Below are 288,358 nucleotides of genomic sequence, written 5' to 3' on the forward strand. Positions count from 1 at the left end.
TTGCCTCAGATCAAACTGTGGCTCTTACATTAATTTTGTAGGTTTTTGGTAATTAGCCTGCTCAGCCCATATTTGGAATTCAAATCCAATATTTGTTGAAAAGCTTCGAACGATATTAAAATCTGCTCCCTGAACACACAGCAAACGCCTCTCCCCCTCAGAAAATGCCCGCCCCGCACTCAAAGCTGCCACGGCAGCGCGGGTGGGGAAAAGTTGGTGAAATGGGCTTAAACGGTGCAAACGCGGGGTGATTACAGAAAGGGGCTGGCTGGCACCCCCCTTTTCGGGGGGGTGGGGGTGGGGGGGGGTCCTGCTGGGCTCGGGGCTCTGCCAGCGGGGAACATGAGCTGGGTAAGGTGGGGGGGGGGGGGGGGGGGGGGGGGGCGCCTCAGCCCCCCCGGGCGGGTTTGGGCCCGGGCGCGGGAAAGCGGCGCTTCCCGCCGGCCGCTGCGTGTCAGTGCTGCGCCGAGCAACGGCGGCGGCGGGCGGCGGGGAGGCCTCTCGGGCGCGGAGGGGGCTCTGTTTGGGCTGGGAGTAGCCGGACACCGTCAAACCTCGTCGCCTGCGGGCTCTTAATAGCCAAAAAAAAAAAAAAAAAAAAAAAAACCACCCCCAAAAAACCCAACCAACCACCCCTTGTCCCCCTCTCCGGACTTGTGGCCTTGACCCGAATCTCAGGGCAGGGCCAGGGCACAGGCACAGCACCTGCTCTCCTGCACAGGCCCGCAGCCCGCCGTTACATTCCTTTAATCAATTTATTGTGTTACATCATACATTTCCCTGCTCGTTACAGCATATAAAGCATCTGCCGTGCACTTATTAATTGGTTAATTACTTTATTTATGCGCTAAACATCATCTAACACACCAGTCATTACCAGCATCGTGGCTGTGGTTGTGCCTTTTTTTTTTTTTTTTTTTTTTTTTAAGAGGCTTTATGTGCCATCCTCCCCTTGCCTTCAAGGCCAGGGTGCTTGCATGGACCCCGTTAACCCTTTGGGGAGCAGTCGCCAGCTCAGCCCCATTCCTTGGCCCTGCACAGCCCCCGCTCTCTGAGGGCCGTTCTGTACTCATCACCCATGTTTCCCAGCCCTTCCTCAGAGCTGTCTCCCTTTGGCTTTAACTTGTTTTCTGCTGCTTGCTTGCAGCTCCTCACAGCTTCTTTCACAACGCCTAAACCTAGAATAAAGTAAGAAAGACCGCAACAAAATAGATGATGGGAGAACCCGCTGTAACCGTCGGCCAGGTGCCACCACTCAGTCTGCTTCTGATCCTCATCTGCTGCTACAAATTGGCTCCAAGTTCACCTTTAGGTGTCAGTTCTGCCTGCATGCTTGGTGGCGTCAACTGCTCTTCACCAGCTGGAAAGAACGTGCTGCTGGAAAGCCTCTGCTCTGCCTTGGCTCCACTCTTCCCCAGCCCTGTGCTCCATTGCTTCTCATGGTGCCTTCCCTGCTCCTCTGATTACAGGTCACTGCGGAGCAGGATCTTGTCCTCTTGCTCATCTGTAAGAAGCCCCATCATCCTAAAATCCACAGCTATCATCAATAATTTAGGGCAACACGTAAATGTTAGACAGTGCAATAAATAAATACTTGGTGTGTGCATGAAGGTTTCATCACCCTGCCCTTCACGTCAGGCACTGCCATCCAGCACTGCCCGTGCCACGGCCTCCAGCAAAACCAGCGGTGCAGGAGCTTCCAGCGAGCTTCATCAGCTACACGAGGCAGCAGGAGAGTGGAAAGGCTGGTGGCTGGGAAAGGGCAAAGATTTTACTGTTACAAGGCTGTAAGGTGTGTATGGCAGCTCCGTTGCTCAGACTGGTCCCTGGGTACCAGCGCAGCGTCCAGCTGCTCCTCGCCTCGCAGGGCGGCTGCTGCCAGCACCCGTGCCTGCACACAGGGAAGCTGAGAAGCACTTTTAGTGATGCTGTTGCAGTGATGCTGCCACTTCACAAACCAGTCTCAGTAATTCCTCTGTTGATGACAGATGAAATAAAGACAAGAAAGCCTGAGCAGGACTTGGTGGGGGGGATGTAGAGGGGGGATTTTATCCAAACCTGCCTCCCCATAGTGCACCATGCGGGAGCGGGCATCCTGCCATGGTGGTGGGGCTCCAGCCTGCGGTTCCTGGGCTGGGTGAGACCCTGTGGGCGTTAGCCCATGGCATAAGGCCAGCTGGGGCCTTTCCCACAGTCCTGGGGCCGCGGCGGCACCAAGCACAGCTCAGCCGTGGCATGGTGCGGGTGCTACTGTGGGCACCGTCCTCTGTGATACCAGTTTTAGATGTATTATGTTCTGAGTTAATATTACTTTGAAATTTATAATATCCATGAAAATATTATCTCTGTACTTAAATCCTTTCGTTTAATTGAACTATCGTTATCCAGAGCTTGTTTATGTATTGCTGCCTGCAAAATAGAGCCAATTTCCAGAGATGATGAATATGAGCACCAAATAAATTTTGTAATTTAATTTTAATAACCATGACTTATTATTATTTTAATAACCATAAATAATAATTATTATATTAAAGAAAAGTTGCAGTGCTTTACACAAACCTTGGAAGGAAAGCAATGTCGTAATAATACAGAGGGGGGTTCTGTTACAGCTTATTATTTTTTATTTTATTTTGTTGCCAGATGTGCTCTTTGCTGTGAGGAGCAGCTTCTACGGGTTTGGCTTTTTTAGGTCTGAACTTGACCACTGTTCAGGTCCTGTTGTTCCCACTGTTGTCTCTGGAAACTGCCAGCCCCAGCCTGGCCTGGGATGGCAGGGCTCGCTTCTGCACCTCGTCCTTGTGGCTGTGGCCCTGCGAGGGGCTGTCCCCCACTCCATCCCCATCCCCATCTCGGGCGGCTGGGCTCTCCCAGCTTGCTGGATGGATTTTTCTTTTTCAGACCTTTACATCCTCAGCATCCAAGTGAAGCCTTGCGCTGCTCCAGCTCAGCCCCCAGCAGCTGCCAGGCGCTGCCAGGAGAGCGTCATCCAGGAAGGAGCCCAGTGGGAGCTGGTTTCTGATGGGGACCATCAGGCTGGTTGGGCCAGGGGTACCCCTGAGGGCACTGCCCCTGCCAGGGCGTGATCTGGGGGCACACCAGCTGTTTAATACCAGGATTGCTTCCTGTGCTTCATAGTTTGTGCTGACTTGGAAAAAGCAAACTGTGGATGAGGTGCGCTCAATAAATTAAGAGTCAGGATTAGCTGCAATGTTGGGTGAAGATTTTTTTTTTTTAAAGCATTGCTGAAAATGTGGGAACTGCAGGAAAATAAATCTATATAGTCAACATTTGAGGAATTTATTTACCCACATTGCTGCCCACCCCGGGGGCTCAGCATAGCATCTCATGGCCCAGCCACAGCCCCAGGGGCTCTACCCACAGGGTGCCAATATCAACCAGCTTCACTCATCAACAAAATAAAATTGTGGTTTTTTTTTTTTTTTTTTTTGCAGGGTACCAGAACAGAAATACATATTTCCCAGCAGCGTCCTTGGTGAAGCATCGGTGGCACCACCTGGTCCCAAACCTCTGAGGTTTCCAGATAGAGACAGGCTTGCCTGGCCAAAGGGACATCTGTAGGTAGGGACTCTTTCTCCTCCAGTGAAAAGATCAGCAGGCTCTTTTTACTTTTTTTTTCTTTACAGTTTTATTTACAAAATGTATTAAAACTCTTTGTACAACACCTCATTAAAATGAGGCTCAGTAATTGATGCCCACACATGCAGTTTATGCTTTTACAGCCATTAGTTTGCTTGGCAATTTTTCTGCTCACTGAAGTGCAGTTTCAACGACCAAAAATAGGAACTTAAATTACCAAAAAAAAAAAAAAAAAAAAAGGAAAAAAAATAGAAGAAAAGGAAAAGGAAAGAACCCCAACATCCCCCAAAGCAAAACAAATGAAAGAAATATACTGCAACAAATCATCATGAGACTACTGCCGAACTTCCGATAGCTTGAAGTTGGTAGCCGGAATTGGTAAGCACTCAACACGTTTTGTTTTAGCTTTACATGCAAGTTTAAAAAATATTGAACCATTTACCAAACTCCCTTCACTGCTGTGAAGCCTCCACTCTTAAAAATTGATTTGATAAACATACATCTTTTATACAGCTTTTAAGAAAAATGTTTGTTTTAAATACAACTCATAACCGCACAGCTTTAGCTCACCCTTGCTGGGGACGTGACCGTGTTCAGAAGTTGAAAAAAAAAAAAAAATCACAGTTTCATGAAAAGAAAATGAAAACTAAACAACAATTTTTTGTCAATACCTTGTTAAAAAGTCGAACAATAAATTATTCTCCTATGAGCTTTTAAAATGACTTTATATTACATTTTGTTGGAAATACTTATTTTTAACAAGACTTTCCCCATATAATTTTTTTTTTTTTTTTGTTTAAATCCTATTAAAAGTTCAAATCTATCGTCAGCAAACTAAACGCCTAAGGGTCAGACTGGTTTAAATGAGTTTCTTTTTCATTGTATGTTACTGATGAAATAAAACTCTATAGTAAACTACAGAAAATACATATTGTCGATTAGAGGTAATTAGTATGCAGATATTCCACTGAACATTTCCCATGTCATTGACAATATGTTTAAAGGTTTTTTTTTTTGTCTTTTGCCTTTTTTTTTTTTTTTTTAAGATGAAGTTAAGTAGTTTCCAGGCAGAGGTTCAAGGCTGAATCGCTGCTGCTAAGACGCTGGATGTGAGTAATAGTGAGCCCCTACCTGTAGCAGCGTCGGCTGGAGCGCGGCGTCCCCTTGACAGAGAGGGCAAGGACAGGAGCATCCTCTCACCAGTAGCCATGAAACAAGAGTTGGCAGGAGCTGATAGAATATAACAGTACTAGCAGGAGTCGTGTTAGATCGCTTAATATTACTCTGGAACTGCAGCTCTAATTTGAGTTACTATCCTCTTTCCTCACTTCTGTTTTAAAACGACCCTTACTGAGAAGCATTAGCTGAGCACAGTGCTAGTTGTGACAGAACTGGGGGAAGCGGGAGCAGGCAGCAGGCCTGCGCTTCTCTTGCTTCATTGCTTGATATTAAACACTGAATTAAAATGCAAATGCACAGCAAGAAAAGAGATACATGGTCTGAACCTAAACAGCAAGAGGCTTTTCTTTCTTTTTTTTTTTTAAAAGCCACCCCATGTCATTTTACTAAAGCACCTGTAGGTATGCCTGATGATAGGAAAAAAAAAAAAAAAGGAATGCAATATTTTCTGCCTGCACTTTAGCTACCTTGTCAAGAAATTAATTTACTGATCTGGAAGCAGGACATGCAGTTCCAGAAATTACTTTCTTTTAGATTTACAGATTCACAGTCATTGACCTTAACTGGTTTTAATGCACAGATTCTTTTCTTCAGGTGTTACACCTTTACCTGCTATACAGAATTGCTCAAATTAGCTGGAGAGTTTAAAGTGACCCAGAAAAAAAAATAAATCACACAACCAGTAAGTAAATACTGAAACATTTTGACATCAGCTCATACAAGCAGTGACAGGCCAGTCCATGTTCGCACGCAGCAGATTTCTGAGGCTTTGTGTCAGGAGGAGTTTCATAATTCGATGCGATTGGGGTGGCTGATGAAACCGGCTGCGGTTTGCTTTCAGGACACAAGTTCATTTACTGTGCAGTGGTATCAAAGAATGGCTTTTGTTGCACTGATTTTTTTTTTTACAAGAATTTTTTTTTCCACATAATAACTTGTTACCTGTCCCTTCCTTTTTTCTCTTTTCTTTCTCTTTTTTCTTTTTATCTTTTCTTTTTTTTTTTAATTTAATTTCTTTTCTTTTTCTTTTCTTTTTTTTTTTTTTTAATTTTTCTTTTACTTCTTTCAAGCAAAGCAAGAATATTTCGGTGATGGTTTGCATTGTTGTGAGTCTCAGAGTCTTCCATAAGGCACTGAAGGAAAAAATACCAGTTTTTCCTATTAAAAGTACATTGCACCATCATCAATGCGTGTCATGCCTGACACCTCGGAGAGAGTACAACTGGCTCAGGTGGTCCGAATCCGTGAAGTAGCCACATTCTCTGCTGCTTCTCCTCTTGCGTGCTGTCAGGGTGAGGATCTATAACAAAACCAGAAAGATTTAATCACTGCCAGGTGGCCTGAGGAGAGGCACAGCCTGTGGGCCATGAGCTGAGCAGGCTTTTCCAGAGTTGTTTTTCAGCAATTCAACTTTTCGTGCTTTAGAAATCATGATTTCTAGTGCAGACTTTCTCGTTCTATTGTAGATTTTTTTGAGACTTCCTAAAAGCACTTACCTGACCTGATTATAGGTTGAAAAATAAAAAGGAAGAGAGCAAGAGATGCAAATTCTTATTACATTAATTTTTAAAGCAATTAACAAAATACTTTTCTACATATTGAACTAGCACAATGCTGGAGAGAGGAGTTACTCACTTCAGCATGAAGCCAGCTATCACTGTTTGCAATAGAGGATGGTACCAAGCTTACTTCTGTTCAGGGAAGCAATTTAAATCACTTATGCTCTGAGACTGCCACCAGACGATGTTTCACAGGCTCTTTTGCAGCCGGCCGCTGACGCACACAACCAAAGATCGCACACAGCTTAAAAAAAAAACCAAAAAACCAAAAAGAAAGAAAGAAAACCCAGAGGGTTTTGGTTCCCGGCCCACAGCCGTACCCCTAGATTTTCACACTTTCTGTGCCGTACACGTTGTAGCCTTCTCTGTACGTAGCGTAATTCTGGGTGTTGGTGGCGGGAGCAGGTTTGAAGTTCTGCATGTTCTTGGTGAGTTTCATTCGCTTGGACTCGGCCCGAGACTTGTAGCAGAACTCGATCAGTGCCACCATCATGGCCAGCCCCAGGCCTCCGACAAGGATATAGAAAACCCCGGCAACATTGCTGAGGCTCAGAGCGCTCGTCTTGTCCTAAGAGAAACGAGCCACGCCATTAGTTTTGCTGTGAGGAGCAGACAGACAGACAGACAACAGGCTACTTGGCACTTAGTCCTAGCTGGAATAACTACACTCATGGCGTTCAGCGTCCCACTCACGGGTCAGTGCCGTCCCCCCCGTCCCCGGCACCCGGGGCTGTGCAGCAGTTACTGCTCCGTCTCCCACTTTTTGGTGGGTGAAACCCTGGCCGAGTCCAAGCCGATGAGATTTTTTTTTTTTGGCCACGGACTTCCTCAGGCCTTCGGCATCCCAGAGCAAACCTGGCAATGGCCGAGCAGCTCTGGTGGCAAAAGTGCCTGGGAAAGCTCTGCCGGGGCCAGCAGCGGCTGCGTAAAACCAGGTTTTACAGGAGGCCATTATAAAACTAGACAAAGAAAAACTCAAACCACTACACACTTGGTTTTGGTGAATGTAGATAAAATTATCGAGACGCTGCTAAACTTATCTACCTTTTTTTCAACATTTAGCAAAAAGCAGAACACCCTAGGAAGGTGGTCAGTTACTTTAAGGTCGAGCAGCAGAGCCCTAAGCTAAGCCAGCACCTTCGGTGACCGAGGGAGAGCGAGTTCCTGAATAAAACCAGTCATTGTAACACAAAAAATGCTGGCCAGGGTTTACCTTCCTTCACTACATGTCAGATGGGGGAGAAGGCTTGCATTTTTAAAAACAGGATTCTGTAATCAGATTAACTAGAGCTGCAACCCTTTTGCTGCTGCGCGGGCCGGCTGGCTGCGTGCAGGAACGGACGCTGGCAGGGACGGGCCCCGGCTGGGCTGGCACGCCACGCAGGACGGGCAGATGCCAGAGCAACCTGGGCAAAACTCGCATACAGTCAAAATATGATCTGCTTTCTACGCGCCCGTGCGTCTCACAGGCAGTTTGGATAGATGCAGTTGTGGCAAACAGCGTGCCATCTAAACTGAAGATGTTACTCATTTACACCTTTTTTCAATTACAGTTTCCTTCTGCGGCTGCTGTGCGTTCCGATGTCCCGTGATCCCAAATTTATCTCACACAACAGCTACGGGGTTGTGCCCTAAGCAACTTCCAGTCCAGCTGAAATCAATGCACTTTTATTATTGGCTTCAATGGAACTTTAACTTGTTCTCCAACACCGAGAGGGTGCTTCCAAAGTACAGCTTTCTGTGTGATTATAGAGAGCACTTCCGACGGCACCAGGGGAGCTGGGCACTCGGCTGTGACTGATTTCAGCTGGAACTGGATTTCTCCTTCTTTGGGTGCCTTTGAAAATGTCCTTTACTCCAACAAGTGCAGCACTTCTACAGTGTTTTTCGCCGCAATGACTCTATAAGCATTAAAAAAAAAAAAATTCTCTACGTTTTCTTTTAACTGAATGGTGTAAATAAATATTTTCTGCAATTTAAGTGTGCAGCTACGGGGTTGATCCACCTGTCACCTCAGGGGTGGGAGCTCCCCCCTGGGCTCTCCAGTGGTCCCACACCAGGAGCTGCTGGAGGCTGGCTGGCCCTGCAGCACGGCCGGTGTGGGACGGGGCCGTACAGCAGCAAAATGGTTCAAAGCAGAGTAAAAAAGAATATTTTTGTAATTTATGTAATCAGTTACCAATAGATTTGCTAGTTTTTTTTTTTTTTTTAATTCAAACCAATTTCCAACTGAATTGGGAAACACAGCAGGAAGGGCGTTTCTTCCTCATCATAGGTCTGTCCTGAAATTGCCCACCCTGAGCAAGCGCGTAACTGTTTCCCAAACTGACATGTAGAGAGACTAAGTCACAATTTTGAAACAAAAATGTGGGCTTTCAATAAAACTAACAATAAGAAAGGATGCTGGCCTGAATAAAACACATTGGCTGTGCTGAAACTTGCACGTTTAAATGAAGATACCACTTGGGAGGTTTCGGGGGCTTCTCTTTCCATGTTTTTCTAGCAAAATACTCAAACGGTAAAACATACTTACAACTACAGTCTGTTACTGCATAACAGAAAAATGCTGTCACGTTCAGAGACTTACATTATTTTTTGCTATTCTTTTCTTTCAACCTTCAAAATGTAAACACCAACTTTTGAAAGTCATTCTTTGTATAAACAAACAGTGGGTCAAAACGTGATTGCTAATCAGTACAAAAAGACCTTCAGCGACTGACCTTACTTCCGGAGTCCTTGGCTCCACATTCACCCTTATCGTACCACCATTTGTTTTTCAGCTTGTCTAAGATGCCTTGTTCACTGAGTTTCAATACTGCAAGGTTTACAGGAGTTCTTCACGTGGGAAATAACATAAATAACATTATATTATGTTATTTTATGTTATTCAATCTTTAAACTACTTTAAAACTATACAAAGCGATAAAGCAGGGTTCCTGGCCACAAAGTATTTACACTGCAGGCAACTGGATCATCCCCTTAAGTTAACGCTAGAGCAACGCTATATTACCAGGTCCTGCCCATATCGCTTTGAGTAATCGGCACTCACTGTTAAATGAAGGCAGCAGAAACAAAGCAAGTCCAATCTCCCAGTTTTGTAGGATCACAAGCGTTCTCAGTAGCTGTACGCATTAAGCTGGGTTTGATCGAGCAGGACCCCTGCTATTGCACTAACAGACACGAGCCCCCCGCATGAGCAACTGCAGCTTCTTACAGTGAAACAGCAGCCCCATGCACCTGGGTTTTTTTTTTTCGTGTGTGTTTGTATCTGCAAGGCAAAAAAACCTAGAGTGGATGTCACGGAGGGAGATTTTGCCAGCCGTCATGGCTCTTGCCCTACCGGCGGTGGTTTCTCCAGTCGCCGCCGCAGGGGCCGTGCTCGGAGGCACCGCGCGGGCAGCTGCTCTGCTCTGGAGCTGCTGCATCCCAAACTCCACCGGTCCAGGGAACTGCAGCAGGAAATAAGCAAATGCAGACCTTCATGAAACAAATTAGTGAACATGGAAACGCTGTCTGAAAGTGCCCAGGGTGGGAAATGTTGGCAGGATGAAGGGAGCTGCTGACTCCGGTGCTGCTAAGAGCCTGCAAGCCCAAGGGGACCGGACCTTGCTCGTCCCTTCCCTGCAGGAAAGTGGCACCAGAGGAGCCCTCAGTTGGGTTTTGTCATTTCCATTTCCTCCGTGTGAGATGTCTCAGGGTTTTTCCTGCCCGTTTACATGAGACAAACTCCCTGCATTAGGGACACCTTCAGTTCCTGCTCCTACTTGAATGGCTTTGATCCCCGCTCCTTCCTGAGCGCAATGCAGGGCAGCCGGCGGGGAGGAAGGGGCTGGCTCCTTATCCTCGCCAATGCTGCGCCGCTTCACATGGGCTAACACAGGGCTCCCTGCGGCAGCGTGACAGCAGGCACACGGCTGCCCTGCGATGTGCCCCGCTGAGGGTCCATCCACACAGGAGCTCAGCCCACGTCCTGACTCGGCCTCAATTCTCCTCTTGCCGCTTCGTGCCTCTCTCCCACCCCTGCCCGAAGTGCATGTGCAGAGGAGACTGAGGAGCGGGGCAAGCTATACGGAACACCTTACTTACAAGCTTAATTACAAGCTATACAAAACACCTTACTTATAAGCTTAATTACATGGTGGCATGTAGGGAGATGTCCACAGGCTGGGAGGGCTTACAGCCCTTGAGCAGCAGGAGTGGCTGAACCCTGCTACCCAGGCAGATACTGGGAAAAGCAGCTGGTGAAGAAAAGCCCAGTTCCCTGATCAGCCAAGAAGCTGCCTCCGAAATGGCTGAGAGAGCTGCAGGCAGCTGATGTTGTAAAGCTGCGCACCCTTCCAGAGGAGAGCGGTGTGAAGTGTCACCCCGGAGGGTGGCGGCCCACGGAGGGGGGGGTCCAGGCTGCGCTTGGTCGTGGGGCACCATGTGGATGCCCCACGGGCTGCACCAGCGTGACCCAACACAGCATCACCGAGGGCAGCAGGGAGGGCAAAAGCAGGGCAAAGCCGTTGAGGTGCGGAGAACCACGGGTCCCTGTTCCCAGCAGCAGTGAGGCCAGCGCAACCTACGCCGGGCAGAGCTTCCCGGCTGGCCAGGCAGAAGCAGCACCACTCCTCCTGGTCCACACAGGGCTCGTTTTGACACCAGCCAAGAATTTATTTTTGTAAAATGGCTATTTTTAAGCAGCAGCTGTAATCTAATTAAGTATCAATCATGGAAGGCTGTAGGCACTCAGCTGGACACAGCCGACGGGCGGTGGTGACAAGCCTCAGGAGACAGGACAGGACGTGTTTGCTGGCTTGGCTCCGGCAGCAGGCACGGAGCCTCGCCACCAGGAGCCCGTGGCATCGTAAAAAGCCAGCTGTATCGCAGCGACGTTCGCATCTGCACATAGGAAGGGCGATAAAACACCAACGGGACCAAAGCGTGCTCCAGAGGGACACTGCAAACGCCCTGGGTGAGCAGGTAACACACCTCCCCCGTTGGTTTATGCTGACAGGGACCTGGCCAAGCCACCCCCGTGGACCCTCCTGGGCAGCTGTGCTGTGACAAGGCCCCCGGTGACACCCGGACAGATACGCTACAAGAAGCTGTGCGTGATTTAGACCATTGCAACGCGCGTCTGTGAAGGCCCAGTGCCTTTACCCACACGTTACACGCCCCAGCAGAAAGAGTGGTGTGGATTATTGCTCAGAGAACAGTGCTCTCATTTCAAATTTCATTTAAAAACCATCCAATTTGGCGAGATTCTATGCAATACGTCTCTCTGCTTTGAAAAGCATTGTGCAGCTGAGAATACACAAACAATGGGGAGAAGGTTCTAAACACCTTTCCTCCCATCCGCATATTTTATTGTGCAAATTCTCCCCTCCCCCCCGTCCTCTTTCAAACACTATTTTTAATTTGCTTGCCTTTATAAACCCCAAATGGAGCACAGAGAATTTGCATAACATCCAATACATTATAGATTAGCTCTCACAACATTATACAGTATCGGGAAATGAGGAGGCTTAACATGCTAATTAGGGTGCTTTATTTTTTTTTTTTTCCAAAGCCAAGATTGCTGTTAATTGCACACACGCAACTGCCAAAAAAAAAAAAAAAGAAGAAAGTAGTAAACTAAAATTATCTTAACTAAACAGACGGGAATTTACCTAAACTGGGGTTGTCACTACAGTTTGTCATGGCCCTGTTTGTCAGGTGAGGTACTGCAGTACCTCAGCCTGGGGAGGAAAGAGGTGATCTCCATCTGTCCCGGCCCGCGGAGCAGAACGGGACGGGCGGATGAGCGTCGAGGAGCCGTCACCGTGCCGGGGTGCCCACGCTGGGGGGCTGTGAGCCGTCCCACCCGCCATGGGGCTGACTGCTGGCGGCTGGTATGAGACGGGCAGCGCATGTAAGGAGACACTGGGGGAGGAAAACCTGCCATGAAGCAGTAGCTGGTGCTCGTCCTCCCCTGCCTTGGCCTGTCCCGGCCCCCGCAGCACGCAGATGATCTGGAGCTTTGCCTGAGCGAGCGCCCGGCCTCCCTCCACTCCGCCATTTTGCTGGCTGAGACACTGGGATGAACAGCGCGTACCTGAGCGAAGGGGCCCTCTCAGTGTGCTAGAAAACGCACGAATTTGTGCTTCACAGATGGAGCACAAAATGCAGCTTGTTTGTTCAAAGTCCTCAGGAACAATTTTGTCTGCTTCCAGGAGATTAATCCCAAGACCTCTTAATGCACGAGCTGCTCTCCGGTGCAGCAGGATGTGAGTGACCTGATGGTGGGAGAAGCCACGATGCCTCCATCGCCCTTGGTCCAGCGCTTCACCCATGGCGATGCAAGGTGAGCTGGTGTGGGATGAACTCCTCAGCTCCCAAATTCCCGAGTTAACTAAAAATATGGAAAAGTGAGCCTGGCTGCCGGTACATTTTCCGATTGCTTGTCTCTGAGTAGCTGTCGAGCCTTGTTCAATTTAAGTCAGAGACAGGCACGGCCTTGGCCGAGATCCTGATGGAGAAGGTGCATGTCTGGATCGTGGTATTTTTCTCACTGAGTGCTCAGCTCGTTGAAATGCAAATCTTCCATAGGGCACTCTGACTTACTACTCAGCCCATCTCAAAAAACGCCCTTGGGCAGCACCAGCACCCTGCCCACACCAGCAGGTCAAATGCTGCCAAGCTGCGAAGCGTTTTGTTGACTATTACAGTGGGAAGCGTAGGTCTCTTCTGGGAGCAAGGCCCGCTGGCTGTAGGAAGGGGACTTTTCATAGCTTGCCCCGGCAGAGTTTGTTTGAGGGGGAATTGTTTTTCTGTTGCCTTAGAGGCAGAAGAATGGAGAGACTAAATGACTTGCCCAGGTCCCACAGGAAGGCTGTGTCCCAGCCGCCGACCTGCGTCCCTGGCTGGTTGCACCAGCCCAAAAACAGCTCAGAGGATCATTTGCTCAGTTTCTGGGTCTCTGTCTCAAAAGACTTCAATTTCCTCATCTTTTTCCTGGGTTAATTTTGTGCTTTCCAGCTGCTTTTTTAATTAGGCTGCTGTTGTTGGACCTCCTATGAGGTCCTCGGCCCTTTCCCAGGTGGCTCTGGCTGTTTTTCCTCTGCTTTAATTTATGACTGCATTCTTTTTCATCTCTCCCCATGTGGTTTCCATGCCCGCTCTCTTTTAGTTTGGTTTCTTTTATCAAAGTAAAATGTTCAGAGATTTGAGAGCTTGCGCTCTCTTGTTGCGCTCGGTACACTCAAGAAAACAAGTTGAGGCAATCAGGATTGGGATGCCAACGTTCTGGATGTCACAGGACAGTATTCTTGGGTGGAAACTTGCAGTGTTTTTCTTCCTCACCATAACTGAAGGATTTTTTTCGTTTGCTTATGTTTTTCATCCAGATGTAGTAGGTTTGGCTGACCCAGGCTTAACCACGTGAGGCTGGCAGCTTTACCAAACCCTGCTAAGATTCTTTTTGCTGACATCTACAAGTGCTCAGAAGACTTGAGTCGAGAGGTACCATCGTACCAGGAGCCTCATACTGAACAGTATTGCCCCCAAGGACAAATTAAGCCATTTGCTGTGGCTGATTTATTTAAGAGAGGCACGACTTTCTTCTTAAAGTCGTGGGCCCACCTGTTGTCACAAGCTTCTCTTTACCGGTCTGCTGCAGACATCATTTTACACCTGGGACAGAGGTGGGTTTTATTGGTGTTTCAGCAGTTTGGTTTCTCTGCTAGGAGACCTCGCTCAGGTGCCTGCAGCATTATCAGCTGCCTCTTCAGCCATCAATTACTGCTAGAAAACAAGCGGCGCCAGTCTTTTTCCAAATCCAGCCCGGCACCATCTCAAAGGGAACCTCCTCTTCCCATCGCTGTGTGGCCCTGGGGCCTCCTCCCTGCTGCGTTTCAGCCCCTCCTGGCTCAGGACACCAGCCCCAAAAGTCCTGCTGCACCCCTTGGTGCTGGTGGCCCCAGGTGATGGGATGATGCTGATGGAGTGAACCGATTTTTTTTGAAAAACGATGTTCACTCATTAAAATCACACCTCTGAACTAGGTTCCCAAAGCTTCGTGTTCAGTTAAAAAATCCTGGCGACCTCTCCCTCCAAGTTCAGGAATCACTACAGCGCTTTCTTGCCCTTCCTCCTCTGGCCGCAGCACCAGTTACCAGTAACCGTTCTCTCCATTGAGAAAACTGGTGGCATTATAGTATTTCTTTCTGGCCAGAACAAGTTTGAGGCAGAAGAAAAGTAAATTAATCACCAAAGAAATAGTTCTTTATTAGTCCCAAATGTGAGAAGGTATAACTTCTGCCTCTCTCAAATTATAAAATCATAACAGGGTTTTAATTTGATTAATGACCTTTTAGGTTCATTTTCATGATTTCACCTGCTCTTATATAAAGTACATAATTCAAACCCAGAGATTTTTGTCTAGTGCTATCACTCTAGCTTCTACCGGCTTAAGAAAGAGACCCAGCAGGCCAAAGTCCCACAGACAACTGCAAAAGCTGGCCGGGCTGCTCTTTCAGCAATCAGATTCCAGTTACTGGACACTGTTTATGTGCTGGTGCTGCAAACCAGCCCCTTCCCTGAATGAACTTGGACTGCGCAGAAACATCTGAGCAGCTTCTTGGAAAAAGTGCTGTTAATTTATGAAAAGAACATCCCGGTCGCCAGCCCTGCTAGGAAAAGGCCTTTTCCAGGAATGAGCGATGGGATGTACTGGTGCCAATGACTCTGTAGCCCAGTGTTTGGGTTGGTCCTCACAGGTGGCAACAGGCAAAGAGCTGGTGACCACTACAGGTGAGATTTAGGAGCAAAAGTCACTTTGGGACTTGAAAATCTCACCCAATAATTTGTAGACTTTCGTCAGCTGTGTCTAGCTGGAGTTTGAGTGGCACAAAGTCTCGGCAACACCGTAGTTATGTTTATTACTTGCAATCAATAAAGATTTAAGTGGTGATTGGAACAGCTTTGGATAATTCACATCCCATTCCATGCTCTAATGGATGTAATATAAATGTTATACCCAAAAATGATCACTGCCAAGGAGAGCGAATGAACACGGCAGACAGCACGCTGCTCCCTCAAACCAGATGAACCATTGCTCAGAATTAATTCAGAGTCTTTAGATGCGATCTTTCAGAAAAGGGAAGCTGCAAAGGAGAGGTGTAACAAATAAAGGCTCTTGAAGCTCTAATTAAAGGGTTTCTCCGAATTGCACAGGACGGGTGGGCAGTGCATGGCTTGCACTGAATCTCCAGGCAATGGAGCTGCTCAAGGGCTGACCTGGCACCTGGGTTTTTTTTTTTTCCCTCCACCCATCATCAGCTGGCTTCTGATATTCCATAGAATATTTGGTGTACAGCGTACAGTGTGGCATTTTCTCAGCACTGTTGCTTGCAGCATCTTCAGAGTCCAAATGTAGCTTTTTTGAGGGGCAGAGGGTGAAGAAATCACCCGTGAGCTTGAAGGAAGAAGAGAATAATATCAGCAGTGAGAGCTCATCTCTTGTCTCGGAAACGTCCTTTCTCCACTCGTGCCCAGGGCTGCAGCGTAGGATAGCAGAGAACAAGCTGCAGAAGAGCCGATCAGCATCCCAGCCCAGGGAGGGATGCCTGGCTGCCCGGCCGGCTTGGGAGGATGCGAGCCACTGGCCAAGAGCTCCAGTGGCCAGAACTCTACTGCTCTTAAGTGCAGTCCCCACACAGGGGGGGCTCGGTGGCTTCTGCAGTGCTAGGCAGGCAGGACGCCTGCATCCCCAGCGGCACCAGGGAGGGATGTGTGCCATCTCACCCGGGGACAGAGAGGTCACTCAGTGATGGAGCCAAGCAATTTAAGCCCAGTGGCAACGGGGATCCTCCTCACAAGGCAGATGGACGCTGATTCCAAACATATGGCAAACACGGCCACAGGAGCCCCATCTGTTGCACACAGGTCTGGCTAGAAGGCCAAAGACACGAGTTCCCGATGTGCTTAATGCCACATCTGCTACAATTTAAATCCTGCGTGGTCACTAACATGTCCTGGTTCATTTTTTCCCAGCTGCACAAGATCAGATGCCAAGCAACTGTGTTTGGAGAAGCGCTGTGGAAACGCAGGCGCACATCACCAGGGATGCAGTATTTACAGCAAGGCTGTTTGTGCTGTAACGTATCCCGGCACTGGCCGTTTGGGTACCTCAGGGGAGGTAAAATCACAGTGCCAAAGCCATCCCTGGGCTCCAGTTGTGTCACACCTAGAACAGGTCCTAATCTGGGCTAATATCTGGCTAGGCCAGGTTTATTGCCGATTGTGGAATCAGAGCAACAAAAAGCCACAGGAGATTTCTGGCAAATCCAACCCTCTGAAGACTGTAAGATTAATGCAGCGTGATGTCCTCCCTCCGAGTCAGCGTGTGGCCCTTGTCACGCTGTGCAGCCAGACCAAGAGCGGCATCCCCTTCAAAGGGCTCTTCACCCTTCCATCCAAATCTCAGTGACGTGAAGGAGACAAAAGTCCATGGTGGTACCAGGTCTTGGTTAGTATATTGTAAAGCATTTTTTTTACTTGTTTTATTTTTAATCTCTGTTATTTTTATCTAATCCCTTTTATTTAGGAATCTGACATATTTAGAGCACTCTCACTTAGAACACAACAGAGTCACAGACTGGTTAGGGTTGGAAGGGACCTTTCAAGGCCATCCAGTCCAACCCCGCTGTGAGAAGCAGGGACATCTCCAACCAGATCAGGTTGCCCAGAGCCTCATCCAACCCGGCCTTGAATGTTTCCAGGGATGGGGCATCCACCGCCTCTCCAGGCAGCCGGAATTTTTCTCTTGTTTCTTATGACCAAAGCTGTCCTTGCTGGCTGAAGCATTGGTGGGCTTGCTGACATCAGCACAACCCAACCAACAACGTTGTAACATGAAAGCATTTAGACATCAAATGTTTGGGTTTCTAAAATCCACCTCATAGTGTCAGAGGAAAGGCAAGTGGACGAAGGCGCAAAGAAGCACACATGTTCTTAATTCAAAACACTTCCTAAAATCCTCTAGGGTAAAACTACTGAAAACACTGAATTAGTTGTTCCTGTTGGTATCACTGGCAAATCTCCACTAACTTCAGGGGAAGCAGACTGTGAAGCTTGCTGCAGACATGTCGCAAGTGTCACCTTTACCATTCTCTGAGAGGTAAATATCTGAAGGGGACAGGGAGAACGACCCCGAACAACTGCACCATGGCTTCACACCGAGATTTCAGCCCCACGCATCCAGCACCGCAGAGAAACCCCTCAAAGCCGCACATCCCTGAGCCGACCCGCGCGGGCACACAACAGCACAGGGCACTGACAAATGCAGAAATCAACCCTGGCCACTCTGCTTAATTTGGCAGGATACCATAAAAATCTCGCTAACAACCATCTTGGTATCATTAAAATACAAAGATAGAAACAATCCAGGAAGAGATACCAAATCCAGCATTATTCTCTAGAGGGCATTGCTTGCAGTTAAAGCCCATCTAAATCAAATAAGGCACTTTATTCCCCCAAGCTCTATAAATCCCAGCCTGATCTGTAACTATTGAACGGAGTTTTTTTGTCAGATCTTGTTAGTGGAATAACTTCTGACTAGATGCAAAACCTGCGGGTGAATGCATTGTCCAACGCTCTGTGCTTTCCGACATCAGATCTAGCTGCCTGTCGTCATCTACCAATTTATCAATGTCTCTGTGCCACAACTTCATGTTTCGCTATGCGCTCACGCGTGAGGGATGGAGGAAGATTTTGGATGGAAATGGGTTCATTATTAAAACTCGCTATGTTTGTTTAAAGACTACAGTTACCTGGTACTTCAAGCAGGAGTGAAAAGAGTCCTGAAAATACGGGCGTAAAAACATGTAGTCACTCACTATTCCTATTTGTTACCTTATCTCCTGTATTTCACACTGAACATTTAATGTTAATGGAAAAAACAGCAGGCGTTTCTTCTCTGAGGAATGAACATTTGGTTGCTCTCTGCTACCATTTCAGACCTGCACCATTTTTTTCCCTGCCCTGTGTCACCAGCTGTCGCACGTTTACAAGATTTAACATTGGAGGGATTGAAATGGTTTATGGGTGGGCAGAGGAAGGGATAAAAGCGAAAGCCATCTAGTTTGAAAAGACAAAGAGCTTTCAAAATTAGAAGATTAAAACTTGGCGCCTGTATATCCACCAGCCACCTAAGGAACACACTGCATGCTGATGGCTGGGATAGCGCTCGGACGCATCGGCACAGCCATAAATCCCGTGGGAGGAGGACATTGTTTTTCCTCAATAGCAGAGGCAGGAGTGAGGGCATCAGTGACCCCTGCACAGGCACACCAGCTGCAATAGTTCTCCATAAGAGAACTTTGTTCTAGTCTTCATTACTGTTTTTCCATAAACTGTGTTCTTTTGGACAGTTCAAGGTTTCTTGCTATTTGGTATGCATTTTAAATTCAGGTGGTTTAACTGAAGGCAAACACAGATGCACGATGTCGTTGTGACACCTACACAGTGCATCCACCTGCACGGAGCCAGATGTGTTACCAGCTGCGACTGCAAGCTCCTCCGCTCTTTGCAGAGCTCGCATCCTCTGTCTGGCAGCAGCGACTGTCTCTAGAAAAGTGTATTTGTGTGTTCCATAAACACAGCTCAAACAAATTAAACTCTGTACTAACAGGATCATAACTTAATAGAAGTGCCAAGTGCTAATGCGATAATACCTGCCGATGGGATTAGGAAGCGCAAGCCGTAACAGGCCATCGTAGTTCACTTACAGCGGTGCCCGAGAGCTGAGGTACAGGTGTGGCAGGGGGTGGCAGGAAGAGTCACCGAACAGGGAGCAGAATAAGGGAGGGTGGGTGCTTAATGTCAGGCTCAAACCTACAACATCTGGAACAGCAATGTGGTTCTTTCCTGTCATTGCCTGGATCCCTTCTAACCTGGGTGGATATGAGCAAAAGACTCAACTTACCTTGTGTGCAGGCTATCCCCTCACCTTCTCTTTCTCTCGCCTTTAGACACATCCATTTTTCCCCCCGTCTTCTATGACTTATTTTCCTCTTGGGATGGCTTCTTCTGTGCCTCCTGCTCTCGGGCTCCTCGGCAAGCTGCAGGGAGGTGCTGCTCAGTCTACACAAGACATTCAAAGAACAGCTATGTCGCTTGTACAAAGCTAGAGGTGTCCGACCCGTGACTGCAGTGCTGGCCAGCGCAGAGCAATCCTCCAGAGCAGCACCAGAGCCTGCGTCCACACGAGCTCGATGCTGAAACATCAGAATTACTTTGAAGAAGAAGAAGAAAGGCATTTACTTTTCCCTTTGTACGTTAAGTGACAGCAGTTACCATGAAAGAGGGAACAGCCAAGCCCAGACCCCCTGGGAGACGTTCAGAGGAAGGGCCCTGCTCCTGCTGCCGGGAGCCACACCTCCAGCTGCTGGTTTTCCTTTTTCCTTTTCCAGTCCCAAGGAGCTCTGCTTTGCCTTTTCCCATCCTGATGCTTACAATGCAGGATAAATGACTCATGCAAGCAATTTATGGAAATTAACTGTTAAACACCACAGGTGTTCAAGAGTCACAAGTCTTTAAGATTTCTTGTGGCCATAAAGGCAAGACGTCGTGTCGCCACACGAGGCCCGGCTCTGCCGTGGTTAACGCTGCACAAACACATCTGCTTGCACGCTCAGGTCCAGCAGAGCCAGTCCCCACGATGTTAAAGGTGATACAAGCAAAACAAGATGGTTCCTAATTCTTAGATGCCAGCCCTGACTCCACCAGCTCCTTCCGAGCCTGGACAACCTGCTCATCCCAAATTCTCGTTCAGAGTCTCCTGGTTACGCTCCCTGGGAAATGCCCACCAACGACCTGCACAGCAGCGCAGGCATTTCTACAAACCAGAGCAGGCTCTCTGCCCTTCTTGGCAACACTCTGAGCAAGATGCTCCGATGAACTCCTAGAGCATTCTGACTTCATTATTGGCACAAAACATACACGGTATTATTTCCTAATATGCTGTAAAGTAATAGCTGTCAATTAAACAAATACTCTGATGTCTTCCTTTTGAAGTATTATTTTGCTTTGTCACTAATTTGCACAATACAATAATTCTGTAGTACCTTTCTAGCTCTGAGACTGAATTAGCTCTGTGCTGCTATCCCTGTCTCTGACGAGGCATTTAACCTTTTTCCAGCTCATAACCCAGGCCTATAGAATGAGTAGCAAGTAAATTCATGCTGATGAACATAATTTCAAATAAACTGCTCAAATAAATTGTGCGGCATCTTTTTAAGATAGCCATTTCCCCAGATGTTCTCTTTAAAGCACAACTCGTTTGGCCATGGTGCTCTGTAGAAGCCAGGTATCATCTAAAATAATGCATAACTGATTTCTTCTAAAAATACACCACTTAAAAAAATTATGCCGCAAATGCTAACGGCTGTGCTGAAAATGTATCAAAACGAAACAGCACAGAGAAATGGAGGAACAAATCCCATCTGCAAACGGCCACACTCACGGCTCGGAATGGCTTGGGAACGCGATGCTTTACGGAGCACGGCTCTGCGGGCAGAGCTCAATGAACACGCTGGAAAAGTGATCCTATGATTAAAAAGAAACAACTGAAAAATGAGGTAGTATTACATGGCGGCATTTCACAGATGTACTCCAAAAGAGATATCAGCCTAAAAAAGAATGTATTAAAGAAATTAAGTCAAACAATTAGCAGGGAATCTTGGCATGTGAAGTCAGCAAGGTGCTGCATTCAAACAATTTCCTTCTGTGTTGGTTGTCATTAAATGTTACCGTGAAGGAATAAGAATACAAGAAATGTCTCCACAGCAGAACTACAAAAACTTATCTTAGCAGAAAATTGTTCCTATGCAACTGAATAATTATTTTCACTTAAGTCACAGCCTGCTTCTGCCGGCTGCATCCCCTTTTGTCTACTTCTTGTTAAATTCCTATTCAGCCATCACTCAGCTCGGAGATGATAGGATTCTATAATAAACAAAATAATTAGTTTCCAAACTCGTAACACACTGTAACATATTTCCTGGAATATGGTTTTTTAATAACTGCTATTCTGCATTCTCTCATGATTGAGAACTCAGCTCACACGTATAAGAGAATCTGAAGAGGGTATAATTTTGTCATGAATCCAACGCGTGAAACTAAATCCACGCTCATTTAGGAGAGCGAAGTGAACAAATTTTGATGCACGTACCAGAATGTCTGCACCAGCCAAGCCAGCCCACACCTACTGACATGCATCACAGACAAATTACGTATGGATGAAGCATGTTCCCCTTTGGACTTCTTAAATAAGGACCGCTACCAAAATGGGGTAACTCCCTTCGCCAGCGCTGTGCCAAGACACTGCAGCGCAGACTGGCAGCCTCTGCTCCACACCAGCGCTGGCATATACTGGTACACTAAAAATGAGACATGTGTCAGCTGAGCTCTTTAAAACAATTAAAACAGCACAATCTCTTTAGTCTTAAATTAAAAGTGGACCCCTGGAAGATGGGATGCTCACAGCACTAACTGTACTGTCTGTGTAACAGAACAGATTAAAAAACTTGCAGAAAGGCAACTGAATACCTTTTTTCCTGCTGTAAGACTCAAAACCCTTGTGAAATTTCAAGTCACCTTTTAATTTTCCAACTGTGATGAAGATACGAGAACAAGAGGCGAGCTCACAACTCAGAATCATTCATCTCCAAGCACAGGCGAACGGCACGCTAACCTGCCGGGACGATGAGCATGGGAGGGCATTTTTTGGGTGACCGGGTCCTCTGCGGTACAATGATGGGCACTGGCACAAGCAGACAGGCTCCACACTTACCTCTGGCTTTCAGCGCAAGCTAGAATATCGGATCGCGCAGGGGAATGCAGCTTAAGAAAGCGGCACCGTCAGTCTGCAGCGGCTCACAGCTACACCCAGCTCCTTGGCTGTGGGTGGGAAGCGGCTGATTACAAACTCGGGGCGGCGATTTCCCAAGCCTGGGTCTCTACTGGTGAAGCTGAGAGGCGGTCTGTCAGCTCAGCCGGTAGAGAGAGCTGCCCCAAGTGAGCAATGGTCCCTGCGCCGCTCTGCGTGGTGGGGTGCAAGGTCCGCATCTCCACCTGCGGGACCTTCACCACCCTGTCCGCGAATTATTCCCCCAGCTACGACTCCCTTTAAAGGAAAAAAAAGAACAGTTTTGAAGCAACTCCTCTGAAACTCTCTACAAACACAGCTGTGTTCATATAAACAATTAACTGGGGAGATGGGATGAGGTGATGAGGGCAAATGGTGGGAGGATAGAGAGGCCAGCGGGACTGTCGGGGGTGCAGAGACTGGAGGGCAGCCCCGGGGCTCGCCTTCCCCGTGAGGGCAGCGGGGCTCCCGCGGGGCTGGAGCACAGCCTGAACCCAGCGCTGGTGGCTGATGATGGGGGCGTGCGCTGCCGGGAAGGCACCTGCCTGTCTGCTGCAACACCACGGCATCATGGCCTGCAGCATTCAGGGCCTACACAACGCTGCCACAGAAGAAAAGCCACTTCATAACAAAAAAAAGCCCTTTGATTTACAACATCTCTAGAAACAACAACTAACCCCTTCCCTGCCTCCCCTAGCTCAGTCTTCTGCAGGAGGTCTTCTCCGACCTACGTTCTCCTCCCTGGGGACTTCTGCTGAGCCATGCCCCTGAGAGCCGATGTCTGTAGCTCAAGCAAGCAGGCAGTCCCTCACCACAGCGCATTACACCAAACTGCAGAACGACAGCGCTTTGTGGCTTACGGATCAAAACAGCAAACCGCACGTTGTTGCCTTTGCTCCCCCTCCCTCTTCGCTGGAGACGTCCCCGTGGTATCGCAGCCCTGAACATCCGCGGACTGGGGCCACGGGCTCGCTAACGGATGGTATTGCTCCTTGGAAAAGGTCTCTCAGCACAAGCAAAACCAGAAGGATGGCCCTGCCCTAATTACGACCATTTTAAAAACCCTTTTCGGTTTCCTTAGGGCTGTAAGCATTAGTTGGCCGGGTTTAATTCAATGAACTCGCAGCAGTGAAGTTCATTGAAGCTGGTTTGTACAAAGAGTTTTCTTTCACGGAGGCAGCATTAGACAACGCGGTGCAGGATCCCAGGAGAATATTAAACATTTAATACACTGGCAAGTATAACATTAGATAAAAACGGTGTGTGAAGGATGAGCAGCAGAGCTAAAAAGCAGAAAAAAGCTTGCGCTTGTCTCTGGGCTGCTGCTGAGCACTGCGGACCTCCAGTTATCGAATAAACCTGGATTGGAGAGCTTTTCCTTCCAGTATTATGACACGGTGGCTTTTGCTAACATCAGAGATGAGTAGCTGCGCAGCATCCTACGTAGCCAACTGTAAGCAACTCTTAATAACAGGACGCAGGAGTAATTCGCAGTAATTGTCCGAAATGGCCGTTTAATGAAAATACTGTTGTTATTGATTTTGGACCAAAGCTGAAGCATTTTTATAACAGAGATTAGGAGTTAGAGAGATTAGGGGTAAAACCTACACCTGGTTTTACTACGTGTGGGAGACTGTCACCATGAAAATCAATCTCAGGACTTTTCAGTATAACCATGTCTTTTAAATTAATTTTTTGGTAACTCTGGTACCCAAGGTGACCAACAGTTCCCAGCCTACTCTAGCCAGAGCTTCTCCTCACCAGGTTAAAGACTGCAGAAACTGCCAATTTTACAGGGTAATGTTGGCAATATGAAAGCACACTAGATAACTTCTGCAATACATGGGCTCATTAAAGCATCTTGGAGAGCCCCGCTACTGGACAGGCTGTCAGAAGGACCGGGGGAAGCCTCAGCTTCACCACCGCTGTCACCGGTGCCAGGATTTTAACCCACATCTGTATCAAAAGCAGAGTGAGCACAGATGCAGTGTGCTCCTGCATAGGAGGGTGCAGAAGAGCGGTCAGCAGCGTACGAAAGGTGACACTTGAATATTCTAGGCAAAACTACCGAAACCTCTTTTCTTCAGATTAATTTCCAGTTTAGAGCATCAATACACTTCCCCGTTGCAAGCCACAAAATCTCATTTCAGCTTTGCCTACTGCAAGCTCTACCTCCTCACACATTACTGTTACTGCTATTATTGCACCATTAACGACTGACTGCCATCTTATGTCTCTGCTACGATCACTGCGTGACTCTTATCCCTTGACCCTACGCTGTGATCAGACGAGCAGCCACCCTTTCCTTCCCCGAGCTACAGGTCCACCGGGGCTCTGGTGGGACCAGTTCAGGCCAGCAAAACAGCGCGTGCTGGTACTGGTTTGCTTTACACCTGCCCAAGAGAGCGAAGGAGAAGGGAGCCCTCTCGCCTCCAGGTCTGTGCTGGCACAGCTGATTCTGGCACAAAAAATCCTCTCAAACACCACCCTGCATCACCTCTAAATCATGGAGAAGGACCGAAGCCTGGTCCTCAGGGGTTAGCGTGATGGTCAGATGAGATCACTGGTTTCTTTACAGTCACAAGCTCTGATTTGCTCTGCGTAGGTCCCACCAATGCTGGACTTCCCATCTGTTAGTTAAATAAGGTCTCCAAGCTTGACCAAGCCCGCTGATGATATTAAATAAGATCATTTCTTTGAAAGAGCTACTGGGCAAGCAAATGGCTTTTTTTTTTTTTCCCACCACAATTATTCAAATAGTTTTAATCTCTTTTTTTTCTTTTTTTTTTTTTTTTTTCTTGAGAAGTAAAATAACAGCCTTGCCGATTACTCTTTGCTAAGGTACCCGATTGTGGTGACATTGAGGCTGACCTTGGAGTCACCTCCCCCGCTGCCGCACTCTCCTTTGTCGTACCACCATTTGTTTTTCAATTTGTCCAAGAGGCCTTGCTCATTCAGTTTTAATACTGCCAGGTTAACAGCATTTCTTGAAACGATAAAACATAACTTGTAAGAAAAAAATGCACAACTGCTTAGGAAATCGTAACGTATAAAAAAAGGAGCACAAGAGGACAAATTGGCTAAAATTTCACAGAACGTGGAGCTATCAAAATGTCTGTACAGCAAATACAGGGTTAAATATTGGAAGGTGGCATGGAGGATAACATTTGCTCAAAACTGAAGTGTGCGGGATGGGGAAATCGTCTTTGAGAAAAAAAGTAACAAGAACACCACATCATGCAGTTAACATTCGTCACGTATGGCAGGTTAACTCGGCTTTTACCATTTAAATTGAAAAAGCCATTGAACTGTAAAATTAAAACAGCAACAAACAATCAGAAAGGACAACACGAAGAGAACACTAAAAAAATGGATGCATTAAATAAACGAAACCATAATTTACCGTCTTATTTAACTCCATGGAATATTGAAGATTTTAAACTTTAAAGTTACCTCAAAATCCACAAGAAAGAAAATGACAACACAATACATCAGGGTAGGTGGAATACTATAACAACATGGATATTGTTATATTATTCCACCCACCTTAATGCTGAGCCTTTGGGGGTTGCTACACCATAGCCCTTGGAATCCAAGTTGCCGCCGACTTTCATGGTGTCGCAGGGCTTGCGCTGCTCGATGTACTCGTTCATCGTCGACTCCAGCAAGAAGGCAAACTTCCCCTTCGACTTCCGCACCCTTGCCACCCCGTCCGCCGTCGTTTTGGTGAACACCGAGGGCTCGGCCGACTTCATGTACGACCACATTTTCTCGTAGACGGCTATTTTGGACCTCTGGGAGAGATGAGAGGAGGGAAATGAAGAGTCACATTGGCAAGGGCACAAGACTGAGCTCCTTGGGCTTAGTCGGCTCGGAGGTATAATTAACTCCCTATAACTGATCAAGGCTAATAAATAAAAAAGTCAAGATAGTTCAGAGAGAGTCACACTGTGCCATGAACAGTGACCAAACCCTAAAATGGTTGGGGAGTGGGAAACGTCTCTCAGACATTTTTTTTCTACTAATTGCCACATAATGGGCAGCCTGGCAGTCAGGATGAGGAACAACGCACACCCATCCCAGCGTCTGGGCTCCTGCTCTGCGGTGGGTCCATCCACCTGCACGCTGCTTGGCTACGGAGACGGAGGGAGGATGCTAAATCCTAGCTCATCCATCATGGCCAACAGATGCAGAAGAAGCCTCTCCTCTTCCCACAGATCCCCAGCACCGGTTTTTGTGCTAACTCGCAGCTCGGAAACACCGACATTTGCTCATTGCAAGCTCTCAGCGCGGCAGGAACCCACTTTTCCCGGCGGTGGTGGCAGGTCTATGATACAGGAGACCAGCACAGCTCTAGTGGATTCTACTAGCAACACTCGTACGAGGGATATAAATAGTAACTACAAAATCCTTTACGAATCAATAGGCAAACTTTCAAACTTCAGTTTCACATTTTCCTAAAAGATAGCAAACACAAATATTAGCAATAAGCCGAAAAAACTGCTGGTTAACGCTCACGTGTCATGTATATGTATTTTTCCTCCCGTTTTCCTTGTTTTGAGACTGAGCCAATCCTAACAGCCTCTAGCTTAGCACACAGGTTATGCAAACCTGGAAATGTTCAGAAATGTGTTACTTCCCCTCCTCCCTCTTCCCCGCCAGTAACATTTAAACCGCCCTCAGATCTCAAAGCTACCTCCAGACTCCGAAGCCTTCGTATCCTGGACTACCGGTTAAACTTTCCTGCTTGGTCAACAGAAGGCAGTGATGCCAACTGTACTTCTCTGAAGTGGAGAAACCCAGAGGATTTATATAAGGCTTTCGGTCCAAGCTGTGGGCATCTCGAATTTATGCCTCCCACTCCTTGCCAGTTTCCTGTCCACAGCTTTCCGTGCAGAATGGGAATGAGGTAGGCAGTAGCTAAATCTAGTTCAAATTTAAGAAACTTGTGGCAGAAGATTGTTAATGTCCATCAGCTTGATGATCGAGACACGTTTCCTCCTCACTCGGGACAATTTAATGCGTTTGGAATAACGTAATGCTTAACAACCAGCCTCCAAACATTTCGCACGGAGGAAACCCTGCCTCCATCGTTCTCCGGATCAAGACGCTCAGCTAGCATCGCTCCGACTGATGGAGAGGAGCACGGAGGGCAAGATTTTATTTTAATTATTCTTCCTGATGAGCTGAAAAACAAGGGAGAACGCAAACCAAGTAAAATCAGCCCAATTGACAATAGGAAATCAGAGAGACAACACCACAGCGTGGCTTCCTTAGGAGCTGGCTGGGTGGTGGGAGGGAAAAACAAGCGGGATTTCATCGGAGAGCATTTCCTGCCTAAGGATGGGCTGCACGGCTTCGTTGGTCCAGCACCAGGAGTGAAGAAGTGACGGGAGGAAGCAGGATATAAATGGTCCCCGAAACGGTCCTCACACAGGTTAAAGACGGAATTGGGGGATTTGCCTGGCTTCCCACTGCAGTAAGAAACACTGCGTGACCCGAGATGAGGACAGTGGCCTGAAGGCACAGGGGCGAGGGTGGCTTCTGGCCAAGCCCAGCTTCTGGTGTGGAGCAATGCTCGCCGCCCTGCGCCAGCATGGCACCACCTCTGCCGGATGGGTTTGGACAGGGGCAGCTCCGAGCCCCAGCCGACGGCTGGACCATGGGTCCCGCCCAAGGAGAGACATCGCCCTGGGGCTCTCGGTTGGGCACCCATGGGCCGGCAGCTACAACACACTGCCAACTGCTGAATCACCCATTCCCAAGCACACTGACCTGGGTCTCCCGCTCTTCCAATGCCCCGTGATGCACGCGGGCATTTTCACACCTCCTTCCCTGCCAGCAGCCGCCCAGGGCGCAGCACCTCTCCCAGGCACCCACTGGAGGGGCTGCAGGGACCCCAGAGGTACCGGGAGGTGGCGGCTGTCACCGTCTCTGCGGCCGCCACGGCCCTCGTGCCCTGCGGGCAGCAGGCAGAGCAGGCCACGGCCCAAGGCACGGCACTGCCGCGGCCGAGCTGCCTGCTCCTCTTGTGCAGCTCCCGCCTGCAGAACGGACACCGAAACAGCACGGAGACTGCGTGAGTAACAGCAGTTCCAGTGTGTCCTAGTTTCAAGGTGCTTGACCTTACAACCTTTGTCTTCTTTAACATTACAAACGCACCTGCCCATTTGTATTTGCAAATGGGCATCTAAGGGAGAAAAGCAAGGTAAAAATTACAGCTTTACTGCTTCTCTTCCTATCCCTCAGCAAGCTAAAGTGGTTACCCTTCAAAAATCGTGCACACTATCTGTGCTTTGCTTGCTTTCCTCTGCAGACTGCACAGAGGATAAACCAGAATTTCTCATCCTTTTCATCTTCTAACTCACACCGGAGTATCTGTCGGTACCAAGTTCTTTCATACTCTTTCCAGCTGGCCTGACTACCTGAAAGCAACTGCCAACACATCTGTGCGTTGTGAAGAACAACAGTTATCTGATGAGCGCCAACAACACGCTCAAGGCAAATGGTCTAAACAAAGCACGTTCCCTGCTCCAAGGGCAAAGGGTGAATATCATCATTCATGCTTCAAAAAGCCAAATTCCACGACTCAAAACCAGATAGCTTTTCAAGTTTAATAAACAGAATCACAGAGTCACAGACTGGTTAGGGTTGGGAGGGACCTGTAAAGACCATCCAGTCCAACCCCCCTGCCAGGAGCAGGGACATCTCCAACCAGATCAGGTTGCTCAGAGCCCCGTTCAACCTGGCCTTGAACGTTTCCAGGGATGGGGCATCCACCACCTCTCTGGGCAACCTGGGCCAGTGTGCCACCACCCTCACTGTTAGAAATGTTTTTCCTAATATCTAATCTGAATCTGCCTCCCTCTATTTTAAAATCATTACCCCTTGTCCTGTCATAACAGGCCCTGCTGAATTGTTTTTCCCCATCTTTCTTGTAGGCCCCCTTGAGGTACTGGAAGGCCGCTCTAAGGTCTCCCCGGAGCCTCCTCTTCTCCAGGCTGGACAGCCTAAGCTTTATAGTTTGCTCTCAGTACATTTCTATATGATCACTGCCCACCTCTTCTTCTGCCAAGTGGGATTTTCATCTCGTTATTACCAAATTAACTAAATGAGTATAGCAGTCGGATCTAGCAGAAGTAGATAAAAAAAAGCAGGGACCAGGGAGGTGACGGGCTCTGGTCACAGCGTCCTGCTCAGCTAGCATTGCTCTTTGCGGCAATTACCCTAAATTTGTAACAAGGCCAAAATAATGACTCAGGAGGAGGCTTCTCAGAGAAAGGGACAGTGTCACCAGAGCAGCTTTTTCCAATTTTTCAATTTCCTCAAAAAAAACCCCAACAAACCAACCCAGAAGGCCCTGAAAGACTTTCAGAAAAGGAAAATTTCTTTCCTTTCTAACTATAAAGCTGCAAATCCTGTGCTGAAAGAACATTTTCACGCGTCTGTCCTCCTCTGCAGACGTTCACACCGCCCCTGCCAGCCCCCCCGTCCCCCCAGGAGTCTGACACCCGCGAGAGGGGGCAGACTGCAGGAACAACCGAAGAGAAAGGGTTTACACTCCAAAATAAGGTAAGGTCTGACAGATCCGCACTGTTGCTAGAGTTCAGCGGCAGTAAAACATTTCCCCTCTCATTAAAGTGTTACTTTTAAAGAGATGTTTAAAAAAAAAGCTTAAAAGCAAAGATTTAAACCAATTCAAAGCCTGTAACTGCAGTAACTCCCTGTGCTCTGCAACTCCTATTTCATTTCTTTGATATTGCTCTCAAGAAGTCCGTTACACACATTTCCTCCGGATTTCAAGGGGATATTATTATCATTTTTTTTCTTAAAAGCAACATTTTCAGTGTTTCATCTAGGCCCTGGGACACATTAAAGCATCTTTTCATTATCGCAGCCCTACTGCAGATACAAATGGAGCTGGCCTTTGCTTTGTCAACAGCGCTGGTTTTTTTATTTATTTGGAGATGTTTATGCAGGAGTATGAGCCACACACCCCTCAGCACAAGGATGTGGGCAGGTCCCTTCCTTGCGCTGAGGAATCGCTTCGTTTGGCCCATTATGAACCTGTATATAAACACACATTGCTTCTGGGCAGCAATGAGTTAATTTTAAAAGACGGTGGCAATTCACTCAGCCCACAATTTTAACACCGTCTCTCGTTCTAATTCTCTGAGTTTTGATGTGTGGTTGGCTACGGTACCGAAATGAAAAACCAGCCAAGCCCACAGCGTGCCACGTTGCAAAACCCAGCGCATCCTGGACGATTCCTTGACTTTGGTTAAATTTAGCTCTAAAATATCTTCCTGACCGAAGCCTTCTCCCATTGACCGAATTACCTTTCCCCCTCCGCAGACATCTGTCTCATGCTTCCGCTAAAAGTGACATTGCATCACCTCCTTCCACTACTGAGCAGTGGTGAAGCTATTATGTTTGAAAGAAACAGAAATTTTTCCGCTGCAGTTAAGGTGTGTCGCAGGGATGCCCTTTCCTCGTTTCAGAACCTTTAAAGCCCTCCCTGTCACCTCCTCCGTGACCTGCAGGTCTTCTTCAAAATGCCCGCCTCATGCGCCCTGTTGGGATATTTTATTAAAATGATCAGAACGGTCCCTTGTTTCTTATGACAGGCATCAGGGAATTACTTCCCAGCAGTCAAGCTCAATGTGTTCTCTTACAGCTGATTCTTGTTGATCACCCAGTCATGAGCCAAACTCACCCAAATCAATTTTACTTTTAAAATTATTTTATATATTCTCCCTTTTTTACGCTATATGTTTAAAATTTTAGATTATACTGATGTTATTTTTTTTTTACCTTTGTCTTCAAAACTAAGAGTGGTAAACAAGAATTAAAAAAAAAGGCGGGGAGGAGAACAAGAAAAGACCCTCCCAGTAATCCAGGAGCTGGGCTATGAGGAAGAACAGGAGAACGTGTTCTCATGTTCAGGGCAGTATCAGTGTCAGAAGTGGAACAGGCGTACTGGAGAGGCAGAAAACCCAGAAGGAAGCCAGCTACAGCTGCCCAGTACCCAGAATACACGGAAATGCAGTAAATCCAACCGGGAAGGCGCAGCAAACGGGAGTGTGGGAAGTGCAAAGCGGACGGAGCATCCTGAACACGGCACGCACCCAAAGGCAGGCAGAGACATCGACAAAGGGTCTAAAGCAGCAGGGTTAACACACTCCTCTGCTACAGCAGCCCTACGACCGCTTCACAGCTCTGTAACAAGGGAAATTTATAGCCCTAAGTCAGACAGATGTGGCTGCTGCAAAACACAAAGGTCTGTACTAGAACGGTGCAGGTATTTAATCTGAATAATCCATGCTGCCTTTCTAAAGATGCACGCCTCACTGATATGAACTCAGGTAGTTAAGTGTGCACCTCAGCTTCATTATCATCACTCATTGCTTTTTGTTCCACGTCTGCAATTAGCTCTTCTACAGCAGCTAATGAACCCAGCAGCTTATGAACCATTAAAAAGCAAGTTACTAAACAGGAGCGACAAAACGCCGTAAGTCCGCCTTGGAACCACCGCTGCCGCCTGGCTTGGGGGTCACTTTGAGTTTTAGGCAGTTGCTTTCTGGGACTTTCAGCATGGCAAACTGCCACAGAGCAGCTACCACTGTCTTGGTCTTTTGGAAAATGGTTTGATTTGACACCTCTCCACTCCCCGCAAGCCTGACGTCAAGTTGCCCCTGCCACAGCTGCGTCTGGTGGGAGCCCCCCAGCCCAATGCCAGCGCCAGAGCACGTGGAGGTTGGCCTAATGACGCTTCATTAATAATAAGAACATGATAAATATTATTAATAAGGTCCCTCTGCCTGAGATGTCCAAGCTTTTTACTGAGAAGGAAAAAATAGGTCTCACGAAGGCCAGAGGGCACCATTAGCCCCCTTTCCCAAGTGCAGACATGGAAGCAGAGATGTCATTTACTGAAGGTCATGGGGCAACGTCTAACAGATCAATGACACAGCTTTCAGCCACAGATAACTTGTGATGCCAGCAATTTACTTACCTATATGGACAGAAAAATCAATCCAATCATTACATGAACCTCTTGTTTTTATTACATTCTCGGCAGAAGAAAGTAGGTCAGATGCCATAAGCATGCACAGGGCATTTCTCTTTTAGCAAGGCCAACCTCCAAATCTACCAAACTCTGCCCACAGTTCAGGAATTTGTGGGGTGCCAGAGATAAGCACAGTTCAAGCATGCCTATGTAAACCAGTCTGTATATTTGTAGGAATACACAAATCTGTGATAACTTACACATAAATGTAAAAGAAAGGGTGAACCGGTGGATCGTAGCACTTCACAGTCAAGTCTGTGATGAGAGACGTTGTCATAATGGTTTGTTGTTCAAATTAATGATGTTATAACTTCTGCTTTAGAAATTGTATTTTCCTTTCCCAATTGGGGCAAACGAAGCCCAGTGAGCTGAAGGATCAGGCCCACACACCCTGGGGCTGCCTGCTTTCCTCCAGGATCCCCCAAGTCAAGACTCACAGAACCCCTGTTACGGGGGTTGTGAGGACAGTTCACGACTTTCGGAAGCAGCCCTCTGAACCCGCCAGCAGTGCTTCTCTGCTGTTTGGAGCAGGGATGGGGTCCAGCGGGGAGCTTGTGGAGGGGTGGTGGTGGGGAAGAAGGGAAGAAGCTTCCCACCATGGGCAGCTGGGGAAGCAGCCTGCAAAAAACCCTCCAGGCTTCAGGAACACTATAGTTTTTCCACACCTGACAGACACAGTGGCCTAATTATAAAAGAAACTTTATCTTATAAAAATAATACAGTATTGTAAGAGTTTTCCTGTGGATCACGGTCATCTCAACAATGCGAGCTCTGGCAGCAGGCAAGTGATGTGCTGTAGCCGCTTCAAGAGAGATCTTTTCTGGAGCGAGCTCTGCTCATACCAACAAACCAGAAAAAAGTCACTCTGGCTGCGACCAGACATCGTGACATGTCCCTAACAGTCTGAGTAGCAGAATGTAAATCAGGATTTTAAGACATCCTTTCCTGGTGCAACACTGAACTGCAGACTACGCCTATATTCATCTCCTCACTTCATTGCTGCCATCCACTCTTCCCCGCTGCAATACTGATCGGGAAATTAAACTGAAAGCCTTTACCAAAAGACAAGCTGTCTTCGTAAATCCTCTCGTGATTCATGGCCAGAGCCCGCGCTCGGGGAGCGCTCACCCCGAGGAAGCATGCGGGGAGACGACACGGGCTGGGTGGCACCGGGGGGGGACCAGCACGCCCACAGAGAGGGATGGCGTCAGCCTTCAGGCTAAGGGGCATCTTTCCAGCAGTGACACATTTAGCACAGCAGTCTTGCCTGGGCAACGGAGCAGCACACCGGCCCTGCTCTGCATTTGGCCCGTAATAAATTAACAGAGAACGGCGTTTCCAGCAGACGATCTGAACACTGTCAGGTCTAATGAGTTTCCAGCTCCAGATAGAACAGGCCAATGTAGAGGCAATGATGGAGAAATCCCAGTGGACTGCAAGAGAAGAATGTTTCATATTCACATCATTAGAGTTTCTAAACCTTCATATATTTCCTAATTACACAAAAGTAACAGTAGCAGCGCTGTGAGTAACTTATCAGCACCCATGTATTTTAAATGAATCCCTAACAAGCATGTATTAATGTGACACAGTGGCATTATGTAAAGCAGGAGACTTGAAAAACCAGAGTCTTTGCTGTCTTGAGCAATGTCATTATCATCATCATAGAGCTGCTCTCCAAAAAGCGGAGCGTTCTAACAGCAAGTGATTTTTTTCCCTGAGGCGCTCTCTGCTTTGCCTCTGTGGTGCGGACGCGGCCATGGTGTTAACCCACTGCCAGCTGCCATGCCAGGCTTCACCGCGGGCTGCGTCCACTGCTCACCTCTGCAGCGCAGCCAGCAACCCTCTTCTCAGGGAGATCGGCTTCCGAGCCGGATGGAGACACAGGTGAGTGGGAAAGCCTAAACCACAGACACAAGTAGAGCTGACAGACAAATGCCATCTGTTATTGAAGATAAAGGTGAGATTCATTCAAATATTTGTTATTAAGTGTTGAATCCTGGCTTGTCTGCTGAAATTGGTAAAACGGTTCAGCCACCTTAAACCCCAGTTCTATCCAAACGTTTCTTTTCCCAGGAGTGGATGATGGATGAGCTGTTAATTTTAGTTTCCATAAGGATACATTTTCCTCTCCAATCTATAGGCTTAAAGACATTAGATCACTTCATGGGAAACCATTTCTTTTGTAATTATGTCACATTTGATTTCCTGCTGTCCTTAAAACTGCCTGTGAGCCACGTGGCAGAAAGGAGGTTGAACAGATTAAGAGAAAAAAGCCCCCACAAGTAGACCATCTATCACTCATGCAGCAGAGAGGCTGCGATCTCACACACATACCCTCACCTATACAAAAAACAGGGAATAGAGAAGGAATATATGGGTGAATAAGTTTTTCACACTTTTCTGTGCTGAAAAACAGTTAAACCACAGTAATTTTTCTGATTAATCACTGTCACATTGCCTATGAAAGATCTATACAGCTCGTATTTGAAGGTATCGCTGTTCTGTGATGTTCTAGTCTTTAAAGTCTGTAAATACAAGCACACCTTAATATTTTTGCCAGGCATTTGTTGCGATGACTGTGTTGTTTTGCTTGATGCTGAGAACACAGAAAGCTTAAAACTGCTAAACATAGTTTCATCCAAAGGCAAGAGCAAAGCATTTGTATAAATGCCGAGCTAGAAACAAGTCCTTCATCTTCACTAGCAAAACAAATTTTGAAATTAAAAATCAAAGAGTTTAACTACAGATGAAACCCTTAGCGCTGCGTGCACAGAGTTCGCTATGGTGTTTCTAATAGGCTCTGATGACGATCTCAATATTGTTTGATTGCACAGAATCACACAGCAGCTACTGGTTCATAACTCAAGGCTCTTGCTTACCTAAACCGCTTGCTGGCAGAATTTATTTCCCTTACCTCTTGTCTTCAGAGAGCGTTATCATCAGAGGAAAGCAATGAGCTCTTTATCTTATAACTGGCTGTAATACGCCAGTGCTTCAGAACGCGTTAGGGTCGTTATTTCTCCCTCTCTCCCTAATGAGTCCGGGCTGGCGCTGTGCTCCTGCCTGGCTGCTCGTCTGTGGGATCAGCATCATCTGCCACAGCCTGCCCAAACCGAGGGACTGGGGTGGCATCCAGCCGCAGTTGGCTCTCTGGAGCTGGGAGGGACCCGCCAGCGCCACTGGTGTCACTGCAGCCTCATTTTGGGGCTTTCATTTGTTTTTTCACTGTTTTTTTTTTTTTCAGATAAATGTTTATTTTCTACTTTGGCACTAATCTGTCTGGTGGTTTCTTCTTTCCTTTTCTAAAACAATTTTCTGTATCTGCTTCAGTTTTAACAGCTTAACAAGCTGTACTTAAAGTTCTTCTCAAGAGGGACCTCACCAGTTCCATTACCGTATTTCCATGCCTTTTCTGGGACCTGTTTCCATGTCCAATCACCTTTCCTCAGCATGGGCAACCAGAGCTGCACACAGAAACACAGAGCCTCTTGCCAGGGCATCACGTGCTTTCTATCTGCTCTTGCTGAACTACTCACACTTGATGAAACCAGGAAAAGAGAAAAAGCGGGACCATCTTAGGGGCCATCCTTAACTTGACTTCTTGTGTCCTAAAAATTGTAGTTTTATATCATATTTTACGTATAGATGAAGTCCAGAAAGGCCACACATCTGAAACTGGCTTGGAAAGAACCACTTTTTGAGGATGAAGGGGAATTTCAAGTGCTGAACATGCCACAAAGGCATAAAGGAACAGTATTGCCTTCTCACAAAACATTAATTAAGAGCAAAATATTACTGAAGTGTCTGGGCAGGCTATCCAAGTGCAACGAGAAGTGAAGCCTTCATGCCGGAGGCACGAGGAAAGCATGTGTGGACTCCTTGGTGTCCTCAAGTCAACTATCGCTCCCACGCATCCTGAAGTAATGGAGACTCTAGCCTTAGCTGTGAATTTCATACCATGCTGCAAAAAATTCCTAAAAATAATATCTGAAGTATCTAAGCTGTGCTTGAAGGCTGACAGCCTGTTTGACTTCTCCAGGCACTGAGCCTGAAGTCTATCGGCAGCAGAAGCACTGTCGGTGTCAAACTCTCTATCCAATACTCAAGAACATCAGTGCCAGGTAGAAGTAACCAACTGTAAGAGGAGGAATCATCCTGTCCAAGGGATCTTTAGTCTTTCTACTGAAACTGCTAACAGGCCTGGCAATTAATGACATTTACAGGACAAAAAATTAGGAACTGACTTCAGAGCAGCAAGTCATTTCACCTGAGGCACGGAGGAGCCAATGGATCGTGGAGTCGTTTCATCAGGGACATCCTTGAAACTATTGCTGAGAAAAAGACAAAGTTCTACAATAAAATACTGGTCCTTTGAGGCCTCCTTTTCCCTTCATTTTAGTTAACGGTGATTAACTACACCGGCAATGGTGTGATATGAGCTGCCTTCAGTTTCTCACAAAAGGGAGAAGGACTTAATGCAAGATCTTGCTATGTGTTACCTGCCTAAAATATTTCAACCTGTAAAGCCTCGTCACATCAGACCAGTTCTGAGGACACTTTTTGAAATTTCAGGTTTTCAGTAAGGCCTACTAACGGGTCAGCTGTGTTTGTCAACGATCAAACACACACTTTGCAAGTTATTTTACAGCAGCCTCAACACAAATGTCTGCTATCAATTAAAAGAAACCACCATAAATTCAAGAGCAATTTAGATTTCCAAATGTCTAGAAACATGTTCTGCTTCTACTGAAGTTTAAATACAATCAAGTTTAAATAAGAATTGCTAATTGGTTGTAAAGGTCATGCCTTTTGAACACATGCATATTGGAGGTGTGACACCTATTAGACTGTGGCTTGGGCTTCAATGCTCAATCTGGGTTAAATGGTGTTATATTGATTTCATGAGCTGCTCAGATATGCTAAGGCTTTAATAGAATGTTATTAGAAGATCTTATTTCTAACAGATGCACCCTTAAAAGTAGTACCTTAGTGATTTGAAATCGCTAATACAGGCCTTCACCAGTTTTCAAGAAAGAGAAAGAGGATTCTGGAGTCCTTAATCTGAGACTGTATGTTAATAAATATCTAAGGAAAGGATCTTTCTTTTCCTTTTCAATATGAATGAATGCCCTCTGAAAGCCAAAAGGGAATTGATGTAATCTATTGATTGCCATTTAAATGCCTTTATAAGCTAATTAGTGCAAAATGTAAAATATTTCTGAGCAGAAACAAGCAACAACCGTGAAAATACAGGAAGGCTGATGTAGTTCTTAGAGACACTGGGGGAACAAATGCCCTGACGCAGAGAGTCACCAACAAGTGAGGAGCGTGAACAGTGCCTGCTGTGAAACTGTTATAAAAAACAGGCTTTCTTGTTGTGACTGAGAGCAATGTCACGCCGACAGCAGTCCTTAAAACAGCAGTGGTCTATCTAGCTTTAATCTACATAGCTGGGATAGTGTCTATCTGGGAGACATTGTGGTGTTTAGAGAAACAGCCAATGCTATGAAATAGGTCACTGGCTGGAGTCCACCCAGGTCTGAAGCGGCGGCCAGTCATTGCCATCTGTTCCTCTGAAACGAGGTGCTGGTGTCGGTCCCATTCCTAGCAGATAGGTATCACTGTAAAAGAAACCTTCAGAAGTGATCCTAGCTGGAAACTGGGCTGGCAGAAAGGAGCCGTGGACTGAAGGTTCTAAATGAGCTCTTCTAGCACACGCAGACAAGACGGTGGGTATCTGAAGCTCATTTATGTGTGGTCCCTCTATGATGCGTTAGGAGGCAGTTTTCCCTTGCTGTTGTCAGTTTGGCATCTTTCACTGCCCAACAGCAGCCATTAAGACCAATACCTGACTAATATCTTTGAGAAACATTTTAGCTTTACAGCTCCAGGAAGAGATCTACCCATACAAGCTTCTCTACGGGAGCTTGGAGAAGCTCTGTCCTGCATCGCCTGTGTGAAGTCGTGGCCCAGCTACAACCAGTTGCTTGAACTGGTTAAATACTGTCGGGGAACAAGTGGAGGAGGATATTCATCTCAGAGAGGGAAAAAGCATCACACTGCACCCAGGAGAACTCCTGGCTTTTTCTGACTCAGACCGCCGTCCTTCCCACTGATGCTCCAGCAGTAGCGAGGAAAGCACTTACAGGGAGAAGAGCATCCCAAACCACAGAGCAGGCAGAGTCTGCACAGCAGGCTCCCAGAAACTCCGAGAGTTTCAGCCGTCACTACCATCTTATTAAGTAGCTAATAACAACTGCACAATGAAGTATTTATGTGAACATATGCTTTCAATCTAAAGCAAAGCTTTTGCCCTTCTCAAATCAACTGAAGAAGACTCTAATTACAACAGTTTCATGGCTGCATCACTCTATTCAAATTAATTACTCTGCAAAAGTTAGTACAACTGAAATTACATTGTATGCCTTGAGAATGCTTAGGAGAGAGAAGCACCACTTAGGGCCCGTTCTCCCTCCCACGTGGCCCACCCGGATCCCCCAGAGCAGGCGTTACGCCCCGTTCCACCGCTCCCGGGGCTCTGCTCCCCTCCTTCCCCATCCACCCACTCTCCCTGCCCGATGGAGCTGGCAGCTCCTGACAGATCACCCTCATTGACAGCCCCGCTTCCTCCAGCGCCAGGAGAGAGTCACAGCTCATCTCAAGACTATTAACAGCACAACAAAGTATTCATCCTTTTACCAGACTTTGTATCCTTTCACATGAAACATTCATTCCTTTGATCTCTGGTGAGAAGGGATTTCCTTGTTATGTCACACTATTAAGGAAATGAAGAAACACCCCCATACAATCCCTTCTTCTGTATTAACAGTAATGAGATATTCCAAAGAAGATTTTTTTTTTTTCCCTAGGAACAGTATAGTGACTGTAAACAGCACCAATATTTCTAATCGAGTTGTGCTACAGCTTCTGACAGGTCCACTCAACTCGTTTTTGCTTAACATCTGATTTATACATACATGTACGCATACGTGTGGTCTTGTAGTTAAATTTTAAGCAAATTCAAGGAGCCATCAGTATCTAATCAGCCTACAGCAGCAAGTTTTTTCCACCTCCCTCCTCCCTCACCCTTGCACCTGGCCAGTACACGTGCCAGGCAATAATTAGTCCTGCAGCACTGACCGCTTTTCTATAAAAAATGAATGTTGGTTTGAATGGCATCTGATTGGCACTGCTGAGAGGGAAGCAAGAGCTCCCTGAAAGGGCTGAGCGTTTCAGTTCGCCCTTGGAAAGGCCAGAAAGAAGAGCTTTTCAGGTTACAACATTTTTAGACACATGAAAGTGGGCTGAGGCCACATTTAGAGGTTTTAATGACCCTCACCAAACTCTCTGCAGTTCAGCTTGTGGCTTAGCAAGTCGAGAAACAACAAATGATCTTGAATAAAAGTGCATACTCGCCCCTCCCCACCCTCAAATATTGCAAACTCAGCATTTCCCTAACTGAGGCGAACACGCGTTGGGGTACAAACCTTTCACCCTGGCCACAGCCAGAGACTGGTGAGCAACGAAGCCACGGAACAAGTGCAGCAATCAGTGCACCCTACAGAAACGGCAAGGCGTGCCTCCCATCCCCCTTCCCATTCTGGCAAGGAAGCACCGATGTCGGATGGCAGTAACGGCTGCCAGCTGGGCAAACACAGCAAGTAGGTCAAGAGCATCACTCCTCCAGGAGTTTTCTTTGCAAAATATTGTGCTAACGCCTGCATTATTGCTCATCGACCGAGGCTCTGAAACCGGTGTTAAAAAACCCCTTTCCGTGACAGCAGAGGTTTTCCATGTTGAAATGTTTCAGGTCGAGCAAAACCATTCATTTTTGATAAAATGCCTTTTGATATCAAACTCTGCACTCAGGCCTGTCCTGATTGCACAGAGCAGCTTTCACCTGAACAGCTATTACGGTTCGGTAGAAACAAATGACTGAAAACCGTGAATTAGGTACTAACAGGTTAGAAAAACTCTAATAGAGATTTAACAGACTTACTCTAAAGAATTCTTTGGTTGAGCCTGAATCCAAAGTGCCGTAGGCTATCTCGGTTTGTTTCGCCAGGTCCTCTGCGCTCTCTATGGGAGAAACCATCCTTTCCACCGTGAGGAAGGCAGCGAGATTAGCAGTGTAGGAAGAGATAATGATGAGAGTGAAGAACCACCAGACTCCTCCGACAATTCGCCCTGAGAGAGATCTATGGAAAAACACACATCATCAAATTGCTTTGAAGATATTCCTTGAATTTTTTTTCCGTAGAAAAGAAATTCACATGCAAACAATTCTTTTGTCCAGATTCTCCAGGTACGTGTGAACGTGACTATCAGCCAGCTCCTGAAGCCTTCCTCAGGAGAGCAAACTCGGCATGCCCCTGGTCTTACCTAAACTCTCTCTCCAATCTTTCTGTGAAAACAAGCGCAGTTAATGAAGAAATAATTTATCTGAGCCAACCCCACTGGAGGCTTGGGAAGGAACAAGCTCTCCTGACTTCTGCAGACCCTTTGCTGGAGAAGTCTTTCCCCAGAAGACTTTCGTCCTCTCTGCTTGCCCAGCCTTCCCTGAGGCTGGATTTGCCTGCTGCGATAGCCAGCATGGCATCTCTTTGAGGGCTGCCCAGCTTGGAGAACACGAATGTACCTTTTACCACATCGACTCTCAAAGTGTAAGATGTATTAAACTACAAAAAGGAATTTGAGTAAACATGCAAAGGAATAAACCAAAAATGACCCTGTATCCTTCTCTCCTCACAACCTAGCAGGAATTACAGACCGAATCTGCACACTGAAGTGAGGAGAAAGGCTGGTTTGGTTTATGTTTTACGTTAACTAAAATTTGCATGTTGCACTGTTCCAAGTATTCCTGCTTTATAACCACCCTAGCAACAGAGAAGGAAGCAGAAAAAAAATTCATTGTGTTCTGTTTCTGTTGTGTTTTGTGGTTTTTAAAAGGCCTAAAAAAAAGCCCATTTGCAAACATGTAATTACAAAATGCCCAGTGGCCAGGTCTAGGTCCTGTCAGTAAGAGCTCTTGATGCTTGAAAGCAATTCAACATCAGGCTCAAAATATTTGCTCAGGGCTGAAGGATGCCAGTGCCACGCTGCTCAGCTGGGTGGGGAATTTCACCGCCACGTGCGGTGCTCATTCCACAGAGCATGTTGGCCAGGAATCGTTTCAGGAGCCAAGAAAAAGTTATTTCATATGTTCTCCCTTAACTCTACTAATACCATAACTACTAATAACTAATAACTCTGCTAACAGTGGATGAAGAATCAATCCCAGATGCATCAAATCTGCAGAACTTGGATGCTGTAGTCCTCAGTTTGTGCAAAGGGAAGAAATAGAAAGTAGGAAAACTCTTACCTGCTTATTCGTTTCCTTCAAGCCCCTCAGTGCCATCCCCAGACAGTGGGTACAAGTTGTCCTACCAACAGATGGAGACAGGAAAAAAGCAAAAGTCTCGTGGCGTGCCCCCACCCCACCCACACAGGGAGGTTGGCTGGTGAACTGCCTAGTCTTGGCCAGAGCCTGAGAATGCCTGAGCCATTAAAAAAATCCCATTAAACTATTAAGAAAAAAGAAAGAAAGAAAGAAAAATATCCATCCAACATTAAAGAAGACGCTAAAGAAAAAAATTCGCCAACAATAAAAACAGAGAGAGCAATCTGGAATAGTTTAGAGGAACGTGGAGAAACAAACTAAAAGGTGAAGCACTGCTGTTCTCCACTCTCCTCTGCACAAGAAACCGAAGCAGCAGATCCCACTGAGAGGGCAGATGCAGGCTGATTTCTATGGATTACAGCACGCACCACCTGCCAGCGCAGTGAGCACCCCAGGGACTGCGCATCAGGTCCATACCGATGTCCAAGGCAGTTCAGGTGGTTACCAAGCTTAGGGAAGCTTGAGGATCACCTTTTTGTCCATCAGGAAGCAATGACTTTTGAGGTGTGAACTCTGAGAGACATCGCCATCGCTCTGCCCTGCGTGCGGTTCCTCAGGGCAGGCACATATCTGCCGCATCACCGACAAGTGAAGGAGGCTTCCCTGCCTTTCTTGAGGGCCTCTCAAGAGGACAGAAGGCTTCCAAGTTTCCACCTGGGCTGCGCTGACTAACAGAAGGCTACCGAGTAGCTGCAAAGGTAAGTTGCAGAAATATAAATCCAGAATAACATAATAAGTCAAGCCATCTCTCTACCTCGCTCCAGTATCAAGTCAGTATCTTGGGATTTTACAGACAGCTGAAGTCCTTTCTGATCAGCTCCCTAGTTAGGGTCTTGGCTTTAGCTGCTTTGTAAAACTTGACACCCTACACACCGAATCAGCTTCTTCAGACATAATTTTAGCCAACTACAAAGCAGTGCCTGCTGAACTTGTCCCGTAAGGCTCCCTTCGGCACCAGTGCAAAGAGAGGAGACTGACAACCTCAGAAAGAGATCTGGCTCACTTGCTGTAGAGTTGGACAAGTCTGAAGGTGCATATCTGGCTCATGACTTTCGAGGGAACCAAGAAGCCTAACTAGAACACAGCCTATTGCTTTTAGATGGCTCAGTCAGGTGAAATTCATCTCCCTGTTGTTCTTTCCTTCAGTACATACTTCTCAACTTCCGAGAAGACTTGGAGTTGAATTACTCCTCCCTCCAGCGAGGTGGATGGTTTCAGAGGCAGGCTGAGCAGAAGCCTGGCCAGCAGGTACAACAGATGAAACGCATACTTGCATGCAGCAAGACGAGCTTTATCTGGGCTTTCCAGGTTCCCGTGGCCCTCTTGCTTTACAGTAAGTCTTGAAACAAGAAGATAAAAAAAGGACTTGCCAGAGTCTTTAGATAAATTCAACGGAACCATTTGGAACAAAATAATATGTGTTCATTCTCCCTATAGTTTCCCATAGGAAATGTCTTACTTGCATTGGTGGCTGCCCCTTCTGTTCACAGGACAGATGAGTTGCTGGGACAGAAGACAAGCATTTTCCAACCAGAGCAACCTCAAGGTCACACCGCTGTAACAATAAAAACTCTGTGTCGAGCTGCATGCTCATACAGCGTATTACACACAGAGAAAGGTAAAAATATCTGTCCCAGAGACCTCGCAACCTGCATGAACCAAGTCAGACAGATACAGGACAAAAACGGAGAAGAGCTGAGAGGCAGGGGAAGCTGGGCACGGCTGGATCCCTTGATGAAGAAGGCACTGCCCCGAGGGTCCTACATGCAAGAGAGGGGTCTTGCTAGATGAGGGCCAGAGCTGTTCTCCAAAAGGCTGAGGTCACTTGAAAGAAAACTGGAGGTCACTACAGAGTTGTTTCTCCCAGAGTCTTCCAATGAGCACGAAAGGGAAGATTAAACAGCTTCATAAAGCAGTCTGGGCTGAGACAGCTGTAACTGGGGGTAGCACAGAACGGGGCAAAAGAAAAACAAACCAAACCACAAAGCTGACACAGAAGGAAAGACAGACAGAAGGAGTCGAAGAACAAGAACAGGGACGAGCATGGCCTGGCAGCCTCCTTGTCCAAAGGACCCCAGTTCCCCCCAGTCCATCTGCTGATATGAAGACTCCTTATACCCACTGCAGGGGCTGGTGTAGAGGGATGCGGGAGAAAAAGGGTTAATACATGAACACCAGGCTGGCAGTAAGAAAATACTTGTATGGTTCATACTGTGAACCACAGAAATGTCTGTCCGTTACTCAGATAATAATTATAGAAAAATAAATCACAGCTTTTAATACCAGCACCACTTTTTCTGATTAAGACATACCTGTCCAAATGTGCAGTGTCATAATTTAAAAACAAAGAACTAATGCTTTATCCCAACAAATACTTTTCCAAATTACCTCAATACTTTGCACATTATTTTAAAGTAAATGAGTCTTAAGAAATCAGAGGAGTAACAAAGACCTGGAATAACAGAATTATAAATCAATTATCAAAACAACATCAGATGGCGTTTTCAAAAGCAAGTAAACAGGAAGAGTGCGTACCTTGAGAGGAAATTTAAAAGGAAGCATGGAGTCAAATGAGAGCAAATTAGTAATGAGAGAAAACAAAACACATATTCAAATTCACATTCAGTTTCCAGGAGAATAACACATTCAAACAAAACCTCATTTATTTACCAGGATAGCTTGAATTTTGTTTCTACTCATAGCCACAAAACATATTTGATTTCCTATAGGACACAGAAATAATAAGCTTCTCGCACTACTCAATTTTTAATTGGGCTCTTCTGATCGATGCAAGACGGCTGTTATATTGACAAACAACTCTGAACAACTTTGGTGCAAACTCTCCCTGTCTGGACCCCCTTCACGCGCTGAGCACGCATTACCTGCTACAGCCAAGCCGCGAGCCGAGGCCCTTGCTCACGCGCCCAGCCATCCCTCTACCTCTCCCGCCAGCCTCAGCACACGCGACAGAACACAATAAATAACAGCATCTAAAGCGCTGACTTGAGATGCTTCCATCACAGGAACTGGCAGTGGGAGTTTCAGAAATACCTAGGCACTGCGCTCTCGTTTCTGGTTTGAAAGTCCCACAGAGTCATTCCCATGGCCTTTAATAGGAGTCTCTTGAGTCTTCCACTGTGAAAACAGGGATCTAGAAATACGCCCTCTTAAATGGCCAACCTCAGGAGATAATCTTTAATGAACCCCCTGTCTTTTTCCATCAGCAATTAATTAATCTAGCCTCTTTGTTCCACATGAATAAAGAGCAAAATGAAAATACATGCTCTCTTGGAGATTTCAAAGATACTTTGGCTCAGAACAGTGTTACAAATTTGACCGTGTTTTCTCCTGATTCCATTTGCCGTACACATCTTACATTAAAGCAAGTTTAATAATCTACTTTTGATCCATCAAAAAGTGAATTTTCAATGCTTTAGCTCACTGTGTAGAAAATGCAGCAGCCTTTGACAGCAGAACAAAACTGCTGGAACAAATGTTGATGCCATCAAGGGATGCAGGAACCCCCATCCTTTGGCTGCTATCTGATTCCATTTAGACGACTCCTATTAAATAGAGAGGAGAGTATAGGGATATATCCTCTGAAATATCCACAGCGCATACTCACCGAGGACAGAGCTAACTAGTCATTAGATGTCACAGCTGTTCCACACAAAGGCAGCTGAAAGAGCCTTTATCACCAAGTACAAAAGCGATCTCTCCAGACTGCTTGTCGGCATCTCTCTACAAGTGCTGTACGCTCTCATATAAGAAATTTATTCAGACAAAACTCACAAAGGAAGAATGAAGCCCCTTTTAATGGCAATAAAATAGTATGAAACATTCATATAGTCAATGCGCTGTGAATGGCGTAACCTTACAAAGATACAGATTAAGACTGGAATACTTGGGAACAGTCCCTTCTATGGAAAAAAACCCTGACATTTAAGCAACTTAAATCAACATATCGGTCAAAGGAATAGTGTTTCTGGAATCTAAACCAAGGTATTAAATTACTCTTTTTTTTTCAGTAGCAAGGCATGTAGCTGCCTGGAATCTGTTATCACGAAAGATAACAGAATGACTGGAGAACATCTTTAAACGAGGGCCATGTATTAATACTGAGCTAATGGCTTCTGATGGGCAGATAAAAATAAATAGGTTTACTGCTGTCTCTTTTTTTGGGTAGGTATTTCCAAGGCACTTATCATGGTAGTATTGAAAAAAATAGAATGTGTTCCACTCGTTATATAAGGTAAATGGCTGAACATGTCAAAGAGTCACATGAGAGCTTAACAAAAATCCTATGCACTTCTATTTAACTGTCAATAACCAGACCCAACGGAAACAGCGCAATGCCTGCAGCTTTCCATGTGATGTCCCAGTGCTTATTTCCCGGTCCTTTATATTGGGCACACACATGGTCAACAGCAATTTAAATGTTATCACTACTCATCACCTTTAACAGCAAGCAGAGAGGCAAAGTTTCAGTACAGAATTCAGGCACAAAACAGAAACAGGAGGAGAAGGCTAACAGCTACGACTACAGCGGGGCAGCACATCCCCAGCACTGGTAACTGCAAAAACTATCGCACGGTCACAGCCAGGCAAAAACGTGCTCGTGTTTTACGCAGGATATATATGTATCTGTCAATAAATAGGAAATCTAATTGCTGCTATCAAGACTTTTAAATGCTTGACTCGCACCAAATACCAACAGCCAGCGTCTCTGAAAGCCCTGGGTTTCGCTGTGATCATTAGGAGATTTGAATGGGCAATGACTGTGAACCTAAAGGATCGTTATGATGTTGTAACAGGTAAAATCACGATCCTATCCTTTCCGATAACCTCCTTCTGTGACGAAGCACTGAAGATCCCTGCCACTATTATGAATCAGGAAAACCTGGCAACTTTTCAGTGATTCAGGAACTGAAAAAAAGGACACAAATACAGAGACTGACAAGGTGCATTTCAAATATAAGTGCTTAGTTAGAAAAGATCTGTCTCTCCTGCTTTAATTAGCAACCTTGTTAAAGGGAAAAAGTGCATCCGGTTTGTACTAAGCAGGTATTTTTAATCATTAAAATAGCTGCAAACTGGTTATTAAAATATTGTCATACAAAATATATCTAGTGCTTCATCACTAAGAAACTAGTTAATTTTACTACTTATCACAGGTACATCACCAAAGTGTTTCACCAGTGTAAACAGGTTGCCCAGAGAGGTGGTGGATGCCCCATCCCTGGAAACATTCCAGGCCAGGTTGGACGGGGCTCTGAGCAACCTGATCTAGTCAGGGATGTCCCTGCTCCTTGCAGGGGGGTTGGACTGGATGACCTTTGAAGGTCCCTTCCAACTCTATCCATTCTATGATTCTATGAAATGTAGAAACATTAGATATTATATCCAGAAAACATTTGTGGTATGCACTGTTCAAACAGAGAGAACTTCACTACTCTCAGGTGGTTTTCAAAATGCTTCTTTAAAAAAGAAATATAATTCTACAAGAGTTAATACCAGTGCTGTCTGTTAAATTGCAACTACTATCAAACATGTTCTACTACAGCTTTATTAAAAAAGACCGTCTTCACAAATAAGAAAAATCTTCATGGAAACTAGCAATGCTTATATAGACCACAGTGACGATGAACAGAGGGACAGCGGATCAGACGGGGCTGAAATAACGATTCACACACAGGGCAGCAGGCAACGACTGTTAGAGGGGCACATACAGAGACCTGAACATATGAAAGACAGCGGTAAGCAAATTAGTAATAGATGAAAGGATGGGTCAAGAAGAAAACTAGAGAAATTAGGCACAAAAGAAAGTAAGGACTAGCAGAAGGCATGACAGGAGTGGAGGTGTTTTAAAGTGCTGTTGCATGTGACTTTTCAAAATAAAGAACTGTTATTTTGCAAAGCAGAATATGATATATGCACCAAGGAGATGACCGTAAAATGAGATATGCAGCAAAAACACGGTAGCCCTCCAAGCATTGCTGAAAACAGAAAACCCCATGCATTTTACAGCCTCAACATGGTGTATATAAGTTTGGCAGAAATGCATAAACAGCAATATAAGGCAATGCCACTCACTCTGGAGATGAATGTTAGCAAGCATGGTGGCTTGATGATGAGGCTTAGCATTGAATGGAATGTCAAAATAAAAAAATTGGAATTTAAAAGAAATCTGAAAAAGTAACATATATGCACCATGGCATCAGAAAATGACCATAAAATGCAAAAAGGTGATGGAGTGATATGGAACAAACCTTGGAGAAATATCGCATCCTTGCTGCATAAAGGCACCCAGGGAAAACCAAAGGCTGTTAAATATTCCGAACTCATTTGGAGGGTCAGGAGGATTCTGAGGGTCACGTGGTTCTTCAGTGCTGTCTTCCAAGTGCCATTCGTAAGGGCTGAATCTGCTGACTAGGAAAAGAACTACGCTGACGCCAATGTAAGCAAAGACTATACACATCCAAATTTCATAAGCCAAAGGATCCAGGAAAGAGAATACGCCTGGTTTAGATTTCTGAGGCTTCTTGATCATGATGGATATGCCCAGGCTCATAAAGGGTTTGGAAAAGTCTATGACTTCTTCTCGCACCAATGTTATGGTGAGGGGGGCAACAGCTATATCTGCTCTCTGAAAAGGGAAAACAAACACAAGTTAGCTACAAAACAGTTGAAAGATAATCACAATCTAGAGTCTCAGGCTAATGAAACATGATAAATTACAAGAGTGAACAGGAAACATTTTATTTGCAGCCATTTTGCAGTCATTGAAGTTAAGGACTACATGATATTGATAGAAAATTATTAACAAGACAAATTACAATCAAATCTGTGCAAGGGCCTCATGACAGAGGTAGATATGTACCAATATGTATTTATGCTTCTATTACGTTAAAATGGATGAATAAACACCACATGAACTGGAAAGTAAGATGGCAACTAAAACGATGTCATTTTCTAGTAATGGTCTGTATCCATCCACCTGTCTTGAAGACTTTGGGCAAATTACATGTTTGTTACATTTTAATTTTCTTTTTTCCATTCTTTCAGCAAATTCTATCGCCTTACTGATTAGTCCAGGATTTTTAAAAGGAACCTAAGAGAAGTAATCAGTCACTGAAACCCCACTGCAATAAGGGATAGGAGATGGTAAAGTAGTGAGGTATAGGAACCAGACAGCCCGCCCTTTCCGTGCTCACTGATAACACAGATCTGTGAGTTTCTGAGAAGTAAACAGCCTGGGTTATCTGGGAAGAATGCAAAGCAGTATTTTTCAGTATAATGTATGCCATTCTGTTTTACAGAACTTGGCTCTACAGATCTGTAACACAGGCCACGCTCCGGGGCTGTGTCATCTGGAAGCACAACTCCATCTCATTGCACCCATCATTCACCAGCACGCTGGCAGCCCCTGAACCAGTACCCTTCCCTGGGCACCCCTTCCCCAGTCTTTGCTGGATTCCATCGGAGGGTAAGAATGTGAAGCAAAAAAAATTACTCAGTTACCCAATTAAAAATAACATTCCAGAATGGATTTTCAACACAGTGAATTGTATCTGTATTTCTATGCCAGAAAGGTTGAAGCCGTACTGTTTAGCTAATCTAGCCTTGATTCAGCCAAGTACTCAAGCAGGTGTCAGCATTTGGAGGGGACCAGAATGTTAAAAGAAAAAGCCCTTTTCATTTAAAAAATACTGTTATGAGAGTCTACATACCTACATACACTTTTTTTTGTAATCTTCTATTTTGAACACTAACTATTCATGTTATTGATACTTTTAAAGATGGTAATTAAGAATTGGTACTTAAGAATTTCAGAAAGAAAAAATGATTCTTAGGGAAAGTTTAACTTACCAGTACCTAAACCACTGTGCAACTTTTAAACCAGGTTTTTGTTTCCCACTAGTAAGTATGGATCTCTTTCTGGTGGAAAAATAAAATCTGACTAAGGAGAAATCTGAATAAAAGTTAACAGGAGATGTTAATAAGAAGTAATTAAAATCTGTGCCATAAAATAATTGAATATGCCTTTCTGTAAATCTGTTGGCGATGTATGACTTTTGTTAATATTGGATTTGTTCCTACTCTTAGAGAGTGGTTTATGAGGTTTTTTTTTAAGTTTAAGAAGCAGAAATGGTGAAGGTTTCTCATAAGGTTAATCTCAGTATCACAGGCTCCGTGCCAGCTGTGCCTCAGCGGCGCTGTGCAGCCGTGCCCGAGGAATTTTTCTCCGTGTTTTAAGACTGGGGCTAACGGCAAACTTGCGGGACTGAGGACTGGCCCTCCACAGCCCTTCCCACAGCAAGCCTCCCTCCGCAATGTACCCGTCTGCACACACAACCTCTAGATTCGCTCCAGTCACTCAGGAGCATCTCTCAACAGTCTGTACTGGCATATGCAACTACAAGGTTCACGTACAAGTTCACTGCTTGGAATAATCAGTGCACGTAGGGAAGCCATTCAGGAATCATGGCCCTTGGTGCACCCTCTCACCGCCCTCCTCAGCCCCTTTGGACACTCATGAGTACTGGGACATCACCCTTCCCCTTGAGTGACTGCTTTGCTTGAGGAGAAAAACCTCACCTGATTTGTGGTCACTTACTGCAAAAATCTAGCTTAACATGGCTTGAATAGCAAAACTGAAAATGCTGGCTGCCTTTGAATGCCTGGCTGTTCACCGGCTTTGCAGATGAATGTGTTAATCGCCTACGGTAACAGAGAGACCTGGGGGGGACATGGGTAGAGAGTGGTAAAGGGACTGGATGATGCTGGAACTTGGTCACTGATGAACTCCCTCAAAACATCGGTTTGTCTTGCAGCTGCTGCTTGTTGAGCTGCTGTTAAGTACCACGTGTCTGAAGTCAGTAAGGATGAGGTGCACACAGAAGATCAATTTTAAATGTAGCCAGAGTCCACGGCTGGCTGGAAGACCAAGCACTTTGACCACAGCTACTGTATTTTGTGTTGAACTAATGAGGTACTGACAAATTAATCCTTATTAGAGCAAGCTTAACAGATCAGGACCCCTGCAGAGACTTAGCAATGATTCCACGCAAAGTGAAGCTCAGGCGGGAAGCAGGGCCTTACTGCCTGGCAGTGCTGCGCACGGACAGCCAGCCCTGGAACAGCTTGTCAAGGTGGGAAAAGGCTGGTTCAGCTCTGAGACCATTTAGTTTCTGCAGTGTTTTCCTGGACCTGGAGAATTCATTCTCCCAAAGTAATATTTTAATTGCTGAAGTAGACACGGTGGAGCCCTTCCTAAGTGCTGATGCAGAGCGCAATAAAGTCTGCCCCTCCTTCACGAGCAGCTGAGCTCATGCAGGGTGCTCCTGTGGGGTCTTTGGGAGGAAGGAGCTGACACTGTGCTGAAGCACAGACAAATCAGTTTTTAAAGGCCTGATTATTCCCATGTCCTCATCCATATTACACAGTACAGATTTCTTTGTAAATCATTTAAAATTGCAATTTAATATTACAAGGGATACAAATATTTATTTTTCCAATACATTTCTGTCTTCCTGCTTTCCCACCATTTTTGATAGCTTCTCAGCCTCCAGGGAGACCTTATAGCGGTCTTCCAGTACCTCAAGGGGGCCTATGGGAAAGATGGGGAGAGACTCTTCAGTAGGGCCTGTTCTGACAGGACTAGGGGTAACGGTTTCAGAATAGAGGGAGGTAGATTTAGATTGGATATTTTTACACTGAGGGTTGTAGAGCACTGGCCCAGGTTGCCCAGAGAGGTGGTGGATGCCCCATCCCTGGAAACGTTCAAGGCCAGGTTGGATAAGGCTCTGAGCAACCTGATCTGGTTGGAGATGTCCCTGCTCCTTGCATGGGGGTTGGACTAGATGACTTTTGAAGGTCCCTTCCAACCCAAACCATTCTATTAGAATCTACGATTCTAATATATTGGAAATACCAACAAACCACTCTCATGCCTTAAATGAATATGGCACTAACTGCCTTCTGCAGAGGGAACAAGTATGGGTTCAGACACAGGGTCTCGGGAAACCATCACATCCAGGGCCACAGTGGACCAGCTACAATCCAGCACCTGCACCTGGTTCCCCACCAGTTCACTGAATATTAGTTGCACTAGACAGGTTAAAAAACAGACCACTCTCTGCTTATTTATTTAGAGATATAGTATTTGAAATGGAGAGCTTACGGAGAGCTCTAAGCACCCTAAAGGATCATTAATAATTGCAACACAGTTGTGAATTTCCCTCCCTGTTATGGCTGCAGATAAGCAGAACCCATAAAAATTGAGCTCAATCAAAAAGAACACAACCACAACCATGGCCACGTCCTTCCCTGTGCAGAACTGGAGGGGGTTTTAAGAACCTCAACAACAAAGCTCTGCTAATCACTCATGACTAATGGCGTTTCAAACATCATCTTCTCTGCATTTGAGCCGGGCGAGAAATGTCATGGATTCCTCTGAGGCTTGTTCTGCCTTTGCCTGCTAGTGTGGGAGGGATGGATTTAGAGAGGACATGCAGCACCGACGTGCTACCCACTCTGTTCAAAGCTGACCCCAGGGGGCTGCAAGACTCTTAAGAGGAGGGAGAAAAAAATAGCAAATGGAAATATCCCTCTACAGGGAGAGAGAAAAATGATAAGATGTTCCACCTCTGTAATCCAAAAGGAGGGATCGAATTCTTCTGCTGACAGACCTAAAGATGAGTCTTCCAAACTTCAAAGCCATGCACTACAGACAAGCAGGAGATATCAGCTATGCTCCTGCCTGTACGTGCTTCTGGAAGGCTTGCTGAATGGAACAATTTCTTTGCTAGTGTGTTGCTTTTCAAGAAGTTGGTCTGGGCTACAGTCACTTTGCAAGACCTTCGTGTGATGGGAAGCCAGTCAGCAAAGATCTGCAGACCGAAGCAGAGGGACCCTGCTTGATTTCCATGGGGAACCAAACCTCCAGGCCCCCCAGAAGTGCTGAACGCAGGTACCCAGCACTGTCAGAAGAGACTGTGCTGGAGTGATGACCTACTCTGAGCATGTTTTAGGACTTCTCAGTGCAGTCTGAGGTTTCCAGGTATCAGAAAAGGGTGTCAGACAGAGGAGCACATCCCCTGTGGTTTCTGCTGGTAAAAGTTACCTTGTAAAGAGAGCCCAGCATACCCAAGGATACCAGGGTGTGTTGAGAGGCCAGGTCTTGGAGGTAACGTGTTTTTAACACATTAGCTCATACTAATTCAAAACCAACAGCTGATATCTGCAGCAACGTGCTGCACTGCAGTCTTAATGTGCATTAGCTGAGCAGTATAAAAATGTATTAAGGTGTTAAAACTGGAGATGGCCTTGTCTGCTGTAGTTTGTCAGAGTTTCGTCCATGCACACTTTATGCGGATGCCGAGCCACTACTGTTGTATGCAGATGGAGAAATCAAGGGTACACCTGCTTTTTGAGCTGCGGACATACATGTGCTTCTGCTGTCTGTGCTCAGATGCAGGCCAGCCGAAGCCTGGGACCATGTCAGTGTGGCTCTGTCAGGGCTGCAGTCTTGTCCCCCCGCATGGGGCCACCATGGCTCAGCAGCTGCCTGGGCCTTTTGGGCCTTTGGACCTGAGCGTCCCTCCTGTAGAAACCAGGGTGAGTGGTGAAGAGCGAGCTTCTCCCGCTCACGGCACAGTCAGGCTCTGTCACAGATGAAGAGCACACGGGGCGTTTTGAGGAGAATTAGGGATCAAATTAGTCTTCCTCTCCGCTACAACTCAAAGGCTGCACGTGCCGTCCGTAGCCTTTCTTCTGCTGCCGGCAGAGACAGAGAGGCTGGCGCCACGCGAGGCTGGTTAGTCCGACAAAGGCAGGGAGACGTGTAGGTGGTCCTGCTCTGACAGATGGCGGAGGCTGCCCGCGTGCGGGGGACTGTCTGTCCTTTACATCCCTGCTTCGTTCCTTTATGCTATTTTACATATTGAAAGGTTTCTATAAAGACCATTTTTTTACCTTAGGAGAGTTTTAAAGGCTGAAAGGTCTGGCTGCTCTTTCCACTTCCAAAGCATCTGTAGTTACAATTAAGATCTGTGTTAAACCGGCTGCCAAGCAGCGATGTCAAAAGCACCAGGCCCGCGGAGCAAAGGCTTTCCCGGGCTGAACAGTGAAGGAAGAACAGCAGCCTGCTTTACAAGGGAAAGAAAAAATAAAAGCCTACAGAAAGAGGCTGACCCTATGGAAGAGAAAAGATGACTGTCTAGCGCTCGGCAGCTGGTGGGTACCAAGCCCCCAGCACCGGCCTCACAGGCCGCGCGCCGTCAGAGGTGCTGCCGCTCATCAGTCCCAGCGGGTGCATCACTGGCCTTGCTGGTTTGCTTTGCTGGTTACATTTAAACAGTGATTCAGTGTCCCAGACTGAGAATGATTTAGCTACTTCGCACTTCTAAAATGTCCAGGAAAAAAGCTTTACTTATTTGCTGTTTTTATTCTGTCAAAGGTTTCCACTATGTTTTAGAAATTTCTCTTCGTTTAGAAAATAATAGCGCTTGAAGTTTTTTTCTGGTGGGAAGAAGAGTCTTATTTAGACACCATTAGAGTGAAAGAGCAAAATTAAAGTTTTCTTCAACCTGAACTGACATTTTTTGATTTATGAAAAATAATAAAAAAATAATTTTATATAAAATTTTACTATTATAACTATAAATTATTATTAGTACTACTACCACCAACACTCAAAAATTGCTAACCAACCACAAGGCCTGGTTGGCTCCCCTCTAACAAGAGTTCTGGGTTCTCCAGTCTCAAGCAAAGGAGTTTGGGAACATCTGCTCGGCCTGAACTCTCTGTCTCCAGAGCTGCCGAAGAGCACAGCTCTTCTCTGGCACCAGGCTCATTTGCACAGCTCACTGCAAAGCCACGAGGAGAGGTCCAAGAGGGCCAGCTGAGCTTCTCCTCGACTTTGGGGGGCCCTACGGCACAGAAGACTTTTGCACCCTCCAACCAGCCCTGCTGCAATACGAGACAGGGGAAGGAGAATTCCGAATGGGAAGTGTTTTAGTGTGTGCATCACCAGGTAATGCGTAACCTGGGACTGTTTCAGTTAGCCTGGAACCTCTGGTGAGTCTTACACCGGAGTCAGGCTCAGGACCCGCAGAGCTGTGACACAGCACCCCTGTTCCTTTGGGTACCGCTCAGGGCACGCCGAGCCCCAGCCCATCCCTGCCCGCTCCTCGCCATTCCGAGCCCTCCGCTGCAGCGGCCTGGAGGCTGCAAGGACCCGGCTGCACTTTCTCCCCTGACTCTACGCTGCATCCCACAGGAAGGGGGAGTGACAGTAACAACAAGCTGGCACAAACTAAACCTTAATTACAGTTAATTAGGGTTTTGGTGTTAAAATGAGAAGCCATTCACTTCCTGTGACTGTGCTAAGAGCAATGTTAGATAAGAGCTGTGTGCACAGGGCTATGCAAAAAAGGGCACAGTATTTCAAAAGCCTGGTTATGACTTCCCAGCAGTGCCAGGTGGTGGTAAAGAAGCTTGTTGGGTCAGAAATATGCTATATTTGACAAATTATCAGTCACTGTTGATCACCTGAGACAAATGCAATCTAGAAGATCGTGTTCCCTGCTAGAGCTCAGTCCAGCTGCTGGATAACTGGTACCAAAACCAATCAGGTCCCTTTTATCCTCCCATGCCTGTCTGCCATACATGCTAATAAAGACACTTAAAACCTAATCTCCCTCTTGTCTTCCCAAAATGGAATCCAGAGGAGCCAAATACGACAGTCATTTTGCAGCAAGGCTCACAGGGGCACCAGGGGTAACACACAGTTTTAATTCCCTAATAGAGTTTTAAGCCCCTGAGAGAGAAAGGAAAGTCAGCACGTAAATGAGGCGTTTGCTCCAAATAATTAGCACTTCTGGAGCACTCTTCATCTTCAAAGGGCTTTGCGCACATCCTTGTGAGTACACAGCCCGGTCTCAAGAGACGGAGAAAGAGGCCAAGGGTATTTCATGGTGTTTGCAAACAAGGCTGGGAAATGGTCTGGAGGGCTGCAGAGATTTGGGCTCAGGAGTTCAGGGGCCGTTCTCCCTGCTTACAGAGAGCCAGGTGGATTTCTGCACAGCTTGCCAGCTCAGAAGTTAAGCACGGCACGATGGGGAGCTTGCTCAGCAGCGCTGGGCTGTAAGCGTTAACCTGGGTCTGCAGTCAAACCCCAAGGGACGCATCTGACCTTTGAATAATTGAGCACTGTGGTGAAGAGGCTTCAGTACCTGAGCTCACAGCATGAGAAGAGGAGCTGCTAGGGGTCAGGGAAAGAAACATTCCGCAGTTTTTCATTAATGAGAAAACACAGATAAAAACTGTGCTTCAGAAAACAAAGAAAACAGACCTTTTTGCAGGGGAAAATGATAATGGCGGAGTGGGTTTAGGGTTGTTTTAAGGTATGGTCTACAGTGCCCTCTGAGGCTGGTTTTTGCTGGTGTGGAAAGGTCACAAGTACGGTCAGGTCAAGGGGAAGTGGCTACGGCTCAGCTGGATGCCAAGGAGGCAGAGCTCTCTGAGTGACTCTCATCCCAACGGGTTGTGGAAAGGGCAGCTGCAGCCAACCTGTTCATCAAAGAATGGTTAGGGTTAGAAGGGACCTTCAAAGGTCATCCATTCCAACCCCTCTGCAAGGAGCAGGGACATCTCCAACCAGATCAGGTTGCTCAGAGCTCTGTCCAACCTGGCCTTGAATGTTTCCAGGGATGGGGCATCCACCACCTCTCTGGGCAACCTGGGCCAGTGCTCCACCACCCTCACCACCCTCATTGTAAAAAAGTTCTTCCTTATATCTAGTCTGAATCTACTCTCTTTTAGTTTAAAACCATGACACCTCATCCTGTCACAACAGGCCCTGCTGAAGAGTTTCTCCCCATCTTTCCTTTAGGCCCCCTTTAGGTACTGGAAGGCCGCTCTAAGGTCTCCCTGGAGCCTCCTCTTCTCCAGGCTGAACAGCCCCAACTCTCAGCCTGTTCTCATAGGAGACGTGCTCCAGCCCTCTCATCATCTTTGTGGCCCTTTATCCAGAAGGAATTCGCACCGTACAGCAGCTGCACGGGCTAATCCTACTTGGCTGAAGTCCCAAAGGCAGTGGCCCTTATCACACCTTTCCTCCTCTGATGTAGAAGGTCCCTGTGCCCTGGCTGTTAGCAGTAATTTCAGGTAATTTCCAGAATAAGAAAACTTTTCCAAATCTAGCAACTACTTTAAAAAGATGGATTCATTTGATAAGAATCACCAAACATTTTGGAAAAATGATGATAGGTTATCCCAGGGAAATTTTGAGGTGACTTTTAGAAAATACACTCAGCCAGGGAACAAAAGGAGGCAATGGAAATACTCGCTTCTCCTCAGATATTTTTAATAAAGGAAAGCTTGTTAAAAATAAACTTTAAAGAAGATTTGGGTGGAATCACAAATCACCTCATTAGCATTTGGGAAAAAAAAAGAGAAGATGAAATATCAGCTTGTAAAGTCTTTCCTGCAAAGCTAATTTTCTCCCCCTTCCATCTGGTTTATCTGTATTCCAAAATTCTCATTTTCAAAGAAGTTTCTAAAATGGCAATTCCGGACTGTTTTTGTTCCTACTAAACAAAGCAACGTACACCCAATATAGAAGTATAAAGAGGAATGCATTGAATTAGGACTTTTTTTTTTGTCTGACAGTTGATTTTTAAAACCAAATCCAGGGTTTAAAAATAAAAAAGATGTGGGTGATTTCACACCTGCATTGCTTCTTCCCTGAAAAGCAACCATGGGGCTGGCTGAGTCTTTAGTCTCTGATCAAACACAAACTGACATCAGCGATCCAACGAGTCCCAGCACCATAGGACCAGACCTTTAATGGGACGGGCACCCTCCCAGCACTTACAAGACTGATACCGGAAAAGGAGACATGGTAAATGCAAAAGCAGCATACGAAGGGAAAATTGGAAATTCTGCTGTAGACAAGAATTTGAAATTTGCCCAATGCCACTTTCCAACATTTTGTGGACCCTGATTTGGCGAACAGCAGTAAAAGAAGTGACACTTTCCTGCAATGAAATGATTAGAAAAGTAGACTATGAAAATGGCACTACAAAGAAATATCTAGAATTTTAAAGGTGGTATTCAAACAGACGATCTTTATTTTCCAATTTATTAACTTTGAGCATAACTTGTTATAAAGAACATTAAAATGAAGGTTAAGAGAAACTTACCCCATAGACCAGTTCACCCACCATGCCATTCCATATCTTAGTCTCAGGGTCCCTAGCTCCATATTTCCCATCTCCAACAATTGACAGTTTGTATTTTATTCCAACATGTTTTGCTATTTCAGAAGCTAAGTCTACACAATATCCTTCATATCTCTCATTCCCTTCTAGTTGTTCATGGTTTTTCTTATACATTACATATGGTGATTCCTTTGAAACAAAAGTAAAGATCAAAAGTCTATGAATGTAAAATACAGCTTTAAAACACACAAAATGAGAGTTGTTATCATCCTTTATAGTACTGGCAAGTATTTACAATATTTCCTGCTTTGATACAGAAATTAGAAAGACAGACTTTTGCAGTTTAAAAAATCCTTGGCTGATGTTAGAGCCACACATACCATTAATTTTATTTCTAGTACGGAGCCATTGAAGACAACAGGACTATTTAACAAAGTTATACTTTTGTTTGCAGGATTAGGCCCGATTAGACAGTCTAACAGTATCACTGCAGTAATAATTCAGCTTTTAGTGTTTAAAGAACTGACACACCAAACACCCGTACCATCAAAATCATTTCCTAAGGCCCCAGTGGCCCAGAATGGGGCTCTGATGGAGATATTTTCAAAGTAGCCTAAGGGAAGCCAGGCTAAAATCCTCAGCAGCAATTTTTGCCAGTAAATTCCCTTAGCCTTCTTGGAAAATTCTAGCCGAAATCCTGATTATATCTTGCTAAATCCATAGGAGTATAAAATACAGCGCTTCAGGAAACAGCATAAAATTGTCTCATGCTTAGTAGAATCGTAACAGGCATAGAAGTCACAAACAATACTGTACAGAGCACATCTGCTGGAGGCACTGGGGCTGACACAGATGCTGCCGTTTAGAGACACGGGAGGAGCTTTACTCCTTTGGAACTGCACGGGTATGAGTCACTTTGCACCCAGTGCCAGAGCAGTCCCAGTTCTCTACAGGCTTCCTCATGCCACCCGTACTCAGGGCAGAGGGGCTGAGTTCACAGGAGCTGCACCTGAGTGAGAGGTGCAAGGTCTGACCCCAGAGCAGGGAGGCCAGATCCCGCAGTTATTTACACACATGCACAAGAACTTCATTAACGTGAGGCATTTGACTGAGTTCAAGTGTCTGAGAAGCAGCAAAGCGTGACGTTGAGCTCAGAGAGCCCTTCCTGTGAGTAAACTTACTGATACATAGAAGAAGTCTGGGGGGGTCAAGCCCTCAGTACATCTCTGGAAGATCCTGAACTTTTCAGTCACTTGAAGTCACACAGTATTCAACATCAGCCCCCTGGCAAGGTGTCTACCACGCCTCAGGAGCCATGCGCCTTGTTTCCTAAGTACAGACACGCTAAGAACACAAAACTTACCAAGATGGTAGTGACTACTATAGTTCTGTTCTCCACAGAGGAAGTGTCATTAGAAGGCAGCTGATCTAATGCCGGCACAAATCTTTCATATTCGTTCCAATAACCAGCCTATAAAAATGGAGATTGTTACCTCATTGTATGGGTTTAAGAGGACTCTGGTGCATGAACTTGTGACAGGAACTGTCAAAACACAGAGCTTTGTAACACTTACTCATGCGACATTTTGGCCATTAAAGGATTACATTAGCTTTAATTTAATTTCCTTAAAAACACAATGCTCTCAAGCCCACGTGCAAACAAATACAAGCCAAATCTACGTGAAAATACATATTAAACTCTCCCCATCTAAATCATCACGGTGCCTGTGGAATAAATTCCTACGTATCCACAGCATAAGAATATACCACAGACAAGAAAATAAACTGCACAGCACTCTGAGTAAAATTCTTTGATTTTGAACTTTTTATCCTTATTCTGCTGCAGCTCAGAGAGTTAATACAGTCCCTGCAGACACGCCTGAGCTAGCTCTAGAGTAGATGCTCAGCCACCGTTAGCAACACAGGCACAGCCGCATTATCTTCACTACGGGACACAAAACCCTCTGTGAGCACGAGGTGACTATTTATCAGCTGCCTTGTGCTGACCTTCATGGTGCTGCGGCTACACTGCGATGCTGTTACACCAGGTTTCATATCTCTGCGCAACACAGAGGTAACACTTTTGCCTGCACTGTAAACCTAACTGCGCGGCTGGGCCATGTCCAGAGGTACTTTGTTATCAAATACGTGCAGATGAGTTTAAGGAGTCTCAATGGCGGCTATGCAGGTGAGGTATCTATCGCCAGGTGAAATCTGGGGGATTTGTGTGCCTCGGCCACACAGACTCTTCTCTCAGTACTCCTGACACTCTGTCTACCTCATAATTTTTGAAAACCTGCCCTAAATTTCTTTTGTAACAGGGATCTAGGCAACTATCCCACTTAGGATCTATACTTTATTTAGGAGACAAGAGAATGAGTAGCAAATCCTAATTGAAACCCAAATTATTTTCTGTTAATTTCAGAAGGTTTCTAAAATACGCTTGCTCCAGCTTCACTAATGCTCCGAGACCTGTTACAGAAGAAGGGAAAGACGGAGAGGAACTTAGGAGACAGGGCTGAGCACAGGAACATGAGAGCAGGTATTACGCTTGGCAGTGGAAAAGCTCCAGAAGGGCTTTAAGGCAAAAAGCGGGGTTTGAAGTTACGTGGAAACCAATGAAGATTTTAAACAGGGCGAGTGGTTTGGTCCAGGAACAGAACAGAAGAAGGTTCCTGGGATAAGGAAGAGAGCAAGAAGGTAGGGGTTTCCTCAGGGCCCTGTTATTACAGTGCCTGTGTGGTATTTTTCAGTTTCATTAGTTTGTTGGAATAAATATTTGTGAAGACATGAAACCTGGATGCATATCTTGAAACTCACCTTCCGGGACCCAGCGGCTTTAATTTCATACACATCAATCGTGTAATTTGTTCTCCGCCCATAGGTGTCGAACTGGATGTTCCCTGTCATTCCTTGAACTTGCACCTTAAGGGAATAAGCGGAAAAAAACACATTTTAATAAAAGATTCACCTTATTTTTCCCTCCATTACATTTTGCAGGAACCCACCAGCTCTAGCACAAGTTTTATCTATATAAGAGACTTGCAGCGCTTTTGGCACAGCCAGTTGTATTCTTTGTAACAAAACCAACCCCAATTCTCTCCGTTTCAGCTGTACATATTCTTTGTTAGCTGGTACTCAGCTGGTGGCTCACTACCGCAGAGCGAGCTGCATTTAAGTATAAGTGAAATTAGCCCTGCACGTATGTTAAACGTAAGAAAGACGGATTCTGCCAGGCTTAGTCACGCTGGGTCCGCTGATACAGCACGGAGCATCAGCGGGGCACATGCCACAATTCAGTGCCATTAAACCCCTCACAATATGGCAGGGAGTGATTTGCGGTACGGGCCAGAATCCCATATCATTGCTCATTCTGGGAAGTGCTTTATTTTAAGATCAGTCCCAGCGTAGGAGAAAGGAATGAATGTCTTCTCTGAATGAGCACAGACACTTGTCTCTACTGCTTATGGAGTTCTGGTCTCAATCTGGATGGATGGGTGTATAGACGGTAAGTCATTATCATTACCTACTCACATGAATCATCTTAAGGGGAAGTATAAAGTACTTTGTTTCAAAGAAAAAAATCTTTCTTATTTCCCTGTATGAAAGGGTGAGCTATTTCCATTTATCACACATCAACACCGACAAGCTGTCATCTCAGGCAGAAGGGGTAACAGTTGGAAACTTCAGTAGGGGTAAATTAGCTTTAATATTTAGCAAAACGCAGTAAAAGTCACAGGAATAGGTGATGGAAGACTACTCAATGGGAAACTGTTCTGGGCTGGTGATTCATCTCCTATTTATGGTTTAGAGATGGTGCAATCAAACTTGTTATTATGGACAAGACCGCATAAAACAGTCAAAATTCCTTGGACCTCACATTATTCCAGTGAGCCAAATTCAGACTGACATATAGGGAGTGATTTTTTTTTTTAATCAGTAAGCAGATTTGAGCCTTTCTTAAAATAGTTTATCTCATTTCAGGCATCTGGAAGAACACGTGAGTTATTCCCTGTCCTCAGAAAGCCAGAGAGGTGAATGGGACTTCGAGAGCCAAATTTGCCTCTAAGCCGTTTTATCAACTGCGGACTCAGCAAATGCATTTGCAGGGTAGCTGACACACAACTTGCAGCAGACGTGCGCTGCTGTGCCTGCTTTTGGCACTTGCTGGACGCTGCCTGGCTACCTTAGCACAGCAGTGGCGGTGTCTCAGCAGAGCTTGTTAGGCCAGCTTTAGCCTGATGCGTGTTGAGACATGAGCATCCTGCGTTTGACACCTTTTCGCTTCAAATTTAATTTGTTTCTATCTTTGGTGGGCAAACTCAGCACTTTTCAAAATCTGGCTGCACCGAGGCGGGGGGGGGTCACCAGGACTCAGAACGCTTCTGGTAGCGGCGTGTGGAGGCAATCACACGTGGAGTGACTATTTATAACTGCGCAGCTCTGTTCAGGTGAACTGCCTGCCACTGATCTGATGTCTTAGAATCAGCTTTACAAACACAGACACGCACAGTTTTCAAGGCTGTAGGGAAGCGGGCTCAAGCAATGCCTATTTCCCTTTTGCCAGCAGGATGACTACAGCATGGCACTGAACCTTCTGCTGGCATGGGCTATTTCAAGGATGTCTTGGAAAGAAATATTCTTATTTGAGCTGGTAGTACAGAGTGGAGAGGAAACATTGTTAAATCAGTTTTTTTCCTGAAGAAAGATTCAAGATCATTGTCTGAATAGAGGGAGAGAGTGCGACGAACAAGATGGGGTCTGGAAGGCAGTGTGGGGTGATCTTGGGCAGCACCTGTTGGAGCTGTATACAGCCCTCACTTAGATGACTTTGAATAGCTAAAACAATACGAGGCAACCAGCTGAAAGCTAAACTTCAGCATTTTTTGCCAATCATAAGTTTGGCTTTGTGCATCTTATGAATTATTTAAAAAAACCAAACTCTCCCAAATGAGGGAGTGTTCTTAATAGCGTTGGTTTTCTTTGTTGACATGAATCCATCATATCTCATTTGGAGGAGTTTTATGTTTTGCTTGTAATGAAGTTCAAATGGACAGTACAAATTCTTTAACTCTTGCAAAGGTTGAATTTAATTAACTTCTCTTCAAAGTGTGTAATGCTACTTCAGTGAATGTGCAGTTAGGGCATCTGTTAGGAAGTGACATAATGGCATAAAAAGAGCTCTGGCAACGTGAGACAGAACCACTTTCTCACTATTAAGAGTGATATAATCTGATTATAACCTTCTATAACTCATTATAACCTTCTCATATAATCCTTCCAATTTGGTAATTGAGAAAAAGCAGTAATTAAGTTAAGTGTATGAAGTCTGACCTAGGATTTGTTTACACCTAACACAGGCTTAATTCTGATCTCACTCACTCCAGTTCTATGCCTGCATTAATATAATTGATTTGATTTCTTTTAGAGCTATTTGAGCCAGATCAAAAGCAGACCATATTCTTGTCTCTTTTATCTACAAAAATCTAATCTTATCTAATCTTATCTAATTTTTCCTCGTCACTTGCTTTAGCACACATAGTAGTCTAAAAAGAGTTAAAAATAAACAAAATTAGAGACATAAGTGAGCTAGGATCCTATGCAATAACTAGAACTCTTTATCTCAGGGAAGGTAATCGGGCTGAGTGCAAAGTTTACGCCAGGAATCAGAACTGGTTTGAGGCTAAACCGTGTCAAGGCTCAGGCTGGTGCTGACATGGAGCAGTATTGCTATGATCAACATTTTTTCTACTGCTTTAAAACAATCCGAGTTGACTTTTTACTGGCAAATTATCAAAATTGCATACACATGTTTAAGTTCATAAACACAGGTATCCCCACAAGATTTACAGGACACATGTTGAGGACCCAGACTAGTTGTTAGTCAGATTTGCAGCCTCAGCCTGACTTTAGAAACCCTCAATAATGTTCGTTTGCAAAGTGGCTCATACTCTCACGGGAAGCTTGGGAGGTACAAGGGAGTCAGGCAGAGGGTGCTCTGGAGTGGACAGTCAGGCAGCTGCACGGCTGCCAGAGGGATGTAATTTTGGCCAAAGTTTTGAGAGCTAACGTGTTACGTCTGGCCCTCCATGGAATATATTTTAGCCATCCTTGGGAGTTTGTCATTAAGTTTGGTTTTTTTCTTTCTTTTCTTCTTTTTTTTTTTTCCTGAGGAGCTGCAGCTGTTTGTGTGAGTACAGAAACTCTGTGTACATGGAGGAGGAATCAAGTTTGGTCCCAGCAGAATTGTTGCTGTTGTGGAATATACACATTCATTAGCTCTTACCATTTTCAGCGCTCTTTCTATATCAATTCCTTGGCTCCATGGTACTGCAGGGTTAGCCAGGCAGTCTCCAGCACTACCTCTCCTAGAGACATCCACGCGCTGTCTTCGGAGGTAACGGAAAGCCTCAGCTATGACTAGGACTGCGTCATGGGTCAGTGCAGACGTATACTAAAATTGATGCAAATAAAATATGGTGACAAACTGCAGTTTTAGCATTGCCCCAGCTTTATCAGGTCTAGTCCTTCTCTTTGTTAAAATACCATTAGAAGAATCATGCTTACAAGTCCTCTGTCTTGCTGCAGATGCTTTATGTAGCTTAACAATTCTATCTATTTCAATTAGCAAATTAAAATATTTTCATATAGCATATAGCAGCAAATTAACAAAACTAGTTCATAGCTGCATAAAGTTTAAATGTAATTGGAAGCTTGCTAGTCTAAATGAGGTCGCTACAAAAGTCTGCAATTCCATGCTGGCCCATACTGCCTCCAATAGCAAAGAAGAGCTCATATTTGGTTTCTGCTTAGAGTATTCTTTTTCTTTTTAACAAGATTGCCAAGACAGACAGTTTTGAATTGAAGTTAACATAAATAATTTCTGTTTGGACCACAATCCTGATTAGGTAGCATCTGTGGCAAGGAACAGATCAGATTACTTTTCTTAGAAGACAGCTATACAAGCAAGTAATCATAAAATACACTTTAAACATTACATCTCTTTGGTAATTGCCCATCTGCCTTCTCTTACCCCCCAGTAAATCTGAGGAGGGTTGGAAGCTTTGTACAGCAGCAAGTCTTCAACAAAACCCCCAGACTCCTTAACTACTTGTTCATGTTGCCAACAGCTTCATACATTGCCTGTTGTACCTCGTGACACGCCCCAATGCTATAAAATTAGTATCACCTAGGAAATATCAGGAGGTGGTTTTTTCACATTTCTTCCACACTGATGTGCTTGTCTGAAAGTCCTTCCGTCCTAGACCAGCCCAGGCTTTACACACGACATCACTGGTTTTCACCGGCAGTAGATTGCAAACCCCTTGTAACTGACCCTTTGTACTTCCATAACGTTTGTAAGAGAATGAAGAGGAAAAGAAAAAAGAATGCAAGGGCTATCTGCATGTACTGGTGCTCCTGCCCTTCTTTTGCCCATCTGTGCAATACCACAGAGCTCCTGCTCCCACGAACCTCACCCTGCAGTTAGTGCCAGAAGACACGCTGCCCGTACGTTCATTAGAGAGGTGCAAATCCAAGCCTCAACTGCACGTTCAGCGACTCTCTTTGTGGATAAGACTTATGAAATTCAGAAAAAGTTAATTCTATCCTGTAGGGCAGGACAGCACAATCGGTGGTCTGCATTTCTTCCAAATGTGTATTACCTTATTGCGAGCTCCTCAGTTTGATATAAAAGCCTTAGGAAGTCTGCACAGAATGAGGCGTGTCCGCATATGCGGATCAAGACAATCTTATCTGATAAAAAAGACTGCAAAGTTAGGATTGTGAAGAAGCTTATACAGCAGCCATTCTTACCCAGTTTTAAACGACAGCGGTTTATAAACTCTTACAGGGCATGTGGGGTGGTTCCTGCTCTCACTGTACCTAGGTTCAAGCGCTCTTCCAATCCTGCCCACCCCTACCTCTTCCTGTGATGCTTTCCAGCCACCACCCTTCTCCTCTTTCAGTAAGTTAGCAAAGGTTATACGTCACACTCCACACAACAATATAGAATCAGATAGTCATTTTAACGTATTTGTTCTTGTCTTTAAAAAAACCTTGTAATAGCTGTCCAGTCTAGCACTACATAAAACTTACACGCTGATAATTTTTTCAGCAGACTGCATCAATTGTCAGTAACCTTAACACAGCCCCTTCCAAGTCATGCCAAGAGAGCTATCTAATTTTCTACTTTATTTGAATTCTACTTATAAATGCATGAGCATGCAAAGAGAAAAAAAGAGAGAGAGAGAAGGGAAAGGCTGATAAAATACAGAATAAATTAAACATCAGGGCTTTAATCTCTAGGCAATTTTATTTCCTAATCAAAAATATTGTACATCAATTTTTAAGTATGCTTTTTGTCTGATTGACAAATACTGTGCACATTTCTATAATGAGCCGTACATTTGTGGAAAGGTAATGTAATCTTTGTGTTTGTACCATATACTTAAGATTCTTTTTTAAGGATGGAGAATAATTTTTCCTTCAAGATAAATTGCTTTCAAGTAGAATAAAATCTTCCCAGGTTAACTTTCTATATTTCAGAGCTTTTAAGATTAGCACGATACCTATCTTCACTTCTGCATCACTGCTAGGAAGCTTTAGAAAGCAAGTCTAGGTCCTAATCAACAAGGAACAATACACTAATCCGACTTTTGTGGGCCTCTGTTTGCTTTTCTCTGCTTCCTCTGAAATGCCAGCAAGGCATGGGATGGGATTAAGACATTTTTCCTTCCCCACAGAAATCACATGATCCCAGGGATGGAACTGTATGCCTCCGAATGGCACTGGCCTTCTGACAGCAGAACCTCATAACTGGTTCCCATTCTGTCTGTAGTCCAACACAGTGCTGCTGCCTACCCTGGTATCCCCCCCACGCACTGGACTGGACCGGATTTTTCCTTCCTAGCTAGTATTTGATGCTTCCTTGAATTTTGTTTTACTAACATCAAGACATTACGCCAGCTTATCAGAGTAATTTTGAATTCCAACTCAGTTCATCAGTTTGCATGTGTCCCTCCCAAATCAAGCAGGAAAGACATGACCTGTCTCATCATGGCTGATGTTCATAGACAGGTTTGGCTTCCCTGAGACAGTCAGTACACATGAGGTGGAGGACCGGACTTTGAGGAGTGACAGAATTTAAGGTCCTCTCTTCCACCACCAGTCCCAGGTTTCATTCACCTACGTGTACTGATTAAAAAGAACAGGCCTCACCCAAAGAGGAAGAGAAAGAAGGGATGTAAGAGGAATATTAATAATATGCAGTGGTCCTAGGAGATTTTATGACTTTCATCACTGGTCAGAGTATCCTTCATGCACTCCTCGACCGGACAGTGAATAGCATCCTCCTCTGCTACAGAAATGCTGAGGCAGAAAAAAATCTGGGGGAGATATTAACAGGCTGCAAATCTCCTAGTAACAGTTTCGGTGAACTTGAGACTTTCATTCAAAAAAACCTGGAAAATTTTATTAGTTGCAGAACTAATATCCAGGATGTTTAAGTAAAGGATGGTGGTGCAGAACACAGGGTTAGATTATGAGGCAACTGTCAGCAGTGACTAGGAGGTGACAGTAGCTCCTCAGTGAATCTAGAGCTACTTTATTTTGCACATTGAATTCTCTATTAGCACTAAAATGGACTAGTAATCCACAGTTTGCATCCAAAAACTACCTAACTACCCACCACACGGACCCCAAGACTAACTCAAGAAGTTCAAGTTGTAAGTTTTTATATTCACTGCACAAGGACAGGACTTGCAAGACCAAGCCTTTGCCTCTGAGGAACTCCCACCACGGAGGGCATCTGTGTCCCACAAACAGCCTCTGCCTTTCTCTCTTCTGGAAGGGCAGTGAATGCTGCAACACAGTCCTATCAGGCATCTGTATCATACACATGGGGTTAAAAATCCCCAAATAATTGTTAAAAGCAACTCTTATAGTCTCCATCATTGTCTGGGTAAAATAAATACCTTTAATGGTGAGTTTTTGGCTTCAGGGAATTCTCTTTCATCGAGCCTCACCCAGCGTTGCAGAAACTGTTGAACCATCGGGTTTTCATTATTAACAATCTGAAATCCAGTAATGTTGGCACCTCCATGCATTACTCTCTCCAGAACAATGTCTGTGAAACCCTGGGAGGACACATGGAGAAAAACAAGAATCATCACCATCCAAAATCCCTTTTCTTTGCTTAATTTTACCTGCTGTAAGCGTAGCACAAAATAAACTGATTAATTTCCTTCTTGTTAAGTGAAAACATTGGGGAAACTCAAAGTACTATTTCCTTTTTTCTCCTCACCATGGTGAAGACTGGTCAAAGACCTCAATCCCATTGGTACAGCAAAGTGCCCACCAAGGCTCAGCGCTGGGAGCCGCAAACCACTTAACATCCACGTTGTTCTGCGGAGGCAAAGCACACACCTCTTGCTAGGCACTTCTCCACCCCTGCATCGCTTAACATTTCACTCGCAAACATAACGGGATGATTCTCTCCCACTCTGTTGTTATTTATACCTGAGGCAGTAAATTGGTGTCTTTTTGATTAGTCTGCCTTGATTGCAGGCATGTTTATCTGAATGTCAATGGTTCCACATGCTAAAGGCAATCCAGAATAAGAGCCCCTGTATTTCTATGCACACGCTGTTCAGTGAGATCATGACTGGTACTCAGAATGCAAAATGACACATCTTAAAGTCATACAGCACTTATACTAAATAAGAGTATTTTAAAATTTGTCTTTTCTGCTTTAATCACACCAAAACATGGATACAGAGAATATTCTGCTAAATGAGATTGCTAACTTGAAAGTGTGACTTCTGGAAAAACATTCTTCTGCTCACAGTAGATACAGAATCCAAAAATTAGTCTTGCTGCAGGATCAATTAAAATATAACACTTCTTCTAATGAACTCTAGCAGATGGTGTTTCAAAGGCATCATCAACAGCCCTGAAAGTCAATTCTAGAATCCAGAAGAAGCTCTGATACAGATAAAAATGTACTGTCTTGTCCTGATAGGTCAACACGTACACAGGCACAACCCTACACTCTGAAATACAAAAGAACAGCTAAACAGCCTGGCTGGTTTCCTTGATGGAATTGTTCTAATTTGCAGCTTTTAATGACTTATTTCATACACAAATATGCTACAATTATTTTCCTGGAGTGCTTAAATTTCAAATATGTTACATAGAAGATTATGGTTATCCAGTGTCTTATTTATAAGGATACAAATAAGTGGAAAATATATAATTAAATTATTATTTTAAAATTAGCAGAGGATATGAGATGCTTAGACAAAAGAAAGCCCATAATTGAGTACAAATGACTATAACATACCAGTTCTAGTATTTACTGAAGTAATTTCTCAAAATCCAAGAACTCATCTATGCATTTCCTCTCTTGCTGATGAAAGTTGCCACAACCTGAATAGAATAAATTCCCCTCTACAACTTAGCTATACTTGTAATGAAGAGAAGTTCTTACCAGGTTAGCTAACATGTAGTGATAGCCTCTGGAATGTTTGCCGAGGATTACAACCTGTGTGAAGAAAAAAAATTACATATTATTCAGTTGTAAGAGGATGACTCTTAACTAGTGGAAAACAGCCAGAAAATGAACATTTTGGTAATCCTCTAAGTGCAATCCACGGGCAGCACAAATATTACAGTTCTGTGGCTGTACAGACGTGATGCGGTCATTTTTGTATGTAAAACACAGAGGCAAAGCACAAAGAAGAGTAACTCAGAAGGCTGAGAAGACTCTGCTTGCAGAGATGACCTTACCTGGCAAATTCACCCTTGTGATCACAGCGTCTCCCCTGCTGACCAGGTGAATTTTAGTTATCGGTTCCAGTATTTCTGCTCTGAAACGAGGCAATATTGCATCTACCCACCCAGTGAACTCCTGTTTACCTTGCTCCCTGTTTGTGGAGTGTATGGGAGGTGGGTTACACAGCCCAGCCACTCGCTGTATTTATTAAACTGTACCAGCGCAGCGGGGCTCGCTAGGCTCCAGGTTGTACTGGGAGCTTCCTGCCGTGAGAACCCCGGCCAAGCCTTGTCATATATGAATGCCTAAAGTTAAATTCCCAAAGTTATAAGCAGTGACCTTCGTTGCCTTTTGACAGCTTTTCAACAGGCCTGAAAACCCATCACTTCCAGTGCATCTAAATGGACACATCTGACCTTACACATTTTGTCAAAATTAGTACTAAATGTGAGGTACGCTCCACTAAAACATCATCTCCTGCCCTCGCGCAAGGTCATGCCACCGCACTTAGCACTGCTCCCCTGCCTTCAGATTATAATCCGACCATTCATCGAGTCCCACGGCCATCAGGTAGAACAACGTCCAGCACTAAGAATTTAATTAATAACTGTGGTGATTATGTGTGTGCCAGGAGAGACTCAGACCTACCCAGCCTTGCTGGGTTAAACTAACAGAAGTTAAAAATAGCAAACATAAAGCTGGCGATACACCACAAGTATCACTGCCTATATTCTATGGACAGCTCAGGTGAACAGATGATGTTTTTTGACGGAGAATCATCTGAAAATCTACACACACCATACTAACGTACTTCTCCATGGTCACAGATAAACGCTCCAAATGCCATACTCTAAAAAAATATCTTTTCAACATGACCACTTACATCTTTGCTAAAAACAGATGACATCTGAGTCACTGACTTTAGATATACTGCTGAGCCTGTTAAAGTTCTTGATTAAATTATTAAGTTCCCAATTGCCTCTTTGGGTTGTCTTGCCCTTAGTAGATGCCATTTCTTTTAAATTCACATTTAATTCTGTAGGAATTTGCATACTTCCAGCAGTCTGAAAATAAACTGCTGTTCGGGTCCTCTTGAGAACTGCATGCAGACTCTGCATCTGCTTTCCTACACTCACATTTGTTTTCTATGGAAATGTGCAGGCTTCCTTCGGATCATCTGGTGCGCGTGCTATTTGCATACTGAATTCTCTGTATGTTTTAATTTCACCGTAAAGGCAATGATTTACTTTTAAAAGGTTAGAGACAAAGAACTTATTTCACAACAACAATACTCTCTGTTGTTTTAACCTTAACAATAAGAAAGCTTTCACACCTCTACCCAGAAATGTGTTTACTGAAGAGAAAAATACCATGACAGATGAAGTCGGAGGCTGTCAGGAAAACATCCATGGAGCTGCTACAGGCACCAGGAGCAACACCACAAATACAAGATGCAGGACTCATTACCATAGATCAGACTCAACTTCCATCTCATCTGTTGTCATGTCTCCAAAATGACCAGAAATAATTCTGTTTAGTCCCTTAGAGAGGTCCAACATACTACAGCCAAGCTTTAACTCATAAAGCATCTTCCAGAAGTGACCTGCCAGTATTTCTACTAACACAATCAGCCATCTGTAAGTAGAAGCAATCATTCGTAATTATTTAACCGAATCTTAAAAATGCTATTAGAATTTAGACACGTGCTGTCCTAAACCTTAACAAGCACACCTCTCTTTCTCCTTCACTTTCCACCCTCCACCAACCGTCCAGCGCCTTGAACGGAGCTGCTGGATTAGCGAGCCCAGCAGAAACAACCGGAGACATCAGTGCTACTCCCAGGGGAGCGAAGGGATGGACAGACCTTTTTTATGAAGAAGGGAAACAGGAGTTTAACAAATAAATCTCATCAACTGCTTATATATTGTGAAGTTTATACAGAAAGTGGGATATTGAAGAGTGGCGGTGAATAGAAAGCCAGGATTACAGGATGAGGATTTCACAGAGCTGCGTGTCTTTGCTAAGTTTCACTTCCGAGACTTAATATTGCTTTCACCTTGACTGAAAGAAAAGCTTATAAGATTTTATACTGAACAAAGGAGCAGGGAAAGAAAAAGTGGCTGGAAACTATCATGAATAATTCAAACTTCTAATCCCATATAATTCTTGCCTTGTAGATAAAAAGATCATAATGTCAGGTTTGATATAGAATCAAATAAAGTTTGTATTTTTAATTAACTCTTCAGATATTTCCAATTAATTAAGAGAAAATCTAGAGGGAACATAATTAAAATGTATCTGGTTTTAAAATAAAAGTCAAATCTGCTGGCCAGCACCAGGCTTACTGGAAGTACAGACCTATATGCCAGATTTGAGAAATTAAGTCAGCATTGCCAATTTTAGTTTTTCACTTGCCTGGGGAAGTTACTTTTTGAATGCAAGCATAAAGACAACTTGGTTTCCACTGCATCAGTCATCATGATAATGAATAGGCAACCATAATTTTTTGCCTTAGCTTTTACATTTTTCTTACAGTTTTGGAAGATAGCAATACAGACATTAACTGGCTAATATTAAACTGCTACGGAGTATCATGATAATTTCAAAGCAAGAAAGATGATTCTCTCATGATGTAGTTCAAAGGCTACATAACACCTACGAGAAAGGACAGTGAACAGGATGCAAAATAACTTTAATACCAACCTCACAACCACTCGGTTACCTTTTGACTTATTTCCTACTCAAATTACAGCCACAGTGAGTTCCTGGTCTAGACCATGGATCTGGGGGCTTTGGCCATGGAAATTAAATGTTGGCGTGAAGGGAACGTTATGAGGAGACTGGCGAACTCTTAGATGAAAGACATGGCAGGGAAGCCATTTTAAACAGTAGTAATAGAGACAGATCCTGGGGTTTTGCTGGAATATTTCTCCAAGGACGTGACGAGGGACTCGAATGGTAAGAATAATGTGTAGGTGAAGAGTAGTAACAGACCAGAGGCAAGGAAAGAATGGGTTAACGAAACAGAAGACTCTGTGGGCTCAAAAGAAATCAAGCGATGGAAGAACAGCACAAGTTTGGTAGATGGGACTGAGCAGTCATATTTTGTCTTCTAAAAATATCAATGGTTTGTCTCTGATTCATAAAAGGGAAAGATAGTTTTTCTTTTTCGGATGGAGGAATGGAGGAGATCACAGAACAGGTGAGGTTGGCAGAGGCCTCCAGAGATCATCTGTTCCAACCCCCCAGCTCAAAGCAGCTGCAGCTAGAGCAGGCTGCTCAGATCTGTGTCCAGTCAGGTTCTGAAAATCCCCAACGACAGAGACTCCAGAAGCTCTCTGGGCAGCCTGTTTCAGTGTCTGACCACCCTCGGAGTAAAAAATTGTTTTTCTTATGTTTAAACAGGATTTCCTGCACGTCAGTTGGTGCCCTTGCTTCTTGTCTTGTCACTGGGCACCACTGAGACTCTGAAACTCAGTGAGACTCTTTGAGAAGAGTCTGCCTCCACCTTCTTCATTCCTTCCCACCAGACATTTGCAGACATTATTAATATCCCCCTGAGCTTTCTCCTCTCCAGGCTACACAACCCAAGTTCTCTCAGCCTCTCCTTGTACGTCAGATGCTCCAGTCCCCTCATCATCGCAGGGGCCCTTCACTGGACTTGCTCCAGGATGTCCATGTCTTTCCCATACTAGTGAGCCCAGAAGTGTATATGGCACTTCAGATGTGGCCTCACCAGTGCTGTGCAGAGGGGAAGGATCACCTCTATTGATCTGCTGACTGTGCTAATCCTACGCAGCCCAGGATGCTGCTGGCCGCCTTTGCTGCGAGAGTGCAGTGCTGGCTTGTGCTCAACTTGTCTGCCAAGACTCCGAGATCCTTCTCTGCAGAGCTGCTCTCCAGCCAGGAAGCCTCTACCCAGTCTGTACTGGTGGACGGGGTTATTCTTCCCCATTTCCCTTTGCTGAATTTCGCGAGGTTCCTCTCTGCCCACTCCACCAGCCTGTCAAAGCACTGCAGCACAACCACCCGGAGCATAAAACGCTCCTCTTCATTTGGGATCATCCACAAACGTGCCGAGAGCACGCTCCATCCCATAACCTCAGATCATTAACAGAGAGGTTAAACACTATCAGCCCCCAGAACAACTAGCCTCCAGCTGGCCGTTGGGTTGCAGATCACAACCCTCTAAGCCCAGCAGTTCAGTCACTTGAAAATCCACCTTAACACCTCTGTGGGCTTTGATTTTAAAGAGTCATTGAAAAATACAAGCTAAGAGGACATGCTTGCATTTTTTACCTAGAGAAGTGGCTATCACAATTTTGGCAACAGCGAAAAGAAAACTACCATGTCCAATTAATACCTGTTTGGAGCTCTTCTTCCCTTCATTTGTATCCATTGCCATCTGGTCAGTTTAGTCTGTTTAATCAAAGTTATTTATCATCCTTTATTTACAAATGGAAAAACAAAGAAAAAGAAATAGATCACAAAAGTACAGACTACATCATCTATAGCTCAAACCCCTGACATTTTATGAGTCTATTAGATCTTTTCATAGCATAAAATACTGATGCTGACAGGCAGTATTGCCACAAAAAAGGTCTGAAGATTTTTACTATGCTTTTCATACCTGACAAGTGGCAGAAATATGCCACTTAAATGGAATGACAGGCAGAAGTCTGACCTGCTGTATTGTGTCTTTCCATTTCAGCCACATCTGGGAACAAAGAGGCAGTTTAACTCTACAACTCTTCTTTCCTCAGTTTTAAATTCCTATAAGCTCAGAGTAAAAAAGGATTTTGTTGTCTTTGTTGGGGTTGTTTATGCATTAATTTGGGTTCCACTTTTGCAAAAAAGCCCACACTTAACTTCAAGCATTTCTACTGATTTTTAAGTATACGTGTAATTTTCTGAGGACTGGAGAGCTCAGCCACCTCAGTTTAACTTTACCTTGCTATAGAAATACAATTGTGACACCCTTGCCTTCAAAGCTGCATGCAAATGCCAGAACTGATGGTGCAACACTTTATTGTCAGCAGCAAACAAGCAAACCAGATAAATGGACTCAGGTCTAAAAAAATTTCCACAGAGTTGTCAGGAGCAGCTCTCAGTGCTGATTGCACTTCGTGGGAACAGCACAGATATCAAGCACAGCAACAACAGCCTGGCAAGCCTAAATTGTTGTGGGGCACCCTGTCTTCTCTCACGGATATCAGATCAGGTGCTTTCTGGTTTCTATCCCTATTGACAGCATTTCTGTTCTGAAGATGGAGTTACAGCTTCTCTCAGATCTGAGCAGCTCCCACCTGATACTGGATCGAACGACTGAAAAGTTCTGCCCTGTGATGCAGCACCCGACTGGACCAGTGGTGCTGGCTAATTTGGTGTTCAGGACACGCTTAAGAAAGGAGAGGAATAGAGTATGAGGGTGACAATCCAATTAACTCAGTAAAAACTGAAGTCAAGGCCTAAAACGCTATTGTCAGTATCTTAGCAAGGATGTTTGCTTATCTTGAGCGGCATCTGCAACGTCCCACATCTCAGCTCTGTTTCTACCACTCCAGAAAAGTAGAAACTGAAGCAGCCGTTCAGCTGGAAAACCGAGTCCTCTCCCTGGAAAACCAAGTCTCCACTCCCGCAGCCCCTTGTGTAGTAGGGAGCTGCCCATGGGCCTTGCAGCCGCTGCTCTTCAGGTCTCCAGGGTCCTTGCACCCTTACCAGTGATGCAGTTACCTTCTACAGTCCGATCCTGGGAGCAAAGGTGCAATAGCATTCGACAGCCATAGATAATCATTCCTCACTATGTTTACTCTGCACCGGTCACCCCTTGTCATGTAAATTTTCCCAAAAGAAGTAGGATAAATAGGCGGAGAACAGGAAAAAGCTCTCCTGAAATGTGAACAGGGGATCTAACCAGATGCCACAGTAAAAATAAGATCCCTCGTAACCTCAGTAGGTCCATTTTACTCTAAGTTTGTAGAGCCCATTCCCCCGTTCTCCAATTTACACACATGCTCCTGCGGAAAGAGCAAGTTCCCTCTGAGCATTACAAACATCAGACAAGGCTCTATCTTCCCTCAGTAAATGTACAAAAAATAGCTTCTTTTGGTGTCATGATTCTGTTTGTTTCTATCACACCAGCACCAGTATATGAGGTTCCAAAGGAACTGCAATGCTGCAGTGGCAAAAGATATGTGAGAGCTAGTGGTGATCTGCCACAGCCAAACAAGTGATACTTATCCTGCCTTTAATTCCACAGAAATAGCCATTTCCACGTTGGGTAGAAGCAGCTTCCCGCACAGAAAGACTCAAAACCCCAAGACTGTAATTGTAGTGCAAACCCCCATGGAAAGCGATGTATTTCTTCACTTCGTACTAATGGGATGGGAATGTGGCCACCAGGGATTTTGATGCTGTAAAATACACAGTAAACAATGATTTCATTTGTATGAAGAACGAGTACCATATTAAATTTGAGTTAAATATTAAATGAAGAATGCATTAAATATTAAGATGAAGATTCCACACACGTATTATTTGTTGCAGATAAAAATAACTGCATATATAGTTGAGACTAATTCATCCACCATTTCAGAGGCTTCACGTCCTTTAGGGAATGTCACAAATCCACACACAGTTCCAAATGCTGGATTTTGTATTTTTGTGCAGTATATGGACCTAGGAATTTTACTTTCAGTCAACTGCCACCTTATAAGTTTGCAACTGCACCTCATAACCAAAATCCTACTTTCCTCTATAGCACAGTATCAAAATAATTTGTTTGGTCTTATAAAACATTCTTCAAATAGCTTTTGCCTCTTCTGCAATGTATCTCTCATGGTAGACCATCTCCTAGAGAACAGGAATCTCCTAGAAGAAGGGGACAAAAATGTGCATGGTGGAAGAAGGGATCCGAGATGCCTCTGAAGCATTTTATTAAAGTTTTTCCCTCTCTGGCCCTCTTCTTGTGCCTTTCTCTCCCTTGTCTCTCTCCTTGACGATAGTCACATCAAGAGTGAAGTTTTACTTTTAGGCCACCTCCAGATAGATGACGATTGTGCGTGTTAGTCCTTGGAGGGTAATTAAATGCAACATTTGAAAGCTGTATTGCACTTCGCTCTCCCTCCATATGGCTAAACTTTCTTTTCCTATAACTCATCTGACATTTGCCATTGAAGATTGCATAGTGGAATATGCATTTAATTTGTGCACAAAAGGTTACATTAGGAAAAAAAAATTACAAACTGCAACAAAAGTTCTGAGGGTATGATACTTTCTCCTATTTTCTTTCAGTGTGACGACAAAGTTTTCTATGCCCTGAAACAATCTTCCTAAATCCATTTTCCTTGGTGTGACTTGGCAATACCGTCAGATTAACTAATCTGTTGGCACAGTCACTGTTGAAGGACATACTCTACTGCAAAACTTCACACCCGGGAGGACACTGAGACAAAGAGTTTTATGATCCCTAGTAACTGATATTCATAATCACAATTATTTACTCTTTAAGTTAAATAAAATTCATTAAATAAACTTTTCTTTAAATCAAAATCTCTTCTTTGTATAGACAGATGAGAACAGTGTTAAATCTCTTGGAACTGCATCTCTCTTCACAAGTCATGTCCTTCAATACAAAGACCTTCACGTCAAAATCAATCAAAACTTAAGCTACTCTTCATCACTTGAAGCTATTTCACTAAAACCAAGATCAGATATGGGAGGTTGTTACAATCATAACAAAAATTCTGATCTGGTAGTGTATTTGGGACTCTGCAACTTCCGTTTCTCTACATGGATCTTTCAAGGGTCCAGGGAAAGCGAAATTGGGATTAGCTGACAGGAAAGGTACATAAAGATCCTCGCTGTATTCTTCCTACTGCTTGTGCTAAATTCTGAAATATTCATCTATCTTGCATCTCACCCTGTCAAAGGCCACTCTTGTTCATCAGTCAAGGCCCGGTGGAAATACATCTGCTGCTGCTTAAGCCTGAGTTCACCACCTCTGAGAAGAGACACGAGGTTTTGCCTACTTGAGAGCGAACAGGTACGGCTTCTCTGATTCTCTAGAGAGCCCAAAAGAACAGCAATTTATGTTAACTGTTCAGGTGGGCAAGTTTCTCAGCAACCTTTACATGTTTTTCACTGACACACAACCACCTTCTCAAAACACGCCAGTATTTCTTAGTCAATTCTTCTTAGCTCAGAAACGTGTGCCTGGCTGTACTGCTAGAGTTGCTTGCCTTTCCCTAGCAACACTCATGGTTAAATTTCCTTCAGTCTACAACGAAACCAGCTCCTATCCCATCTAACATGGTCCCATCACAACAGCATCCTCATTTCCAGCCCCACACAGGCTCTCTTTATTTACACTACCTCCTTGCTTGTTGTGGATGTACCTCCATCCTGTGGTGGATGTACCTCCATCCTGTGGTGGATGTACCTCCGTCCTGTGGTGGATGCTGTCATTGTAGACCCACAAGTCCACATCAGGTCTATCAAAACCAGTACTACCAAAACTGATTTGCAGACTAGCATCCTCCACTAAGTTTCACAACACCTAAAGTCACCTTCACAAAGACTACAAATAATGGCAATCTTAAATTTATTCTCAGTTTTCGAAACCTTCTGCAGGAATCACAAATGTTTCAGCACTGTCATACAGTTTGAAGGCACGGCCACAGCATTAACAAGCGGTTCTTCAGCGACCTTTGCATCGTGTGCCTAATCCCTGTGACACAGGAGATGGTATCTTCTCATATCCCACAGGGGAAATGAAATTCCTTCAGTCTTAGCTGCTTAAAATACAAAAGGATGCATATCCATTGGGGGAAGAGAGGAAGAAATCAGGTAAACTGAGGCACACAGTTTTCATTTTAAAAACACATAAATTACCCATTTTCTCCACAGCTCCCATCAGCCTGTCAGAGTAAAATCCCAGTATTATTCCCTGGAATTGAACAAGAGTCCTTGGAAACAGAATTGTCCTTATATAAACCATTACTGCATGTCAGGATCACTTCAAACTATTATTTGGATATAACCCAGAAGTGTCGCAGTAATTCAGTCCCAACGCTCACATGAGAATCTTTTGGAAGGGGTTTTGTACTGCAGAGCGCTGCCTTCAAGCAGACTGAAGAATACTGAATAGTAGCCATTCTTTTTTTTTTCCCTTTTGAGCATTTCCTTTCCTTTTTAAATGTCCTATGAAATTAATAAAAAATCAGTGCACCCCCCTCTAGGAAAAATAAGGTTATGTTTTCTTGTATTTTTTTTATTATAAATGGAATTTTACTGTGACTAGAATTGCATTCAGTTTGCTCTTTTCAAAGCTTTGAAGGAATCTGAAAATTGTATTCTGCTTCACTACAAACAGCACCCTGCAATATTCCCCTTGTAACTTGGTGCATAAACCATAAACCGAGATAGATTACAAAGAGTTAATTTATTTTTACAAGACTCAGTCTATGCAGCAGGGGAGGCCATTTTACTCATATGAGATAATAAAGTTACAGCAATATTTTTCTTTTCTGACTCTTTACATGCATCCCCCCCAGGCCAGAAGACACTCAGGCTATTTTTAAGGGTCTATGTATAATGTTGATAATTTTATTCATTGCACATTTTGGAAGAATGAGCTTCCAGTAGTACATATGACATTATACCTACACATGCACGCCCATGAGTGACACAAATAAATTTAATTTAGTAACACAGGCTTTTTTTAAGCCTGGGAACATTAACTTCCTCTAAAATTGCTGTGTTCTTTTCCATCTTACTGGCTGAATACCATGGGATGAGTTTGTATTTGAGGTTTAGCTGACGACTTATGTAATTCTTTACAAATTTAGCCCAGGCTGCCCCTGGTAGCTTTAATCTGCTCCACAGAGGCCAGTGGAATTGCACTGGTGTGAAGGTGGGCTAAGAGACAGGAATCACGTATGAACGTATGGATTTGCACCGGGACGGTACTTGGCCAGATCCAAACCCATCGCAGCCCAGAGCAAATGCACCACAGCTCTGGATTACACCAAGGGACCTCACGTTTAGGGACTTCCCCCTGCAAGGCTGCAGCTATCCGTTGCTGGTGTCTTATAGACTGCACTGCCAACAGCTGGGCTAAAAAAGCCCAAGGGGGTGGTCCCCACTCCGAAAATCTTGCTGCTTGAACTGTAGCGTCACAGTGCTCTACGAAACGAAGTTGGGAACATCTTGGTGCATGGGGGGCCCTGAAAAGCACCCGTGGTTCTCTTCCTCCCCCAGATAGGTGATTCATGTCGCACCAAAGCCATTAATCCTGCCTTAGTCAGCTGTGAAAAAAAGACATACGCTCCTGTGCGGCTTTTCTTTTACTGAGTTAGGACTTCTTCCCTTGTAAATGAACTCATGAGACACCAGAACTACCACGCCGTCTCTGGTGATGTACAACGCCTGTTTGCACAGTGGTATTGTGCTATTACCATTCATTTTGATAGTGTGTTTCCTTCCTCTCCCCGCAGTTGGTTCATCTGAATTGATGCCAAGATGGTTGCCTTGGAAACTAATTAAGGAAAGCCTTTGGTTAGAAGCAGAGTTTCAAACATTAAACTATTTGAGAGACAGATGCAGAAATTAAGGTAATGTCTGCGAAGATGAAAGGGTTTATCCTTTATGTGGGGAAGAAAGAACCACATTAACTGCTAGGACTGTAACAAAGCAACTTCTATATAAGACTGGTTTTTAAAACCTGGAAGAGATGCGAGTGAGGGATTTTAAAATCAGCCGGGGGCTTAGAAGAGGTGACAAAGATTCCCAGAGCTATTAGGGATGGGGAGGTGGACAAATACAGCGGGACAAAAAACTCAGGAGGTCACACGTTGAGCAAATTCTAGCCAGCTCTCCCTTTCCTTCAAATACTCTGTGTCTTTAAAAGACTTCTTGTGAATGTTGTTTTGGAAAAACACCAGTACAGCTAAAGAGAGACCAAATCCCCTCCCCACAGCCCAGGTATGGCACGAGAAGCATCAGCGCGTACGTTTGCTTCCGAAGTACATCAAACACAGAGCAAGAGGCTACCGCAAACGGCCCTCAGGCTCAACTTTTCTGCCGAGACTGCCACCAAGGGTAACAACTAGTGCCCGCTGCAGAGGCAGCTCATACGTGGACACAGGCTAAGTCATGAGTGGGACTCTCAGAGAGCTTCCTAAGGGCAAACACACATGGACAAATTCTGAAAAGCCGCAAAGAAAGGCGAACTATGCGGCAAATTGTGCTTTTACAGCCAGCTATTAACTGAAGCTCCAAGCAAATACAACCTCTCTACGAGCACAATTGAAATATTGTCTCCAGGATAATGTACAGGATAATGGTTGACTCTACGCTTGCAGCAGCGTAACTGAGAAAAGATTTTGGTTCTCTGTACGTTTAACGGCAATGCAGAGGTTGCCAGATAAATATGCCTGAAATTGCATAAAAGCATACTACAAATGTTGTGGTAAAAACGTGCAAAATATCACAAGCAGACACATGTGTGTGCATCGGTGTGTGCATTTACATCCCATGAATTATCATAAAACATAAAATGAGAAATTGCTACTGCCACAGAAAAATAAAGACGCTAATGGTGATTCGGGTTCACACACCTCTTGCATAAGAGACCAGAGCTGCTTGGCAGTGGTGTCCTACCTGCAGCAGCTTGGACATTCACGGTGAGACATTCTGTATTAATTATTATTATTATTACTGATCAGATACATTTAAAACTGTGCTTTAATGTCATCCGAACACTTAGAAGCTTTGTGTGCCATTACCTCAGTCATTCTGCAGGATGACTAACACTCTGTTAAATTCCTGTCATTTAGAACCTGCCTCGCTTTATGAAGTCTGGATGACGGCTTTGGAGAGACATTACTATTTACAAGCCGGAATTTCTCCCCTCAGGTATGCGTGAATGTGCCACATGTGGGGCAGATCAACCCAAGACGTTACTTCCCTCTGCTCTAGCAATCCATCTTCCACCCTTTATTAGTTTTACAGCTGCCAGGAGCAAGCCCTTTAAGGCAGATCCAGCCGTCGCTTTTGACATATGCCCCTTTTTTACTTCCCTTCCTCTAGCTACAGTCCTGAGGGCAACTGACCTAAGCAATTCCCCTTTCCTCCCCATACACACCTGCGAGCTGCTGGAACTCTCTGGATGTGAAGGGAATGAAGCGACCTTTCGTTCTGCTTTAGATCCTGGTTTCAACAATACTCAAGGGCACCTAATGAAGAAACGTCCTAAATTTTAAGTGTCTAGTTAAATTGAAATGTAAAAATGAACCGTACCGGCTTTGGAGTGATGTTACCCAACACTGTATGTATCAGATACTCTCTTGAAGCTTCAGCTGAACCCCTTCCTCTGCACGGAGGATAACATCTGGCTGCAACACGGCCGTGGCACCGAGCCCTGGACACCCTGCTCCAGACGCCGTGCTCCACGCAGTGCAGTACCTTCAGAGGACACGGCATCACCAGGGTTCATAAGCAAAGCAGAAGCTGAAGCTACCCGTAGCTCCGCTCCTCCTTCCAGTGTCCCACTGTGTTTACAGGCAGTTATTGTATTTTTAATTGCTACAGAGAATACAGGCAAACCCACACCAGACTGTTTGCAATGTAACACATAAACCAGGAAGCTTAAATGAAAGCGGCGCTGATTTTTTCACTGGTATTTTTCCTTATTGTTGCTGTTTTTAATGACTATTGGTCACCCAAACACTGCAGATTTGTATTTATTCTTACGACACTCCCAGCGTGAAAGCTGTTCTGCAGTGAGCACACTCCTCTGAGACCTGACCAGCTCTGCAGAGGGATGCAGCAGTGGCTGTACTGGAAACCTGCAGACCATCTTCCTAATCTCAAAATTTCAGGCTCAAAGGTCAAATTCTAGCCAGTGCTTGCACTGGACAGAGTTCAGTCAATCACATTACCCTTCTTAATCCTAAACACGCTTTACTTCAAGTCTTCTTTGACAGCTTGACTGTCATTGTAAAATTTTGGGAACTGCATTCTCTACCGTAATACTGCTTCTATTTTGTGAGATGCCTCCACTCAACACAGAGATTGCCTTGGAGCCTAACCTTTATGACTATGTTTTAAGATAGTGTCCTTTTGATAAAAGCACGCAGTCTCTGGAATAAACAGGTCTTTTGTAAAGTTTCACCATTTTGATCCTGAATGCAGTTTCTTCCTCCTTATTTTCCCTCAGGAGATTTTCTTCTAAATGGACACAAAGCCACTCTAGTCTGAAATATAGCTTGTTATCTTGGGAATAAGAAAAACATATTTCTTAACTCAAAAACATGTCTCTAAATACACGGTTGAGCAGGCTAAAGCTTACTGTTAGTTCTCAGAAGAAAATGTTCTTCTGTTTACAAGAACAAAATTTTATATCTATCTGTGAAGGAATACTGGAATATTTTAGCATCAAGGGACAAGAAGTGTGGGGAGCTTATGAATTTTGCATGACATAAGTGTTGCTATCTGTATGCCTGAGAGGCCACTCGATGATTAAATTGGATATAGTTCTGTTGTGCAACGAAGGATATGGATCCATGTGCTCAATGGTTACAGAACTATAGGGCAAAAGAACAAACAGATGGTAACGTACAGAGTGACTATCAATCTCTCTGCTGCCTCTTAGTCAGCAGCTCAAGAGACAGGGCCAGAGGTGATTTGGGCAGGGTATCCACCTCTACAACACAATATGGGGCCCACCACAAGATTCTTTGGAAGTGGAATGAAACCAGATGCGCTGAAGAGTGAAACCTGGCACAAAACAGAGCACCCAGGCAGAGTAGGAGCTGAGGTGACCTCTTTCCCCTACCTCACATTTACATACCAGGGGGAGACAGCTGGGAGAGATCCTTCCCTGGGTACCAGCCAGCCCTGAGAAGAGAGATATGTAGTATGATAGGTTTCAGATCTTGGAAACATAGGGACATACAGATGTGCCAGATGCTAAAACACATGGAATACTCAAGGTCACTGACTCACATGTCTGTATTTGCTGGAGGAAGGTATAGAACATTCCAGCAGGATCTGAAGTCTCCGAAGAAAATCCTCAGATGCACAGTTGTCTTTGGGTAAGCCTACACTTTTGGAAGAAAAGTATGCCCTGGTTTGAACTGGTTGAAAAAAAGCATCAAAGGAAGAGAAGTGCACTCACTGACCAGCCTGATAGAGGAGAAGAGGTCACTCTTATTTAATCCAAGCACTAACACAAAGCCATGATACGCGGTTTCTGGAGCAAAGAGCTGACAAGACTGCTGAATGGCCTGGCCAAGAGCCTGAAAGTCTGATAGCAAACTCAGCACGTGTGTAGATTGTTTAGTGGTTCACAGTCTGCTTATCTCTGCTACAACTTTTGTTCTTGAGTAAGTCCTAACTAAGCTTCTGAAATCCAGGGTCGCTGGGAAATGCTGCTGCTGTCCCTGAGAAAATGAAATGGCACGTGCTACGCATCCCCACAGCGACCACAGTCAACCCCCTCTCTGGAGTGAGCCATCACTCCCAGAAGGTAATGGGAGGGCTGACCTTTGCAGATGTGCTCCTGAGGAGGCCAAAAAAGGGAGAGGCAGGGAAAGGCAGTCAGGCTGAGGCAGCCTATGCCAAGCCTCTGTGGGACAGAGTTTGTCCATCAGTACTCTTCTGCAACAGGCAGAGAGTCTTGGCGTCCCTTTGCTCCCACCAGGAAAAAGCTCTTCAAAGCCACGCGCAGTTGTGCAGTCAGCATGCTGTTAATGTGCTCAGATGTTCCTGCCTCTCAGCTGAGCAGACTTTCTAGACTCCACACAAAGCACCAATTTGACTTTCTAAATTGCAGTAAACCACCAGATTTGAAATATGCAAATCCAGAGTTATCTTTCCCCTCAACGATACGCTATCAGCAAACACAGTTGGCTATAAAGAAGACAACTCACCACTCCCTTGAGCAAACTGGCTGGATGGATTTAAGTACCACACATATCTCTGAGATTTTTTAACTACTTTATGAGAAGATAATAAGGTAAGCAGAGGAGATGGAATGAAAAGCCTAAAACCAGTAATTGTTCAGCTGTCAGCCTGGGGTCCACCATTACTGACTTCCCCCACAGAAACTTAAATCATTGCTTTTCAGTATCAGATAAAAAACCTCTGGAAATTGTTGCCAGAAGGTATTTTTAGTATCAGAGGGACCAGCCTGAGATCTGCTTGGGCAATTCTTTGTCAAGTGAATCGTCCCAGTAAAACAAATGGGACAATACTCATTAAAAAGTGCTGCATAACCAGAGTTCTCTTCTTAGACTGCTAAAAAGACGTGATTAGCAGCAGAGCATTTCTCTCAGATTTGTTTAGTTTGCTTTACTATCTAGCTTGGTTTCCTGAACAAAGAGTTCTAAATCCATTTTTGAATGGAAATCAACAATTTGAATGGAAATCCCAACAATTTTGCTCATGAGTATTTTGAATGAAATTAAGTAGAAATAGTCATATTACATCAATAGGGCAACATACATGACATAGGATTTATGTGTGAAAATATCTGGAGGATTTGATCGCAAAACAATGGACTGATAGTGTTCAACTGATTGGCCAAAACCCAATACAGTCCTAAAATCCAACTGCCAGAAAATCTTAAGATCTTTTAGAAATATTTAGTTACACCGATGCTCACCACATCGACAGAAAGCTGAATCAAACATTTAATACAATTACAACTTATCTAGATTTGAATTTAGAATACTCCTTGCTTCCTGTCGCCCTCTGTAACCAGCACCTACGGGACCCGGCTGTGACTACAGCGATTCAGTCCCCGCAGACTGGCCCTCAGTGACACACCTCAAGGCCCGACAGGAATGGAGTATTTTGAGAAGGAGCTCAGGGCATACAGCCTTTGCACTTCCCAGAGTTTATGGCAGTGGTTAGTTGTGGCTAGTGGGTTTATGGCAGTGGCTAGTAAACTAGTTGGCTACTAGTTTACAATACAACATTTCTAAGAGATACGCTAATGCTTCGTGAAATGTAAACGTTACTTTTGAGCTATTCCATACTCTAAACCCACAGATACCTTTGCAAAGTGGCAATAATCAGAGGGTTTTACAGGTTTTTCACCAGTAAGTGGATGCCCACACACCTATGAATAAACAAGCAGCAGGGATTGGGTTCAACACCAGCACCAGCTTTGCTGTGAGCCCAGGCAGCAGGGACTGTCCTGCTTCTGCTCCCCGTGATGGGTACCTGTTGCTCCATCTCTTCATGCACATCGCAGAGCACGGCCAGCGGCACAGGCATTCCAGGCAGCACAGAGGGGCTGGCCCTTTCTCTGGGCCAAAGCAAACACTGGGAAGGCCACGCAATAGCAAAACAGCCACCCAAAAAAGCACCTTCCCCAGTAAACATGTTTGGACTCCATCACCCACAACTTAAGCCTCTGAACAGCACCAGCTGTGCAGAGGGAAGGGCTTTATGTACCAAAAAGTGCTAATGAGCTGTTTGGAGTACCAGTTGAATTTTTCATTAGCAATATTTCCATTTGGGAATTCTTTAAGATGGTTCAAAAGTACTCCACTGGCTTTTTATTTCTTGTTCCGTGTTGCACTTAACAAACCGCACCTGTCTTGCAATCCCGACCAGTAGCCCTGATGCCAGCAACGGTACTCTGGCAGCTGAGGTTTTAGGTTCTCAACCTACTTAAAAATAATTCGTTATTAACATTTGGGAAAAAATATCGCAGAGACATTTCCTGGTAGGCTACACGTAAGTGCTGCCACCAACTATGAGCATCACTGAGGCATTTTAGCTACGAGGTAACCGGCCAGTTGCTGGGACTCACATCTCAATGGTTATTTAATTAATGTCTAGAAACAGATAGTTCTGGAAACATTAACAATGTCTGTCACAGAGAGATCAGAACTTCTGAAAGGCATATACCTGTTCCAAAATGGTGTTGATTCTGTCTACTTCACAGTCAATTAAGTATCTTTTTTCTTGCCGCCTGTCCATCTCCTCTATAATTCTTCTGAACTCTTGAACATCCTTTATGCTTCCTACAGACCTGGCTGTCACCTGCCAGTTGTTCTGTACTGCGGCTTCCATAATCGCCTGAAGAATGGAAAATCCTGTAGGGGGAAGAGACAACGCAACCATTTAAAAACAGAATGAAAACAAAAACTATTTGGAATGTTTGACGAAGGGCTCACAAAAACTTGCACAGTCTAAAGGGACACAGAGTAGCTGGCAGCCTGCAAGCGCTCCGTTACTTGAGAAAGCAACAGCGCAGGGACCAGTTTCTTCTTCCCACTACGCCGCTGCCGAAGTCACTGACTTCAGCAGAATCGCTTGGCGGTATATTACTGTGAGGCGTACCAGAATCTGTCCAATCTATCATATTATGATCCTCTCGGGGATGTTTATGGTCCTGCTGGGGTCCGTGCCAGCGGAGAATAGGAGCCCGCAGCCATTACTTGGGCAAAAGTCCATCAGCCTGAAGAGCCGGACAGAAGGGGTAATTTGCCTGCGCAGACTGCAGCAATGGGTCATTAACTGGCCAAGATCCAAGTGCTGCACAAGAATGCCAATTAAGTCACTGTACTGGTTATTGGAGCCACAAACCACAGGAGAATATTTTACTGCTACTCACTTTGATTTAAAAAAAAAAATCTTTTAAAATATGGAGTCTAGCACACTTTCAATGCTTTCGTTAAGGTAACACCAACTCATTTAGCAGCCTCAACAGAGGAGAGAAAAGGCACGGAATGAGCAAAGACTGCAGAGTGGGAAATTATATAAGCAAACAGCATTTAATTTCTTGTGAATAGCCGTGCCTGGGCGGCAGGCAGAACGCAAGTCAAGTTCCTGAGTAAAAAGTGATGGAACTGGGAAGAGTAATCTCCTTCAAGTCACGCTGGCTAGGAGTCATCAGACATTGATCTGCAACCCTTTATTACAGTATGTAGCTGAGAATTTGGTGAATTATCTATTTTGATTCAGGCAATTAAAATTTTTGCATAGTTCTAATTGTTTCAATCTGGGCAGATGCCAAAGACAGAGGTCATCTACTTAAAGCACACACAGTGGTTTCCAGTGAAGTTTCCTTGTACAGAAGCATCTGTGTGAGCAGTGTTTCTGCCCAGACAATTTATTTGCAAAACTGCCAGTCCAATCATTTACTCATACTGTGGATTTCTTATCCACAGCCAGATTTGAGAAGCTCAGAATGTCTTCATTCACATAAACATAAAGGATCAACAATCAATTAACTGTGCTCTGTGATAATGGGTCCCCCACACTTCTGAAACTGCAAGGAGTTTGAGCTACAGAGGAATAACACGTTCACTGCTTCAAATTATACCACAGCTATTCTGACCTCGGGTGTCTTTGTAGGGGCACACCAAAAACAAAGACCTTACGCTGCAGTCGGATCTTCCCCAGCCTGCTGTAAATCCGTAGCGGCTGTCTGAAGCCAGAGGAGCTGCATCATTACCTCATTACAGACACAAACAAGGAAAGAGTGTGATTTTCTAGACTGCAGTTAGATTATTATCATTTACCATGTGATTTCCTTAAGTCTCACTCAAATGCCTTCACCTTCCCCACGCAGCCTCCTCGATTCTTAACGCTTTTCTTTGTATGAGTGCACTTTACTATCCCATGAAAGGTGGTGACAATTAGTACGTACGCTGGTTGGGAATTTTTTCTGGCTTCTTCTTTCCCCTGAGACCATTGAAAGGGAGGCATTTACATATGTACAGTACAATGAACTCAGTCTTCCTTAACATCATATTTTATAAAAATGGCTGTGATGTCTGTGACAGCACTGTGATTCCATTTCATGTAGGAGGGAGATCTAAGCCTAAGATATTTGGTTGGCTGCAAAGAAGGAATTTTGATGTGGGAACATGAATACCACTAATGAGGATTTACAAATGCTCTGTGTACAAAGATATGCTTTTAAAAAATATGATTCCTCTAAGTAACGAATACTTACAACTTTGTTTCATCATTCCTATAATGTCTAAGTATGAACCTTGAAGTGGCTATAAACAACACAATAGTCCATATACCTATTTTTTCACTCCAAATTGAACAAAATGGTTTAATATATTATAAAAAAACCCCATGACATTAAGAAAATCTATAGCTCTATTTTTTGCTAATAACATATACAAAACTTAGGAAGTGTCTCAAAAAAATAAGTGAAAATGAACATGCTGGAGAGCAGATGCCACCGGCTGACTGCCACGCACCCGGTTTCAGTTAACACTGAGTCACAGCTCGCTTTGTCAAACCGTGGATAGCTCAGAAGAAAGCTGGGCAATTTTCCTAACTTTGTGCAATTGCATGTTTGTGTGGGGGTGTGTGTGTGTTTTCGCATGCTCGTGTATTAGTCAGTGGTTACCACTTCAAGAAAGAGAAGAGCAAGGTTACTCTGCAGCCTTTCCCCTTTGCATGAAAATACAATTACAGTAATCTTAGTGTGAAAAGCTTCATCATTTCTGTCTTCTCTGTGTTTCTCCTTGTCACACCAAGCCTTTCCAGTCACAGTCCCCTCTACCCTTGTCAGTTCTTGAAATCCTCCCTACGGTCACCGTCTGTGCCGTGCCAGCTCACCTCTCTTGGGCCCTCTCCCTCTCCCGTCCTCACTTTGAGAAGCACCATTCGCCCTTCCTGCGACGCCTCGTTACATCAGTCCTCTGACGACCTTTGCAAAGCCCATTCCCCTTGCTTTACAAAAGCATGGTCCAAATCTCCTGCTTTCAGGAAGGCAGCACACTTGCATCTTCACTGTTCCCAGTCTCCGATCTCTCTCTCTGCCTCCTGCCTTCAGAGCCACTTACCACACCTTACATCGTTACCCATTACGGGGTATTTCTGTAAACATGTTCCAGGCTCCAGCTGGACCTTACCATTAAGAGAGCTGTTACATAAGCAGTGTGATTGCTTAAATAAAAGGACCATTTTATCTTCAAACGTGAACTTTTATTTCTCCTCAGCATAACAATGCAATCTGTGACAGTTCGAGGGCACTGCCTGGGTGATGAATGGAGAAATTATTTGCCCTCTTTTGTGCATGTCAGTGACCGAACCCGTACACCCAGCTCTTCCATTCCCTGCCCTCCAGTAAACACGCCGTGTGAACGCTTTGCAAGAGGTGCTTGCCCCTGAGCGCCCTGGAGGTGCCGAACCCTCATGGGTGCCTCTCATCTCATTCACCCTAAAGGAAACCAGCCAGCCACAGCAACTCTCTCTGTTTTGCTGTTTTTCTGTGGTCTGCATCAGATCTATCCCAAAAGACTAAAGGACTGATAATTCACCACAGGTCTGTGAAGAAGCCACGCAGGAAAGGCTTCCATCAATACTGATGCTGGTTTATACTACTTCAATAAATAAAGCCAAAAAGTATTAGATAAGACAAGAAAAATTGATATCCTCCTAGACGATTACAGCAACGAGATCATCTCAAAACAGATTCATAATACCATTACTAAAATTCAGAGGTCGTTCATTCTGCAGACCTTAACATAAATACAGACAATAGGAAAAAAATCATTCAGACCTCAATCTGATTTTTCAACTTCTTTTTTCTCAGTCACACCTTGGATGTCAAAAAGCAGCAGGATGGAAGGCAGGCACTTTTCTGGAAGCACTGCTTCTGCGGCTAGATCATCTGATGGCACTACATCCCTCTGCTGCACTACGTTATTAACGTGTTGATATTCCTGATGTACCAGCGTGTCTGGTCACACGACGGCGATGCCCACACTTGCCAGGTCATGTAACAGACCTGTCTTACCTTTCGGTCCCTTTTAGCCGTGTCCTGGGGAGGGGTTGTTCCTGTGATCTTTGAAGGCAGCCCCACAAATCAATCTGACCTGCACCTACCAGAAGCTTAGACAATCCTAGCCTTAATATTCAAATGTGTCATTGTCTGGCTTATTCTTAAAATACTGATTATTTAAAAGAGGTAACCCTCACCTAAATGGTCTGTAAAATAATTGGGCTGGAGGCAACAATTAAAAACTAGAAATCACAAAACTAGAACTAAACAAGTGCCCAGCTTACTACTTCAGGAAGCTGAAGCGAGTATTTTGAGTTTTGCTAACCAAAGGTTGCAAAGAGGGAAAATATTCAATATAAATTTCCCTCAAAGCAGGGAAAATATTATTTGTTGCAATGCTATCTCTGTACTTCAAACAACCCAAACAGAATTACATTCTAGGCAGTCCTCCCTGCTGCTGGACTGAGACACAAATTCACCCAGTATCTTCCCACCTCTGCCAGCGAAGCAAAGCCTGCACCTCAGTCTTTCAGACCATCCCTTTGACACAAGCATCTCTCAACCGACCCTTCTTACACCACTGAAGAAGACGTTTCACTCTTTTGCATCTATGAAAGCTCATGGAACTTTTCCCACTTCAACATAAGGAAAATTCACCTGAGTAGTTTGCTCAGCCAGATGAAATTCCATGTACTACAACATTGAACTTACTTGTTTGAAAACCAGCAATCATTAATGTGTCATGAGTAAGCGACCACACTGGAACATCTGTAGCATCACGCGAACCCTCGCAATTGGCACCAAAGTACTTACTAAAGAAAAAATTACCCGCTTATGCAAATCACTCTTCTCCTGAATGTTCCTGGTAAGATCTTGGGCCTTGGCCTCCTACTAGAAATGAAAGAGCATTCGCTTGCATTCCCTCTTTCTTTTGCCTTGCTGAGTACTAAAGATTTCAGAGGGGTATATTCTCCTGGCATGAAGCATGTTTGTGTCAGCTGAACGAACATCAGCTCTGATCTGAATACTTGTGTTTTGAACTATGTATCTGGGACATGGTAGAAAGAACTAAGATGCTGGCCCGTGAGTGAACTTCAGGGATTTAAGCGTGGAGCTGTGTTTGACAAGGGCACAATGAACTCGACACAAAGGAGCCCATCAAGGCAAGAGCTTCCCCAAGACAAATGCAAATTCTATCATGCCAGCTTACATTTCAAGCGTACCAGAGGTCTGTAAGTTGAGATGCACTTGGATATTCTGTGTGTTTGGCACCGAGCCTAGCACTAATTTAAAAGCAAACAGATCAACATGTTAGGTGTGAGTAAAAACCAACTAGCTGACCTGAAACACTCCCCACCATTGTAAATCCAAACATGTCAGGTAAATATGCTTTGCATAACCAATGCCTGCTTAACAATTTTATAGAAGGTGAAGAAGCAAGGAACAAGCTACTAAATCAGTCACCAGTAAGAGATGCAGCAAATGACTGGTACACTGGAGTGCTCTATCAGTCTAACACATGTAAGTTCAAATTATTCAACAGAAGCAGAATAACTGCATTCCATCCGGTTTCGACCTGATCACTTCTACCTGGTAACCAGCACACAGTGTCACACTACGCTATTCTAGCAGCAAACAACCTTCCAGATCACGTAGCAAACACACTCTAACATTATTTTTCTTTTCTGCTTTTTGTACTCAGTAAACCCCTAGTTTCCCCTGTACATATATTACATTACTGCAACCTGTCATCCATAAACAGAGAGATCTACACAAACCGATACGTCTGCTTGGTTGAGTGAATGTGAATCGCCTGGCTCTAAAGGAGAATTTACAGGAACCATCTGGTCTGCATTTGTCAGGATAGGATAAAGCTAAATACGCACAAATTCAGATCTGCTGATTGTAAGTAAAGGATTTCTTTCTTTTTTTTTTTTTAATGGCTCTTTCTGAATGCATTTCACCTTGATCTGTTCTTTCAGAACAACCTTGCATCTAACTCATCCTTCATTTTACTCAAGTTCTAGGTCAGTGCAACTCCAGTGTTTTTGAAAGAAGCTGTGCCAGTGTAAAACGAGAATAACGTAATAAGGGATCACAGAGTACAATAACCAAGGGCAGACAAAGATGCCGTAAGCAAGGCTGTCACTTCTGTAAGGGGACTTATTCCCATGACTTTTACAATGATGTGGGCAAGTCTCCTGGTGTATGACAGACAGGTATACCTCCGTACAACAATGGGATCCAAAGTTTATCAAAAGAGCTGCGTTCTAGATTTAGCTTTGCTATGCAAATCTTTATTTAAATAATTTCCAAAGAAATAATAATTGAGTGATTATAGCTCCTGGATGCAGATGGGTAACAAAACAAATGAGATGGGAATGCTTTAAAACCAGAGTATGTTCTACTCAAGGTAAATAATTGTGCAGAGAAGGCAGAAGAACTAGCACAGAACATCACAGAAAGGAATCATGTATTTGGAGAAGTGACAGGAGGTGAAGGGTATTGTGTTGTCCAGTGGCCATGGGCTGTAGGGTATTCTCTGTGTACTTATTACTACCAACTCTTGATACTGATGCTATCGGAAAGCTGACGGAGGTTGTAGTGAGGGCATTCTGTCACCAGACGATGTTGAGATCTGGGAGACGTGGACCAAGGAGTAGTCGAGAGCCCTCTCTCAAAGGGAAAACTTTTTAAAACGCAAATGGTAGAACTGTAAAACTACATTACCATTACAAATAATTAACTTCCAAGCTTTAGGACATCTGAATAAAAAAACCAAACAAACTGCTTAAGTAAAGAGATATTTCATCTTTGAAGCTCAACACTGAGTCCAGGGCTTTGTCTGTCCAGTAGAGTCGAAAACCTAAAACTATGCTGTAAGCACAGTACTGTTACACGTACATGGGGTGCAAATCTAGGGAGTTCAATTCCACTGATATTCCTGCCCAACACCAATTGAGCGTCCTCAATTCTCCAGCAAGGACAAGCTCCAAGTGACATCAGTATATTCAAAATAAACCATTTGCTGAGTACAGTCCTGCATCCTTCTGGTACTGGGAAGCCGCCATTATAACCTGAGTACAGTACCACAGCCCTGCCTAGGCGCAGCCTTCTGCGGTGGCTTCCTTCCCTTCTGTTCACCTTTGAGCACTTCTATCCCACGACCACACTGCTCTGCAGCCTCACTTACTGCCTCTGGTACGGAGCAAGCTCCGCTGCTTGCAACAAACCAGCCTTCAGCTGAAAAACCTTTGAATGACATAATCAGAATAGAAGTTTCTTTGGGTAAAAAAGAAGAAACCAAGATACCTAGATATTAGCAACCACTTCCTTCAGACCATCAGAGCTGGCTGTTTTCATTAATCCTGTGTGTGGGTTACCGAAGAAACCAGATGTAGCCACCATGGACAGAAAATTTCTCAGCCATAACCCTTTTGATGTCAGACACCATAAAGTGGACCATAGTGAGCCCTAAGTGAGACGCTTTGGCCTTCATCTGTCCTTAACTTCAGGTACAGCCTGAAGAGGCTGACAGCCTCTTAGGTTCTCTTTCTAGTTGACAGAAAGATGTTGTGCAATTTTTCTGTGTTTGCAACATGTGTGGAAATCAATGGAAGAAAATACATAAAAGAATGAAGTTGTATGAGGCATCATCATGCAGGTATCCCTCGCAAACTTTACCTGCAACTGAAAAACTAAAAGAGAACAAAAATCCCAACGTGTTGACTAGCACTCAACTGACGAGGCTAATTACTGCACGTTAAAAATACATACCTAATTGTGTTTACATATTTATCTCAGCAAAAAGATTCTAATTAGGAATCACAGAGTCGGTAATTATCAAGCTGGAAAAGAAAACGTAACTTGTCTGCAAAATCACTGTGGTACATTCCATGTGAAGCCAGTTCTCAAAGGGAAAGCTGACAAAACCCAAAATCAGAGCAGATGTTGCAAGACATTGAGAACTTAACTCATCTTTTGGTTACAACACTGACTTGGAGGAGATCAATTTGGCCTCTCGTACGACTTGGAGAAAAATAGACAACGAAAGACCACTCGATAAATAATACAACAGTGTGCTGCTTCTCAGTGATGAGCCAAGTTGTTGAACTGTTCCCAAGGCTCGACTGCGGCTGGTCTGAGCCAGGTGGTGCAACAAATGCTGTCTTTATTTCAGAAATAAAAGGTTTGCTCCTACATAATGCTAACTCTGGCCTTCCCACTGGCATTGATACGGCTATACGGATTTCTTTCTTCAATAAACCTGCAAAACTCCTGATACATCTTTGCCTTACTGACACATTTCAGCCCAGGTTCGTTGTTTCAGAAGCACATCACACGTGGGCCTCTATCTCCCAGAGAGCGGCCTACACGTCACACAAAGCAGTGCACTTCACACAAGATGGTTTTACGTCATTCAGCTTTCAGAAAACTCTTACAAAACCATTAATAATGTTAACAACAATGGTAATAATGCTCAAAGTATTGCAAATCAACAGACTTATTGTCAACATTCCCATCTGAAACAGGCAAATAATAAATTTGACATAGAACAAAAAAAAATTCGGCCTATCCCACATGGCGAACTAGTAACAGAGTCAATTTGCAACTCCAGGCTCTCCTGATTCATATCTAGATTTATTTTTATTTCAAGCTGTAATGTAGTTGAACATATACTTTTAAAGATTCCTATACTGCCTACAAACAGGCTAGCTGCTGAAATTACACAGTAACAACATCAGTACGGTGTCTCAGAGCACATTTCCCTGTATCTCGTGCTGATGGAAAGTGTTATTTATTATTTCACGTAAAGTTGCACAATCGTGACATGATTACAAACAGAGCTAAAAAGGAAAGTATTGTGTGGAATCATCTTCTGAGAAAGGAAATAAAAATGAATTATTTTTTAAGCTTAAATAAATTTTTTAGCCAAAAGAGAATATTAGCGCATTTAATCTTTTATAGGTAATAAATGTTTTGGAAAAAGGAAACTTATCCACTTATCAACAACAGAGGATTTTGAAAATAGCTATAACCTGGCCTGACGTATCACTGAATTCATCTAAAGGGCTAAGAACGTAATTTCAATGTATGCTGCAAACTTAAAGTTATCGACAGCAGAAGTTAATTCTTTGCCATGGTATGTCTAGGGTTTTCAGCAGGAGAAAGCAAGAGCACTGCTGACTGCCTTCTCTTAAAAACACACCTGGAACTGCTGAGTCTGAAAAATGATAAACATTATTCCTTTGAAGAAACAATCGCAGGAGATTATGGTAATCAGACTATGAACCGAAATATATATTCATCACAAAAAACCCTGGATTCACCTCAGATGGATGTCTTGGAAAGAAATTATGCTAGTTGAATTGTCCTCAGACATAGTAAAATTATTCTTTCTATCTGACCTTCAGTCAATCATGTTAGAAGAATATTTATTCCTCTCCCTAACCTTTATCTACACTTTCTGTTTCTCAGACTACCTGAGCAAACAAATATTTTGCCTCCGAGAATTTCATTAACAGATGCTATCAGCCTTTCAAAGTCTCTCCTCATCAACATCTCACCCTTTGGTATCCAGCATTTTAATTGCCCTTGCAGCTGGAATGTGTCTCATGTCTCAACCCGTAAGCTAATTTCCTTTTATTTATTCTGACACTAAAAAAAAAAAAATAGCAATCAAAGGGTGAGTACCGATTTAAAAAATATTCTGAAATTTAAATGAGTTTTTTATGATAATATAAATGGTAATTTATGGATCCATACTCACAGTCTGCATGTGTGTTTCTTTTCAGTCACTCAGTTAGCTATTTCTGCCTTTTTTTTTGCCATTGGCTAGTACCAAGGAGCTTTTATTACCTGTATTTTTTCAGTACGAGCACTTCTCTTCATAACTATGATGTATTCATTAATTACAAGGCCTCCTATTAAACCAAACCAGGTCCGTATACCTCCTAGACTACTTGGCAACACAGATTAGGTCTGAACTGGGCTTGAACAATTTACAAAGTCAGCAGACAACTAGCATGACATCAGTAGACCACATCTGACCCAGTATAAAGCTTGAGGGTAACAAGTTACCTTTCAAAACATTTTGCACAGATAAGGTGGCAGGATTGGGATGTACTGGTCCAGTGCTCTGCATCAGTGACCCAATATCATTACTTCTTGCAGCATTATGTTCTGCGTATCAAAAATACCTGGTTTATTCTGCAGGGTGGTGACACACAACGGGCTCGTGTAACCTACAGAGTAGAGACTACCCACTGCCACTCTGGAAACTCCTGGGTCTTCATCTGCTATTGAAGAAAGAGACTAAAGGGGAAACACCACCTTGCTTTTATTACTCAGCCTTATAATCCTATCTGAATATTAATGGTCTCTTGCATTGTACCAAAAATTATTATGAATTTTAGCATTATCTATCCCTTCTCTGCCAACACCCAGAGTATGTTTTGGATGTTGCTTTGTATTTTGCAATTTCTAAATACAGGGGTTGGAGTCAGTAACCTTTGATGGGTGAAAAACCCCCAGATTTAAGCATCTGTGGTCAGTTACTGAATATGCTACTCCTGATTTAGCTCAGAAAGGCAGCTGATATGAAATACTAGGCTAGATTATATAAGAATATGCAAACATTTCAGCATAAATATTTGCTAAGTAGAGACAGGAATGTGATTTAAAAGTTTAGCTGCAGCTTCATCTCCCCAAGTTTTGATGTATTCAACTAGGGAAGGGAGGAGAGGGAGAGTGTTCTTGGAGTTGGCTCCACACACCAGCAAGGGTTGGGCTTCCGATTCAGATTTTTCTACAGCATCTGGGTTAGTTTGTGACTACAGCACTCCCCCTTCCAAGACATTCTTCCCATGGATTGGGATTTTCTTTTTCCTCCCCATGATGCCATCCCCCATCTCATTCATTTTTATGCTCCACAAATGGAATTTGCACAGAAAGGTATGACACAACTTTGATCTATTAAAAAAAAAAGGTAACAATTACCTAGGCATGGGCAGACTTTTCCTAATTTACTGCTCTGACAATTGATGTTTTGAAAATGCCAGTATGAAGGACTTCACAGAGAAACTGGACTTGGGAAATAACCTATGTGACTTCAAAGGCAACTTCAGCAGAGGCTCAACCTTACTGTACTTGATCTCCTTGGGCAAAACTGGTCCTGCATATAAAGGACCTGCTGATAGACAAGCACATACCCTCAAAATTTGTCCCAAATTTGGCATAATGGAAGTGTACACTGCTGGATCACCATGAACACAGAACAGTATCAATAAAAGGTTCCGCACCCTTCAAGAACGCTTCTCACAACGCGACCGCGTGTGTGTTGAAACCCTAAACACCTCTGCACGACCCATCCCGTGTGCCTTTGGAAATCACTTACAAAAATAGGGTATGTGCTTCTCAGAATATGTACTCTGTGCCCTGCTTAAAAAGTGGCACAGAATTCTCTACAGAATACGTTGTTAATTAGTTGTTCCATTGCCATGTGTCCAAAAGGTGCACGGATAAGGACTGCCTGACTAAACGGGATGTACACGCAGCTGAGACAATCAAATATTCGCTTGAAGAAGAAAAGGGAGACAGAAAATCCCCCTCTAAGGCTGCAGGATGCTAGAGTATCTATAACAAAAGGAAGGGGTTGCATGTAAACTGCAAACTCCCTCTTTTCATCGTTTCAACCTAAATTGTTCTTAATGTTTTTCTCAGAGCTGTTTTGTAAAATTAGGAAGCTGCAACAAACACATCATTGAGACCAGTCAGCCTCAGTACTCCAATTATGTTGGGCTTTGCACCCAATTACGCTGCCAAGTGTTTACTATTATTTAAAATGTGTATATGCTATTTGACTATTCCATCCAATATTCAGTGAAACAAAAGAACTCTTCTGTTCCATTGTTTTGATATTACACTGATGCACGACTACTCTTCCATGAGCACGAAGCCTCACCAATCTGATTGCATGGTTAGCAAACGACAATGATAAAATATGCAAAAAGTTTAATCTGAGGAGAAAATATACAGTGAATAGCACTCACAGCCAGAAGCATAAGCACTGATAGTTCTGATCTCTCAGTTTACCATTACTGCCGTCACTCAGGGAGAGAAAGATTCCACAGAACAAGGGAGATCCCTGGTCTATGGAGTGGAAAGGTTGTCAGTATTCCATGCAAACCAACACTTCAAACCAAAAAGTCCTCATTCCACCACTGCCCTCCTGCAGGAAGGTGATATTTGTTGCTCAGTTTTATTTTTCCCCCAAGTAAACTAAATAAGATTTCTCTATTTTAACACTATTTTAACACTTTCTGCCACTGTAATTATTGCTGTGCAGGTATGAAAAGCAAGGCAAAACCAGGTCGGCTGCGCCTGTGAGCAACTGGAGTTGACTTCAAGAAAAAATTTCCATCTCACCTTACTAATTATTAATGTACAGATGTTCTAGGCTCAAAATATAATGCCTGTGCTTACTCCAGGGAGCTGGTCCTCTCTGATTGTGCTCAATACTAACTAACCTTCCCCCCACAGTGAAATATCAAGCCAACATCTTTCTTTTAACAGTGAAAAGTTCTGTTATTGTTGTTTCTGCAAAAAAAAAAAGCAAACATTTAAAAATCATATTCTTTAAAGAGTGGATTACTATGACTGTATCTACCACAGCGTATCAAGAGGTCAAGAATCCCATTCTAACTGTACTGCTACACTTAACGGCTCTCAGTGAGGCCTCAGCTCTCAATGCCAGATTTTCTTGCTCACTGCTTGGAGCATGTCCCATCACTTCATTGATTTTTGGTCTTTTATTTTCCTTTTTTTTTTTTTTTATGCAGCAAAAGCTCTTTCCCTGTTTTAAAAGGTCCACAAAGTGCATCTCTGTCCTCATTCTTTGGACAGCCCTTTCGTCTCTGCCTGCAACAAAAGTCTTCATTCCTATCTTTCAGTACTGTTGTCTCCCCTGCTACACTTCATGACTTCTGTTCATTTACTTCCCCCATTGTGATCCGTATCACTACGGACGATGTGTAACTGAGGGAGGATTAAAAATAAGAGCATGCTGAACGACACGGGGCTGACACCACGGCCCTGCTACTGTGCAGTCTCGTCTGTACCTCCGCTGAGGACAGGTTGCACTGGTGGTTCAGGTACTCTGGGACAAACCATTCCAGACCTGCAGCCTAACTTCAGCACACTCCCAAATATCCTCTGTACTCAGGACTCTGGAGAGGAGTGGATTTATGCCATTATCTACCCTGAACAGCATAAGAGAAACAACTTGACTTTCCAGTTCCTCAGCCTTCCACATAACACCAACACTTCATTCCCACATACAGAGATATTTTAATCTCCCTCTTACATCCTGGAATTATAATAACTTGGGAGTGAAGCAGGGAGAGCACTAAATTCATAGAATTATAGAATGGTTTGGGTTGGAAGGGACCTTCAAAGCCCATCTAGTCCAACCCCCCTGCAAGCAGCAGGGACATCTCCAACCAGATCAGGTTGCTCAGAGCCTCATCCAACCTGGCCTGGAATGTTTCCAGGGATGGGGCATCCACCACCTCTCTGGGCAACCTGGGACAGTGGGCCACCACTCTCATTGTAAAAAACTTCTTCCTTATGTCCAGCCTGAATCTGCCTCCCTCTATTTTGAAACCACTACCCCTTGTCCTGTCACAACAGGCCCTGCTGAACAGCCTCTCCCCATCTTTCCTTTAGGCCCCCTTTAGGTACTGGAAGGCCACTCTAAGGTCTCCCCGGAGCCTCCTCTTCTCCAGGCTGAACAGCCCCAACTCTCCCAGCGTGTCCTCACAGGAGAGGTGCTCCAGCCCTCTGATCATAGCGGTGTATGTTCTAAAGCAGCTCTTTTCCATGCCCTGCAGAGTTCTAAAACACTGGAAATCAACTTTAGCCTAAATCTGCTTCAGCTAAAGCCGTGTGGAATTTTTGTGGGAATTCAGAGACCACTTGTGACCATGCCAGCCATATTCCTGAAGTGATTAGTATGTGCTATTCCTAAAAGAGTTCACAAAAAGACTGAGTTTAGATCTAAGCACACAAACCTGAATGACAGGAAGGACCCTGTGCCATTCAGAGCTTAAAAGCCAACAATCTGCAATATTTTTCATATTAATTCTTCGTCTCAGAGATCAGGTCATGGCCACAGAGCCCGTCAACAGCTATAAGAAGTCTTATTTACAGTCTAGACCTGCAAATACTTCTTTTGAAGCAAAGTAATCATAAAATAATTCACCCAATCCCAATTACTGAATGCTTCTCCAACACCACTGAGTTCCAGGGAGCTTTGCCATTCACTGTGGAGGGAACAGCATCAGGTGCTATCTCGAACTGCTTACATGGTTAAACACACATCAGCAAGATGACTCTGGGATTTTGTACTGCATGCACCATAGGTTTTCCACCGTGCTGGTGGCTTAATATTTCTGATTGAACACAATAATACGCCTCATCTCTTGAACACAACAATATGCCTCATTAACTTGTACTGGCCAACTGCAGTAAATTATTAAAGACAAAGCAAAACGATATTTTGCTATACCTTAAAAAATTAGAAATAATGTCTCTTCAGCTCTATTTGTCAGCTTTACATACTGCAATTTATCTTTCGTAGTTTCCTTCTGATGGATGTTTTCAACCACCAGGACTCTAATTCTTACCAGTAGCGCTCACCAAAGTGGAAACTCATGTTTGTTGACAAGAAATTAGTATGTAGCTCTCACAGCATATCAGGAGTAACTTAGATCTTCCAAAAGATCTGGTTTTACAATGGTCAAAGAAGAGAGAAAGGGTAAATTTGAATCCAAAGTATAATCTTCTAGGAAGTCACAGACATGAATTCATGGCCAACAGACACGAGATTCAAGCAGTATGGAGAAGTCTAATACTCTAGACGTACCTCCCATTGACTTCTCTAGGAATTTTGCATGGACCTGAACATCTGGTGTGGCACAGGAAAGCTCTTCCTTGCTATCCAACATTTGTATTTTCTGGCTTGATTTTTCTCTCCAATAAACATTCATTATTGACAATGTGCGAAAGGTTTCACTCCCTACTGAAGCTTCAGCTCCTGTACCCTTCATACGGCTCCTCAGAGCAACATCATTGAGCATGATCTTCAAGCACACATCGGATCCACCTTAACGCAGTTTTTCTGTACTTCTGGATATACAGAATGCATCCCTCTACATCGTACAGTAAATAAAACTGCAGCAGCTGTATCTGACATACACATACTGACCTCAGTGATGTGTTGCTAAAAGGCTATTTCAAAAATTCTTTCTCTCAAAAGTCACATGGATAATACACTTCATTTCTTTGGAAAGAATCCCAAGGAAAAAAAAAGGAGAGATCTTAAAAGACAAAATATTGCTACGGTGCCCTTGCTCTTTTGTTTTGGCCAGAAGCCGTGTAATTCTTTTCTGGCTGGCTTGTTCTGCCACAAAGAGAATGACCTTTATTGAATGGTCAGCTAATGCGATGGTTTTAACAGAGCTACTGTTGCCGTGAAACTGATGTACCATGATTGTACCCTCACCCACAGAAGGTAGAGGCTCCACTGGGCACTGTCAAAGCAACTTGGTAGCTGAAGGCAACAATCCAGCTAGGGAAACGAGCACAGTTCATGAATAAAGCCACTTCCAGGCACGATTAGCAAACAAGACCCCAATGTATAAAGGCTTGCCTTTTAAACTACACATTTCTATTAACTGCAGAAGAAAAAGGTTGGAAATACCTTGCAAAAGGAAAAAAAAAAGACCAGAGGTCTGGAAGGGGCCACTTCTCCTTGTAAAAGTGGCAGAGCTGGTTGCTAGAATACGCCAGTGTGCGGTGGTCCTTCACGATCAGGGCCACAGGTGATGGAAGAAAGACCAACTTCTCCATCCTCCACAAGGAGTACAAAAAAGCTTGCTTACCTGGCAGGGTAGTTGTTTGTTACTTAGCTTAATGAATTTTGGAGCCTTTATCCTGTTGTTTAGGATTTTTGCTTTGAAAACTGAATAGGACAAAGGAAAAGCTCCTGTCAGCTTTAATGGGATTTTTATCATGGTATTTCTAAGGACTAGTGTGAGAATGAACAATAGATGCCACCAGGGCTAAGAGATAAGACAGTCTCAACATTAGATTTTTGTCTAGGTTCATCTACTCCATCTGCAAAAACACTCTCACCACTAGAAGACGCAACTATGTGCCATGGCTTCATCTGACTCCTGTGGTGCCACAGCACTATTAATCTTCTGTATGAGTTGAGACAAAATAACACGGATTAGGCTGACTGACTGGGAAGCACCATGCAAGAATGATGACAGCATGCAAACCTGACTGCTTCTTGTCTGATGGTTCTTGCGTCTGGGTAGAACCTACGCTCATAGCCTCTGCTCTTCAGAGGCTCCTTGCAATCAGCGCGCTGCAGGCCTCTGTTTCTGAAAACCATTCCTAACGTAAATACAAACCAACACCTGGGGCAACGGGAAAGCATCACATCAGTAAAACAATATGTTACTATTCACTTTGCTAACTTGTTGTGTAAGTGAACAACGTTTAAGACGTCTACAAAGATAAAGCATGATCAACACTATACAACGGCACGCAGAAGTCATGGGGACCAGACTACAGAGCAGAAAATAAAACAAACATGGCAAAGTTTGCTCTGCACCTGAACAATTTTAATTAAAATCTCTAATATTTGTCTTAGCAAAATGTGTTAATGATAATTTTATGCTTTTTATTTAGGATATGTTTATAAAATATCTAGAAATGATCAGTGAATGTCAAATAATTTTGTATAATGCAGAAGGGCAATAATTCTGTAAACTAATGATTTAAAAATCATTGCTAAATATCTGTTTTGTTTTTGACCAAATTTAACACAGGAACATATTTATAATACGTTTACAGTGTCTTAACTGTGATTTATTATTTTTTAAATAGCTATTAATAAAATAAATTAAGTGTGGATGATAACAATTGAAAGCAGGTAGGCAAATAATTCTAGTCTCAGTAAAATTATATCCTTGTACAGAATAATACAATATAATATTTAATAGAGACGTGGAAATCGCAAAAATAATGTCCTGATACATTTCTTTTTGGCAAAAAGCAGCATGTTTATTGCTGCTTGGTTTTCTTCTGTAAAGTGTGGCTACTGCCTACTCTCAATTAAATTAAAAATGTTCTTTGACACCCTGCATGAGTCGCATATGGGCATATCGCTTCACTTGCTGTTTAGGGAAGCGTCCCCTTGGCAATTCCAGCTCTATTAATTCTGGCGAATTTTATTCAATTATCAGTACATTTGCTGGAAGAATAGAGCTTTAGGAGGGGAGGGGACCACAGCTACAAGTTAATTTAGGCCAAGTTGAATTTACAACTCTAGTTGAAAAAAATTAAGGAAAATATTTTTCAGAATGGAAGTTATTGACTTTCCCTTTCAAAATCTCAACAAAGAAACTTTAGTCTAAACTTCAAAGTTTAGTCTTAAAATAACACAGACCAGACTTTTTTTCAGACAAACTAATGTTTTTCAGTTTGGTCCAAAGTGAATTTTCTGATTTCTGTTTCACTCAACATTTCCCACTCCTTCTCAGGTTCCACTTGACTTTAACTTGAACAAAGTTTTCTTTCTAAGCTTTAATTCTGTCAGGCAGGAGAGAAAATATAAATTTGTTACCTATGTTGAAGAACCTAGTGCTACATTATCACAGACTAAAGCAGAAAGCCCTGGAAAGGAAATGAGAAGACTCTGAATAGTAACTTGAGAAGGTGGCACTGCACTGAGGATTATTCTGTAAAGGACAGTCATTAAAAAAGACTAAAACTAGGGAAACACAACCGCTTTCAGCTTTTCTTTAACAAATACGTCCCTAAAAAACCCTGAAGGATCACACAGAGATCATCAGAACACCTTTTTTATTAGTTTACAGCAAACTAGTTTCCTTTGTGACACAGGGATTTCTGTTTTTATTGCCTCTAGACTCTGGTCTCTGTATGACAACTGAGGCCGCTATTCTTCATACCGTAACTCATATAAATATACCTCGAATAACAAAACTGACGCTAATTCTCAATTTTCTAGCAAAATGTCTGCTGAAGACTCTCTGTTTCCCTTCATTCTAGTGTAATAATCAGCAATTATTTGTTTAAAGTAGTTCTTGAGAACGCCCATTCTGGTAGATGCTGTAGAAACCAAAACATATTCCCTCCCCACCATCAGCAATGACAGCAGGTTAAATACAACAATTAAGTGGTTTTCTACCACCTGATCTCAAGAGTGGTATCAAACATGACAATCAAAATATTACAAAGTGGCCCATGACAAAACTTATTATTGATACAAGGAACTCATTGTTCTTAAGCAAACATTTTAAGTAGTATCCATTATTCATGTGAAGTCCTAAAAATTACCTATCTGGGATTTGGAAAAAAAGGAACACATTTGAATATCAAAATAAAGCAGAATTTTTCATCTGCTTTTATAATAATGACTTTCTCCAAGCTTTTATCTCTGTGTTACAATTTTGTTGTTTCAAATGGACCTGCCAAGAAATTATTTTTAAATACATAAGGTCAAATCTTCACCTGTGTAAATCTGCATCGCTTCACTTCAAAGAAATGCAATGAAAGGCTTTTGCTGGGCTCTGAGGCATATTCTGATTTTTACACAACTAAACCAACTCGGTTACATTTAGCAGCAGTCTGAATCCCCTGCAGTAAAAGTTTTAATGTTAAAAACACTTTGACAAAATCCAGCTTTATAGTTAGGAGGTCACTAAAGTCACAAAAACACTATCTGCAGAAAAACATAAATGAATATCCCATAAACCAAGACCGTATCTCTGCAAAATGAATAGCACTTAAAACTTAAGAACAAATAACACCATTGCTCTCATTATCTTTTTATCAGGAATTTTCACAGGAGACCCAATAAAGTGTTATGAGGACGCAGCTGGCATCTAAAATTCACCGTAAGGCAGACGATGATGCCTTTATATTGCCTACTGTGGCCAGTTTTTTGAGAAGGTCAATCAAGAGATTACTTAAACTAAATCTAAATTGTAATGGTCTACAGCTGCTTGCACTTAGTGTGTTTGGCTTCATATATATTATTAATGAAAATTCAGTGTAATTCTACACACTTCAAACTTTTGAAGCTGCTGTTCTTATTTGTGCTTCCAGATGTGCAGTTTCATAAGAATTGTTAAAACTAATGGAAATGACTGCTATATAAAGGGGAATTCATAATCAATCAGCCAAGCTGAATACTCCTGTGTAAGGAAATGGTGCTTTAACGCATAAATATTATTGCATGGTTCATGTCAAAAGGGAAGCATCGTTTGGATGCTGCATGCAGCTAGACCTTTCTCTGATTTGTAGCATAAGGAAAACGCGCAAACCAAAATGGTCATTATTCAAATGTATGCCGCTCACATCCATTTTGTTCTTTCTTTGAGAAGGGTAGCAAAATGGTTCCAGAGAGGACAACTACAACAATAACCACACTAATACCACGTACACGCATCATCTAAAGCCACAATTTTCACTTTCATCAAAAACCAGACAAATAAGCAAGGAAACAAGCCTGAAAAATCCTTCAGGGCACCCAAATTCATGTTAAAATGTGGAAAATAATGAACCTTTTAATATTGCCAGGTTTTTTTTCTTGCTGAAACGAGACGAGTGCCACACTGTGACAATTGTCCCAAATGTTTGGGTTCAAACTGTCTCCATGACGTGGATTAGCTCTAAAACCTACACATGCCCTGATGTAACCGAGGCAGTTACTTCGGAAGGCTTTTTTTAAAATAGCATTGCATGAAACTCAAACTGTCAGTGCATAAATCACCGCTGCCCTGAGGCTGCAATAACTTATGCATCCTTGTATTCACCCCCTCGTACACCTCCCCCTCCAAAGAGAAGCTCCGACCTCCCCTCCCGCCCCCACCTCTGTGTGGCATTCGTTACAACCTCATTAAAAATACGTAGGCTTGCCCATTACGGGCGTAGGTGAGAGAGGGAGAAAACTCCATAACAAATGACAGAAAAAAAAAACAAACAGGAGGGTTTGGGGTTTTATTTGCAAGAAATCTCTGCAAAAAAAAATGTTATTGCAATAATTACGTGTTCGTGTAATTCATTATTATTTGTCTACAGCCAGGCATAATTTGATTTTATTCCTTTAATAAAAACTTGATCTAATTTGAGGTTATTGTTGCCAGTTCATGGACAAAACCAACTGATCGATAACGCGAGTACTACTGAGCAATAGGCAATTCTATCTACAGAGCAATGACTGACACCGGCGTAGTCAGCTGAGCCAAATCATGTCAGATGACTGGCTGCTTTATTTTTAATTTCCCTCTTTCCCTCTTTTTTGTCCTTTTTTTTTTTCCCTTAAAGAATAAAGCCTGATCTTGCTAATAAAAGACGTGCTAAACTACACAAACTGAAGACTAATATTTGCTCCTAAAATCATAATTTCCTCCTTTTTAAGTAGGGAAAAAAAGCCAGTAAGAAAGAAGATTGCAGCAAATAGCACTCTGATCTAGAAACACATTTACAATATCTTTAGTCTTAGGAGCAGATCATGACACAATCCAGTCTAGACTACGATGGTGTTATGTGTATATAATTCTGGCAAAATAATTAAACTGCACTGAGAGGATTTTTTACTGCAGTTCTGACTTAAACCAATCAAATTAAATTCTTCATGAATTAACGCCCATAGATTGAGGTCAATGTAGTATATGACTTTGATATCTCATAAAGATGAGTGACAATTATGGATTCTTTCATCTATTTTAGCTGCCTCAGCAGGGCATAATGGCAACTGAAAATTATGTCCAACAGAGGAAATATATTGTTTATATCATAACTTTATCCAACATTTTAGTTCATTTCATGTATTCCCCCATTACAACCACCCATACTTGGGTCTCAACTACACCACTCATACTGAACTGAAGGCACTCAATACATGCTTTCCCATGTTAATTCTGAGACTATATTATTTTTATATCACCGAGGGGATCACAGTATAAATTTACAAGGCTATACATAGCCTTTGCTACAAAAATGACAATTTTATGCCCTTAGAGTGATCAGCATGAAACACCTTGCTAAAAAAACCACCTGAAAGTGTCTGCATTATTTGCCGTACTTATCTGATGGCTTCAGAGTGTTTAAAATATTCTAAAGTACCCTGAGAAAATCTTTAATGACCGCTGTCATGCATTTTCTTTGGAAAAGTCTTCTTAACTCTGACTCTGAGATCCAGACAGCCTAAGAACAGCTCAGAGCCATTGGCTTTGAGGCCGCTTTGTCCATCACGCCACAGGAGAACACGAAAGGAGCAAAAAGGCTTTTAGGTGAACAGCAGCCATTTCATTAGGCTAAACTAGAATAGCCAGGAGAGGCTTTTACTTTAGAAAGTGGAAGGGAGCCTCAGTGAAATGCTCACCACACATAATTGCTGATTAAAAAACTGCCACGACCGAGCAAAGCAATTTGGATCTGTCTTTGGCCTTGGGTAGAACGGTTCAATGCAGCGTATGGAGTGGCTGCACTCCTTTATAAAGCCATTCTCAAGTACAGTTGGGCAGATGATCAAAATCTGAGTTATTAAAAATTAATTACCACTCTCCAGAACACGAAGAGAGTGTGGAGAAATAACTCATAACTTCGTAAGCAGCAGAAGAAATGCCGTAAAGGCATTAGTACTCTATGCAAAGAACAGTAGTCCTCTCATACGTGGCATGTGCACAGCCCTGGCAATTCACTGCATGTTATTTTTATCAACATTGACAAAAATATCCCCAAAGCAACAACACCTCAGGAGCTCCTAAGAAACCTTAACAACCATTGCTTGGTATCTGTTAACCTTTCCAGACTGATGCTGTTTCATCATGCCAGCACGGAACGGCAACGCTCACAGCTCACCAAGCATTCACAGCTCAGGCACCGATCACTGACTTGTGTTTCCAGTAGTCACAATTCCGGCTTATGAAATTCTTGCAGTTTCAGCTACGATGCATTAGCTCACACTGCTCACTAAACTACTACGACCTCGGCAAAAGCTCCTCACCTTGGACTCCAGCCCATTCACCTGGAGGGAGCACAGATGTACGTACCGTGCAAATCCAGACTCCACAGGACGCCTGCTTCGCAGAGTGGTGCCTGAAGAATCTGGCCCTAAAAACTAAGAAAGGAGAAACACTCCAGCAATAAAGGGGATACATTGCTGTTGTAAGAGATGACCACTCTGTGCTTAATCACTTCAACAAACTGAAGAGGAGAGCTGATTAAACACTACTACGCTGTGCAAATCGTTGGCTGGTGATGTGCTTCAAGTCAGGAACACTTCTACGTGCAAAGCAACAGGTTCCAACAAAATGAGCTCAGGATCAGGAGGAATAAAACTTTAGATCATCTTTCTTTCCCGTTGACTCTTTGTATTACATATCAAAGCAAAAGAGGTGGCCATGAAAAGTTATGCATCCAGAGCTGACGACATGAATAATTACTGTTACCAAGTATAAAATTCACATCAGGAACTTTTCACTTTTTTCCTTAATACTTAATCACTTTATGGAGGTATTTGTCATTCCACTGTACTACAGCAGTACACTGTTTTATATACCTTCTGAAACGCACGCTCACAGTGCTGTCCCACTGTGAATTGCAAGAAAGTAAGTTAAAAAAAAAAAAAGAAAAAGGTGTGATTTCTCATGAGAAACCAGAGAAAAATCTATCTCCGCAAGAGAAAAATCCTTTAAAAACTCCTTAACCTAAATACAATAGGAGGTCATTTTACCTGCCAGCTGAGTGGGTTTGTCATAAATGCATTCACATTTATTTTTCTTCTACAAAGCATTCAAGTCATCTTTATGCTTACTGAGACAGCTGATATTTTCTGGGAAGAGAAAGGCATGTGGTCAAACTAGTTTGGTAAATTCTCTGAAGCCTGAAAGAAGAAATTGCAGCTAAAAGGGCCAAGCATCACAGACTAAGGAAGGTACTGAAGCTATAAGCAATGGATTCCTTCATATAAACTCTACGAAAAACACCATTTAATTAACTATCTCAAATGTGTAATCCATTACAAGTTTCTTCAAAGGCTCAAGTTTTTTTTCCAGGTGAGAAGGGAAATTTACGGCAAAATCTAAGTGTGCAATTATTGTGTAGAAATACAAAAAACTGGTTTTCATTAGTAACCAGAGCCACTCACTTCCAGTATGACATTCTGCACGTCTCTTATGTCAAAGCTCACTGTGCTTTCAACTTAACAAAGGTATTTCTGTATACGTAAGTAGAAGATGATCAGGTTGTTAAACTGCTGACCAGTACATCAAATCTTCCATCTAAAACAAAGGATTGAAAACCCTTACGTGCCCCATACAGATACTGTTGATCTTCATCCATTGTTGTTTGAGATCATCGCATGAAAATTACTTCAAAAGCACAAAGCCTTTAACAAGCTACATGCTTACACACCATTTGCCTAGCGTGCCATATAGTCCTGTATCAAGAAATTCACACTGCCTACGAAGCTTTGCTTTTGGTAGTGAGAAAGAACATTTCACTGCTTAGCTGAGAACCTGCTTTGGAGTATCTGAGGCTGCTCTATGAAAGGAGAAGCTTTGATTTACTAGCCTGTTGAGATACTCCATTTTACTCATCTATTCCTCAAGCACTGGAGAAATGTTCTTAGTGTTTGGCATTTTTTACCACTTGCAGCTATTACAGTGGTTCCATTAAGCCACAACAGCCTGTGCTCATTCCACTGAAGTTCTTCACCTGGTGAATGGTTCATTTGCCTGGGCTGAAGATCTTCTCACTATCGCATCATGCTCACAAGAGCATGAGGTCTCTTGCAGCGTATGTAGGGAATCTGTCCCCCTCATTGTGAATAAGAAACAACCATTGTTCCACAAAACCACAAAATACCACGGGCCACCAGTAACAGCTGTCACTCAGGTTAAGAATGAACTATTTCTAGGTGAAGAAAGGCGCACAGGAAGAGTAAACATACAGTCAAGATCCAGCAAAGGGTGATAAAATTTGCAAACTTGTAAGAATACTAACATGCTAAATACTGTCATCTTAACCACACTAAGGTATAAGATGTCAGAATGCTCTTCCTTTGGAAACACGTGATAACCAGAACATGCTACTCCACTGAAATACATGGTGAAGTTCACATACTAACACGATGTTACACAATCTGAAAATTGCTTGATCTTGATTACATTACTAAATAGTGCTGCTCTCTTCAGTCCCACTCAAAGTACCAATGCCCTCACACAGACTTTAAGTCAGCAAGACAGTTCCCTTCCACGAACAGAACCAGCACAACTCCCCACGTGAAGCCAGCCTGCCTTGCTCTGAGCACCCAGATGCCAAAGACACCAAAGGCTTCCAGTCTTTAAAGCTATGCTGCATATACAGATGCAAAATAATAAACTCAAATAAAGTAACTTTAAGTAAACTAGATCTGTTGGGTGAGATGGGTTAAAAAAATAAGTCTGATAAAAATTTACTTACAGTCCTTTGCACATAGGTATTCTTTTCTTCAGCTGCCTTTTCTAGTCCAAAAATTCTCATCTCCTCCCCAAGATCAACAGATTCCACATCATCTCCTCTGGTTCCAAAGGAAGCCTTTCCATCACCTCTAAGGCTTGGCTTTGTGTCAAGTCCTTGCCCTTGTCTCAGAGCAAAAGGGTCAACAACCCCTCTCATGTATCTCCTCTGCCCTCCCCCCTCCACCTGCACTTGGAAACCATCCTAAATTCTAGCTTTGTTGCAAGAAATCTGGAAATGTGAGATTCTGACCATTTAGGCCTTGTACACACATAAAATCAACTGAGAAGAAAAGCTTCTGCCACTTAAATTACTTGTGCATACAATTTAAAAAAATACTGTTACAGCTATAGCAAAGGTTGATAAAACATGCATATTTATGAAAAGTTAAATATTTAAATGCATGCTTTTACACAAGTCAGTTTATAAATACAAGCATTTGCAGACTTCATCTCTAAGGCACGGGTGAGTGGCAATGCTGCTGGTTCTGTTTGCTACCTAAGATACTCACGGCCTCAGCTCATGTTCCTGAGAGCTCCAGCTGCTTTTGGTAGGACCACGAGGCTCGCACACATCCTGCTTTAGGCCTCCAGAAATTATTTATCCAGGACCTTCCCGTCCGTACTCTGTACCCTGAATGCTCTGACTCAGTTTTACAGCTGATTTCACACAAAGCGAGGTCAGATTCTGACACTCTCTCAGCCACAACCGGATTCACGCTCAGTGTGAGTGGGGCTACCGTAACATCCCATCCTACACCCACATCATCATTGGTGGAGTGAAGAATAGGTGATACCACACCATCACCGCACGAGCAGTATCAGCGCTCTGTCATACCACGCTCTTGCTCTTGGCGTTCCTGCTTTTCCTCATGAATGGGCTGAAACTCCTCCTTATTCTCCGGGGCTCCATGAAACAAGACACAAATTCGGCGCACAGGTGCAATTACTTCACTTGTTGTTGGAGAAGACTGCAGACAGTGATGTGTGTTCCAACAGCTTCAAGGGATGCTCAGGCACTTTGCCTGGGCATCTCAACACCAAACCGAACCCACTGTGTACACACCAAACTTGTAAGGAGGCACAAAGCCGCAGTACAGAATACCGCCGTGAACTCTATGCTGCTGGTCTTCAGCTGCATCTCAGGCTTGGCAGTACCATACATCTCACGCTGGATGACTTTCAAAGTTGATTTACTCCTCTTGTTAAGCTAGAAAAACGGTTTAAGTGATTACCAGGGGTAAGCTAAACAAATAGCAGCTAATGGGAAAGATCAGGCGAAAAATGCTTCAGGCTCTCAGTCCACCCCAAAATCAGCCAACAGCCATTCTCCCACACAGGGTCTCAGCGTTTGTTTGGGGAAGGATCAGTGAAAGGGCTTTCTTCTGTAGCTGTGTACCACAGAGACCAAGATGAAAGGAGTCTGTATGAGACTTTAGAGATTTCAGAGGAAATAAATGCAGAGTGATTATCAAAAGCTAGATTTAACTGTTCCGGCTCAGATTATTCCCAAACACATTCAGGCAGTAAAGTCAAACAGTAAAGCAATCCTGGAATTTTTCTGTTAAGGTTCTGGCGTGTTTCCTGAGTAGTGCCTTAGTTCATACGTTACACTGCTGAACGCAAGGGAGCAATGTGCCCTAAATAAGAATGTCAACATTTGCCTCTTTGTCAGGGTACATTACCTCTATTTCATACAAATGTGGCTAAGCAGCATCTACGACTTTCGATTCTATATAAACACAAATTCTAGGTATTATCAGATGGTAAAATCACTCATTCAGAAAAGGCTATAGTGAAAGAAACAGATCATTTTCTTATTGCACATAACTACATGAAGTACAATTGTTCTTTAAATCTAAATAATGGATTTTCTACCATTACACTGTGTGCGTCCTCTATTCTACCAGAGCTGGAAGACTTGAACCTACATTACATCCTTTCCAGCAAAGCCATGCAAAAGATGTACTGTTTTGTGGCCATGCTGCAAGCCGCCTTTTGCTGAGATCATGACTTAGAAGAGAATTTCTGGATGGCAGTTACTGGGATTCTTCAAATACACAGACCTGTGATGCCTGTCGCTGGGATATGGAGGCTGAGCCTCAGCTCAGAAGGTCTTGCCAACATTTTATTCCCTGCTGTGTGTTTCCCAGTATATAAAAAAGCAGGAAAGGAGAATGAGAGAGCTCATCTACATGGGTACCTAAATGCTAGCAAGTGATACTGTCTACATGTCACCCCCAGGATCCTGGGCTGCTCTCCAAAACACTCCTGCAAAAGAGCCAAAAAACTGCGAAGAATCAAGGCCTGCAGTAACTCTTCCTTGTTCTGTCACCTGTGGTGCTTTATAGGCTTCCAAACATGCTATGTTCCATTATTCTTCACCACAGACTGATATTTACAGAAGATAATGTCAAGATTTAAAATCCTTTCATACTTTTGAAAGTGTAAGCAAAATATATCACATCAGCCTTGTAGGCACAACTGAGAAGAACTAAACAGGTATAAACACACTAGCAAATGAGAATTATAATTTTAAAATGGAACAAGCTCATGTTTAATCATGAGAAAACTGAGTTAGCCTTGAATCCTTTTTCCTTCATGCAATGGGTTCAGACCAGCTCTTCAGCTAGTGGAATAACCCCTGCTCTGAAGAACGAACACGTTAACGAACAGCTCAGCGATTGATTCCTTCGACATCTGACTGCTCAGCAGGCGCTCAGTTCAGGGTTCACCAACGCTGGTGGAGCTGCTGCCACCAATTTCATTTCCCCCCTTTATTGAAGAATGATTTTATAAATGAAGATAAAAGTTCCCCAGACGCAGAAAGACAATACAGAGTTTAACAAATGAGTTATGCGGCAGAAGGAGTTCTTTTGCATCTGTCTGCTGACGGAAGGTGCGTATAAATGGGAGTCATTCTGTGTTTGATGACGTTTTTCATTGCTGTTTTCAGCAGAGACTCAGTCCACCAGAATTCGGCATTCCAAAATCCCTAGGAATCCACCAGGTTCTAAAGCAGAGTCTTTGTAGACTGCACAAAAATTAATCTTGCTCTAGATGTTTTGCACAAAATGCTATTTTCTACATATCATAATTTTCAGTGCAACTCATTTCATTAAAAAAAAAATCCATCAATTTAATTTTGTGGAAGCTATAATAAGCCTGGTTCTACATACTGCTTCTTTTATCAGCTCAAATCTCTCATTCTCCAGGGAAAGCAGTACAGAAGTGTCTTGTCCTTTGATAGCAATAGATAACTAACCTCATTTTGTAAAAGTAGAACTAAACAGAAGAGTTATTCTTTGTCTTCAGCAGAAGCAGTGAATCAGACCTCACTGCCTTGTACTGAACCCAATTTAAGGCAATTTGATTCCTTACGCATAATCATCACGAAGCTTACAGTTGTACCTTTTTTTTTTTTTAATCTCTTTACCTGGCACTTTTTTATGCAACAGGGTACCAGAAGTTTTTATATATAAAAGGAACAGGACTGGTCATATTTTCTGAAGCTGTATTTTCAGGCCTTCTGCCTCCTTACCCATCTGTCATGTTTGGGTCAAGTTTTTGTTTCCGTGGCAGTAAGGATTAGAGATGTAATTACTTTTAAAGCAGATATTTTCAACTCTTCTTAGCAACATAACCTGAGGCTTTAGATGAACACTTCCGTGCCTCAGTCTTCATCTAGCCAGTGTTAACCAATTAAAAAAAATATATATTAGCCAACGATAACACTGTTTACCAACGCTGGGTTTTTTTCTTTATTCTCGATTTTAGGTATCGCTAGATACCTACTGACAGACTAAATCAAACCGAAATGACAGAAGAATTTCAGATTTAGAGACGTATTTGGTTACAATGCCACGAAGACTGTGATCTCTCTGTCTAGGCTGAGCTCCCACTGTGTAGGGAGGGATTATGCAAACAAAGTCACTCTCCTGTCCTGTGATGACTCCTATGATCTGAAGGAAGAGGAAGACGCACATCACAGAAACCACTTGGTGAGATTTTGTTCAAGTGATCTGCATGACAGAAATCAATGTCTTTGTGCACAGTAGGTATGACAAATCAAAGTAACTTAGGACAAAATGCCTGTGTTGTACTGACAGATGGAAAGCAAACAATCTGTACAAAACTGTTTCTCAGGCAAAAATACAACAAAGTGTTACTCAAGAAACATTATGGAAATCTAAATAAACAAAAGCTTGGGTATTACAATCTACCATTCCATTTTCATAGTTAAATGAGAAGTACTTCACATTTTCACGCAACATTAAGATGACTATGAAAACCACAAGCCCACCTCTCCACACACTCACACTGGTGTTACTGGTCCCCTGACTTCAGTGCAATAACATCTGATTTACAGTAATGTGAAGCAAGAGGAGAAACAGACCTGAAGCCTGGAAATAAACCTGAGGCTTCTGATGGAACATAATCCTCAGCATGAGATGCAAAAGGTGACTTTCCTGACAAGTGCTACCCAAATCCTTAATAGCTTTCTGTATGTAACCCCATCTCATTTCATCCTGACATAATCTTAATTAGTCTTAGTTCTACTGCAGAGAAGCCTACTGAGGCAGTTAGCACCATATAATTAATCAGATATTTTGTACACATCACAGCAACCAACAGTGTCAACTTACTGATGTGAGTTAATGCAAACAGAAACCAAGCCTGCCTCTCCCTTTCACATGAACTAAAAGCATGTGGTATGGAATGAACATACGACTATTTCTTCTATACACTGCTCAATGTCCTTTCTTCCCCTAGTAACCATTTCCTAACGCATCATTACTCTCTACAAAGTGTAATTTATTTTTTGTGCTGGTACTGGGACAAGAACATGCAATTTAATATTTCTCTTAAATTTCAGTTTCTTCACAGAAGAGTAAGTCCAGCAACTGAAATAAGCAATGATAAGACATAATTCTTGTTGCTGGAATTCATACATCTCACATTTTAGTTTTCTTTCCGTGTGCTTTAGCGCTTTTTAAGAAATGGAATTTTGCACCTGCACATAAATAAACATTTGAGAGAACAATCTGCAACATTCAGTCATCTCATAGCAACAGAAAAGAATGTAAGTACAAATATAAACACATACACACTAAGTCACTGGATTAAGAGCTTCACCACCTATCTATGTCATTGTAGATCTTCATTCTATTGTTTGAGATTTATCTTTTGTCTTCGTTGCAGGAGAAAAACACCACAGTATTGTGTCTAATGTCACCAACGTGGAAACCTTGTGATTATATCATTTGATGGCAAAGAAGAAAAAAGCCACTGCTTAAGGAAAACAGTTTATAAAGCTGATTCTCCATTCTCCTAAGCTTAAACTGAAACAGTTCAATAAGCAGTATAAAACCATGAGAAGCTTTATTCAGTTTTGTATGGCATATGTAATATTTTGCATTATTTATTAATAGTAAATGCAATGTTTAATACATGATGTTTTGCTTCAGCAGAACACTGTAAAACTACTTGCAAGAACAATGTAGTTCGTAACTAATATTCAGTGTAAGAAAGAGTAGTCTCATCTTTCGCGATTTGTCACAAACGACCAGTGAGATGATAATCTTCATGGAAAGGTAGTACTTAAATGATAGTTTATTTCAGGAACTGACAGTAAACTGCTTAACACCTTCTCTCTACAGTGTTTGTGCCCCAAAGCAGTTAAGTATCTACGATAGGAATTATTAAAAATTGTGACAGCTCTAGTGTTTTCATTTCCAACGGTATCTCAGTGTAGGAATGTGTACAGCCTAATCACTAACTGGCACAAAGAGTCATTCGCCATCATTATTGTTCAGCCTTTTGGGATATTTTTGTACTTGAAGGCCTACCACAAGCAATAAGGCAGCCTACTGGAATTGCCAAATTCAGGTGCTGTCATCCGTGATTGCTGCTCACCAAACGAAGGAATCCAGCATCTATTTCTCAGCACCTAATCACCCTACCTCTCCCTCCTATACGAATCTTCTTAATTTATTTTAATACTGGAAGAACACAACAATTGTAACTCAGATAAGACTGCTACCAGTTTGTTTTAACCTAACAAAACCAGCAGTAACTGAAGATAATGAACTGTTCATTTTTGTTCCTGTTTTAGCGGATGGCAAATAACAAACAACAGCAACAAGGGTTGTACAGGAAAGAAAGATAAGACGTGGCAAGTTTATCCCAAACAACTCAAAGCCCATCATCAAGCTACCTATATGCACTGATGCCTCTTCCATCCTAAAGAAACAGCTGTCCCTTATCTTCCAACCCTGAGCTGTATTTTATAATCCTACAGTCACCTGCGCTGCCATCTAATTCAGACTTCGCACTCTGACACTCAGTCTGAGTGTCTGACATAAGATACAGCTAGAGTAACACCCACGCGAGCCACGGCAGGTTCACAACGTGATTTTGATTAGTAATTGTGAGACTGTGAGTAGGATGTGAACGGGAAGTCAAGACAAGGGGCAGAAGGTAGCAGAGGTAAAGTCAGATTCATGGGGCTAATTTCACCAGCAAGAGCTGTGATTTAACCTGTGATTAAAATCTTAGTATGAACAAGGCCAAATGAAGCCTAGACACTGCTGAACTGTTCCAAAGGGATCAGTCATGACAATAAGCTCACGATTAGGCTGTGTCTACCTAAAGACAACAGACGGAGAACTGCAGAAAAATGCAAGTCTGAGTCTGCAGACTTCCATTACTATCTCAGTCTGATAGTCACATCAACTAGACAAGTTCTCCCACTTTTTTTGATTATTTTTCCAGTTTGAAGTGTCAATTTTTTTACTAGGCATGACCTTGGGTGACTGATGCATCACTTTCCAAAGCAAAGTTTATTAGTCTTAACCGTGATGAGTTTCATCGTCCTGGAACACACGACATTTTACTTCATCACAGGGTGTAAGTTTATGGTATTTGGTCACATCAAACCTTTCTTATTCAAACAAATGGCATATTCACAGAAGCTTGCATTTAAAAGTGCACTAAACCAGAAGCATGGATGTTTGGGTAGTGGTTTTAAAAGATTTAAAAACAAATGGCATTCTTAACTTTTCCGTACCTTCCCACTTGATCTCATAGCTAGTGTTTTTCAAAGCTAGAAATATGTAGCACCTCCAAATCACTCAGAAAATTCTGAACTCTTGGCATTCACCTAAAATCAGACTAAAAATTACTTTCTTTCAATATGTGGTATGTCCTTAGTTGGGTGATGCTATTAATCTTCAGTGTGAAAAGCACAGCCACTGAAGCCTTGATCTTTATCAATACGCAGCAGCCTAGGGTGTGAGAACTTTGTCACGGGAGCTGGGAATGGAACCTATGCTTCTCTGGCTCTACCCAGACCCCTTTGATCTGAAGAAGGTCTTGGAGTCGTTAATTACAAAGCCGGTGAGAAGGGTAGTAGCATATCTATCTGATGCAAAAAATGCTACCCAGGTGAAATCTGTAACCAAGGAAGTCTGTACACTCAGAGCAGGTGGCAACGGCGGCTCCACAGAAATACGCCAGATTCCTCACAGAAAATGGTTTCTGATGCTTAGATCTCTTTTTTGACAGGACTTGTTACTTTTGGTACTTCTTAGTAGTTAATTGGCTTAAAGCACGGCAACAGTGGTTTTAATATGTTTTCATTTAGCAGAACATATCTCTGGTCATTCTCATCACGTATCTAAATTCATCTCTGAATATCCATGTGACATATCTAGAGCATCTTTTCTCCAGCAGAGCCCTAAAGCATCTATATTCTTAGATCATTATTGATGCCTAGACATCTCCAGAGTTTATCTTAGCATGGATTGTCTTTGCCCAGTGACAGGAGAAATACGCATTTATGTAAAGTGGTGGGAGATTTGCAATGTCATGCACAGTGGAAGGTCCTGCTTAACAGCCTACTTCATAGTGCCAACTATTTTGCAAGGACTCAAAAACCCTAACAAGTGTTGAGTCTGGGTTTCCACAGAAACCAGGTATTCCAAATGGAATGTTTACACTGCTAACTATCCTCCAGACAATCTCTGTACAATGATCGGTAACATGAGGATGTCTTCCTTTAATTTATCCATTCATTTTAATTTCTTCAGAATAAACTTGTTTTCTAGGACCATAAGAATGTGCTACCTGCATCCAGAAAACCGGGACGGGCTGCACGTACTTATTCTGGTAATACTCATAGCAAGTCACAAAATAGAAAAATAACTTAAAATGATGGTGCTTACCCCTTTCTGTGTCATAGAGGTACACAAATTTTTCCCACTTATAATGAGTCAAGAGACTCAAGATGGTTCCTTTTAATGCTGGCCGCATCTGGATGACAAACTGCACATCCGCATCTGTTGGGAAGCTGGGTGTGATGAAGGATGTGTGAAGGGCTCCACAAAATGATGTCAGCGTGTTCATTGACATCTGGTCATAGAATCCAAAGATGGCATAAACTCCTCTGGAAAACTGTGAACAGACTAACAAAGACAGACAGGGGTGTTAAAATCTGACATATAACAAATGCAAACAAACTTTCTAAGTATATTTGAAGTAAGCCTTCTAGGCAATCCTGAAATTACTCTATATGCAGCAGATTGAATGAATTCCTGAGATAATATATACTAATTTCAGTGCAGCAGTGAGTTGTACCAACTTTGTCACGATTAAACTGATCTGAGCATATTTTTGATTGCGATTTGTCCTGGTATATTGTTATAATCCATTAATCTCTCCATATTCTTTAAAAACAAATATGGCATTACGTTGCTTGTCTGCAAAATACCCTCCCTCCCTCGAGTAGCACCTTGAGAGCTCCGTTAGCAGCTACATAACAAATGCCAGGTCTGCCTAAAAGTCCAAACGTTAAGATGTAGTTTCCTCTGTTATCTCACCTTGATTCAGCTCTGACTCAAAGAAATCTGGATATTTTATTCCCTTAATTCCTTTATAGTCCACAACTCTGAAATCTCTGTATGAAATCTGGGTCTTTTTTCAGTGAGAAATTATGGTGGCTTCTTAACTGAGTGTTAAAATCTTTCAGAAGCAATTTGGAAAGTACACGGCTCATGAATGACAACACAACTGAAGAACATATATTGTGGATTCAGGGGACAAAAATTGGTATCCCTTAACCTGAAGCTTTCAGTCTTTAACCATGCTGCTGTCCTGAGGACCTCATCTAGCACCAGAAAACAACGAAAATGCACTCAAAGGTGTTTTATTTCACATCTACTTAAGTAGATGTGATGGTTTAGCCCAAATCACCACACAGTTTCTCGCTCACTCTCCTCCTTCCCAGGGGGATGGGGGAGAGAATTGGGAAGGAAGGAGAACTCGTGGGTTGAGATGAAGACAATTTACTAAAATAAAAGGGAAAACTACAATAATAACAGAATATAAGGATATTAAAAAATATACAAAGTGAACAATATGTGTTTTCTCACCACCCGATGTCCCAATGACCGATACAGCCCGTCCCAAGCAGCGATCACGGAAACAAACCCGAGCAGCAAGCAAAGGAGCAAAAGGGAGCCAGCAAGGTAGGGGGAACGATGCCAGCAAAAACAAGCAGGAAGGATGGATGCCAGGAAGGCAGATACCCACCCTCGCCTGCCCCCACTTATATACTGAGCATGACGTTTATGGCATGGAATACTCTCTTTGGCCAGTTTGGATCAATTATGCTGTCTGTCTTTTGCCCAGCTTCCTGCATCTGCAAATTAGCGAGACTTGGAAAGCAGGACGGTGTCCTTGGTCTCATTCACAACAACTGGTATCATCAGGGTGTTTATGAACATTCTTCACACACAAAATCCAAAACATACCAGCTACTGAGAGGAAAAATTAACTCCATCCCTGCCAAAACCAGGACAGTAGAGAAACACTTAATTCCCCATACTTTGTAGAGAGATTGAAAAATGATCATTGTGGACAAAAATGAAAAGTATTTCAATTTATAAACATGGTCAACTTCATGGGAGTTGCAGGGAAAATAGTTTCTTTGTTGTTCAACTCTGCAGGAACAGAGCAAACTTCTTGTGACCCTGGGTTCTCTCCACGGAGTGAGGCTGCACCAGAGACAGCCAGGGAGCCTGACGTGAGAGATGCTGTGGCTCTGGTCCGTAACAAAGACCACACCACCGAAATACACCGCAGCACAGCAGCACTTCCAAATCAAAACATTTCTGGACTGAGATCAGCAAGTCCCATTTGTAATGAAAATAAGCTTCACAGAAAAATGTTCATTCAACATTAACAATTTGACTTGTCAAGAACTAGATTTAACAACAATTTTCAGCTAGCCCCATTAACCACTTTTGCCAAAACACTGCATACTTAACTTTGCAAAAAGCAAGGGGAAGTAATTACGGGTAAAGACGACATGACTTCTGCACAGAAATATACAGCATCGTTACTTCCTAAAGTACCATTATGAAACATTTCCTGCTATAAATGCTACCATTCAGAATCACTAAAGCCTGTTAAAGTAATTTTAAAAACGATACTCCACAACATCAGCTCATTGACACAGTATCACGGACGCCTCAAATACGTTGTCAGGTGTGAAAATTTGATTTTCTTCCTGCAGATCCAGATGCAAATATAAAAATGCTATTAAGGAATTTATTTAAGTGTTTAAGCCACTGCAACCGGACGTGACCTGTCATGGATATCACCAGCAAATAACAGCTGGTGTAGACAGAAAAGAGACACACATGAGGCACAGAGGGAATAAAAAGTAGAGATTTCTGAAAGAAAAGTTTGCAGAAGTTCTCAACCACAGTAAAGAAAAGATATAAAAGAAGTTATAATACAGCAAGGATTTATTCCCAGAGGCATGACTGAGGAATTAAACACACTCTTTCAAAAGGCATTTTGTTAAACTATATACCAGCAGGATATAAAGTAGAAAAGCTACCATAAAAATTATCTGCTGAAGTAACAAATAAAAGGCACTAACTTACAGGTGAAAAAAAAAAAAGGAAAAATAAAGACTACATTAAAAGTCTGGCAGTCTCCAAATCATTTCAACAGCATGTAAGCCCTCTAATTCCATGGGAATAATCACTGAAGTGGGGTTAGCAGAGCAGGGTGTCCTCACATACACTGAGTCAGTACCTCACAGAGCAAGTTTCTTTTACATATTTATTAACGGGATGGCCTAGTTTGCCAGTTTTTTATGTAGATTCTGTACTGCAGAGAAAGCAGAGAAGAGCGAGTATTCCAGGAAACATCTCTCCTTGCAATACAAACAAAACATATTCTCAAATGACTTCTGACCCTAAAAACCCAGGGCATTTCAAACAATCCTGAGTTCACCCAATATTTCTTCTCAGGTACAAGACTCAGGAACACTTCTGAACCGTGACTCCGTTGAAAGCTCTCAGATTTACAAGGCCACAGTATCTGAAAAAGAGTCACAAAGGGGCTCAGAAAGCCTACCATGCTAAGTGTAGGACTAAAATGAAGAACTGAGATGATATCGTACTAGGACTGCTAATTCCTACATCCCAGAGAGTCAGCAGAGAGAACAGGTGCAGTGCCGAAGGTATCCGACAGCAGCTGGCTCCAGCATGGACCAGTTCCTCTGCATTGTGCTGGGAACCAACTGAGAATTGGTCCGGTTTGTGCTCTTTATTGTTCTTAGAGATGTGGCATCTAGGCACCTTCTCCAAACAACACCTAACAGCCAACATGCAGCTGCTGCTTGCATGGAGCATCCCAGCGCAAGTGAGAGCTTCTGATTTGGCCTTTCAGATATCTGCAACTTTTTTCCTACAAATTCTGGAGGATCACCACCAATATCTTCTAACAAGTGCACTGCCCTGCCCCGTCTTATTTCCTCTCACTAAGGTTTGTATTCACTGCAGATCTTTAACACTTCTACTGACTCTCTCTCCTCTATTAGTTTAAAAAAAAATCTTCATCTCTTAAGCTCCTCTGCTTATTTCTTACAGCTTATCCTTGACTATCTATTCCACACGCACTGCAGGGTGCCAGTTCAATTTCAGTGGCCCATTTAAAAGGCAAATAAACCTTTGTTTTTATAAGCAGAAGCTAAAAGGGCAATTATCTTTGTCCTCAATGTTCATTTGCAGCTTTTAACTCACAATTTTGGTACAATTTTGTAGCACTAGCTCTTCGGTTCAGTTTGTGACCCAATCTCCTATGCGACCAGATGAACCTGCTGAACATCCATGAGCCCGCGGCCACATTGCTACCTGTTTTCCAAAAACCAAACATGCCATTACACTCATTTTAATCACATTATCATTCTAACATCACCGAGCCATAAGCAGAATTTCAAAAAGGCTAACTAAACCTCAGCTTTAAGCTCTTTTTGCAAACTAATTTCTTTTGATAATCAGAACAATCCTCATGTTTGAGTAAGAATGTCGGTATTTTTCCTTGATTGATCACAGTTGATTTATGTTTGTTCTTCCCTATTTGTAAAATGGTCAAACACACACTTTGGCTGTTGAAGAAGTGATTTGCACAAATCCTGATGCAACCTCATTCCTCCAAAAAAAAGCAATTTCTTTTTTTTTTTTCCTGAGCTATGCCTTTATGACAGTGCTCTGAATTATGGTTACTAATACCACAGATGCGAATCCATTTCCAAGGACGGCACATAACCAAGTTGCTTTATAACCTGATCTGAACGAGCTGCAACCTCCACAAACGAGGGACGGAGGTCCTGAGCAGCAGTTACCCAACAGGGGCTCTTAATGAGCTGTTATTTTGGCATGAGGTGCAAGGTCAGTATTTAACTGAGACTTAACTCTGGGCTTGTTCTCAGAGTCAGTTAGCTGCCACACGCCGTCACTTCCAGGAGAGGAAGGGATGGTGTGACAGAAGCCTGCAAATTCTCAAGCATGTCAAGAGAATCAAGAGAAGACAAGGTGCTTTCAGGTCATGACAGACTGGTGCTTCCTGCCAAGGAAGGAAAATGCTCAGATCCAGAGTGATCATAGTGGTGAGCAGAATTTGGGGTTGTTTTTTTTTTTTTTTAAAAAAAAAGAAAAAAAAAAGGCAACCAAAAAAGCCAAGCCAAACCCAAATAAATAAAAATCTTTGTTTCTGTACCGAATAGCAGCTGAGCCACCCTAAACATCAGTGTAACTCAACGAACCCAGCCTTCTGTTTTAGTACCAGTTCCCTCTTCCCTCCGGTCACATCAGCCCCACCATAGAAACTTGCTAAGATTAACCAGAAGTGATTTTTTTTTTCACTCACACCTCATGAAGGCTGCAGGCCAGAATCTCAAAAGATGCCCCATTTCACACAAGTTATTAGATGGTTTGTGTCTTTTTAAAATTTATTTTTTGCTTTCTAACGGTATTTAGATCTTCTGCCTTTAAGTGACTGTGAGTATTCCTGACACAGCAAGGTTGTGCAGGCTCTGACATTTCTGCTGTCTATTGCCTGGAAGCTAAAGTCAAAACTTCTCTGACACCTTTTTTTTTTTTCCTCTCTTTTTTTTTTTTTTCTTTACATCCAGTTCTCACTATAAACAACTGAAGCGTTACTAGGAACATTTACAAGTAGGTTTGGATTTTGCTTGTTTAAAGAAGAGGCCACAAAGATGATCAGAGGGCTGGAGGACCTCTCCTATGAGGACAGGCTGAGAAAGTTGGGGCTCCAGTTCAGCCTGGAGAAGAGGAGGCTCCGGAGAGACCTTAGAGTGGCCTTCCAGTACCTAAACGGGGCTACAGGAAAGACGGGGAGAAACTCTTCAGTAGGGCCTGTTGTGACAGGACAAGGGGCAATGGTTTAAAACTAAAAGAGGGTAGATTCAGACTAGATCTAAGGAAGAAATTTTTTACAATGAGGGTGGTAGAACACTGTTCCAGGTTGCCCAGAGAGGTGGTGGGTGCCCCATCCCTGGAAACGTTCAAGGCCAGGTTGGACGGGGCTCTGAGCAACCTGATCTGGTTGGAGATGTCCCTGCTCCTTGCAGGGGGTTGGACTGGATGGGCTTTGAAGGTCCCTTCCAACCCACACCATTCTGTGATTCTATGTATAAAGCCAACTAAAGAAATATGTTAACGGGTGGATCTTAACACACATTTCCACCAGAGATCAGTAACAACTGACTCCTGACAGTTAGGGGATCCTCCCAAGCGTGGCAGACAGTGCACTGCTGCCCAGGGTTGGAACAGGCTGGAGGTTGCAATAACTCAGACATGATTCCTTCTTCATTACTGTTCGTATGGACAAGTCATTTCCCCTTTGTTTGTATCAATTTCTTATAAAGTAGGTCTGACAAAACTGGCCCATATCAAAGCACACGGCTCTTTGGAATGAAAGGCGCTGCAGGAGCACCATCGCAACTGACATTACCGCGTGTTGCTCATACCAGCTCCTCAGTTGTGTGTTCCGTGTTTCCCTCAGCTGTGAAATAATTTTACTCCCTCCGCTTTCCTCTGCCAATTGCCTTGGATTCCAGACAATTCTCACTGCCAGCCTCTGCCAACAGACTAATGGGACTACTTTATAACGGAATAATATGTAGCGTATCTCAGAGCAGTTGCTATTTTCTATCCAGGGCTCCATCCTACGACTTCCTTGCTGTACTAATGCAACGGTTATCACTAACGTCACTCGACATAGTAAGCATGCAGGCTCTTAGAGACCAACAATGCCTCTACTGCTTTCTTTCCCTTTAGTTTCAACAAAACTGAGTGAAAAGGCTGAGCCCTGAGGAGATCAGCACAGCAGTGCCCCTGAATGCAGAACGAGCTGCTTTTGGGAGGCTTCAGGCAATCAGACCTGGGAGCTTCCTTTACAGAAAAACTCCTATTAAAAATTAAAAATTAAGTTAAATGCATTTACCTATGGCCAATAAAACTAGCTTTCACATTCAAAATGTTAAGACACTGAATTCTGTAAAGAAAAGATTCCATTGAGTTGTTTAATATTCAGGTATGAAAAAAAGCATTTCTGAAAGCATGCATTCCTGGAATAGTTAATAGCGAATAATATTGGAAGTGGGAGGGAACCAAGGAATTTACAACTTGGAACTGGATAAAAATCCTCCTGAGATACTCGCTATAACATCACTTCTCATCCTTCCTAACAAAGGGTGTGCCCTTACAATATAAAAAAATCCCCCCAAAACAATAAAAAAAGCCATCAAACAGCAAAACCTCATGGCAGAGCGCAAAACAAAATCACGATTTACTCTTGTTACTTCTTTTATGGCAACAGTTTTACCCGCGATATAACTGCAGTGTTTTATCTAGTTCTTTTAATAAAGAACTACTCAGCTTGCTTCGTTCTATCTAGTGCCTTCTTCAAACACATACACTTCCTTCAGTTCGCATTTCTTTTTAGAAGGGCCAATGAAATAAAAGCAGTACGTGCAGGCACTGGGAGGGGGGTATCATTAAAATGCAAATGAAAGGCATAAGGATTAATGTACCCATATTTTATAAACCATTTACTGGAAAGCACTCCAAACCAAATGTCCACATCCAAGCTTCCCCAAACACTCTCCGGTGAAGATCCCGTTCAAGATGACTTTTGTCACCCTGCCACAGCTCCATTACACATTATTAAATGAGTTTTTTTTTTTTTTAATCGGCTTTTCAGGATGACTTTGGGACCCTGACCACAATTACAGCTCCTGGGTGCTGCGAGCTGTACAAACACATCACCACAAACTTGGTTTCCTTCGTTACACCAAGCTATACGATATACATGACTCGTCTCATTAAACTTTACACATTTTGGCCTTTATATACACTACTGCAGTCAAATAAAACCCTAACAACGTACATGAATTTGCTGCATGCTGGATATTCTCTTCACACTGAAACATTTGTGTGAATTTTACGAGCGTATGAAAAATGCCAGCTTGCAAGAATAAAAAGAGGCCACTTAGGCTGTAACAGTGCTTGCAGGAGCTCCAGCAGCACAAAGCCTGGCGCACACCAGGATGCCAACAGGTGCCTGCTGAGACCTGCGACGACTGCTCAGGAGAAAGAGCTGCAGTATCTGAAGCCAGATCCTTTTAGACAGAAAGGCTGATGAAAGGCACAGTCTCAGAAAGCACTCAGGGAAAGGTTGCTGAAGTTCATTCAGGTCCCACGTACTTTGTACATCAGCGTAACTTTACTCAGATAAAGGTAAACCAGGACCAAAACCTCCCTGCCCCTAAACTGCCATTTCGATGTGTATGCAAATAAAAGCATAGGTATCCTAAAAAACTAGCTTATGTGTTTATAAAATGTCGATGACAGGGACATCCTTGAGCACCAGGCTGTAAGGCAGAGAGAAAGTCAGGCTGAACACCACCTTGATTGTCCTGAGAAAGCTGTGCCTAGTTTCTGGAAGGTGTTCTTCATCTCGTCAGAGAACGTACTGCAGGTGGCCCGAGCGGCCTGGAACAGGCTGTGCTACTGGTGCTGCTATGACCTACTCACTTACTGCTCAGTTCCCAAACTGCTTCCAAACCTAAGGTTATGCAGAGTCTGAGTTACCTCTGTCTTCAGGTTACTGGCCACAAAGCTTAAAAGAAAAAAAAATAATTATAGAACCCTGATGGAACTCAAGCACCAAATGAGTATTTTGTCCTGCAAACTACCAAATTAGAGGATATGTTTCACTTTTCATTAAAAAAAAGTTAAAATACTATATTGACAACACATCTCTGATGGTGGAAGAAACCCAGGAGTCAATCCATCCACAGCTTCCAGGAAAGGTGTCAGCTCCTTGTCAGTAGGTCAAAACTATAAAAAGATTTTGTCTAACTGGGATCACTATCACACACTGATTTTTTTTTCAAACAGCATGGATTCGGAGTTCTATGAGAACATTCCTTTCGAAAGGCTATGAATCAGATTATCATGGTCCAATTTGAAGTATAATCTGTTGGAATTTGAGGGAAGAAAACAGAGGTTTAAAGCTCAAAATGGATTAAAGGTGAGAGGAGATATCTATGTGCCATACAAACCAACTGACTTTTTTGAGGATGATTTAAAAAATACATTAGTCATTCGAGGACTACACTTAAGTACGTGCTGATGAGAACACTACATTATCCTGCTTGTGTGTTCACAAGATGGAGTTCACGTTCTCAGATCAGGCACCACAAATTACAGCCAAGTTTTCTATTTTAAGCCCATCCTGGCAATCCACAATCTTCTACTGTTAACACACCACTCTCCATCCTGATCCCACCACCCCCACAAGCTGCTCACAAGGGAGAATTCCTTTTGGTTTTAAAGGTAAGACATCAAACATGTACCACATAGTTTAAAACAAAAAGCTCTTAGAAAGAAGACTTTGTAACACTGTTATAGAACTCAGATTTAAACGCTATGGATTTGTGTTATTTGTGAGCTCCTCTACTTACCGCCTACACTGGTCCTGACACCAAAGGAGGTACTTGTAGGAGGAGCAGCACAAGGCTTCTCTTTGTAGACAATTACTCACTGCTGGAGAGAAATGGAACGGCATCGGTATCTGCCTTTTGTGCTGTGATGAAGAGATGTTTCTGCTCAGTTTCTCCAGAACAATCAACCCTTGCCAAGAACAGCAGTATGTGCAATGCCAACACTCTGCTCCTGATGGGCAGCTCCACCATCCTGGAGGCTTAAGAGTTCAGGCAGTGCCTCCAAGCTTACGGAGTGGTAGAGACTTAATGTACAAATGCAAAGCAGCTCACTGAGCTTCTGCCCTCTGAGAAAAGGTTTGGTCTATCCTATACACAGAACCACATGCTCCTTTTTCCCTGAAGCGTGGAAGATGAACTAAGACATGTGTGAGGGAGCCAGAGGACCTGGCAAAGTTTTCTCCAGGAGAGTCTACCTACATCCACAGAAAACAATGAACATTTCTGTTCTTCATATCCGAGACTCCAACTCATGTTTTGTGACTAATCCCTGCAAAAACACGGACAGGGTGCATGCGACACAAATATGTAGCACACACTTAAGTAACTTGTTCCCATCTGTTGCACCATTTGAAATGCTTTTCATTTTAATCTAGCATGCTATGGCAGCATGCCGTGATCACTTTGGATTGCAACTGTATCTCTTATATTCTGAAGAAAGTTTTCTAAAAATGTTGGTCAAAAGGGAAAATATGAAAAACCCTATTCCTTCAAAAGTTGTTCAGTTGTAAAACACAAGGACATTTAGCAGCCATTTACTTACAGGCAGCCAATATACTCACTAACATGCATATTCTAACAAACACAAAGTAACATTTAATAGTGTCAGATAAAATCATGTGTTTTGATAATTTTAACCGAAGTAATAACAGTTCCAGAAGACATTAATCACTCTGCCTTGGAACAAAAAGACATGCTCAAAAAAGTGTTTTTAATGTGAATTTGACAAGACACGGAAGACCAGGGAGTATCCACGTAGCTATTGCTAACATCTTCAGAGACTATCTATCCCACATATTTCGTCAATACTTTAAAGAACAGGCTAAGAGAAAAGCAAGCATTTTGTGGGACGAAGAAAAAATGAGGAAGTCGCACCCATCAGAGAAGGGCAGCATTTTGCAGTTGAGGATGTCAGGCAGAGCGTAGGGCAGATTCAAAGCCCAGCAGTTAAAGGCAACGCTGCACCTCAGAGCTGCGAATCAGCAGCAGCCATCTCCAGCACTCCAACACACCGACGGGATTTCTTGTTTCACCGGAACGTCCCGGTATGGAGGAAGTAAAAAGGCGGAGGTGTATTATTAAATGTATGCTTGTTCAGCAGATCCTTCCCTAAGTGATTTTAGAAGTTGACTTCATTCCGGGCCACTGCGGTGAAAGGCAATAAATCAAAGCAAGGCTCTGGCAGCGTGATGAAAGATGAGCTGAGCCTGCTGAGGTGCTGCCATTTATAGGCCTGTGGGGATATATTACAGAGCATGAAATAGAGGAGGCAAAAAGGCAAACACACCTGGGACCACCAAACTGGGTAAAATTCACCACGAGGTAAAGGCCAGGATTAAGGTTGTCCAAGGAGAAAGGGGATGCAATGGCCAGAAGAGCAGCTGTGCAAGCAGGCTCCAGCTCCAGAGGGTTTCCAGTTGGCTCTGTGTATGAGGAGCATGGTGCTGGCTGACAGACAGCCCAGTTTACCCAAAGCAACAGTCCCTAACACTTTCCAGGAGGCTCTGCAATAGCATTCCAGCAAGCGCTGTCACGGTGAGTACATCTCGGACCACCGGACTGGATTCACATTTCCATATCTCTTTCCCCTGCTCACTCAAGGTTCATGGGGCTATGCCACTGTCGCCTGCTTTTTGTGTCCCACTCCTAGCAGCTTATCAGGCCGAGGGATCCCAGAACAGTTAATGTAGAAGAGGAAACAGAATGGCTTCAGCAGCCAGGGAAGTAATTTGAAGATGCTCCTTAGGGGTCCAGTCAACTACCCACCAGCATTGCTGGAGAAGCTCCCATGGACTAGAACTGAAAGGCGTAGTCAGTACATTGAAAGAGTAAACTACAGAACTGCAAAACCAAAACTCCACCTCCCCTCACAAAAACAAAAGCACCTTCCTCATCTGGTTTTATTTTTGGTATCATTTTCATCTGCCTTACAGTCCGAAGAGTCCTTGCTACCAAGCCTTCTGGACCTTCACCATCACATCTGACAGTAATTCACAGACCAGCACCCTCAGCTCAGCCAGTGCCTTATTTACAGGGAACAACGAGAATATTATTCTGTATAAATGATGCATAATCACTATTTATCAAGCTGGGTTAATTGGCACATAACAAAAGAGTTGTCTGGTGTACAGCTGAATAATATGGAAGCCAAAATTGAAGGAAATGGTACAGCAAAAGCCTGACTGTGAAAGAAAAGTCACATTGCTGCACGTTAATTCTTAACCAACCGGTGCCCTTTCAGACGAAGGGGCGGCCAAGTGAGACAGGCTTGGTTCGAAATTGTTTGTTAATCTCAGAGGGCTTGGACAGATTGTTGTAGCTTTAAATACCGGTTCAAAGGCTCCTCTCAGCCAGCTCTAGAGCGACATGTTAACCTGGTGCAAACCCACTGCTTTCCGTGCTCCATGAGACCCTGCTGCATTCATCAGCAGAGAACAGTCCCACTCACCATCGGCAAAGCACGAGACCGTGGCCTGCAGGGGTACGTGTGATGGCGACAGAGAAGGGGGACTCATCCCACATCTTCTCTTGACAGAGAAGAGCTAAATGCCTCATACCAAAGCCAGACTAGCAGCCCCTCGGTTGCACTCAAGAGGTCCTAGAAGTCCTCATGAGACTAAAGCACGTGCATAAGAACCAGAGCCAAGGGTCAAATTACCAAGAGGCCCACCTGGTAGGAGGTCCCCCTTCAGTGACGGGTTACAGTCAGGCTGTAGGAGGGGTACTCAGACGATTTAGTCCAATTTACATCATGGCACTCCCCCATTTCCCTAGTCTCTTCCCTACTAACACCTACTAAAACCCCTCCTAGCAGGAAAACCTCTGCACATTGACAACTTCAAAGAACAGCCCTTTCTCCCCTCCCTCTCTAACTTGCTGGTAGAGTTAATGGAAAATGAGAAGACTCCCGTAACTTTCAGTGTGGTGAGTCAGAAGCTCTTTTGTTCACAACCACCACCCAGGCCAGAGAATACTGCTGCGATGTCATCACATTTGTAGTCGCATCAGCATCGACACAAACGAACGCAAAACCACAGATACCTTTAAAAAATCTTGGATTATGTCATCTCCATTAGAGCCCCTCCCTATCGCAAACATTAGCTTTCCTCTGAAAACACTGACATTTACCAAAGTCACCAAGCTCCACACCAAGCTCACACCATGGCTTACCACCAGTGGGTTACAACCCAGGCTTTGCGTCCACATTCTCCTATCCAAGAGGCTCCTAAGCCTGAATTCTTCACACCCCTGAGTCTAAGTGACTCAAAAAGAGAAGTTTTATGCATAGAAGCATCTTGACTGCCTCTTTTTTTTAAAAAAATCTTTACTGCAAACAACTTCTGAAGTCTTTGGAGTTTTTTTTTTTTTATTGAAAAAGTGGAATTTGATAGGTGAGACTGTGTGTGCTGCGTACCAAAGATTCACAAAGGTTAGTATCAGTGATGACATGAAATTCTGTTGTTTCATATGTACAGTTAAGCGGTCTGCTCACTGCAAACTTCTCAGTATCTTCACATTATGAGTTTCTGATACATGACTGAATTTAATAATTTGTACTGTATTCCAAACATAGGTCTGTTTTTATGTAATGTTCCTTTGCATGTAAATAAAATACCTACTTAAGCAACTTACTTTGTTGCTATTGAAATAAATACTTTTTCAGCCCACTCTTTAATCACCTCTACCAGCCCTACCTTCCAACTCGTTCCTTAGCCTCTTGCTTCACAGACAGGCTCCATCCTCAGAGATGTGTTAGCATCCTTAATCCAAATCCTTCTGTACTCGTAGCATCTGTTAAAAGTATCTAAAAAAATTCTCCTCTCTTTGCAACACCCAGATCAGTACAAAGTTGGGGGAAACAGCCTTAAAACGGCAGTGTGTATCTCTGTGACAGTAGTCCCTATCGCCAGTCTACCAGCACCGAAGAGCTTAACTGTAGCAGTTTGGATCACAGGTGGCAATAAATTTCTCTTCGTCAAGGAAAGTTCTCACACGGCTGCACTGTTGCTCCAGCTCTGCACTGAGCTGCAGGATGAGCTCTTTCCAGAAGACCATCACCACCCTGAAGACCTGTCCCTGTCGCTGGTTATCCCTTGTCTGCAGCACCATCCAACCTGGGAGGTCAACCACCAAACTACGCTAGGGAGAGGAAGGATCTTACCGAGAGACGGCAAACTGGAGAGAAACACCACCAGTTCTGGATGCCGCAGCTTGGCTCTGTAGCTCGGGAAGCCCTTACTCACAGCAGGCACAGACTTAACCATGGGAGGAACTGTCTCATCAACTCAATGAACTGTATTAATTTTTCAGCTCCCTTTCAAATAAGCTTTAAGAAAAGTCAGCCTGCTATGCAGAGCAGAATAGAAACTGCTATGTGACTCCAGCTAGAGACTGAAAATAATGCCTTACTTTAAATTAAACGTACCTGTGTCCTACCCAATATAAATGTACTAAATATCTGGTTTACTAATTGCTTATAAATTAATTCACAATATCTTCTAGGTTTTATAGATTACTGACTCTGAATTTTAACTTGCAAATGTCAGTGCCAAATTCAGGTTAAATGTAAAAAAAAATATTTTTCTTTTTTTTTTTTAAGACTGGTGTAATAGTCATCAGGAGAAACACTCACACCATTCAACAAAAAGCAGCTCATCAGAAACTTAGGTTCCAAAACATGAAATCTCCCTCTCCACGCACACACACACGCATATATTTTATGTAATTCTATACCACCTACCAAAATAGCAGACAACACAAAGGACCATGATAATGTGTCTTTGAATTTGTTTAAACTAACATCTCATACGGAGCTAGTACTAGGCTATTGTTACTGAATTTTCCCAATCTGATTTTCAGACTCCCTGACAGTGTCAAACTTTTCAAAGCAGCCCATCAAGATACTATTTTTGGACTTGAAAATTTGGTAGGCCTTGGAATAGATTTACTTGGTGAACTCTGGTAGTAAAGCTTGTCAGATAGATTAATGAACTAAGTGAAGTGTCTCTCCAGACTATAATAGAAGGCATGAGACCTCATTTTCCAAGAAATGTCAGTTATAGGGACAGAAGACTTCTTTGTATTCTGATTTTCTCTGTGTATTTTCCATTTGCATGAGCCAGCCCAAGCCTTCCTTCCCACTGGCAATGTTATCAGTGAGACAATACCTTTCTGTAACAAAAATAGCATAGAAACTTGCATAAGAAAAATGAATTTGATAACAATAGAATGACTTTCTCATAATAATTTAATAAATTGAAGACATGAAGATTTAAATCCTTCAGTAGAGCTGCATAAAAGGGACTGATGAATTCATCAACTCTTCCAAGCTTCCCAAAGCAGCCCAGACAATATTTCTTATCCCCTGTTCTACAGAGATCACCTATAAAAGAAAAACAGGCATTCCAGTCCCTCTGTTATGCCATTCTTTGCCTCTGCGGCTAAAACTCACTGTGGAATGTGCGGTAAGCAAATGTGAAACCTTCAGAAATATTCCAATTTGTTTCTAATCTTTCTCATTAAGGTAACACACCTGTAACACCCTTTCTGGTCAGGAGCATGGTTGTGAACCCTGAAGTTACCGTATGGACATACAGCAAGCTTACTGACCTTTAGTTTTCCACTAAACCAAGAAAAGTCTGCAAAAACATGCCAGAAACACAAACGCGGTTAGGCTGGCACTAGTTTTAGTTAAGCACTGTCAGTTCAACATTTCAAGAAGTCCTGAGACCTACAGAAACCACATCGAACAAACCAAATGACAAACTCCATGAACTGGAAATTCCCAGATTATTTTGTCACGATCAAAATAATTTAAAACCAAACAAGAACACTCCATCCTAGCTCCCCATTTTTCCATAGCTTAGTACAACCAGTCCTAAATTAAATCCTACTGAAGCCATCCTACTAAGGAAGGCAATCAGGATTTGAGTTTCTGTATTGGAACAGTTTACTTTCCTTTGTTCAAGTAGTGAATTTGTGTTATCCCAGCTTCTTTTTCTCATCCTCTTCAATGTATTTGTTCCCTCCTCAGCTGGATACAAAGTCGGGTTTTAAAGATCATTTTCAAGGTAGTTTCAGGTCCTGCACTCAGCCCAGCTCTCTCAAAAATTTGTATGCGTATAACAACATACTTTTATATACAGCTCTTCCTCTTTTTCTTGTTACTGTATAAAAAATGAAAACAGAAAGTGATGGGACTAACACAGGGATGGCAGAAATTGCTGCTACTTGCAAAAATAAACAAGAAAAAAAGAGAAGAAATGGTTTTTCCCTCTGGTTTCTTCCAGTGTTGGTGCTATGAGTAAGGACAGCAGGAAAGACAATTTTACACATTTATATGTAATCCATAAATTCACAGTGTCTCTTTAAGCATAGAACCTTTGAGATTTTATTGTGTTTTAATATATGTTCTCTAAAAAATCTTTCATCCCATCAAAGTCCTCGGGTTTTACATTGATTCAGGTGGTGGCTAGCTGATAGAAGACTCCTCTTCACTCTGGAGGAAGCAAAATACTCTGAATCTGACCTCTTATTTTGTTGAGGGGCTGTAGGAACAGAAAGAGAGATTGACAGAAGCAGGATAATTCAGTAGCCATGAATATATGGATACACATTACACATTAGTTCCAAAAGAAGCAAGTGTGATTTAATTTCTATTCTTCAGAAAGAAAACTTCCCTTCCATAAAATCTACCCATGATACAGTAATTGAAAATCTTTCAAAACAGCACCAACAAACACAGCAAGGCTGTGCCCTAGAAGGGAGTACTTTCAAGCAATTTCACATCTTAGAAAGAAGCACAATTTAACTCTCTTGGCTCTGGATCCTTTTCCAAGCTGTGGCTTCCCTCCACCAACTTGGTCCTCTCTCTCCTCCCTCCCAGCTCCCAAAACTATTCTCAAATAAAAAATATCCTGCTATCACACAATTAACTTTGAACACAAGCACAACATGGAGTATATTACTAGGGAATAAAGAGAAACCATCAAACTGCCACAATAAAAATATTTTCTTTTACCAAAAGGATGGTTCAAACAAATGTAAATAAGTGTAGTATCTAGGATTTTCACAGCTTCAGCTACGCAGAATCAATGGGCTGGGTCAAGCCGCTAAGCGAAGCGAATCACGCTGCACAGAGCTGCGGTCTTCCGACAAGCTGCCTTCTGAAGTTCTCCTTCTAAAACTGTTGTATCTACAGAGTCCATTCAAACTTCCCAAACGAGGGAGAGAATCCAAAGCACAGGCAGTTAATTAGAGCCAACGATGTGGGAAATGCAAGATAATTAAATTCTTCTCCCAAAAGAGTTATTTGTGAATGTCAGTTTTGGGAGACTGAGGGGAGCAAGTGAGAAATTCACCTTAGCCCATAAAACTGAACTCACCTTTGTGACACTCCTGTCAGGAATCGAGCAATCATAGTGTCGTGTAGCTTATTAAGAAACATTACTAATTGCAGTAATACTATACAATGATGCACTGCACATATAATCTTAAAATTGTTGTCCTTGATACAAGCACAGGAGATGTACATTTAATCCACGATGCAATTGCAGTGGAAAAGAATAAAAACAAGTTTGATTTGAAAAAAAGTATAAATCAAGACTTTTTCAACAGAAGGAAAATCAATGATGAGAGCAAACATGAGTTAGAAGGTAAGGGTTCTTCCTCTAAAACAGTATCACGAGGGTTTCTGTGTTTAAAAAGTTAAATTGTTGCCTAAAATTAGAAAAAGCCACTTGAATAGATGACCCTGGAAAGATTTTCAGGAGAAGAACTTGAGCTTGTGGTTAACCAGATCTGAAGGATAACCAGTTATTTAAGCTAAGCAAGCCCACATGTTCTCACTCTCTCGAAAGACAAAAAACCCATCCAGAGACAGAGATCTGCCCGACATCTAATGGAAGATCACAGTGGAGACTACACACCAGCACACTGGCTCTTGCAATGGACGGTGCCACTAACGAAGAACAAAGCAGAGGCTGGAATTACAATATCCACCCAGCAGTTTACACAGCTGAGCAGGCACATTTGGACATTAGAGTGCCCAATTTCAACATCTGAGTTCTCCAACAAGCTGTTAATGTTTTTATGGAAACGTGCACAGAATATTGAAGAATATCATACACAAAGACTTTTAGCTACAAGCCATATACAAGCATCCTCTCAAATGACAATATTGCCCTTCCCTATTTCCTCCTCTGCCATTGTTTTCGGAAGAATCCAGATAACCATCACATGTAATCCTTATTATCATGACTGATCTTATATCTTTGAAAGACTAGCAGGACAGAACCAGTCATAGTGCAGCTCCACAGAAGAATGTGAAAATTCCACTTAGGGAAAGTCACCTCTCCTTAGTATTCCCAGGAAATTTTCCTTTCCTATCAGTTTTCCATAATTTAGGAAAAAAAAAAAGGAAAAAAAAATAAATTCACCACTGTATATTTTTTTCACCCTCAAGCTGTCTTTCCTCTGAGGAAGCCAGAAAAAGAAAGGTATTGAGAATATGTATCAAGTAAAAATACCTGCTTTTCAACTTCCAAGTCAGCCTTCTGAGTAACTTGGTACTGCAACGGAATAACCAAACTTGCATCCGTGCTTTAATTAGAGATAAGGGGAGCACCTACTGTTTGCATTTACAGTAGATCTGGTTCTTGAGCAGCAGGAGCAAGTTCAGCCATCGCAACTGTTCAGCTTGAGCTGCATCATTTCAGCAGGGGAGGCTTTGGTAACAACTAAGCAGAGCCATTCACAGCCAAAGAGACCCCGAAACTTTGCCAAGTGCAGTAGCTAGTGTCTTATCCTCGCTCCCGTTGTCTTGTCAGCCACTGCACCGCACAAATTATCACCAGAATCCAACACTCTCAATGCCGACAGCATGGGGTGAGGGTGTTCTCCCATAAACGTGTAGGATATTTATTCCGCTAACTCACCCACTTTTATAGAGGATGAGCATGTAAATACTCCATACTCATAAAACAGGAGATTAAATTTTTAGAGAAAGAATTTACAAACAAAACTTCATCAATTAACGTGGTTGTATTACAACAGCTTCATTGCAGAGACTGATACAAGGAAAAGAAAGCAGAAGTGTTGAGCAGAAGGAAGAAGACAGACAAAATGTGGCTTGCTAGGATCTGAAAAACCAATGACGAGAGATGCTCAAATGAAGCTTTTTCATGGTTACAAATGCATTACTTATTGGTAAAGAAAAATCTCAGACTACGAAGGAAAAAGAAGAAGGAATAAGAGAAAAAAAATTATTTTCCTATTCAGGAGATTGATAGTTTATTCCGTGGAAAATGGAAATTACGATAAAAAATATTCTATTTGAAAGCTATCACAGGTAATGCAAACTGAAGAAGAATATGATCCTTTGCCAACTGAACAACGCACAAATTTGTAAAGATTTCTATCGACTATACTGCCCAAAAGAACTGCTAAATACCATTTTAAGAATCACAGTGATATAAACCCGCTTCCATCCACTTACATCAGGCATGCTAAGTCAATCTACTCCAGCTGGGATCTGGACTTACATATTTTATGAAACTTTAAATGCAGTTATTAAATAAATTTGCTACAATTGCAAACATATGTTCAAACACACCCAATTCTACAGTTACATCTGTCACCACTGTGTACCCTTGAAGTTGTGTTGAATGAACCAATTAGTTCAGGGAAATGTGGGGAAAGGCTGCTCTCAGGGCAGCTAGTGGAGACAACAGTGTTATTTCAGATATAATCAAGTAAGTATTAGTAAAACTTTTTAAAAAATGCTCTGAGCACTTTAATCTATATTTGATCATTCTGTCTACAGAGCAAGACAACGGAAATTTTCAAGCACGGCACTTAAAGATCTACCTAATCTTCATTGAATGATCACCGTTTTTAAAAATACTTATCCTTCAAATATCCAGCAACGCATCAGTGAAAGATCACATCCTCCAAAACACAAGGGGGGATTTTATTTCAACTTCTGGGGTTTGTTCTAACCCATTCTGAGTTAGAACAACAGACTGTTCTAGTGAAGGGGCAGAAGCTGCAGCCAAAGGGCCATCTGCTGAGCTTCTCTCCAGTGAATGCCCCAGCAAAAGGCGATGGGATGCAGCGACCCAGGCAACTGGGATACGCACCATTAAGTAAGCGACAGAATGAAGGATGGAAAACTTTTGAGGGCAAGCGTAGATGAACACGATCCTTGCATCACTGCATTTTTTAAATAGAAAAATCAGAAAGATTAAGGTATTTGCTATGAAACCAGAAGACTACTACTGTATGCACTGCAAACAGGGCTCGCCTCAAGGTTTTCTTTGATTTAAAACAAAACTGCAGTAACAGAGTAGATTTAAACTGGCTCTTCTGCATCTGCATCTTCTAAGAAATCCTTTACTCATTTAACAAGATAAAATTTTCTCCACCTCCACAGTGGAAGACTGTTTAGACCAGTTAGCACCCATTGGGGTTTCATCGTGTCAGCTCATTTCAACATAAATTCATTAACTGGTTGTTTCTAACAAAGGTATTACAATACTCTTCGGTCTGATACTCCATTCTGTATTCCTTCAAGCAACTTTAAATATTTTTGAATTAAGATTAGGAAAAGTCTATGTATACACTGCCTATAAGGATGTATAATTCAGTGTATCATTTCATAACCCAGCTGTCAACAGAGACAACATTTTTATAATACATGTATTGTATGCGTGCCAGGACAAGATGAATAGTCCTGTAACTATAATCAATACCGTTCATTCAAACAACTGGCAGAAGCATTTCAGACAACTGGCAATTTCATCAGTTTCGCTGGGCTGCCCAAAAATAAACAGCTTGAGAGGAATGAATGATCTCTGTGGCTATCTATAAATAATACTAATCTCAGCCATTTGTTTCAGGGGGTTCATGACTGGGAGCTGCGGAAGTCTCGTATCAGTGCAAAAGGCCCGGCAGGCTTCAAGAAACTAAAGAAATGCTGAAGAATTATACCATTGCTTTTTCATTCACCCAGTTGCTGTATTTACATACAGGCTCCACGGAAAGCACCAGGATCCTTCCAGTGCTACAGTGGTTCCAGTAATCTGGAACCGGACTCAGAGAAAGCTCCAGCGATCCGAGTAAACCTGCCCTGGGGATAACCGACGTCACTTCTGAGGAAATGGGAGCAAGTTTGGGATTTTTAACTGCTTCAGTGTGAAACTTGCCCACTCCCAAAAGTTTTTAAGAGCAAAATAAACCTGACAGCTCAACGTGAATGAGATTAACGCCGAGGCTGACGGGTGCGAGGTGAACCCAGGCAGACGGGGAACAGAAGGCGCCATTCACAGCCCTGTTTGCTGTCTCTGGGAAGTGGAATAGCTTTTTTTTTTAATTATAGTCTATCTGCTCCTATCTATCACAGCAAGGCAAGAACAGAGAAAAAGGAATAAAGACAGTTGAGGAAAGGGAAAAACCACATATCTGCAGAGTACAGATCCCAGTGAAAAATTCCAAAGCCCTAAAGTGAAAAAGATCCAATTGCTGTGGTTGAAGTGAGTCCCGCTCCCCGGCAGCCTCGCTGGCTGTGGGCTAGCACAGCAACACCACTGCTGCCCAGCCTGATCCCCGGGTCACCGGCCCCGAGGCTCTGAACCCGTCTCCTGCTCCTGCCGGAAAATCTCCTAACCATTGGGAGTTATCATTAGGTTTTCCACCCTGTTTCACTGGTTAGGAATCACAAGATGCCTGGTGCGTGCTCTAGGGAAAACAGGAATGATCAGTTCTCCCAAGGATCTAGAGGCTGGCATCCATCTGCTTCCCGGCAGGATTTGTGCTGCCGTGAGACATCACTGCAGAGAGCTCAATACACCACCGGACTGCAGCAATTTTCTTGCAGACACCATGAACAGGAGCCAAAGCCATCACCTCGGCTTCTCCACACACAGTGCAATGCTCCAAAGAAACTCCATCAGAGGAGCTCTGCAGAAATGCTCAAGTCCCCTGAAAAGACTCCTGAGCCTGAAGCAACAGCGTACATGCACACAGCCAGGTAACCAAACCGCTGCTGGACCCCATTTAAAAAGTCACATTGTTCCATCTACAGCCATGAACGACCACTTTTCAGTCTTAAAGCCTGTTACTCAGAAAATTTATATCCTGGCAATTAAAATCATCTTCAAGTTGTAGCATTATCCAATTTATTTATTTCTAGTATAACATGAGGGACAACCAGCACACCCAGCCACACCATTTCAGTGGGATGTTTCCAACATAACGGCCGACAGCAAAAAGATGAATGGCACCAACTTCTTCAGAAAGAGAACGCTCGCTTTCCAGTGAAGAGGGGAAGCTCACAACCCAGCTGGTGCCTCTGAGAAATAAGACAGGCTGTACCGTGGAAGTTGTCTCTGCAAACAGAAAGTCAGTGGCTGTTCAAAAATGAAAGCCTAGGGTACACTGTCAACACACAATTGTCTGCAAGACATTCATAGAGAAGAGCCAGCTTTTAAGAATGGGTGAATTTATCAAGCTGCAGATGTTTATTGCTTTGATCATCAATATTTTAAAGTTACTATTTTTTTTTATTCTATAATGGCAATAAATCTCTACATACTTGAACTGTAATTGTCACAGCACAACAATACACTTCTCAAAGACTTAAAGTCACAAAAAACCACCCCAAATGGGGTAGGAGGATAGGTAAACAGGGGAAATAAAGTCTCTCAGCTTCAGGTAAATGGTCAGGTAGCAGCGTACGCTGCTATTAGCCTAAAGTCTGTAATGAGAGCTGAAAGGAACGCAGGCCCGAGTGGGCGCAGGCCTTTGCGAGCGAGCCGCGCTCCCACAGCCGGCGCTGACCGACCCTGCGCTGGGAGGCTCAGCGAGAAGGCAGGAAGCCGCGTCTGAACCGCAGCCCCTTCTCTGTCACGCAGAACAAAGCCACTGTCTTGATTATCCGGGAGGTTTGATCTTAATGCTTGACACTTCTCCAGCATCTTTCAGCCAGGAATGAGGCAGGCAGGAGAGCAGAGGAGCATCTTAAACTGCCACTGCCCTTCCCACAACCCAGTCTGCAGGAGAAGGTCTCCTCTCTTTGGAACTTTCCTACTTTTTGCAAGTGCACTCCACGTACACTGCATTACAGAGCTGAATTCCTGAGAAACTGAAATGACAGATTCACATTTCACACACAGCTTCACCCAGGCTTCTGGAAAACATAATTAATAATCGATTTTGATTAAGTTATTTCCAAGAAGATTTTAATCCTCTCACAGAGAATGTTGCAATAGATTGAATCCAACACCGCATACACGAGAAAAATGTAGGGCTGATAGAAGCATTTTAGAGACCAGAGAATAGAAAGGAAGAATCATATTAATTCTGCCTGCAATTTTGTCCAGAAAGATGCCATTTTTAAATTCATGTGAAGATCCTGATTAAGGCAGACTATTCCAGAGCAGCAGATTCTGGAATCAATTAACAAAACGATTCTTATTAACACAGGGAATCTCCAGACATTACCATGGAAGCATAAAATCTTTGCAGAAAAGCCCGCAAGGAGAATATACTTTAATATCAAACCGTATCCTCCAGCGTACGCGGTGATTGCCTCAACTCAAATCTCATCTCATGTGAAACAGGGGCTGGCACTGCAGAACACCACAATAAGAACCCAAGACAGGAAGTGCAGATAATTTATCTGAATAAAGCTTCCAGGAGAATAACTGATTTCTGTTGATAATGATCCAAGCTGGAACCTGACCAGGATGCAGGAGTTAGCAGCATCACTTCCCACAATAGATATACTCTTCATGAAAAATAACAGTGTTTTTACAGATTAACATAGGTTAAAAGGCTGGCTTTATGCTTCAGCCAGAAGACCCTGTTTTCCCAGAGATGTTATTGAATTAATTCTACAGCAAGTCAGAAAAAGGTGCCGTGTTTTTCAATCAGGACTGCCACTATTCACACAAGCAGGTAAGAGACACAATGAGTTGTATTTCACAGAGGAGTCTACGGTTCTTAAAGTCACACAGCCTCTATTCATACGAGAACTGCAAAATCCATAAACTGATGCTGAGAGAGAAAAAAAAAAGTGGTGAAAGGTTCCCAGCTACAAAAAAAAATACATGTAGAGGGAAAGGGAAAAAAGAAAAATGAAAATCAGTAGAGACTGTATAAGTGCTTCCTGCTTTTAAAAGCAAGGTCAGCACTTTCCACTGGAGACCATTTGATTTACACTACTTTGTTTCAATTGAAAACCAAAATATTTTCTTGGCAGATTCTTCTCTACACAGTCTATTACAGATCCTTCTGAGATACCCAGCATCATCTATAAAGGGACACTTACTACTGCAGAACGTGAACGTTTTGTTAAATTTCCCAAAGTTCCAAGAGGAAATATGTGCGACACTACACAAGGGGGTATTCAGTCAGTTGTTGAAGTCAAGAGCCTGGACAATCTGGGCAGTCCTGGAGGAGAGGTGTGCTACTGATTAAGATGCTCCCAGTCTCCCCTGAAGAATCCATTGGCTGTCCTGGACCCACGTCCCACGCTTATCCAGAGGCTTAAAGCCAGGAATACCCTACGAGGGATCACTCTGTTTTCACCGTTTACTGGCTTTACTCCTTCATCTCCTGCAGAGCTACTCCAAATTTACCCTGGTGTAAATCAGATCAGAGGAAGACCACATTATACATCTTGACTGCTGGTATTTATCTAATGGAATACAAAGAGGTGTTTTTTTTTCCTTTCTGTTAGGGTAAAAGCAGTAAAACACTGAGGTCCCAGTGGTCGTCGCAGATATGCACCGCTATGTATCTCGGCTTGCAATTTCTTTTTTTGTTATTTAGCACAAAACAACTGGCAGTAAAGCGCATCTGATGCATATGAATACGTATCTTTGAAACAGGATATTGTGGCCGTAGAAACCATCACCACATTTACCACGCTCTGCGTGTAGTAAAGCAATACTGATTCAGGCTTTAAACAAGGCGATTTCTGCAGCCGGAGCACCAAACCGGAGTAGTGGAAAACTTCAGGAGGGTTAACTGATCTCATTTTGATCAATTTTGGGCTTATCTCTCTGCCTCTCCAGGTAATAAAGTAAGTTGCCTGTAGATGGTGTGGAAAGACATGCTATACATACTTAAGCTGACAAAAATTGTCTATCCATAAAATCCATCACAAGCAGCTTGAACCATATACCCTGAAAAATGCAGAGCCTCCCCCAAAAGACACAGTTCTTTTTCTACATTCATCATCTATATGCCATTATAAAAATTGGACAGAATAGGTGGTTTTACATCGAAAAAGACAGATTCATGTCTGCAGAAACATCTTGCTTACTCAGAGAGCCTTCACCAAATTGTTTCAGTCAAGAAAAAAAAATGTACAAAACCCAGAAATCATGATTTCCAAACCAAAACATTTGGCTTCAGCTGAAACCGAGTGAAATTTTTGAAGTTTGAAACTCTGTCAAAAGTTTTTATTTTTAATTCTGTAATTTCTGGTTGATCCCAATCTAATCTTTAAAACCTTTTTGGAATTACACCCGAAATGAAAGGCTATCAAGGCACACAGCTCCCATCATTTCCAATCATATGTGTTTTTGAAGTCATGCAGCATGATGTTCTGGGATATACAATCCGCTTCTGGGCTGCACAGAACAGCAGGGAGATAATGGTTCCATGGAGGAACTCGGTCTGAGCTGGCTGCGGCATTCAATACAAATATATGAAAACTACCATTAGTCATGAGAATCACGCTGCTGACATGGCTGAAATAGGAAAGGAATAGGATTAGCTGGCATAGCACGACCATGTCCATTTTTTCTCTTCAGTATTATTTTATATTCATCAAGAAGTCCTAAGTAAACAGGAAAAAAACCAATGTTTTAAAAGGGAAATTTAAATTAGGACAGCATATCTTATACTGACTGCTCACTCATTCAGCATTTCTTTAGGTCCAACTCCTTCTGACATCCTCCGTGATGGCAGTGGGGTCACTCTGGACATGCTACCTGACTATGGCATGAACACTTTGGAGAAATACGGTCGAGTACATTAAACTTGCCAGACAATTTAGAATCCCCCTAACAGTTTCAATTCAATGCAGGGTTAGACCCTGGGTCAGTCCTTCGCGAATCAATGGACGCTAATTAGCTCTCATCTAACTGCTGGGAAAAAAGAATGCGCATGAACTTGAGTTTCCTGACTATCAGACTTCATTAGAATCCAAACTTGGTGACACAAGTGGTAAAGCCTAAGAACACAAAACCCCTGAAACTGGTAAAAAAAAAAAAACGTTTTATCATGTTCTGTTGTAGAGAGGCTACAGAAAGTTCATCAACCTGAAAAAACCTACCAGTTACCATTTCTCCCCAAGCCATCTCTCCTCTTGTATTTTTTCCTCAGAGGAAAAACACAAACAACAACGACAACCACCAAAAAGTGTTAAGGAATTTAGCATATGCAGCAGGGTACAAAGACCAATCAAGATGTGCGTCATGACAGCCTTGTGATCCGCAAGACCTGACCCATGTTCACTAAGTGGGCTGCATCACCTATGCCCTAAGATTTCTGAAACAGAAATCAGACAAAGAAATCCTGGAAGGTACCAAGCCCCAAAATGCACTGCCGCACATCTCTTGTAAGGCAGCTGTGAGATACTGATTACAGCACGTCCTACAGACCTCACTGGGAGGAATCAACAGGCAACCCTGCTCCCAGCGAAGACGGTTCTTTCTCCCACCACTCCAACAAGCAGTCTGAGCGTGGGTCAGGTAGGCAAGAATTAGGCACATGCTGTGCTGCAGAAGTGTGGACCATACTTATCATAAAGATCCAGGGTTTGTAGGAGACAAAGAACTTTCCAATATTAAACTTGCTTTCTTTCCAACAGCTTTGCTTATTTCAGGTAAAGAGCTGAAAGTTTCTCCTTTCTCAAGTGATAGATTGGCTTGCAGCACGGCTGCGACACACGTTCTCCTAAGTCCGTCAGAGGGAATGTACGTCGTCTTCTGGCAAGGGCTGCAAATTAGTAAGTGCTAATGTCAATCTATTTTTCAGAAGCATGAAGAGTAGGCTGGCTTTTGGTGGGGGCTTTTGTGCTTTTTTGGGGGGGGCTGTTTTTTTTTTTTTTTTAGGAAGGGAAGTTGAAGAATTGATCAATAAAATGAAAAAAGCACCGGTAGCCAAAGCTCTGCAAGTTTTTCACTGCAAACAGCCCTGCAATACCTGTCTGATACAGGTAAATTGCATTACCCTTGTACAAAAGATAGCAAAACTGTGCCATCAAAAGAACAAATTGACTTACTCCTAATCTTGCTAGAAGTCACCAGAAGAGCCCACAATTTCCCCAGTTCCATCTCTTTACCACGTGAGCTGGGCCCAAATACTTGATATGTTTGCCTATGACAAAACTACTGGTCGTGAAACCAGCAAGCACCACTACGCACAGCAGTCCAGGAGAAGGAGGTGTGAAAATACTGAAATATATGTGGAATGAAGTAAGTATGCATGGACTATATACCATCAGAGAGTGGATATACCTTTCCCAGATATCTGCATATCATTTTAAAGACAGTTCACTTATTAAAAAAAAACTATCTTTAAAACTATTAAAAATTATTATTATTTATTTATTAAAAAGGGCTCAAGATAGCAAAGTCACCATGCAGCCCTGCATTTTTTTTTAATTCCTGATCAGAATTTCAAGCATCACGTTTGAATAAGCTCCAAGAAACACAAGCCCAACGCAAGGTCAGGACCAGGCACCCAATGCAATCATGTAACTTACACGTGGTCTGAAAGTGAACATGTAAATTATGTTTGGGAAAAAAAAACCAACCAACCAAACAAAAAGTTTCATCTATCTGAAATGTCCAAATAGTCTAGCAAAATAATTACACACAAGTGGCCAGATAGGTCGCTCCATTCCAGCAGAAGAGTGCTCACCTGGGCTATTATCCAATTCCAGGAGAGCAATTCACCCTTTTCACAAGTGCCTGGGCAATTTATCCGCCGCGGCGTCCCTGCAGGTTGATCCTCATGCATAAGTGCTTCCATGCCTCCTGTGCAGCGTATGTGCGAGGGCTGCACAGTGCCACTTGCTATTTTAGAAGCAGTTAAGATGATAAAACAGACCAAGACACCACAAGGAGGATACGCAGGAATGACTGCTGGGTGGACTCATCGACGTAACCCCTTCCTACAGCCACTCTCCCTCTTTACACAGAAACCTTATCACCAGTTTCTCTCTTGCTCTCTGCACATATGATAATTTTACCCCTAATAATTACATCTTGGCGAGATTAACTGAAAAGGCACGCACTGCCTTTGAATGTTTCACATATAGCTACGTGCTGATAAGTAAACTCTGCATTTCTGGTGCTACAGAAACTTCTCCAAACTCGCCGATATGTTCAGGCTGGAGTACACACCGTGAAGCTGTGAGACAGCTGGTAGCATCCGCACTGCAATGGCTAAAGCAGCTGAACCTGAGTGTGGGCTTTGGAGTCTTCGACTGCACACAAAATACTCCAAGAGATGTGAAGTCTGAGGTTTCTCAAGCATCTGATATTCTGAAGATCAACAATAATATAAAACAGGTGACAGAACGGAGAGACAAACGCCTCTGCCGGGAAACATAACACATACACAATTAGAAGAAAAAGAATCCCCATGGATGGAATCTGGAAACTGCTTCACTGCAGTGATCATCACAGTTTCACAGAAACTGGTTTGATCTAGATAAATCATTTTTATATTTCTATTTTTAGATCGTTCCTGTGCAGGTACAAGCCCCCGTACAGCAAACCTCCTGACAATAGGTATGGAGTTTTTAGGCTGGCTCCCTTAGAAAGGGGGCCATGGCCTTCCAGTAATCTGTACCTCACAGCAGCACCAAAAGTACTGATCGTAGGCTGTGACTTAAATGCCAAACACGAAATCAACATAAACATCTTTCTCACAAGAAATAAACATGAGTTTTCAATTATAGGGTTTGGCTTGGTTTGAAATTGAACTATGAAATCAAACTGTTGCTGCTTTAAAAATAACACATTCTAAAACATTTTAAGGACGCCTAACTACATCAAAATTAGCATTCCAAAATCAGTAATGACAAAATATGTACTTTAAATGGAAAAATGTTAAATCACTGGATTGTGACAACAAAGAATCATTAAAGATACATCAGCTCCCTCATTTCACACCTTCTTGCATAACAGTCCTACACTTGCCGGAGGACAGCCTCCCACCTCCCAGACACTGAACACAGCGAACCCAGAGGAAAGAAACCCACTGTTTTCCGCGGCTCTTGGACAAGCTCCCGAGTCAGCCTTCAACAAAACTGTGGTTTTCTTGTTGCTGTTAAAAGCTACTGTCACATGCTTGTTTCCCATCATGGCATCTCCATTTCCTCCTAGAGATAAACTACAGCTGTTACACATTTTATTGGAACGCGTAGTTAATCGGTAGCTCTCCAAGCCATGTCAATAGTCTCATGGGTCCTCCAGGCCCAGTGCTATATAGGGAAAGTGAACAATTTCACCTCTGCATCTGCACAAAATCTTCCTGAAACTGAAAAAGCAAACAGCACTCTTCATCGTGCTTTTCTCTTCATTCATCTGGCGAATTCAGTTTCTCAAAAAAGTGATCATTCATATGTCATTTTTTTCCATCTCTACAGTGCAAGTTAAATGGAACCCTACCATCTCAATACTATGTAAATGCTATGTACATAGCAAAAGAGAAGAGAAAAGAGAGTCAGCTTATTTTAAAATTAATTTAAGAGATAATACAACATACATGAAAGCAGTATGGTTCCTTCTGCTAACACTGAGATCATGTTCAGCTTAATGACAAATCAAAGAATCACAGAATGGTTTGGGTTGGCAGGGACCTTTAAAGGCCATCCAGTCCAACCCCCTGCAAGGAGCAGGGACATCTCCAACCAGATCAGGTTGCTCAGAGCCCCGGCCAACCTGGCCTTGAACATTTCCAGCGATGGGGCATCCACCATCTCTCCATGCAATCATGTGCTCTGCCACAAAGTGGAAACAAGTTTTAGTTAGAACACACCCTTCACCTTTCAACCTAGCCCAGTATTGCAAAAGCCTTGATCCTTAAACTACAGTTGATTTTCTTTGTCACACAGCAGTAACATACAATACTTGAGCATGCTCCGCAGCATAAAAGGCATTTTCAGGGATCTCTAATGAGCAGAGTTGTGTAGAAGGCACATTTCCAGGTGTTTTACCACAGAAAGCTGGGAGAAACCACGCTGCGTTCCTTATCAGGAGAGTGAAGCATCTACCCTGTGGTCTCTACTCGCGCAAAACCACCAGTACACGGCCCAAACTTGGCAAGACTTTCCACGAGACATGCTTATGCTTTTGGCAGAAGGGAGCTGACCACTTTCAGCATCAGTGGCCTTTGCCAGCTGGCCGAAGAGTATGCAGATGCAAGGGAAGCAAATTATCTGCCCACTGGCAAAAAGAAATGCTGAGCAGCACCTAAGGAAAAAGCCCGTGTGTGTGCACGTGTGCGAGTGAGGATGCATGTGAGCATATATATACACGCACCTGTGCTTCGGGAAAGGTATTAAAAGAGTTAAACTGGAAAAATTGTCTGCTAGTAACCCTGAGGTATCGTGTTCTGCAACGTTCTCAGAACAACAAACAGGAACTTTTTCCATGAAAATCTTCCGAGTTGAATTTTAGAGATTAAACACAAGGACTGCAATGATGCTGAAGAAAAATTTTCTAAGAAAGTCTGAAATCAGACCCTCTCAAGAAAATGTCCATACAATCACTTAGAGGATTTTAGCAACTTAAGGTAAGCTTGTCATTGGATCTTCCCTCTTTTTTTGGTCTCTTAAGGAAAGAGTGTCTGTGGGAAAAATACCACACAAGAACATTTGGTAAAATACAAAAAGCCTTCTGGGTTCAGATAATATATGAGAAATGACTCAGAAAAATTAACAGGACAAGAATTTGCAGCTGATAGGTTAGGTTTAGCTGAGAGAGGGAATCTGCCTGCAGATTAATTAGATTCTGCAATCACAGTCCCTTTTCACCCGTCCACATCCCACCACTATCATTACATGATCAACAGCTTTTAATGAAAACTAATGCTTTCTTTTGAGAAATTCCCTGGGGACTATGTATCAGGTTGGGTTTACTTTCCTAAATATTTCTTCTTGAAAATTGTACGTAACGCAAGCGCACATTTGTTGGCTGTAAAGGTGTACAACAGCAATTTTTTTGGAATGACAGTGCAGAGAGGGAATATGAGATCTGTGTGCTAATGAGCTGACACTGCAGAGGCTGGAGCAGTGTTAGTACAGTGCACTACAAGTGCAGAGCAGAAAGACATACGCGGGTTATTTCTAGGGAATATGATCTACAGAACTGTACGCATAATTCAACATTAATACTAACATCCTTCATCAGAGGTTATAAGAAAAGCACAAAAGGTGTTTCAGTGACGAATTTAACATTTTAGTTGTTATATTCATATTATTCTGAAAAAGCCAGCTCACACACTACACAAGCATTTTTGAAGAAAACATAACACCCATGTTTTACTTTATTTTATTCATTCATAGGTCAACAGTCTTCCTTTCTGTTTTTCTGACGGTAAAAAGCTGCACATTTTAGAAGATGTAATAAATCCCCCCAGAGCTAACTGATAAACTTCATTTCACCTTTAAATACACTGGAATCTTCATCTGTGTTTGCATTTGCTCTCTTAAGATATCACACAGCTAAATAAATAGGTGGGCACATAAATACAGAGTGGATGAATACTGTATGCATGCATGTAAATTAAATATACAGAGAGGGGCTCAGTGCTAGCAGTGAAGCAGGGAATACATGTCATGAATCAGATTACGCATCATTTAACTGAAAAAGGAATGAGAGGGAGGGGCTTAGGGCAGGAATTTTCTTTTGCTTCTAAACAAGTTTGTTCCCATGTTGGGCTACTGCCAAATCAGCCCTACCAGAGGTGGGCTTTTTATCTCTGGCTCATGGGGATACTTCAGAAGAGAATTTTTTTTTTCCCCCTGCCTCTGGAATGCACTAGATTGCACCAAGCGAGACATGCAGCTGTACACTAAGAACCTAAATCTTTCCTGAGCAGAGTCCCCCTCAATTCCTGCACACATGAACGCTTACTACAGCCACTACCATATAAATCAAAGCAAAGGACAATGTAAAGCATTATTTTATGGATACTGACTAGTACAGGCACTATGCTCAAGCTACACATGCTACTTTCTCCGATATCCCTCCAGTTCCCCCACCTATCCCACCACAAAGTCAGCCAGTCTCCCTCTCCAGTGAAGGCAGTCAGAGTCACTGCAGGTTTCTCTCCTGTGGATCCCTGCCAATCGCAAATATTGATCAAACGGCTGTGTGACAGCACCACAGACAATTTATGCTTATCTCCAAGAGAAGTAAAAATGTTGTGGAAAGAATTCCTTCATGGATACAGCAGCACCCTGAAACCATCTGAAGTGAGGATGTGATTAAGGGTACTTAGGCCAGAATGTTTTACATGTTAGCCAGGCAGCGTGAGGAGCTATTAGTCCATCCTCATGTATTGATACGTATGACTGTTCTGACTTTCAAAGATGATTGCTTCCAGATCCAAAAAGAGCAACTGTTCTTCTATTTTTTTTTTCATTTTCAGCTACTGCACCTATATGACGGGTGACTTGGACTCACCATATTCTTTTCCTACCAACAGTGCTACCAGGTGGTTGACACAGCTATGGACAAGGTCACCTTTCCATTCTTCTGTTTCTTTTTTTCACATCTTCTATTTTTAAATAGGTTACTGTGAGTTGGTATTCTCTGGTCCACAGTTTCTCCAGAGATTTAAGTTTTCCCAGTTCTACTACACTGGCAATATGTGCGGTGGAACATGCAGCCCTGTGCTACAGAAAATCACCTCATCTTACTAAAATAGCCACTAAGCAATGACAAAAATCATTAGATGTCAGAAGATGAGAGGCACACTGACCAAATAATACATTGACTGCCTCTGAACGAGCATGGGGTTCACTTGTCTTGATGAGATCTGTACAGAAGTGCTGGCAGAATTTTTAAAAACCAGTAGTTAATCAGTCAAGCAGTTTAATGTATTTAGTTTAAATCCATATAATTGATATTTAGGAAACTATGTTTGAGATATAGCCTCTTGAAGGGATTACACTGATTAAGGATTAATAGTCTGGTATTTGTTGTAAGAGCTGTTGAGGCTGGATAGGATTAGTAAAATAAGATGCAAAATACAGACATGCTTTTATTTACCATTTTTTTTCCACTTTACCAAATATTTTTATTGGCTATTATATCATTAAACCCCCTGGAAAAGTTTTAAAGGTCCTAATTGAAAGCCCTTTAAAAAGTGTAACGCTGCACTAGCAAGAAGCAGTCACATGGGGGATACGTTATAATATCAATCCAAAATGTGTCCAAATATTTCCTTATTGTATATTTTCTAATAATCAACTTTCTCAGAAAATACCTGAAATCCTGGAAGAATAAAACATCTACTTGTCCAGCCTTCCGATTATACAGCGCTGGACAGGATTACAACAACTATCCTATCCGCAACAAATAAAACATTAAAGTAAGATATTCAAAACATTAAATTGTTTTAAAAGAAGAGATACTAGCTTTCTGTACTCCAATACGTCACTATTTTCATACCATGCTTCCTCTTTGAACATTTTATACTGTGAGTACATGAACAGGAACCCTGTTTCTAACACAAAGTTAGCACACTGCATTCAGAGGTCCTTCAGATGATGCACAGACATATTCCTGAATGCTGCAAAATGCATGCTACTACCTCACAAGAAGACTTCATTCATTTTCAAAGGCTTACAATTCAAAAAAATGTAGAAAACTGAATTTGGACACATCAGTAAAACAGATATTCAGGAACTGCTATTGGTAAAGGAATGCTTTTTTAAATGCAGAACATGCACCAGCCTTTCAGAAAGAGATTTTGCATTTTAGCAGCACAGTAACACTACTCAAAGTTCTGTTTTGCTGCTTCTGTTAATAACGGCTCAAATTATACGCATGCACTACTTGTGCAGAGCTATTTCTCATAACACTAAGCGTTCTGATTCCATTTTCTCTCCCCTCAGCTCTAACAGTATTTGTCAGTTTACAGTATCCTCAGCTTTTCACAGGACTTTCCCTGTAAGAACACAACGGAGTATTTCAGGGCAGAGGACAGAAATAAGCCCCTCTAGCTTTGTCCCCTCAAGGTCACTTGTAAACAGCTGTTTCTGCTTTATTCCTACACGGTGTTATTTCCAAATTATGCTGTTTCACACGGCTGGGTTGTAGCCTCAACAGAAAAGGGATGTTACCTCAGTAGCAATTCATTGATCACAGCTATGCAGGGCTGCTATATAAATAACATGGTGGTTTTTCTGGAAAACCAAACTAAAGGGGTGACAAGAAGTGGCGAGAGAACTTTCCCTAAGGTATTATTCAACCATGTAATGCTGCAAATCTTCCAAACCTCATGTCAGTACACACATTTGTTGCACTACATTGTATGAACAAGAACTCTAGGCTACCAGGGAGGAGTCGAATGTAAGGACAGATAGCAAACAAATATTGTTTTTTAAAAGCATGTATTTACTTACAAGCATTTGTCACTGAAAAACTGTTTGAAGAATCCAAGTGATCGACATGATAGTTCAAATGGAAGGGCTTTTCTGTGGTATTTTGGTTTGTGTTGTATAACTGCACAGCAAATCGAAATGCACTGTGCTCCTGAACCGTGTTCCTCATGAAAAGTCCACCTAGGATGGAAAAATAAAAGAAAAAAAAAAAGGGAAAAGGTATTTCAGAACTAATTCTGAGAAGAAAAAGCGGCAATAAGTTACATTTGCATGCTGCACATCTCAGAAAAGAACGAAGAGGAGCAGGCTGAGCCTGAGCCCATAATTCTGACGTGAGATATGTACCCCGAGCCCAAAGTTGGGCTTTTCACACACATGGCACCCAGGTGCCCCCTGAGCGACTGGGAGTCGCTGGGAGCTGCAGGTGCGCCTTGAAAACCAGGCCACCTCCACCCGGATGCCCGCACGCAGATTTCCAAGTCCGACTTGGGGAGCTGTGGCTCCTAAATTACCCCTCGGCTGCCCAAATAACGCCTCTGAGTTATGTGCCAAGGCCACCGGTGGCAGGCGGCGTGGAAAACGTGCGGTTTTACACGGTCTGGCGGGGAACGCGCACGGCTGAGCGCTGCTCCAAGGGAAAGGCAGGGAGGAAAAAAAAAAAAAAAAAAGCCCAAGTTTCCCTCGCACGCCCTCAGCCTTCACGGCTCGCTCGGCCCCAGGTCTGAGGGCTGGTCGTGACAGATCCACGCCGTCACCCTGGCGCTATTCGCCACTCGGGATGCGCTGCCTCGGGGCGCGATTCCCCCCCCCGCATCCACCCGTGAGCGCGGACCAAATCCACCGGCCGTTCCTGACGGGAACGGACAGCGCAGCAGCCGCCCCCCGCCGCCGTTCCTGCCGCTCCCTCACGACAGCGGGAAGCAGCCGGAGCCCCGCAACCCGCCGGGGCCGCGCGCGCCCCTTCCCGCCATTCCCCCCCCCCACTACGCCACACAACTTCCCCGCGACCGGCGGGGGCAAGGGGCGGGTGGGGGTGCCGCGGCGGGCGCTTACCGATGCTGATGGTGTTGGGGAACCCTGCCAGAGCCTCCCCCAGCAGCCCCGCCAGCAGCAGCAGGAGGGTCCGGGGCGCGCTCTGCCCCATTTTCTTCAGCCCCTGCGGTTCAGCCCCCTAAAACGAAACTGGCGGCACGGGCATGGGCGCAACTGGAGACCCGGAGCGGTGTCAATGGTGGTGGCGATGCTGGCGGAGGTAGCGGCGAGGATGGTCCCCCTCCTTTCTTCCTTTTAATTTTTTTTTTCCTCTTCTTTCCTCCCCAAATCCCTCTCCTGTTCTCTTCACCCCAGCCTGGGAGGGCTCATTGGCTGCGAGGTTGCCTTTCTCCCCCCCGCGTCTCCGGCGGCCCCCCCCCAGCGCAGGGACTTCCCCCAAAGATGGTGGGTAGCGGAGCCGGCGAGGCTGCTCCGCCCGGGCCGGGAGGGGGTTTATCGATCAAACTTGGCGTGAGGCGGGATGACAGCCGCTCGGTTCGGTTCGGCCCGCCCAGTCCAGCCCAGCCCAGCCCAGCCCCGGCGCTGGCGTCTCCCGGTCGCGGCGGCAGCGCTCGGGGCTGCGGTCGGCGGGAGCTCACCGGCCTCACGTGGGCCGGCCCCCGGGCTGCAGCTGGCCCCTTTAAAGCCGCATCGCCTCGGTGTCTGTGTCTGTGTGAGTGAGTGAGTGCGGTGCGTGCGCCTGGCTGCGGCCGGGGGAGGGGCGCGGAGCCGGGAGAGGAGGGCGGGGGTGCGGGGTGGGGGAGATGCGGCCGCGGTCCTGTCCGCGGTCCTGCACGCGCCCGCCGGCGGGGCAGGGCGGGGGAAGGCGGGCGGTGCAGGCGCCTCAGGGCCGGGGTTGGGGGGGGGGGGACAGGCCCCGCGAAGGCAGGGGCAGCCGGGTACCGCCAGGTCTGCCCGGGGGACCGGGCTCAGGTGCGGGGGCGACTGAGGGCGAGGGCCCGCGGCCCGGCCTGAGGGGAGAGAGCTGCGGGAGGGAGGGAGGGCGGGCTGGGAAAGGCCCCAGGGGAGCCGGCAAAGGGCGATGCACTTTGCCGGAGGGGCTCTGCCTGCCCTGCGCCCGAGTTCTCCCCGTCCCTGCGGGGGGAGGCTCCCGCGTTCAAGGCAGGGTGGATGGCGGATGAAGTGGAGAAAGTGGGCGGATGAAGTGGAGAAAGACGAGTTTATCCCACACAAGAGAATATTAGGTCCTTCCCAAGCTCCTCTAAAGGAAGGAAATCCAACAAAGTCTCCCCTGTTTCATCCCTTACGACGGAAAAAGACAGGGAATGTGTCTGTCGGAGACATGGCCTACCCAACAGCAGCTTGGAGCAAGCAGGTGGGTGCTGGACAGACACCCCCCATGCACCCATCTCGTACCCACCTCTTAGCTGAGCACCAATCTTCATGCGCCCCTGGCCCACACATCCATAGGGAGCTATTGCGCTTCTGCTGCAAGCTTGCTTCTCTGAGAGGTTGGTCTTGCACTCATCTCCTTGACACCTTGCTAGATGGATCCTGCAGTTCTTTTCTCTTTTTGCCACTTTGAGGCTCACAAAACTGAACAAAATGGAGACAGAAAAGAGATATTAGGTCACCTAGTCCATCTCATATGCCCAGGGAAGATTGTTCTTCACTTAAAGTTTCCTTTTCCTCTGATTTCAGCAGGTCACTTTCCCTTGGTCCTCCTCTGCTTGCTTTTTTCATCTTAATCTCAGACTCTGGTGTTCTTTGGGTCTATGTTCAGTTGAGTTAGGGATAATATCAAAAGCTATTTGCTTTGCGTTTGCAAAACAATCAACCAGTGCCACTGGCTGTAGCTTCAAGCACTCGAAATGTAAGACAGTTGCAGATTACTGCACATATGCTAATGAATAACATCAGACATTCCAACCACTGCTCTTGAAGGAAGCCAAAGGCACAGGTGAAGAAGAGGGCATCACATTCATGAAGCAGGAGCACAACATACGCCTTTAGCAGCAAATATGCAACTCCTGCTTACTCCTAGGTACGTGTCTTAGTTGCTTATGAGAATCATGCCCAGAAGATGGAGTCTATTCCAATTCAGGCAGGGGTACGGATCAGGCTGTGGGGTGGCTGGTAATGTTCCCTGTTTAGATTAAGATGGCACTTGTCACTTTATTTAAAGAAATGGTTATCTGTAGTGATAGGTGGGGTATAAAGGCCATCTTTGTATCCAATAGCACTCTTCAGGCTCAAAGCACCCTACAAATATTACCTATGAATTCCTGTAAACATCCCTGTGAAGCATGATTATATTCTTCTCTTACAGATGTGGAAACTTAAAAATCAGGGAAAGCACCTGGCCTAGCTCAGCTAGGCAGGAAGTCTGAGACTCAGAATGAAGAACATGAGCAACAGCCCATCTTTACTGTAGAGCACTCTTCTCTCAAGTGTCCCTTGGTAAGCAGAGCAGATCTGAAAGCTACAGACAGGTACGTGAAGTTTACACAGCCAAGACAGTTGTGAAAAGCATGTTCCTACCTCTAATACATTCTCCACAAAGTCCTGCTGTCCTCTTTTTTGTGTCCTTTCCTCGTGGCCCTACTTTCTTCCTGTTCACTTGCTCTCACAAAGTTCTCCTCTCCATCTCTGCAGCTGTGTATTCCAGGCTGACTGCCTCCTGTCACACTGACAGCTGATGATGTACTGAAAAAATTATGAAAGAAATGATGTTTAACATTATAGATATTAGGACAAAAGAAGAGTGAAAATAGCCATGAATGAAGGTGGCATGTGTCGGAATCTCATTTTCATACACAGCTGGTAGGGTGGGTACCTCATCTCAAATAAAATGGTGCTTCACGGCCTCATCTCAAAGTAAAGAGTCTTGTTGGAATCCAAAATACATACGACAAATAAATTTTCATTACCACCACTTTTTTTTTTCTCCTGAAGCCCCTAATATACCATGTTATTATTATTATTATTAGCATTTTCAATACTCACTTTGCTTTTTGCTTAGGCCATTAGTCTTATAGTACTATTTGCAGATAGAAACGGTACGGCAGCCATCTCACACAGACTTTGGAGAAACTCCGTCCCAGTTTATCTTTCTTACAGAAAACCCAGCGTGTCCTAGGACAAAATGGTATGAGATTAGTTGGCTTTACTGTGGATATAAATGCCATGCAAATAGTTTGTCTACTTTGCTAGGGATGCTCAGTGACTCGAGTTAATGAGTTCCATGGTAACCGAGGTCATAGCAGATGCTTTCCCAAACCTTCCCTAAGTAAATACAACCAACATTTTGCAGGTTAATCAGAGCTTTATGTTTAGATGATTTATAGTGTTCTGGGACACTAGAGGATTCTGAGTACTATCTACCTGAGCAGGAGGATTTATAATTAGCTAATGTGTTCTCATTGTAATGTCTAACAGTGGATTAGAAAAAGGCTATGGAATTTGGGACAGAGTGTTCTCACCGAGCTTTCTGATGTTACTAGGCTAAACCCATAGTGTTAGCGTAAAGTCATGGCAAAATCTACACCAGGATTCTGTGGCTCAAGCTTCGCCCTAACTGCACTGATAAAGCTGACTTTATCACTTTTGTCATCCCTATTTCTAATTGCAAGAGAGGAGCTCAGGCAGTGAGTTTGTAGAAATCATTGTGCTTCTCCTGATGCCAACCAAATCAGGTTGTAATTGCCAATAAATGTATTACCAATTGTGTCTCACAGCCTTTTGTTCTAGTTGTTTTAAACTGGTTATTTCTTCATAAAAACAAAGGAGACACAATTAACTGAAATTTATGTTAATGTCAGCATTTTGATTAGCTAAATGGATTAATTCTACAATAGACAGTTAACAGATAGAGTGATAGTGGGGAGAGACAGAAGCAAAGATGAAAAGGGATTCAGGGAGAAGATGAAACTACAGATAGAAGGAGCCAAGGGGAAAGTACAGTGTCAAAAGGGGGAAAATGAATACAGACATTACAGCTTCATACATTTTGTAAAACAGGTCAAAAGGACATCTAGTTAAGATTTGATTATATTATGAGTGGGCATAGAACAAACTATTGAAGCTCTCTATTTACCTTTCATTACCATTCAATAACAGAGACATAAAATGAAATTAAAAGGCAGCAGACAAGAGACAGTTTAACAGAACTATTCTGCTATGCAGTTTATAGCTAATCTGTAAAGCTGTCTTCTACACAGTATTCCTGTAAAAATAATTGTTTTTAAAAGTTTCAAATTTTATGTGAATTAGCAGAGTTAATACATTAGACTAACTAGTAAAAAACTGTTGAGATTAATATTCAGAATTCATGGCAATAAGTAGTTCCTGGATGCCTCAAGAAAGACCAATTCTTCTTATGCATGATGAGAGTTTACAGTTTGTCTAACGTTCTCTGAAAGTTTTTGTACTGGTCAGCAGAGACAGGATAGGAGACTACCTGAATCATTGATTTGTTGTTATTCATTTTTTCTTAGCACAGGTAACAGGTGAAATCCTGGAAGAACAGAAATGTCTAGTAGGTTTCTTAGCCCTATCGTTGGAGCTAGGATTTTACCCAATACATCCTGGCTGAATAACATGGTCTGGCACATAGGAATATGTTCTAGTACTTGGAATGATGATCAAGATTTGTACAGGAACAGGATCAAAGAGGAAACTTGTTGATAAATAAAAGTGATTACTCCATTAATGGAGTCTCATTCAACTTTGGGTAGCAGAAGCAAACTCATGAAGCAATTTTTATCAGAACTGAACATAGAATCATAGAATAGTTAGAGTTGGAAGGGACCTTCAAAGGTCATCCAGTCCAATCCCTCTGCAAGGAGCAGGGACATCTCCAACCAGATCAGGTTGCTCAGAGCAATCCAGCCTGGCCTTGAACGTTTCCAGGGATGGGGCCTCCACCACCTTTCTGGGCAACCTGTTCCAGTGTTCTACAACTCACATTGTAAAAAATTTTTTCCTAATATCCAATCTAAATCTACCCCCCTCTATTTTATAATCATTACCCCTTGTCCTATTGCAACAGGCCCTACTGAACAGCCTCTCCCCATCTTTCTTGTAGGCCCCCTTGACATACTGGAAGACTGCTATAAGGTCTCCCCGGAGCCTCTTCTCCAGGCTGAACAGCCCCAACTCTCTCAGCCTGTCCTCATAGGAAAGGAGCTCCAGCCCTCTCATCATCTTCGTGGCCCTCCTCTGGACCTTCTCCAACTGGTCCATGTCCTTCTCATGTTGGGGGCTCCAGAACTGGACACAGTACTCCAGGTGGGGTCTCACCAGGGCAGAGTAGAGGGGCAGAATCACCTCCCTCAACCTGCTGGCCACGCTCCTCTTGATGCAGCCCAGGATGCGGTTGGCCTTCTGGGCCACAAGAGCACATTGCCGGCTCATGTTGAGCTTCTCGTCCACCAGCACTCCCAAGTCCTTCTCCTCAGGGCTGCTCTCAATCCATTCTCCGCCCAGCCTGTATTTGTGCCTGGGATTGCCATGACCCAGGTGCAGGATCCTGCACTTTGCCTAGTTGAACTTCATGAGGTTGGCACGGGCCCACCTCTCCAGCCTGTCAAGGTCCCTCCCTTCCAGCGTGTCGATGGCACCACACAACTTGGTGTCGTCAGCGAACTTGCTGAGGGTGCACTCTATCCCACTGTCCATGTCGCCGACAAAGATGTTGAACAGGGCCGGGCCCAACACGGACCCCTGAGGGACGCCACTCATGACTGGTCTCCACTTGGACATCAAGCCGTTGACCACCACTCTCTGAGTGCGGCCATGCAGCCAACTCCTTATCCATCGAGTGGTCCATCCATCAAACTCATGCCTCTCTAGTTTAGAGAGAAGGATGTCGTGCGGGACAGTGTCAAAAGCTTTGCACAAGTCCAGGTAGATGATGTCAGTTGCTCGTCCCCTGTCCACCGATGCCGTCACCCCATCATAGAAGGCCATCAAATTGGTCAGGCACGATCTGCCCTTGGTGAAGCCATGTTGGCTGTCACTAACCACCTCCTTGCTCTCCATGTGCCTTAGCATGGTTTCCAGGAGAATCTGCTCAATGACCTTGCCAGGCACAGAGGTGAGGCTGACGGGCCTGTAGTTGCTCGGGTCCTCCTTGTTCCCCTTTTTAAAAATAGGGGTTATGTTCCCTCTCTTCCAGTCATCGGGGACCTCACCAGACCGCCACGACTTCTCAAATACAATGGCCAGTGGCTTGGCAACTTCATCCATCAGTTCCCTCAGGACCCACGGATGGATCTCATCAGGTCCCATAGACTTGTGCACCTTCAAGTTCCTCAGATGTTCCTGAACCTGCTCTTTGAATACAGTGGGTGGTTCTTCATCCTCACAGTCCCTGCTTGTGCCTTCCACAGCTTGGGTGGTGAGACAAGAGCCCTTATCGGTGAAGACTGAGGCAAAAAAGTCATTGAATACCTCAGCCTTCTCCATGTCCCGGGTAACCAGGACACCGGTTTCCTTCCGGAGGGGGCCCACATTCTCCTTGGACTTTCTTTTGTCCCCTACATACCTATAGAAGCTTTTCTTGTTGCATTTTATATCCCTGGCCAGATTCAGTTCTGTCAGGGCTTTAGCCATCCTCACCTGACCCCTGGCCACTCGCACAGCCTCTTTGTAGACCTCCCAGGCTACCTGTCTCTGCTTCCACCCTCTATAGGCTTTCCTCTTCACTTTCAGTTGGTCCAGGAGCTCTTTGCTCATCCACGCAGGCCTCCTGGCCTTTTTGCCCGACTTGTTCTTCACCGGGATGCACCTCTGCTGAGCTTGGAGGAGGTGCTCCTTGAATGTGGACCAATTTAACTGGGCCCCTCTTCCCTCCAGGGCCACCTCCCATGGCACTTTGCCCATCAGGTCCCTGAAGAGGCCGAAGTCCGCCTTCCTGAAGTCTAGGGCTGAGAGCTTGCCATGTAGTTGCTGCCCCGTGGATCTTGAACTCCACCATGTCGTGGTCGCTGCAGCCAAGGCTGTCCTTCAGTTTCACATCCTCCACCAGCCCCTCCCTGTTGGTGAGCACAAGGTCGAGCATGGCACCCCTCCTTGTCTGCTCCTCTATCGCCTGCAGGAGAAAGTTATTGTCCACGCATTCCAGGAACCTCCTGGACTGCCTGTGTCCTGCCGTGTTGTCTCTCCAACAGATGTCAGGGTGGATGTCAACATGGACTGTTGCAGTAATAATCTCTACATATTACAATTGCACAACTAAGACACAAACGTGGAAACAGTCATCATGTACCAATGTCTCCATTTTTCTTGGGTTTGTGGTATCTTCAGGATATATACTTCTAATTCTTCTAAAGAGCTACGTGGCTGTTGGAAATGTAGTCGTCTTATAGTCCCAGAATGTCAGAAACAATTTATATTACCTTCTGCTTTCTGATTAACTGTACACTAGGCACTGCTGGCATAACACAGCCCTGCAATTCTTATTTAAACCTGTACTTTTGCTGTGCTCATCTATATTTATTACTTAAGGAAGCAGTAAATCAAATAAAAAAGTAATGGTATCCCCTATGTACTGTTAATAAAGTGATTCCTCCCTCTCTTTTTGGTTTATACCTATGAATACAGTTTTCAAGCAATCTCGGGAATTATATACATTTCATACTCACTTCAACTGTGCAAGATCTGACCACTGAATATTTAATTTCTGTATATATACTGAAATATATTCTTCTTAAAGACAATCTCTTTTAGTCCTAAGTAGAGAATAATCACTTCAGATGATTGATTGCCAATCAAAAGTCTATTTTCCTCCCGATGTGTATTTGTAAATTACCATAACTCACCTCATCTCAGTTCAAATCAAAGAACCTGTTTTACTTCTGGAGTGAACCTTTGCAGAACTAGGGTATAGAATCAACTCACTCTCTTTTTTTAGAGTTCATTCAATTAATATAAATAAGGTATTAGTTAATATGAGAAGGAAATGAGACAGAAAAGGAATTTTAAACTGTGTCTCTCTTAGTCCTGGGGAATATGTCATCTGTGGAGTGTTGGTCTCTCCGTTGCTTTGTCACTACTCAAGAAACATCACCTTGAATGTGAGAAAATTTTCCCATGCAACTTCCATGAAAAGAAAGCATTTCCTTAGAAGAAAGAGGTGCATATAGCATACGTGGTGAGAATGAGCAGCTCTGGTACTTTTAAGACCTTTTTTTTCCCCTCTCAGGCCTACCTAACCTACCATCCAATTCGATCAGCATCTCAAGGTCTAACAAGACAATAAATGGAAGAAAAACACCAAGGATGCTAGCAAACTGTCACTACAAGAGATTTACAGAACAGTCCAGTCCCTGTGAAGGCAATCGAGAAAAGTCATAGGAAGATAGAGATAGCCTAGTGCAACACTGCAGTCTAACCTACAGGCTGGAGATTTTGATCCCAGTATGCTAAAAAAATCTAATACAGAGTCTTTGAATCGTATTTTGTTGTATTGTGAAGGACTTGCATTGTCCATCTGCACAGAGATGAATTTCACCTAACATGATTTGTTTTATTGATTTCAATGGGATTAACTGAGAGTACAAAGATGACTACAGATGTACACTCACGTTGATGTGAATAACACAGTGTGGTTCTGATAATCTGCAGTGTTCAGGAGACAAGCAAATCCTTCAGAAACCCGATGGCTTATTTGAAAAAGATCTGATATTAACAATATAGCCAATGTTAACACAAGTGTTCTCATGCTTTAGGAAACTTCCATTCCTAATTAAAAGTTGTTTGGCTTTGTAAGTCACACCTTGTAGCAATTGTGCTGGATCTTGATAATTACAGTATAAAACTGACTGTCTATTTGATTGCTCTTTCAGCACAAGAGAAGGGATAAGTGAAAAAAAACAATTGCAGAATGATTTTGTAATAGCAATTCTCACCTTATATCAATTTGAAGAGTCTCAAGCATTTTCCAGTAGATCTGCAGTGGTCCTTATACAGCGAATTGAAGTCGAATGACAATAGATTTACTCTTCTTAATTACCTTTTGCAGACTCTTCAGAAGTAGCCCATGTGTCCCAAGGAGTCCACAGATGTGATCAGCAGAAAAAAAAGAGATACTTACTTATTATCATCTGTTAAATGTTGTTTTAGTATCAGCTTATCTTGAAACTGCTCTTGAACATGTAAACTGCTAGAATGCTGTTTTGAGTTCTGTTGTGTCCCCACAGGCACTCAATAATTACTAAGTACTCAAGCACTAACGTGAAGGTAAGATCATTGCTATCACTGAACGTCTGTTTTTATGAACTTTGTCTAACTCAAGATGTTGCTAGACCATCCTACTTGTCATGGCGAAGCTCCGTGTTGTACGTACAACCATTTCTTTCAGCAAGTTTGAAAGCAGACTTCGCGGTGTAACTGACTCAAAGTCAAGGAAGAGGCACCCATCTATCTGGTGTTCATAGTCCCACAGTTCTTAGTGTTGCTTTTCAAAATGTACTGGACCAAATCCTCATCCACTGTAAAGCACCTTAGATCAAGGAAATAAATTCTTCTGCGGAGTAGGATAAAGGGACTCTATTTTGCAATGTAATTGCCGTTGGCATATTTTGCATGGCACAAAGATTCTGATCAAGGCCTGCACATCAAATGAATTATCTATTAATTTGATTTCACTCTTTTCACCCTTCCATCTGTATTTTTTACAATTTAGGTAGCAGACCCTACTCCTTCTGGGCATCCCTTAAGACTAAAGTTTAAGCAGAAATTTCCTTTCACTTAAAAATGATTCTATAATCTTGAATTTAATGTTTGTTTTTTTTTTTTACTATTTAGCTTAGCTGCTTATGTACCCCCTGAAGAATCATTTTTCAAGACTGCAAAATTAACTGAAAAAAAGAAGCACTGTGATTTTTCTTTCTTCAAATTATGTAAGGAAATCTTGAAAGATTTTTTTGATTCCTAAATTATTATTGTGTCTTTTATAGTCCTTTCTAAATCTTAGGGATATTACAATAATGTGATTGTTCCTCCTTCTACCCGAGGCCTCTCTGGTACTACAGAAAACTGTTTAAAACATCAAACCATAACTGGATGCTCAATCTCAGATAATAATTTGTGTATCTTAACAAATGCAAAACAGTAAATGTAAATCAAGTCAAATCCTTCCTTTCCATGAGTCAGATGCTATTTCCTTGGTACTTGTGATGTAGTAGCCTAGGGTTTAATCTAAAAACCATTACAGTCATTAAGCATCATTCTATGGACTTCAATGGTCTTTGAATAAAGCTAATAGCCTATTTTGTTCCTACATATGCGTAGTGTTGAGGTGCAGGGGAGGCTAGGGAACAGCAGGAAAGGCAGGACTAGAATATTTAGATTTTAAATATTACATAGACTATTTGTTCTTCATACATCAGAAACTATAAAATAAAAAAACCCCATGGATTTCTTTTTTTTTTTTAATAAGAAGAAGGTGGCAGAGAGGTCATCTTATAGTACTGCCTTGAAACATGTTTACATAAAAATCACTCTTTTTCAGAAACAGTAGGTTTGCCTCCTGTATCTAGGTTATGACTCTGAGCCGCATCCAAGTCCACAATTACTTTCATGGTGATTAACCAGTTAATTAAATCTCTAAAAGCAAGACTATTCAGAATTCTCCTTAACACCTTCCCGTTAATCAGCTGCACACAGTTAACAGGAGGGTTAGCTAAGAAGTGGCCAGTCTTACACAAGGTTTCTTTGGGGCTGTAATACTCTAAGTGTGATGTAGAGAGTTAAGGAGGAAATGCAAACATATAATTTTAGACTTAACTTTGAAATTTCTTGCTTTTGTGTTGAAAGGCAGGCCTTACACATTACTTTGACGTATTGTTGTTATTTGCAATGTAATCTTGTATAATAATTAACTCCAACTGATCCACTGCAGTGCTTTAGCGAAGTATTGGGGCCTATTAAATTGGATCATGAATACACAGTTGCTTTCCTTATTTCTAACATAATTATGATGTTGAAGATAAAAAAAGCAGATTAATGGAACAGCATTGCTAAATAGTGCTCCTTGGTACTGTAAATTTCTGGAGTGCTGTTATAAGGTTTTGAAGTATTAAGTATATATGAAAAGCAACATGCTGGAAATCTTTTGGAAAGCACTTGTTTCTGTTATTCTTTAGGGAAACATTCTGCTGTCAAAGGTGAAATCCAGTGACAGCAGCACCAAAGGGTATGTTTTCACAGCAAGCTTATTCATAGCATCAGGGCCGCCCCACTCCACCCAGCATCACACAATCCCTCCTTTTGCCTCGATACACATGAACTTTGAACTAGCTTTGCCATTAGAGCTGAATTCAACTTCTAAGTAGATCAGCACTCAAAAGTTTTCACTGAGGAGTTTGGCTTTAAGGCACATGTGAAGTGTCAAAATATCTGTAGTAAGCAAGGAGACAGGGCATTATTCTAATTCTATATGAATTGGACCATAATGACCATAGTTTTCAAGATTTGCATCTGCTGCACCCTGTACTTTCCAAATCCTTTGTCTTCCACATGGCTCCTGGTAGAAGATCCTGTTTATATACCTCCACTAGGCATTTGACCCTTCATTCGACATGCTCTGTCTCTTTTTGCAGAAGAACTGCTGAAAGATGTCACCTCAGCGGGCTGCATTGCTGTAAATACAACAACGACTAGCTGTAAAATATGGCTTAGTGCCAGGAGCCCTCTCAGCTCCTGTTCAGTCAGCAGTCAATGGCAAACCTGTGTACAGATAAATGATAATTACCAGCCCAATTACGTTGCTCTAACAGATCAGTTCACATATGATTTTTGGGGAGAGGACCCTGCCTGACTAGGAAAAAGAGGCTTGAGGATGACATTGTGTTTCAGAAGATGAAACTAATTCAGGAAAGGCTGAAGTTGTTCTAGAACACTCCATGAGTCAATCTATAAAGAAATTCAAGTCAGTGACAATTAGCAGCCTGAGAAATACCCCTGCAGACCTACTGTCAAACCCAAGTAAATGTCAGGCTATGATGGACATCTCTCTAGATAGGCATAGATCTATGTGAGTATGGTCATGTACTCCAGATACAATCTGCTGTTTTAGCTCGGGCCACAGCCTCCTCGACTGCAGCATGAGCTTTCCTCAAGCTAAAATAGCTATTTCACATTGGAGGTGACATTGGGAACTTCATAAGTGCTGAGATTTGTATTTAAAACAAAATCAGAATCCAGCTGTTTTACTTGTTCTCGGTGAATGTATTTTCCATACTTTGCACAATAATGCACTGAAAGTCAACTAATTTCTGCATATTTTCAGTATGCAATATACATATCAGCTTTTTTTTTTTGTAAAAGATTATTCCTGTAGTTCTCATATTTACAAAGAGTTATTTGGTCAAATAGCAGAGTCTCCATAACTTTACACTCATGTATGCCTTGATTATGATACATTTCAAATAAGCTGATGGTGATCTTCTAAAATAGATACATGAAAATAATTTTCTCAGAACTATAGCTGTAAGCTAAAACCGCAAAGATCAGCTGACAGCACTTCTCACATCCATCAGCAACGTTCATTTTTGATGACAAAACAAAACTAAAATTTCCAAAATTAGTTCATCAGGGAAGATCTACTCTCTCAATTTAGTTGGTGTTCATCAAAAGGCTTTTGCTGAATTAGTGAGGTTTTGGAACATACAAGGCCACTTAGGCTACTGAAGCCAAAGGGAAGCTGAATGGTAGCTCTTAGTAGCAAAGGCGTTTTTCAAAGTTCATGGACTGCCTCAAGGTCATCAGACCATTAAACCTAGAAGTATAAAGATGTAGCCTTGAGACAAAGTTCTGGTCCCATGCACAGTGAATAAGAAACCCTCACTGACATCAGATTGGACTCCAAGTCATCATATCACAAATGCAAAATGGAGGAAATACTGTTCTAATTTAATTTTGATTAGGCCATGATCATCACATCTTAAAAACACACAGTATGTATATGCATACGTTCCCCATAACAGGAAATATATTTCTGATTCAGAAGGCTGAACGCTTCCGACTGACCCAGAAATTAAATACTTCACAGCAGCTTTGTAAAAACAGCATTGTGGAGTCCTACGCATCTCTTGATTACTTGTACCAAACATATTCCTTTTAAGATTAAAAATGCACTTTCAAGCTCTCAGTTCTGCAAGCTCACTTGGGGCCCTGAGTGTCAAGTCATATTCTTTCCCTTCCCAGTCTCACCGCCAAGTACAGCCTTTAAAGGCTGAACAAGGCCTTCAATGGATTCTGTGTGATACCACTGCCTTCTAATTGCACCCCCAGTGACGTCCTTGCAGCCTGAAGCCTGTCAGTGGGGTTTATCGAGTGTAACACACTAAAACTTCTGAAACTTTTAATCCAGTTGAAGCTGCTTATAACAATCCAGCTTGCATGTGCAAGCTGTGTTGGCTCTTTTTGAAAAACAGAAGCAAGAGAGCAGTGAAAGCCTGTTTTTGGCACAAAAGCCAGCATAACTGAATCTTAAAAATGTGAGCAGGATGGCCGAGTGAGAATGTGCAATAAACAGATTCCCCACGCTGGGCAAAACTGCTCAGGTAGAGGTTAGCATGTATTTCAGCTCTATGGCTTTTCCTTCCATTCAGTAGACTACTTGATTTGTACTGTAGCCCAAAAAATGGAGATGAAAGGCAGTTTGATCACAAAAGCAGCTGTTATTCCAGGAGCAGCATGGAAAGGAAAGCTGTTTCACACAAACATGACAATGTTCCCTACCTCTGGATTCAGATTATTAGAAAACTGTCTGTATTCTCCCCAACACTCACCTCTCTTGCCTAATGTTTTTCAGTGTTTCAAAGACATCAATAGATATTCTCTAAATAGGCTGTTTTCTTAAAAATGGAGATGGAGCCAAATAACTTTGCAATTTTTGGGAGTGTACTTCCATCTTCAGTAGGTTCTTCTGCTGAAGAAAGGATTATAGACCTCAGGATCTGGCCCTACAGTTTGTAGGCAGAGTACTAAAATATTTCCATAACAATTTAGGAAGTCAAAAAGAATATAGACACTATATATAAATATGTATAATATTTATATATTTTGGTTGTTCAGCTATAAATTCAGACGCTAAGCACCTATTAACTAGATTTGGAGCTATAGAAGTGACTGTCACACAGCAAGGTCAGGGCTGAATGAAACGACTAGAAATCGATCAAATGCGCGAAGTACTACGGGGGAACAGGGCAGTTAATCCTTTCAGAACTTTACTCTGTAAAATGTACTGTACATGATCGATGACAGAGGAGATAATAAACCAAGCAGATGATACCTCCGTTCCATACCTAAATATGCTGGAATTGTGTTTGGTCTGATTAATTCAGCAAAATCGAGATTGCTAGTTAACGATGCTTTAATCTGAAGGTAGAAAAATTAGCTCCGGGAGCTCAGGGAGTGACTGTACTGCAGTAGGATTTCTGAAAACCTGAATGGATATGAAGTGCATATGCTTTGGGTGCAAGAAATGCTGACTGCTTGGCATCCATTTATTGGCAGTGGGATATGCATTTAGAAGCCCCTTTTGCCTGCTAGCACCAAGGGATTAACAATGCACCAATTATTTGAGCCTCAGGGCCTGATTCTGTATCACTGAAGTCAATAGAAGCTTTGTCATTGACCTCAATGGGCACAGGCTCAGACCCTCAAAGAACACATTATGTGATACACGTTTTTTTTTTAAAAAAGGCTTAGCAGTTTTGTGTTTGCAGAACCAGGGATGACTGACTGACTGATATAAAAAAAAAAACTGAAATAGAGAGGTGAAAAGCAAACTCTGATTCCCCAGTTAGGCAACTGACTCTACATTTGAATACAGCTTAAAAGCACACAGAATAACTGCACTGAGTAGCTGCATTTTGCATTACATTTAAACTGTGAATAATACCTTGTGAAATCAAGTCTCTAATTTAGGTACCTGAAAACAATATAAATCAGTGAAGGCAGCAGAAGCTGTATAACTCTGAGAAGGCTGGTTACTTTGTGGTGAAATATAGATGCAGGAGCCTGTATGTAAGCAGGTCTAGAATTTTGACGACTATAGTCAGAGTAGCTCTGCTCATTTCTCTGCCTTCATCTGCCTTCAGGAGCTCATCTCTTAAACGACGTGGTCACATAAATGTGAGAAACTTTGCTAAGAGCAACCGTTTAGCACTGTATTCAGAGATGTAAGCACGTTAACGACTGCATGTAATAAAATACATACTTTATAACCACATATAGTCAATGGCTGCGCTTTCTCCTTCTAGCTTCAGCATCAATAAAAAACTCTTTCAGTTTTCCCAAACTTAATCTATAAACAGAACAGCAGAACCTGCATATACATATTCATGTGAAAAACCCTCCAGAGGAATTAAAGGCAATAGCACTGTTCATCTTCCTTACATAGAGAATGAATGAAGTATCGGCTCTCCAGGTTTTGGAACGTTACTGGTCACCTCAGTCACATACCACTGTTTCTGATCCTATCTGGATGATTTGCAAACACATCAGCTCTTTCAAGACATCTTTGTGAATACTTCCAGCAAGAATGCTTATTTGCTCAAATCCTTGTGATATCTTATTTACCAAAAACAGTCTTGGGGGAAAGAAAATTTATTCTGTCACCACCATGTGTAAAAGGGGAAAGGAAGCCTTCACTAGCACTTCCAGATAAAGAAAAAAAAGGCTGAGCACATCAGCAAGTACACTATTTAGCGGCGGGGGGAAGGCTGCAGAAGTCTCCTCATACTAGTAGGGGTTAGAGCATCAACTCCCAGACACAAAGACCTTTTGTAATACAAAACCCCAAAACATTTTCTCAAAAGTCAGTACGATTATCACATCCTAGTGGTGCAGAATTTTTAATGCTGAGCAGCTAGTACATTTTATGAATTCATCACTTTGCTGTTGAACACTGGCATGCACTGATAGCTAGGCACAAAAAGCTCCAGCGCTGTACAGAAGTGGCATTCAGCCTTTGACAAGCGAAGAGCTACTTTGTCATCAAACAGAGGCTCACAAAACCATGAAAGAATGAACCGCATTTAAAATAGAGAAATGTGTGCAGGCAGTTTATGCGAGAGTTAATACACTGCTCCAAACAAGTCTGCAAAATCTACAGGCAGAACAGTGTTTTTCAGAGCGCAGCCGAAGACCCAGACTCATTGGCTATCTGTCACCAGTCTCAGAAGAGCGGTTCTCTGTAAGTCAATACAGTCCATATGCGTGTGGGCGCTCTCACACCTCTATTTTTTGTTTCAAATTGCCTGGGGGCAGCTGCCATATCACCTTCAAGACACCACGTGATGTCTTAATCAAATGTTAGCAAGGAGCTTGAAGCAGCTGAGAAGCCACAAATGGGATACAGAATACTGAGGCACTGAAAAAGTGACATCACCAAGATAGCAATGATTAGCTTCATTTTTTTCTTACCCTTTGCATGCTTTTCTTAGGTAGGATGCTCTATTTATTGCTTATTTCTTCTAAACTGATATGAAAAGAAAGAACAAAGAAATACTTGTTAAGGAAGATTGGGATTTTAAGAAGAAACTTTTTTTTTCTATTGTATATGTCTTTATGCTGTCCAGCTGCCTGGCTCAGAACAGCAACTGAACAGAGACATGAGATGGCTGCATTCTAACCATCTCTAAAGCTTAGGAGCATAAGCTTTTGCCATTTTTCAAATACAGATTTTGGTTACAACCCAAACTTGTCATCCTTTCATATGCAAACTTCCCACTGTGATCACTGGGACTTCTGAATATTTAAGGAATACATAGGAACTTGTTATTTTTTCTCTTCAGTTTCTAAACTGCTAGTGGAAAATTGTGTCAACCAGGGAGGAAGAGAGGAAAGGAGAAGAATATGAGGGAGTGTGAACAGAGCTGGATAATGCTGTGTGCCAAACCCTTCCCCGTCAGCCCTAGGATGTTGGAACTGCAGCCAGAAGCGTTACATTTGCAAGGGCAATATCTGCAGTCCCTTGTGAGTAAGTTTTCAAAGACAAATCCCATTCACAGACACCATTTCAAATAACAAATACTGTTGCTATATTTGAGTGTATGCACACAAACACACAGAGCATTTTTCTTACTCTTCTTTCAAAAAACCAGAACAAAGTATGTTCAGAATTCTCTTTACTGAAATATTTATGCTGAGTCTCAAAGGGTGAAGGGCACATTTTTAGTAGCCATGGTCCTATAAGATAAACATGAAACTCTAGCACAGCTGGTGCTTGACAGTGAATGTATTTGTCTCCTGGAATTTTGTGTTAAGGAGATTCCTTCATTAGTTAAAGAACCTTTTTAGTATTCACTGTCAGATTGCTTTTACTACTTGGTTCAAGGCAGGCCTTATTACTAAATTTGTTATCTTAACACATTACGTTCCACCAAATCTTAATTGTTAGCAGTGAAAGCTATAAATATTTGTGTTCAGAGTTGAAGTCAGAAAGTAACAATGCATTTATTGTCTAAAAAGTACATTTATTTTAGACAACTGAACATATTGACTTAAGTTACCTTTTTTTAATCCACATTACACTTTAACACATTTTTTCTATTTCCCTCTGATGTTTAAACTAACTACACTGTACTTCATCTCCAAAGCAAAGAGGCTTTCAAACATCATGATTTCACCTTTTGAGCTAGAAGAGAATTTGTTTTGGAAAAGGGAAATGATACATTAAAGAACATTTAGAACTTGACTTGAACAGACTGATTTGTCTGCCTTATTATTACCATTATTGTTTCCACAAAATAAGATTTTTTTCCTAGCTAAAAAAGCACAGTTTTATTCTGCAACAAAGCTGTGTATGTTGCCTGATCCAAAACATACATTCTCCTAGCTTCATGCCAACCATTGCCATTTTAATACCGTCCAAATGACACACAACAATACGCAAGCGTCAGTTAAAAATCCATTACAAAGAGTTCTCTAGCTAGCTTTGAGATTCATTACTGTGTTGAGTGAGACTGCGTTTTTAGCAACAACACTGCAGAGGACTCTGAAAGACTTGAAAGAATACAGTCAGTTTGTGGAGATGAAGCAAGCATTACTGTGAGTGTGGGAAAGAAGAACTGAACTTGTGTCATCAACCCATATTTTTAGAACCATTTTACAATGAGACAGAATTTAGGCTCTTTTGGTCCTGAGATTAAGAATTCATATAGCCAAAACGTTACTGGTCTCTGCTAAAGGAAAAAGTCTGTCAAGTACTTCAGCTAGTTCTTTTTGTTATTGTAGCCATTGTTTCATACACTATCAAATCGCTTGCGTGGCTTAAGTGACAACAGTTTCTAGTAGTACTGAGAGAACACAGTTGGTACGCTCTTGGTATAGTAAGAGTTGTAAAATTTGAATTCAAATCAAGACTTCAAAATCCTCTGAATGCAAAACTATACAAAGTTAGGACTGGATAAGACGCAGCAAATACCCATTCTTTGTGCGTATCATCAAGACTATGATGATAGTCTTGAATGGATGATGATGAAAGCTGGTTCATCTTTGGTCAAACTTTTTACAGGCAAGAAGGTTTTTGAACCTGTCCGTTACTGAACCCACAAGGAACTTAGGCAGTCCAGAACAGTTTCTGCATCTAGGAAGATATTTATGGCTTAGCCTTGTTATAGGTTGTACATGGAATTTGTTTTAGAGATTTTTTATGCTGCCTCTGCAAAACAATTTCTTGCTCCAGCAGCTCCCAAACTTAAATTTCAGCCTACAGCACTCAGTCCACAAAACACAGGACTAGCATGCAGCTCTGAAGAAGATCAAAGAAACAATAATTTGGGATTCATTCACAATTATTTTAGGCTCTTAAAGGCAATGGGACTTAATATTTGTTGAAAACTGTAGGAAAGGGATCTTAGGAGGAAAATTTTAATACATCCCAGGTGTAACAGCATTGAAGTCAACAGTTATAATATTTTTGAACTGATTCCAGTATGTTTATTCTGTAGAGGAAGTTTCCTCACACTGTAAATCATTGTAAGATTAGTATTAATCTGACTGAAATGTCCTCAGCCATCCAATTCTCTGGTTAATTCTATTAGGCAGAATTTTCCACATGCTAGTTTGAAATGTTATCATATGATGACAAATGTAAGCTTTTTTATTGGATTTATGTAAATCCTTTCTTCACCGAAGCTGTTGGAAGGGTTCTGCAGTTGCTTCTAGGATCCATGCACTGAAAAGCATCATAAATACCTCGTAAGGTATTTCTTCAGAAAGTCCGAGATTTGGAACAACTGGTTTGGGTCCACTGCAGACTTCCAACCCTTTTGCTGTTACAGCATCACATGAGATGGCAGAAAGCTTTCTCTCAGCACCAACTTTAGCACTGTCTACTCTTAAGAAAGAATGCACTTTCAGAGAGAAACCAGGAATGAAAAGAACAGTTTTAAAACCCTGCTTGTCTTAGCTCTCTCATTTGGTTATTTCTTCTTTAGATTGTATAAAATTTAAACGGTTCTCATCCAAATGGCTTTCATTTATTGTAGTTTCTATTTGAGAACTGGGAGACTAAAAAACTCAGTCCTTCCAGCTATACAGTACGCATGAGAGACAGAAGGAACAAGGACATTCTGTCTGGATGACACTTTCCATACCTAGAGACCAGAGCAATTAGATTCCTTGATCTCGAAAAGTTCTTAATAAATAAACCCCAACACTGAAGTTGTCAGCTTTTTAGCATAGTCCATTGTTTCACTTTTTTAAGTTCATTACATAGCAGGGCTGTGCTGCTCCAGCTTGACATCCCGGGGCTCAACTACAATACATAAAATAAATAACTAGTGCTTCTTGTCTTCAAGTACAGGAGTAAACCCATTGGCTCAAGGGGGCTGCTCACACTTAAAGTCAATCATATACTAAAGTGCATTCCTGGACTGGGGCCTCCCTATCTTGGATGAATAAGCTTTGCTTCAATGAATTTGCCAAGTCTCCTTCCTAAAGGTCAAGGAAAAAGCGTCTTCTATTTTCTGCTGAACTTGGTGGACCTTTTAAAATACATTATATTCATTCTTAGTGTAAGTAGTATAGATATTGTATATTAGTTGCCCTTAGTCACAGGAGACTCCAGAAAATAGTCCTAGGGGAGTACTAAAGCTAAGGTTAATAACAACACCTTGGATCTAGACAATTTTGTAAAACTTCTTTGTTCTTATTTATTTAGTTGTTTTTAATTCAAAGGCAACGTTCTATTTGGATGTGGAGATTCAAGTAACACTTTCCAAAATATGAAAGACTAAATGCCACATTTACAATTGTTTCTGAAAAGGGTTGACCTTTATTAAAGTTACTGAGTAAATACAATTCCGAATGTTTTGTTTCTTTTGTAAATTAAATGGTATGTTTGTAGATGGAAAGGTCAATTTTCAGTAAAGCTGAGCTTCAGAAAACATCACCTTTCTCAGCTAAATCAAAGGAGTTAATTAGTTTTACAGATGGAATACATAATATATAATTCTCTTATCTTTGCTTGAAAATCAATTGTTTATGGCATAAAGAGGATACAGTTGTCATCATTAGGTGTAAATGTTTGTTTGCTGCAGCGGCAAATACAGACTCAGGCTACCACACGCTGTTCATAAATGAGAGACACTGATGTCCTCTGAGAGGTTGTGTAAGGGACTATGTATCTAAATCCTACCCGTTATCAGATTTCATGTATTTAGTAAACTTATTCCATCCTATATGAAACTATCATAGATTTATTAACAAAAAAAACCCACTAGGAAAACATTAGTAGGCATTGATACTGCATTGAGAATGCTGCAGTTTAATGCCTTTCCTCCTACACTGTCCTTAATTCAGATCAGTTTTTATATTTAGTAGTTTTTACAACAATTTCAACATGAGACCACGAGTACACATTAATAAACATAATCTGAACCAGTTAAACACCTAGGTGTATTAACTAGGAGGAGGCTGGAAGGCCTGGATTTTCCTGCCTAGTTTGTGACAGGTCTCACACCAGCCTCTGGAACCTCGTGGGAAGTACTGAACACCACACTGTTGTTGTAGCTGTTCATTACAGAGAATATTGCTTGCTTCTTCAGATGGAAAATTGTTGAACTAAGAGGCAGCACCTCCTGACTCTGTAGCAGCCTTCAGCCTCCCTCATTGTATGGCTTTCCAAAATCAACTGAGAGAAGGGAACAATGTTTTCATGATCGCTAATGTCTGTTCAAACCAGCATGTTACACAAAGCTGAGCTTTCTGGCAAGTTTCATGGGTGTCCCCAGAAGGAAGACATTTGAAGTCAGATACATAGAAAATGCTGGAAGAATTCAAGTCTTCCTAGAGGTGTACCCCCATGGCAGTGACTGCAAGTTTGGTTTCTTCTCCCATGCCTACTGGGGATATCCAGAGATTTCCTATGGACCTTACTCTCCTTGATTTGTCCTGGTCTTCTAATTTTTTTTCATACAGTGCTTTGTATAACTTAAGTGCTATTTAGGGATTGTTATTATTTACAGCTAGGTGTTATTTACAGTCTATTTATACAAATCTTATCTGATAAACATCTCCATAGAATAGATTAGGACAAATTCCACATACCCTTGCCTTGTCTGAAGCAGCAGTACTAGCTTTATTTAAAAGCCATTTAAGTGGCATTATATTTCTCTTCTCTGTACAAGCAGAAAATATCTAATGTCGATGTTTGTTCTCACAGAAGGGTGCCATATGGGAAAAAAAAGAAGAGAGACTATGATGAAATTGTCTGAAGAGACAAGTGAAAATACAACAGCTTATGTCAAGCACTGAGGTTTGTAATAAGTGATGTGCCGACAACAGACACCTTCACTAAGGGAAAGGGAAACCTAAAAGATAAACATCAAAAAATTACAGGCAGATTTGCCAAGCTGCTTCACTTATTTCTTCTAATGAGAGCTAGATGACCCAATCCTTCACAGTGCTTTTACCACACTTAAACCTTGCAGCTGTTGGAGATAATCTAACCTTTAATTTTGTACTGAACAATATTAAACTAAACAAAAGTCATCTTGCTCTAGCACAGAGCGGGGTCAAAGTCATTCCACTGCTAAATGTAGACTACGTAATTGGTACTCTGGCACAGAGGTTCAATGGATGCTTCAGCAGCAAGAGCAAATCCATGTTACAATCTTGCAGCATGCTCTCAGCATGATTCCAGTAGTACCAGAGGAACCAAAATGGGGTTTTGTAACAGTCAAATGATTTATTAACCATTTTTAAAGTCCTGCTTTTCTGTTTAATTTTCTGGTGTGGTACATTCTCCATATCCAAGCAATTTTAAGGCAAATAGTTAAAACAAATTATTGATTTCTTCTAGGATGAAAATAAAATGGCCCATTCCATGCTCTCAACAGATGCTTTTTGTTTAAAAACATCTCCAGCCAGCATATATTCGGAAGGTACGTGAAGAGTATGGTATGAGGGCTTAGATATTACACATGGATCTTATAGACACCTCTAAAATATACAGGAGATTCAGAGAAGTTGTATGAAAGCTATAGGTACTGGGAGTTGAAGCAGGAGACATTAGATCGTGGTTTTTCTGTCATTCTCAGTACTGCTGTTCGCAATCTGCTCTTGCAACGCACAGGTAGCCTGCTCACTGCAGATTCACAGTGAGACTCTTAATGACATCGTGCTCTGCTTGTGCCTCTCTTTACCTATCTGCAGAGCAGCTCTATAGCAAACCTGTGCCCTTCTAGCTTATTAAATCACTAATTTAAAAAGTACAGTCCCTCAGGTGATACTACAGATGTTGAAACAGATAGAAGGGTTGTAAAGGATACTGGGATTTTGGGACTGCTGTGGGCGTTCAATTGAAGCAAATAATCAGTGGGCTCCAGTAACTACACTCTGCCGGCACAGCCAATATATCATAGCAAAACACTGAGCTGTGCGAATGCTGGGATCTTCAATCAGATATTGCTCATTTAGAAATGGAGCTGTGCAACAGTGGCCCTATCTCTTGTACTCATTTTTCTTGGAGCAGCGATCTGACATTTCAAAAGATGAGAAGTACCTTTCAGCTTGAATAAACTCAGAAATCTATCTGTAAACACATTTGGCCTCATCTTGAGAAATGTCAGATTTCTGGAATGAACAGCATGGGTACAATATTTGTGTCAGTATTTAGACAGCCACATGTAAGACAGCAGGCATGGTTGCAACATTTTATACTGCACGTTTTTGCAAGAACAATAGCTACAGGAAGAAATAAACATTACACCCATCTTTGTCCTACCGTACCAACAAAATAGTTGCAAAAATAAGTAAATGACTGAGTCAGTAGTGGGAGGGAAAGCTTCTTTCACCTCCTTCTCTGCCTCATTGTAATCAAGTCTCTGACTTGCTGGGTTTCCGTGGAGGAATCCTTCCTGACACCAGATGACAATCACTGTGTTCATTCATTATTGTTATTCATTGTTGGGGTTCCAGTATTGTCACCTGAAATCAAGTGCTTGCTGTGTTGAGCATTATACACAGAAAATGGCAGCTCCTGCCCTGAAAAGCTTGCAGACCAGAGAGACAAAACAAATGTGAAGTGAACAACAGCCTACAAACAACATTAGTGCCACTGCTTGATTTGTGTGTGTGTTTACAGCAGTGGTTTTCAGCCTGTGGTTTGTGAGCCCCAGAGGGTAGTGGCCTATAAGGGATCCAAGAAAGGTAGCTATGGAAAAAAAAAAAAAAAGCTTAACTTCACCTCACACAGATCTTTGCTTCCTCTGGAAAGTGTTCAGGGTTTCTATACTGAAAAAGCCTGAAAATCATTGTATATGGGTTGTCACAATCAAGCCTGTCATTTATAACACCCTGAGGCACATCAGCTTACATATCTGGCTACTGCTTGAGAGGCTCACGCGCCAGCCGCCCCAACCTGTTTCCACTCCAAGTAGCGTAGCGTGGAGTAGAGAAGACCCAGCAAAGCACTGTACCTCCAGGCTCGCCACACCACCAGATCCTGTGCTCAGAAAAGCCTTGCACAGATTTCAGAGCAGCTCAATCTGCCATTAACACCTCATCTCCCTTCTCCTTGTTATGTAGGATTTACACCTAGGATGATAAAAAAACCCCAACATCTTGAGTCTTCAAATGAGAAGGACTTAAGCTTTCCTTAATATTTGCTTTCTCCCTTCCTCCGATGGAGGTACCAGACAGCGTGCCAGCAAATACCAGTTTACCTAGCCATAGCTAACCAGGTTAACCTGCTTGAAAAATACTCAATATCAGAACTTACCTGCCTTAAGACTCTTAGAGACCATAAATTTCGGCAACAGGTCTGACGGTGTTGCCAGAGCTGGCATTCCCTGGCCACTGCATACGAGAGAGCTACCTGCACACAGAGGAGCAGCACTTGGCTTCTGAACTCAGGTTGTTTATTAAAGCCAGGGAATCTCACCGGTTGTGGATTAGCCCTCCAAACTGCGCATGGTACTATGCTGTATTTTTCATAAAGCAATTCATTCTCTTACAATCTTTCAGAGAATAAAATTTTCACTGACCCAATAAAATACGCTAAAATTGCTGATAATGGCACTGCTTAGGATTAGGTAGGAAGCCATTATATCCTAGTTTACAGAGCTAATGGCCATTATTGAGTGTGTATATTGTAAACTATAATGAAATGGGAAAAATTACTTTCAGATGCATTTTCATTCTGTATTTTGTAATAACAACAATGTATCAACCTTTCTAATATTCTTTTCTCGTGATTGAGCGGACCTATTTGGTTTGTTATCGTATACATGTAAATCTTACAATATCATTTGGCAACTATTATGTTCAAGCTGGAATGCTCTTATTTCTGATCTCCCTGCTTCCTCCCTTAAAATATCACCTTGTGCTGAGGAGCAATAAGGATGACACACAAGAAATCTGCATCCACGCTGAGAACATGAGAACATTCCTACTTCCTCAAAACACCTGCTTTGCCTTATGGCCAGAGTTGTTGGGTTATTTATTCTGCAAATATGTCCTCATATGGGATGGAGTTTTGATTTATTTTCCATTTCTCTTTCTAAAATTTCTGATCATCCCCAGAATTCCACAATTTATTTTGGCCAATGCTGCTGTCTCCCTCCCTCTCTTCTTTGTTGCTTTAATTTCTGAAGTACATATATATATATATATATATACACACACTCCCTCATTTTTCCTGCGGAGCAGATAAGAACAGAGAGCCGGTAAGGTCTTTGTTGTCGGTACAGATGAAAACTTGGCCTTGTTCGAATATATTCAGATCTAAGGAAGATCAGATACTAAAATGAATAGTATAACCAACTGTATCACTATGATATCCTATCAAAGCCCTGTGTATATGCATCTACAAAATGGAGATAGCTCACAGATAAACCACATCCAATTTTTCTGACTGCGTACTATTTGTTCTGGAAATGTAACCTGAAGTCTTAATCAAATGCTTCTCATATTTATGCTTCCATTTCACTTAAAAGGAATTACCCCAATGAGAAAGGCAAACAATGTGCAGGATTACAGGATTTCTTAAAGCAGGACTCAAAATACTCCTCTAGTATCAAGTAAGACAGTGATGCCTCACACAGTATACTTAAAAAGCAGAAACGTTCAGAAAAATTTATCAAATGAAACAAACCAAAACATAAAGCCACATCTGTTAAATCTTCAAACCATAAATCTTTTCAGATCAACAGACACAGCTCCACCCCAAGAGTCTTAAAATGAATGAGCGCTCTTTCAACCAGTAATATTAATTTAAACACATTTTAGCAATCTGAGAAAATATCAAACAGCTGGTGATTGCCAACATGATCCAAATATATTAGAAGGACAATACAGTGAATAACAGATTAGTTAGTCTGATATCAGTGCTGGCTGAAACAATAAACCGTTCATTCAGGACTGTGTCAGCAAAGCATCCGAGCCTAAAAACATAAAGAATGCCAGTCAGCATTCCTAGAAAGCAGGCCTTGTTATTTTGGCAGGAGTGTGTGTCCAGTTGATCATGGCAACTCTCTTGAGGTGGGGCACTGAATTCTTCAAGGCATTTGACTTAGTACCACATTAAATTTTGGTTTTAAAAATGCTTTTAACAGCAACATTAAACAGGACAGCTTAGATGGATTACTGGTCCACTTACAGGTCACAGTATACAGCTGTTACAGAGGGGATGTTAACTTTCTTCTAAGAATCACTGTCCACCTAATGCAGAGAAGCTCTTGAGTTACCTCAAATGAGCTCTCACTGCAGTTCTGTAGTGGTACCGTCTAATATGATCCTTGGATGAATATAAGGAGGAGGAATTATCAAACTATCTTATTCTTCTTAACAGCAATCGCAAGAACAGTATTAGAGCCTGGCATTTACATTTGAGAAAAGATACAGAGGTGCTAAAACCACTTAAGAAAGTGAAGGGAAGCCATGGACTAGGATACTACCTCCTGTTCCCCACCCCCTTACTGCAGGGGTAATTAAGTACTGGTACAGGTGGTAAAGTCACTATCTCTTCAGCCTTCAAAGCAAGATTAGATACTCCTTTAAGAAAATTATTTATTCCAATTGCCTTTCCTAAGGTGCTACACTATATGCTAATCGGCACATTGTCTAGGATATGGAAACTCTTCAACATGTGTATGCAGAATGTTAGACCACATAGCATCAGACGTTCAAAAAGTTGAGTCTTCTCCTTCCTCCCTAGCAGGAGAACTGTTCTTCATAAAGACAATGAGTAAATCTGGATATGATGTGATGTGATGTCACCAACACATCTGAAGAAACCAGAAAGGCCACAATCACCAATGCACATTACCAACTGTGTGTTCAGCTCATCTGCTTCTTCTGAACCATTCTGTGCTTTGCACACGACAGTTCTTGGAAGCACAAAAAATAACTGTGGGAAAGTCCAGCTCAGACCCAGGGCTGCCTGGATGGGATAGGCACAGGTAGTGTTCGGAGAAGATGAAACAACTAAGCAGTACAGAGGAGCTACAGACATAGATTCTTTGGAAACTTTAATATCACAAGTAGTCCCTATGGAATGCGTGAAACAGTGAGAATGACAGGAAGCAATTCCCAGCCTGTAGGCCATCTCCAAGCACAAATTTTAAAGCTAGAATTCATCTCACCTAGTATTGAAGGTCCAGAGGAGGGCCACGAAGATGATAAAAGGGCTGGAGCACCTCTCTTATGAGGACAGGCTGAGAGAGTTGGGGCTGTTCAGCCTGGAGAAGAGGAGGCTCCAGGGAGACCTGATAGCGGTCTTCCAGTATGTCAAGGGGGCCTACAAGAAAGATGGGGAGAGGCTGTTTAGTAGGGCCTGTTGTGATAGGACGAGGGGTAATGGTTTTAAAATAGAGGGGGGTAGATTTAGATTAGAAATTAGGAAAAAATTTTTTACGATGCGAGTTATAGAACACTGGAACAGGTTGCCCAGAAAGGTGGTGGATGCCCCATCCCTGGAAACGTTCAAGGCCAGGCTGGATGAGGCTCTGAGCAACCTGATCTAGTTGGGGATGTCCCTGCTCCTTGCAGGGGGGTTGGACTGGATGGCCTTTGAAGGTCCCTTCCAACCCTAACCATTCTATGATTCTATGATTCTATTGGGCATCTAAAAGATCGACATTAACGAAAGCTAAATTATCTGATGCCTTGCTCTATACATTGCCAGGAGACAGGTACCACCAGAAGGCAATCCATATTGCCCTAAATTAAGAGTCTGGAAAAATGGAATGAATGACTTTGTGATACCTCTTGGCCATATGGAAGCCTAGGTGAAGTTAGACTGGATAACTAGTTTCTGGATGGACAAAGTTAAGTGAGATGCAGTCCATGCTAAATATCTTCTCCAAAGTATGGAATTAGTAGCGTTTCTCAATGAAATGACCACAGATATATTTATTTTAGCAAACTAACTAATTTTCCTCTCCTGTTATGCTTCTCTGAGACACGTTCATACTGTGTTAGCGGAAAGGTCCCAAAACCCCAACAGTGTGGAGCAGATACTCTCTACAAGTTTTGTTTTGGTTGGGCTTTTTTTTTTTCTTTACTTTTTTTTTTTTTTTTTACACTCAATGATTTAAAATTGTCAAACCAAAGAACAGTAAAAATCTTCCAACAGAAAATGATATATCTAATACTATATATTCCATACACCTGCAAGGGGAGGGGGTCTGATTGAGAACTGCACACCACACCACAGCCTTGCCTGAAAGAAAGCACTACTGGATGCAGTGGTGCACCTCGAGATGGGGAGAGCACCCACATACTCAGTGTGGGTTGCACAGACACAAGAGCTGACACTTCTCAAAACATTATATGAAACTCATCTTGGCTTGGAACTACAGAAGCCCCTTGTGCCCTCAAAAATAAACTTTGTAGGCCATAGAGGTGGGGTGTCCATTTCAGTGAGGTTAATGCATTTTTACAGTATTTACCTACCTCTAACATAATATATTTTTTTTTATATAGCCTTTAGATACATTTCATTTTGAATCTGAGATTTCAGTCTCTCTGATTTATTTGGCTTATTGGGTAATGGAACTTCTTTGATTCTTTAAACCAAAGTGAAAAGGAAGACAGATTTGGAAAGTGCTACCTGAGATGAGATTTGGCAAGGAATCAATATTTTACAGTTTAAATATGTATTAATCCATGGCAGAACTAAATCATTTTAACTTTTTATACAGACAGTATTTTATCCTTGTAAAAGTGTATAAAAAGTGTATTAAAAGTGTGTAGTATGGAGTTATTTTGCTGAATGTTATTTATGATACATCTGTCTCATTGGAGAAAAGCAAGAGCTAGTAGTGATATCTGCTCAGGGAAAAATTATTGGGTGGTAGTTTCAAAGGAGCTTGAAAGATTTAGACAGTCAATTCCCAGTGAATTGGGAGTTATGACAGGAGTTATAGCTCTAAATCATATCAGCAGTTTTGAAAATCCAGCTCCTCCTTCCCCCTTTATCTTTAATTGAGTTCATTTGTCTTTCATTTGCTTATTGTGACATTCTCAGGTAATTTGAAGCTGCTTCAGAAATAACAGGCAAAATATATACATACAGGCTTCTGCTGTTAGAGGTGCTGCGCTGTGGACTAGAGTGGGGCTGATGACTGCCTCGCTAATTTACTCCCTTGTTGAACCCAGCGCTTTCATGTTATGGGCCATCAGGTGCAGAAACAGAGGTAATAGAGAATGTCACCAACAGAAGCTGGAGCATGAGACAACAGTGCTAACAACTAAGCAAATACGCTCCTGACCTCCCAGCTGAACTGCGCCTTCCACCCACGGAGGCTGCAGGTCCATCAGAGAGCTTTTCCAGCAGGACTTCGGTCTTGCTCAGTTTTAGAACAAACCAGCTCCTTCCTAAACTGATTTCTAAGCACTTGCCCAATAAAGAAACAGCCAAAAGTACTCTTAGTCTCTGAAGGGCTTTTGTAAATGAAAAAAAAAACAAACCCTCAACCAGAAATACTCTTAGTACCTGAAATATTATTGTAAAAAAGCCAATAAAAAAGTAACCAACAAAGTTACAGTGGTACTTTCTCTGGTACCTCTTACTTTAACATGCTTGCAGTATTGATAAAATGATACATGATGTGATTATATCTCGAGGATAACTGAAACAGAACATGGATCTTTTCATTTAACCATTCTGCTCTGAACCAGCCATTTAAATTCCAATTTCCTTTTAGTAAAGAGCTGTAAAATAAGAAGTACACAAAGAACTGCAGCATATCCTTTTCTTTACTTCTTCTGGACAATCTGGAGCAACCATCCATAATGTACTCCTAACACAGTAGAAAAAATAAGAGTTTTTAAATGAGAAAACCCAAGACTATACAACTGTGGCACGGAGAAACGTCTGATGTAACTTCAAATTAAGTCCTAGTTGAAATTAGAACCTAACAAGAATGAAAATAACTAGAAGAAGTTTTCAAGGCAAGGTGATAAACAGGTAAACCAGACACTAGAGAAATGTATAACTTCTAGGCATATACATAAGCTCATTTTAGACACCAATTTTTCTGCACTGCTGAAACATAAACCTGGCTTATTTTATTTTTCATCTTTAACTTTCCCTCAGTAAACAACTTTCCTTTTTCGGACATCTATATTAAAGACTCATTTGCACACTGACTCTGTACAATTATCAACATCGTTGTTTAACATTTACATAACAGTAGTATGATCATACAAGATCAAGGAAAATGGATGTACAGTAAATCCAGAAAGAAAACAAATACTTCCCCAGAGAAAGTACCAAGGCTCATCTCTTACTGTTTATAACATGTACCAGGTTTTTAAAAAAGTCAGAAGTCTGTGCATGTGTGAGAGATATGAATAGCTGAGAGAAGCAAAGGTACCATCACTGCTACTTCTACTTTATGGGTGAAAAGCTGAGACTGAAAAATGGACTTGCCCAAAATCATGGAGAGAGTAGGTGACAGGACAGAGCTGACAGCTCGCCTGCCTGAATCCTAATCCAAGACATTAGTCCTAAAATTAGAGTGAAGCATTTCCGTAATAAATTGTAACAGTAATATACTTAAGTCTGAAAAGATTTGAAGTTCTTCAAAAAAACACACACTTGCAGCTAAATATTGAAAGTATATTAACTTTCTCAGTGAAAATGCCCCTTTCTCTCTCCTCCTCTTAACCCTAAATTACAATTTGTAGTTACCAAAAAAAAAAGAATTATGCCTTCCAATTCATATGTAGCATAAATAAATGTACTGGTTTGTTCTACTTGGCTGAGGATCAGCCTTTAGTGTTGGAAAACAAAATTCTGAATGACAGATCCCATCTTCTCCTTTACCTGACACGGGCTGTCTTTCTGCTAAACATTCTCCCATTCCCTCCTCCTTGTTAGGGTGGTTCCTCCGAGCAGGGTTCGGTCCCATCTGTGGGTGATACACAGCGCGCACACAGCCTGGCTGGTTTTCTCCGGAGGGAGCTGTGTGGTATGCTGTGTACAAATGCTGTGTAATACGCAAGCTCATCAGCCCTGCTGCACAGGGGAATACATCTGCATCAAATTATGAAGTCTGCTTTGTGTCTGGGCTAAAATATCAATACTCCGGCTTCATTAGTTCTTACTTGCCCCAGGGAAGCCTGCTATACTATTATACTCTCTAATAACCCTTATTAGATCTCTTGTTTTGAAATCTTAGGATTTAAACTAGATATATTTGGTAACATATCTAGAGGCAGCTACTCTCTCTCATCTGGGTATCATCAGTGCACCTAACTCCATTGAAATTACGTGACTTCAAGAAAATAAGTCACACAGAAATGATTTTAACATTGTTATGTAGAATACCTGCCAAAGGTGCGGCGGATAGGCGGGGTTCTGCATCCATCACATATGGTGATATTTTACATTTTAAGATACAGTATAGTGACTGTCAAAGCTCCCTCAGTGGGGTCAGGATTTCAGTCTGTAAGTGCACCAGCATGTAAAGCTAGTAATATTTATAATATTCATGGTAAAATATACTAGCTGATTGTTCATACTGCAATATATTGCTTTGAAAGTTCTTGGTACTGAATATTGCTGCTAGGAGGAGGAAAGGGGCATGAATCACCCTCTTGGTAAGATGGAAAGAAGCCTTTGCATGAATAGGTTCCGAATATGGAAGCATTAGAGCCTGCATACAATTCTCTAACACGTGCCAGGCAGAAACCAAGATCTCCCCTTGACACGGCAGTGAACGTCTGTATGTGCTGTCTTGTGGAAAATGGGGTTCAGTTTTATCCCCTCCTGAGACAGACAAATATACACAGAGCAACAGATGGAGCCAATGCCCCCTTTAATCTCAGGTGAAGGGACACCTGACTGAGTGTAGGAGAGTTTTCAGGGCTGCTGTGACTTGAGATCAGTTGCCAATGGCTCACGTTGGGTTCACAGTAGGACCAAAGTAATTGAGGGGCAGCACTACCTCTGTCTGTTGGCATGCTGTGCTCTTAGGAGTACCTCTACAGAGCACCTTGGGGCTGGAGAAGTCAAGTTCCACCTCAACAGCACAGTATGAGAGCATTTGCTGTAGACAGGAGAGCGAGTCCATGCAACTGTTTCGGTGCAAGCTGGAGTTAAAGGACCACCAGACAACCCTGAACTGAGCTTCCTTTGCCTATGTGGATACATAAGACATTTTGTCCTGTTTTGTTCATGTCGTAGGTTATTTTTATTTGTTTATCGTGTTTTGGAATATTTAAGTGACATTAATCTAAGTAATTTTAATTTATTTTTATATTTAAGTACAGTTAATAAAGACCTCTGAAGGTCCCTTCCAACCCTAACCATTCTACGATTCTATGATACAGATATTTATATAAACAGGAAATTATATTTGTTAATCATTTAGAATTACTGCTATATTTCTTATTTGTTATCCTTCTTATAGATGGCAATGAAGCAGAATACCAGACAGAAACACCAAATGAGCATCCTGCCCCTTGCTCAGAACAGCCTCTTTACCGCTTGTATCTGCGGCTGATGACTTTAGTTCTTCCCAGTCTCTGAAAGTTGATGCATGCCTGTCTCTAGCAAATGCTGTTTTTTTTTTTTTTTCACTGGAAAGCATGCTGAAAGCAAACAAATGCAACAGTGACTGCACTGAAAACTACAAATTTGGTATAGTCCTATTCTCTTATCAGTTATGCCAATTTCTAAATGCTATATATAAATGATCCGTATCTAAGAAAACTTGTAAGCGAACATATAATTATAACACCTTAAAAGGTAAGTGTTGGTGGTTTTTCTTAATACTTTCTTGTTCTGTAACAGCAAAAAAGCAGCTGTCTAACATTTCCTAGTGATTAATGACAAGCCTTTTCCCCTCCCCCCATCTAATACTTATTTAAGCAGTGATGACTGACAGGGAGGACTTTCCCAGCAGTTAATTACCAGATAAGCTAAGTCTTGGCACACGTAGCTGAAAAGAAACACCCTCTCCATCAGTCATTATTGCTTAAATATAGCCCAAACTGGTGTATTTTCAATTCTTGGGTAACACCTGCAGGCAATATTCCTTTAAAATGTGCATATAATAGGTTTGTATATAGAATAGCAGGCATATTTGTGACTACTATCCCTCTGTGAAATCAATTGGAGGATCTTGTGTGTATTGCCAGCATAGGGAGGTAGAAGAGTGAAAAGCAAAGGAAAACCACATGCTGATCCATCAAGGAGTTTTCCCAGAAGCCTTTTTGTTTGATGGAGCCTGGGCAAGATTGCTCCTTTCTACAGACTGAGATGCTAATAATGTGATAATCAAACATTTAGGGTTAGGTAAGCCTGGGACAAATATTAAGTATTAAAACCAAGCAATGACATGAGCTCTGGATAATTTTTTTTCAATCAGTTTAAGAATTCTTTTTTTTTTTCCCAGCAGTCCACCTGTGGTGTTTTGCTGACAGATAATACCCTCATAGTAGTCAGCCAATGACACACATGGTTCAATGGCTCCAGATCTGGCCAACTTCGTCCCTTTCCATTCGTATTAAGGTTAATCTAAGACCCTTGGTTAGGCCCTGGCAGATGCCCCCTCTGTATTTTTCTAAAGAGGTGGTAACTTGTAGTGATGGCACACAAAAACCAACAGTAATTTTAACTGCTACAGCAACATGTGTCAGAGTTCTCTCATTATTCAGAGTGTACTTGAGTTTTGAAGGCTTCAAAGTCAAGATCTTTGCTATGAGAAAGGAAGTTAGTTTATCAAATAATCTGCTATGAATCTCAGCCAGTCAGAAGCTTCAGCAAACACTCTCTTATATGCTTGCTTTTGTCTCAAGCTGAATACCGAAAGTTGAAGATGTTCAAATTAGTGCCTTCTCATTTTATATTAACTACAGGATTAAGCCCAGGTAACTCACTCTCAGTTTTTACTTAGATCTTTGTTCTCAGTGCTCCTGTTGTTCTACTGCCCAGCTTTAATAGGATGGGAATTAAAGGTTTCAATCAGAACTAGGTCAGGGAAAAATCTTACGTTTCTATTTACAATTTGTCAAGACCCAGAAGTTATTAATCTTCTTTTTAAAAAAAAAAAACCACAAAAACAAACAACCAGTTAAGCCAGGTGTTAATTCTCCATAAACTCAGATTTAAGCAGCACTCTTAGAGGGACTTTATGCCTCCTACAGTACTTTGAAATATTTTATCCAGCTTCAGCCGCAAACCTAGCCAGAATCTGCTAAACTTCATGGCTTCCCCTTAAATTTTCCAGTCACTCTTGTCCTTGGTATGCCTTTTTTTTTTTAAGAATGAAAACGACAGTACCTACAAAGGGTATTGAAATCTACTGCTTCTTTCCTCTCCTCAGTTTCTCTTACTTTACCAGGGAACTATCCAGCTAAAGTCACTTTGACGATCCTTCCCCAGACAAAGAGCAGAGACAGAGCCATTTGTAGCACCCAGTGAATGCTCAGCTGCGTGTTTGGATGGTAACTACCAGTGACATCAGGGATTCTGTGACTGGCTACCTGTACCATTGTAACATCTAAAGAAACTGAAGTTCCACTAAAGTGGAACAAAAACTCAGCAATAATAGGTGGCCTGGCCTCTGTTAATCTTCTGGCATGAATACGTACAGGCAGTTTCTAGCAGTCTTGTAACAGCAGAATAATTTTTTGCTTTCAAAAATGATAGATCAGAGTTAATAAAGAACACGCTCCTTTGCTTGTAATAAGAAAAAAGGGGAAGACTAGATCAAGCCTTCTTATTGCCCAGAGAGATTTGTCTGTGTTAGATAACACACGCACATCTCCTTTGGTTGTATCAGAGCTGACAAACTAAGCAAGCACTGCCTGTTCTTTGATCTTCAGCCGACTGGAGACCCTGGACTCACGGTCATCACCCACAGGGATAGCGTTGAAGACTTGGTAGCTGTCCCTCGTCCCTCTGAGTTACTGAGTGCTGACATCCCAGGACCACGTTGAACAGGCTAGCAACACAAATACTTGTTTCACCTAGCTTGCAAAGCTGGCATCGCTACTCATGAGAACAACAGGACACGTACGCTCTGGAGAACAACTAGATCAATTCAAGGAAATTGGCTAGAAGTCTCTTACATATTCTCTGGTTAATCTCTAGACTAGCAAAGTTAAGGCAGTTCAAATTTTCCTCTGTAATGTATAGGTTATAGCAAAGAACCCTTAGTGTCCCAGAACAACCTCAAGCTGCTAAGCCTTTTGAACGCTACCGATAAGTTGGCTATCAGAGAGTTGTTTGTAGGCCATTTTGTGCCAGACATCCTTGTTGCAGTTCTTTAAAAATTTATATACTATCTGTGCTTTACAAGTTTGTACTTCTGAGGGGATCATCTTGAAGGAGTCAAAGATTTTTGAAGGATCATCTCACTATATTGTGGCAGCCCACCTCAGTATTAATTGCACCTCAGCTGTTTCTTGGGATCAATCTCATGAAGAAAACTCAGGTGAATTGCTTATTTTAAATATATAGGTTATAATCCCCAATAACAACATTGGTTGTTACTTCCAAATTGACTGATACTTTCAAAGTATCTAATAGCCTATTTTCACTTGCATGTTCTTTTTCTATTAGAAAATAAAAATTCCAACTTGTACTTTAGAACAAAGAAAGCACCAGAGCTATTCTTAAAAGCTGTCTATCAATGGGCTTTTGATGCAAATGAATACATATAGTTTATCTTTTCTTATCTCACAAGAATTATTGAAGCATATTTCAACTCTGTAAATGAAATATTTGCATATCTTTTGCTGTATTATTAAAAGGCTGCACATAAAATTATGCATATTACCAGTTTCTGAAGACTTAAGAGGCCTGACTGGCTTTTCTCATGGTAAAAAAAAAAAAAAAAAAAAAGCTTGATATCAGCAAGCCTTCTGGCTAACAGCTTTTAAATCAATAACAAAGAAACCTACAAGTAAAAACATCTAATAACCCCTACAAATTTTATGGGTGTACCCTGCAGTATATGAACGTTGGGTTAAAATTTACAGTGATCCTACTTTGTAGTATTGTGTGAGTATTGAAATTTTCATTTAAAACAATGGATTTCATAACAAACAAGTATCGAGCTTAATACTGGTATTTATTTATTGCATTGATTTTCAGAGCTCCTTTCAAAGTGAAGTGATCAATTAAATTCAACCATAAAATGAATAAACATGCTGAAACAGGTACCACTGAATTGCCGTTCATTCCTGAAATGATGGACACTGCTGCTGACCAAAATCTGCAAATTTAATTGGCGTGCAACAAATCCTCTAAGTTGGAAGAAGATGAACATGGCAGATTTACAACTGGCTAGTACTCAGTCAACGGTCCAGTGGTGAGCACAAGGCACGGGGGTTATGGGAACCTGGAGGGTGTTGCTACCTGGCTGCTGCCCAAATCTGTCCTAAACTGTGCTGTGTTTGCTGGGTTGGGGCAGCACCCTCAGCCTCTGAGGAGGAGCCCTATCCTTTACTCAACGACCTGGAAGAGTTAAACAAGAGAGACTTCAGACCTGGGAGATTAGGATATCCAGCCAGACTGTGGGGCAAAGCCCCTTTCAAGGGGTTTGAATCAGGTCTTCCATGTTCAGCTGAAATGCTGGAACTGGTGAATTACCAGACAGAAGAAACAAGAAGTGACTGGTAACTCCCATAATGCCTCATTTCATAGAATCATAGAATGGTCTGGATTGGAAGGGACCTTCAAAGGCCATCCAGTCCAACCCCCCTGCAAGGAGCAGGGACATCTCCAACCAGATCAGGTTGCTCAGAGCCCCGTCCAACCTGGCCTTGAACGTTTCCAGGGATGGGGCTTCCACCACCTTTCTGGGCAACCTGTGCCAGTGTTCTACAACCCTCAGTGTAAAATTTTTTTTTCCTAATTTCTAATCTAAATCTACCTCCCTCTATTTTGAAACCGTTACCCCTAGCCCTGTCACAACAGGCCCTACCGAACAGTTTCTCCCCATCTGGCTTGATAGGAAATGAAACTTTCCAGGGCAAACTTTTTTGCTGAGCTTGGTGCGGCAAGTACATTTTAAAATTCAGTTCTGATCTAAGAAATAGCCCCAAGTCTCCTCAGATGTTTTGGTACAACAGCCCTACTGAAATACAACTCATTCACTGGCAGTTGAGATAAATGAACCAACCAATTCCACATCATGTATTTCACATATTTTGAATTCTAGAGGACCATGCAGACAGATCAGGCTAAGCAACAGGAAGAGCAGCTCCAATCCTCGTCATATCTTGAGAGGGATTTATAGCACTCATATCTCAGTTTCATAGGCACTGAATCTGCTGGTCCTCTGTTCTTGGCCTTCTCTCCTGGCAGGGGTCTTTGTAATGCCCTAGGGGCAGGGCGCCTCTCCCTTAAAGGAATCTTGGTACAGAGATCAGATCAACAAAATTCTTTAGAACCTTGAAGGATCAAGGCCTTTTGACTTACAGAGTATACCTGGGATACTACAATCAGTGCATTCACATCTTTTAAGATGGGGCCTTTGGGTAGAAATAGTTCTCTATGCTTTTAAATCACTTTGCAGAAATTTCTCATTACATCTGGCATATTAACTTTCCAAGATGTATGCATCTGCAAATGAAAGAGGAAGCTTTTGCAACTGGACACCCTTTTTTATAAAGTTGACATGACTTGTTAAAATATTTAAATTAAAAAAAAAATCTTTCCATTAAAACAGAACCAAGTCAATTTACTTACATTTTTGAGGGGTCAGATTTCAACATAAATTAATGTGCTTAGGCTAGGCTGGGTTTTCATTAGTAATCACTTAATTGATATTCATTGCTCATTATAGCTAAGCAATTTCAGGCTAACTGTGCAAATACTGAATTTAGTGAGGTCTTGTAAAAGCTGAATTGATCACGAATATGTAAAGTCTTTCCAACAACATGGAAACTCTGTTATAGTTCATACTCAGGAAAACTACTTGCAAAACCTGATCATCTTGGAGGGCAATTTTGCTAGCCTAGGTGGTGATAGATGCTGGAAAGGGCTGTGCTGTATGCAGTGAGATAGAATTCAGAGGTCAGAAATCATGTTAGTAATGGAACTAATCCTGATTAAAACAAATTTTATGTAGGATAACCATATTTATAGAGACATCCAAGAAAAACGTTGGAGCTAAACCATGACTGCAACCATAGGAATGGAATACAGAAACAACTGTAACTTGTTTTATTTCATTTGATGATGTGTTCTGTAAATATCTACAATCCATTGCTATTTTTCATATTTGGTCAGAGATAAAATTGACTTGACCCTCTTTCTAGTCTTTTTCTGGCATTACATGTGCTATTAACGGTTCTTTTTCAGGTTCCTAGTTCTCCTTCTATAAAAATAAGGTAAATAAGGTAAATAAGCTTCCTAAATCTCCAGTTCTTGTTAGCTACAGTTGTGCAGAATCCTTTATCAAACAATATTTTGTACTTCCACGTTCACGATCCTAGAAAATTTAAATGTTCATAGATAATATATATCATTCAATACTGGCATTATTAGGTATTATTGCCTAATGTGATGTAGAATAAATGGTTTGTTTAGTATCCCAGAGATAGTCTGATATACAGCGAGTAGGAAATTAGGAATTGTGGCTCCTGGATTCTTGGCAGTAGCTTCCCTACAGACCTTGGCCAGTCCTCTCAGAGAAGGGAGGCTAAAACAAGCCTAGAAAACCCAGCCTGTGTGCAGAGACAGAAAAAACAGAGACCGTGGAAGGGAGACACGAAACCAAGTTCAGAAACAGGAGAGGGAATTGAAAGGAGGCAGTAATCTCTTCAGCATAGTGAATGGGATGAAAAAAGAATGAGTTTCTGCAACAGGATTCATATGTATTTTGCATCAAGAGTAGGTGGGCTGAGTGGATACTGGGCCTCAGAGCAACAGGAAAGCTTGATACTGACAGAGATGGGTACTTTCTGGACCAAACCCCAAGTTAGCATAACTGTTCCTGACTCTCCAAAATGTCTGCCTGAAGGATAAATGAACACATCTATTCTGGTCAGCAGAACTCATCAAATATTTATACACAAGTTTTCATTTAAGTGAAATATTTAAAGATATTCACTAGAACTGAAGAATATGGATCTTTGAAAATAAGAGTCAATAATTTACATATTCTGCAGCTAAGAAAAGCCTGTTTAAAAACTATAGACACAAAACCAATAATAATCACGTATTTTTGAAACAGTACAGTCTAGTGGTTACAGCAGCGTTGGGTAACTGGTACCTTTTCTTCCACTTGTCTCTGATATACTGTATAGCATTGGCTGTCTCTATTTCCCTGCCAGCTATGAGCTTGCGAAGCTTTCAGAATATTTAGTCTGAAATTCTCAGTCCTCCTGTTCTGTCGAGAGGTCTGCACACCCAGGAAATGAATAACAGGAGGAAGGATGGTTTCGTGATTACTGTTAGCACAGGAGACAGGGATTTGTTTCTGTGTAACCTTAGAGAAACCATATTCAGCATGCCAATATTTGGTGATGCAACATCCCTATCTCTGCACTGATCTGCAACTTAAAGTTGTCTTTTTTTCTTCCCGTGCCTTAACTCTCCAAATCGGTCGAGGGAGGTGATTCTTCCCCTCTACTCTGCCCTGGTGAGACCCCACCTCGAGTACTGTGTCCAGTTCTGGAAAGGGCAACAAGACACATAATGGCAAAAATACTGGTAAAATTATAACATTTACTAGGCAAATGTTGCTTATGAAACTTGCATCTATGTAATATTTAATAAAAAACATGTATAGTGGTTCCACCAAATGTCCTAGCAAGCACATATTTTTGTTAAAATATTGGTATCAAACTTCTTTTGGAGTTCTGAATATTTAAGAAAAATCACAGGGCAGGCAAGATTAATTCCAAAGAGTATAAAGAAGAAATCACTGGAGACTTTAATTGCAGTAGCATACTAAAGGAATAAATTCTACAGAAAAACAAAACCTTGAAACTGAATTCTGAACTAGAAATGTGGATAGACATTTTGGATAGAAATATGAAATAGCTCCTCTTATAACCTGTTCCTACTTTGCTAGAGCAGATGAGAAGAATATTTGGTTTTCATTTGAGCTGGAGAAAAGTCTCCAGGACTGATGTTTATGAGGCTTAACATGCCAAATTTATGAAGCTTGGCTTCTAGTTTGAGTTCTTTTGATAACGAGAAAGAGAAGGTGAACTTTGGATGGCGCCAGGGAAGCGTGCAAAAAAACCAGGCAGAAGACAAGGATCGAACCCCATTTGGTACAGCCTTCGTTGACTGCATTAGGGTTTGGGCTGAGCCAGAACACCTGAAAGACTGACCAGAAAGAAAGTGCTAGGGATCTCCTCATGCAGATTTAATTTGGTGGATGATCAGAGTGACGCTAGGGGAACAGATCAGACAAAACCCCCAAAACAGATGGACTTTGAGAACATCTGGTCACAGCCTTCAGGGAATGAGCTAAATGACTCAGGGGACCATATACCTTTGCAGGTATTTAGTGGGCCAGGCAGCTGTAGCGAGGATGCAAGGTTTCTTATTTATGCGCAGAAGCAAGATCTATATCCACAAATCACTGAGACACATGGAACTCTAAAGTACATTTTAACAAGCACAATTAAGAAAATCTACCCAGAAGCACAGAACTCAGCGCTATGTAATTTAACACAAAGCTCTGCCAGATTTAAGATTCTCTGCCACTGTTGCCTTAATAATCCCTAAATCACGTGCTGCCATAAAAAAAAGCCTGCTCCCACCCCCCAATATATAGGTTTCTGTTGAACACAAAGGTTATTTAACTGTTCGGTGCAGAGTGGGGCTTGTAAAGGGCAGCAGAAGACACGTAACAGGACTCTGTGAAGGACCAGGGCATCGGGGAAACCTCATCTTCTGTATCCTACACTTTGAATCTCTGTTTCCTCACTATGTTCCTGTCCCAGCTGACCGTCTATTCTAGCAATTGATCTTACGAAATGTTGACAGACAAGAACATCTATGGTCAGAAAACATTTAAAATTGATAAACACACCAGAAAAGTTTTCTCTTTTTTTTTTTTTTTTTGGCCTATAGCAAATCAGCTTCTCATCAGATTATCCAGAACAGTGTTGTGATGTTTGCACAGTTCTAATGAAAGATTAGCAAAGACCTGAACCTCTGAAATCAGCTATTTGCATAGAAGTGACTTTCAGTCACAAGTTTAAAAGTCTATGTGAAAAAGAGTTGCCAGCAAGCAACCTTTACAGGACAATAGCTTAGAAGCAAATTAACATCAAAGGGAAGATTAGATGATGTGTCAAGAGAGCTATTATGGATTACAGTCAAAGTGCTAAACTCCAGTAACTAAAATAAAGACAAAATCTTTTCTTCACTCTTTGTTACGCAGTGGACCAATGCGCTGCACACTGATACGGGTGATCACCACACATCATGAATTGTTTCTTGAAATGAAAAAAAAAAACCCCATCACAAGCATAGATCACTTTATACAATACACTAAAAAGTTTTTAAGTACAGTTGAATATGTGCACTCAGCCCTGAGCCTTGGCTGATCGTTTACTGACTTCAGTTTGGCAATTAGAGGTGCTGAAGGACTTTTCTACGGAGCACAGGTGGTTTGAGCAGAACCAGCTGGGAGACACTACCTCTGAGACAAGCTGACACTGCTAGCTTTTGAAGACAGATTTAACGTGATATATTTAACATAGGTAATGGAACTTTCTGTGAATAGCAGGGCAGTTTCCTCATTGTTTCTCTTCTCCCTTTCTGTGATAGCTAATCAAGGGTGACAGTAACAGAGCAAGTAGTGAGGTTATTCCTTTATCCCAAATATTTGAGATCCAGGACTGAGTAGGCACTAATGACCGGTGATGAACGGTACAAATCTACCCTCCTCTACTTTCTTATAATTTCACACTAGCAGAAAGCAAGCAGTTATATTCAGAGACAATTTTTTTTCCACACAGGTGGAACTACCAGTTAGAGGCTGCAGCGCAAGACACAAATACACACTTCCCTGTACTGCCTTTAGAAAACAAGGAAAACAACTTGTGAGAAACTGAACAGAAAGACTACTTGGGCTACAAGATCTCTATAATACATACAATCCTGCTTCTTGATTAAGAAAATGTTGCACACTTCAAATAAATTATTTTATAAGGCTCTTAATTTTTTAACTCTGAAAACTGTGACTCCTCAGCAAGTGTCTTCAGTGAGTGTTTTCAGGGACTAGGACCATGCCTTTGGACAGTTAAGACCTAATAAAAAATGAACGTACTGTAATGGTGATTAAAAGTGAAGTGCATATAAATTGCTGATATATAGTGTAAATAGATTACTTACTGAGTGTGCTGGGTCACATCCTAGGATGTCCAAAGATACAAAAAAATATAACACAAACAGAAGTCGAGTCCTACATATGCAATGAAGCCATATTTACAAGATAAAAGACCACACGGAAGCACTGACTGGAAAAAACTGGCTGATCCTGGTAGATAACCATCACAGCGTGAGGCCAAATGGATTAACAAGATCTTGAATATATAAATAGGGAAGTACTGATTACGGGGAAATATTATTTCTTTATTTGATACTGGTGAGATCTGTACTGGAAAATTACAATTTAGAAGGCTTTTGCTAAATTGTATGGAGAGACACAGGAATGCTTAGAAGACTGGAGGATGTACGGCACCAGGAACTTAGTCTGTTTAGTTTACCAGTGAGAACATGAAGGGGAAAGAGGACAGCTGTATATAAGGACCAGTGTGGAGAACATAACTCTGGTAATGGTATCTTCAGTCCGCAAACAAAGCTTTAACAAAGGCTGAGTGGTTAGATACGGATCCCAGATACATTCAGGCTAAAAATAGGATTCACAGCTTTAACAGCAGGAGTTAGATCTTGCAACAATTTAATCAAGGTTGTAAAGAATTCTATCAATGGCAATTTGAAAATCAAAAGTAGATGTTTTTCTTAGAACTCCAGTTCAAACAAGAATAAGTTCATAGATGTTTAACACAGCTAGATAATTTTAATAGCACCGAGGTTTCTCCTGGCCTTGCAGTCTATGACCTTATTAACTAGATGGCACATCAGTACTCGGGTGTCCCTGAGGAGGGGTGCAGTTTACATCTGTTGTGGCTGCAGTGCTTACATTGCTTTTGTGCACCTGGACAAACAGAGGGATTATCCTTTATTTACCAATCAGAGAAGCAAGTGCTGCTGAATCAGGTTCAGAGAACTCTTCGCCTTCCTGTCATCATATTGCTTCTGAATTTCAGAGCACTGCAAGAGGACAATGAGGTGAAGATGAGGGACACCTTCCACCAGCCATGACATTCATAAAGTGGTGATCCATCCAACTGCAGCCTCTGCAGAAAATGTTCCTTAGCTTATTTGCAACCACATTGATATATGCAATGGCTTTGTTGTCTCAGGTTGAGCTTTGGGATGTTCAGCTGAGCAGATTAATTTCCAGATTCCATTTGACTAATCTACAGACACTTTCAGTTAATTTTCCTCTTTCACTGACTGTGTTTGACTTCATTTGCACATACAGTGTTAGTACGTAGCAAGACACTTATTATTCAGAATACAGAAAAATCCCAGTGAATTTTCTGTTACAAAGCAGGCTTTTAAATAAAAATGAATCATTTTAAATAAAAAGCTTAACAAAAGCTCTCTCCTGCCCCGGCTCCCACATAATGAACTGGGGTCATTCTAAAAAAAAGAACAGAAATTCTGGGACTAGCAGAGCAGAGTGTGAAGTGGTTTAATATCATGGCAGATGTAATGATTGTGTGTTTTTTTTTATTATCATTATTATTAAACATTGAGGTAACTAGGAGAGAAAATCAATACAATGCATCATCTTCAAAACAGTGCTTATATGTACCTATAATTAAGGATTCACAGCCCATTATTTTATTGTGCTGGATATATGTGAATGGGAAGATAAAGATCCGGTGGAAGGAGACGTACGGTACTGAAAACGCTCTACTGCCTTATGCTTTACGTTGTCGAAAGGACTGGCATTAGCATTAGAATAGGTGTATTTTGCATTCCAGTTTGGGTACTGGGGGGGCCTCTCTGGCCATTCTGGATCTAACATATTGCTTTGTTTCTTTGCTAGCTCTATGAAATAATAGTTGATCACTACAGGAGAACTGTTACAGGAAATAATGCACTTATACCTCTAAGGGCAACAATGCACTGACACTGCTGTTTGTTTTCTTCAGCAATACCGTTGAACATTGCTGGTTTGGCATAGCTGTGATTTCTTTTGTTCATTACTAAGCTATTTGGAATTATAGCAAAATAAGTAGGTCTTGTCTCTAATTACAAATAACATATTTTCATTATAATGTAGAAGTTCAATGACTTTGTTACTGTAACTCTGTACATATTGTGTACTTTATTGCTTATCCCATTTAACAGTGCAGCTGCAAGTTTCCTGGCCTTTGATCTTTCTTTTTCCTTCCTTTCCTTCATTCAGGGGAGCATTATAAGGTTATTTAGGCTAACAACGAAATAGCATGTCTAGTAAATGTCCACAGCAAATAAAAATAAATAAATCTCAATAATACAGTGAAGAATATTGCAATTAAAGGAAGAGCTCCTATTGATTTCATTGATTTTGAGTCCTGGCTTCTCCCGAAATCAGCAAGCTGAATAAAACAGTGTCCCGGTTCATCACTAGGTTCTCTTCACTGTATGCACTTAGGGTAAATTCTGCAGTTCAGCAAAACTGTCATGTTTTAAGAGAACCGAGTTACGGTTTGATAATTACGACCTATCATACACCAGTAATGGTTGTTTCTAACGCTTTGTTTACAACACGAAAAAAGTACCTTTACAAAGTATCAATGAATGTGGAATAGCCACAATTGCGTAAAACCCTATGTCTGGGATATAGGTGCTTTTATATCAGCTCAGCTATCGAAGATGGAAGTTTGCAGATACTCTTCCACTCTAATGCACATGCACTCTGAGGCTTCCCTGCTGTTCATATTCCTGATGTTGTTTATCAGGGAAATATTGATAAACCAGGGCAATAAGTCCTCCTGTTAATTTTATGCAAAATCTTTGTGGTGTAAACAAAGACCATAATTATATTTGGAATCATTTAACATTGTATTTGGTTGGTAAGTGACCGGCTGTGCTACCCAACAATTTGACATCTAGCAGGTAAAGCAATATCTGATTCTAAAAACACAACGGCAACCTAGGCCACCCTCATGGTAAGTGAAACAGATCTTCTCTGGTTTGCAAGTATGTTTTCTACCTAACACAATGTTTGCGTAGCCAACAATAGGATAATACTCCTGTTGTCATAAAAAACCCCATAGAATAACTAGCTGTTACTGTCAGATTTTCCTCTGTATTGTTAGTTTGCACTGGCCCAATGGTATTTGCAAAGGTGCAGACAGCAGTGAAATACATTTTTCAAAATACTTTTTGCCATATTAATAAACAGAGATCTGCACCAGCTGGCGAGTACCCCTTGCATGCCCAGCCGTGTCGGCTCTCCTGCTGGAGCCTTGGGCCTGGGGAATGGCTGTGCTGCCGCATCCAGCCCCCAAGCCCTGCACCTGGATCTCGGGCCTCCCGGGATGCAGAGCAAGCACCGCCTGATCCGCTGGCTTTGCATTGGCTTTGGAAAAGGCACCTGAGCAGAACCCATAGTAGCTCATCAGCAGTCAGGTAACCACTTTTGCACTTGTAGGCAACCAAAGTGGATCTCAATCATCTCTGCACTTGTCTGGCCAAATTTACCAGCTCTTTAGGCAGCTGTTGTTTGATCTCCACCCGTGATGAACATACCACTGAGCTCAGGGTGTTCCCATTTTTGTTAATCTGGAGAAAGGAAATTATTTCCCTGATGCACCAGCACTTATACATATGACAAGACAGCATTAGCTGTGCTACACTGCAAGCTGAAAATTCTTTCCTTCTTCGGGCTGTTTCTCCAGGTGTTTGAAAATCTGCACGTTTAGTGAGTTTGCCCTCAAATCTGATGAATTTCATAGGGCACAGGGAGGTGTCTACGCTCTGTGCTGGACCTCCTTTGAGCAAGGGAGGAGGAAACACTTTGACCCCCTGGCTCCTTCTGTGTCACAGGCTTCCTTAAACTGATAGTGACTGACCTTCCCTCCTCATCCTTGTGTCAGGGATGAGGTGATCAAACCAGGGCCTTGATCACATCCCAGATGGTCTCAACATACACACCAGCTGATGCCTGGCACCCTCTCTCCTCTTGAGAAAAAGACATCTGTGATCCTTCTCACAAGCCCTGTTTGCTGCTCTCTACTCCAGGCTCTAACCAGACCCATCCTACTCCACGCTTAATGCGCATGGGAAGGAAGAAGGAAAACTGAGAGATCACACACAGTCTTTCACAAAGTCATATCCATTCTTGCTCTCTTTTAAAAATCTTTCAAAAGTACCTTTTTTTTTTGGGAAGCTCTGCAATTTTAATCCAACAATGACTGTAAAACCATTTCAAAACAACAGCACTTGCAGTATTTTCCAAGTCTCGGCTGCTCATCGGATAATGCAGTCTTGGAAGACGAAGGCTTAATACAGTCACGAGAGCTTTACATCTGTATTTGAGAAAAACTCATTTAGAGGGTTGTATTCTAACACCTCTTTAAAAAAAATAATGCAAATTTACTTAGATTATTTGTATGGGTGAGATAAACTATAACGGAACAGTATTGCTAATATAATTACAACGGCCCGTCTCCAGCGGAGGAGATATTATGCAACATACGCTCTACTCTATATATTCCGAACACAGGTACCAAAAAGTAGATGAGCAAAATTATTATTTCATCTGATGGGAGTTTTGACAGATTTATTCCAACTCTAAATTTCTTCCAGAAGAACAGAAAGGTGGAGAGGTCTTCCAATTATACTTAAAAGTAGTCAGAGTTGGAAAAGAGGAAGATAATCCAGGACAGAGGAGAGATTTCTCAATTGATGGGTTGGTATAAAAGAACTTTTAAAACCAGAAGTAAGATGACTTCGCAGATATGCGAAGCACATAATCACACTTAAACTGCAATAATGAAATAATTAAACTCCACAGATGTGGGAATCTGTCCTCTAATTGAAGAAAAAAAGAGCAGAAATTTCCACTGTCATGAAGCTGATCTAGGTTCAGCTGTTGACCCGTTTTCATTCTCTCCCTGTTGGACTTACTAAATATCAGGAAGTTCTAACTATACTAAAATGAAATATTGGATCCAATTCATTTTTAAAAAGTACTTTTTACAGTTGAGGAGGATATTTGATCATTTTGCAGAAATGTTCTATTTCCTTAGGTATTCAGCTTTTAAGAAAGGCCAGTGAAAAAGCGCAGAGGTTACACAACGTTACAATGCTGGTGCTCTTTCACAGTAATTGGAGATTTCTGAAAAGGAGAGATAATTTGTCTAAACCCACAGACTCCGTAATATGCCTGGAATTTCAGCTAAGACCTGAGAGGATCTTAAGAGGACTAACTAGTGTGCACATGAATTCATGCCCAAGTGATTCCCAATAATTTTATTAGCTCCTGTTTAAATCCTATATCAAGAGTCCAAAAGGAAATTTTAACTGCAGTATGTTTTTAAACATACATTAAAAAAAAAAATGTACAAAGTAGACAAAGTAATAGAAGAGAAAACTGAAACAACTTTCTTGAGTACAAAGTAAACTAGTATTTCTGGCTGCAATAAGAGCAGCATACATTTCAAAAATGAATCAAGCAACAACAGATAGTCAAACTAGGTATATAGATATTTTTAAAATCTGTATTTGTATATAATCAGACTGGAACATTACAGCACGTTTGCTAATACACTGAAGCTGGTTTGGGCTGTGGGTCTTAGGTACACATACCCATTTCATCTGTATTCTAGCACCTCATGCGCTAACCCAGATTACCATATTTCATTACGATAAACTGATATTTCTTCTAGACGTTTTACTATGAGACAACAAATAAAAGAACAAAGAGAACCTTGTATTATTCAGCTCACTTACAGATGAGCCCTGAGTGGTTACTTTATAATTTCACAGCCAATAGGGTTGGTTTTTATCAAAATAACAGTTTCTTGAAGATGCGTTGGCAAAATTTACATACAAAGTCCGTACTCTTTGTCAAATATTTTTGTAACATTCATCTAGATTACAGCAGTGCTCTCAAGTGAGATTGTGCTAGGGCTGAAATGAAAAGGGGAAGCCCATAAATCACTCAATCTGTACCTTCAAATTCTCTCTCTCCTTGCTAATTTCAAGGTGACAGTTACCACCTGGTACAGAAGTACAAAGGTTTGTCAGTTCATGCAAGCAAGCTTTTTCAAGTATTTTAATTTTAAAAATATTATTTTGGCTAATATTGAGGTTAAGGGTTATTCAGACTGTTGTTTTGCTGTTGTGATAACAGAGAGACAGTACGAAACCAGCACCATCATTTTTAAGCTACTGACCCTTATGGGCCTCTTTTTCCTTTACTTCTGTAATTCAAACATTGATCCAAATGACGTAGGAAATACTTATGAAAAAAAACTGAAAAATTTTAGAGGACTTGGGAGTATGAGTCTTTGACCCCCAAAGAACAAGCAGAGCTCTAATCTCCTACAGGGATAGTGAGGTGGTCACAATCCACCTGCTTTTCCTGGAAGAGACAGAAATGCATGAAGAAGTTCAAAGACAGAATCATGCTGGACATTTCAGTTGTGAAAAAGACTCTGATGAAGCAAAATCTGTGGGATGACTAGAAAACTGAAGCAGCAGAATGTGTGTTTGGTGCTAAATGCATTAAAGTTAAAGAAACCGCAGGGGAATGTGGTTCTAAGAACCAATGCACTTTATCCTAATCAACTCCTAACTGACCTTTCTGGTTATTTGTTGCCCAGAATTAAATCCAGTATTACATTTCATCCTGCTCTGTCACATGATATCTTTCCATATCCAGCCCCAAATTGCATTTGTCTTTCACGCTGCCATATCAATTACAAATGCAAATCTAATTTGCTGCCTGCCTTCTCCAGCAGGTCTCTCCCAGCATTAGTACCTTCCAGTTCCTCATTGCTGTCTATTTATTACAGATGACTTTTTTCCTCTGAATTTTTTAGGTTGATGACTCACAAACATCATTGAGGAAACAGAAATGATACAGACATTTAAAAACAGAAAAGTTGAAAGTTAAAACAGACTCCCTCATATCCTCAACAATTTCAGAATAATCATCCTGAATGAAGTCGTTCTGTTTTCTGAGCAACTATTTTTTTGTTCATTTTTAAAAGGAGGAGCACTAAGAATAACCGCAGAAAGCAGAAAATCTGAGGAAAACTTTGGCCTTCATAACATCTCTGCTTTCCTCTTGTACATACTCTGCTTTCATTCACTTGATGAAAGCTCCGGTGGCTCTGGAGGTTGGCAAGCCTGGGGCTGGATCGGGCCAGAACTACCGTTCTGCTCTACCACATGTAGGGGCAGGACCTAAGTCATTCTCCGGCCACTTGTGCACAGAGGAGTTTCCCTGTCAAGGGACCTGCGTGGTTCACGCCGAAGAGGCGGCGGCGCACAAGCTGCCACGTATACCGTGTGCAGTAAGAGCAGGTCCTCTCCAGACACAGCTGCATTGGGCCCTGCGAATAACACGTTCTCTGAATTTATGTTCTACTATTGTTTGCCTTCTTTATCTCCCTCACAGACCTCATCTCCTTTGTTTTACATCTCTAGGAATTTTCTACGATATGATAAAGGCTTTGGAGTAGAGGGAAGTTTCATTATTGATCTCACTCACTTTGATCAGTTTAGTGAAGGGAGACACCGACCCTATGTAAATATCTAATGGTTCTGAGAAATAGCCAAAAATACCTTTGCAAATGCTTTACGGTCTAACAGAAGCTTCTGAGACCACTCCATTGCCTTTGCTGCTGCGTGTAAATGCAGTGCTGAAGCCTCTATGCCCCTGAATTAGAAAGTTTAATTTTGTGCTCCACAGTTAATTTGATATAGCCAACACTTGCTCCCCAGGTTTTCTTAAAAAATCAGATATTAAAAATATGTATGTTCATGAAAAAAAAAAAAAGGCTCGCTTCATAGCTAAATAAGGAAAAAAGATATTTACAACAGCACATATATGGCTGAGCTGATATAAAGTTTCCTGTTTGTGCATTTCCATGACAATGAGGCTACATAAATATATTCCAAACCGAACAGTTAGAGATGATAAAAGTGGGCAAAATATCAATACCATCTGCTCTCTCCTAATGCTCAAAAAGAGTAAAAACCTAAAATTAACCAAAGATAATGAGCTGCTAAATAACCTCTCTCCCCCTCCCAAATCTTAGAGGCCTGTACATATCAGCAAAGAATTTCACCTTTAGTTCTTCATTATTCCATATTGCAATATCTATATTTCAAATGTTTCCCTAACTTTAACTCAAACTGTTGTGCTAGCACAGTTAAACGGACTGTAACTTAATAAAAACACAGTACAATTCTGCTGTACCAGCAGTCTCCAGTACTGCGAATGCTGTAACTGGGGAGAATAAACAACCTCACTGTCAACAGTTTCTCAAGGTTTTCAGCCTGAATTTTGCATATCCTCTTTCACTTTTTCCTATCTAAAATCAGCTACTCTATGCTGAAAAGATTCCCAAAAATGTAAGCAGGGGAGCTTACAATATATTGTATTATTTTTAAAATAATTTTTTTTTTCAAGTCCAGTGTTAAAACAAAATTAGTTCTGATTCTAAAACTGGGTTTTTCTTTTTTTTTTTTTTTTTTGTATTTTGAGTCATGGATCTTTATTCCTTTCTTTCAATCATGAAAAGGAAAAAACCCAATCAGAGAAATCCCAAGTCTTTAAGCCTTGTCCTACAGGGAGATCTATGTAGATCTCAGTGCGATTTAGTTTATTTGGGTATATTATACATTTTATGTTGCCTGAAATGCTGTCACAAAGAGCCAGTTGGCACAACAGATAACACACCGAGGCAACTTGTATTCAGAAGGGAATACATTACAGCAGCTTGGTTGGATTTCACATGGAGAATTCTGATACCAATAGTCAATAAGCTCTGCCACCAGTTCCTCTGATGCTGTTGCACCTATAAGCTATGGATATGGTTTAGATTTTAATATTCTCCCAAAAGCAACTGATCAACACCGAAGGAAAAATAAAAAATCCCAGCTTATTAGAATGACTACTATTTCTTTTTTGATGGTGGCAGGGAGTATTATGTCTTTCTACATACCCAGAGTGAAAAAAAAATACCTAATTCCGAAACAGCTCACTGTGACCCCACCCACTCTTGTCAAGGTTGCTTACAAATTACAAAATCTATGAGATAACCTGCTCACCAATATTCTCAGTACTTGAGAAAGGATTTTTCTGGGAAAGGCAGGTCAGGAGAGTCCAGGCAGCTTTTGTGTCTTTTCACAGCACCAAAAAAATGAAGATGATGTCAAAGAGCTAAATTCCAGTTTGCTGCTAGTTAGACTCGGGGGATGGAGCCGGGCAAGGCTGAGCCTCAGAAATTAAAGACATAGGGAAACAGATGTAAGACTTGGATCAAAGGTCAAACCAATAAAAAGGAAATGGTAAGAGCAGAACCAGAGATTTTGGAAAATGCGACATTCATACTATGTTATACTATACCAGAAATGAGAATTTCCTCTCATTTTTGCAGACACACTTACATGATTTTACACAGTAAGAGCCTGAAAACATACAGCTATGTGCGAATTGCAAATTTTATTTATATAAATTAGCTCCTTGATGGCAATGGAATTATTCATATGAGGAATATATGCTTAGTTCTAGAGTCTGAGCCGGCACACAGGGAATAGTTTCAGGTTACTGGCTGAGTTAAGCACTGTAACCCTCACTGTTCAGTAGGAGCCTGGTACAGAGGCTCGTTACCCGGAGCTTTATCCCCTTCTTTTTCAGTACATAAATCTAGTTTTAATGCTACTGGTGGTAATCAAGTAGTACTCCTCTTGCTGCTACATTTACAAAGTAAGAATAACAGATAATTATACATAAAAATACTTTTATTTGAAAATTGTTAATAAATTTAATATGGAGAGAGATTTTAAAGCCTCAGTGAAAATGAAAAGCTAATACTATTAAATGGCTGGGAGTGATTATTTTTGCAAAGAATGTGGATTATGCTAGTTCTCAGTATAAAAATAAAGAGAATAAAACCATGGTTGTAATTTCATCTTGGCAATATAAATAGGACAGACAGATGCTTGATATTGTACAGTAATTATAGATGGCTGAACTGAGAACAAACCTTTTTTGTAGATAATGGTTTCTGATTTTGAAGGCCATTTTTAAATCTATGGTTAGGGTTTTGTCTTCCTGCCAAGGACATGAGTTAAATATTTAGTATAAAGCACAGTGGTGGTTTCTAAGCTTGACTTTTAATTATAATATGCAAGCAGGCTGATAAGTCATGGGTCAAACAACATGACATTCACCAAATTGAAAGAGACAGGAGTGGGGGGTGTAATGAGATTACAAATTTATCTGGTAATCAGAATCACGTAATGTAACTAAAAGGAAAAACGACCACGGCACCTTTGCGAGTATTCGCTGCTGCGAAGGGACAAAAATGAAGGAAGAGATCCTTGACACATTCCTGAAACTCAAAGCTGTCTAGCATGGTATCTTTGTGAAGCTGCAGGCTCTGCAATTGATATGCCACAGCTCTCTTAACATGCCAGAAAAAAGGAAACGTAGTACTAGGGAAAAGGGAGAGAAGAAGACAGAGTGGCATTGATGTGATCAGCTGTAAGGGCATTTCACCTGAAAGAACACCTGAGGCAACAGAAGCAGAAGGGGCAATAAATAATTCAGCAAGAAAATTACATTTCAAACCAATGAGGTTGTCTTTCCCTTTCCCCTCTCAATGAAAACCGCTTTCAAAGAACTTCCTGCAAAAATAGATGGAGGAACCTCTGCTGAGAAACACTCTCATCCACTTATATTTGGTGAAACAACGCAATCCTTATGTGGAATGCTGCCCACTGAAAGGGCAGGAGCCTAGAATAAATCTAGCTTCATGAGGAATTAAGGCGTCAGACACGATCCAATGTTCTCAGGCTGGAGCTCCGCTGGTAGAAATTGTCCTAAGTTGTCTGACTTCAGTGGAGCTCTGAGCAGTTACACCGGGGAGCTGGTGTCCCTGGAGGATTGTGAAAACTTTTGGTAAAGTCAAGCTAATGAAAATGTGAGTTCATCCCACTGCAAACTGACACGCAGGAGAAGGGAAAGCATGTTTATCAGCTTGACTTGGCTGCATGGGGAGTGAAAAGCACAGCGTTTTCCGTCACTGGAGAATGTGTGTAGCAGATAAGCCTGTACTGTATGCAGAGCTGGAGAAAGCACATGGGGGATTTTAAATAAGACACACAAAAACTTAATTTAAAAGACAAAAGTAAATTAAGTTAAAAGAGGAACGGCTGGATCCTTTTCAGGTTTTGCACTGATTTAAACAAATCTTAGGATATGGCAGATGACTAGGACAGCATAACTTAATTTACAGCACACGAATTACCCCATGGTAAGGTACAGCTGCCCTTAATCAGGACTGAGCACTGCAGGGTGACCTCCCGCCTCACAACACGGGGTAAACCCACTCATATTTACTGCAGCATGGGACGTACCCTTCAGCGGGTCCTGTGGGACAACTCGCAGTCTGCAAGGTCACACCTACCTTACTCACCTGTTAATTGTCTTTGGACTCATGCTCTTAATTGTGATATCACAACATTGGGATGTGTTGGAAGTGTTTGGCCTCTCTTGGCCGCTGCTGCTCGCCACTGTCCTTTACTGCTCCCCTTTGCTGGGCTGATGCAACTATTAGTGGGGTTAAGCTCTAAGCAGGACTATTTTAGCTTTCAGGGAACAAGCTATAAACTAGAACCCTGGCCCAGACTAGGAAATTCCCTCTCCAAATCCTGCAATATTTTCTTCTTAATCCTCATTTTTAATTCCTACACACAAGGCCCTACAAACAGATGAATCATCACATCTGATGGGGCAGTAACCTAGAGGATATGGGAAAGCAAGAAGCAGAACAGAGTAGAGGACAGGACAGCATGAGAATTATTTAACTTGGCTTTAACTAATTATTTAATTTGGCTTTGTTGCCAAAGAAAGAATAGCAAAGACCACCGGTGCAGCTTTGGTGCTCAGCCTACATGCTTCCGCATCAAGTGTGAATTTGCCAGGCTTTGGAAGGCAATGATCTCAGTAGGGCTGCAGATGGCTAGAGAAAAAAAAAAAACCACAAAAAAAAAAACCCCAAAAACAAAACCAAGAGAAGACGGAGATAATCGGAGAAAAGCACCAGGTTCCCATTTCTAAAGACGTGTTGAAGGATTTCTACTTTTACTATGCACAGTCTGCTAGGAAAGAGGCAGCTCTTATCTATCTGAAAATGCCTTAAAATTGAACTATGCTTTCAAATGAATATTATATAGTTTTCAGGCACGCATTCCAGCTCATATCTAGTATGATGCTTTCTTATATCTCATGTGAACAAAGGCTGTGAAGATCCCCTGAGTATTTCCCAGCGTAATTTTAAGGAAAGCATAAAAGAGTAAAAAAAAAATACCCAGTAAGCTTTTAAAGAAACAAATTCACCTAACTTGTTCCTGATAAAGTCCCCAAAAGAGGCAATACCCAGGAGGCTTCCTAATGTTTCTCCTATCTTTAAGGAATAAAGTATTCTGGCTTGAGGTGGAAGAAAATCTCCTTGCAAAATTCTCTTTTCTGGGGAGTATCTACTGATTTTTATGCCACCATAATCCTATGAAACTGTAACGGGCTTCTGTCATCAACTAGTTTCTATCCATTAATAGATTCTCCCCACCCTTATTTGAGGATTCATTATCATGTACGAGGTGAACTGTTTTTAATAGAGGAGATTACAGATAACAGTACAAGGAAAAAGGGAGTAAAAGAGGATGAAACATTTAAACGCTTATAGAATTCCTACTGATGTCAATAGGAGCCTTTCCACAGGTTTACTGGAGTGTGAGTTATGCCCTTATTTATCTGACATTTTCTCTGAGCTGCAAAAATGCCTGTAGTTACAGATATTAACTAAAAGTCTGCCTACTAAGAACAAAGAGTGACTGAAGGATTACATCGTTATATTTCCAGAAGCAGATAAGTACTATTTTATGCATATTATGATAGCGGGAAATAAAATGAATTATTGATACTTGAAGAGGTTTGAATACAATGATTTACTGTTGAGGACAGGTACACACGCGGTTGCTAGAACAACAGAGCTCTCCTACATTAAGTACTCTAAGCTCCTAAAAATAAACTCCAGCTCATTACAATTAATAGCGGAGATTTCGCTTCATTCCATTTAGCGGAATCAAGTCAATATTGTTCACGAGGTGAACAGAAGTTACACGTGACGTACGATTAAACCCTGAAACCCACTGGAGCGTATCTTTGAATTTGACACGGGAATGATTCTGTTGGATGACTAAAAGGCTCCTTTTTCTGAAGGCAAACCAACACGGCTATGAAGCCCGGAAGGTGAGTTGCCCTGTTAGATGCATGTGGTGCATAAGAGAGCAAGCCTACCTGCTAACCTCACAAAAATCACTAAATCCTCCTTCAGTCACAGAAGCAGCAGCAGCAGCTGTGTTTAGACTCCATGGCAGGGGCATTTCGTGGTGCACCCAGCTGCCAGGGCTCTTTGACTGCCCAGTATCCCAACTTCCAGACAGAGCCCACGTCCCCTGCTGTCACATGAGTACAGTGAAGGAGAACATGACCAGCCCAAATGTCACAGCAGTACCTTCATTCACGCTCAGGCTATAAGCTGCTTTCAGCTCTTGGAAATTCTGTTTCTGGCCGCGAGGAAGATGCTAATTTCACAGCATCCCTTTGAGTAGGTTTTGCCGTTCCTGTGACAACTGTGCTATGAAATGCCAGGTGGTATTCACCTCCCTCCCCATCTCTCGATTCTGCACACCGCAGAAATGAAAACACTTGCATGGCACAGAACCCTTACGTGAAAACTAACGCTGTATAAAGCAGCTAGGGTAATTCTAGGCTGGTTCCAACTTCAGTGAGTGCCTGTAGGACACTGCAAAACAAGCAAGCAATTGCATAGTCATATTTTCCACATATTGGTAAAGCTATTCTTTGTTAACTGATCCCCACATTTGCTCCCACTCTCACTGCAGTATACCTTAACCAGCATTACTTGCTTCCAAGCTAAGCATCTTTCTACATATCTAGTCAAGGAAGAGCAAACAGACTCTCCAGACAACAATCCTTTCCTTCCTTAGATAGCTAACACGGAGTGTCAGACAAACATCTCCCACAGAGACCTTTCTCCACGCGCTTGAACATCACTTGAATACAGAAAGAGGTGAGCAAGACAGCTGTGGAAATAATACTTTTTACATAGTTGCTTTTCAGAGTTTGATGGATTTTTGTTGTTATTTAATGTTTTTTCTTTGGTCATGTTTGCAATCCATACGGAAGGCACGGCCCTCTTGGTGAGGTACAGTACAAACACATAATAAATTAGCCTCCTCAGAGCTCTCCTTGTCTGAAAAATCAAAGTGGCCTGGAGACCCAGTCTGTGAATGCTCAATAGAACAAATGCAGGAGCCAAAGAACCGAGTTAGATTTAAGGTAAAACAATATGAGGTGAGCAGTTCTTATCTGGAGTAGGGATTAACATAGCCACTTCTTATAAGGTGATATGCTTCTGTATGAATAATGAAAATGGAGCTTGGCTTCTTTATCAGAGAAAAACAGGGCACAGAGTTTCCATCTGTTAAAAAAAATAAAATCTGTAACAAGTGAATGAAAATTTTTGTTTCACAGGTGAAATGAGCTTCCATACCCTTCTCCAACTGTATGCAAGAATCAGCAGTTCTTGCAGCTTGCTTTGCCTAAATGACTGAATTCCTTGATTGTCTCTCCTTATAGGAACAGGAAGGAAAGAAGACTATAATATTATATTTTATATATCTCCATCCTTAAGTATTTTCAAAACTTGAGTAGGCAAAGCCCTAAGAAACCTGATCTAACTTTGAATTTAACCTTACTTTGCATAGGAGATTGGAATAAATGATCTCCAGAGCTCCCTTCCAGCTTTATTTTCATGGTTTCTACCATCTATGAAGACATTTCGCAATGAACTATATAATTTTGCAAAATAAGTGCCTTAATCAAACCCACAGCACAAGATATCAATACAATCCCCCCAAAATAAGCACCGTCACATTAGGGAATTGAACTAGTACCTTTCAAACAGTTCGAGATGGGGATTGAAATCTATTGCCAAGATGAGAAAAGGAACTTTATACTACCACTTTCCAAGTGGCATATGCTACTGAAACAATAAAGTTTGGACAGAAGCATAAAACAGGGAAAGAAACAAAATTCAGTTAGAGCTGGGCAAACTGATGTACTGCACAAAGTAGTGTGGAATCATGGAAAACAAGTTTCTAGGATTTATGGCTGCTTTGCAACTCTGTGCCAAAACCAACAACTCATTTGATACGGCTACTCTGAAAACCCGAAGAAATGATTTTTTAGTTCTAGTAATGATTGAATATTTGCTTTCTTAGCCGAAGGAAGCATAGCGTAACTGAGCAGTTTGCAGTGCAGCACCATTCTGTTAAGCTCAGGGTCAACGCAGTGGGGGGTCAACGCAGCGGTCGGTCAGTCAGGCACTTGGGGTGGTTTCCCAGTAGTGAGCACAGGATACTGCAAAATACCTTCCAGATATGGTTTTGAAAGGTTAAACAGCCTCACCTCTGCGAAGCTTCTATCAGGTGTCTTAATGCAGCCCACTGAATCACCATAGCATGTACGCAGCGTATATTACTCATTTAGGCTGGCACCGTCTCACCCAGACATATTGCAGAATGCCAAGCTCATTGCCCATTGGCTTCGTGCTAGGAAGATGAAGAGACAAGGGCTAAGGAAAAGTTACTGTTAAATGTACTTTAAACAATTTCACTTCGTTTTAAATGTCAGCCTGAAATTTTCCAGAGTTTTAATCTGCCGAGTGTATGCAGGCTGGTGATTTCAGCTGAACGATTCCCAAGCTTTATTGTCCCAATCTTATTTTAAAGCACGCACCTTGTTGAAACAGACCAAGAACACCCACATGGATAAGGTGGGCTGGTGCTTCTCTTGTGCTAGCTAAAAACTGACAAATAGGTTTTATTTCCTTTGATGCTCTACTTGTATTATTGTAAATCCCACTCAGCTTTAAAAAAGAAGGAGGAAAAAAAAAAAGAGACACAGCGCAATTATACCTTCTTCTAAAAGAGTAGGGGATTAGCTAGGGAATTTTGTACAACTGTGGGAGGCCAAATACATCAAAATATTCTCTATGAGGCTGATAGATTGCTGTGCTGAAAAGGTAATGCCTGGATGGATGTATCTGTAGGTAGCCATAAAAATGCTGTGAAGACAAGGGGAGGAAATTAAAGCAGCTGAAATGTCACCTGGCAAAACAGAAGTGATTCTGGAAACAACTGCTGACACGTGGGAACACAGATCCTTTCGGAGCGAGACTCTAAACTCTACGGCTTTTTGCAGGAGGGCATGGAAGTCAGCATGAGTACCCCATAGCTGGGTCTGGAGTGACAGGCTTCCGTGCTTCCCTCACATGATGAGAGAAATATTTATGTTATACACCTCATTCTTGGCAAGTTCAGGAAGGAAGAAGTCCCAACACATCTGGAAAGGGGACTTCTCTCCACAGAGGGCAGCTGCTCTTTGCCCTGTTTTCTTCTAGGCGGGCATAATCGCGTCAGGCAGGGTAACTTTAATTAGAAGCTCTGGAGTACCCTGGGAGCCTGAACTTTTTGGGGAACCTGTAAATCCATGTGGTGACATCCCACGGCTCTGTTTCTTTCTCAGCACCACCGCCTGCTGTTCAAGATTCAATTGTTCCCTGGAGGCCTCATTGCTGCCTGGAAGGTACAGATACTTTAGGGAAGAACTGCTCCCCTTCTCAACTTTGCTGAACACATATATCTAAAACCATAAGTTTGGCTTGAAGCTGATTTTTTTTTTTTCCAGACGCCACTGCAGAGATTTTCCAGAATCAAAGCACAAGGTCTTGAAAACAAAAAAAAAGGCCAACAGAGCGCTGTGTGAGTCAGAGAACTGGCAGCACGATACGAGGCTGTTCAGTTCCAGCCCACAGGGACAAACCAAATTGAGAGTACCTGAAGGTCACCTCTATCTGCTGGCTCTCAGCTGACCTGTGTGAAATGAATCTTTGGTCTCAGTCCACGGCTCAAGTGAAGAGAGGGCTGTCCAGAAACAACTGACAGCTCTTGAACCTAGCAGTGTCCTGCATGAAGTATCTTGTCTGTGGCTGTTTTTATACAGGCTCAGCTTCCCAGTACTACTTGTGTGTCACCTTCTCCTCAGCCAAAGCTACAGTAGGGCGACAGCAGTAATCAGGAAGGGCTATTCAAGGCTGGATCCAGCCCTGCTGGCAGCGGGGGGGTGCCAAACAGTTAAACAATTTGTACAGTACTGTCTCCAAGTTGTTCAGTCACTCTTTCTCCACCACTTCCCATCCCACCTCCTTAATTTGTGCTCACTATTGTTACTTCTTCTCGCAGGAAGTACAGCATCCTGGCACACAGCTGCTGTCTCTCTCAGCTGGAGCAGAGTCCGCTGCTTCTCCCAGTTCCCTGGATGTTTTTATAGACTGTCCCAGCCTTTGATGGAGTACGGCAGGCTCCCCTTGCTGGTGCAGACACATGCTGTTGATAAGCTGTGCCAGCACTGAATAAAACATCTTCTCTTTTCTTTATATACTCCACAGTAGCTGTTAGCAATGGCCTTAAATTCATGTTAATGTAAGTAGTAAATTTTGCCTTGTATTTTTATTTAATGAGACTGGATTTCTTCTTATCATCAAGGAAATTAAATAAAGGTATCCATTAACACTTAAACTAACAACATGAAAGCTGCAGTTCTCTTCGCGTTAGCTTACACTACCCTGAAATAATCAGCCCGGATAGTATGATATGCTATCACTTGGGGTGTCCTTTTTTGAAATCTTAAAGGACAGAAGAGAGGATCCTCTTACAGTTTCATTTGTGCTGTGAAATACTCTCCTCTGTGGGTAATTTCCTGAGTTTTCAGCATGAGTAACAGAAGCAAAATCTGCATGCTGAAGTAAGGTCTGCGTCTTCTTGTGTATCTCCACTAAGCCTGGCTACATGAGGCTCCAATCTTCAGCTGAGTCTTTGGGTACCACCAGAAAACGATGGCAGTTCTTATTGGCAGTGATGGAATGTGGATTTTTTGCATTTAATTTAGGCTGTAACTACTCAGGGAAGTGTGAAAGTGTTTATGTGATGGAACTGATGAGCAGGGTAAATGCAATCCTGAAAAAAATCCTGTGGATTACTGTTCTACAATTCCTAATATGCTTTCACCTTCTAAACATGGAGATAAAAAACCATTTCACAGATAGTAGTTAGTATCTATAACAGAAAGGAATTTAATAAAATAGTACAGAAAATTTACTACTGAGGACCTCAGTATGTCACTGTACAAAGTGGGCAGGTGTCACCAACGGGCAGTAGAGAAACGGCGAAGGAAAGCTCTCAGGGACAGAGCTGCACAGACTGTAATAACTGAGAGGACGGACAGCATTGGATGTATTGACATTAATTCAACTTCCATTGGCAAAACCAGGGATCTTCAACTACAGAACATACCAAGTAGTATTTGTAGATGGTACAGAACGAGCTGGTAAGGTTTTCAAGTAGGGGCTAAATGTCCTAAATTTCCTAGTCTCAAGATGAAGAACACTGATGCGGGAAGTTCTGAGTGCTTTCAGGTGTCTAGGAAATGAGATGAGCAGTTTCCCAACTGAAGCCATACTGAAGAGAACATCAAAGGAAAAATTCAGATTTGCTCCTGATCGCAAGCCTGAAGAAAAGTTAGAGAAGTTCAGATCCAGATGCTACTCCTGAGCTTCCTAAGCCAGCCTCCACACCATTTGTCACTCTTGCTTCTGTGGCTTGCAAAAGTCACCCAAGAAACGTGATTTTTCATTATACTTAAATTCAGAGAGAGGGGATTCTCAAATGGGAGTGACTAAGCTTCATTTTGGACAAATTTAATATAAAAGAAAATTAATGCTGAAACACCTCTAAGAATCTGTTGTCCTTTCAAATTAGGGATTAAAATTAAGAACAAAATTATTCACTACAGAACTGAAAAGTCTGCATGCTCTTTTAAACTTGGTAGAGTGTTCTTACAATTTATGAAGTTAAATAACGGATTCTGTGCTATGCAAAATATAAAACAACAAAAAAACCCACAATAGAAACAGCCCAAAGGTACCTCCCTAGGAGCATACGGATCCTAACTCACATTGCCTTGCATCTTGAGTTACCAGCTAAGCCTGTGGAAAATGAGTTCACACGCTGCTCTGAGTGGGCATCATTTTACGCTTCCTTTGCAAAGTTGACAGTCACCACATCATCTGATAATGGCAAATTGGACTGAACATATTTATCACAGGAATGTTTTCCATTAGCCCATCCTCCAAAAGACAAATACAATTACACATATTTAACGTCACCACTCTGAGGTCAATGCAATTTAGCAAGAGTAAAAATAAGTCATCGTTGCTCTGGTAGGGAAATGGACACCTTGTCTTGCCAACTGCATGACTCTACCAGTGACAAGATGTGATTTGTCCCGTTGGGGCCAACTTGTAACCACACACTCTTCAGTCAAGCTAGATCAGGAATTAATTTGGCTAGCTGGAATAAGATTGGCCTGTTTTTTTCCAGTGGGTAGTTTGATGCCTCCAGGATAGTTGACCTGGGACTTGCATGGACTCTTTACACATCGCCAGGTCCTCTGTGCCCAACAGAAGCGTGTACTGTTGATTATTTGTGTAACTTTGCCCCTTACAGGCCAGAAATAGAACCAATATTATTATTGAAGCTGTATGTGTGATTTTAGTTACCATAAGGTGGTAATTTATCCATCATGATACTTTAATAAGCATACATTTAATGGATGATATGACTTATTATACACATTATAAACTCTTAATGATATTTCACACATCTTCTGTCTGGAATTCTGTGACAATCTACCTTATAGCTATGATTAGAAAACGCTGCATCAGGAAGAGCCCTAGAAACACAATTTATCATAAGCGGATCATTCATTCTCCTTAAAATTTTCACAAAAATGGATTCAACTTGCACAGTTTCTCTTTTTGTTATGCATTTTGATGTGATTATGAAACTGGCAATATACTGAAGACTGAGATTCTGTGATGACTCATAACTGCTACAAAGATTAAAAGGGAACAGAAAATATAATAGTTCTTATAAAAGTCTCATAACAATCCTTTAGCTGTGATACTAACAGAGATCGGACAAAAGTCTCATGATACGAATTGTAATGAACATCTGTAGCTATCACAAAATTAACTTATTTCCACATCTCTGAGTGGTTCCACTGTTTTTTTTTTTCTCAACAGAGCCAGTGACAAACGTACTTTCCAAAATTGTCATCTTTTTGAATTACCTGCATGTTCTCTGCTAACTTGAAAAATCAGCAACTGTATATGATTCGCTGACTGTATCATTAACATTTTAGTATAATAATTGGCATGGTGATTGAAGAAAGCAGAACTGTGTGGTGTGAAACTCTACGCATATCAATCACAAGTGGCAATCCCAGCTTTCTCAGTGCTGTAAAAATCCCGCTCATTAATGTCACTTTCCTTATTTTTATCACATTTAAATAATTTTATTAGAAGTAAGTGAAAACTGCTTTGTACTTAGCAAACTTATTGCAGATGACAAAGCAGATGACTAAAGGTTCAATGATATTATAAAATGGCAGAGCTGTAGCTGTGCTAGTGAAAACTTAATCAAGTGACCATAAAAAGGTAAAAAATGTTGGAGAATGAATGAAGGAGCTCAGAAGGTATGCTGAAAAATAACAATTTTGGATATGCATGGACTGTTTCCAGAACCATCCTTATGGAATAAAATTCTACCATACACAACATTTCCCCTAAACTGGTTAGAACATATCTTCAACAAACTGGAAAGTGAGTGTAATCTGGGTTTGGATTAATCTGGAACTAGGGAGAAGTGACCTGAAAAAAAATTTGGAGTTGAAACCCAGACGGCAGAACAAGGACCTTTAAAGGTCCCTTCCAACCCGAACTATTCTATGATTCTATTCTAAGCAAAGGTTAACTTATTTGAGCAGATGATCTTTTTCATTCCCTCTGCTTCAGTCGGGTTTCTTTCTCCCTGCAATGAGTAGTTGAAGTCCAAAAGAAGGTGAGCTGCAGCTAGTAGGTGCGATAGCACCACCACTACCATCTTCTCCATTTCTATTTGTTTATATATTCTGCTCCTTTCCTTGCTTGTTTGCAGCCAGTGGGTAGTTGCTTGCACTAACTCAAATCACCCCACAAGGTCGTTTTTATTATGAGTTGCTGCTTGCTGAGGGAGCTCATCATCAATCAGCTTCTTCAACTATAAGCCAGCTTAGGTCCATTCACTGATGCACGTTATAGCTAAGAGATGGAGAACTGGTGCTACAGATGGTATAACTCATGAGGCAAAGCCAAAACAAATTTAAAAGTACACAAAGAGAAGAAGTAGCAATGTTGTTGCGTCCATGAAAAGTCACTTAAATAAATTGATGTTCAGAATCACAGAAAAGATAGTCCAAAGTTGACCTCAGGATAGTTCTGTTGTCTAAAGGAAACAGTTCAGAAGAAAACAAAACAAAACCAAACCAAACAAAAAACCCGGCCCCTTAGTCTACTGTAGACTTTGTTTGTAGGGAACTGAAAGTATCTCAGTAGAGGTTAAACATGGAAATGGAGATGTTAAGATGGGGACTGCTGAAAATGCTCTCCTCAGCTGTGGGTGGGAGACTTGCCAACCAAAGTCAGAAGACCTTTCACCTCTGTAGTTTAGGCAACAACAAAGTTGTAATTTGGAAACTTATGTAAAAAATTCATTGCAGATATACTGGTTATAGGCAAGAAAAGAGTCTGAAGAAAACCAGTATTTCCCTATACAACCACATAATCTAAAAGGGTAATTTCCTACCACAACTTATATTTTCTTTCTGTGCCTCAGCATGTATGTTACATTAAGACGCTCAAGTTTTCACCTCTGTATGACTAAGTGGACAGATCAGCAAGTCCCGGGGGACTTAACAGCATTCACACTACTACAATTTACTCTAAATTTGATTCCAAACTTAAAAATACTTCTTCTATGTGCTAGGCTTAAGAGCCAAATGCGAGAAAATGTGTGTACTGAATCACAAACTTAATGAAAGAGCCATTTGTTTTTCTGAATTGTACATGAGTGGATAATTATCTCCAGCAAGCAGTTTTTTGTCTGCTTGTATACAGAACAATACGGCAACACTACAATACTTCTCCATCTCCAGCAGCAATTTATGTACATAATAAGAAGCAGGAAAACAGTCATTGTGACTGGTGTCTTTTACAACAACAATTGGCTCGTTAACCTTAAGTAGATCTCTCTGACCTTCGCATGAACGAAAAAAAAAGGAAAGAAAAAACTAGAGCGACAAGGTACCTGTAGATCTTGCCTGTGCCAGGAAACACACAGGGCTCGACTACCATCTTGCCATACCTCACGTACTCTACAGACTGCTCTGGAAGAAGTCCGAACAGCGCAACAGTTTAGCTGACAACAAATGCAGTCTAACTGGGTGGAAACCAGACCATCCCCACGGCAGTTATGTACCAAGCACCATAGCGAACAGGCAAAAGCAAAGTGTTTTCCTGATAAGCCCTCCACTACGATATTTCTTCTGACTCACAGCTATAATAAGAAACAAGTCGCTCACAGACACACCTTTAAGTAGAGGTTTGGTATTAACCTCACACGGTTGGTGTTGGCCTGTTCCCGGGATGCTCAGTGGTGCTGCTATAGACTATTTCAATAACAACGGAGAGGAAAGATTACTGGAGCTTATTACTGTGGCAGGAAGACAAGAACACTACAGTAGTGCAATAAAAGCCCTTTGTACTAAAAAAATCACAAGGTACTGCCTACACCTAGCAAGTAGCTCTGAGAAATTAGGATGGGACCAAAGTCTCCTGGAGGTTAAGGAAAAAACATTCTGAAATCTTTGTCTCTGTGGTTCTGATTTGAGCACTTTTCCTGAAAACACAAATATTTTGGAAAAAAAAAAACCCCACACCAAAAACATAAGAGGATCTGAATTATTTCAAAAAGATTTGTGAAACAAACGTTTAAAATGGAAGAAAATGCAATGGGACGCAAGCAAGAACCATTTCCTCAGAAATGCTGTTATACTGACTGGAAACACAAACGGAAAATCCTACTGAGATACGCGCATTAGGGAAATGCTTAACAGCTCCAGAGTTAATAAGAAATAGTGGTAGTGAGCTAATGCATAAATGGAAATAATGCGTAAGATTATCGTTTTTACAGATAAGATTTTTCCTGTGCTATTTTTGGATGAATTGGTAAATTGCTTTTCACTATGAGTAATAACTGCTCATGCCATATCATATCACAGATTAATTGTAGTGCAGCTTGTTTAATTTTTTCCTTCTCTTTACCAACCGAGCAGTAACTAAAGCTGATGAAACTGAAATAATGACCTGCCCAAAACCTGTCCTCAAGTATGAAATGAACTGCCCTCCATACCGGCATTGTTTCATTTAGGAATGTGTAACTTTCAGTAATACACATTACTTTATTACATTTTTTTAAACGTCATTTCTCCCGGCTGAGGGATCACTCATTCAACCAAAACACTGCGCTGCTACACCTGACTGGCATGCACAAATGCATTGCTCTTACAGCATCGAGGATTCCTCGCCCAGTCTCTCCCTTACTCCTCTGACTTAGCATCGAGACCAAGGTTATTTGATGGATGTGTTAATTGGCAATTAGACAAGAAGAAACAGGTAATTCCATGGAAATGACCTGCTGGCTAGGCTAGAGGGGACTATGGAAGAAAGCAACATTTGAGAAAAAGCCTTCTGCAGTTACTGGGAATTTTGTCATGAGCTTTCGTATTTTACTTATTATAGTACAAAATGTAAAATTTAGATTTTGCTACAATTTGGATGATACTTGTAAGTACAGCTAAGTCACACAAATCTTTATACAACCCTTCTGTATCCAAGAGGAGGAAGAATTTTACATATTTTTCATAGTGGTAGCTCGATACTTGGTCAATGCAGTATATGTCTACACACTCATCTGGTGAGAATACTCAATGCACTTGGCAGTTACTGAAAGTGTATAAAAACTCAATTCAAGAAAATAAGCACTATCTGAAGGTTAAGTTTTCACTAATTTGATCGTACAAGCCTGAATATTTACATGCTGATGCACAGGGCACCAAAAATAATCTACTGCAAAACTGAAGATAAATGGCATCTTTGTGACTGAATCTTAATTCATTCTATGATTCAAAGTCATGAGCAAAATTATGCTTGCAATTAATTAATTTGAAGGCTGGCAAGTATTATTAAGCAGAAATTTGCATACAAAAGGTATTGCTTTTTAAATACTTACGACAGAAAAAATAATGAGTATACAAATAACAAATCTTGCATGAATATGTATATGGCTTAATGGAACCACTACTTAATCTTTTCCCTAAATTTATCTAAACCAAGGAGGCTTACAGGTGGCTCTCAGTAGGGTGTGGAGTCATTTAAATCAGCAGATTTAAATCTTGTTTTACAAACTTTGAGATGTTTGGTAGTCCATGCTGGATTACTTGTTAACCAGTTTTCGAAGAGATAGCTCTGGCAAGTCTGACTGCAGAGGGTCTGTCAGACCAGCACCGGGATTCTCCAGAACCGTGACAATGCAGCTGAAAGAATGAAAGAAGACCCAGAAGGTGTGGGCAAAGGCACTCCAGGGCACCTCCAACTAACGTCGAGATACACCCAGTGCCGCTGCAGCCAAACCCAGATGCGCGCCTCCCATGTAGGCGCGGGATACACACCTTCTGCATTGGCAGATTATTTTCTTCATGCTACAGGTTGATGAGTTTCCAGAAGAGCTGCCACCTATAGATGAGGAGTACGGGCTACAGTATTAAGACCAGGGGTACTTGATGGTGTTGCGTCATCTACAGCAATGAATCTGACTACCAGAGTGAAAAAGCAGCAATTTTCTCTAAGGCAATATGAGTATACATTTCCTTTTAGACTTGTTCTGCCTATTTCTAGGATTTCTTCAGTAACTACTTATAAAAATGGACTTGGTTCTGCTTAAAAAAATGACTCGGTGCCTGTGCGTGACATGATCTCTAAGCTGAGTGACACCAAAGCCAACACACACCGGACTGTTTTTTTGCCAACTCTGCTGCACTATGCGTGTATGGAGAACACGCCAGTTTTAGGAGATCCTATAGTGCAGTTTACATAATGTAGTTGTTTAAAGTTTGCCTTGAGTCAGCCATTTCCAAAAGGCAGATCACCCCAAATCAGTATTTAAATAAGGCAACATCATCTTCATGAGATGGTAGGAAAACCCCATGAGATTCCTCTAAACGCAGGAGAATCATCTGGAGCAGTTATCATTGAGCTTGCAGTGCTCCTACAGGCTCTCCAAGAACAAATGGAAAAATACAGTGTCTGGCCTGAAGTGTTTTCAACACACAGCTGCACATAATGGAGCTAAAGAGAGGCTCAGTAAGGACATTTTAATCCTGACCTTGTGCATACACACTCCAGTACGTCCTTAGGGATGGCTGTATTTTGATGGCCTAGAAAACTTACATAACGGTCATTTATTGGTTCCGCAAAAGCTGCATCTGGAAGATAGGTTCCAAGCTCAATCTCTTTGCATTTGTGTATTCATTATAAAATATGTTTATTATGGCTTCCTTTTCATCAGGCCAGGATTAGAGCAACAAAATATCCAGGACACATATTATGTTACTGTGTTAACAGGATTTTCACGTTATTATGAGGCACTAATTAAGTGTTGGCCTATGTTGTTAAATAAAATTGCATGCCAGAGGTATTGATTTGTAAATTACTGGGATGGAAAAAGTATTTAAAAGCGTATGAACAAATGTGTTAATTTAATCAGGTACAGCTGATGGAAAAAGTATTTTCATCTAAAACCCTTACGTTATTTACAACTAATACATCATTTTAAAAAACATGAATAACCATCAATGTAGAAAGTGCAGTTACAGGCAGAATCCATTTTGTGGGAGATGCCAGTAGGTCAGCACAGCTTTCAGTGCAACCTCTGCAGTCTTGGACACTGCAAAGAGAAGAGCTAAGACTGGCAGATGGAGGAGGCATGAAGGTAAATTTATTTTCACCAATTTACCAGAATCTAGGGCTGAAGCACAACATGGGAAGTGCCAAGAATATCTGGCAATAGAGCAGTTAATATAAGCAAACCTTGCAAGGCACGTAAAAATCTCATGCTTTAGGGATTAAACAGATATACAAATAGTAGAGAACAAGATGAGATCTTCACTGGGATACATTATCCAATGCCTACGTTTAAGTTTTATCACATTTCTGACTGAAGCTCTCTTCACTTTGATGCCAGGCTACTAACATCGGTGGTACCTTCACCTGAACCTCAGCCATTTTAAATCTCCTCCTTTCTCTGATGCTTGGGTCTTACAAAATCATCCCAGTAACTCCTGTTTGCTGTGCGATAGAGGACAGCAGAGCTGAGACTGTCTGGGAGGCAGAGACTTTCCCTTCACACTCCTGGAGAAGACTCACAATTCAGCACGGCGGTACCTACCAGGCTCACTTGGCCAAAGGCCAGGCTGTCTCTTACATTCGCTGAAATCAGTGAAAAAAAAAAAGCTTTTATTGCCTGAGATCCTGATAATTTCTTTCTTCCTTGTGGCTACCCAGAAGTCAGTACCCTCGTACTTTGGGCTGCAGTACTGAAGCCAGGAGAGAGATGGGTAGAGTCAGATCTTTCTCCTGATCTGTTTTCGCGCCCCTGTGCTTTATCAACTATATAATGCAGAATCTTTTGTTTCTCCATTAATATTTAAACAACAGTTAAAATATTCCAGCCAGGACCAAAATGAGCTCTTCAGCCACTGGTGGAGTCATGAAAAGAGCACGCACAAGTCATGTAGGCTGTGGGGGAATCTCACATGGAAGGGCAGAAGACAAATCTCTCCAGGTAGGGGCTTAATCTGTAAAACTGCAGGCAGCGGTGCTGCCCGTGTCGGCTGCAAAGCCTCTGAGGCTTTGCAAGGAGGATGGAAGCAGGCGGCTATTGAATCACAAGGTTTCTGAATTCTTTACAAACCAAACTTTACGCTACCTGTCCTAAACACACCCTGAACCAAACCAGCTCGGCCATTCGCGTTCCTGCGCTCCAGAGCTGCGGGTGCTCTGCTAGCTGTCGTCTGGGTAGATCAGCAAAGGTTACGCCGAGTTACACGAAGTGGGACCTGTTATTCTCATCGTTCAACTGGGGATGCCGCAACACAAAGAGGTTGAGTGCTTTAATCAAAAGAAACCAGCATGGTCAGGCAGCGAGAAATTCCACTATTTTGTACTATTTCACCCAATTAATCTGACTAAACACAAAGTCACGATCTTTCTCAACAGAGTTGCAGATTTGAGTATATTTTGGTGTTGTCAGAAAATTTAGTGGAAGATTTTAGGTCTTAATAGGAAATGAAGCAATTCTGATGATCTGAGTTCTAGTAAGTACCACTTTTTTTTTGTGTCAGTACCACACTGATCTGTGTGTGGTTTTGAGTTTTGCTGGGTTACAGAAATATACTCTCAAAAGCAAAAGCCCCCTAAGCTGTGTTTAACTCTAGATGTTGATACATTCTGTTAGTGAAAATCAAAACTGTTGAATGATCTGTGTGGAAGGTTTTTAATAATTGGACCAAAATTCTTTGTAATCTGGGTGGTACAGAAAGACAAGGTATAGTTGAGATTAAAGCACTTGAAATATGTGGCCATTAATATATGGCTTTTACCTAACAATTGAAATATTTCAAAGGTAGTTCTTGCTAGCATCATAAACTCAGAAAAAAAAGAGGGGATTGTTGAAAAGTAACATCCTTTTGGCATGACAGTCTCTTGATCTAGACACATGAAGTAAATAAATATGGAAACATATGTTGTATTTTAAAAATACTACTGAATGGAGAAATATTTCCATGTATATCTTTATATGAAAAAAACCCTGCTTTTATCAATCATTGATAACAAGATTAAAAGCCTATTCAACTAACACTCTGATCAAGCTCGTGTTTAAAGGAAGGGTGCATGCTGGTAGGCATATGAGGTGACTATCTTGTGTATCCCTAAGTTCAGTCAGCGAGTGCAATGGCAGAGCTCAAGAAGCCATAGCACATCATTATTTTTTAAATGACACACATTTAATGCAAGATGATTTTCCACTATGGGAGAAAAGACATGAGGAAAAAAGAAAGTATTGACTCTAGGACATATGTTGCCCTTAATATTTGCACAGAGCTTTCATTGACGTCAATGGGAAGTCTGTAAAAACTAAAGGCAGAACGTGCCCCAAAGAGGAAATTAGACAGACAGTTATTTTGAGACGCCTGAAACACTCAGATGTGGGAATAGTGGCATAAGATAGTATGTGTGCTTGCAAGGGAAGAGGAATCGGAGCTAAAGAGCAAACTCTCTGCTCCTGGGGGATCATTTATGGTCTCTAAAGAGGTTAATGTGTGTCCCGCAATCTGTTCTCATATGTAAGTTACTTTAGTCATGCAGAGAAGAAAAAAAGAGTAGAGCAGATGGCCATGACAGATGAAGACAGCAGCCAACACTTCTCTTCAGGCAGAAGGGCCATTTAAACCTAAATGAACTAGTCACTTGAGTGATGTAGAGTGCTATCAGGTAGAAGATCTGGCCTCATTACAAAGGGAAAACCATACAGCGGGCTGTCCTTGGCATAGAGGGCTCAGGTCCTGCAGTGCACATCTCTGTGCTGTGCACTGTGGCCAGAGAGCCCAGACCTCGTTTTAGGCAGATTATGAGCTACAAGAGCCTGTGAGAGTCACCTAACATAGACAAACAGGGAATCCAGTCTGAGCTAAGGACAGGCCACGTGTCTCAAACCTGTGTAGCCTTTTCCTCACTACAGTGCTTCAATTCCAGTAAGGTCCCTGTCCTAAGTCCTTCCTTGAAGACAGGCAGGTAAAGACCTCCTTTTAAAAACTGAGCAGGATTAAGATTTGCTAACTGTTGCTTGCCACTGAACCTGGCAACTCCAGAACTACTCTGCTGACAAGCAGCTCATTCCTCTTTGCCTTGTTTCCTAGCAGGAGCGGGCTATGGCCAACATGTTTTTCCCTTGCCTTGACATTCTACATTTATTTATTTATTTTTGTCTCAGCTGCTCTGGTAACATGTAAGAAGACTTGGTTCACTTAACTGTGAAAGAAGTGAGAGTCCAGTATTTAACACTCTTATTTGCTTATGTGCTTTCAAACTTATGCCTTTGAGTTTGAAAGAAAAAAAACCCAAACCTCTCTTACCAGGTTATAGATTATTCCAGCTGAGGGAATTTTTTGGTTTAATTGAAAAGACTAATAACTTGAAGGTTATCACAGAATACACTTTGGTCTTATTGGAGGGTATTGATTTATCTCACAAGATGCTTCATATTCAGATCTCAGCTAAAAACTAGATATTATTGAACACTCTCGCATTATTTCATATTTATTGACATTACCTGTTGTACATCAAAGCCTGATCTCTAGAATTTGTTGACTGAATATTTGTCTTTGCTGCTTGGCCAGATGTAAACAAGATTGATTCACACACAAGGAAGGGCAAAGTACCTTCTATAATGCTGTAATCCCCTGCTAGCAATCATTTGGTGAGGACAGAGAATTTTGCATTTAAAAGTAGTTGAGATTTGCTTTTCTGAATAATTACTGTGATTGCCTGAGGCTCCTTTGTTGAAATATCAGAGAGAAGATGGTTTCAGCAGCTTGATGATAAACTGGACAACTTCTGGCATTTTAATTCTGTTCCAAATCAATACTGACAAAGACTGACCTTGTGCAGAACTTTTAAGTACACATTTGTGATGGAATCACTTCACACGTTCCTTAAGATCTTATGAACATTATATGTGAATCTCTCAAACCCCTTTTTACCATTCCAGGATAAAATTACATGAGCTGAATACAAATAAGAGGAAAGATGAGTTTTCTTTGTTGATGTGACTCCATGATTTGTGTTACAGAAAAGGTCTGAGTGATCAGAAAACACATACTGATATTCCACCATATAAAACCAAAATTACAAAAAGCACTCTGAGAAATAAATACGCGTATAATATAATGCAAAAGCAACACATGTTCCATTTCAAAATTCAGAGAAGCTGAAAGGCTTGGGCTACTTTGCTGTAACCAACACAGCTTTTCAGAATGCCAAAGCTGTTTTAAACAGTGTACACAGCCTGACATACAAAATCAACCAAGCTCATAGCTCCTATTGTTGCCTAGCTCGAAGGGAAGTTTGGCTATTGATATATTGCCACCCCACCCTGCTAATATATGGGTGGTGTCATGAGACATTAAGAAGAGCATAAACTCTGCTTCCAGTAACCACCAGGTGCCATTGCCATCTAAATAGAGCTATAATTTAACACTGGTTGGGGCTTCCTAGAAAGAGCAAGGTATTTCTTAGAGGGTATTCCTGAGTGGAAAAACACAGCATCACAAATAAATACACGAACTCCAATCTTGTGCTTACCTGCCGTATAGTGCAGGACAGAAGGTCCTGTTCACGTTGGACCCCAGCTCCTGTTTAGAGATGGTAATACCCAGGCTGGAGGGCTCCAGTGAGTACTGGGAAGAAAACTGACTGTGATATATCAACATATCACACCAATGCTATAGGGAAATTGGAAGGAATATGACATGTCTGAAATCTACGGACCATTAAAAACCTGTCTGTCTGGGCTGGCTTCAGCCTTACTAATCCATCAAGAGGAACATGCAAACACCTAGCTGCAAACTAGAGAGGAGCAACTGGGCAGACTGGGGCTAACTGGGCACTGCTTTTGGAAAACATTGAAAAGGCAGGGAGCAGGGCTCAAGTTTTCCCCGATAATCTGGGTGGACCTTGCAGAGCGAAAAGCAGAAGGAACTGGAGCCGGGCACAACTCAGCTCAGCACACCTGAACGTTAACACCTAGCTTTAACAATGCATTCGAGTTTAACTGTTAGGAAAGAAGGAATTCCCTGGATTCTCACACATTAGACATAGGCTCAACATTTCGTCTCATGGGAAGGGCTTTTAGTCACCACCACTCTGGAGTTTGCTGTATGGAAAACATGCTTCCCATCATGGCCTTTGTGCAGGTCTTTTGCCCCCAAGACTCTGAGCTTCTCTCTCAATGCACACAGGAACCGGAGAGCCCACACACACAAGCCTACCCCCGCGGGGCCGAGTGTGTCATACCTGCTATGAAGCAGAAGTTTTGGATGCTGGCATGTGTGCAGGGAGACACAAGCCTGCTGAAGGCCTGGCATTGCCTTCTCAGACCCCATTTCATGGATCAGAGCAGCTCTAACATACACTGCGCTGGGATGCTCCAGCTCATCCACATTTTTTTTACACTCTTACAAAAGCTGAAAATGCTTTTTCTCAACCCATCATCAATGCAGTTCTGTTGGGATCTGTGCCCAGCATATGCTCAAGAGGAGACAGCGTTCACAGGGGGAACTGAAACTTTATTTACCCTCAGGAGCAACACAGTGACATATACAGAACCTACAAAGCAGATAAAACAAAGAAAAAAAAATAAGAAAAACACTACAAAAGACAGGTGCAGTTCACCAGTTCAGTAAAATGGCTACAACTATTTTTGCGCAGTTTATTGACTATTTGTATCTTCCTCTCTGCTGAATCTTTTCAACTAATGCAAGGGCCTATTTAAGAGTTGAGCAGCATTGCCTGTCCCCTCCTTAGAGTATTTCCCTAGCCTCAAGAGATCCTTAAAATCTCCTGAAAAGCACTGTCCCAAACTCCCACTAATGTTAACTTCTGTTTTACTGAAGTATCATGCAACACCGCCTCACCGTGCCTCGACAATATTCCAAACTCCTAACAGGTATCCACTGTCATTCAGCAGGATTTCTGTAATTAGTTCTCCGATATTCCAGACCATCATGGCCACAACCACCCTTCACGTGATCTGTAAAGGCGAGGAAAGTGTCTGGCATACAGGTCTGAAAATCAGCACAGAGGCCTAATTTTGTAGGTCAATTAATTTCTGAATAAACAGGATTTTGAAATGTATCTATGCCCATTAATGACAGCTGTCAATCTCTTTGGACATACAGCTTGATGGCACAGAAGATGTAAAGTTATTAAACTAATTTCAAATGTTCTTACAACTTACTTCACTTGATTCACATTCACTATGTATCTCAATTACCTTATTTTCTAGACTGATAAATGAGAACTAAAGATTAAATGAATAATTTGCAAAATTAAATTCAGTTCTAATTGGTTTCTATCAAGCATGGCACCTCTCATACAAAGGTAAAAATGACCCAATGACAAGAATAAAGTTATCTTGTGATGCTTTCCCATTCAATTAAACCTTAACTGTTTCAAGAATTAATTCCATTACAGGAAAAGTTAGCTTTTCATTTTCCAGTGCCCAGGTGTCAGCTATTTTTCTTATCTGGACTATATTCATACATTTGATTATCGCTTGATGCTCTTATCATGCCGAGAATGCATTTTCTAGGAAAGGATAATAGAGAATTCATTACTTTAATGCTTCTCAAGTTGGTTAAATGAAAAATCGTAATAGTTATGACTTACTTTGTGGCTACTTGTGACCTTTTATCTATACACTTAACCTTCAGCCATTTTCCAGACGGTTGAACTCAACGAGAATTCTGAATGTAAGACCACCAGGGACAGCGTCCTCTTATTTAGAGAGGGACCCATATCTACAGTGTGCATATTTCAGGGGAGTAAAACATAAGTATTTGCCTATCACTTACTTTTAATTACCTCAATCTTTCTTTTGCACTAGATAAAGCCCAAGTTTTGTGTATTCGTGTCCACTTTGTGTTCACTTTCCATAAACAGACCTATTAGTTATTACATTGGTAGGAAAAGGAAGCAGCCATGAAACACAAGTGAATCAATCAGCAGTCATAGGAAGTAAAATTTGAGTTCACAAGGGCTGAAGATCACATCATCCAAATAAAATTACACAGCTCTCATACTCATGAGCGAGTACTAGCTGCAAACAGCTTGCAAATGATCTAAAAACCAAGAACCACTGGTAAAGCAATTTGGCAAACAATTACATACAATACATATATTTAGAGAAGTCCAAGTGCTTTGGACAATTTTCAAAGAAAAAAATGTAGGCTAAATTCATCAGATAAATTGTTAGAGCCAAGAAAATCATCTATCACAATTAGTTCCACTAGAGCACCTCTCAGTCATTAAAAATAAATAACTTTCTCATAACCATCCGCCAAGTAGATATCCAAATATCGTACCGATTACAATGTACGTTCTGCATTTTATGGCACTGGAGATTTGTTCTACTTATTTATTCATACGGTAAATCACTCGGAATATACACACGGCACTGGAGTGGAACACGGTGAGTAATTACACACTGGTGCAGAAAGAGGAGCGAGGAGGTGAGGGTGGGTGCTGAGCTGGGCTGCGGGAAGCCCGTCTGCCTGCTTCAGAGGTCTGGCTCACACCTATTTACTGCTGCTTAAGTATGTACCCAGCAGGACTTACATGCAGCGATTAAGGAAAGATCCATCGTGCTGATTGCACTAAAGGAATAAAATACCAGCCCGGCGCAGAACTGTGGCTTTTATTAAGGGGAAGTTGCTATTGATCTGCTAATTGCAGCTCCCATCATTGTGGGTGATTGGTTTCCTTCCACCGCATTGTAAACAAGGAAAGGACACAATTGCTTCTCTGGAGCTGGATGAAACGCACTCAAGCTATCGAGATGGATTTCTGATTAGGATTCTTTTTTTTTTTTTTTTGCAAAACAAGTGTGAATTTCTACTTGAACACTAAGCAGATTTTTCTTTTAAATTACATTAAAATTGAGCTATCTGGGCACATGCCGCGTCAGATTTTGCAGTCCTTTAGAAATCACTCAGCATGATGGAGATCCGAGCCTGTGTGTTAAAATGAGCTAAGTCAGTGTCCTCACTCTGCATTCATCTGTACTCATGTCTTCAATGTCCCTCTAAATTTACTTCAGAAGCAAAATGGGAAGAAGGCAAACAATGCAAACAATGGGGTTTTTTCTTAGAAAAGGAAAAAAACCCACAGTTTTTTTTTTTTTTTCTGGACAACCAGAGTGATTTCATTCAACGCAAAATAAAATGCATCACTTTGCTTCTGTTTTCCTTAACCCTCCCACAGTCTTTATTACTCCTTTAAAAATAGAGAAATAAATGTCCAGCCCCAGAACCTCAAACCACTCAGAGAAACTGAAAGAAAGGAAGGAGGGATGGAGCGGCATTTTACTTGCAGTAAATGTAAAATTCCCTTTCCTTTGGAGTGACTCCAGTGCTGGGTCTCTCAGACAAACAGCTTCCAAGAAAACGTTTTTCCTGTCCCTTTCTCCACACACCATTGCTCTTGGTACCATTGAGTCCGTAACAGATGATGGCTAAAAAGTTCCCTTCCCGTCATGCTCTGCTGCTAACTACAAGATACCAGCGTGTGTTACGTCAAAACACATGGCCATTGCCATAAACGCCAGATACCCACTCGTCACGCATCAAGGGTCCTCAGTAAGAAGCACCAGCTGCTAAATAAGACATTTGAATTAAATGTGCCTTGTTGAAACAGGTAACTTTTTTTCTCTCCAACGTAGAGTAGGACTCAGGATTTTACCCTCAGCGCTGCATGTGTTCAAGAGGCAGAGATTCCCACACACCCCGTCTGATTTGGGAGGGGGACACACACCGTCATACTGGAGTCAAGCCCCATGGCACCAACTGCTTTTAACGCTGCCCTTACAATGCTGCCCATCTCCTTGCTCAGAGATCTTGCCACACACGCATGGATAGGACCATCTTTGTTCCAGTTCTTTCCCTATGTTACATTTAAAAACAATACAGGATTGTTTTACCTGAAAAATTATGAAGGTTCATTGAATGACAACCATTTACTGGAAATGGAAAGAAAAGTTTTGGCCATAAAGGAGTGAAGTTCAGCACTCAAGTCATTAGTGCTTACTCTTCCCATCAACATTTTATTTATTGTTGCTGCTACAGTGAAATAGGTACAGCTAGAGCTTCGGGAAACCCATATGTCAGGCCATGTCCTCCAGGCCTTCAGGCTAATCCTGACAGCTGCTGAGTCTTATGTTAGACAAGCCTGTCATTTTATGCGCCATATATATATGTGTGCATGTGTATTATTTTTTTCCCCAAAGGTGACCTACAAGTGAAAAGGGAAAAATGGGTTTCTGCCCATATTTTCCTACTCATCTTAACAGAAAAGAATATGTGGGATCTGCACTGTATTTACGGCTGTTCGTTTGTCTTCAAACTGGGAAGGAAGGTTTTCTGTACCTGTGGCAGGAGAACAGGAGTCTGCAGTGACAACAAGAGACATCAGAGAAATGTAGGAAGTACAAGTAGATTCAGGAATTTCACAAAACGCAAAGGGTTGTGAAATAAGACTGTGAGGAAGAATTCACTATTGAAACAATAATAGATGGAGGCAAAATCATCACGTCCCAGAAGCAGCATCACTTTTTTTTTTATTTCCTGCCTTATCAAGATCTTTAAATACAGCCTAAAAAACCAATGAAATAATTATAATTTATAAAACCGTAACAGTATAGTCAAAATTGGTATTTTTTAGAAGGAAGACAGAACATTTTCTTATGTAACATGGACTATTAAGGACTGGGAAATAAGGCGAAGAGTAAATGGAAAAGACACTTTCTAAACAATTTTATTCTTCAGAAGCTCATTGTTCGTCATTAAGGGCTATTTCAAATGAAAGAAACTTCCCAGTTTCTGGAAGGTTAGTCTGCAGTTCTGTGGTACCCAGAGAGACGAAGCAATGTGCAATCCCACTTCACAGCTAACAGCAACCACATGAACTCTAGGACCCGGCAGACTCGGTTGTCAGATGCCTGTCCCACTTTTTCTTTGTACTCTGAATAATGCTCCTTTCCATCCTCCTCTCTCTCTTCCTTCCTTTTTGCAAAATTACTGCCAGGTTTGGCCTCACGGCAGAAGTCAAAAAACATCAATGTCTGCCTGTGAGAGAGACAGACTACAGCTAGGTTATTCAAATACATCTATGTGTTACTTCTAATGTCTTACATGCTGGGTTTATGAAGTTCTGTGGCAAAAAAAAAATATTGATTTGAGCTATGATACCATTTAAGAAAATTATTTATTAATGCCAGAGGATGCAATTTTATTAAGTCTAAATATTCCACACCTGAGCATTTCTGCAGAGGATGACACAGAAAATACCATATAGCACTGGATGAGGTCTATTAGCACTGATGAATATATTAATTTTTAAGGAGACACTGTTAATTACAATAATGCATCTGCTGCACCTGTGAATGCTACAACTGATTCTCTAGCAGGTTATTTGCCTCAGGACAGCTCTTTGGTACTTGAATGAGTTGTAACAAATACAGCTTCTGCCGCAGCAGCATGAAACACGCAGCATCGCCTTTCACCAACTGACTTTGTGTTCCTCGCTGAACAGAGAAGTAAGGGGACGCAATACACCGTAAGTGTAAATACTGGTTGCAAGTGGAACTCATTTGAGAAAATGTAAGTACTGCTCTTTCCTGAGAGGGACCAAGTGGCAAGGGCTGGACCAGCAAAGCCAGAGGCATCGTTGGCAGTGAAAGAAATGCCACTCAGATACCAACGGCAGAGAAACAGAGGCAGAAATTTGGACTGCCATAGCGCGGGTGCATTAGGACGTGTAAAGAGCTGTAGGTCCTCCTGCAGCCATGAAGAAAATATTGGAAATGCCACTGCCAAAGGAGATGAAGACCATTACGTCCTCCAGAAAGAATAGGGGTCTTACCTGATACCTGGCTCAGGGTACCAGCCCTGCAGCCATCACCTTGCTCTCCTGCTCACCGCCGGAGCTTAACGCCTGCTCTCCAGGCAAACCACCGCAGTTGGTGACAAAAGGACACCTTTCTCCCCCCGTTCCTCAGTCCAGCCTGGGTTGGATCCAGCTTACACATACAAGGCTGATCCTGGTCCCCAGCCACTGCTTTGCGCAGCCACAGCTCAGTAAGCTCTGCGGTGAAGCAATTACGAGGGACAGCAGCTCTACTGTTCTAGCAAAGGGAAACATAATTTGAATACTGCAACCGAGAAAGGGCAGACGCGTGGCTGGTTTATAAGTGTTTTTAAATGGCTGTCTGACTGAGTTTCTTGCTCTCTGGATAGCATTCTGTTCTCAGTTTGGACTGAAGAGATTTCACAGGCTGTGGACGACAGGACGAAGTGCTATTTGTTTTCTCTGCAGACATAACTGCTTCCGACTCAGCCTTTGCCTCAGAGTTATCATCATGGAAAGACAGAGAACTCCAGCATTTCCACAGTTGCAGATTGACACCGTCGAAACATAGTCTTGGCCCTTTCAAATGCCATCTGTCTAATGAGAAGAAGGTCTCTTCCTCCCCTCACAGGAATTCAGTAAGTTTTGCTGTGTCAGAGAGGGGAAATATAAAAATGTGCAGGACTTAATTCAGAGAGAGTGGACATGCCAGAAGAAAACAGTAAGATGAATGTGGGGCTCCTATCTGCCTTTTACTAAAACAAGAATAAAGAAACAAGCAGGTGAAGCTGAAGTGCAATAAAGTTTAACGCTAATAAATACTTTTTTCCCACATCACTTATAATCAACCTGTCAAGCCAGTACCACAATAAGTCACTGAGACCAAGCACTTAGTAATCACAAAAAGATTAGACAAACGTCGCCCAGTTCTCTTCTCTATCTAAGGTGACCTTAGATGCCAAGGGGGACGCAGTGGTAACACGCAGCTCCCTGATTTAGAGATGCCGGCTCCAAAGCAAGTTAGAAACGCGCCTGAAAAGGTCTGAGTTAAATCAATAGCGCACTGTATCTCTGATTGCTGCCACAAACTGCTTCAGGCCATGCAGAAACTTCTCCTACGACAAATCATTCAGTGAGTAGGTGCTAGAAAGCTTTGTGAAGCGTCCTACCAGCACTGACGTGTCTCAGAAGATCTGGATTCTCTGTCCAGTGCAGCTTCTTTACTGCTGTGTGATGTCCAAAATGTCACTTCAGCTCCCTGTCCTGGTTCGTTCCCCGTCTCTAACCAGAGAAAAAAATACTGATCTCTGCAACAAGGTGCCCTGAGATGTGGTAGGTGTTATTGTTGTATCTTTCAAGACATGATATGGTGCTGACCACTTTCAGAAATTATTTATTGTTGAAAATCACTCATCTCCCTGAGTATGGCAATCCTTATGAACCTATGAAAAAACAAGTGGTTTAACTTGTAAGCCAGAACCTTTGTAAGCCATGTGGTTTGTACTTTTGTATGCTCTTCCAATTTCCTTTTTATCCACTCAAAACAAACAAAAAAATAATTTCCGAATAATCTACCCAAATTCAGGTACATTCATAGCCAGGGGTTCAGGATTCAGTTTCAAACTACCAGGTACAGGTATAACTACAAACTCCTTGCAGAATTAAGCAATACGTTAAGAAAACCCATATGCCATTGAGTTTAAAGGCCAAAAATCTCATCCCACTTGAATATTACTCAAATAATTAATTGTAGCGATGCACCAAGTCTTTTTAATGACATGTAAAAATAACTTATGCCCTTGAAATGTGTCTCAAGCAGAACTTAAATAGATCAATTATTTCAATGATTCATCCAAGAGATTTTTTTTTTTGGTAAGGCTAAACATATTTCTGTGTTATGATATCAGACGATTAAAGAAGGTTTTCTGAACTAGTGTAAATTAGGCTAAATAGAAAAAACAGGAAAGTACTTTTTATGATCTATCTTAGATTTATCTGCTCTTTGTTAAATGTTTTCTGAAACTAGACTCTGTCAATGAAGAAAACAACTCACTGGGAAACTTAACACAATAATTTGCTATCTATGTTTCCACCAGGAATTTAGCATCCTTTTAGAGGGAAACGTAGTTCTTCAAAGATAAGAAAGACGTGCCTCAAATATCTATATTGCCATGGGCTTCTGAAGTGAAAAGGGACAGATGGCAGAAGGACTAGCTGCTTGTTAGCTTACAAGGACAAAGCTGAGTGCCTCTCCCTTTGACCCTTTATTTTCTCTGTATTTTTCAATCTCCTTTCTGTCGTCCCAGTAACCAATTCAACAAGTAACACACAAAACCTCAATGAACTGAAACAACGTTCAAGTTTTGTCATGTTGTTTCCTATGAATCTATTTTATTTGTCTTTCAAGGTCCACGAGTTTAATGGAACTTGTCTCAGGTGACTGGTTTTTTTAATTTTTTTTCCCTTAAAGTCAGCTGTGCTACATTACAGTTTTCACAGCCATCAGCCCTCACAGCAAATTATGTTTTGTGTGAGAACCCCAGGATGTAGAACAGGACAGAGCGTTCAGTGGGGAAAAGCCTCTAACGTAGCAGGGTGGCCAGCGATGCACAAAACCTGTTCTCAGTGAGAGTGAACGTGGTAGGGGCACAGGTCACTTCCCTCACCTCCAAATTCACCGAGACACGGTTTTTCCTGTTGCACAATTCTTCTACATATCTAAATTAAAAAAGGCCATATGCAGAAGATGATATATTTGGATATACTATCTAGAGTGTAAAATTCTGCACTCATCTTGCTTCAATTCCAACAGGTTATTAAATAGCCCATCTCCTACCAGCCTCTCCACCTTCCTTAAACTTTCCCATCTTTAGAGTGTGTTTAGAAGAGCTGTAACAAGGCACTGTCTCCTTATTGATGCCAAGACAGACAGTGGTCAGAGAGGACAACTAATCCGTGCTCGAAAACTTCACATTCCCTTGTAATACATTGGACAGTACCTACTGATGATTCGGTACGAAAAACACAGTTACACTAAATCTTGCAGTCTTGAGAGAGACAAATAACATCAATTCTAATCTAAAGTCAATGAAATTATTTCAGCTGAATTACTGGGCCAGTCTACTGGCTGCATGCAGAGTTTAGCATGAGAAACAGCCTTCAGCTTCCGTATTGGCATTCTATTACAGCAAATTAGCAAAATAAAGTCTCTATTGTTTTCCCAGTCTAACTATTAAGATTGGTTTTAGTATTTTAGAGAAGGACCCAAAAGCCTCCACAGGTTGATCATGTTCCTTGTGTCCCACAGAGAAGCAGAACTGAGCTAAATAACAGAAAACATTTGACTAAGAGATATAAAACAAAATGTCTCCAATATTAAAAGCAAGCAAAGCCGTATCCTGATAAACAGTGGCCTTGATTTTTAAATATAGCGAAACACATCTGAGGCTCGATTGCAGGAGGCAACACATACTGATGAGATACGAGATCTGCAAAACCAAACACTACGTTCCATATACTTTTCCATGATTTAAAATAAAGAGAAACTTTACTTCTATCAGATGCTCTTCAGTTTTATGACAAATACAACTAATGCCCTGAAAATAAAGGAAAGCATTGGAGCACGGCATAGAAATATGCTCAGCATAGAAAGCTTGGCAGAGAAAAAAAAAAAGGCAAGAAAGCTGTAAAATTTCTCTCCATATAGAAACAGAACGAGTTCCGGAGTTGCTTTAAACCAGACAAAAATAGGACACAATTAAGCATCTGAAGTGAAATAATGCAAATAAATTATACACGAATTAGCATATTACAGCTTCAGAACGTCTTACAGACACTATTAACGCTTCCAGCCCCTCTGCGGTGGTGTTTCAACTAAGAGAAAAGTGAGCATTGTGTGCGTACTGGACTTTCTGCATGGTTGAACAGGGGAAATACCTCATTATTGTCTTCTAAGTGCTTTAGGATCCTTGTTGTATGAAACAGCAAGGTACGACTGTTATTCCAGATGCAGGAACAGGCACAAAGAGATGTCACTGAAGAAAATTGGAGTTACAGCCTCAGTAATACCTGAGCTGTCTTCCACCATCCATGTTCTCTTAGACAACTGCATTAACAGTGACGATTGAAAGCTCATTAAAACATATATAAACGGAGGAAGCGCTAGTGTTCTCTAAGCTAGGCCACAGATCCTACAGCAAGTCTGCTGGAAGGAGTGTTTCCAACTGTTACGATAAAGTGCTCATGTGGGAAGACAGGTTTGCTAGATTTGTGTTGAGCATCCCTTTCACGTTAGATTGTATTTCAGTTTACTTATCTCTTCAACAACACTTTCCTTTCTACCTACACGGTAGATACCATACCTTCACTGTGGTAGATATCTTTCCCCAGATTTTCTGTTTATTTCATATTGTATCTCCATTAGATAACAAACTCGCCCGGGAGGAGGACACATCTTTCAGTGACTTGTGAATTGACTGTTCTCACACTATATTCTGTAAATAACGCTCATGCCCACGCTGGATGCCAGAATCCTGCTTCACAAAGGGGCAAAGAAGACATTATTAGGCAGGAAGAAAGTTTAGAGGATTAAGTAATCATTTGCCCTGCCTGGGGTAAGTAACTACACCAAAATATGACTTAAGCATAACTCAGTGTCCTGGTAGAGCTTTCATTTGACACAGACAGGGTAAGCTGCTTCGTTTCTAGGAGATAGAAAGGGAGCCAGAGAAGAGGGGTGCCAGGATATCATCTGACCACGTAGAAAATCTGGCTGTAGTTTTTCACTTTTGAATACATAAAACATCTTTTTGAAGGGTTTCACAATCGAGATTTAAAAGAACAAATTGAATTTTTCTCCTCTATTCCATTCTGCACTGAGCTTTATCTCTATGTTTTCCTTTTAAGTGATTAGTTACTGCCACACATAGCAGGTAGGCTGAAATCCTTTTTCATCCCTGCTTAGCATCTCGCTACAAGGCTTACTTCCAAAATGATTGAAGACAGGGAGTTCAGAAACAACAGGCACTGGCAGCCTGCCCGTCACACGCACCCACACAGATGCAAAGTTAAAAATATATCAATTCACGCCTCATACAAGTGGGTAGGTAGGACAGAGAGGGCTGATAGAACAGATTGAGAGGGAGAAGTGTCTATTCAGAAAGGGCAGTACACGTGTAGCTGTCAAGCAAAAGGCCGTGAGGAAAGAACGGAAGCTTCTGGTGCTGCTGTGCTATAGACAGGATGCCGCAGTCAAAACCTTTATTTGCTGAGGTTATTTATGCTTAGAAACTTGTACCTGGACTGGGATTCTCATCCCTCCTTTCTCCTCTCTATTAAAGTCACAGGATTTACTACCAAAGAATTCTATGGGTATACTACTAAGGATATGACACAAATAATGCTGGCTGGAGCATCCTTGGTTTCAACCGATCTTCTGAGGTTAGATTTGACTAAGGGATCAATGTAACAGACCTGTCATCTGTCTCTCCGTTGGGCTTAAAGAGGTAGATTTTTGCCTCTTCTTTCGCTGCGGCTGAGCTGTACCTCGAAGGTGGCACTTTCCTCCTTCAGATTCAAGTCCTGCAGAGCCCAAAACCAGTCAACTATTTTTACCAAAACTACAAGGACTGTAACTTAATTTCAGAGAGTTTGTTTTCTTAAGCCTCACACTTTTCCTAGGTCTTGTCCTAAGTCTTCTTAAAAGAGACTTTTATTCCAAACAAAGGGAGTTGCCCTTTTTAACAATTTAAAGTAACATAATTTTTATCTATTCTAATGGCAGTACTTTGAATTGTGTATCGAACCCATTAGCAAAGACCGTCTATGGAAATTAGTTGCATAATTAATTGTGTCAAACCGGCTGTGTTTTCCTGCACACACCCTTCTAAGCAGGGGTGAATCTTCTGAAAAAAATTGTTAGGATTTGCTAATCTAAACTGCCCAAACAGCCACAGAAAGTAGGGATTTAATTTTACGTTGTTTTAGGGCCTGCTTTTGTAATAATAAAGCCAAGCCCCAGGAAAAGCGTTAGGCTTTGAGGCAAGAGACTCTAAGGACCGGACAGGGCTAAGGTTAGCAGAAGGGTATGTTTATAATGCTAATAAACTGGATTCTGATTTCTGGCATGAAGGGGGTAAATTACAAACCAATGAAGCTTCTCCACAAATGTGATTTCTGTTAACAGTAAAGCAACCATGGGCACACACTGAGGGGAGAATCGGTCTCTAGAGTTTGCTATTTTAACGATCAGTCACATAGCGCAATTGCTGGAATGAAATAAATGATATAGCAATAGCAACTCTAAAAGGCAGATAGGGGACAGGAGAAGGAAAATATTAAATAAGAACAGTCACTATGGAAACAGTTGGATTTTTAGTATTTTAATACCTGGATGACTCAGAGGAGTGGCAATAAGACATGGAGCCTTTGGCATTTGGAGGAGATATCTGTTCATATTTTGCCCAAGCTAGGGGCAATTCAAAGATTGTCCCAATAACAATTTATAAAACGACTTCACAGCTTCAGTTCACTTTCAAGACTTACTATGTAGCTAGGAAATATCTCCACCATGCAAATACCCTAGTTGGAAGTCACAGTAGAAGGTCTGAAAACCTGATTGGGAAGGGAGCATTTTCTCACTGCTTTTACAACAATAAGGTTGGGACTTGAGGAATTTTGTTTTGCTGCTGGCAATGCAATGCCTGTGAGTATGAAAATTTCAGTCTCTAGGCCTTGCAACTATGCTGCATGACTATCAAATTAAAAATAAGCATACACTGTGTTTACAAAATGGAGAAAGGATGAAGTTAATGAATTGTAGAAGAGAAACAAGATCTGAAACTAAATCTAACATATTCCTAAATCTGGGAATTTTTCTACATTACGTTGTTCAAATTATGATTCCCACCTACGCGGTCTGGCCTAAAGCCAGGCTCACACCCAGCATAGTTTAGGTAACTTAAATGCATTGGTTTCCCTGTAGAAGAAAGAGACATTGCTGTAAGAATGACTGAAATATATTTTCATTCACTGTTCAGATCATTTTGTTAAAGAGCTAAACTGCATAAGATTTAGTTTTTAATACTGGAGACATACAGTAAAGGACTGCTTGAACAATCATCTAGAAAGATGTCTCTCTGATATATTTTCAGTCATACACAAATGACATTCATACTAATGTTCTTTTAAGGTGCCCTACTTGCTTGTACAGAGACTGAGAGGAAATCTAGCACTCCTTCCTCCGTTTCTTTCCTTTAATGCCTACACACGAGACACAATGCAAATCTGGACTGCCGCCTTGGTAGTCTCGCTACCAACTGCTACTGGATCCTGGAGAACATAAAGCAGATGGAGCACATTACCAACAACTTGTTTTGCCAGCTAGTCAATCAGTCGAAAACATCCCTGATCTAGCCATATTTTTTAGGAGAAAGTTGCACAGGACAGTGTTAAAGCTTTTTAGTCAACACAGCCTAGGAAAGTACAGGTGAGAAAACCAGACATAACCTCACCAGATTCTGTTCTGTACAAGTGATATTCATGGAAAGGGACTCCATGTGCTTATGAAAAAAGTAATTGATAAAAATAAGCAGAAAATCAGTTCAACTTCACTCATCTAACTTAACAGGTGTTCCTAATGATGATGTGAATATTTTCAGGGAAATACCACTGATTTCTATACCATAGCCATAAAGTACTGTTATGATGACTGATTCAAACAAACAAACAATTCAAACAAAATGAAAAGTAGTAAGAAAGTAGAAGCTGTATAGGACAGTATGATTCCAACCCGATGAATAACTTTGAGAAGTGTACTGCAAACAGAAGCTTCATGGGGAGATCACGATGCACTGTGACTGCAGGACAGCACATACATCTGAGTTACATACTGGCTACCAAAGCAAGACCCACACCCTTCCTAACTGGAAAGCCACAGCATTAGGAAGAAACATCTAAATTTTCACTCACTTATGGGTCTGTGAAAGATGTTGCATTAGCAGAAATTAAGATTTGGTTTATAAGAAGAAAGTCATCAGGAAAACCACGCATTTGTTGGAAGACTGCGCCTCAGTGAACCATAGAGAGAAGCACATCATCCATCAATGCAACATTAGCTTCAAAGCCAAAAGAGAGTTCCGGCACCAAATTCACTTACGATTATGATCTAGTACAGATAATTTGGGTTCTTGCCTAGTCTTGGTCATAAATATTTATTTTCAATAGATGGAATATAGAATCACATTTCATATAATCACACTGTGGATCCGATACACAAAAGCTCTACCAGTTGTTGCAACTGTCCTCAATTTTACAAGACACGCAGCAGTACTCACTAACAATGTGAAGGCAGCTTCACACCCTCGTGCTTTGATTAAACAGCAATCATGCTGTTTTGCTCGCCATGCATCATACACATCTGTTATTTCAAAGAATATTTATGTTTACACAAAGGCTCAAATAGGCCTTGGAGGAGAACCGTGGGTATGGGTGCAAGATTTCTAATCTCGTCGTATTTTAATTTCTGGAAAGACAAAATTCCCTTTTCAGTTAAATAAATGATGTTTAAAGGCACGTGCACAAACACAAAACCCAAACAGTATTTCAGCTTTTTAAAATGCGTGCCATGAACTGAAATCAGAATAATTCTGGTATTTTAAAAATTTGCTTGTAATTAACAAAAAAAGATCCATCAGCAGCAAAGCAAATGGAAAGGAAAATTAGCATCTTCAAATTGTTCATTAGCCCAGACTAGTAACAAATATTTTTGTGCTTTCTGCATTGGCCTCCATTTTCTTTTAGTCTCAGAACAAGTTTTACAGATGTGTTGTGAACAACAAAATGTATCCTTTTTTTGTAAAACCCTGATGTGATAAGGATGCCAGGTTTCTTTCTTGAGGTTCTTTTAATCTTCTCTCCAGGTCCTTATTTATGCTTTCCCTTAGATATACGTGCCTCTTAGCAAAAAGCAAAATTTCCTATCATGTCCTGCCTGGGTCACAAAATATTAAATTCATTCCTTATCACAAACCACGCGTTAACTTAGGCATTTAAAATTTTTATGAAAAAGTGCCATGAATTCCTTCCTTTTGTGCATCAGTCAAGCTCCAAACCCACTGCCTTTCTGTGGGTGTACAAGCAATTTAAACTTCAGCAATTTTCTGTTAGTATTAACTTTTATTTCCAAGTAGTGGGGAAATCAACTAAGTTATGATGGGCAAACTTCAAAGGCTTTGGAGCTTGAGTTTGGTTTAGATGTTGATTCACATGCTGTTAAACCCTGCTGCAAAAGTCATGTTTTCCATTGCACTGGACCTTTTTTTCTAAGCTTTTAATAGTTACAGATAAGACCTGATGCAGCATCCCTGCCCTCCTACACCGGTCTGTAGAAGGTCTGCAGAAGCCACGGGTGGTTTCCTGGCGGTGTTCCTGAAGTCCAGCCAGTCTCACACTGGCGCAGAGGACAATATCTGGCCACCGCAGAACGCTACAGAAAACCGTGCTGCTGATTTCAGATTCTGATGCGCGCTTCTCTAAATGAGGCTGGAGTGACTGAGGATTTTCTTTTCACTCTGCTCTTTCGATTCACTTGGCCATAGTACCAACACATGTGAAAATGTGGGGTTTTTAATCTACAGCGTGACTCCCACCTTTCCTGATTAAGAATGCTATAGCCCAGCAAGAGATTATAATCATTCCCATCTTTCTATGAGGAACAAATGTTCTGATCAGGCAATTTACTCCCCTCTAAAGTCTTAAAAGAACTAAAATAACTCCAGCTTTGTGGTGGTGTGTGTATGAAGATCTGAACAGTTCACAAAATGCTGCTTTAACCAAGCTGAGATTGAGCCAGGTACCTGCAGCTGGCCACTAATGGAAATACAATAAAGTGCCCACCTAAACTACTGGATAATGAAATTAAGTATCAAATTAAAATGAGAAGAAGGCTATAGCATAAAATTATTGACTTTAACGATGTCTCTGGTGAAGCACAGCTGTTTGTCAGACGTTACTGGACGTGGTCACTTTGAACAAGCTAGGGCTGGTCCACTGCTTACAGTCAGCCAAATGCAAAAGGAATTATCTTTTTTTTTTAGTTTAATTTTCAGCTTCATTGCAATATCAGATCACCAGTTCCAACTCCCCAGATACGATTTCTGGAAGGGGCAGACACACTCTGCACAGTGCTACTAGATAATTTTCTGCAAAGAAAGATGATCTGGAGCCACCGCACACTGTATTCCAAGAAGGCATTAGTTAGATGTATTGGCTTACTTAATTCAGACCTTGGTTTCATTCAAAAGAGGGAAATTGAAATAAATTAGCTGACTGACAGAGAAAGTGAGCGGGAGAGCAAATTTGCCCACAAGAAATACCATTAAGGTTACTCTCTATCACGAGTGGAGAGACACAGAAACAGTCCACATAAATCCCCTCCTGCTGAACAAACCAGGAACGCACGTAAGAGAATTAAAAGCTTTTCATTCCTCTTTCTTTCAGGAAATGCTACAGCCCTGTTGTTAAAGAACTTCAATGGACAGTAACAACCCCAATCTTTTCAGAGTTTAGAGAAGGAAGATTATAAAAAAAGATTTCAGTGAACTCACAGATTCCCCGGCTCTGCAGAAGCTGCAGGACACAAGGGTTCCTTACAGCCCAGTTAGCCTGGCATGCCTCAGCTTTCTGAAGAATTTTTATTTTATTTACAAATCATCAAGGATTATTCTCTGCACTGAAAACCAGAACAGAGAGAATCTGAAATCTGCTCTCTTAAAGCTTTTGAAAGGCTTCACACAGTCATAAGCACAAACGTCTTTATTTAGGAAAAATGTGGTGGAACAAACTACGAGGATGGAATTCAGATCCTGAAGAAATCAGTTGTAAAGAGAGATAAGCAGAAGAAGCAAGACCCACCTTTTGGTGATTGACAGTGACTTTTAACAGCCTCAATCTCGACACGAGCACCTCAGCTAAATGCTTATCGCTCAGGATGCTTCAAAGGAATGAACTGTCATAACCAGCCTGATGACCAGAATTGGAGAGAAAGGAAGATAAAACTTGATATTAGAGAAGGGCTCTTCATTGACGTACTGTTGGGATATTATCAGCTGAAGACTGAAAACATGTGGGAGGTCCCAATGCTGAAGTGGAAATCAGCCCAAAGCTTTCCATCAAGGTGCAACACTCGGGGTATTTCCCAAGCTGACTTCCTGTAAGTTCCTTTATTTTTATTGTGGAAAGCATTTTAAGCAGAAAACTTAGTGGTCTACACCTTGTTTTAGGGTTACTGTGACAGGAACACTAGAATTAGATTCAGACCTAACATAAAAATGTCAACTGAAGTCACTGCAAGGTAGGAGCCCTCAACGCATCTGCTAAACAAGAAGGTAGAGGAGACCATAATACACTGGGATTTCACTCACCATCACTAACATCAAATCTTAAGTGGCCAAACTCTTTTATTCTTGACATCAGAGATGGGCTAGGTGGTCGCTTTCATTATTCCAATTAGCAAGGCAAAGGCAAGTGGTCTTCAGGCAGCTTCCCACAGCAGCTTTATAATGTGTTACAGTTGCTTTTTTCATCTTGCTGTTTTACTTGATGCCATAATTATTTTCTCATTTCCAAATTCACTATTAATTTTAATTAAACTCATCTACACTCATTAGTTTAGCTAATCTATCTTCAGTTTTAAGCACACACACACCAGTCTTCACTCTGATGTAGCATTGGTGTGGAAAGTTTTAGGCAGAGAAGGAGAAAGATCCACATATGCAATGAAATAAAAGGGCTTATAACAGCAGCTCGTTGGGGATTTTTTAATTAAGCTTTTCCTATCCAAAAAAGCTAATTAGTTGGGATTGAAAGTTTTCAGAGACCTACATCCTGTTTAATAAAATTTTAATCTGAAGTTTTCTCTGGTGAAAAGTAGAGAATAATCACTATCTAATACAAATCAAACTTGGAGTTCAAATCTCATCTACAGCAGAGGAGGTACTGAACTTGCTGCATTAGATTACAAGAGCAGCTCCGAATCCACAAATGCCAGCCTCACAAGTCCCTCACCATGAAGGTGCTCCAGTGATCTCATTTTCATTAGATACATCGGATTTCATTCAGCACTGGGGCACAAATTTCAAATCTCTGAATTTTTTCATATAGCTGAAGTCTTGTTCCGAGTTATCCCTCCATTTTCTCCCATAGTTATATTTTTATGGAGGACTAAATGAGAGAGTCGATAAAATGAATTATTACTATTATTACTACTATTATTTTCTGAGATTTTCTGCTCACAGATTTTAAGTGATGCTTCAATGTTTGGGTAGGCCATAAAGTTTAGCAAGGAAGTTCTAACCTTGTCTGTGCCCTGCATATAAAAAAAAAAAAAGTATTCTTGTGTAACTAACAATGCGATCAATATCAATTAACTACTTCACAAACTGCTGAGTCAGAGAATACTGTCTACGCATTGCATCAGTCCTTTGTTTACTCTTCCACTTTGCTACTTTAGCTTCTACCACAAGCCACAACCATTATTTTATGCTCATGCAATCCCTGAGTATTTATAATATTCTGCAGAGAAACAAAGAGTTGCCAAGGTGGACCGTGTTCACAGGATGTTATCATCCAATACTCTAACAGTTGCTGGCACCAGATGTTTCAGATGATGATAAAAGACCCTACAGGAAGCAGATATGAGACAATCTGCTCTGCCTAACTCACAGGTAGAACTATGTCCAGTCCACAACGTTCATCTATATTCTCAGAGCCTGAAAAAAATAAGGCATATTTCCAGTATCAGCACTTATCCATATGTAGCCTCACCAGTCCTCCTGTGAGTCTTTTCATTTTTTCCCTTTTCTCCCAGTTGTTTCCAATGTCCAGCCCAGGCACTCGCTTTACCTACAAACATCTTTTCACATGTTCAGAAGAATATGGAAGTACCAAAACAGGTTTAAGCAGCTTTAAAATGTTCTGTTTAACTATGTACATACATTTAGCAAAGATAAGAGATTACACAAAATGGAAGTTACCCTGTTATTTAGTAAAGCAAGGTAGAAGCAAATTGGTATGATTGTTTTCATTATTACAGGGAAGTAATGTCTGTAATCTTGGACTAACAGGTCATCTTCAGGTCTTACTCTTCTGAATGAACCAGTGAAGCTGCATGAAATAGACATTTTCATAAATGTTATGGTTTACGGTGATTCCATGTTTCGCTTTCTACAGCCTCTACTTACTGTAGACATAAGATAATTCTCTAAGAATAGTTACAATTAGAATTCAACATCACCTATTTTCTTGTGGGAGGGAGGAAATATGTGGATTGCATCCAAATACCCTGAGGACTGTAGGACTCTCATATTCATGTACTCAATTTTATGAACATCTCTTGTGAATAATAAGACAAAATAGAATTTGCTTAGCTTTACAGCCTGTTCTAGGTCCTTCTATACTTTCAAGTTCATCTAGGCTATTTTTTTTTTTTTTCTAACATCATTTGGAACAGACCCAAGTCTGCTTGAACGTGAGTTCCAGCACAGGCATTTGGTTGGGAGACAATTTAGATGCGTTTTGGTGATATAGAAAATGCCCTTGTAGTTGTGCATCTTTGAATTATGTTGCAGATGTTGGTACAATAGTATCCCCAAGCTTTAAAATGATTACCCACTTACACAGACTCACAAACACAGAAAAAGAAAAATAGGGTAGTCAGACTTTTCTGGCCCCCAAATCCATCTCTCCGTTGCAGATTTACATTTATGTGCAGGGACCTTCAGAACCGGCCAAGAAGGGAGGAGTGAGCAGAGGGTGCATTATGAACACTGGGAGAAATGTCAGCATTTCAACCTAAGAGCACATTCTGTTGTCATGACAACGTGATGTAAAGTGTTTTCTTAAAGCAAAAGATTGCAATGTAAATGGAAAAGAAAAACTCAGTTAATAGAGCAAATTCAAATGATGTGTTTTATGAGGTTGTGACATGGATTAAAACACGACATCTATTACCATAAACAATTTTCTAAAAAAATCCCACACAGAACAAATGCTTGCTTCACAGAAATGACATTCTGTAAAAATCTCATTTATCATTAGAAATGAAGTTCAGAAACTACACTTTAAAAAAACAAACAAACAAACATTACTGATTAATGTCACATATTTTCTACCAGATATTCAGAAAACATGATGGCTTGCTCCCTCATTTTCTGTGTAAATTACTGATTTATAGTAGCTTGATGTTTTATAAAACACCAAGGATCTGTCGAGTGCTGCAGAAATGCTTAATGTGCCACTGGCCTCCAACCCCATAATTGCAGTGGTCAAAGGGCAGAGAAAGGGAATATCATTATCCCTTTTCAAAGTAGGAGCAGAGGCACAGGGCATGCGAAGCCAGAGGCCCAAAAATCACATGAAAAGCTTCCAGCCGTGTTGGGAATTACATCAAGATTGCTGCAGCCCAGTTATGTAGTTTACAATGTCATTCTCATCTGCTCACGCAAAGAGAGAAATTGGTGACTATTTTCCTTCATTTGCTGAGGTTTACAGTTATTAAAGCTTTCATCACTTAGTCCTGTCTAAAATGTGAAAATTTTTGTCATTGCTTGGAAGTGTGACCCATGCCTCGGGGCACGCACTGGAACAGAACAACAGCGACAGAAATACTGAGGGGGCCCTCGCGGCCCTTGCTCACTGGCCATTAAAATGAATAGATTACATCTCCCCCAGTAGGAAGAGAGAATGTATTTTTATGTCAGTCTAAGTGACCTTGATCACTTATAGGTGGAGAAGAAGAATTTCTCCCTGCACCCCACACCTCCACAATAAAGACAGATACTAAAAATAAGCAAAAAATCTTGAGAAATGTCTTGAGTTGGCTTTCTTTTCTCCTTTGTCAATACAGTCTGCTGTACACAAAAAAAAAAACCCAAAATATTTAAGACCTAATGAATTAGAAAACTTGGATTTGAAATTTTACTTGACAGGTCCCAAACAGGATGGTTCTTCAAGAATAGAGAAATATGTCCCTAACCCGCCTGCTGCCTCTGAAAAGTAGATCTCAGCAACGAAAGGATTCATCTTGCCTTCTTCTGACCATAAGAAGTACGTGCCCCGGTATTTGGTATTACAGTGATTTATTTGGTAGTTTTTGGGAGTCAGCAGAGAAGGGGGTTTCACAAGGGCAGACACCACCTAGGCACAGAGAAGGAGGTGCCACCTGACCCTCAGAGAGCAGCAGGCCATTAAAAGCAGGTCTTGGCTTGCAAACATCACTGTGATACACCCTTTCTGATGGGGTTTCATTAAAAGGGAACCTGGAGAAGCAGGAACATCAGAGAAGGAAGAGGGAAACCAAAGAAGTCATGTTCATCTTGGGAAGCGCAGAAAGTAGTTTGAGACCACTGCTATGTGACAAGCACCAAGTTGTGGGACACACCGAGCACTGCCTGTTGACAATGACTTTACACTGGGATTTGAGGCAGTCCAGCATCCTACAGGATCAAACATCAATGCTTCAAATATACAGCAGTGTTTAGATCTGAAGTTCCCTAGAGAAGGAGGGCTGAATTCAGTTCTGTCTAACATGGGCGATAAGAGCCATTTACTGGAAAGTTACATTCCGAGTAGATGCTACAGCAATTCTGATATAAAAGATTACTTGTCTTGTTAAAAGCTTACAAGCTATTTGTCATCTCAATGCTCTGTTCCCTACAATGTCAGGTTCTGGAAAGCTGTGAACTCCCAGGTAATAAAACAGCTCAGTTTGTGCTAAGAAAAGTACCTTGAATACAGAATTATGGGTTTGCAGCTGCTCTAGAAGGTGGTGATCATGGTCTCCTTGCCTCTTTCAAAAATATCTCTGTGAGCTCCGTATTATGTGAGATATGAAAAAAGTGCGATGTTGAGACTCCTGTGAGCCACCTTTCCCTTCACGGCGAAGGGAACTGCCAGCGAAGCACAGCAGGATTGCTGCCCACCCTGGAGCCCTGAACAGACAGCATGAGCTTAGAAAAGCTTCCTAGATGTGCAGCATAGGAAATGTGAACTGAAGTTGCCTGCATGCCAGATGTGGTTTGTTCTAGACCTGTCAATCTGGAAGCTTTCCTGTGTGATACCTTCACCAAAGGGCATTAGCTCTGACACTGCTAAGACTTCTCTAATAGTTTTTGTCAGGAAGACTGCTGTGACCATGGCCTCTATACTATGATAAAGAAAATCACAGGTCATTTCTTATTCTTCTGCTGTCACCCATACTACCTTAATCCAGTTCCAATTTTGTCCTCCAGTTCTCTTCCTGAGTGAAAAGGATCACATTTGCTTCCTTCTATGCTTTGCTTACCTTATGCTATGAGGATTATATGCTCCATCATGTGGAAATACAGCTTCATCCATGTTTGTACAGCACCTAGCATGAAGGGATGCTTAGGGGCGGGTGGTGCCTCTAAGGGTTACCGGAATCTAACAACAAACACGTGAAGTGTGTCTCCCCACACACTACTGAGACTAATAAAATGATTTCAAGAAATCCCAGGAAATTCTCAGTCAATTATACATTCCTCACACGAATCCAGCATCTTACCTGATACCTAAGATGTTTGAAAAGGAAGTTTAAATGATACTTCCCCTTTGGAGTATTTCATAGAGAATGTAATTCAGGGAACATCACTGGGGCCCTACCCATGTTTTTTGACCTAGAAACAAGACTGCAGAGTAAGAACCTGCTCCTCCATCTGGTGTGTACACTAATAACGCTCCCCAAAAGAGCAATTCAGTTAATCGAACTGATCCCTGTACCATTATTGTGACGGTGGGCCTCTACAGGTGGTCCTCTACATCACATCAGCCTGGTTTTCGGATGCAAGCATGAGGTTAGATCAAACTGGCAGGGAGAAAAACACGTGTTTGTGTTTCTATTTGTAAACTCAGCCAATTTGAGATCAGGACTTGCTGAGAAACAACCCCATGACACCGTTTTAGAAAGGGAAATAGAAAGAAAACACAGATTCGCTGTTCAATTTACTAGAGATTTGAAGTTTTAAAAGCATAACTGTGAGAAAAAGAAGAGAGGACACAAAATAGACTCAGAATTTTCATCTTATCTCTCTGGTCACACCTGTGGCTTTGTTGACACAGGGCTATATTACAAGAGATTATCAAAGTTAGAGCTAACCCTCATATCTTTGTAGCATCAAGTGAATGTCAAAGTCAGCATCACAGGCACAGAAGATCCCGTCTGCTCTGTTGACTGCATCAGTAACATCTTTTCAACATATGTCTCAAATACAGCTTGTGAGAAGGAAGACTGCTCATTGGATCAACAAATAAAGCAGCACAGAGACTCTTTGCTAGAAATACATAACTTAAGTTATGCCATTGAGAACAATGGAAATTCAGAGGAAAGCCTGAATAAGAAGTCTGAGATTTGACCCTAAATCACCATTTTCAACAAATTGAGTTTTTACAATCTGGTGGAAGCTCTAATTACATTGTCATAAAAATCTCAGCACCACTCAAATCTTATTTCTGAAGGCTCCCAAAGAGGCATCTGTAAAGGATTTTCTTTCCCGTTTTGTTCTGATAACAGAAAATACATGGAGTGTCAGATTAGAGAGAACAATGTGGGACGTGCCACCTCCATCACCTCTCTGACAAGCCAACAAACAATTGGCTGGCTTTCATTAAGCCGTATTAAGGACCAAAGTCTCAAGCTCTGACTCTTCAGTTAGACAAAGTTCCCACAGAAAAGGAAAATTGAAGGATGTTTTCATACAATGGTAAAAAGACTCTCCTCTCCAAAGATGAAACATGGTTTTAAATGCCTTAATTCATGAGATGACATAAGTAGGTGTCTAAAGGCAGCTGTCACAAACATCAGACTTTCTTCCATCTTGTGTATCAGAAACACATGGAACTTCAGGAAGACAGTGCAGACAATTTTAGAGAGGCAGGAGAAAATTTTCACTACTTCACTGAGAACAGATGTTTTATAGAAAAAGTTCTGCCTTAGCAACCTTCTGCCAAAGCTCTGGGAATTTCCATCAGAAACCCACCAATTTCCTGGCAGCTCACTTGGTGCCTTTTGGCAAAACTGGCCTTCACAGGCCTACTGCTGCGGACAGCCCATGCATGCAGACCATACCCGAGTAACAACTACCAGTTCACCTCCTTCAGCTCCCACGCAGCTGGGTGGGTGTGCTGAGGTTTGCAGGCAGTAATTTGGCATCCTGCAAGGAGACCCGGAGGGGAAAATGGGGAGGCCCCTAGGAGTCAGGGTAGCTGGCTACTCTGCTTAAATTACGAAAAGATTGAAAAAAGATAAGAATCATAGAATCCCAGAATGGTTTGGGTTGGAAGGGACCTTTAAAGGCCATCCAGTCCAACCCCCTTGCAAGGAGCAGGGACATCTCCAACCAGATTGGCCTGCTTACAGCCCCATCCAACCTGGCCTTGAATGTTTCCAGGGATGGGGCATCCACCACCTCTCTGGGCAACCCGGGCCAGTGTTCTACCACTCTCACTGTAAAAAATTTCTTCCTTATGTCTAGTCTGAATCCAGCTCCCTCTATTTTAAAAACCATTACCCCACATCCTATCGCAACAGGCCCTGCTGAAGAGTTTCTTCCCATCTTTCCTGTAGGCCCCCTTTAGGTATTGCAAGGCCGCTGTAAGGTCTCCCTGGAGCCTCCTCTTCAACAGCCCAAACTCTCTCAGCCTGTGCTCATAACTGTCAATGTTTCCAATTCAAAAATTTCTAAGTGCTCAACCTTCCAATGAAATGGAAATTCTCACCTGAGCCGTTCTGTTCAAAGCTTGCTGGCATAACAGCTCAGGTCTCTCAACATTTAAACTATCAGGAAATCTTTATAACTAGTCCTATCCACTGTGGCATCAAAAAAACCCAGCACATTTAGAGCAACAAAGCATTAAAGTCAAAAATACACAGGAGAGGTAGCATCTGACAGATATTGCCTGACCCCCTCAAAAGCTGGCATTACAGATGCCATCTTCAGCCAGGAAATAATTCCTTTCCATAACTTTTAGTTTGTGAAAAACATTAACATTCAAATGCAATATTTTCTTGTACGATTTTCTCACTTTTTTTTTTTTTCCCCTAAAGGAACATGTGTATTTCTGGCCTGATCTACCCAAGAAATTCCTTTAAAATTAGAACCAAACAGACTTTCATTTCAGATGTGTCTTCATGAAACGATATCAGACCGAAGAATTGTCTGCTATGGAGAAGGTAATCAGTATTCATTGCCGGCTGAAAGGTGTCGGCTGGGCTGACGTGTTGACAATGCTGTATTTCCACACATCTACTTTTAATTCCAAAGCACAGGTCCGCAATGTAAAACCACGTATTGCTAAGGCTGTACTCTCACACAAAACTGGCTGTATCTGGTCAGACTAAATTTCTCTCTCTCCTAGCATCTTCAGATGCCTAACAAAAGCACAGGAATTTAACAAACCAGAGTTTTTTTGGTACATTCTTCCACCGGCGTGGTTTCCTGACCAGAGGCAGGAATGTGTTGTTACAGCCGAGCCTGGGTGTGGAGTACACCTGTAATTTCGGTTTACATTGCTATTGCAAACATGAACTCCTCACGTACAGCGGGAGCAGAGCCCGGCTGTTTGCCCTGAAGCTTACAGTACATAGACAGGATTTAGTGAAACAAGTTTATATAAATAAGAACAACAAGCCATCCCTTCCCTTTTTACAGTAGGCATCTGCATAACAGCCTCCGTGTTTTCGCTCACACACAGCGGATGATGAAAGTACCGCAACAGCAGAGCAGGGAACACGCGGGAGTCGGAAATTTTAACGGAAAAATAAAATGTTACATTTGGCTGTTGACTAAGATCTTTTACATATACAATTTGTCTATTTCTACTAATATATTTTAAAGACAAATCACAGAGAAAGAGCTCCAGGTAGCCAGCCAAGAAGTGTACACAGGATAAGCCTTACACCTTAATTACAAGCAGGAGTGTGCTAGGGGAGGAACAGCTTACTGAGAGGAAAAATGAACAGAGAAAGAATAAGGAAGCAGCAAGTTTTGAGGATATATTGTGTTATGGGGACTGCAGCGTTTAAACACAAAAGAAATCACAGAACACCCTGACTCATTTCTAGTGACTTGCACAGGCAAAGGGTGAGTGTCGCCCCCCCCTGCCCCAGTCACCCCCAGTGCATACAGCACCATGGGTGCTGAGAATGTGTGGTGCCCCATCCTGCCAGGCAGGATTTGGGTCTCTCCAAAGGCTGCAGCCTCTCCCAGCACAGAGAAGGGCTGGGCACTGGCTTCCTTCACTATCGGTGACTCCATCTCACCCACCTTCCTCATGAATAACCAAGCAGCTGCTTGGGCATATCACGTGCACGCACTTGTACTTGATGATGCGCTCTCTGGAACAAAAATCCTGCTCATCTTTTAAGGGCTACCATTTCGCAATGTGCCAACGTACTTTAGTTTGGTAACAGCCCTTCACCTAACACAATAAGACAAGTGCACTCACTTGGTCCCCAGATACTGTTTAAATAGCGTTCCTAGCAACAAGCATCCTCTGCCAGGAGTGCAGAGAAGTGCTACCTGCTCCCCACGCTCCTCCCTGCTCAGCTGGTGGGCTCCTGAGGGTGCTGCGCACAGTGTCCCGCTCGCTGCACCTGCACCAGGGCAGGATGGGAGGCAGAAGCGGAAAAAACCTTCTCTGCCATCTTGGTATGTGCTGAGGAGCGAAGGGCATCAGCCTTGGTGGGTTATCAATACAGCAGGTGTTTCCCCTCTTCACTTAATACCAGATTGTGAGGCCCACTCAGCCCCCACCCGCTGTCTCCAGACTCCCTTCCCTCCCCCCCAGCAGATTTCTCTTGCCCCTGTACCCGCGAACACAGAGTTTTGCCCTTTTTATTCCAGTTCAGTTCAAAACAAAGGTGAAACTCCCCGGTATGTTTAACTGGCGATCGGCAATTTGTTTCATGTGACAAGACTGCTGCTCCCAGGCAGCCTCATTATCTACAGCAGAGATCAATGCAATATCCTCCTTACCTGTGATAAGCTGTGTCTTCAGGCCATAACAAAACCTATTTTATAAGGGATTTCTCGGTGCTGTCTATAAATCCAGCAGGTATAGACCTCTCATAAAATTAAAGTAACCTTTTTACTTCAACAATAAACCTAATAAACAGTTGTATACACATAATGCCATCATAGATTTCATATCATTTATCGATTGCTCTTTCAGCTTTTTTTTATTTTATTTTAACAGTGATATGCTTAGCTACGTCCTGTATTTGCCCAATGTATGTAGCTCTAGCTGCACCATCAGATCTAACGTGGTTCAATTTTCACATCCTGTATGGATAAAACCTTATCAACAAAACTCTCACAGAAGTCCTGCCCTTTCTAGAAAACATCCTTAACTTCAGGTAGAGAGGAACTCATTGAAGTTGCGAAACACTAGTTTCAGCATCTTCAGGAACTTATGTAAAAAATAAAAAGACTGCCTATAGAAACACTGTATAGGAAAACAAACGGATCTGCTGTCTAAATTCTACTATTTTGCTGGGGTGCGCTCAGAACAGCTTTCCACAGTTAACATACATTCTTCAGCATTCAGGAGTGGAGGCACTTAAAAGAATGAAATTACACATTATCTTTTCTTCCTTTTTATAGACACTTCTCCACTTCAAATATTAAATTACTCATTTTTTTTCAGTGAAAACGTCGGTGGAAAACTTCACGCGCACTTGCACAGGTGGAGTCAGAGAAGGCAGGGGACTGAGAGTTGGTGAAGTCTCCAAACTGGGTTAATCCTGGTGGATTCTAACCTGGAGGGACTGGACTGACACCGACACACAGTTCAGCAGGCTGAGTTCAGGACAGGCTCAGTCCTGGGACGGGTGCGGTCCCTGTGTGACAGACACGGTACCCGCCAGCGTCAGCAGAGGGGATGTGATCGCTCTTCCAGGGCGGGGGGAAATCCCCAAACTAGTCAGGGATAAAACACACACCAGTTAAGTAAGCTAAGGCTTATGTATATGTCCACAGAGCAAAGCAGCTTGGAAAATATGTTGCTTTTGTCTGGTAATTAAGAAAAGCAGTTTTTACAACTCCAGCGGATTACCGGAGAATGTAAGGCCAGACCTTTTAAATGTCAGCATTGTTCTACCACCCCCTGCATTTTAACAAAGTCACAGTGTAAAAAGGAGTAATTAGGATGTTATGAAAAGGCAGACATCCAGAGACGATATTTGATGTATTTCTGTACTGGAACCTGAATTTAATTACTTTGTGCTGAAGTTCAGATAGGTGTATTGAAATAAAAGACTTGATTAACCTTCCTCCTTGCGAGTTCTTTAGGGGTCACCAGTGATATTGTTTTTGCTATTTTGATTGGCATTTCACTTTCTCTTAAGTGCATTGCAATTTTGCTCTAAGAAAAAATGAACTATATGGAACATTTTATTTAAAATCTTCAAAGTATTTTCTAATTCTTTCCTCTCCACAACAACCCTAACCATTCTATGATTCTATGATTCTATGTCTCTTGTTCCACAAACCTTTTTATAACATGGAAATTAAAAACAGTAAAGATATAAGAGCATTCATAATACATCATTTAGGTAATATGTTTAATTAATGTGAACAAATTCATCACTTTATTCTAGTTATCAAGATGGTTTAAGCAACATAGGATTTTCATCAAGCATGAAATTGGTGCCATGGCCTACAAAGCTCTATTACAAACCTCCTTCAGATGCTTTTTTGCCCCACAAGTTACCCTACATGTTTATTTTCATGCACGTGTGCTGGTTTACACATACACTTGTTGGAAAGAAAGTCTTAACTGGTATCACAAGAGCATTCACATACTTCTTAAAATAATTATTTGGATAGAAATGACAAATTGTGCTTTAAAAAGGAAAATAGAGTTACCAGAGTTCCTAGTGTGAAGAAAGTACAGTTAAATTGAACAATTTCCTATCTCATCCTATCCCAATAACCTGTCCTGGTCTTCTGAAATATTAATGAAAGAATAATTATTGCCATTTATGGTCAAAATAAAATGCTGTTAATGGCACACGATTTTATAGCAGTTCCTAATATTTTCCCTTAGCAATTGCCCATTTATTTAACTTGCACTTGGCTCCAGCCTATTATTGCCCCCAGTGTTACCAGAAGGGCACATTCAGAGAGGAAAAAATATGCCATCAGGATCAAAATTAATCACAGGAACATTGGTTTTTAGAATAAACAGAGAAAAACATTTTTGACGGAAAATGCATTATCTGACGCTACGTCTGAGCAGCCCGAGATCATGTTTATCCAAATCAACATTGGATACGGAACCACATTTATTAAACAGATTTCACAGGGAGCTCACAATAATCCTGCCCTGACTCTCTCCGCAGCTGGATTCCCAAGCCGCCAGCCAGCAGCGAGGTGTCGTTTGTAGAGATTATCCGTCAGGAGCAAAATGTTTTTTAACTCGCAGCAAGACGTTCAGATGTTACAGTGCACTGACTGTGGCCAACACCGACGAACGGCAACTTCCCTCATCCCTTCGCCTTGCAATTTTGTTCTTTTAACACTTTAATGGTAGCCCAGTTCTCACCTTACTAGGAAGTGGCACCAGTTACCCACCAAGGCTTTGATGGGGTGCCTGGGGCCATGTCCTCAGATGCAACTGTAGTAACAGGACCAAGTGAAAAGGAAAGTGAGGCAAACACGTGGTGACACTCTCTTTGCTTTAAGCTTTTTTGTTTGAATTAAAACGAAACATCCTCCTCCTCCCTAGAAAAAGCTCTACTTGAAATTTAAAAACCCTTGAGTGCTGCTGGGCTTGTCTGTGCTGCCGTCCTCCAGCCTTGAAATTTTTTAAAGATTTATTGGTATCGTAAATAGGAAAAATATTACATTAATAGAAACTCCATCTAGCTAAAGTTTTTCAATTACTTCCTCTAAGTGTAGTCTTAGTGCAAATGGATTTTTGCTATTAAAAGAACAGGGAAATCTAAACTCCATGTATTTCCTCACAATAGTTTAATTGTAGCAGTATTTCCTCATAATAGTTTAATTGTAGCATTTGTGCATTAATTCCCTGAAAAATAATTCATAGTTAAATGTGATGATGTAAAAAAAGTCTTGTCTTGGACACATTATTATAAAACAAGAAATTAATATTTTTCTTTTGACGCTTTGCTCAGTGTTTCCTTCCATTAGAAAGAGACAAAATTCAGGATGATCCTGAGGTTCTGCATCAAAATGAAAAAGCATCCTCAAATTCTTCACCAGTGTAAGGTTTGTAACCTACAGCTGACACAGAGGCAGGAAGGATGCAAGGGACTGTCATGAAATCCCACCCTGTATCCTATATCCTCAGAAACAATGTTTGCCTATAGTTGGGTCACCCTCAAAATACACAGGTCATTCCTCCTGCATAGGAGAAGCTTAGAAAAGAGAGACTTTCTTGTTTGAACAGGCAAGCCCTATAGTAACACCATCGTTCTCTCTCTTCTCTTACAGAATGAACAGTGAGACAAGAGTCTGTTTTCTCCAGGTTAATCTCCACAGCATGACTTTGCGTATATATATTTCTGAGAGTAATACGCGCTCCTCACTCATGTGAGTGATTTCAGCGACGCTCACTTCATCGTCATTGCCTGACAACTCAGTAAGACACAGCAAGTAACAAACCCCATCAATTTTCAATATCATGCAGGTTCACTCCAGCATCCCTTCCTAATTTTTAATGCACCCTGCCCTTGAGCATAGCTATTTGCTATTACAGGTGAGGCTGCACAAGCATATGGTGAGTGGAGGCCCAGTGAGCTGGAACATCCTGTTTCAGCTGATATTCTGCAGAACTGCTTGGCTGTGGGAGCTCAGCAATATATTTTGATAGGCTTGACTATGCAGCTATAGATCTAGTTTCCTTCCCACTCGGATATTGTTCATGCTTCAGTTATCATGCACAAAATTAGCGATAAGCAATATTAAGCAGAGCACTCTGTTTTGCACTTCTGCCCAAGAGGGCTGATAACAGATCCCAGTCTCTTTATGCTTTTTGCCTTTACAGGAAGCTGAGTGACTGCCTTCCTGGGAAGCAGGAGCAGAGAAGTATGCTGAGCTTTACGTTCATGCCATGTCTGTCACATCCCTCTTGCACCTTCACCAGCAGCTTTCAAAGTCCTGGTGGAAATGCTAAAATGGGTGACCTTTCTACTAGCGCTTTTTCAATGAGGATGCTATGATGCAGAAGTAAGTAGTAAGGATATTTTAGCAGCTTGCCATGCATAAAAAATGCATGATCTTCAGAAAAGGACCGCTGATAGCAATTAGCATGTATTTATAACACATTTATGAGTAACTGCATTCTTACCTGGTTATTGCAGGATATATAAATAACCTTTCAGCTTGATGTGCTACAAGCCTACAGATTTCTTAATTTAATGCATGCTCAGCCCATTAAGAACAGTAAGAATCACATACAGCTATCCCATCTTTCATAGCACATGGTTAAGAATACTGCTCAGGAGTCTGCATCCTAGCTTTTCTGCCTTGTCCCATTCTATCAGAAGCAGATTTTTCCAGAAAAGTCTTGCTAAGCTATCTCCAATACTGTTTGAATATGTTATTTGCAGTCTTGGTGTTCTTTCCCCTTCAAATTTAACTCATGTGGCCTGATACTTTCTTTAAAACGTTTAGAGGTTATACTTGCCCCCACGCTGTCCACCCTGGTGCCACCCTATGACCATTGCTGCACAAGCCCTTCGCCTGGGAAAGGCTGCCCTTTTGTCCTTCCCAGATGACTCAAAATCACACGAATAAAACTGAATCAAAACAGTATATTCAAAGAACCGCAACAAGACATGGATCAGCTGTCCCTTTGGCAATAAAAGTATACAAAGTAATTCCAAAATTCACCAAGAACCACAACAGATAACAAAGGTTTTTCTTGAACATTGTCCTTCCACCTTACATCTTTGACACTCTTGAATATTTTGCCTCTAGGGCCAACATTCCAAGGCTTCATGTATTTTTTGCTATCATTCCTTAGTATTTTACTCTCCAGTTCTGGATTTACTGGGGCTAAAACTTTCTAGTTGGCAAAATTTGCTTTCAGCTCTAAAATCACTGGGCATTTCAGAGGGGAAAATCAAATGCATGTTCAGATAAGAGACTGAAGATGAGGAACCAAAGATAAGGAACCAGAGAACAACACTATTTATATCACTATGGCATAGATGTATTTCTTTAAAAATAAGGAGAGTATCTGATTAAGATCAAGAACGTGAAAGAATCTTTATGTTACCTACACCTCAGCCTACAGCATGACCTGGGAATCCATTTCTCAAAACGCCAAATGCTCATTTTCCAAACTCTTGCCCTCATCAAAACAATAACATCAAACAGAAACATTCCTAATGGTTTCTTTAAATTAAAGCATATCTCTCTCTGCTTCAAATGAACACAGAACACCATTCACTGTTGTTTGCCCCTCTATCTATTCCGCAAATTACAAACTGTTGAAATCATTAGAGATGTAGAACAAGAGCCTGAGTAGATGCAAGTACACTGACTTACCATAAATGAAGACCTAATTCTTACTAGGAAATGAAAACTATCTAAATCATTCAAGTGTACTCTCTAAGTCTTGTAAAAATATTCGGACTCATATGACCGATAAACTATAATAATTTAGCCTGATTGTTCTGTTTAATCTTAACGATTGCCTGGAAACCTCAGAGAATATTTTGTTTGGCATCAAGGGAACAGCGTACTCACATGAATGCCAGTTGCCTGTGTGGTTGGTTGTCCTGTCTCAGAGCCTCAGAAACCCACGTCAGTGCCACTGAACAGTCCTGAATTCCTGTACAAGAGAAAAAGGACAAAACGGTCACACGTTTGACTCGTCTAATTCAATTTTATTTTTCTTGATGGTCTCCTTAGTATTTTAGATAAGACAGTATCCTAGCTGGGCTATTAGAACAACATGCTTTAAATTAAGAACCAGTAGTATAAAATGAACCACCACTCAAATCTGTCACAACAGCTTATCAAAACCAACAACAACCACCTCTACGAAAAAATTGTTGGAAGGATCAGTATTATTCGTATAATATTTTCCTTAAACTTTGACCACCTTGTAAGAAAGCATCCTCTAATTTTCGTCTGGATTAGAACTTGCACCCCAGCGAGAGAACTGCAGAGTCGGTTATCTGAAACCCATGCCAGCACTGTGAGAAACGCAAGAGCACCGAGCTCTGGGGATGTGCAGCCTATTTGCCTTGTAAAGGCCTCTAGGATTTCTTACAAAGATTTTAGTGGGATCCAACAAAAACAACTTTGATTATTCCTAGCTGTTTTAAAGATGTAGCAACTAAACCACAGAGACCGTGAATCTGAAAGGCAGCTGACAAATCTAGAAGAGAAGTAGAATTTGCTAAGATTGAGAAGGAAGATTTATATGTCAGATGACTGACTGTATTTCAGAAGCTGTCATTTCTAGGAATGTTAGTTGCAGATAATATTATTTATTATACCTATACAGAGTACCATACATATTACAACGTATGTGTAGACACCAAAGTCGGCAGCCAAAAAAAAAAAAAAAAAAAAAAAAAAAAAAGGACAGAAAGAAGGCAAGTAGGAGGGAAGGCAGAGCAGTCTCCTGTCTATAAACAAGGTGTTTCCTTAAGAATTAATTTGAATACATATCACCTTTGAAGGTTTGGGTTTACTTTTCCATCTCAGCTCACAAGTTAATTAGTTTTGCTCATGATTTTCTATGTACTATTCTTGGGAATGTATTTTATTTTTTTTTATCCTGAAGCAATTACTAACTTAATTTATAGTAAAGTTGCTACAAATACACTCTGGAGTTGTTCTTGAGGGCCTTCCAGGAGTCCTGCTACCCCAAATTCCCTTCTGTCAGTACAGCCTGTTATCAGAGCCTCTCAAGAACACCCAAGGTTTCTTTCTTCCTCAGAGAAACAATCGTATACATTATTGAACATGCCATAGCAGAAATATTACATTATTTTGTTACCACACTGCTTAATGGCATTCAAATATAATGTTATAAACACATCATAAATATCAATCTTGAAAAGACATAAAAAACTGAAAGAATACTAAATTACTCTGTGTAGGTGATCTAAAGAGATTATAAATTAATAACCATGAAGAAAGTTGAAATTCAAAAGTTCTGATCAGGTAATTTAAATGTCTGAAAACTTCTTTAAAACACTGGGAGAACAGACACAGTCTCTAATGCCACCATCTTATCTCATCCTTGTTAAGTACTAGTACATGGTTTTAATTAAAAAAAAAAAATCAGAAGATTTCAGAGAGAATTATTTCCCTGCAGCCCTTGCTTTACTTCTCTCATCACTCAGCTCTTTTGTAAGCTGCCACAACTCTAAGAGCCAATCCATTCACAGTTCATATTCGACCTCTAAAAAATGAGAAAATGGTTTCCTGGGCTAGAGAAAACTCAGACTATTTAGCTTCTGCTTCCTTGGCAATTCCATGTGCTGAGCTTTACTACAGTTTTCATTTTGTCTCGTCTTGAATATGCCAGCTCCTTGCTGAAGGACTAATCAAGCAATCAACAAAAGGGACTCTTGCGTTGCTGTCTATTGAGCAAGTTGCAGCTAGAAAGCAGAAACTGTGACCTTTTCATTACGGGTTTGGGGATTTTTAGCAGGTAGGTGCGAGGATGATGATGCATCCCCCTCCAGTCTCCACCATGAACAGCTCTGGTTTTCAACTGACTCCCCATTTTGCAACTGAAGTGAGGAGGACATAAAGCTATTAGCAAGAGCATGAGCAAAGAGCTTTGATTTTGATGTAGTTCTGCATACACAAAGGAAACCATGAGAACTGAATACAGTGGGATCTTTATCAGATATATGTTGAAAACCAGTGCATGTTACAATAAATTAATGGCATAGACTGTCGGGTCCTAATAATGACTTTCCACTCATTGTGCCTTTAAGATTCACAATACACAACAAACTCCAAGCTTTGCTCACAGGACTGTGCCTCGCTTTCCTTAGAGAGGTTAAAATTCACCTCCATTTCTTTCATGGTGACTAAGATGCATTTTTCTTACTATAACAGCTTTCAAATTCAGATGTAATTTTGGCCAGTTTCTAGCAGAATGTCCTTGGCGAGCAAGGCATTCACATCCAGATTTTAAATCATTGTAAGGATTTAGCAGCATGCCATCCATTGATTTTAGCAGAGGATGGGGTGCGTGCTATCAATACTCTGACAGACCTTACGCATCCACGGGACACTGACACATAACCTGGATGCACACGCCAGGGTTCAGCAATAGTACTGCTGTAGCTGTATCAGTCTAAGACAGAGCAAGGCAAGGTTCAAAGGAAGAGGTAATTACTGTTATTAGCCCAGGTGATACAATTGAGAAGAAGAAAAAAAAAAAAAAGATAAGCTTTCGGGAACATAAGGTATTCTTTAGGTCTCTTCTTCAGAGACACTGATTCCAAAAAGCCTCGTGCAAACCTTATTTCTAACGATAACCGTTAGCTAAGTTAAATACATGGCCTTCTCTCAACGTACCCTGCCCTGCAAGTTACGTTCAGCTTTAAAAATGCAATCTCACTCTGCTGCAGTGCCAAAATATTTAACGCAGGGGTAGATTATTAGTTCGTGTGCTGCCTAATAAATTACGCTAAACTCACTGGATTAATGTCTTCTAGCAATATTCACTGGACACGATGCCTTGTTATCCTGACGCCCGTATGCTGAAAACAGCAACCAAAGAATTATAATGCTGTAGATCTACAACTCAGCTGCTGTAAGTATCTTACCAGTGCACAGGGCAGAAAACAGCTGGGAAAGTAAAGGCAATCCAATCTGGCTTTACTTGACTCTGCAATAATAGTAGTTATGATCAATGGTGGTGATGAAGTATAAATAGAATGTAGATTTCTTACGAATTAATAAAAATCTGTAGCCATTAACTAATGCACCTAATTTCTTAGTCCTTACTAGTAATCAGCAACAAGGAAATCTCACCGTTCCAAAATTCTAAAACCTTTGTGTTTCCAGCTATACCAACATGCTGTTAAATATTTTTAATTTAAAGTAACTGATAGAATATAATGTAGCATTTATCTTGGTGCAGGTGACACAAGGCACATAGCAGAATGGTTTAACAAATGTTTTATTTAAAGGCAGACTTGAAAAGTCTGTGGGAGTAATTGCCAGTTTGTCAGTTGAATCACTTTATCCTTTGGAGGAGGTTTTTTGTCATTATATTAGATTATTCCCAATGTCAGTGCGGGCCAATTTAGAGGATAAATGCACCTCAGTGTCACTGCATTCCATTAATGAATATTAAAGTATTATTTTGGGGCTTGTTTTTAAAAAATTATTATCCCTCGTATTTTGATGGGCATGCTATCAAATGACATCTGCATTGCAAATCTGTGTTTCTACAATAAAAAGAACCAAGAGCTCTTTTCTAATTTGCTCTTCTTTCCATACAGTAAAAAAAAAAAAAAAAAAGTCTTCTCATCAACTTAGGACGAGAGAAATATTTATGTATAGTGTAATGAAGTCTTAATCCCATATGAGAATTTTTATTTATCTGACTGGGGTTGTCTGAACAGAGCAGCCAGCAGAACTGGACCCTTTGTGCTCAGTATGCAGCATTTACACAACAGACAGATCACCAGTACGTTGCCAAAAGCCAGCTATATGAACAGCATTTCCAATAATTGTAAATCAATCCAGCACACTCTGGTATTTTTAAAATGCTGACAATCCCTTGAAAGAGAAAGACATTCTGCTTACATTCAAGAGACTGACAGATACAGATCCTCAAAATGTGGCACAACACCATTTTTGAACATGAGAATAGAATCATCTCAAGGAGATTCTTTGAGTCCTTTGGCTTAACAGAGCAGAAGTGTAAAAGATTTACTGGATCAATTAAAATACTATGAACTTTACTCCTTGTCAAACTATTTTAATCTGTATGTATCTGGATTATTCACCTATCTGTCTACAGGAAGAAAATGTGTGTGAGACTGACTTGCACAGATATCTGTAGGAGACACTGCATCTTGTATTTTCTGTAGGAGGGAAGCAGTTGGGAGATGAGCAAGAAATATATGAATCATCTTAAGAGTACAATCTATATATGACTTCCTCCTCACAGGAAATAAAGTTACCTGACAATTTAACCAGTAGCGTGGGTTTCTGACAACTTTGCATAAAGTTTGTTTGAAGAACCCTCATATTTTTAAACCTCTGTAAGAACATTTTTTTCTAAATATATTTGAAGCATTGATCTGAACAAAATTAAAACTGGAGAATTCAAAAATCACAAAAAGTAATAATTTGTCCTTGCAATGAGAGCTATAGTCTGCAAACCAGAGCTATAGTTTGAAACAAAACTTCAGCAAAGTTGCCATCTGGTTCTGATTTACAGGTTGGTCGCTGTTTCTACAATCAGCACAGGTGATTGCACTTTTACTTCCCCATTACCTTCCTGCTTTTACATTCATGTGATCTGATTTTAAAGAATCTCTAAATTAATCCTTCCTTTTCCATACGCTTTGGGTGGTACCCACTAAGCTGATGAATGAACTGCTTTTCCCGCCTTCACATTTTCAAACAGTTCAGGAAACATAGCAGACATTTTGGTAGAAGCTCTGCTTGGACTCCTACAACTGCCCCTTGATTTCCATCCCAAGAGGTGCTGTCTTCCTCCCACATGAACAGCACGGCGAAAGCTCCATGGCATGCTCAAGGACGTGTTTAGCTTTGAGAATCAGGACAAGACTGTTCCCCTTGAGGTTTGAGCTTTGCCAGGTAGGCCCAAGGACTGTGCCACTGCTTCCCATTCCATACACAGCTAAGAGGTACGCTAGCTCGGGATCTTCCCAGGATCAAGCGCATAGCTTTACTGGGAAGGATTTCCATTCTTGTAAGTCACTATTGTTTTCAATATTGTATACTTATCTTAACTATCTTTTTATCTTTGCTACCTCAGTTTTATGCAGTCTTCAATACATAAAGAAGAGATAAATGTTATAACAAGAATAACTGCACAAGCACTCTAATTTTGGTGGCAAAATCAACCAGTAGTTTGGCTCTGGATGCTAACAATGGAGTTACAGTCAATCTCTCCCAGCTTATAACAGTTTCTGTCCAATGATTTTTAGATGCTTCTTTATTACCAATGAATTCATTTCCCATGACTCCATGGTTACATTAGACACAGAAACATTGCTTCCATTGTATAGAAAAGTTGAATTTTTCAACCTGAGAAGAGACCAAACCCTGTTTACAAGGGTGCTAAAACCTTCCAAAGAGTAATAACCGTTTTTGAAAACAAGACTCTTCAGTTAGAAATATATTTGTGTTTAAAAGACAACAAAGCCTGAAAAATTGACTGTTTGGAATTCTGGTATTTTCAGAAGAAGAGCAAGTCTTGATCAATGACATGAACTAAAGGAGTCTCTGGTTCTCTAGCTTTAGGAAGAAAAGTAAGAAAACTAAAAAAAGCAGAGCAGGACAGACTCTCACCTTCACTCACTTGGAATACTTTAACAAAGAAAATAGGAAAAAAAATGTTCAAAAGCATTATTCAGCATGTTTAAGGCCCTCCTTACAATCCTACTTTTAAAAATCCACTTGAATCAAGGGCTGTGTAGCCAAAGCTTCTGATCAAAAGCCATTTTTTATAATGTTCAAATGCCCACTTCTTCCTTGGGTTAACGGGAGGCATGCTAACAAGCTTTTTCAACTATTCCCCTGAATTTCTGTTTGTCAGCTCAGTTCTGGACTTACGCTGACAACAGCAAAATCATTACATTTCTACCTAGTATAGGTTCCAGTCACAAAGGTCAAATGAATATTGATTTTCTTTTTAGAACTCAGAAAGCTTTAACAGACACAGCAATAATAAACTCCTCGTAGATAAACTTGGGAGTTGGGACAGAGTTTATGTTGTGTGATCACGGTTAGCGCTGCTGGAAACGAGAACTGGAAAAGCGCTGAATAGGCAAGTGATTCAAGGTACTCTTCTACCTGGGCATACAAGGGTTGAAATAGGGTGACAAGTAAAATCTTTTTTTGGAGAGTTCTTGCATCTCTGAAATACTCCAGAATGACATGTGTCAGGCAGAGCGCAAATGAGAACTGCAAGTATGTTGCAGACCAGATGAAGGCATTTGCTTTGACTGATTATCCCCATCCTAAAACAAATGAAGTGACTCAAAACAGACCTTTAACTGAGAGTTCAGAGGTTCTGCATGGTATTTTCCACATATCTTTTTTACACCTGTTCCTGCATCAGAGCAAAAACAAGGCAAAACATTACATAGGATACTTTTAAGGTCCCAGAAATTCTGGTTATATCAGAATTTCAGCTTTCATAAAAAAGTTTCGATTCCTTGTGGTTTTGAAAGACTGTCTGAGTTCTCACATAACCTTATCTCAGTTTTGTAGCTAAAGAAAACCCCCAAGTATTTTGATTGTTTTTCAAGAGAAATCACAAAAAACTCCTTAAGGATACTCTTACTAGTCAACACTACCTCTGTGTTCTCTACTTAGTGAGGAAAACCAATTAAATTAAAGGTAACATATTTGAGACTTTTTAAACACCAGTCTATAATTAACCTACCTATCACACAATACTAGACAAAGAGCACCTGATGATTCATGAAAGAATGACACAATTATAGGAATAAGACATTTGTCTTCTGCAGTCTCGCTAAGAGGAAAGTTAAGAGTTTTCTCCCAAGATGAATCCATATGACTTCATATTCCAAACCCTTCCTTCTTCAGGCCTTTCTCCAGCCACCTTTACTCATCCTTTCAAGCACACCTAATACTACTTGACGTGGAACTTTACAATTGAGGTCATTATTCTTAGATCATGGGAGAATCAACCCCTTCTCTAAGGAACAGTCCTGCTACTTCATCAAACAAGCCACAGGTAACTAGAAAGGTGTTTAGCAGAGTCATTTATCTTAAGCGTTGTCTAGTTAATCAGGACTCTCGGGGTCTATTTCCAACTCAACTGCTGACTTCGTAGATCACTTTGAACAAATTTAAAATTAGTAATGACTGGGTCTCTGGATAGGTGTTGCAAGGCTTTGTTAATTTAAGTACATAAAACATGTGCTTACAATTCAGCAGAACTTTTCTCAGTAGTCCTATAAGTGTTGTAATTCTAATAAACTTAAAATTTAACACTAATTGACTTATTTTTCTTTTCAATAAAGGACAAATCAATTTTCTCTGGAATTAAAACATGTTACATAAATTAAGTTGAACAACATTATTTCTAGAAAATAAGAGGTTCATCAGGTTTAATTTCTTGATTAGCCCTGGTTGACAACTCTGCTGAGCCCACCAGGCCAGTTGATCTCTTTAAGATGTTGCACTGAGTACTCTAATATTCTGTTTAATGGAACTGCAGGAAGATTTATGCAAATGTTGCAGGCAGCATCACTCCTGTGTGTACCAGGCCTCCACAGACTTTTTAAGCAACTCCTTGGGGATGCGTGTTCTTTTCTACCATCTGGTCCAGGCTCCAGAGAGGAACTAAACAAGAACTGTTTGGTCCTGAGACTTATCTAGCTCCTTTAGGGAGCATGTAAGAAGAAAAATAAGAAAGCTTATACTGAGATGAGAGGGGAAAAAGTGAAATATGGGTGGGTGGGGGAATAAGAATACATATGCTTGAAAATATTATAGTTTTAGTGATTTAAAAAGGAATCATATTGTTGTTAATGACATGACATCAACACGCTAGAACAAAATATGCAAAATGTCCCCTGATGTCCCAACCAAATTGACATAGTCACCGAAGCAGCCTTATTTTCAGAGTAACTGTGCAACTTCACTTCTCATTCATATCAATTGGATTTAGGGGTACTGAGTCATCCAAGTGATAAAATGAAATACATTTTTATCACTCTTCATTATTATTTACCCTACTATTTTAGTAATAAAAGTATGTCTTTCATTCTAGTATCTCAAAATATTTGTGAAGCACTGTAGTTAGATATTGGGAGACTAATTTTCCAAGTTTTGCATATATATCACTTTTATTTGTTCAGTTTCAGACATCAGTCTACAGCCAACAGCAGGGCCAGCAAGTGGCTCGAAGTGAAGGAGAAGTCTTTATTGTCTACTGTCTATTCCCTGTGTACTGGCAAGTAACTCAAACCCAGATCTTCCTAACAAAAATCTGTGGTTTGGGATTTAGCTGTTGCTGCCCCATGAAAGAGAAAAGTGTCCACATATTTAGTGGTCTCTGACAGTAGCGACACCTGAACACACAGGCATTATTGCCAATTACTTGGAAAAAATTAATTATCTTTCTAGTAAAAAATGAAATTTCAATTACTAGCCATTTTAATTTAAGGAACCAACTGTTCCTACTTGCAAAATACTGCATTATTGTCATTTCAAAGTTATACTGGAAGGTCAGGCATGAGAATTTAAAGTGTAATCTTGCAGATGCTCCCACAGATGTCGAAACAACCCTTCACTGTTCTAATTTGCTTGAAATCTACAAATGCCATCAGCTTCATGTCCCGTCCAGAATCCCAGAAACAACTAGATATCTTCTTTATGTTCCTACCATAAAAAATAAATCTCCTCTTAAAAGCACCAAAGCCTGGTTAAGGGAAAATGACGCAAAATACACAAATGAAACCTGGCTCGTTTTTTCCTAAAGTGTCAGTTCAGAAGCTGGTGATCACAAAGGGTTACTTTCTGCTGGAGCTTCAAGCAGTAGATATTGGATAGAAAAAAAAATCAGCTATTATATAGAATGGCCTCCAAAAGCCTAGCAAAAACTGACCAACAGTAACTCAGAAAGTCTGAGCATTGAAAATCCCGAATTATGTGACACTAAAGACAAATAATATCTCTGTATATTCAGACAGGGTTTAGTACCACAGGAGGGGGCAGACGTAATATCCAGTATGCAGGATTCTTGGGCAATGGAATTTCTAGTCTGCAAGGAAGTTCAACAGGCTAAATTTTAAGGCATCCAAAAAGGAAATGAATGTAAGTAATGAAAAAAAGTTCAAAAGTAGAAGTCAGTAATACTGAAACAAGTTATCCAAATCTGGGTGAAAATGCTTCCTTTTGAGCTGCTGACATTCTTAATTTCAAAATACTGAGTCTGAAACTAAACTGTTCACTTCCTATGCATCTGATGAAGAAATTAAAAGGTCAACATTAGAATGTTGTTTTAATAATTTAGATTTTGACAAAATGCCAAATTTCCTCTTGGGCTTTTGTTTTCATCAACACTATTCATGTACTTCAAATACCCAGTGTATATTCTAATGTTTTCAAAATGTATCTTTTGCACCTATAGTTTTGTGCATGATAATCACATATTTTAGTTGTTTATTTATTTCTTAGGACCAGGAACAGAGGCTTGCAGTGTGGCATCCTAGTTCTGCAAAGCAGAACTACTTTGATGGCAAAGGATTCCCTGTCATTAACAGGAGCGGGCGAGACACCCTTCAAGACTTGATCTAAAACCAGAACTCCCCTTCCTTAGAGCAAGAAGCCCAAACAAAATATATCCATTTCCAAGTGCAGGTGCAAATCAGGCAGTCTGTTTATCTGCCTACCTATTGTTTCATTAATTTTCTACAGTCTCCAATATATTCTAGCAATGCCATTGCTTCACCACATACCAGTCCAGCTAGCACAAATGTCAACATACAACCAACATATGTTGCAGTTATTGTTGAATTACAATATTTTAGAGGACAAATGAAACATTATTCCCACTTGATAACTTTTTCTTATGATCTGATAATAAATGTTCCAGGCCCCTGATCTCCAGCCACTCGGAGGGAACGCGATTGGTGTGCCTCTGCATGCTTACCTGCAAGTCTTCTATGAACCACATTATCATTCACAACATTTTAATAAAAGTCATATTAAAAAAAAAAAACCAAATGGAAAAGTGGTTATTTGAAGAAAAGACTTTAGACTCTAAAGGCTGATTTAAAAGAGCAGCATTAAAGTTCAGGCACCATTGCCCAAAGCCAAGGTGGAGAGAGCAGAACTAAAGCAAGGGTAGGATGCTCTCCTTAAAGGGTATTTATTCATAGTTGCATTTCTTACTCCTATAAATCCATATGATGCTGGTCATACTCCAGTCCAAGCTTGTCACTACTTCTTTATCTCGTGAATTCTTTAATTTGGATTTATGCTAAGCGTTGCTGCCAGCACAGGGGATGTTAATGACGTAGTTAATGTGTACGGAAAATGGAATTCAGGCAAAGAAGGAAGTTTTACTGGTCTGTCTGTTCCCAGTTTATCACATTATCAAGCTGTTAAAGGTTGCCCTAAGCAGCAGATACTCTAAGTTCTAATTTAATCAGTAGAAGCACTATTGCTTGACTACTTTAGCCCCCATCACTTATGATAAAAATAAGAAAATAAGTGCAAAGGAAAAAGAAATACACCATGTAAAGGAGAGCCGACTAGGAGTTAAAAAGAGAATGAAGAGGAAGAAATTATGTTAGGGAATATAAATTAGTTTAGTAAAGGACAAAGGCAGCCACAACAACTGCTGGTAGCATGCCCTGGGGAGGAGGAAGCAAGGAGTTTTCTTTGAGGCAAGATTGGAGGGCCAGAGAATCATGGCTGAGTGAAGTCACTATTTCTAGTGACTCTGAAGTTTTGGTCAATCAAAGGTTGGTCAGACATGGTAAAAGAAGGAAATGATCTCTCTGTGATGACAACAAAGGCTTCTAGCCTCAGTGCTTAGGTTAAAGCACCATCGTGGAAGAGAGGAAACACTGTGAAATCCATGTTTCTAGACTGATACTCAAAATTTGGAAGAAAGCATTTCAAATGCTTTGTAAGAAGAAAGCAATAAACTGATGCCACAGTCAGTTGAATTGTAGGAAAATCACTAAGATGAAGAAATTGTAATCACTATAATTAAGTGAATGCTTAATTAGCACGTTTTGTGAATAATAAGGCATGTTTGCAATGACAGCCTAAGGGATAAGATAGCTCCTTACATGAGGGTGGCCACTGCTCACTGCTGCCCATGTGGTACACGGGGGAAAAGCCCACAGAAAGGGCTGAGGTGAGCAACAGTTTCTCTCCTTGCACTGCCCTCGCCTACAGCTGTGCAGGACCACTGAGGTGTAGCAACGGGCTGTGGCCAGGTGTAAATTCAAGGGCCAAAATAGAGCACACAAAGTGGAATATAAGGTCATGCACACAGAGCATGCCCATTGTCTTCTGATGAACCTCTCAGTGTAATCTTTATTACACTAATGAGGCACAGCATGCTACGTTTGTCTCTGTAGGTGTTAGGAGACTAATTACATCAATCTGCTACATTAATATGGTTTATGATGGAAGGAGACTAATAGATGAGAAGTAGCGATGTGCACTTTGAGGAATCAATTGCTGGGAATTAGACTCTTATTCTTAGTGTAGCAGCAATTTTATTTCGTTTTGAGAAGATTTGAGGATTAATGACAGAAAAGCAAAGACCTTTTTCTCCTTTGGCAAAAGGCAAAGGATGTATGTTCCTGACCAGTAAAAGTTGAAATGAGTTGAAGTGTTGCTTGCTAGATCAGCTGAAATGGACAGGCAAACTTAATTCTGGGATTTTGGTTGCAGAACTTTGGCCCCCCAAAACATCCTACAAATCAACGACTGACTACAATATAACCCAGACTTTTATTTCTCAGGAACTGCCAAACTGAGAAAAGCATATTATCATGCTAAAAACTCTAACAGTAGAAGTGTTCATTGGAGATTTAAATGACTTTCTAAAGACAGATGAAAAACAACTACCATAACAAAAGCTACAGTCACAGTTAGAACAAAAATTTCACTGTTTTCCTACTCAGCAGAAATCCCCTGATCTGGATTTTTACACTGGCCCTCGATGATAAGACAATAGCAGAAAGGAAACACTTGTGATAAACTAACAGAAGCATAAAACCCAGAAGTCTCATCTGATTGAAAATCAAATTCAGACCTAAATTTTGACCATTCAGAGTTCCCTTCTCATACATATATCATGGCATTGGGAAAACTTCTATGACCACCTTAAAGGAATCAGTCACTGTATTGCACGTTTAAGTAGATGAGAGTACAGGAACAAGAGTGACGAAGGGTCATATTCACAAAGTTCACCTGCGTACTACTGAAGTCATGCCTCGAACACTGATTCAACCTCATCCAATGAAAGATTTCACAATTCTCCTGCCACTCGATGCTACTTATTGCCTAGCAATGGAATAAAACCACACACATTAGGAAAGGTTACGTTTAACATTTCGGTATATGTTCAACCAGTCAGGAATCATTAACTCGTTTCCTCACGAATACTTGTCTGCTCTGAGCTCTATTTTAAACTTGTCTGCACTAGGATATATATTTAGTTCTATTTTATTTCTGTGGAGTGTAAGAAGCAAGTAAATGTTCATAAAGGAGACATAAATTACCTCATTCGAAAAAGGTGGAGCAATTTTAGCTAAAAGAGGCCTCCTCCTCCTCCTAAGCTGACTCTCCTTATCTAACTCAGAACATCTTAAGCATTCAGCAATTTGCTTGCACTAAGAGAAATTAGGGTTTTTTTTTTTCTACTCAAATTATTGCTCTGCTGTAGAAAATGTGAGCACTGATACAAAAAGGCAGGAACTGCATTATGCTGGAGTAACCCACTTTCAAAGAGATCAGATGTACTCGCTCACAATGCAGTTTGCTGCGCCGGAGCACATGAGGCCTGCGATGCTCTGGTGCTCATGCGCACGCGCTACCGCAAGCGCCCGAGTAACGCCAGGAAACTGCTCAGGCCTTCAAGACAGAGCTCCTTGCTCAACTCGGAGCTGGAGAGTTTAGGACTGACCAATAAATATCAGTCGTGGTAATTTCCACAAGATAATTTCATTCTCCATTGAGTGTGACTGGACCATCTAATCTGGCCTTTAGAATGCGCAGTGCTTTCAAGACCAGGCCAGTCAATGCTCCGACTGATTGCCATCGCCAACGGAAAATCATCTTACATGGGCCAGCGCCTACATCATAAATAAATTCTGAAATTTACATTTGTTGTTATTTTGACAGTGACTGCACTTAAGCATGCTAATTATCATAACAACGTTTTTTTTTTTTCTTCACATAAAAGAAGGCAAAGAGACTGTCAAGATTTGTGGGAAGAGAATACTTTGGAAAGAGCAATAACCATTTGACAGAATGCATGATTTTTTTAAAAAAAACCAACCGGAATAGGGGGCTCCCTTTACATAATTATAAAATCATTGTTGGTATGACTGATTTAATTTGAATAGCATTCCCTGGGGAAATATACTGTGCTATCAACTTGAAATGATTACGATTATTTGGCCTTCAGCAGTAGTGGGATAAAGTCAGCAGCAGAGCTGGATGGCAGCATGCCCACAGCTACACCTAATGAAATGAAGCACATCTGTGGCTCTGACAGGAGGAAATACCAGGGAATGAGCTAATTCCACAGCAACTCATTCTATGCCTGATGCAGTAGAGTCTCCAAGCACCCCCCAGCTATACCCCAAGGTCCTTACCCAGCTTTGACTCAGAATTGAGGGAATTTTGATCACAGACTGAAAACCAAGAGGGGCAGATGTTATGTTTAAAAAAAATATTAATATATAGGAGAGGCTGACTCACTGCCTTGTTCGATTTGGCAGGAGATGCTGAGAGGGGTCTTCTGTGAGCCCGGACTGCAAGAGCATGAGGTGATCCACAGTCATTTCTTCTTACAAACAGAGATGGTCAAATATGAAAACACGATATTTTTATAAGTTAAACGGAGTGGAATTTCATCAAGCTGGCAATAACTGCTTTATTTTAAGCTGCTCTCCTAAGATCAGCAAGCTAATTTCACACCCTGCAACATTTGTATGGAAAGCCCTAGCACTATCTTGCTCTGACCTAAAAAAGGGGAACAGCCCCAAAGAGCTGGTTCTTGGAGAACTTCTGTCCCAGTGAACAAACCCTCAGTGGCAATTCAGAATATGGGTTTTTAAATTGGACTGACAGGTTGCACAATGTTTCTCTGCTGCTCTTGACTAACAATCCCGCAAGCAGATGAAAAGGCAAAGCTCTGCCTTTGTCAGATTTGCTGGCACTCTACCGTGGGAGATCAAAGCTGGCACTTAGAAGGAAAGGCAGCCAGTACGTAGCCAAATGGTGGCTCGAGACAAAGGTGCAGCCTGCTTGAGGTCATAGATGGAAGAAAAAAGCCTGATAGAAAAAGGAAAAAAGAATCCCTAAACATATGCTGTGCAGGAGGAACACAATTTGCCATCCCCCTCTGTGGAGACTAAGCTAGACTTTGCTTTCACAATTCATCTGGTCTCCAAGAGTAAAAAGCTGCCTGTCCAGAGGCTCTGAACCATCTTTGCCCTTGATTTTGTTAATGGTAGCAAACTGGAGGGCAGCATGACTCCCCTGTTGACTGCTGTCTCTATAAAATGCCAGTTCCTCAGAGGAAAAGGTAATAATGCCAGAAAAAGTAAATGGCTTGTTTTCCATGTAATAGCAGAATAGTGTTCTGACCACAGTAAGCAGTTTTTCCTCCTTCCACACAAGGCAAAAGAGACCTCTGCAAAAATAATCCCTTCTGTTATGGGATAAAAGGTACACATGGTCTAAGAATGACTTCAGCTTTCCTAGGGACTTTATCCCGGGACACGAAATGATGTATTCAACTTGTGCTGGACCTGTGCAGCAGCCAGCTTCCCTGGGCTCTTAGGAAGCATTCAGGCCCAATACATTAGCTGCTTATTGTTCAGCTTTTTCATTTTCAGAAATCTGGTTCCCAGTTCTCCCCTCCTGGAACGAGGTGCCGTTAAGAGACACAATGCAAAACACAAAACATAATTGGGATGGGTAGAGCAATCCGATTAAAATGAGAAGTCTGCCTGGAGCAGGAACAGAAGCCAAGAAATGAAAGAAATTATAAAAAAGGTGAAAATCTAAATAATTTTCAAAAGATCATTTTGATTTTTTTTTTTCTGTAATCCCCTGATTCCAACGGCACCCAAACAAGAAAAGCAGCTTTTGCAGTATTCTTCTCGCTGGAGAGGAGGCAAAACTGATGTAATATTAATAATCACCATTTTTCTGATTTGACAGAGTCCCATAAATGTTTCCGAGAACACACAAAAACACCAGATAAAATATACCGTCTGTCCTCAAGTTCTGCAGAAGCCGGTACCAGCAGGATAAAAACGGAGCACCAGTTCAGGCAACAGTGGGTGTACAGTACTCCTTGGCAAGGAAACTACTGCAGGGAAGACTGACAAAAAAAAAAAGAATGTTTAATGGTAATAAGAAATATGAAGCAGCAAGTACTTCTTTTCCAAGAGAAAGGAATCATGAAGAAAGCTCTGAAGCTAGAAGTTGATGAAGGATTAAGCAGAGAGGATCAGAATTTCTACAGAAAAGTTCTTATCTATAGTTAATATAAGCAGGCATAACATAGCATTAAATCTGTAAAAGTGAAAACTACAGTACAAATGAAGTTCACCAAAGCGTGACATTTTAAACCTCTGGGCCTCAGGCTGCCCATTGCGCGTATGCAGCTTAAGCACTGGCCGCAGGGTTTTGCACGCCCTGTGCAACCTGTATCCCTTTGCAGCATCAAGGACAGGACAAACATTGTTCCCGGAAGGGTACGGAGCGCGCTGGCACAGCGTGACTTAGCTCACTTCAGAAACAATAAGAACATCTGGAAATGTGGGGAAAGAAACCCCAACACTACCCTTTATTTTTCAGAGAAACGTTGCTGATGTATTTGCTTGACCTGTAAAATTGGCATGTCATGACTGCAAGCGTTTGCACCAATTCCAGAGGCTAGAAAGATATAAAATAACAGTTCTCTAACCCCCAATTCTGAACAGGCTGTACCAACCGCACTCCTACGTGCAGGTAATGCAGCTGCCCAGGATAACACCACACTGCATTCGGGTGAATTTCCCTGATCCAATGTTCCTCTTTGCCATATGAATCAAAACTTCAAAGGGTCTTTTCAATATGTATCCTCGTTGCTACAGAGGCATTCTGGAAGATTTTTTTTGTTGAAATGCTAGATTCTTTTGTTAGTATGAAATCAGAAACTTTAATGTACTATCAGACTGATTTAGATATCTTTAGATTGAGTTATTTATCTTGATGCAGCATCATTTCTTCTAGACTTTGTTTTCAAAAATTCCTGTCAGGAATTTTTTTTGGGTTCCTTTTAAAGGAAGTAGTAATGTTGCTATGGAGAAAAAAAAAGTAGGTAACTTTCTTATAAACTGTTTTCAACTAAAAATTTAAGGACATATTTGTAAAGGCTTACACACTTAGGAGGTGAAAGCTTGGCTAAAATATAAAATCCTTTTAAGCAGCTTGGCTTTCATAGCATGCTACAAATTCATGAAGAAAGGAATACAGGAGGATTGTAAAATTTCATGCCTGACACTTGCATGTTATCTTTGGGAATCCAGCCTGAACAGGATTGGCATAAAAGAAAAATATAAGCTCGCGTAGGTCCAGTGTGGTATTACATTTCAAAAATTCTGGAATGAAGCAAACCGAGATCAATAAGACAGGTCTCAGCATTTGACATGTGTCCATCTAAATACAAGTTAATTATTTCAGATGGTGTCTTGTATCTTGCAGGATGCAATTTGGGATTAAAAACAAATTCAATAGTACATACATGCTGATCAGTAACATTCATATGCATGGCGAGATACAGACATAGCAACTTGAAAAGATAATTAAGATTTAGCATCTCTATTTATAGAACAAAAGTGAAGCAGATTCATTGTCTTTAAACGGGAAGGCTGGAGTGAGCACAGGGTGCTATTAGTTGCTAGTGAAAGAAGATACAACTCATTAAAGATGTGTTCTTTTTCAGTATAAAATAATACGCAAGATACAAGAAAAATGAAACGATAAAATGAAAGGACACAAGCTACAACGTAGAAAGTGAAGAACAAAAACTATATTCTAAGCCACTGGGACATGTATTTTCGCTAAAGAAGTAAATGAAAAGGACTGAAGAGATAAAAAAAACCTATAGAGACACAGGACAAAATAATAGGAACTCTGGTAACACAAGTGTTTTCTCTTTAAATGAACTACTTGCAATAAAAATGTGAGCCGCTTTTTCTTTGCAAAACAATATAATAGCGACTATTATTTCACAACTGTTAAATTAAGGAAGTCTGTAACGCTGAGGGAAGCCCACTTTTTGCTGCTGATAATTAAGGATATTTAAATGAACACAGTTATTCCGAGAGAGTAACAGCTATCCTGAAAGAGAGGTATAAAGAAATTTAATTCTCAATTTTCTTAAATCCCTTATTATAATATTAATAATAATAGATAAAGTAAAGTTAAATGATTCAGTGACTCAATTTACCTTTCAAAACATTACAATTGTAGAGCAGAGCTTTGTGGATCTGATATTAGGATTAGCTCTTTGAAATACCCCTGGAGAAAACTTGTAGGCAGTTTTTTGTTTTTGTTGCTGTGGTACCTTTGTATCCAGTTTTCTATAGAACAGTCAGGGAAAGACGTGGAAAAATATTTCAAGATATTTCAGAGGGGATAGATGAGACTGCTTTCTATATTTCTTTTAATTGATTTACAAAGAGCTGCAGAACGCCACTGAAAATTCCCTGGTGCAACTCGTTCACAGCATCTCAACTGCACCGCACTACTTTGAATTCTTTTTTCAGGGAGGAGGCTGCCGTCAGGCTTACATAAAATGTTAAGCACACTCTACTCTGACAACTTACAGTTTCTGTTCAGAGAAGTTTCCTTCTCTGGTTCAAATATGAGTGGTTTTTGCATAACATAGAAATTCCATTTGGATTTGTTGCCTCTTGTTCACAAACTTGATAGGAACATCAGTGATCAGCAAGAATTAGTTAGAATGCTGTTGAGATACTCATGTAGTTTTTTATGTGGAGATGCTAATAAAGATGCTTTTAACACAAATTTTCGATTGGGGAAGGAAAAGTGGGCAGACCAAGCTATCACTGATATTTTAATACTTGCTAACAGAAAAGAGAAGCCTTTAGGTTAGATGTCATTCAGAGAAAACACATTCGATGTGGCCATAAAGTGATGCATCAACAGAAATTTTGTCATTTAGATGCAAAAGGAATTGAAACTCACTGTTAATATTCTTTGCTTTAGCGAGCTGACCTTCTGCATATTGGTGATACAGTTCATACATGGAAAAAAGATGCATGGAAATTGAATCAGTCAACGTTGCTGGAACGAGGAAGGTTTTGCTGACTCCAAACTACAGACAGTGACAAGAAACAGCAATAGGAAATTTGTTCCAGCCTTTCATCTAACCATGAAGCAACTGCATTTAAGAACATTATGATAAGGTGAAAGCAAAATAAGAGGCATCGTATAAAATGTAAATAAAATGGAAAACTAGAGATACAAGGGATAAAAATATGCAAAATGTGACTCTGAAGACCATATTGATAGGACAGCTTGATTTTTCACTTTTTTTTTTGGATAGTTTTCCAGGCTAGCTACCATATGAAGTTGCATCATCATAACACACCACCATAAATGCTGTTTCTTCCTGTACAATGAGATTGCCTTGCAGAATGAATTAAAACAGACCTTTTGTTTCTCATCTTCCAAAAAAAAAAAAAAAAAAAAAAAGCATCAGGAAAAAAATTAAAATGGTTTTATATCATTGCCAGTATGTTTGGATTTTTTTTCCCCATTTTCGAAGGGACTTGCTGAGCTCAGCAATGGCCATTTAAATTACATTTATGTCATTTATATCATAATGGCCAGTAACAGCAGTGTACTTGACCTAAATAATCTGAATGCTGAAACTGATTTTTCCCTGCTTTTCTCTTCTCAGTACCTTCCTTTACCAAGAGAAGCTACAAGGCTAAATACAGTCACGTTGTCCTCTGCCCTTTCATTGAAACAGATCTCCGGTTCAGAAACTTCTGTTTTAGGACCAACGTGCATCTGTGGAAAAATTTCATTGGTGATTTTAGGCTATGCGTATTTAGTTGATAGTGTGATCCAGATTTTCCAAGCCCACACTATGCAGCGACCCTGGCTATCTGTATACTGACTGTGCCCTCACTGACTTAAAATAACTCCTAAAATGCTTCTTCCTCCCCATCTCCAGTTATTCATTTACAATACTTTTTTTTTTGACCATGGTTTCCTGCACCACTGTTTTATTTCATCCACTTTTTAATTCTTAATGTCTTAGACATTTTATTTGTGAAAAAAAGGACAAATTGTAACTTTCAGACAGCTCAGTCTTTTGAAGTGCCGTGACACAGAGTGCAAACACGATTTTAAGACTTCCACAGCTAGCAAATTGGCAGCCAGCTCCTTTTGCAAACACAGAACTTAAGCAAACAAGACTACAAGTAGTCTGTGACTGGAAGGTAAATCGTTTGAGTTCAAGCAATTTGAGGTACTGCTTGGAAGAAGGTTCACAAGCCTTATGTAGCACATAAATACAAATAATAACCACTATTAACAAAAATAGTTATATGTGATGCTTTCCAATCTCAGGTGACTCAAAAAACCCCGTTCATTACGGTGATACATTTTTCTCATCCTAGCCACAGGTGGCTATCTAAATTATCATGCAACAAGATACACTGGAACTGTACGGATGATTCAAGAAGAGGAAGGATAATTAAGTTTTTATGTCGTGGCATCTTTGTTGATATTTAATGTATAACCTGGCTTATTATGTGCTGGGGGTTGTGAAGCAAGAAACTTAAGACATCTATGCAACAATTAAGACAGTGATAGACCAAAAAGTGAGGCTTCCTTCTTAGTGAAAGTAGAAAAGGTAAGCAGTGATGAAGTAGAGGTACGTGAAGATGACTAATGAGGAAATAAATAAGGATGACTCCTTCTTGCATGATTGAGCCCATCCCTTGGAGTGGAGCACCCCATCTGCCATAGCTTGCTACCAGCCACTAGTAATTAGGTGGTCACGGACCCTAAAATATGGATATTTCTATAGGCAAGAGTAACAATAAAACAGTTTTCAGGGAAAATATGCTGATACCTAATATACACTGAATGGAGAATAGGTATTTCACCTAGCTCTCACTGACCCCAAGAACAGGTTTTATTAACTGACACATCAGCAGCCTAGAACTATGATGTGGTAGACTGATAAGGAAGCTGCTGAGCAGACTTGTGAGGAAAAAAAAAAACAACTCAATAAAACGTACAGGTGGATGACAGAAAACTCTAGTAACTACTCCAAGTAAGAGACATGGATTAAGCCCAGATAACAGAGCCCTGAACTGGAGACGCAACGTGGGCACCAGAGTGATGGTCCTCTCCAAATATATTTGGCTCAGAACTGGACTACCCATTCCTGAGTAGATAGACGGTGTCTTTCTTCACTGTATCACTGAATCATAAAGTTGCATAAACAATTCCTACATATGTAAATGGAGGTTGAGAGTAAAAGTTAAATTGAGTTTATTCTAACAATACAAAAGCCTGAGATATAAACATCTGCAAAAAGAAGCCTGAATAATTCACAATGGTCGTCATATCACAAGAAAGGGCGTTACAGAAATGCACACGGTACAGCTGCAGGCAAGCCGAACAGGAACTTCAGGATTTTAGGGAACCAAAAAGGCTAGAGAAACTGAGAAATCAATGCTTCCACTGGCACAGCAGGGATTTACACATTTAACTCCTATTAATGCTAATGGGATTTATGTCCATCATTACCCCATACGTCAAGAGAAGAATTAAAAGCTAGGTCTATCTTGTTTAGAAAAAGAGGGGATTAGCTATATGTTTCTGCCTCCCAGTACAAGACTTACAAGTCTCACAGCTTGGGAAATTATCTGCTGTGCAGCAGCTATAAAGTATGGAGATTACTGCTTCAGAAAGAGTCCATGGGAAATTTCAAATGGCAAATGTCGATTTTGGAGGCCTGGGGTATCTGTGGGAAGAATCCACATTTCCACAGACAACAGGAAGAGGAAATCCTCATTTCTCAGAAGAGTGAGGCAGTAACCAGTAACCCAGTGCAAGTTTGAGAGCTGCAGACCCCGCGCTGTGAGCAGTTCGCTGCACTCGCATGCTCACCTGGCCAGGCAAGCGAGGAGGGTACCTAGCAGACCAGGAGCAAGAACTCAACAGGCTGGTAGGACTCAGCTGCAGGAGTTACACTTCAGCAGATGTTCAAAGCCTAATTAGCTCCACTTTGTGCTGCTACACTAGCACAGAGGGGATTTAAAATTGCTCTGAATTCCCTCGGTGCATAGGAAGTAGACTAGCTCAGGAAAAAGGGTATTTGGGTGATGCAGGAGCACAGTCCTATTAGCAGCCCTAGGCCTACATAGCTTGCCATAGCCTTGAGGAGCACTGCACTAAAAGTGCCTTAAACAACCTTTGCTTCACAGAACAAGAGCACGGTCTGGTCAATGAACCAGTACAGGATTCACCCTGCATGAAGTGTGCACATTGAGGTTCTTTACATTCAGGCAGACGCATGATTAAACACAGCATACCGTTGCTCCTGATACTTCCAATTGCTTACTGAAACAGTGTTTTCTTGCCCTCGAGAAAACGTTGCCTCCTTCATGCAAAACACAATTTAAACAGTATTTGACATTTTTCAGGAAATATTCTTTGCACTTTAAAAAGGTTCAAGTCAGGACATCATTCTACTCTCTAGTAGAAAGAGAAACACGTGCTCTGTTTTCACTAAGATATGGATACTGTAGCTGCCAAAATCTGCACTTTCACCCAAACCTTTGGCCCAGCACCTCACTCTGCTAGGAAATGAAATCAGATGTAGACACCTGCTTCCAGTCCTGACAACAGGAGAGCAAGTGTATGTCAGGTGAGAAGTGTTTTTCTTGACATGTTCTCAAATTGCCTACTGTTTGCATCAACCAACACTACAGTGTTTTTTACCCACCATTTCAGAAAGCATTGTTTACATTCTCATGCTTACTGCTTTGCACAAATATAATTAAACTTAAATTTAAATAAGCAAGCTCCTCTCATCCGTGTTCTTGCAGTGCTTTTATACCTTAGTATACACTAAGGGAATTCATATTAAGAGCTGGAAAAGAGCTATGAATTCACACCTCTATTCACTATACAGGAGCTTCCCCTGCAAGGACCGAGCTGACTCAATGTTGTGTGGTTCCATCCCACATAAATTATCTCCTTGGCTTTACCTGAATCCATCAGATAAAAGGTGAAACACATGCAGGAACAGCCCAATGACACCATTAAAAAAAAAGCTTTCACTGGCATCATCAAAATACTGTTATTTGGGCCAGCTAAGATTCCCAGATAGTTTAGAAAAGAGGGGACCAAAAGGATTGGGTGGCAGGAGCTTTGCCATTTTCGCCAGCCTTGAATAAAAGCCAGAAATGTGAGTCTTGTCTGGAATAGCTCCTATACTGAGCAAAAACCTCCACTCCTTTGAAAACTAGATCAAGGCATATCTTTGAATACTTCATGTAAGGGTAAAAAGATCCAAATATGGAGACCCACTCAAAACCCCACATCCAATCTCCACCCCATGTCTGTACCAAATCACAGAGTCATAGAATGGTTAGGGTTGGAAGGGACCTTCAAAGGTCATCTAGTCCAACCCCCCTGCAAGGAGCAGGGACATCCCTGACTACATCAGGTTGCTCAGAGCCTCATCCAGCCTGGCCTTGAACGTTTCCAGGGATGGGGCCTCCACCACCTCTCCGCGCAACCTGTTCCAGTGTTCTATAACTCGCATCGTAAAAAAATTTTTCCTAATTTCCAATCTAAATCTACCCCCCTCTATTTTAAAACCATTACCCCTTAATCCTATCACAACAGGCCCTACTAAACAGCCTCTCCCCATCTTTCTTGTAGGCCCCCTTGAGGTACTGGAAGACCGCTATCAGGTCTCCCTGGAGCCTCCTCTTCTCCAGGCTGAACAGCCCCAACTCTCTCAGCCTGTCCTCATAAGAGAGGTGCTCCAGCTCTTTTATCATCTTTGTGACCCTCCTCTGGACCTTCTCTAACTGGTCCATGTCCTTCTTGTGTTGGGGGCTCCAGAACTGGACACAGTACTCCAGGTGGAGTCTCACCAGGGCAGAGTAGAGGGGCAGAATCACCTCCCTCGACCTGCTGGCCACGCTCCTCTTGATGCAGCCCAGGATGCAGTTGGCCTTCTGGGCCGCAAGGGCGCATTGCCTGCTCATGTTAAGCTTCTCATCCACCAGCACTCCCAAGTCCTTCTTCTCAGGGCTGCTCTCAATCCATTCCCGCCCAGCCTGTATTTGTGCCTGGGATTGCCATGACACAGGTGCAGGACCTTGCACTTGGCCTGGTTGAACTTCATGAGGTTGGCATGGGCCCACCTCTCCAGCCTGTCAAGGTCCCTCTGGATGGCATCCCTCCCTTCCAGCGTGTTGACGGCACCACACAACTTGGTGTCGTTGGCGAACTTGCTGAGGGTGCACTCTATCCCACTGTCCATGTCGCCAACAAAGATGTTGAACAGGGCCGGGCCCAGCACGGACCCCTGAGGGACGCCACTCGTGACTGGTCTCCACTTGGACATCAAGCCATTGACCACCACTCTCTGAGTGCAGCCATCCAGCCAACTCCTCTCTTCTCTTTACATATCCAGGGACACAGACATTGGAGTCAAGAGGATCATTCAAGATCTGCAAATGCAGAAACTCATAGTCCTGAACTAACATTTTTACACTCGTTCGTAATCTATCTGCAAATATAATATGTGCACTTATTAGTGGGAACAACAGAAAAGCAAAAGAGAACAGATCCTGTTTCCAGCTCCAAATTATTTTATTCCCCTCCAGCTGTCTTTGATATTCACACAGAGCTTCTGCTCTATTTAAATATCCATGCACAAACTGCAAGCCCTTTAAAAGTCCCTTCCAACCCAAACTATTTCATGACTGTATTTTCATGACTTTATAGTTAAGGAATATTAACAACTCCTCTTTGCTGACATTAGTGCGTGATGTATAAAGACGTTGATAATAATTTATTAAAAGGAATTAAGACATGCTTGCAAACTCTGCAAATGTTTGAAACACAAACTTCAATTGAGAACTAAATTTCACAGAGTATATTTTAAACAGCTTGAACTAAGAGTCAAAAGATCACTGAGCAATGAGCAGTTGAGAGTCCAGATCCCAGTTCTCTAGCACCAACCACCTTGCATTAACAAAGTGGCTGCAGGCAAGGAGGAAAAAAAAAAAAAAATCTATTGTGCAATTTTCTGTTATTTTAATGTGCACAGGTCATCTTCAGCTAAATGACTTCACTGAAATCAGTGGAGTTCCTCCAGCTCCAGCCTATTAACATCAGGAATAGTTAGTATGTACTGTTTGACCAGTAGTAGGGCTGGAATGCTGCCCATTCACCTAAATTCTAGAAGCAGAAGCAAGTCTTTTATGCTTTTCTGAATGTCTAGAAATTAAAAACAGTCTATAGTATCCTACAGGACATGAACTTCACAAGATGCAAAAAATAGTAGTTACTGATTTCTCCGCAGGTCTTAACACTCCATGGCTAGAATAATGGTCAAGAACTATAACATAATACAGAATTTCGTAAATTAAGTTTTAAGTACAAATACTTGTAAGACCTGCCCCCCCCACCCCGACACACCTCTCAAAGCAAACATGCTTGTCAGGCTCAGCATGTATAAATTAGTGTAGACCCTCCACTAACTACTGGAGAAGCCCTCAACTTAACACCACTTCAGGCTAAAAGCAAATTCCTTTCTATGGGTACGGTTTTGCTCTCCTCTCCTCCCCCTCCCTCCCCCTTTTTTTTTTTTTCCATTTCAGGGCAAGTATTAGTTTTTTGTGCCCAAATGTGGTTAAAGCCAAAGCAGCGGCATATCCATGTGCTTAAAAATCAAGGAATCAACAGGACTTCTCAGAACGAACAACTCATGACTAAATGAAATTGTGCGTTATGGTTTTGCAGAACTACAAGCCTGGATCTATCAAAAAAAAAAAAAAAGGGGGGGGGTTAGATCTGGAGTAAAGCACAGTTGATCAAGAGTGAGCTAGATGATACTTCTCTCTTCTCAGGAAGTGAAATACTAATTGCCTGCTGTTAATTTCTGTGCCCATGAACTGCATCCTGCACGAGCACAAAGAGACTATTTGAGTAGCAGTAGCCATGGGGAGATGAGTTAGCAGAATGAGCCTCAGCAACCATAAACACATTTCAAGGTTTGAAATTTGAATTAGTATCCCATTACAAACTTGTCTTCTTGCTTCAAAAGACTTAAGATTGCTTAAGATTTCCCCCATCCCAAATCATTCCCCTGAACTCTGGCCTGACTTTCCACTCAGTGAGGGTGGTGGAAAATCAGAAGCAACCTAGATAATATCTCTTGAGCCTTTTGTTTCTCCATTTTCCTGCAGTCCCTGATGAGAAATGTTTCACTTGTTTGCTGTTTCTTTCCTTAAGATCCTGCTATCTGAAAAATTAATTCCATAACTCTTTATTTCACTTTATCAACTGATGGAAAACAGGAACATTCCTCTCCTCTGTCTTTACTTCTTAGACAAATAGCGCTGAGTAGTTGAAAGTATAAGGAATCCTAAGGCTCTCAGGGTCCTTCCAAAATTCAAACCTTGGCTTAGCTATTTTCTTACTAAATTTGGGGTTCATGCTCCAAGATAGTGTCAGCTTTATTTCCAGATTTGATAAATCAACATGATGTACTTGGAAATGTGCAGAAAGGAATTTTACTGTACACGCCACTCTCTTACATATTAGTAAACCAACATTTTATTATAGTAAGTTTATTTTTTTAAAAGCTACATATATTCCACCTGTTTTCAAAACTTAAATTATAAAATTTGGTGGAATTATTTCAAGCTTTTAAATAGCAACTTAATTAGTTTAGTACAGATTTGGAAATCAGAACTTCAATTAATATTCACATTTTCAGGTCCTTAATTTCTGCTAAACTAACTGCATTACTTTAGTTAATAGCTTTTCCTTCCTATGGCATACAGTTTAACATCCCTAAACATTTCTGTATCAATTACTAAATCTAAATTAAATGTTTACTGGAGTTATTTACTTCTCAGCATTCCCAAGCATGGTTATGGTCCATGAGTCACAAGCTAAGTTCTGAAGGTTTCTCATGGTACAATGACTATTAATTACAGGTAAAGATTTGAAAATGAGTGAACAGTTTAAAAAGAGATTGGATACAACTTAATTTTACCTATCAGTATCAGAACAACACTAATGAGGAAACGTGTACTGAAGATAAATTGCACTGACGTTGCCGTCAACTGAAAATGGCTAACATGTGGTAGGAAAATTATTCTAATGAATTTCTCTTTAAAAACCAAGCTTAGATGCACAGAAAACTACAGGAAAAGAGTAGCCCAAACTAGTAACTTCATAGAGTACAACCTCTGTCAGTAGTACGATCAGTTTAATTCAGGAAGTACGTACATACTGGATCCCTTGAAATTATTTCTCCCTTCCTGGGTTTACATGACCATTTAAATCAATTTCCAGCAACCAAGAAGTCTCCCTCCCCGTACAAGAAGGTGAAGTGTTACAATGAGCTTCCACACAGTATCAAGCAAGGGGAAGGCAGCTGAGTTTTTAGTTCCGTTATTACACATAATATTTTACAGAGATGCATATGGATCACAACAACATATGGTAAAGAACAAATACTTTTTACCTCACATGGACAAGTTGCATATAAATCACACCAATATGTTAAAGTAATTTGTGTTCATTTTTACCGTATTTGGTATCAATTTTTACCAGTAGAACCATTTTTACTACTAGTTTGGACCTCGCCCTGCTAAGTGCTAATGCCTTCTGCAGTTTGTGGACTATAGGAATCTCACATTCCCCACCAGACTTTTGTAAAGGAATCATAGTTTGAAGACAACAGCATTTATTGTTTCATTTTTAACATCTCTTCCTGTGCATCATGCCCTACTTGAGGTGACAATTGCTGAGCTGATTGACATGAGCCACCAATACCAATGGGGTGCAATACAGTGGACATGTCAGCAGAAAAATGACATTTTGCAAAGCTATAATTTTGAAGGCTAACCTCCAATTTCAGAAAAACATCTTCCAATAACAAGCCATTACTACAAGTTATACTGTTTATGAGCTGAAATTGCGACATTAAAGACTTGTCTATGACTGATAGCAATGTTCAGATTCATCCTAACAGCACATACAACTCATTTCCTGTGCCTCCATGCTCTAAATTGCTGAAATATCTTAATACTTCAATATCAGCCCATGTGAATTTTCAATGTTTTAAACATTGCAATATTGGTTTTCCAGGTTAAATATGGGACAAATGTGCTGAAACATTTCTCAGCCTGTGCCATTTCAGCACAGCACCAAGGCAGTATCATTGCTGTCAGGTTCAGTGTAGTTTAACTTGGGCAGAACAGACAAGATATTTCTAGAGGTTGCTTAGCAAGTGCTACATGTATGCTGCTGGTTGCAACTGCAGAAATTCCAACCAGCGCGCACTTCGCGAATTTAACACAGTGCTTCATCCGACAAACTGCGTGGTGCTTGGCACTACGGCAAGGGGCTCTCTGCAGAAACCAGATTCACACAAGGAAATTCAGGAAGGACAGACAACTTGGTCCAGAGTCGGAGCACTAACGGTAAGACTAGAGCAAGAAGTAGCTAGTGTGAAATGGGCAAACTACAGTCCCACTGGGTATCTAGACCTAAAAGTTTACTTCAAACATCTCTTTGCCACTGTCCTCATTAGAAGTCCTTTATACTGGCCGCAGAAACAGCCAGGTAAAGGCCTTACTAGAATTTTCTAAAGATCTCCTCCAGATTT

At 41.8% G+C, this 288,358-nt stretch overlaps 1 protein-coding gene and 1 long non-coding RNA gene across 4 annotated transcripts; one reads left to right on the top strand and one right to left on the bottom strand.

The window, feature by feature from the left end:
* Window positions 1–4,398: 4,398 nt before the first annotated feature.
* Window positions 4,399–154,704, bottom strand: GRIA3 (glutamate ionotropic receptor AMPA type subunit 3). 3 transcript variants are annotated; one of them, XM_086756145.1, is made up of 16 exons: window positions 154,406–154,695; window positions 153,374–153,532; window positions 119,333–119,572; window positions 86,661–86,848; window positions 69,453–69,506; window positions 67,939–68,100; window positions 64,251–64,418; window positions 60,785–60,889; window positions 59,328–59,435; window positions 57,947–58,153; window positions 48,008–48,384; window positions 40,299–40,497; window positions 25,774–26,021; window positions 25,099–25,213; window positions 6,656–6,903; window positions 4,399–6,076 (listed from the first exon to the last, which is right to left on the bottom strand). In XM_086756145.1, the coding sequence occupies exons 1-15, from the start codon at window positions 154,494–154,496 to the stop codon at window positions 6,658–6,660; spliced, it is 2,667 nt and encodes an 888-aa protein (XP_086612271.1). In that variant the 5' UTR covers window positions 154,497–154,695; the 3' UTR covers window positions 4,399–6,076; window positions 6,656–6,657. The 3 variants fall into 3 exon arrangements, 2 of the variants coding, with proteins under 2 accessions (XP_086612271.1, XP_086612270.1); XM_086756144.1 differs by lacking the exon at window positions 25,099–25,213 and adding an exon at window positions 9,056–9,170 and having other exon boundaries at window positions 154,406–154,694; XR_015259661.1 differs by lacking the exon at window positions 4,399–6,076 and adding an exon at window positions 9,056–9,170 and having other exon boundaries at window positions 6,764–6,903; window positions 154,406–154,704.
* Window positions 154,705–154,749: 45 nt separating this feature from the next.
* On the top strand, window positions 154,750–186,884 carry LOC147599369 (uncharacterized). Its single transcript, XR_015259662.1, has 3 exons — window positions 154,750–155,057; window positions 156,675–156,837; window positions 186,730–186,884. It is a non-coding gene; the product is annotated as an uncharacterized LOC147599369 (long non-coding RNA).
* Window positions 186,885–288,358: the final 101,474 nt, after the last annotated feature.

This window comes from Chlamydotis macqueenii, chromosome 11, assembly GCF_036417535.1.
Source record: "Chlamydotis macqueenii isolate bChlMac1 chromosome 11, bChlMac1.mat, whole genome shotgun sequence".
Taxonomy (NCBI): domain Eukaryota; kingdom Metazoa; phylum Chordata; class Aves; order Otidiformes; family Otididae; genus Chlamydotis; species Chlamydotis macqueenii.

Coding starts and splice junctions, on each gene's coding strand:
- GRIA3 (XM_086756145.1), bottom strand. CDS start 154,496: ATGGGGCAGAGCGCGCCCCGGACCCTCCTGCTGCTGCTGGCGGGGCTG. Junction 69,507..86,660: donor TCAACACCATTTTGGAACAG/GTATATGCCTTT, acceptor TTCTTCACACAG/GTTGTAATCCTCGGCAAACA. Junction 68,101..69,452: donor ACTACATGTTAGCTAACCTG/GTAAGAACTTCT, acceptor GTGTCCTCCCAG/GGTTTCACAGACATTGTTCT.